This window comes from Protopterus annectens, chromosome 5.part0 (genome assembly GCF_019279795.1).
Source record: "Protopterus annectens isolate FY-2018-M chromosome 5.part0, PAN1.0, whole genome shotgun sequence".
Classification (NCBI taxonomy): Eukaryota; Metazoa; Chordata; order Ceratodontiformes; family Protopteridae; genus Protopterus; species Protopterus annectens.
In genome coordinates, this window is record NC_056735.1 from 495,080,883 (window position 1) to 495,369,240 (window position 288,358).

The window sequence follows — 288,358 nt, forward strand, 5'->3', positions numbered from 1 at the left end:
ATTGTGGTAATGAGGTTGAGGTCTCTGGGGCATGTGATGTGGAGGGATTGGGATTTCTTTAGATGTAACATTTCTAACAGAGCTGGGTCAGACATGGTTTTGTAAGTCAAGCAGAGATCACTTCTAAATAGGTGATATGAGACAGAGAATAGTTGGAGTCTTTTGAGTCTGTCCATGTAGGAAGTGTTTAATGCCTTAGGATCCTCTTTGTGAGGTACTTTTGTGGCCTCTACAGTTGTTGCAGGTGTCTAGTGAGGTACATGACAAATGGGCATTGTATTCAATGATTGGTCTAATGAGGGAAGAGTAGAAGGAGACAATGACCTCTTCTTCCTGGATGCAAAACCTTTGGTAATGAGATGTGCCACATAGAAGGACTTTCTGACCACAGTGGCAATGTGGTGGTCAAAGGAGAGGTTGCTGTCAACCTGTGTTCCCAGATCTCTTATAACACCTTCTGTGTTCAGTAGACTACCATCAATGTGGTAATTCATGGGAAGTCTGTTTTTCCAAAGGGATGACAACATATTTCTTGGCATTAAGCTTAAGGTCATGGTTCTGACACCAGTCATTGGTCTCAGTGAGGCCTTTCTGGAGGATGTCAACATCACATGGGGAGTTAATAATGGCTCCCAACATGCAATCATCTGCAAACTTTGTCAGCCAGAGCCCTGTCGTGTTGGCTTTGACTTCAGAGAAGTAGATACCAAACAGGAGAGGACCTAGAACCAAACCCTGTGGGACTCCACTCATGACTGGTCAACAGTATGACTTGGAGTCAGCAACTTTCACACTGTGGGTTCTATCTGTGAGCCAGTTTGCAACCCACCTAGAGATATAGGGGTTGATGCCTAGTTTGGTGAGTTTATCAATGATTTCTTAGTGGGGAATGGTATCAAAGGCCTTGGCCAGATCAAGGTAGGCTGTATGACCCACCTTGCCTTCATCCACAGCTCTGATGACTGACTCAAAGAAGTTGACCAAGTTGAGCAGACATGATCTACCCTTCACAAAACCAAATTGTGTGGGATCCAGAGTTTGGAGATTCCCTATATCCTTGTTTATTAGGTCCATGATGCTGCGTTTCATAGCTTTGCATATCAGACTCGTCAGGCTAATGGGGCAAGAGTTTCCAGGATCTGTAGTTGCTCCTCCTTTGTGGAGAGGGATGTCTGTAGCAGTGTGTCATTTGGTAGGGACAAAGCCTAAGATGAGGCTGTGATTGAACAGGGTACACAGGTGAGGTGCCAGTTCATTTTGTAGTTCATGTAGAACACAGCCAGGGATATTGATAGGTCCCATAGAAGCTGTATTCTTGGCCTTGGACAGTGTTGTTTTAACCTGTGCAGCAATAATACTGGGTGCCTGGCAATCTACTGGTATTGTGATTGGTCCTTGGGGGGATGGGGGGTAAAGTTGGCACTGAATCTGTTGGCCAGTATAATGGCAATATCTGTTGGCTCAGTATAGGAGGTACCATTGTGCAGTAGATCAGAGCAAATCTGGTTATTACTGTGGAGATTCTTTACATAACTATAGAAGGCCTTGTGGTTGTCCTTACTATCTGCTGCAATTCTGTTTTCATAGCTAGCTTTAGAGGATTTGATGAGGGATCTCAACTTTTTGTTGAGACTGATAAGGGAGTTTTTCCAGTCTTAGGACTTCACCTTATTCTGCATCAGTTTCCTCCTTCTGTTGTAGAGTTTTTTTATGGCAGGGGACCACCAGATTGGCTTCCTTTTTTTGGAGGAGAGTGTCTTGGTTAGATTCTGTATAGCGAGACCCATGCATTTATGTGCATGTTGTACAGTGCTTTGGTGTATGATTTGGCAGTCATGCAAGTATTCTCCATTTGCATGGGTGCCGTGAAGTTAGCCACCTCTGTTTTTAGGAGCACAAAGTTAGCTTTGTAGAAGTTTTTCATGGTGATTACCTTTTGCCGGGGAGTGATGTGGATTTCCAAGGTGATTAGTTTGTGGTCAGATCTAACAAGGGAGGAGTTGACTATTGATGTAGAGCAATGGTTGCCCATATTAGTAATGACCAGGTCAAGGATGTTGCTACTTCTAGTGGGGGAAAGAACAAGCTGATCCAGGGCATTGGAATTAATGAATTCCAGAAAACATTGGGCAAGTGTATTGATACATGAGTAGTTTTCACAGTTAATGGAGGGGTAGTTGAAGTCACCAAGTATGAGAATGTTAGGCTAGACTCTAATAATCTCCAGGGTGCTTTGGATCATGGAGTGTGAGTCTTGGGACATGATTAAGGACCTATAGCAGGCTACGACCTGAATTACTCTACTCTCTCCCCTGTATTCTCTGAATAAAATTCTTCTGAAAATGGCATTATTCCAAAACTGCATATAGATATGACTGTTTATTAAATCAAATACTTTTTGTTGGTCTAGACTATTTTTTTGTTTCTTTGGGTTTATAGTTCACATGTCCTAATAAGTGTATTACTCTTTTCATAGGTTCATAGGTGTGTACTAGGCTAATGGTCCTGGAGCCTTTACAAGCCTAGCCCACAGAAGTGCCCTGCCATCATGCCGTCCGACCTTAGTTCCCAGTGCCTCTGTCGAGTAAGGCCACTGGAGTGATCCCTGGGGTGAACTTTCTATTCCCCATCCACTCATCAAGATTTCTTTTGAAGAGGGACAGTGAGGTGCTCTGCTTGACATGTATGGGAAGTCTATTCCAGAGCAAGGACAGTGTCTGAGTGAGGAACCTGTCCCTCCAGCATGTTCTGTTGATTGTGGTAATGAGGTTGAGGTCTCTGGGGCATGTGATGTGGAGGGATTGGGATTTCTTTAGATGTAACATTTTTAACAGAGCTGGGTCAGACATGGCTTTGTAAGTCAAGCAAAGATTGCCTCTAAATAGGCGATATGAGACAGAGAATAGTTGGAGTCTTTTGAGTCTGTCCATGTAGGAAGTGTGCTTAATGCCTAGGATCCTCTTCGTGAGGTACCTCTGTGGCCTCTACAGCTATTGCAGGTGTCTAGTGAGGTACATGCCAAATGGGGCATTATACTCAATGATTGGTCTAATGAGGGAAGAGTAGAGAGAAGCGATGACCTCTTCTTCCTGGATGCAAAACCTTTGGTAATGAGATGTGCCACATAGAAGGACTTTCTGACCACAGTGGCAATGTGGTGGTTGAAGGAGAGGTTGCTGGCAACCTGCATCCCCAGATCTCTTATAACACCTTCAGTGTTCAGTGGGCTCCCATCAATGTGGTAATTAATGGGAACTGAGTTTTTCCAAAGGGGATGACAACACATTTTTTGACGTTAAGCTTAAGGTCATGGTTTCAACACCAGTCATTGGTCTCAGTGAGGCCTTTCTGTAGGATGTCTGCATCACTTGGGGAGTTAATAATGGCTCCCAGCTTGCAGTCATCTGTGAACTTGGTCAGACAGAGTCCCTTTGTGTTGGTCTGGACTTCTGAGAAGTAGATACCAAACAGAAGAGGACCCAGGACCGATCCCTGTGGGACTCCACTCATGACTGGTCGGCAGTCTGACTTGGAGTTCGTTACTTTCACACTGTGTGTTCTATCTGTGAGGCAATTTGCGACCCACCTAGTGATATAGGGGTTTGATGCCTAGTTTGGTGAGTTTATCAATACTTCCCAAGTGAGGAATGGTATCAAATGCCTTGGCCAGATCAAGGTAGGCTGTATACACTGCCTTACCTTCATCCACAGCCCTGATTACTGACTCAAAGAAGTCAACCAGGTTGAGTAGACATGATCTCCCTTTCACAAATGCAAACTGCTAGGGGTCCAGAGTTTGGAGATTTCCTATGTCTTTGTTAATCAGGTCCATGATGATGCACTCCATAGCTTTACATATCAGACTCATCAGGCTAATAGGGCGATAATTCCCAGGGTCTGTAGTCGCTCCCCCTTTATGGAGAGGGATGACTGTAGCAGTGTGCTATTTGGTAGGGACAAAGTCTGAAGTGAGGCTGTGACTGAACAGGGCACACAGATATGCTGCCAGTTCACTTTGTAGTTCATGTAGAACACAGCCAGGGATATTATCGGGTCCCATGGAAGCTGTATTCTTGGCCTTGGACAATGCAACTTTAACCTGTGCTGCAGTAATGCTGGCTTCCTGGCATTCTTTCAGTATTGTGATGGGTCCTTTAGTGGGGAGAGAGGGGTAAAGTTGGCACTGAATATGTCGCCGGTATGTTGGCAATATCTGTTGGCTCAGTATAAGAGGTACCATTGTGCAGTAACTCAGAGCAAATCTGGGCATTGCCATGGAAGTTATTGATATAACTATAGAAGGCTTTGTGATGGTTTTTATTGTCTGCTGCAATTCTGCCTTCATAGCTGGCTTTAGAGGATTTGATGAGGAATTTCAACATTTTGTTGAGGCTAATAAGGGAGTTTTTCCAGTCTTGGGACTTCACCTTTTTTCTGCAACAGTTTCTTCCTTCTGTTGTAGAGTTTATTAATGGCAAGGGACCACCAGATTGGCTTCCTTTTTTGGGAGGAGAGCATCTTGGTTCTGTTGGGTACGGCTAGTTCCATGCATTTATGTGCATGTTCGTACAGTGCTTTGGTGTATGATTTGGCAGGCATCCAGCAATTTTCCATTGGCATGGGTGCCGTGAAGTTAGTTTTTAGGAGTCCAAAGTCAGCTTTGTAGAAGTTTTTCAAGGTGGTTACCTTTGCGGGGGGTGTGTGTGAGATGTGGATTTCCATGGTGATTAGTTTATGGTCAGATCTGACCAGGGAGGGATTGACTATTGGTGTAGAGCAATGGTTGCCCATGTTAGTAATAACCAGGTCAAGGATGTTGCTTCCTCTAGTGGGGGTCAGAATGAGCTGGTCCAAGGCACTGGAATTGATGAATCCCAGGAAGCAGTGGGCCAGTGTATTGATGCTTGAGTAGTTTTCACAGTTGATGGAGGGGTAGTTGATGTCTCCTAGTATGAGAGTGTTGGGTTGGACCTTGATAGATTCCAGGGTGCTTAGGAACATGGAGTGAGAGTCAAGGAATATGGTTTGGGGCCTATAGCAGGCTATGACCTGGATCGCTCTCTTACCCAGTGTTAGCTGTAACTGAAGTATCTCAGATACATTATGCTGGGCTACTAGTCTAGAGGTGTGCATACCATTAATGAATATGGATACACCACTACCTTTGCAGCTTCGGTCCATGTTTCGGGTCTGAAAGGTGTGGAATGAGTTATAGCCTGGTAGCGCAGGGGTGCTTTCTGACACTTTAAACCAGGTCTCCGTTACAGCACAAATGTCGATGTTCTCCATTTTCAGGAGTGCTTTGAGCAAGTGCATCTTGAGATTTAGACTTCTAGCACTGAGCAGCATGACCCTTAGATTGCATTTATTTATAGCTGTTATGGTGGTAATTTGGTCCTTGGAACACCACCTAAAAAGCACTATAGGGGTGGCAAGAGCCTTAGCCAGTACCCAGAAACCCAGGCAGTGACAGATGCAGGCCATCTCTGGCAAAGCATCGAGGTCTGCCAATCATGTCATCCCAAGCAGATACTGGATCCCCTTAGAATGACACTAGAAACTTAGCCAGTTGTTGAAGTCAATCATTTTTTTGTTTGTACTGCGGTATCATTCTGGGTGATGGTGGGATACTGCTCAGGGCTAGTGTCATACCTGCCTGGGCCACATAATCTGAGAGCTCCACCATGTCTCTTTTCATATAGTCCAGGGAGGTGCATCTCAGGTCATTCACACCCACATGGACAATGACAGAGTTATACTTGTACTTGTTGTGGAGCAACCTGAGTGCGTGTGTTATGTGTCAGATTCTGGCACCTGATAGACAGCTGACTGTTACCTTCTCCTTATTCAACCTAGTGAGTGGGACATCTGTGTGCATCACTATTGAGTCACCTATGATTAGTGTATTGGGCAAGGTGTTTAGCCTTAGGGGCTTAGGTTGAGGAGTACACTGTGGAGGTGAGCTATGTGTCCTGTGGTTTTTGTTGTGTTGTGGTTGTCGAGTGCATTTCTGTCTTGGAGGTCTCTGCTGTTTGGGTAAATTTCTATGAACAGCCTCCATGAAGGTGGGTGTGTGGTTTGTGTTTTTATATGAGAGCTGTGGTAGTGGGAGTTCTGGAGGGCTATGTGTTCCATGTGGTGTGGTGCAGGTGTTGCCCTTCTCCTCTTAACCAGCTGGTCTGGTCTTGGCAGGAGAGTGTATAGTTTCCAATTTGGTGATATAAGTGCATCCCTCAGAATTCTGAGTGTTGGGAGGTAAGAGGAGAGGGTTGTCTGTGTACATGAGTCAGTTGCTACACTGCCTCAGAATGCCCAAGTGCACCAGGTTAATAGAAGAAAGCACAGGGAACTGCCCTTTAATCATGCCAGGAGGGGTGGTCATAACTATGAAGTGCTGGAGCTATTTCTGATGCTGAAGGCACTTACATGTGCTATAATAACTGCTACAAAAACCTGTTGAAGTGCAAAGCGGTTAGGCTATTTGAAGTGCAAGACAGAAAGAACTAGCAAAATCTAAGGGAAAAACTGGAGAGCAGTCTTTCTGGCACCAGTAATACTTTACCTCAGCTTTGCACCACTGAGCAGAGCTTAAACAAGTGCAAATCCGTGCAAACATGGTCTTTTATACCAGAAAGTGGAAAGGGATGGAAAAACTGCCCAAACGGCCAATAAACTACAATTTCTAGGCCAGAAACCACTCCACTTGTGGTAGATAGGCTACCCAATGCTTACCTCTCCCATTGATAAACTAGAAGGCTTCCCTCCAACACATGAAAGGCTTGGGGGGCTCAGAAGCTTACAAACAGTCCTGGATATAGCAAATGTGTATCTGAACTAGACTAGTTACAGGAAAGGCGGTAAACAAGTGCAAATGCAGGCTTTTAAACCAGAAAGTTGAAAGAGATGGAAAAACTGCCCAAACTGCCAATAAACTACAATTTCTGAGCCAGAAACTACTCTGCTTATGGTAGATAGACTACCTAGTGCTTACCTCTCCCACTGATAAGCTAGAAGGCTCCCCTCCAACGCAGAAAGGCTTGGGGGGCTCAGAAGCTTACAAACAGTTCTGGGTACAGCAAATCTGTATCCTGTTTTTATCAACATAAAATGAAACAAAACCTGATTGATGCTTGTGTATTATATTTGAAATATTAAAAAAAGAGTTTCATAAAGTATATATAAGTAATTTATGGCGTATATTTAACAAGATGTAATGTTTTGTGAATTGTATAATAATGGATCCTTGTCTAATTTTAAAATTGGTACAGCAAATATGTTTCCAAGATGATGGAATCTATACAAAGTGTTAATTACTTTGGAAAGCAAAAGATTGTATGTAGCTGACAAAATACCATCTATGCCAAGGGCTTTGCTTTGTTTCCAGGCTTTACATTGTTCAATAATCTCACATTTGACTTGTCTTTTAATTGTCAACTTTCTGCTCTGTCAATTGTTTATGAGTATTTAAATAAGAAAATTATTTACATCGTCTAGAGTTATCATCTTTTGTTACGCTTATATAACTCCTCAATGTGAGGTTTACAATATTTTAGAATTTATTTTATTTTTGTATCAGTTTTCATATTACAAGGAGTTAATGATTAATAATTCTGATTTGATACAATTTTAATTACCAGCCTATGAAACCATGTGATGTTACTAAGTAGCTGTTTAGTTTACATTTCTTTAATTCTGCTGCAGTTTAAGATCTAACATTTTTTTGATGTTTCTTTTCCAAATCTAAAATAATTTTCCCTTTTGGACTATGACATTAACCTCATTTAGATTTACTTGAACTTTTAAAAGTTCACTATGCCATTTTTTCATTTGATTCTTATATCATGTCAGTATCCTACTAGATTAAAAACATGGTAACAAAAGCTAAAGAACTTCTTTACTGACATTTTTTCATTTAATAAAATAAATACACTTATTTAATTTAGTAACAACGCTGTAGCTTTATAAAATAAGCAGATATGCTCTAGTACTACCAACTTTTCATTACTTAACTCCATTTTGAATAAAACTACCTTCTTATCCAGTAGTGAGCAAACTATAGTTTTAAAAGATTCGGTTTTGGAATAAACAATACTGTATATAGTTTTTCATTTCTATTTTCAACTGGGTCCCAAAACCACATTAGTGAAGACTGATGAGGAAGAATCAACAAAAATCAACAAAATCTCTCAAACGCTGTGCTAATTTTTTTAAAATGTCTGCTGACAGGTTCTTTGTAAGCACTTAAAATATCTTGCTGAGATTAAATGGGAAAACACAGACTCTGCCAAGGTATTTCCCAGGTGCCCAATACCTCCCAAAAAGGATTCACTAAAAACCTAAATTCAGCAATCCTGGACCAAGATGCTTTATGTGAAAAGAGAGCACTGACTGTTTTCTTTGCTTTGTAGTACAGTAAAGGAGTCAAACAGGAACTGGACATGATATGGTAAATGGGGGATATTCCACTGCTGGAGATAATCTGCCATTTATTCACCAGTTGGAGAACAAGCGGTTCCATCATAAAGCTCTATTTAATAAACAGAAAAGTCATGTACAACTATCTTGGCTGGAATCAGAGGTCTTCTGTGAACTTTGCTCTGATTGTACTATTACTGAGCTTATCACTTAGGCCTTACATTCTCCAAATATTCTTCAGGCCATTTCCCCAGCCCCTTAAACCATAAGGCATACTTCAGATATAGGTATTCTAACTTGATTGTTGATGCATCATCATATTTAATTGTAACTAGATCCATTTCTTAGTGCACCTGAAGGAAGGTACTATAAGCAAGCATCAATCTTTAACTTTGAGTGTTCCAAAAAATGATGCAGGAAATTATTAAAGCCTGTGTCAAAGAACATTAAACCCTTAAGCACAGCCAAAGATATCTGGAGATAAATTCCATATAGAATATATATATATATAAAGTCTCCTGAAACCACAAGTTTGGCATCATCTGTGAATGTTCAGATAACAGCCATGACCTTTCTGTGTTTCCTGTAGTCTCGAAACAAGAAAATATAGCAGAGACACCTAGTTTCTTCGTCTTTGCCATGTACTATAAAATTTTAAATGTACATGTTATAGCAGAGGTTCACTGACTTATGTGAGACAGCTTGATCAAATGTCTTAGAAAATGTGTACGTTTATCATATTATACTTTAATTTGCTGGGAAGGGAGGATAATCTGTCATTTCTGAACCACCATTTTACAATCCCGTTAGGTTAATGATAAAATAGTAAAACTTTTATTGTGTCATGTCAGCTTGTTTAGAAAGTGGCTAAAATGGATTAGATAAATATAAACTCCATACTAACAGTGAAATGTTATACAGGTTCATTTTGATTATCAATTGCCTCCCTTTTGTGAGTGTTGCCATTCTGGTTTCCAGCAATCCATATGACGTTGTCATCAAGACTGCTACCCATGCATTCACTGTGCAGTAACAAGAGATGTAAGAATCTATACACAGTTTAAACACTTTACTATTCAATCACTTGACTTCAGTATTTTCTTCCTGAATATATTCCAGACAGCAAATATCAACTTTAAGGTGACACAGCAATGATTTTAAATTGGCCTTTGCTTAATGCTCCTTAGCCCTTATAAAATTCATGGCCAAACCTTGTGAGATGACATTCCCTGCTCACAAGAAAAAAGAAAGAAAAATGAGAAAGTGTTTCTTTCCAAAAATAACCAGTGTTGGGAGTCTTAGGACTTCCTTTTGCTACCTTCCACCCTGACTCTGACATTAAGAGTGACGTACACACACACAAAAAAATCCATTCCACTTCCTAAAACTGTTACAAAGTTGTTCTGTAAAGAAGAGAGGACTAACTTGCATATGCAATAAAATTAGTTACCAAACAATCCTACTTATAGGGCATTTCACTATACTGTGTTTGAGGGATTCATTTTTCTTGTTTCACTGACATTAACATAGTTGACTAGATGTAGATATCAAGAGAGCAGCAAATAGAAAAAAAAAGCATAACAACACTAAACACATTTATGCAGGGGACAAGCCTCCCCACGCCCCCCTGCACCCCCCACACCCCTGCTATTTATATATTCTAACTCCGAGATTACACTACAGCGGGGAAAAAGGAATATTCCCTTCTCCCTACTGTGCTGCGATCTGCAACAGCAACTTCACTTGCTATTTCTTGAATCGAGTTTTCCTACCTAAGAAGACTGAATGATGTAATTAAAGCAAAAGATGCTTCAACAAAGTATTAGTTTAAGGGTGTGCACACTTATGCAACCAGTTTATTGTACATTTTTTATTTTTATATTTTTTCCCCTAACAGATTTATTTGTATTTCAATTGAATTGTGCAGGTTATAGGTCGCATTAAAGGTGGGAAAAGTTTTGAAATTATTTATTTTCCCTCATTTTTTTATATCACAGAAACCTGGTATTTTAACAGGGGTGTGTAGACTTTTTATATCCACTATATATTCACTATATATATATATATATATATATATATATATATATATATATATATATATATATATACACACACACACACACACACACACACACACACACACACACACACACACACACATAAATATATATACAGTGTGCCTCTTGTTCGAAGTTCAGATGATTGATTTTCACTTGATTCTGCACTGAATGCATGGAAATATATGCATATGTGTGAGTTTGTGCATGTGTTTGAATGCTTGAGTGTGTTTGTGTGGGATTTGGGTTCTGGGTGCATTTCTGGCTGTATGTGCAAGATCACTAACAGTGGGGTAAGGAGTTTTCCTTATTCTCCATTGCTGTATGATCTCAGAGTTATTATATTTAATTAGTGGGTGGCACCCCCTTCACTTGGGGGAGGGGGTGCAGGGGGATTGCCCCCCTGCAAAAAATGCTTTTTTTTTCAGTGTGTTTTCTATAACTGTTGAATCAATATAGTGTGTTCATTATATTGAAATATTTCAATATAGGCCATATATATGTATTATATACATCAGTCTATATTATGCTAGACAATGGTTGGCTATGGATGTCACATAATATGCATATAGTCATCTGAGATAGGTACATGCATAAGAAACAACAGAGGAATATTATATTACCCAGCTCCATGGAGAAGGATAAAGCCCTGACTATAATGCAGGCAACCCAAGTTTGACCAGTGTCTTGGGCACCAATGGAAGCTGGCAGGCGAAGGGAAGAGTGAAGAGGCCATGCCTGCTGACCTACCCTCAGATGGGGGATGGTTGATATTTTTGTTGTAAGTGGGGCCACTACTATAGGCCTGGAGAGAGTATAGAAAGGCAGTTGGGATGTGTATTCAGGTGGGTCAAGGTGTTTTCTCCCCTTGTGTCCAGGGCAGAAAAACTCTTTAGACCATTACCCATGGGAACTAATAACCTACAGCAGATCTTTTGACTCACATGAGTAGGTAGGACCATAATCAAGCAATCCTTACTCCACCAACAGCGATGGCAGCTTTCTAGCATTATTACCCAACCCACCTCCCTTTGCCTGTACAGGTGGGGGCTTGCAATTTTCAGTGGTGAGTTATCTGGTTACTGCTGTATAATACCTGGGGAAAACTAGAGGCTCATGGGGAGATGCTAAACTACAATGCAGATGCTTGATCCTAATTCCTAATGGAAATAAAAGCAGACCAGTTAAGAAAAAAAAAAACACAAGGCTACAATTAATGCAATAGAAACATGCACTGATTCACCAGCACTGTGGTATAGGAAGATAAAACCTTAACTACAGCAAAGGTGACTCAGGATTTATTAGTGGCTGGAGAGGTCATGCACTTGAATGCACCCCCTGGCTGATATGTAGTGGGAGGCTAGGGATACACAGGCAGCATTGTACTTAGTGGGCATTGGTTAAGTAGCTACAGAGGCAGATTCATATGCCAGCACTCACCTTTGTATGTTCGGCCTTGGACATTACAAGTGCATCCAATGAGAGACCTATGGAATGGAAAAGCATTCCTTAACAGGAATACTGTACTAGGTACCTTAATCTACTTACTAGCATTCTTCATCCAAAAGGATATTTTGATGAACTCATACAACCTGAAATAGGTAACTAAAGTTGGCCTCTCTATAACTGCACATGTTAGAGCTACTTGCTAATCACCATCATCAAACCCCTTTTTCCCATTTTCTTCATGGGGTGGGGTGTTGCATCAACCATCACAATATCTCTTTTGATTCAGTGCTGCTCTCCCACCTTCTTGGACTGTCAAACCTGACTGTTGCAGGTATTGTCTCACATAATGTAAGGATTGTGAGAGAGGACCTGACTGTTGCAGGTATTGTCTCACATAATGTGAGGATTGTGAGAGAGGACCTGACTGTTGCAGGTATTGTCTCACATAATGTAAGGATTGTGAGAGAGGACCTGACTGTTGCAGGTATTGTCTCACATAATGTAAGGATTGTGAGAGAGGACCTGACTGTTGCAGGTATTGTCTCACATAATGTAAGGATTGTGAGAGAGGACCTGACTGTTGCAGGTATTGTCTCACATAATGTAAGGATTGTGAGAGAGGACCTGACTGTTGCAGGTATGTCTCACATAATGTAAGGATTGTGAGAGAAGATATTATGAATTCAAAAGGTTTATTGCCATGACAAGACTATGAGTCTTTGAAGTAGGGTTGCACTTTTTTGAATTCTTTTGGCAGGTTTATTTAGCAAAAGGGGGTTACGATGGAGTTCCATGTTTTGGCTACATAGTTAGCATAGAGTGAGATTTCACAAGAGTTATGTGAAGGCTTAAATTTTTGAAAGAATTAATCAGAAGAGCAAAGAGTGCATTGAACTGTACCATTCTGGAAGAGTGTTGAGAAATGTGCATACACTTAGAACATGGAAGAAGAGAAGTTTTGAGCTCAGTTGTTTAGAAGTTAGTAAGGATAGAGGTAATATATGACCAACATGAGAAGTACTAAGGTAGGCAGTAACTTTGGCTTTCAAAGAGAACTCAGACAGGTACTTTTTCGATCTATATAGCATGCCTATTTTTTTGCTTGTCTTTTGGGGGTTATTTGCTGGATGTGAAAATTAAAGTTTAACTCTTTGTGAAATGTAAATCCTAGTAATTTAGTGTGCTGAACCAGTTCAGTGATAGTTCCATCAGATGATGGTATTGTGAGATGCTTTATTCAACTGATGTTATAATTTTGGGAGAGAATAGAGTATGTTCAGTTTTCTTTGGGTTGAATACAAAGCTGGAGTTGAGTAGCCAGGATTCAGTAGTTGTGAAAAAGTGTTGTGTAGCTTTTTGGAGTTCAACGATAGAAGGGACTGAGCAGATAATGGTGGAGTCATCTGCATTATGTATAAGGAAGGTATTTATTTGTAGTAAAGGTAAGTCATTTATGAATAGGTTGAAAAGCACTGGACAAGAATAGAGTCTTGGGGGAGTCCAGCCTGGTATAGAAAGGAAGGAAGAAGCAGCATGTAAACATCTGACACTTTGAGAAGGTAGTTTTTGAGCCAGAGTTTAGCTTTAGTTAAAAGGCCTGTTTTAGAGAGTCTAAGTAAGAGTCTAGGATGAGTGACTGTGCTGCATTCTCCAGATAAGGCAAGGAATCATATGGAGGCTGGGATATTCTTGTCTCGTAATCATTTACATGGTTGTGGAAGGAGAAAAAGCAGTAGGTAGCACTATGAGATGGGCAGAAGCCATGCTGGGAAGCAGAGAGAATATGGTTATTGAGGAGAAAAGTTAGCAGTTGTGAATGGATGTATTTTCTAGAATGTTAGACAAGGCAAAATGGTTAGCTATACTGTAGGTCAGAAGTTGTAGATGTCAGAAGGACGTTCTTTATGTAGTGGAATATTGTGTGCCTCTTTCCATTTTGAGGGAAGATGGGCTCAGACCTCTCAACCAATTGGGGACAAATTTCAACAGACTCAGGGACAAGTCAGGAAAAAATCAGGGGCAATCAGGGACACTTTTAAAATATTAGTGCTATTAACTTGAAACATTGACAGAATCAGAGCATATGAATTAATACACATTTTCTGAGGTAAATGATGTTTATAACTCTTAATTGTTGCCATTATTCATTATGTGTAATTCACCAACTTTCCTCCAAAAGTCACTAGTTTTAGGAGGGATTAAGAGGGACAGAGTTAAAATTTGAGTCAAAATCAAGGACGTCCCTGAAAATCAGGGACAGTTGAGAGGTATGGATGGGATTCCTGTATAGATAACCAAATTAATAGCAACCAAAAGGCAGTAAAACAAGAATCTAAACCAACTGCTTTGATTCCCATTCAAGGGGATGTCAACACAGAAATAAATAATAATTTATTACTTGGTTCAGCACTTTTGTCCACAAAAAATGCAAAGACTTCATCAGAACCTACATTAACCTCTCACAATTTTCCATTTAAATACTGAGCCAGACATGTGATCAAAACATTCCAAAGAAGTTAAACTAAATCTGCAGTGTGAAAATACAATAAAACAATTTGTTTGAAAGCTTATTGTTTAAACAATCAAATTATGAATATACTTATAAAACAAGAGTAATACTGATGTTAGTAAATTCACCCCACTTAAACCAGTTATCACAATTTAGCAGCATGGAGTTTAAATACACTTGAAATTCACATGTTCTCATTAAGCCCAGGGGACTCATTGCACTTAATCTCAATCAGTAAGAGTCTCCCATGGTCCACTTCTTTGATGCTTAGGAACTTTTTGAGGACAATAAATAAAAATACTTTTGTAGTGGTCACAGCTAATAAAGGGTTTCGAGAATGTGTTATTGTCATTGCCCCTATTAATATCATATTTGTGTTTATATATATTATATATTTTATATATATGTATATATATATATATATATATATAGGTCCTCTTCACATGGTCACCATTTCAGAATGTCGAAGACAATATGGGCGAGACCATATGATCGACATTCGAAATGTCGACCATGAGGAACCGTCATCTCCATACAGTGCGGAATGGAATGATGGAAAAATTTACATCTTACGAACTGTAGTGTGATCTCGGAGTTGGTATATTTCAGTTCTGGGGGGTGCAGGGGGGGCATAGCCTCCCTGCTAGCATCATGAAGGTAAGCTTTCGTTGTGTTTTTTTTTTTCTATTTAATGGCCGACGTTTCAAATGTCGATCAAGTGCATTATGCACTCATGCGTCTCCATTTTGTGCGAAAGGAGGCTTGCAAAGTTGCAAAACCTTGACAAAAAAATTGTCCGAATGTGCAATGGCCGAATGCACATTGGCATTTGCTCATTGCAAATTCGACATTGTGGGTGCAGATTGCACTATAGCAGGGATCAGTAAATTATCCCATTCCCCAGTGTAGTGCAATCTCGGAGTTGGTATATTAAAGTAGGGGGGCATAGCCTCCCTGCTACCATCGTGAAGGTAAGTTTTTGTTGTGTTTTTTTTTTTTTTTATTTAATGGCCAACATTTTGAATGTCAATCATATGGTCTCGGCCATATGTTCTTCAACATTATGAAATGTCGACCATATAAAGTACATCTATATATATATATATATATATATATATATATATATATATATATATATATATATATGGTTTACCTTCATAAGTGCGTTATGCACTCATGCAGCTCCACTTTGTGCAAAAGGAGGTTTGCAAAGTTGCAAAACCTCCACAAAAAATTGTCCAAATGTGCAATGGGAAAATGCACATTGGCATTCGCTCATTGCAGATTCAACCTTGTGGATGCGGATTGCACTATAGTGGGGATCGGGAAATAATCCCATTCCCCACTGTAGTGAGATCTCAGAGTTGGTATATTAAAGTAGGGGGTGGGGGTGCAGGGGGGCTTGCCCGCCCCCCTGCATTACGATGTGTCTTCGACATTTTAGTTCAAAACTCAGCAAATCAGCTGTTTGATTTGCTGACTTTTGAACTAATGAGAATGTCAAAGTTTGAATTTAGCACATTTGGTTTGCCCAAATGCGTGATTGATATTGACCATTATGACAATATGAAGGTAAACCTAAATATATATATATATATATATATATATATATATATATATACACGTTTACACAAACTCCTTCCAGTTTTATCTGCATAGAATGCTTCACAATAATTACAAATAGAAATGTAAAATACTCCAGTTAATACAGAGTTGCATCCATGAATCAACCTGATAGCACTTTTATAGCCACTGATTTCATTTCTGTCGCCCTCAAAAATATATCAGCACTGGTTGCAGTGGCCACATATTTTAGTCTGTCTGATATCACTCACTTTATTTTGTTTTTCAACTGGATTTTTGAACAAGTTTTTAATACTGTGGCCCATCTTGTAAGCAAAAGCAGGCTTTTCACCTACAGCTTCTGATAACTTACTGTCAAATTTGAAAATACACCGGTTCATAGAAACAATATTTTTAACAATGCCTACCAAGGGGTGGTACTTAAGAAAGAAAGCTCTGTTATACTCATACTGTTTTTATTTATTGGGAACCAAATTCCTATATAACCCTTGCTCTAGAAGGGCTTTAGATATTGTATCCCTCTGATTCTTAATTTCATTCTTTATTTTTTCCACAAATTTTGCAGGATAACACCTTTCCAAGAACATAGTCTAATATTTGTGACATTCCACTAGGAATACTTCATCATCTGAAATCATTCTAGAAATTCTAACAAATTGACCCTTTAATAAAGATTTCTTCTGTAACAGAGGATGGCAGCTTTTATATTGCAGGTATGCATTAGGAAAAAGTGATTTTTCTATAGATGTTAGATTCAAATCTTCTGTTGTTCTTCTAGATTGAAACATCCAAATAGTTGACACAATCAGAAGAAAATTAATGTGTAAATCTCAGAAATGAAGTTGTACCCTGAATGTGCTCTAAATATTTAGTCATGTTATGGGAAGTATCATTCCATAAAATATAGATAGCGATCCAAAATTGGGCATAGAGGGCCCAACAAGAGGTGAAATCAGCTGTTAAAATAAATTTTTGTTCCCATGCCCATATAACTAAATTAGCATATACCGGTACACAAACAGAACCATTTGTGACACCCTGCACTTGCTTATAATACTTGCCCTCAAAGTATATAAAATTATTATTGAGAACAAAATCCATAAAATTAATCTAGATGTTCATCTCTTCAGTGGTCAGGAAATTACAAACCAAAAGAGATTCAAAAAACAGTCCTTGAACTTCCTGGTGTGATATAGGGCCAAACAAATCAATAACATCCACACTAAGAAAGGACAATTTTCGCTATATAGATCTTGATGAAAACAACCTACAAAGTCCCAAGAATCTCTAAGCATATGTGGATAGTTGCTAATTAAATATTTAACCTTTTTATCTGTAAGACCATCCAATGGGTACGTTTTAGATCCATGGGATGTCACAGTGAGTCTTAATGATGGATCAGTCACACCCTTCTGTACCTTGGGGATACAAAAATAATAAGTACCATTGATTTCTGCATCACCAAGAACTGTAGGTAGATCAAATATAAATCAATCTTATGGTAAGCAACATCAATTTCATTAAGAGATACTGTTAAATATTATTGTTGTCACATAACATTTCAAGCATTTTGCTGGTGTAATCAATAAAATTCATACAAAAAATACCCCCACTTTTATGTGGCTTCATTGTACGTAGTGTGTGATTATTCTTTAACGTGTCAATAAGCTTGTTTCATCCCTAAGTTATCATTATAGGGTTTGTAAGAAAAATCCCTAATTTTGTAAATTTCTTTCTTACAAGCTTTTTCAAAGAAATTATTTAAAGAATGTATTGAAGGATTGTACAAACTTTTTTCTTCAATTCAACCACAGTAAAATCATGATTCCCATCACCTCTGTACATGCCTGACAAGTTTGATTTCCTTATAAATTGTCTAAATTATGTTAGACAGAAATAACAAACTTTGGGGTGGGGATGAAATTAAAACCACACTCAAAGACCTTAGACTGTACATTGAAATATTAAGCCCATTATTCAAATGAATAGTGACATCATCAAGTAGTGTATCTATATTAACTAAGGTCTCCCCCTCTTCCCAATCTCTCCTCCTCTGTGTCTCCTCAGGGCCATGTAGTTGGAATAATTCCTGATTTCTGCTAAATTGCCTTGTATCTGTCCACAGCTCATAAGTCACTTGGATTCTAAAGGGTCATCTAGGGAATGATGTCAGGGGGTCACATCATCACCTGTACAGTCAACACCATTAATAGAATCATCACTAATATTCACAGTAAAATCATTCCCAAAGTTCATATTCATCTCTGTATTCCACTTCTTATTTTCAATTAAATATGTCAGGTTCTTTTTATAATCGTTATCATCCCTCTCTAATTTCTTGTTTTTTTTTATTTTTATATTTTTAATGGCATCCACTTGCTGACCTACCTTCTTAAATATTTTATAATAAGCCTCAAAGTAGTAGTCAAATAGTTTTTTCAACGTCTAACAATGGTGAGACCATCTCCATTTGATTCTTCCTCATTACAACATTAATTAGTTAAAGCCCATGTCTGTCAAACTGGCAACTATTTTTTTTGTGACAGATCCATTAATTAGTATAGTTCCAGTTGGAGAGAAAGTGGGATTGCTAGCTTTAAACATTCAGGAGAAATATTGTTGGGGCAGAAGGAGTGAGTTTGTTTTTTTTTTTTTTTTTAATATGCAGTTTAATAGCTGAGGTAGGAATGGGTTTGATGATGAAGGAGATAAGACTGCTGTGTATGAAGGAGGACCTGGGACTCAAATTAAGAAGACAGAGGTGGCAATATTAATAAAGTGAATGCTGAGAGCACATGCTATTTGAAAGTTTGATTTTGAAGGGATGGGGTTAAGCTGAGACAGATTGCTAGGGTTAAGAAGTTGAATGATAGTAGACCAAAAGTGTATGGGGGCTTTAGAGTGGAAGTTTTGGTGTGAGGTGAAGTAGTTTTTTTTTTTATGTTGATTTGGGCTTTGGTTTTATTATGTAGGTAATGGTGTTTGGAGTGGTCTTGTCCTTTTGACAGGTGCATTAAGCTTTGTCTCTTAAGGGCATTAATCAGTAGTCAGGGTGAGACAGGAAGCAGGGGAAGATCTGAGTCTTTTGAATCTTATGGGAACATGACAGTTTAGTAAGTTTAAAAATGTATCATTTAAGCAGGAGACAGCATCATCAAGGGGAAGTTGTTTGAGGTAGTTTCAGCTGGCAGTGAGGAACAAGCCCTTGTTCAATGTGAAGAAATTCCTGAAGGAGTTGTAGATTGTGGGTTTGTTGAGTCTGGTAATGGAACAGAGGCATATGTAGGATGGTAGTCACTTAATGAATCCAGTAGTGCACCAGACTGTGTAATATCTTCTGCATTAGTAACAGGGATCCAGTCCAGTGTAGAGTATGAGTCAGTAGTTTGGTTATATTTGGTACTGGGCTAGATTAATTGTAAAAACTTAAATAGGTTTATACAAAGATGCGGTGAAAATCCAAGAGAAAAAAATATATTCCAAGATGGCAAGGTCAGAGCTACTGGGTGAAATGCAGAGTAGTAATATACATGGATTTAGTTTTGTTCATTTCTAAGGCAGAGATTTGGATTTCAGCTTTACAGAAGGATAGAATGGGTTATGCATAAAGATTAAGTTGAAAGTTATGCAGATAGAGCAGAGCTAAGCCTTCTGCCTTATTTGCTGAATGATCTAAGTGCAATGTGCTGTAGCCAGGTGGAAGTATTTCTTTGCAGGCAGTTGTGCATTTTAGCCAAGTTTTGGTTAGGGTTAGTCCATCAGGATTATGTGATGTCATCCATACATGCAGGGAAGGGAGTTTGTTGTTTATGTTCTGAAGATTAAGATGGTACAGTTTTAAGGTAGCATGACTGAGTGAAGTAAGTAAAGTTGGGTCAGTGCTAGTAGCAGTTTTGAGGGGGAGGCTGGGTTGGGATGGATACCACCACAGAGTAGGATTGTGTGATGAGAAGGCAAAAAGTTACCTTTGTAAGTTTTGCACATTCTTGGGTCTGAATAAGAGTAAGATTTGACCCAGTTATGAGGGAATATTGTGTAGTTCTAGCAGGTCCAAAAATGGATTTCTGCAAGTAAGGCATCTGCAAGGTCTCAAAATACCCACACAAATCAAAAAAACAACCAGCAGATAGTAGAAGCCATAAAATAGTATATTATTTCACATCAGTCAAGACATCAATATACAAAAGTAACAGACCAGTTTTGACTTATACTTAACTAAGGCTTCATCAGTGTAAAGACACAATAAAATTCATACATTTACATAATGTGTCACTAGCCCATAAACCAATTAGAGGTGTTCATTTAGTCCTGAGGCAAAAAGCCTTCCCAGTTTAATAATCCATTTTCTCTCTTTGGCATTAAGTAACTCATGCCATCCAAATTTATTATATTTCATGCCCAAGATTCTGTCTATAATAATGAAATAATGAATCCATCAAACAGCATCTTTTCATTTCATACTATTTTATGGCTTCCACTATCTGCTGGTTGTTTTTTTGATTTGTGTAGTTCTATGAGGTGCAAAACTAAGTAGTGTAGAGGTGAAGAGAGATAGTTAAGTATGATTTGGTGAGAGTGGGTGTAATTGAGGATGTAGCTCTTGGTGACTATTGTAAGGTTTGAAGGGAGCAGTGATAGTGAATAATGAGAGGAGGGGAAGCAGTAATAGCAAAAGAATATGTAGTGCCTTAGCTAATGTGAGCATTCTACTATTGGTGGTGTGAGAGAGAAGAAGCAGGAAATAGTTTTTGTCTTTGTTGGGATTAGACAAAGAGATTAGAAAGGAGTAGACAGGGCATTTAAGATTTAATTGGAGATTTGGGGAAAGGAAGATGTGTGATGAGGGTAAGGATGAGTGTATGGGGCAGAGTTCAGATATGGGAAGTGTTATTAGTTTATAGTTTGGTAGGAGTGTGGTTAGTTCTGCAAAAAATTAAAGAGGGTCTGGTTTGGAATCGGGGCTGTGGTAGGAGAGTGAAGTGAAGCCAAACAGGGCAGTTTTCATACAATCATGAAAGGAGGTTCCCTCCAGAAAAAAAAAATTGCTGCAGCCTATTGTGAGGTTAAAATGCATTTAAACAAAGTCAAGATGCCTTGGTGTAGTTGAGCTAGCAACAGCCCGCTCCTTTTTTGTTTTTTTATGTATGCCTTGTTGTTTTGTACAGCATATTCAAGACAGCACAACTATTTATCAGTAACAGGGTTAAAAAATGGGGCCTACACCTACATTTAGGGTATGAATTTAGAAAGGAACAAAAAGGGCTGAAAAGGTGTTCTTAGAAAGCTTGAGTAGCCATCTTCAGCTTCAGATGCCAAAGTGTAGTTTTATGCACAAATGCCAACAAAGTGTTAAAGTGCTTATGTAAATAGCTTGCATTACTATTAGAGGGTAAAATTAAATAATTTCTTGTCTTGGTTTACTATGATGTTTGTGTTCTCCAAAATGGCAGGGACCTACCAGCACTGTGGTGTCTTTTATTTTGCAGTACAGCTCAAGTCAGGTTTGGGCAGCAGACAGCATACTCTGTTGATATCCTATCACCCACCCATTAGAGTAAGAGCTTTGTTCTTAAGTGAAATATTTCTGCTTTCTTCCTGTATTTTTTAACCTTTTCTTATAGGCTGCAGGAGTCACTTAAAAAAATCAGCAAAGACTTTTAACTTTTTAATCTACTTTTGCAAAAGCAAACATCAACTTACCCTTGAGCAAAGGAGTAAAAAGAAGAAAAAAACTCACCATTGTCTCTGGTCTATTTGCTGTTGCCTAAACACACTGTCAAATGCCCAAATAAAACTATTAGAAGCATTTTACTTTTTATATATAGGAAACAATTTATTGCTGAAGTTGGTTTTTAGGGCTAGGGTCCATACATCCATCCCCCCTTACTGCTATTCGTATGCATAGGACAAAATTTGAGTAGCTCCGTTCTTTTCTGATGCTGTTTCTTTCTCTCATTCTTCGTCTCACTCCATTTTCATCTCAGGCTGTTTCAGTCCTTTAACTACCTTGAGGTTTTTGACCTCTAGCCGCCATTACCAGTTCCAGCTTCTATCATTCAACCTACATTTGAGATCATCAGGAGATAAACTGAATGGTCCTTTCCATGCACGCCTTATAACTATAGGCTCTATCTAATGAATATTGACTGTACACAAGATGTCTATCAAATTCTCCTTTGTCAAACCAATATGTAGCAAACCATTTGATGTGTACTCATTGGTCAGCTGTGATACCGCCATGCTGATATACTGCTCAGAGCTCATTTTGCTTCTTTCCTAACAACTCTAACTGAAAATTAAAACAACAGATCTGCAGTGTGTACTGCTGTATATTTATCTTACATATGCAAGGTTACATTTTTTAGACAATGCTGTTTTGCAGGCTCTTCAGCTCCAGTGTGCAGCATCCATACCACTCTCCACTAACTAATATGTGATGTACTCAGGCTTATAATCCTACCAGATGCCACCAACTATTGTAACAGAAACAGGGACCAAGGTCTCTGACTCTGTATTGCTGTTTCTATTAAAATGATATATGATATTTTTGGGGCATGACAGTGTATAGCACATGAACAGTACCTGCCTTGGGCTATAAACTGTACCACTCACACCCAATTAAAATTCACTGTGAAAAGTTACACACCAAAGTTATTACCATTGACTTCCCAAGAATGTACCTGCCCCGTTCTGAGCCTAGTGCGTTACTGCTCTAGCTTCACACTGACAACTGTATCTTGAATGCAGCTACTGTAGCTACACAAACAATAATGTCCAGAACAGGGTAATAATACCTTTCAGTGCCACCAACCCACTCTTACTTTTGTGCTAGTTCACTGATGCTAGCCAGGTCAGATTGATATACCCATGGCACATCTATATTGCTACCTTGAAAGACCTTTACGCCGAACACCTCTCCATTGACATAAAAAACATTGAAATTCACTTCCAAAAATCAGAGAATTTTTCCTAAGACAATGTAACAATTGCCCCATAGTACAACAGAACACACATCACACTAAATCAAACCTACTCAAATTGGGGGGCTGCAGCTCCCACACACCCCAATGTGGGGGGCTGAACCCCCCCGACTATATATACCAACTGCAAGATAGCCCTACAGTGGGGAAAAAGCCAAAGTTGTCGAGATGACCAACTACTTCCTTACCCTGGAAAAAATTCTGCAATTCACAGAAGTGAATTTTGATGGTTTTGTGTAGATGGAGAGGTGTTTGACATTTTGACATAATAATATAGACCACCCAAAACACAGTTACTGCACCACTCTTAAAAATGAGCCCACTGTAGTCCAGTATTTTATGGTAATTTAGTTAACTAGTCTCTGCTTATGAAAGGTGAATGCAACAAGTCAAAACACATCAATTCAGTGAAAATACCCCTATATACATTAAGAAGCCACCAGTCACAAGCTTTTTAAATTTAATAAATAATTGAATAAATACATTTTTTTGCAAGAAAAAATAAAGTAAGAAAATAAGTTTGAGATTAAACTATGTAGACAATCTTTCTTCCTTTGCAAATTTGCAACATATTTGATTGAAGTGGGTTATATGTCATAATATTAGATAAAGAAGGTGACATTTATTTATTTTTTGTTTATTTATTCAGTTTGATTTGATTTACTAGCTAGATGGGTGGGCAGATCATCAGACCAGGACCACAGCATTGTATATAAATGTAAGAATTATTAAGAGGTTATACTCATAGGTTCATAGGTATGTACTAGGCTAATGGCCCTGGAGCCTTTACAAGTCTAGCCCAAAGAAGTGCCCTGGCATCGTGCCACCCAACATTAGTTCTCAGTGCCTCTATCAAGTAGAGCCACTGGAGTGATCCCCAGGGTGAGCTTTCTATTCCCCATCCACTCATCAAGATTTCTCTTGAAGAGGGACAGTGAGGTGCTCTGCTTGACCTGTATGGAAAGTCCATTCCAGAGCATGGGCAGTCCCTGGGTGTGGAACCTGTCCCTTCAGCATGTTCTGTTGATTGGAGTAATGAGTCTGAGGTCTCTGGAGCATGTGGTGCAGAGGGATTGAGATTTCTTTAGATACAGCATTTCTAACAGAGCTGGGTCAGACATGGCTTTATAAGTCAAGCAGAGAGCACCTCTAAGTAGGTGATATAAGACAGAGAAGAGCTGGAGTCTTTTGAGTCTGTCCATGTATGACATGTTTTTAATGCCTAGAATCCTCTTTGTGAGGTACTCTGTGGCCTCTCCAGCTGTTGTAGGCATCTAGTGAGGTACATGCCAAATGGGGCATTATACTTGATGATTGGTCTAATGAGGGAAGAGTACAGAGAGATGATGACCTATTTCTTTCTGGATGCAAACCCTTTGGTAATGAGATGTGCCACATAGAAGGACTTTCTGACCACAGTGGCAATGTGGTGGTTGAAGGAGAGGTTGCTGTCAACCTGCGTCCCCAGATCTATTATAATGCCTTCAGTGTTCAGTGGGCTCCCATCAATCTGGTAATTAGTGGGAACTGAGTTTTTATCAAAGGGGATGACGACACATTTTTTGCCATTAAGCTTAAGGCCATGGTTTTGACACCAGTCATTGGTCTCAGTGAGGCCTTTCTGTAGGATGTCTACATCACTTGGGGAGTTAATAATGACTCCCAGCTTGCAGTCGTCTGCGAATCTGGCAAGCCAGAGTCCCTTTTTGTTGGCCTGGACTTCTGAGAAGTAGATGCCGAACAGGAGAGAACCCAGGACCGATCCCTGTGGGACTCCACTCATGACTGGTTGGCAGTCTGACTTGGAGTCCGCTACTTTCACACTGTGTGTTCTATCTGTGAGCTAGTTTGCAACCCACCTAGTGATATAGGGGTTGATGCCTAGTTTGGTGAGTTTATCAATAATTCCTGAGTGAGGAATGGTATCAACGGCCTTGGCCAGATTGAGGTAGGCTGTATGCACTGCCTTACCTTCATCCACAGCCCTGGTGACTAACTCAAAGAAGTCAACCCGGTTGAGCAGACATGATCTCCCTTTCACAAAGCCAAATTGCATCGGGTCTAGAGTTTGGAGATTTCCTATATCTTTGTTAATCAGGTCCATGATGATACGCTGCATAGCTTTATATATCAGACTTGTCAGGCTAATGGGGTGATAATTCCCAGGGTTTGTAGTCGCTCCCCCGTTATGGAGAGGGATGACTGTAGCAGTGCGCCATTCAGTAGGGCCAAAGCCTGAGGTGAGGCTGTGACTGAACAGGGCACACAGATGTGGTGCCAGTTCACTTTGTAGTTCATGTAGAACACAGCCGGGGATATTACCGGGTCCCATGGAAGCTGTATTCTTGGCCTTGGACAATGCAGCTTTAACCTGTGCTGCAATAATGCTGGGTGCCTGGCATTCTCCCAGTATTGTGATTGGTCCTTTTGGGGGGGAGGGGTTAAGTTGGCACTGAATCTGTCGGCCAGTATGTTGGCAATATCTGTTGGCTCAGTATAGGAGGTACCATTGTGTAGTAACTCAGAGCAAATGAGGGTATTGCCATGGAGGGTCTTGATATAGCTATAGAAGGCTTTGTAATTGCTTTTAGTGTCTGACGCAATTCTGCGTTCATAGCTGGCTTTAGAGGATTTGATGAGGGATCTCAACTTTTTGTTGAGGCTAATGAGGGAGTTTTTTCCAGTCTTGAGAATTCACCTTTTTCTGCAACAGTTTCTTCCTTCTGTTGTAGAGTTTATTAATGGCAGGGGACCACCAGATTGACTTTCTTTTTTTGGAGGAGAGTATCTTGGTTCTGTTGGGTATGGCTAGTTCCATACATTTATATACATGTTTGTACAGTGCACCAGTGTATGATTTGACAGTCATGCAGCTATTTTCCATTGGCATGGGTGCCGAGAAGTTAGCCACCTCTGTTTTTAGGAGTCCAAAGTCAGCTTTGGAGAAGTTTTTCAAGGTGGTTACCTTTGCGGGGGGTGTGGGTGAGATGTGGATTTCCATGGTGATTAGTTTATGGTTGGATCTGACCAGGGAGGAATTGACTATTGGTGTACAGCAACAGTCACCCATGTTAGTAATAACCAGGTCAAGGATGCTGTTTCCTCTAGTGGGGGGCATAATGAACTGGTCCAGGGCATTGGAATTAATGAATTCCAGGAAGCGTGGGGTCAGTTTATTGGTACTTGAGTAGTTTTCCCAGTTGATGGCAGGGTAGTTGAAGTCTCCTAGTAAGAAAGTGTTGGGTTGGACCTTGATAGATTCCAGGGTGCTTAGGAGCATGAACTGAGAGTCTAGGGACATGGTTGGGGACCTATAGCAGGCTATGACCTGGATCGCCATCTTACCCAATGTTAGTTGTACCTGAAGTATCTCAGATGCATTATGTTGGGCTACTAGTCTAGAGGCATGCATATCCTTTATGAATATGGAGATACCACCACCTTTGGAGCTTCGGTCCATGTTTCGGGGCCTAAAGGTGTGGAATGAGCTATAGCCTGGCAGCTCAGGGTTGCTTTCTGCTGCTTTAAACCAGGTCTCCATTACAGCACAAATGTCAATGTTCTCCCTTTTGAGGAGTGCTTTGAGCGAGTGCATCTTGAGATTTAGACTTCTAGTGTTGAGCAGCATGACCCTCAGATTGCATTTATTTATCTCTGTTACAGTGGTAATTTGGTCTTTGGAACACAGCCTAAAATAGGAACTATAGGGGTGGCAAGAGCCTTAGCCAGTACCCAGAAATCCAGAGGTGACAGATGAAGGCCATCTCTGGCAAAGCATCGAGGTCTGTCAATCATGTCATCCCAAGAAGACAGATACTGGATCCCCTTAGAATGACACCAGAAACGTAGCCCAATTGTTGAAGTCAATCATTTTTTGTTTGTACTGCGGTATCATTCTGGGTGACAGTAGGATACTGCTCAGGGCTAGTGTCATACCTGCCTGGGCCACATAATCCGAGAGCTCCACTATGTCTTTTTTCATGTAGTCCAGGGAGGTGATCGCAGGTCATTCACACCCACATGGACAATGACAGAGCCATACTTGTACTTGTTGTGTATCATGTGTTGGATTCTGGCACCTACAGTGTTTTAGAAATAACTAAAATAACACAAGAACATGGTAAATTATAGGTAGCACAGTGTTAAAACATAAAAGTGGTAAGTTACGTAACACTTATGCATGACTATTAGGAAACACATCTTTAGATAGAATCTTGTAAGTAAAATTCATTAAATGGGTTACAGTTAACATTACACATTCAATAATATACAGTGCATTAACAGTATACTTTCACTACCACAGGAAAAAATATTGGTGTTATAGACAGAGTTTTGGTGTTACTACTTTGAGGAAGTGAAATAAATGTGGCTGGTGATATGAGTTAGGAAGAACAAAAATGTTATCAGTTGTTTCTAAAAAATTTTAAAGGAGTACATGTGCTTCAAGTATTTTGTCAGTCTGGATCTAAGATGTAAAGACATGATACTTTTGCCCATTCCTAATGTTTTCAGGAAGGTGAGTCCAGTTACCTGGATCAGTCTTCCTGAAATATTTCTCTCTAACTGACAGGACAAATTGAGGTCTTCGTACACTCAGAGGCTCTTCAAAATTATACTGCAGATTGTAGGCAAACTCCAAATAACTAATTTGTGCTTTAATGGGGACAATAATTCTCATGCAGTAAGCTAAAAGTTAGAGTAGATAATGGTAAAGTGTCATGGGTGGTAACTGAAACCCACTTAGCTTTCTGCATGGTAATGCAAAGATGTTCAGTTCTGACAGCAAGAGTAGAGAAACAGAATATTTTACTGACTTAAGTCTATATGAACTGTGTGTGTTTTGGCAGGAATTAAGAGATGTTATTGATAAGACATATTCAAGCTTAGGGATCAAGAGACGTTTCTTGCTACAATTGTCCTGCACTTAGGAGTTAGATGATTAGATGCAGTATAGTATTGTTTTACTTCGTCTGATAACTTGTCCACTTCTAGATGGGATGTGACCCCCCCCAAAGGAGAGAGTTGGGCCTTACCAGAACCATAAGCATTTATTTATTTTAGTTAGTTAGTTAGTTACTTATTTATTTATTTTATTTTATTTTATTTTACATTTGTTTACCTGGAAAGTCCAACTGGGATAAGACCCATTTTCAGCAGAGGCCTGTGGAGAAAAGGTCCGCATATAGAAACTATACAAAACTTATACAAGAAATTATACAAAAAAATACAAGACATACAGTACACCAGAAGTTACATTCTATGCTATTATAGCTGACATTTGTATTATGCAATCATCTGATATAATTCCTTATTGTAGTGTAGACATTACAGTTTCTCAAAGTAAGCTGAGGAAGGGTTTGTAGGGGGAAATTGGATAGATAAAGATGAGGTTAGAGATTGTTTAGACATGAGAGAGAGCATTGATTATGAGGTGGTCTGGAAAGAAGAAAAAGTATGACCAGAACCAATTAAAACTAGTTAATCTTGAGTAGTACAGGAACAAAGCCAGATGTCAGCAAGATCATTTTTAAGAATCTTTTTGAATTGGTTGATATTTGTGTTGGTTCTGATGCTGTGAGGTAGTGAATTCCACCTTGTTGGTACAGGATGAGAAAATAGGGAGTCTCCTGCTGTATTAGTGGATTTGGAAACTTGTAGTAGAGATTTATTTTTGTTGACCGAAGACTTTGATTTGTGGTATGGGGCTGGAGAATATTTACAAGGGCAGCGTTTTTTTCAGGTCAATATACTAGTTTGTGTGCTAAGGTTAACTGGTTATAGATAAAAGTTGTAGGAGTTCTAACCAGGAGAGTTTTTTTTAAGGAGTGACAGTGGTGGGTATGATGTGGGCAGCTGGTTGCAAATTTAGCTATTTTACTGTAGCATATTTCAAGTTTAATTAATGATATCTTTTTAAGGTTGGTGAGATTTGGGGAAGCATACAGAAGTGTTGATAAAAGATGGGTCCTAGCTATGGCAACCCTAGAGGTGCTAGTTAGATACTTTTTATTTCTGTAAAGAGTACCCATTTTCTGTGAACTTTCTTAATTGTTCGTGCTATATGTAGGTCAGATCTTGGGTTGTTATCTATTATTACTCCTAGTAGTTTTGTTTGTGAATCGGCATTAATTATAGTATTATTCTTAGCTGTGATGTAAAAGGTACTGGGGGGGGGCATCTTATGGGTTAGAAGATCATGAGTTTTGTTTTATTGAGGTTGAGTATGAGCTAATGGTTAGAGAGACATAGGTCGGTATCTGAGAATGATTTTTGGGTTATATCATGGAGGTGTTGCAGGTTATTAGAGGTGCATATACTGTAAGTGTTGTTTCATCTGCATATTGGATAGCTGACGCCAGTGGGGTAGCACTATGGATGTTAATTGTAAAAATAGTGAAGAGTAGTGGCCCAAGAATTGAGCCTTGAAATACTACTAATATGATGGGAAGAGGAGGGGATAGGACATAGATTGTTGGCAATCCTGTTGATACCTTCAGAACCATTGAAGTGCAGAGGGGCTGAGGTTCAGTTTGGAGACTCATTAAAGCTGAGTGCACCTCCAGGCGTCTCTGCAGTTAATGTACCTCCTGCAGCGCCTCTAGGTGTCAAATATTTCTTGTTCATATTTGCATTAATAATTCCAAAACCATGCTACATACAAGGTGTGATGCCCGTGCACTGGCCCAGTAATCAAGGAGCCACAATCCTCACCACTAGCACCAGTGAGGGGCATGCACAATGGGAAGGATAACAAGTACACACACAGTAAAGTACAATTTCCCTTAAGAGCACAAAGAGATCACAGTCATTCTGGGGCTGGTTTCTCCCTTTCTCTCCAGATCCCCAATAAGACTCCCCACTGGCACAGCTATTGGGTCCAGATCTCAGCCTAGTGGTCAAGCTAAAACGTCCAGCACCCTCTCTGTCCAACCAGTGCTTCATGTCCCTGCCCAAGTAGCTGACAAACACACACTTTAAGATTTGATTTAGATACAAACACACAGACACTTCTGGGGGTGGCTGGCATAGGTTCTCCAGCTGTGCCTCCTTTCTGCCCAGACTATAAAGTAGTACCAACTGCCACCAGCCACTAATATCACTATATGGCCCTTCCCAAAGGGTGACCAATTTTACTGTGCAATATTGTTATCCAAATAGTAAGTGTGACCCAGGGCTAAAGCTATTGGAGTGGCTTGGACAGTATCACTAAATACATGCAAGTACTCTAGAGCTTAAATTATCTCTACACAAAACAGCCACAGTTGAAAGGTTTAAACATATTTAATAATAAATAATAAAAACACAAGAAATACTTCTTACTTCAAGACAATGACATAACAGAGTTCAGAGATCACAGGAAACGTTTAAAATAATATAGTAGGATAGTCTGACATAAATATAGAAAACAGACTAATCTTACTATTTCTATCTATCCCTAAGAGAAATGCTAAAGTCTAAGATCCTACTTACATTACAGAGCAAGCAAGTGCTGATGAGTGGATGTTCTTCAGACAAAATCCAAAATGCTTAATTCTCTTTCTCTCTCTCTCTCTCTCTGAGAAACTCTTAAATTGATAACAATCAAGTACTGCTGAGTCATTTCACATTACTTCATTCTTGACACTTCTCTGGTTCCCAGACTAACAGAAACTCAAAATTTACATTTCTTTTTCTAGTCTTGCACCTGGCCAGGAAGCCACAGCAATAAAAGACATTTTACATTCAAAAATAGTAATTAATCTTGTCCTAAGACAATAGAAAGAACTCCTTTGTCCAAACATCCTGTCTCCAAGCTTTGATATAAAACAGTCATAAAATGCTTTACTTTATCAGCTTTCTTCCAGCAGGGTGCACTGTGGTTACATTTTTGAAGCCTCAGAACATACAGTTTAATCCTAACATATAGTTCTCTTTACATTTGTAGAACAATCCTGTGTATTACATTAATATTTACAATGGCATAGAATTATTTACAAAATTCTATCTAGCTGGGCTGGCACCCTTTCAGTTTTTCACACACACACACCCCCCCCAGAGAACTCAAGCTACTTTTTCAAGTGTCCCTTGAGAAGTGTTGCTTGAGAGGGTTAGGTCTATCTGAGTATATCTTATCCCAGTCCCTATCTTGAGAGCCCATCTGTGTTGGCATTGCTAATCCCACTGTGGTGCTGCACTGACATATCATATGCTTGCAACCCTGGGCTCCATCTCAGCAACTTGGCATTTTGCTGGCTGGCTCAGTGTAACCATGTTAGGGGATTGTGATCTGTAACTACAGAGAATTTTCTTCCATACATATAAGGATGAAGTTTCTGCAGTGCCCCTACTATGGCTAGAAATTTATTTTCTACAGCTGCATAGCATTCCACCCTGGGTTGGAGCCTATGACTGAGATAAACCACTGGGTGCTCTTTTCCCTCTGAAAATATTTGGCTAGGTACAGCCCCCACCCCATGGTTCGATGCATCCACCTGCACAACAAATTCTTTGCTGTAATCTGGACTGGCTAACACAGGGGGTCCTCCCAAAGCTTCTCTAAGCTTCTGGAATGCCTGCTCACATGCTGTGGTCCACACTACCTTATCTGGCCTGTTTTTCATTGTCAGGTCTGTAAGGGGAGCAGCTATGGTACTATAACTGGGGACAAACTTTCTGTAGTACCCTCCTGTCCCTAAGAATGCCCTCACCTGCTTTTTGAATGGCTTCCACCTTGGCAGGTTCTGACCTGATCTTACCATTCCCCACTCTACCATACCCACCTGACATTTGCTTGGCTTAACCGTCAACCCTGCCACTGTAGTCTGCCCAGCACCTCCTTGACATGTTGAAGGTGCTCTTGCCAGGAATGGCTGTGGATGGCAATATCATCTAGGTAAGCAAAAGCAAACCCTCCTGCTCCTGCTAGAATATGATCTACCAGCCTCTGGAAAATTGCTGGGGCATTTTTAATCCCAAAGGGCATCTTTGTGAATTCATACAAGCCAAAAGGTGTCACAAAGGCTGACCTCTCTCTAGCACTGGGAGTCAAGGGCACCTGCCAGTAACCCTTGGTAAGATCAATGGTGGTAAGATACTTAGCCCCACCCAACTACTCTAGGGCTTCATCTGTCCTAGGTATGGGGTAAGCATCTGATTCTGTGTGACTATTTAATTTCCTGTAGTCCACACAGAACTTGGTGCTGCCATCTTTCTTTGGCACCATCACCACTGGGAGGGCCCAAGGACTGTTGGACTCTTGAATTACCCCTAGTTCCAACATTTCCTGTATCTCCTCCCTCAGAGTCTGTTTGACTCTCTCAGGCACCCTGTAAGGGGCCTGCCTAATAGGCCTTTGGGGTCCTGTATCCACCTGGTGCTGCACCAAGTGTGTGCACCTTGGTTTTCCAGTGAACATGTCCCCAAACTCCTGTAATAATGCTTGGATTTCTCAAACCTGGGTAAGAGACAGCTGCTGGGACATTGCTACCCCTTCCACTGAGGTGTCAGTCCGAGTCTCACTAAGGAGATCAGTCACCAGATCTCCCTCAGACTCCTCCTGCAGTCCACTGCAAATACTCAGCACAAGATCCTCCATACCATGGCAAGGTTTCATCATGTTAACATGGTAAATGTGTGCCCCTGCCTCCTGCCTAGTAGTTCTACCATGTAGTTAACATCACTGACATTCCTTACCACTTTGTAGGGTCCCTCCCAAGCTGCCTGCAGCTTGTTGTGTCTGACAGGAATGAGAACCATTACCTGCTGCCCCACAGCATACTCTCTTGCTCAAGCATTCCTGCCATACCAGACCTTTTTCTGCTGTTGGGCTTCTGCCAGATTCTCCTAGGCCAAGCCCATGAGTTCCCTGAGCCTTGTCCTCAGGTTTAGGACATATGCCACAATAGACTCATTGTGGGATTTACACTCACCCTCCCACTCATCCAGAATTAAATTTAGAGGCCCCCTCGCCCTATGCCCATACAGCAACTCAAAGGGTGAAAAACCTGTGGATTGCTCAGGAACCTCTCTGTAAGCAAACAACAGATGGGGCAAATATTTGTCTGAATCGCTCTTAAACTAGTCTGCAAATGCCTGTAGCATAGACTTGACTGTAGAGTTTAACCTCTCAACAAGACCGTTAGTCTGGGGATGGTAGTGGGTGGTCTTCAGGTGCTTCACCCCACAGTACTTCCGCAGACAAGTCAGCAGGTCCGACATGAAATTGGCACCACTGTCACTCAATATTTCTTTTGGGAAACCTACCTTGCTAAAATTTCTAACAAAGCATTTGCAACCTTTTCCGCCTCAATGTAGGACAAAGCCACTGCCTCGGGTATCTTGTAGTATAATCTACTACCACTAGGATATACTTTTTCCCTGTGGAACTTGGGGTACTCAGAGGCCCCACAATATCCATAGCTACTCTCTGAAATGGCTCCTCAATCACAGGCAAAGGCATCAAAGGAGATTTGACCTTGTCTCCTGCCTTGCCTATATTTTGCCACTACTCCCAGGTCCTGCAGAACCCTGTTACATCTCTGGAAATCCCAGGCTAGTAGAGCTCTGCATAATATGTATTTTTGTATGTTTTATGCCCATATGACCTGTTAAGGGAATATCATGGGCTATGGCTAGAAGTGCCAGATGGTAGGCTCTAGGCACTACTAACTGCTGTATTCTCTCACCTTCTAGCCCTCCCTCAGGGGTCCACTTTCTATACAGTAACCCTTTGTCCCAGTATACACATTCCCCCTTCCCTTGAGAATCAGGTGCCTCACTAGCTACCTGCCTCAGGCCTTGTAATGTAGGGTCTGAGAGCTGAGCCTGTCTCAACTCTTTCTTTGTAACCCTTCCCAGCTCCCCTTCCATAGGAAGTCTGGCGTCCTCTGACAGTGGTGCCTCACTGTCACTCTGGGTACTACTACTCACCTCTACCTTTGCAGTTACTCTGTCCAAGGGAACATCAGTACCCACAAGCAGCTGTGGCTCACCTTCAGTCTCACTGTTACAGTGTAGCTCCCTCCCTGAAGTAACCACCTCATCAGTCCTGGATGCAAGTTTGAGGTCTGACTGGGTTGCCCTCAGGCTACCAGACCCACATGCTCGTCTCCTAGCCTGACTGCGTGTAACTGCATTAATACATGGTACTGCCTGATCAAAATCCTTCCCTATCAGGACATCTGCAGGATGGCAGTTTGCTATCCCTGTTGTCTCAAGACAACCTACTATTGGCATTTTGTCTTTCCCACTTACTGGCTCTCTCGCCTTTTGTTCCCCACCTTGCCTGCATGGGCATCTATATGCCACATGACCCCACTGGTTGCATTCAAAACATTTAACCCTATGTCCTGGACATATACCTGGACTAGTGGCTTCCCCTGCTACTTGCAGATTCTCTTGGGGCAGTCTGGGCTTCCCACCATGGGTTCCCTTAGATCCATGAGCAGTACTGGGGGTACCTTTCCTGTGCAGAGTTGCCCTGCTTGCTAGCTATAGATCCCCCTTCTTCAACAACTCATCTACAGTAGCACATTGTTTATCAGCTAACCAGATCCTCATGTCCTCAGTCAAAGGCTAAGGGCGTGTTCCCTCACCAAAAGGTCTGCCAGCCCTTCAAAAGTGGTGCCCTGACATCCACTCACCCACCTATGAAAATAAGCGCTCAGTTCAGCAACATATTCACATACACTTCTGCCTTGCGTCTATGCTCACAAAACTTTTTCCTATAAGTTTCAGGTATTAGCTTAAAAAATTCTAACAAACAATTCTTTACAGCATTATAGTTAAAACAATCAATGTCAGATAAGTTGGAAAGTACATTTGCAGCTTTACTATGGAGTAAGGGGGTCAGGAACCATACCCAGAGCTTTTGGGCAACATCATACTGTTTATATACCCTATCAAACATATGAATGAAACTACCAAAATTATCCCCCTCTGTAAACTGTGGAAGAAATATACCGACCTTTTGTGCTTCTGGGGTCTGGTTACTCCCTTCCCCATTACCTCCATGACATTGATGAAGCATCAACGTCTCCTTTTCATGCTGCCTCTGCCTCTTCTTCTCCTCAGCTTCTGTTTCCAAATCCCTGGCCTCCAACTCAAGTCTCTTTAGCTCCAGATGGATTTTTAAGTCATCTGCAGAAAGGTTGAGCTGTCCATTCTCTGAGTATTGTACATCTCCACGGCCAGTCTGATCATCCTACTGACTGCTGTTTTCTGATGCAGCTGTGACCAAATATGCGATCATGTCTGCCTTAGTCAGGTTTCCATGTACCAGGCCCTTAGCCTGGCACATCTCAGCCAACTGGCTCCTTGTCAGCTTGCCATACTCCTCTGCTGACATGCATGCCTGCTCTCCCTGACTAAGCTAACAAAATAAATAAAACAATTGTGATCTAAACTCTGAATATTCACTGCATGGCTGATTTAGACTACAAAAACACCTTCAGTGATCACTGTCAGCAAGCTACAGGAATTCAATGTCCACACCACTTACAAGCCAATTAGTATGTGATGTGGCTAGCTCACCACAATGAAACAATTAATATTTTATGTGGATATCCCACCACTGCCAAACAATTAATATGTAATACCTGTGCACTGGCCCAGTAATCAAGGAGCCTCAATCCTCACCACCAGCACCAGTGATGGACATGCACATTGAGAAGGATAACAATTACACACACAGTAAAGTACAATTTCCCAGTCAGTCGGGGGCTGGTTTCTCCCTTTCTCTCCAGATCCCCAGTAAGACTCTCCACTGGCTTTAGGGTCTAGATCTCAGCCTAGTAGTCAAGCTAAAACCTCCAGCACCCTCTCTGTCCAACCAGTGCTTCATGTCCCTGCCCAAGTAGCTGACACACACACACACACACACACACACACACACACACACACACACACACAAACACACACACACACACACACACACACACACACACACACACACACACACACACACACACACACACACACACACACACACACACATACACACACTTTAAGATTTGATTTAGATACAAACACACAGACATTTCTGGGGAAGGCTGGCACAGGTTCTCCAGCTGTGCCACCTTTCTGCAGGGCAATGAGGTAGTACCGACTGCCATCAACTACTAATATCAGCTACTATAAGGCCCTTCCCAAAGGGTGACCAATTTTACTGTGCAATACTATTATCCAAATAGTAAGTGTGACCCAGCCTAAAGCTATTGGAGTGGTTTGGACAGTATCACTAAATACATGCAAGTACTCTATAGCTTAAATTATCTCTACACAAAACAGCCACAGTTGAAGGGTTTAAACAAATTTAATAATAAATAATAAAAACACAAGACAATACTTCTTACTTCAAAACAATGACATAACAGAGTTCAGAGATCACAGGAAACTTTTAAAATAATATTGTAGGACAGTCTGGCATAAATATAGGAAACAGATAGACTAATCTTACTATTTCTATCTATCCCTAAGAGAAATACAGAAGTCTAAGATCCTACTTACATACAGAGCAAGCAAGTGCTGGTGAGTGGATGTTCTTCAGACAAAATCCAAAATGCTCAATTCTCTCTCTCTCTCTGAGAAAGTCTTACATTGATACCGTACTGCTGAGTCATTTCACATTACATCATCGTTGACACTTCTCTGGTTCCCAGGCTAACAGAAACTCAAAATTTACATTTCTTTTTGCAGTCTTGCAGATGGCCAGAAAGCCACAGCAATAAAATACATTTTACATGTAAAATCTAGTAATTAACTCTTGTCCTAAGCAATAGAAAGAATTCCTTAATCCAGACATTCTGTCTCTGAGCTTTGAGTCAGTCATAAAATGCTTTACTTTATCAGCTTTTTCTAGCAGAGTGCACTGTGGTTACATTTTTTTAGCTTAAAACATACAGTTTAATTCTAACATATAGTTCTCTTTACATTTGTAGAACAATCCTGTGGATTACATTAATATTTACAATGACATATAATTATTTACAAAATTCTATCTAGCTGGGCTGGCAGCCTTTCAGTTTTTCACACAAGGTATCAGAATATTTTACCTGGAAGCATACATGATGGCAAACACAATTATGTTGATATTTGACCACTGTCAATGAGTATTTGTTAAAACTGTAAGGTGACAACTTCATTTTTAAAGGCTCAAGCCACACCCACTGGGAGTTAAAGGTACACACTCAAAAGAGCTGTACTGCAGGGAATGAGTAAATAGTTCAGAGTGGGAGACCATATGAAAGGCCTTAGACATCTCTAGAAAGACTGCAGAGACTGTTTATATTTTTGAACATTTTCTAACAAGTTTCCAAATGAGTCCAACATTTTAATGCCCCATTTGGCCTCAAAGGTTTCAAAGACTTCTAATGAGTTGTGTTAGTGTTTACTGATAGTTTGATATAGCTGATCTATGCAGACACAGACAGTATTAAGGTCACAATAGAACTAAACCAGTAATTGTTTAGGGCAGATACAGACTTTAGAAGTAGAATATTGTCTGCATATGCTGAGACAAGAAGTAAGAGTATTACTGATAAAGAGATAATTTATCTTAACACTAACCCCAGTGAGGTCTGTAGTGAAAGTTCCTAGAGAGGAATGCTGACCTCCAGAAAAGACAGTAAATGTTCTGTTACACATGTAGGTAATTGTTTATCCATTTTAACACACTATCTCCAACACTGAGGGTATACGTTTTTGGATGAGTATATGGTGGTCTAAAGATATGAATGTTCTTTTAATAGCATTGAATAAACCTACTGCATACTCTCCCATTTCTATGAAGGTATAACCTGTATCTTACTGCTTTGTATATCACAGTACTTCGTTACCTTCTCCAAAGCCACACTGAGAATTACAAAGTAGCACATATTTATTAATATGTTCTTTATGATGAAACTAGGTGAAGTTTGAAGTCTTAGGAAAGGAGATGACTGTACCATGCTTAAATTGACTGGGAAAGTTTCCTTTGGTTAATGATAAAGTAAATATGTGTCAAAATGTTTTGGAGATTTCTGATGATGCCACTCACAAGATAATGGGTTGAATAACGTTTTGCAAAGATTAAGAATTTTTTTCTGATAATCTATGCTTCCTGAACTTCTTCATGACTGTCAAACAATGCCCCATAAGTTCATTTCATTACAGTTAGCTTGTACTTTTTTGAGGGGGAAGAACTTGTTGATTGTTATATAGATTAGAGTTAAAGATATTGAGTGCTTTATCGAGGTCTCATTTTGGACAGAACACAGACCAATTGACAACAAACAGTCCTCCTTGGCTTCTTGACTTTTTGACTGTTGTTGTACTTACTGTTGTTGAAGGTACTCTGTTGGACCTAAAGGAAAATATAATGAGTATAAAATGAAGGTCACTAAATGGGATGGGATACTTGTAATGAGCAGTTTTGTTAGGGTGCAATTTCCTGTTTGTGGATTTGGCCTAGTTCCTGTGGTTATCATTTGTGTGAGATTACATAGTGTTAAGTATTTTTTTTATTTGGGGTTTGACTGCTTCCCTAAAGTTAGTATTGAAGACTCTAGTAACAATGTTTCCTTTAAAACTCATCTTGAGATCTCTTGTATTGTTTCTTAAAAGATTTTAATTAAGCTGAGATGGTTGAACATTACAGTGATGCTAACTTAGTTGTGATATCCTTAGTATGATATGCAGTTAATAAACTGGCATCAGTCAGTCAGAATTTTTTTCATCCTTTGATTTATTAAAAAAGTTAGTAATTGAAAAGGACAGACTGTTTTCACCTAGAAAGAGAACCCCAACTCTAATTAGTCCTGCTTAATTGTAAGATGCATCCTCAAAACCAGCAGCAAACAAATAACTCAAATGCTTAAAAATAAAATAAATGCGGTATCAGTACAGTAAAACAAGCAAATTTATTAGGACACAAAGCCAATAGTTAGTGCTTTCATCTCCTCTATCGAAGACTTCTTCAGACTAAGGCTTCAACACTTCATTTAGCATTTAAACCGTCCAGGAACCTGTACTAACACTTTTCCAACTTCCAGTTCATTTCCTTCAGTATACAAATATTGGCAATAATTACAGGTGAAACACTTCACCATTCCCCTTTTTTGTTCAACTGATTTTGGCCTGTTCAAATTACTTCAAAAAAAATCTTTATAATTTTTGGCCCTCTTTTGCACAAACTTTGGTTCAGCTCCTACCTTTTCCAAAATCTCTCTATTGCCTTTAAATATCCCCCAATTTCTCCTAACTATACTTTTTATAGTATTGGAATCTGTACTATTTTGTATGGCTAATGCTGTCTTAAAACTATTGTCTCTACTGCTTTTATCTCTATTATTGTTTTCTCCCAAATTTTTATTTATATTTTCTATTTCTTCTTCTAATAAACCGTAAACTTTTAAAATTTGTCAAAAAAACTTTTAAAATTGATGTCATGTGATTAGTTTTTAAAACTGATGTTATGTGATTAGTTTTTTAAAACTGATGTCATGTAAAAAGTTGATGTGTACTTAAATGCTGCATAAAGTGTTGAAGCCTTAGTCTGAAGAAGTCTCCAATAGAGGAAACGAAAGTGCTAACTATTGGCATTGTGTCCTAATAAATTTGCTTGTTTTATTGTACTGATACAGTATTTATTTTATTTTTAATTGTAAGATGTAGTTAAATCTTATGAATAATAAAGAACAAGAATTTAACCTCAGCTAGGTTTCAGAGATACCTAAATGTCTGAGGTATATTTTGATTCCAAGCTTTCAGCTCATCCCATTTATTGATAATAACTCCTGTATACATGTGGTAGACTTTTAGTCCTTTCAACCTTAGGTTGATTTCTGTAGTTGTTCTGTTGATATTGCTATTGTGTGTGTGTCTGGCTGATGGGTCTAAGTTAGGGCAAACTTAATTATTTTTACTTATTAAGTTATTTATTGTTTCTTAACTGGGTTATTACCTCTAGGCTAGATCCATCCTTTTAGGGGAGACCCAAGGTGGTATTTATACTACTAGGCGAAATTTGGCCAGGGCAATTGGAGAACTTCACCTACTTCTTTCAATAGTTGCCACAGGATCTTTTACACCCACCTGAGCTATCACTAACTCAAGCAGATGGGACCTTGGTTTACTGTCTCATTCAAAGGACTGCACACTGAGGAGTGCAGCACCTCCCTTATGCTGCACTGCAGTGTTAGCAATTGATCTACTTGGTGTGGAAATAGAACCAACAGCTTTCTGCACCAAAGGTGAGTGTACTACCTGCTATGCCACTGATAATCCAATCAACACTTATTTGTTGCTAGTTTGAGAATAATGAAAAGGGAAACTGATAAGGAAGTTTCTGATTGCTTTTGGACTGGAGTAAGAAGTTTAGAAGTAGGAATGGCCATTATATAGTTTTGTTGAGTTTTAAGTAATGGACCCAGGCTAAGTATTCCTTTACCAAAGTTGTCAGGTGCATCAGACAGGTAGTGTTTTGGACTGCAGTGTTGGAAGGGTTGTGCGTAGTATATTGTATTTAAAGGAATGTCTTGGAATTTGGACTTCTTTACTGTTTTGTTGCAATAATTTTCAGTGAAATGTAAGAGGAAGAACAGAACTATGGTAAATAAGGAACTAATGTGTGACATATCCATATGAATTTCAAGTAGAGACTGACCATGGTGCCATGGTAAAGATGGAAGAAGTAGTGGTAGTGATTGTTTTTGTTTTGTCCCTGGAGTGCCTCCAGCTGTCCACCACCTGCTCAAGTTTGCTGCTATGCTCTTAACATAGTGCCCCAGGTACGTTCCCTGAGTTCGGACTGCCTCTGCTATCGGGTGGGGGGTTGAGGAGTGTACGTGGAAATGTGGAGCAGAGCTAATACCTACCATAGTTACATATGCTGTCCTGCTTGTCAGGGCTTTTCCCAGATCCTATCCCCCCAAGTGTAATGATCCTATGAGGCTGGGCAGGAAATGAGGCAAGACCTGTAAGAACATGTATGTTTGAACCTTCAGACAGCCCAGTTCAGCAATCACTCCAAGTCACAGCCTCCACCAGGGCATAACAAGTGATCTGACTTTACCCTCACTGCCCTGGCCAGAACAGACATATGCCCATCTGCCCTGCTACTCTGTCATTTATCCAGGTCTTCTGGACCATAGTCAGGCCTCCATCTCCCTACTCTACTCTACCATAGTGGCTTAGTGGTTGATAGTTTTGTTTCACAAGTGTTTTATCCATTTGAAACCTTATCTTATGAGGAGATACAGGCTATATAAGTAAAACGGTATGATTACATACTTGAGGGAAAGATGTTTGCGGCTGTAGGTATAGCTGTTCTATACACAGGTTCAGTATTAAGTGTATGTGCTATTTAGTGCAAGATACGAAGTTAAAGGGAAAGGTTGTAGTGTAGAGTACCAAGCAGTACAACATAACAGGAGTTGGATACTCTGGTACCACCTAGTAGGAGTCAGATACTCTGATACCACATAGCAGGAGTTGGATACTCTGGTACCACATAGTAGAAGTCAGATACTTGAGTACCACATAGTAGGAGTCGGGCTCTCTAGTACCACCTAGTAGGACTCGGATACCCTGGTACCACATAGTAGGAGTCAGATACTCTGGTACCACATAGTAGGAGTCAAGTACACTAGTACCACCTAGAAGGGGTCGGATGCTATGGTACCAAATAGTGGGATCATATACTGTGGTACTACACAGTAGGAGTCGGATACTCTGGTACCACATAGCAGGAGTTGGATACTCTGGTACCACCTAGTAGGAGACAGAGAGTTATTAAAAGTGTCAGATTAGCTGCTCAGTGTATAACTGCCACTCATAGTTTGTAAAACCCCTTACTGGGTCTGAGTATATTATTGTGAAGGTATGAAAGGCACAACACTGCAGTGAAATACTGTTGTAGGTTAAGCATTATGTGTACAGCTGCCACTTATACAGTGGTATGCCTGTGTAAAATTCCATATACTGCTTTCCTTTTCATCTTGTCTCACTTCCCTTCTCTATATAAAGCAAAAATTAGACTTGTCATGACAAAACTTCCTGTAAGGTGAAAACAGGATAAGGGCAGCTGCAAAACCTCCTACTGCATTAGTCTTTGTAAATACAAACATTTGAATAATACCAAGGTAGTGGAAAAAAATGAAATAACTCTCCCTTTATGAACGGTAACACACATGTGAACATGCATCCATATACATGTTATCAATGTAGCAGTATGGTTTGCTTTGACATTCAGCCTATAAGAGAAAGGATCAGCCTGCGTTTATGAGTTTTTTGGGTGCCTTTAAAGCATAAGTAAAAGTGAGGCTATTCACAGTAAAAATATGTAAGTGGGTGTACAGATTATTGCTTTTCTATATCTGAGCCCATAAATACAGGGATAAATGTGCTAATAAAATCAACTATCCATTCCAAAAACATCATGCTTAGAACCATTTTTGATCATTTCTACTTCTCAAAAAACATACTTAAAGATCAGACTTTACAAGTGAAAGAAATCCTGGTCCCCATGCCCAATTCCAGCTATCCCAGTATCTTTGGCAAGTCCCAAAGTTTAAACTGATTGCAAATGTTACCAGCTAGGTGTCTGTATATGGCTGAAATTTGTTTTGCACATCACAGTTACATACAGACACCTATCTGGTACATTCCTGCAGTCATCCTCTCTTATCCAAGTCAGATTCTTAAGACCTCATGTCAGAGTATATATATAAATATATTTAAAACAAAGACAGACACATGTATATATATATATATATATATATATATATATATATATATATATATATATATATGATATTTCCCGTTTCATATTTTTAATTTGAATTACTATTTTATATTCTCTTCACTGAGATATGATCATTTTCAAAGTTATCTGTTAAACATGGTTTTATGCAGGTTACATATATTTTTTGAATGAACCATCCTGTAAGTGATTTCCTTTCTCCAGTTCTTAGATTTTAGTCTTTTTTCTAATAGTGTTAGGTATTTATTGTTTCATTTTCATAGCGTAGGAAAGGATATGTTAGGAAATATAGTATTAATTTTGCAGTTATTTCAATGTTAATGCAGATGTTTATATTAGGGTCTATTTTGAAAGTAATGTGATTTTCAGATTAATTACTTGTAATTCATAATTTTATTTATTATTCCTTATTTTACTCATTTTAATTATGTAAAATACATCCATCCACAACCACCTTTTCCCATGTGTAAATTTAATTTCTAACTACTTGATTTTAGTGTGCAGTGTTGTTATGTGGAATTTGGGTGTCTACATATTTTAGCTTCTTTTTTTATTGTTTTTTGTTAATATAAATAAGGCAGGGATTATCACACCCTTTATCAATGTCCATTGTTAGAATTAATGCCCGTATACATATACAAGTATATACATATACCGACATATATGTATATCTAAGCATAGTCTTTTGCAATATGTAATGCATCTTCTAGTAATGGAACTATTTTATGATATTGTAACCTAATAACTGTTCTGGTAAAGTATGTATTGTCATAACTGTATGATTTCTGGCTACTGTTGCTGTTCATATCTCTTTGCAGTCCATAGTCCAAAGGTCATAACTCCCCATAGCAATTTTTACAGCTTTTTTAGTATGAGCATAGAAAACACCAAAACACGTTTCCTAATTCCAGAGGTAGCAAGTTTGAAGTACCCAGTAAAAGGGATTTCTTTCACAGTTACAATTTATATTTTTAGAAGTAAAAAAAATCTGTCCCAAAGGAGTTTCTGTTTTCAATAAACTATGCTGGCATGTAAGAACATCAGCTGCCTTCAATAAGTTATTTATTTTCATGACAATAAATGTGAAATGATTTTGTAACAGACACCAGCTGTCCCTAAACAGTTTCAAGCTATTGGGGAATTTGTGTTGAGAGCTCAGATTTATATAATTGTTTCACCTAGATGAAACTGCTGAAATGCAGCTAAGATATGTTGTAAACGCAGCGCTACTCACCGCAAGGTGATTTTAGGTTACAGTCTTGGATAAGAAAGAAAATATGTTACCCACTGGAAACTCATCTCAGTCTCTGAATTACCACCCTGATGCTTTAATCATTTGAATTAAAGTTGTACACAGTTTCTGTCAGAATTTTTCACAGCTAAGAATAATGAAATCCTAATTTAGCTCAGCTGCAATAAATGTTTTAAACTACAAGTGAAAAAGTTCTAATCAGGTAGGAGTTCAACCAAATATTTGATTGTCCTGGCTAGCTGACAGTACCAAAGGTGAAAACCTCTCCAAACCCCAAAGACTGCCTAAGCTATCAAAGCGCAACATCTATCCTCAGCAGTCACTAAAGCACACATCAAAAGCAACACCTAAAGCCGCAAATAAGTGTAGACCTAATAATCCCCAAGAACAAAGCCTATAAGGCAAGCAGACATTTTACCTGGTACTCTTGTCATAGGGGAATCTACTGCATGACATAGATGCTTCTGTCACCACACCGAAGAAGGAGAAGACAACTGTTAGTTGCTTACCTGGAGCAGGATAAACAATATCATGCACTCATGCTCAGGTTATTGAACCACAGCTACCAAGATGATCTTATCATAGTCCATGTGGGTGTAAATGACCTGAGGTGTACCTCACTGGACTATATGAAAAGAGACTTTATGGATCTCTTGGAATATGTTTCACAGACAGGTACAAGCATTGCATTGAGCAGCATTCTACCTTCACCAAGGATGATGCCACAATATGAACAGAAAATGATTGGTTTTAATAACTGGATTAGTTTTTGGTGTCACTCCAAGGGAATCTAATATCTATCATTATGGGAGGATATGACTAATAGACCACATTGTTTTTCCAAGGATGGTCTGCACCTGTTTCCCCGGGCTTTCAGTTATTGGCTAAAACTTTATCCATCACCCTATAGCTTTTTTCAGGCACTGTCAAAATGATAAAACTACAGCATACCAAACAAAAACGTACTGCTCAGTGAAAGGAACCTAAACTAGAAACTCCACACCCTACAAATTCTCCTCATTCTAGAGAATATAGACATCTGTGCCACCCATGTCCAAGTATCCATAGATAAGGTTCCTTACTATGTTCTGGTCAGCTACAGGTCACCCCCTATGACCGACAAAGCTCACACCTCTTACCTAGACCTATTAGAGGTGCTCACCTTCCAACCAAATACCCTATTCACAGGGGACTTTAACTAACTCTTTATAGACTAGGAAACATACACTTCCTCTGACTCACAGGCACAATGTTTCCTGAACTTTGTCAACACAGACACCCTTGACCAGATGGTGTGCACTCCAACCAGAGGATCAAACATATTGGACCTAGAACTAACCAATATGGAAGAGCATTGCACCTATGCCCTATCACATCCTCATTGGTGAGGTCTGACTACAAAGCTGTCTCCTTCGAAATAAAAATCAGTCTGGAAAACTAAACCTGTAACAGTCAGGAACTATTATAAAGCAAACTATACCTTACCAAGTGATAGTTTGTCAAATTCATGGCTCACCAAACACCAGGAACACAATACCTATGCAGAATTATTTACAGAAATGCTGTACAAACATAAGTGGCTGCACTGAGGCTGTTGTACCTACCAGAAGTAAGTCAAGATCTAACACAAAAAACAAACCCCACTGGTGGAATCCTTACCTTGACAGGGTATATAACAAAAGAAAAAAGTCATGGCCAAAATCATAAAGAGCAACTCTCATAGAGACAAGAGCTGTCTGATTCAACTAAACAAGAAAATTAGAGGTCTAATAAAGTCTAACAAGGCCAATTACAAGGTCATGATAGCCTCCCATGTTCAGAGCATTACAAGGCCATCTTCAGCTATGTCAGGATCCTTAAAGGTAACACTCAGCAGTGTGCAGAACTGGTGGTAAATGACACAACCTTCACTAACCATGGTGACATAGCAAATCTACTGGCTGATAAATTTAGTTCTAACTTCAACCCCCACTTCCCCCCCACTAACCTCTGTAAAATCCTGTCCAGCATATCCCTCCCAAATATAAACAGGGAGCAGTTCCTTATGGCACTTGCTAAGACCAAACACACTGCTTCAGTGGGCACTGACAATATCCCTGATTGCCTCCTAAATAGTCTAAAACATGGCCTAGCAAGACCACTTGAGGCACTCTTCAACTACAGCCTCAAAACAGGTTATGTCCCAGGCAAAGTCTGACAAGTCTGATATGCAAAGCCATGGAATGAATTTTCATGGAAATGATTAACAAGGACACTGGCAAATTACAGATGCTAGCCCCATCCCAGTTTGGCTTTGTTATGGGAAGGTCTTGCCTAGTCATCTTGGTACACTTCTTTGAGAGAGTCACCAAGGAAATGGATGAAGGGAAAAATAGTGCATACCACCTAACCTGACCTGGCCAAGACATTTGATACAGTACCTCACTCAGGTATTGTTGACAAACTCTCAGAACTAGGCATAAATCCCTACACAACTTGCTGGATTGCTGGTGGGCTCAAAGATAAGACCCAAGAAGTCAGGATCAGTGAAACCACCTGCACCAGGAGACTTATCACCAGTGGAGTAGCCCAGGGCTACATGCTGGGCCCACTACAGTTTATCATCTAGTTCTCAGAAGTCGAGGCTAGTGTCAAAGGCCTCTAGCTCACCACGTTAACAGATGACTACAAATTGGGAGCTATCAGAGGTTCCCCGCATGACACCAACATATTAACAGAGTGTATAACACAAACAAATGACTGGTGCCAAAGCCACAAATTATAACTCAGTGTGAAAAAATGCATTATAGTGCCCTTTGGGAAATCATCCACCCAAGCTACTTACTTCATTGATAAAATGCCCCGTAACTGTTGACCCGATAGTTAAGGTTCTGGGAATATATTTAGACAATAATTTGGCCTTTGACCAAATACCCAACAGCCAAGATAGTAAGAAAATCATTTTATATCACCCAGCTCATAAGCAAGGGTATGGCTTCCAGGTCCATGGAAGTTATAGTACCACTCTACAGGCCCATAATTGAGCACAATGCCCCCTTTGGCATGTACCTAACCAGGCACTTGAACAACTGGAAAGCCCTCAAAGGTTCCTCACAAGGAGAATCAAGAGAGTGACTACTGTGTCCTACATAGATCACCGTAAGGCTGTAGCTCTGTACTCAGTCTCCTACAGGTTACTGAGAGGTGATCTACTCTTAGCATATAAGGCATCTTCAAATCCAGCTTTGATGGATCTCTTACACATCTGTAAAAAAAATGCAGCACCAAAAACACCTGTTCAAGGACTTGAACTTTGCCTGAGACATAAATAAAAAATGCTGCAGAGACCAGTATGGGTCTCAAATGATCCCTGCGCAATGGAATAATCTCACCGTCTACATGAAGCAGAGTTCATCCCTAACCCTAGTCAAAAGAAGTCTTGATAACTGGATGTGAAATTGCAAATTCGTCCCCATTCTGGCCTGCATGTCTCTGATGAACAGAGGTCAACAGTAAGTAAATGAATCCCCAGCTAACATCCCCACCCTATATAACCCTTAGCTACCTCTTTACTAACATACCACACCGTATAAGTTTGCACAGCTAGGCTTAAAAAGATCCCGATGGTCATTAGCCTAGTATAAACCTATGAGCTAATATAACATGTCAAAGAATATTAACACAAGTTATGTCTGAACGCATAGCTCAAATGTTGAGAATACTTGAACTACTTTCTAGGAGCTTGGCTTCTATTCTTAGAAGGTGACAGTTTCTTTCATACCCCAAATTCTTATATTTTGATTTGTATTTACAAATACATGTATACATATATATGCTCATGAAGGAGAATTAAAATATATCCTAGTACAAGTACTGGAAGTATCTAGACACACTTGGTATTTTTTTTAATACCTAATTTTGAGATCAACTCGGGTATTGATACACTTTGAAATATTGTATAATTCTTTGTGTCTGAGCTCTGCAGCCATTACATAAATATATTCAGGAATAGTTAGATATACAAACAAACACACACACACACACACACACACACACACACACACACACACACACACACACACACACACACACACACAGTGTTTAGCTGATGCTGAGTGAAGGCTGAATGATTCATAGACAATGGGCAGGATTTATTTTGCTTGCCAGTACATACATTTTGTCACATCTCTCAACTGTAATTTATTTTCCTTCATATGTTTTTTTCCTTGCTGGTAAAATTTAAGTTGCAGACTTTATATCACATGATTTAGATAGCATGGATATTTGAAAGGATTCCAAGGTGCCACTTTATGGGAATAAGTAACTGTAGGTATTGACTTATTATGTGAAGATAGGTTACATTTGAGTAAAATAAAGGTAAGTCCGTTTTATCTAAGAAAATTAAAAATATAATTTTTAAATTTTGAGGAAAAGTGGAATACAAAGTAGATGCTTCTAAAACTAACGAGTTAAACATTTTCATTGCTAACACTCAACATATTAAAAAGAAACATAAATTAGAATTTTTAATTTCTGTTAGAGGTTATAAAATTATAGCCATTACAGAAATTTAGGATATGAGTGATGCAGCATATAAGGGATTTCATTTATATCATAATTCAAGAGAAAACAGAAATGTGGGTAGTGTAATACTACTAGTACACAAATCACCTCTGTCTCATTTCGAGCTAAAACCAAATAATTTCAAATTAATTAGTGTAAACATTAGTAATATATATCTGTCTGAGGTGAATGTTGGATAGTGGCATTCTACAGAAGTCCTTATTGTCACACTACAGAACATATCACATTTCTTGATTACTTAGATAATTTAATGGAAAATAAGCTTACTTTTGGAGATTTCAACTCTCCTATCTTTAATTGGAAAAATAGTAACTATAATATTCATTATTAGGATTATTTGCTGGACATAGCTAACTCACACCACCTCCTGCAAGTGGTTATGGTTCCTACCAGAGGACATATTCTTTTGGATTTGGTATTGGAGAACCATGAACATTTGGCATACAACTTGAATAACTTTTGCCTATTAGGAACCTCAGATCATGCTTCAATTCATTTTAGTTTTTTACAGAGTAAGGGTATAAAAAGAAAACATTTTATTACACAAGCAAATTGAACAGGAAAAGAACTAGTTAACAGTTAACATCACTTCCATGGGATAAGAAAAAACTGGTTTAGAAATAGTATACTATGGATGGGAATTTCTTAAGAACAAGTGTATAGAGCACCTAGACCAAATAACTTTAGCAAAAATTAAGAACAGACTTGCAAGGAAACCTTGTCAGGATAAAAAGTGAAGAAACACAAGGAATAGATTATACAAGTTGCACAATCTGCAGAAAAATAATTGTTTGAAAAGGTTGAGGGTAACTCTTAAGGAACTTAAGAAAGATTTTTTAGACAAAAATGAAAATATGAATAGGTTTAGGTTCAGAATAATGATAACAATAAATGATTCTATAAGTATGTCAACTCTCAGAGAAAGACATCTAATGTAATAGCACCACCACAACTTAATGACTCATTAGTGAAAATTCCCTAAGAAATTGTTGAATTGCTTAACATCTACTTCACAAATATTGGGGGAATGCATTGTTCAAATAGAAATCCAACATTACAACTGGAACTTGGAAATCGTTCCTTAATCTGAGTGGAGGCTGTTAGGAAGTCTCTAAGTAGGGTTAGAAAAACATGGTCTATGGAACCTGATGGGAGTTTGGGTCCGTTAATGACTATGATATCTCAAGAAATATGATAATATCAATACTCGATTAGATACTTACAAGAGGACAGGTTCCTGATGATTGGACTAAATTACTTGAGGTGTGGGTTTAGACATAGCATCACTAGTTTTCACCCCATTAGCCTTACCTCAATAACTAGTAAATGCCTCAGACCTTGTCTTCTCATGCAGTTAATAAAGAGCAACAGAAATGGGTCTAACTTAAATCAAACTCAGTTTAGATTTATAAATTGGCAATCTACTGTCCGATGTATTGAATTAAATTTTTATGACAGAATCTCAATACTAATGGATTAAGTCATAGTCTGTGCTGTGGAGTATCTCACTTTAAATAAGGCATTTGATATAAGCATCACAGACGAATATTTCTAAAATTCTGTAAACTTAAAGACAGCTCTTACATCATAAGATGGATAAAAATATGGCTTACAACTGGGAAACAAACAGTTGTAATACATGGAATTAAGTCAAACTGGGAGAGATCTTTAACAGAGGTACCCAGGGTTAAGTACTGGGCGCAATATTTTTTAACCTGGTATTCTCTGACTTACCTACCTCAAATGACTTTTGGGTTTGCATGTATGCAGAAGACTGCAAAACGTGGTAAAATACAAAAATCTAAACATTTCATAGGCAAGTAAGTACTAGGCTAGCTGTCTTTGTGGGCCATTTTGTTTGTTTGTTTGTTTTGTTTTGTTTTTAATGCTAGCCAGTTTCCTTTATTGAAAAATGAAACACTGTACCTCATGTGTGAGGTAAACAACTTAACCATTATGTGAACCTCATCAGTATTATGTAAATCCTCAACCCATATTTCATTTAAATGCTTATCTTGATCAAATTAATAATTGGCTTGGAGTCCAATATGAGAAAATGTAAAATTGTCTCATTTGATACAAAGATTGATGTATAACTCAAACAAGAAAGTGAGAATTTAACAAGCTATGAATGCACAAGTCATCTACATACCATCTTCAGCAAAAGTCTCAGCTTTAAGTCCCATGCACTAGAAAGCAAACATAAGGCAATGAAAGAAGTTAGCCTAATTATGAGCACAACTTCTTGGGATGAAACCACATTGCTCATATTATACAAGTCATTAGCAAGGCCTACAATTGAATATAATTTAGTCTTTTGTGGTATGTTTTTTTTAAATAACTCTCTTAGCCTTCTTGTCCTGCCCTCCCATAGGCTGCTGGCCCCGCTTGTTGGTGCGTTACCTTCACTAGTCAGGTGCTGCTCAATGCAAATTGTCTTGCTTCTATAGCATTCCAACCTCTTCGAGTGGCTCCCATTGCTCTAAGAACCACCCTGCCCTTGGAGTCACATCAAACAAGACTACTGTATACCTAATTTATATCTAGCCTCTTCTCAAGAACTAGCAGTGTATGTAACTGAACGGTGCTATTTTTCATTTATTATAATGCTTGAAATGCTGTCCCCGTAAAGGGCTCAGCCATGTGTTTGCTAGCAGCCTGCTGCCGCCTGTAATACCCTCTTCTTCCCTGTTTTCCTTTCTCATTCCCTGGCCATTTCTGGCTCTACCTTGTAGTTATCTAAAGGTTTGGCTACTAGGTGGCAGTGTCGATCCTTCTCCGACTTTCACATTTAATTTACCAAAGCCCGTAATAATTCCTTCACCCGTGTATTTTCTGGTTAGCTTAATAGCATTATATACTTCCAACCCAAATAATAACTTCTTAACCTAGTGTGTACTCAGTTTACCCTGTGTAGCCTATGATGGTTTATACTAATTTCTAACCTAAAATAGCCCATGATGGTTTAAACTAATTTTTAACCTAAGATAACATAAATTTAGCCGACACTCCTATTGGTGTGCCCTGTTTAACTTAGGACAGTCAAACACTAACTCTAAGCAAAGTTTTTCTTTTCTAAGCTAAGTGTCCACTCGGAGTGACATAGCCTATACTCTTGTAGTCTGGCACAGCCTCTTCACTCTGAGCCTGCCCTCTAGCCCCTGGTTTATTTCCTCCACACTGATAGTTTCTTACCTTTCCTTCTTCTTCTTTGGTACCACTTTTGCACATCATCTCCCCTCCTTCCTACCGCTATCCCAAACCTACACCTCTACTCGGTACCTAAAAAACTTTAACCCCGATGCATTCTCAGATGCACTAAAAAGAACTAACTGGAACCCACTAAAAATTGTATCCCTGGAAAATGCTATCGCTTACTTCAATTCAACCTTCTTAAAGTTGCCAGCCGACTCCTTTGCTCCCTGGAAAACTAAACACATAAAAAGTAACTCTGTCCCTTGGCTAACTAAGAATACCTTAGCCAACATGCATCTCTGAGATAAAACATGGAAACACTACCATAAAACTAAAACTACTGCTTCCCTTAATGAATACAAATCACTCCACAACAAAGTAAAAAAACTGATTCTCTCAGACCGCAAAGCCTATTTTACCACTCTCCAAACAAATCACAACAATAACCCTAAAATATTTTGGGATGGAATCTCCTCCCTCCTCAGCCCAGGTAAAAAAGAAAACCCCTTGCTCTGACCCAAATGCCTCTGACTCAGATTTAGCTACGCAGTTCAGCTCATTCTTTGTTGACTCCATATCTAAACTTACATCTTCATTCATTAATAATGCTGCTCCCCCAAAACAACCTCTGTACTTCCCCTCCTCCCCCAGTACCCCTGGCTCCCAGACTCCTCCCTTCTCCATAAACCCTATCCCCATCTCTACCATAAAAAACTTCTTCTAAAATTGAAGCCATGCTCCAATGCCCCTGATGAAATACCCACCTATGTCCTAAAGATAGCCTCAGAAGCCATTGCCTTCCCTATCTGCATCCTAATAAATCGATCAATTTCAGAATGCCATGTTCCCCAGCTCTGGAAAAAAGCCTACATTATCCCACTCCATAAGGGGGGCAGCAACAATGATATCTCCAACTTCTGTCCCATTGCTATCCTATCCCCTATTACAAAACTTCTCGAAAAATGCACCCACCTACAACTTCTACCCTGTCTTACAAATAATAACCTTCTTACTCCCACCCAACATGGATTCTGACCCGGCCACAGCACCACCACCACCCTCCTCTCCTTCCTAGAAACCATAAACAAAGCCCGAGACTCTGGTCATATTGTATCCACTCTGCTCTTAGACCTCCCTAAGGCCTTTGACACCATCTCTCACAATCTTCTCCTTACTAAATTGACTAAACTAAATCTATCCCACTCCTCTATTAACTGGTTCACCAGTTACCTATCTAACAGGCAACAAGCAGTTAAGTGGGAAAAAAGCTACCTCACAGTTCCTAAACACTCACACATGGGTGCCCCATGGCTCAATTCTAGGTCCCCTTTTATTCAATATTTTCATTAATGACTTCCACCATACCATCCCTAATGCTAATGTCATCCAATATGCTAATGACTCTTCTACCTCCATTTCCTCATTAACAAAATTAACCCAAGATGCTTTCGTCTCCACTGAACAATGGATGCTAAACAGCCACCTAGCACTGAATGTTACCAAGACTAAACTAATGATATTCCTCCCCTCTAAAAGCATTACCCTAGACAATAACTCTTTCTCTATCACCAGCCAAAACAATGCTCCTCTTGAAACAGTCTCCACTGCTAAACTATTAGGAATTCTCATTGATGACCAACTAAAATTCGATAACCATCTCCATGCATACATCAAAAAACTCACAAGAAACTGAGCATGCTTTACCGTCACAACCATTTCATCTCTCCCTCCACCAGGCTTGTTCTTGCCAACACATACCTAATCCCTTCCCTCCTATGTGGAGCCTCTATTCTTACTAACCTGAAAACCTCTCTCAAATCAAAACTTTCCTGCTGTTACTATAAAATTTCAAAACTCGCAACTGGCCACAGATCAAATACCCATCACTGCATCTCCCTGCGCCAACTGAACTGGCTAGAGCTGCCCAATTATCTTACCTACATTCAACTCATCCAAGCACACAAACTTATTTTCAGTCCCTCTCTCTGCCCCTCTCTTGCCTATACCTTCCAAATGCACCTTCCTAACAGATGCCTACGATCCAACTTCAAAAATCTAATAGAATACATAAACCTGCCGACCCTCCAGGGAAACATCTTCTATCCTTCTCCCTAGCTCGTCACTGGAATTCTCTGCCATCTCTTATCTGTACCACAAAGAGTCTTTCTATCTTCAAAACTTTACTTCACTCACACTTAATGTTACAATGGGAATGTTCTTGCTTTCATCCTTCATAACTTCCTTGAGTATACCCATCTCTATATCAAACACATCTGCTAATAGCCTCCTATAGCCTCGTAATTTCTGCAACAATTTTCAATTTTCATTCATTATCAAAATGATCATACTCTAGTAGTTACTTAATTTGTTTGAAAGTATTTTTCATGCATTTGCACCCTCAAACACCAGTTTTACTGCAACTACTATTACCTGCAATTTTCTAACTCATTTATTAATCTGTAAGTTTTGTAATCTTTACAATTTTGTAATTTTGTAATTTTCAATATTTGTATTTTCTGGAGTTTTTTCCATGCATTTGCACCCTCAAACACCAATTTTACTGCAACTACTATTACCTGCAATTTTCCAACTCATTTATTAATCTGTAAATTTTGTAATCTTTGCAATTTTGTAATTTTGTTGTTTGTCTTTCAGCTTTTTCCCAGTAAGGGGTCGCCACAGCGGAACTCCGGTCCGCTAATGATTGGCAGTAGATTTTTACGAAATGCCGAGGTGCCAGCTCGACGCCCAACCTTCAACAAAGGCACGCCCATATATGCACGCATGTCTTTCGAACACTACCCAACCGTGGGGAGGACATGCAGACTTCACACAGAAGGCATTCCCAAGCCAAGCCGAGAATCAAATGGGAGAACCTCTTGCTATGAGGTAGCAACGCTACCGCCGTACCGCTGCGGCAGTCAATTTTGTAATTTTGTAATATTTGTAATTTTCAATATTCGTATTTTCTGGAGCTTTTCTCCCCGGGACTCCATTGAAAACGGGTTCCACGTGGCCCAGTGGACCATCCTGGTAAACAAACTGCAAATAAATAAATAAATAGTATGTCTTTGATGGAACTAACATTATTGGAAAATGTAGAACACAGATTCATCAGACTAATAAAGGGCTACAATAACTTGAATTATTTTAACTGATTGAGTTAAGTAAAGTTATTCATTATAATATACAGGTACTTTGGTAAATTCTGCCTAGCTTTCAGGGCAGTGAGTATCCCACAAGTAAGGTGTGACCTAGGCCTAGCTTTAGACAAACAATAGCACAAAAATCAGAATAGGACATTCCTTTCTCATAAACCATTCCACTTTTGGAATCCAGACTGTGGAAAGTTTAATTGGTTTCAAGATGTATCTTGATGACTGCATGAGAGTCAGAAAGTATATGTTTGGACTTAAGGAAGATGCATTATTTGGTGGTCCTGGGACCTGATTTCAGCATAATCAAAACTTATAAATGACATAAAAATGCTTGTTAAGGCAAAACTTATTATTTTAACAGCAATGTTTAAAATCTGTCATTCTGACATTCTGGGTATGTGTCCTCAATCTTTTTGGCTTTGATTCTTGAGCTAAGACGAAGAGAAGCATGTAGAATTCTGACTAATGTGGAGTGTTAGAGCTGTTATTCTAAAGTATGTGCAGTTGCATAATGAATAATTCATACACGTTTCTGCTGTCCTGATTCTGCCTTCTGTTCCTTTTAAAATTGGTGTTTTTTTTTTTTCTGGTAATTTGTTGAGCAGTTTGATCATTAAATGATACAGCAGACATTTGAGTTTCAGACTTTATATCCTTCAGAAAAGCATGTTGGTGCAAAATCTTTTCTAATAACTTTCTAAGCATATAAAAGAAATACAAAAAATATGTTAGTGATTTTTTTACCCCCACACACACACACACACACACACACACACACAATTATTTTTTTTTACTTTGTCCCAGATTCTTATGGTAAGATATTGAGAGCTGTGTTCTGTGTTCTTAGATCATGATATTTTTTGCTTTGGGTTTACAAACATTGATGAGCCTTTACAAAATGGGATTGCAGAAGGAGCAAACACCATTGGATGCTCTATGATCAAAAGGAGTGAATAAATGTACTGAAAGTATGAACCTATGGACCTATGAATGATCCCAGTAAAAAAACAAATGTGTCTGCTCTTGGCATGAAGCCTCTGTGCCTTGACTGGCAGCTTTTTTCCCTTCTGTAACTGCATTTCTTAAAAACCAGAGAGTGAGAAGCAATACTAAATGTCCTTCTGCCTGGATTTGCTTGTTGGGAACAGTGTATGTCTGTGTCAGCAATATGTGTAAATATATTGTTGTGAGTTCATCTTTATATTTTCCTCTCACTGATATATCTGAAGTATACTGAATATGACTGCCATTTTGGGGGGCAGGAAACGTAAGAAAACAAAGTATAGTTGTAGGATTTTAAATTACTATTGGTATGGATTGCTGCAAGGGCAATCAGTCAGAGCAATATGTTGATTATATCTGTAATAACTTCACAGTCAAAGGTGTGGTAAATTCTCAGAAGAGTCACATTCCACTAGGTATCCAATTAATCAAAAAAATCATCAAAGACACATTTTTAAGAATACATTTACAACCAAATATTAGTTTATAAAAATACATTTAATAAACTTATAATAACATACATATATATACATATAAAATGTAATATAAAAAAATTGTTTCCTCCTAATAACACTACTTTTAACTTTTTTTAACTGGCTTTATGGTGACACCCATTTCTAACTTTGCTACCCTGTTCTGTGCATCACACTGAATGTTAGACTTAACCCTATCTATAATAAAAAAAAAATTTGTTAAAGTTCTTTCTTTCAGAGAACAACCGGGTATCACCTAGGGATCATTTTAATATCTTTACTCAGAAAATATTTCCACAAATTATTTGTTTTATTCAATGCTGGACACTACTACCTGTGTTTGCTCCTCCCCTGCCCTCTTAGAATAGGACTATATTTGTGTTTTCTTCTTCTATATACTTCTTTTTGATGTTTAGTTAACATGATAGCGGTACCCCTCTCAACATACATTCCAATCAATCTATATATTTCCTTCTTAATTAAATCATCATTACTGATAAATCTGTGGTTTTCATTAATGTAAGAAAAAATTTTAACACTTTCCTCATCCCTTTTTTGATAGATCAAATTGTTGTATAAAGTTATTATGTAGTATTGTTTGATCAAGTCATGACATATTCCAGTATCTCTTTATCAAAACTGGGACTAGTCAAAGACTGTCATGTAAACAGTTCCCAGCCCAGTTTTTGATGTGGTATCACTGAAGAATAAGGACATCGACAGTCAAAAAAAACCCACATTCATTCCCAATGCCCTTAACACTTCCTACCCTTCCCAAACAATGCCACACGAATCCTTTAGTATGTGGTCAGCATCCATTAATTTTTTTTAAAAAATGGTCACAAATGCAGCCATTGGTTCTGTCTTGGAACCCTTTGCAGAAACAGTTAGTCCCTGGACCTTTTGGGATTCCAAAAACTTGGGCATAGTAGGAAATCACACACAAAGAAACTACTCAACCTCTCATTAATAACTCCTTGATGTAAAAGCATCAACAAAAACATGTTTATTCCTCTATATGCTCTATTAGTTTCATTAATTGATGCCTAGTGTATGTGTTTTCATCCCAAGCAACCTGAATATACAACTATTGAAATTTGGCACAAAGTTGTACCTTTGCTAAACAGTTCAAAATACACATCACTAATATCCATTTCAGTGTAATTATATATTGTGAAGCCTTTGCTTCTAACAATGTCACATGATAATGAAGAAGTACATACATCCAAAACCAGTGTTTAGCTGAGCAAACAAATTCTTAAAACAAATATTGTTTGTTTCATTATGAGTTACAGCAGCACACACATATTTACATTATCCCTGTGTCTACTACAATTTCCCATTATGCACTAGGTGACTATGGGTTTCTACCCATGTATGCTAATGCTGATAATGAAGTAATGCTGGGTCAGAAAGTAGGAGGCATGGAAATAGAGACAAAGTTACAGTACTGTAAAATAAAACTCACTTCATATCACAAGCTTTATACACAAATTATGTCATCCACCTTCAAACCATACTCTGAGTTAAGAAGCAGTTGCATTTAAGTAACTTGGGTATATTCCGTGGTGTTATGCAAGTACAAAGTTTTGGGGTGTAAAGGCTGGAGCGGTGTGATGTAAGTTATTCATTTTGGTTTAATGTTTTGAGCTAGAGAACCATTCTCTCACACAATACCTAGTGTCCTGCACTTGAAATGATATTGCTTCACCAACTGATAGCTTTGCATTCAGGTTAAGGTATAAACATGCCTCTGCATAATCTTATATGTATGCTTTTGGCACAAAAACAGAAGGGTGCAAATTATTACCTTCTTTCCTGTGCACTGTGCTTGTCCCTTCACAAACCCCAGGAACTGTGCAGTAATAGTTCCAGCTTACATAGGGTACAAGATATAGATGGCTATGCTAAGATGAGAAAGTCAGGAGTACAAATTTAATGGACAAGACTTTGAGCTGTGATATAAGGCTAGTGCAAGAAGACATGACACTTTGTGATGTATATTGCATATAACTTTATAGGGAAATTAGCTAAGCTTAAATGGCCACCAAGTACAGCTAGCCTATTACTTACCTATGAACATATGCATGAAAGCAACAGGGATACAGAAGTAACAGTCAGTGAGGTGAGGTAATATAACACAAAAGTAACAGGCAGATGTTTGGCTTGGGGATGCTCAAAGGCAAAACAGATGAAGGTCTATTTGGGGGTTTGGCATGACAGAGAACGTAGGACAAAGGCATAACAGGTAAGTGTTTATCTTATGGGGAACACTATGCCAAATAACAAAACTCAAGTTGTGGGGTCTCACCATTCTAGAGAACTTAGCTAAGGGGCATTACAGGTGAATGTCGATTGGGGGGTTCAAGTGAATGACAGGTACATGACCTGTTGGAGGCACAATGTGGCTTATGCACACAGACCGCAAGACATACCAAAGGTGAAACAATCACCCCCTGTACAAAGATGAAGGCATGACTATGTCCACAGAGGGATGGAACAGGCACAGGATGTACACAGTGCTAAAATAAGGTGGCCAGTGAGAACATGGACAGTAATGCTGTCAGTTGGCTGAATGAAAATATGGGCCCAAAACATGAAAAAGTTTGAAGTCCTTATGCTTAATGGAAAGGTGTACTGGGATACAATAAATTAGAAGATGTTGAAATTCACTGACTATCATGTACTTCATTCTTGTGTCCAGTCATGTTTTCATACAGATTTCTTTGAACCACAATGAGTTTGTTACGTCAGCAATGTACTGCAGTGGTTTTTTTTTACTTTTTCCACTATTGTGGGAAGCCAAGATCTCCATATGGGGTGAGCAGGGAGGCTGTTTTACGTTTTTTTCAGTTGTGTTTTTCAGTGTTAGAAATCAGTTGAGTAACTTGACTGAACATAAATAAATCAATGCACTATAGCAGTTATTTCGACTAGAAGCACCTCTTAAAGACTGAAAGCCTGCCTCTGGTTCAAGGAAGAAGGTAAATCTTATTCTGTAGCTTTGGGACATATTCCAAGACAAGTAGATGGCATTGTGGAGACCTAATACTGACAGGGAATTCCTCACTTATCTGACGATACTGGCATATAACTGATTATATATGTAAACCTCAGAATTCGGTGAATACAGCACAGAATAAAAAAGCCACCAGAGCTATGTAGCAAAAATGCTGTGTCAAAACCTCACAGTGCAAGAAAAAGTTATAACAATAGTTTGTATAAAGTAATTGTTAAAATAAATACGAGTTATGTTTTCAGAAACAGTTGACATTGTACAAGATGGTACTGTACACTCACAAAAGCGGAAAAAATACTAAAGAGTAGTCTTGTGCAAAAAGTTACCACCAGCAAGCCACAGCCTGACACCGATCATAACTGGCACAAATTATAAAAAGACTATAATGAAACATCATGCAAAGACTAACACACTAGATGCACTATAATTAATTAATTTATTTATTTATTTATTTGTTGACATTTGTTGATCAGGAAAGGCCACTGGGTCAGAAACTCATTTTCATTGGTTGCCTGGGGAGAAAAGCTCCACAATGAGTAGAATAACATCAGATTATAGTAGATAGGTAGTTATACAATTTTAGAAAGAAAGACTTTAAACTATATAAAAAATATATAGACATCAATTATCACATCATAGCAAACGTTTTTACAAATACTGTAGCACCTTCTATGTAACATAGAGGTAAAGACATTTTGTAGAAAAAAAGAAATTATATTTAATTCAATTAAATTTAATTACATTGCATTAAAAACTGAGATATACACTAGTACCCACTCACTATATATTTTCCACCAGGGAATGAGTCAGGGAGAAATCGTAGGTGGACTGGTCGTTTTCGAATGGTTATAGCTTTGGATAGAGGAGTAATAAAGAGAAGATTATGGGGGTCTGGTATTAAGGGAGCAAGGACATGTGGGGTTGTTAAGGTAGCAGCTTTTTAGTGAGGATTTAATAGCATTAAGGGAATCTAACAAAGTAATAGATGTTGGTAGAGCATTCCATAATTTAGCTATGGAATAGGAGTATGATTTGAGAAGGATAATTCCTTATCAAATCATAAATATATGACATTCAGATAATCCAAAATAAGGTCTGTAAACATCAGAGTGACAGCAAAGTAATGGTGGCAGACTAAGAATAATATTCACCCCCCCCACCAAACACAACACTCTGTCCATTTTGGTAAACCTTAAGTCGTAGCCCTATCACTGATTAGTATCTCTCCTTAAGTGTTGCTAGCCAGTACATACACAGTCAGCACAGGAACTGGTAGAGGGCTGTTACAGTAGCCTTCTCTGAATCTTTAAATGTAGCTATTATTATTTATAAAAATGAAACTAATACTATCAAATTAAATCTTAACCTAAACCTATACATTCTGTTTTAAACTCTTATTATTAGAAAATATTAATACAAAGCCATAAAATATACATTTTGGTTTAAATGTTCATTATAATTAGAAAAAAAGCAGTGGACGTACTCTGTGATCTATACTGAACATTACACTACTGTTTTAACATTTAAACATATCTTTAATACTAAATAACACATGTTGGACATAGTGCATATAGTTATTATAGAATAAAATTAGAAGCATTCTCTTACTTAATAGTGTAATTGGGGATGCACAAGCCAGTACATTTCTTTGTGCCGGTCCCAAGCCCGGATAAATGGGAAAGGTTGCATCAGGAAGGGCATCCGGCGTAAAACCTCTGCCAAATGACTTATGCGGAGAACATTTCATATTTCTATACCGGATCGGTCGAGGCCCGGGTTAACAACGACCACCACCAGTACTGTTAGCCAACAGGGTGCTGGCGGAAATTGGGCTACTGTTGGCCGAAGGAGAAGAGGAGGGGGAAGGCATGCCCGAAGGCAGGAAGAGAGGAGGAAGGTTAGGTGTGTAGTAGTGAGGGTAGGAACTTTGAATGTTGGCAGTATGGCTGGTATAGGGAGAGAGCTAGCTGATATGATGGAAAGAAGGAAGATTAATATATTGTGAGTGCAAGAGACCAGATGGCAGTGAAGTAAGGTCAGGTTTATAGGAGGCTGGTTCAAATTGTTCTATCATGGTGTGGATGGCAGGAGAAATTGGGTAGGGGTTATCTTAAGGGAACAGTATGCCAAGAGTGTTTTGGAGGTGAAGAGAGTGTCTGTTAGAGTGATTTTTATAAAGCTTGAAATTGATGGTGTAATGGTGAATGTTGTTAGTGCATATGCTCTACAAGTTGGGTGTATGATGGATGAGAAAGAAATATTTTGGAGTGAGTTGGATGAAGTGGTGGTGAGTGTACCCAAGGGTGAGAGAGTAGTGATTGGAGCAGACTTCAATGGGCATGTTGGTGAAGTGAACAGAGGGGATGAGGAAGTGATGGGTAGGTATGGTGTTAAGGAGAGGAATGCAGAAGGTCAGATGATTGTGGATTTTGCGAAAAGGATGGACATGGCTGTGGTGAATACGTATTTTAAGAAGAGGGAGGAGCATAGGGTGACATACAAGAGTGGAGGAAGATGCACACAGGTGGATTATATCCTATGTAGGAGGGCCAGTCTGAAGGAGATTGGAGACTGTAAAGTGGTGACAGGGGAAAGTGTAGTTAAGCAGCATAGAATGGTGGTCTGTAGGATGACGTTGGTGATCAAGAAGAGGAGTAGGAGTGTGAAAGCAGTGCCAAGGGTTAAATGGTGGAAGTTAAAAAAGGGTGATTGTGAGGTGGAGTTCAGGGAAGAGTTAAGACAGGCACTGGGAGGCAGTAAAGAGTTACCGAATAGCTGGGTAACTACAGCAGAGCTAGTAAGGGAGACTGCTAGAAAGGTGCTTGATGTGACATCTGGACAGAGGAAGGAGGACAAAGAGACTTGGTGGTGGAATAAGGAAGTACATGAGAGTATACAGAGGAAGAGGCTGGTGAAGAAAAAGTGGGATTGTCAAAGAGATGAAGAAAGTAGACATGAGTATAAGGAGATGAGATGCATGGCAAAGAGAGAGGTGGCGAAGGCTAAGGATAAGGCATATGGAGAGTTGTATCAGAGATTGGACACTAAAGTGGGAGAAAAGGACCTGTACTGATTGGCTAGACAGAGGGACAGAGCTGGGAAAGATGTGCAGCAGGTAAGGGTGATAAAGGATAGTGAGGGAAACATACTCACAAGTGAGGAGAGTGTGTTGAGTAGATGGAAAGAGTACTTTGAAGGGCTGATGAATGAAGAGAATGAGATGGAGAGAGAGAGAGAGAAGGTTGGATGATGTGGGGATAGTGAATCAGGAAGTGAAACTGATTAGCAAGGAGGAAGTAAGGACAGCTATGAAGATGATGAAGAATGGAAAGGCTGTTGGCCCAGATGACATACTAGTGGAAGCATGGAGGTGCTTAAGAGAAATGGCAGTGGAATTTTTAACCAGACTGTTTAATGAAATTTTGGAAAGTCAGAGGATGCTTGAGGAGTGGAGAAAAAGTGTTTTGGTACCTATCTTTAAGAATAAGGGTGATGTGCAGAGCTGCAGTAACTACAGAGGGATAAAACTGATCAGTCACAGCTTGAAGTTATGGGAAAGAGAAGTGAAATCTAGGTTAAGAAGGGAGATGATTAGTGATCAGCAGTATGGTTTCATGCCAGGAAAGAGCACTACAGATGCAATGTTTGCTCTGAGAGTGTTGTTGGAAAAATACAAAGAAGGTCAGAAGGAGTTGCATTGTGTCTTTGTGGACTTAGAAAAAGCATATGACAGGGTGCCTAGAAAGGAGTTGTGGTATTTATAAGGAAGTCAGGAGTGGCAGAGAAGTATGCAAGAGTGGTACATGATATGTACGATGGTAGTGTGACATTGGTGAGGACTGTGGTGGGAGTGACAGATACGTTTAAGGTGGAGGTGGGATTACATCAAGGATTAGCTCTGAGCCCTTTCTTATTTGCAGTGGTGATGGACAGGTTGACAGATCAGATCAGATAGGAGGCCCCGTGGACTATGATGTTAGCAGATGACATTGTGATATATAGTGAGAGTAGGGACCAGGTTGAGGAGACCCTGGAGAGGTGGAGATATGCTTTAGAGAGGAGAGGAATGAAGGTCAGCAGGGCCAAAACAGAATATATGTATGTAAATGAGAGGGACGGTAGAGGAATGGTGAGGATGCAGGGTAGAGGTGGTGAAGGTGGATGAGTTTAAGTACTTGAGATCAATAGTTCAGAGTAATGGTGAGTGTGGAAGAGAGGTGAAGAAGAGAGTACAGGCAGGGTAGAATGGGTGGAGAAGAGTGTCAAGAGTGATTTGTGACAGACGGGTACCAGCAAGAGTGAAAGGGAAGGTCTACAAGAGGGTAGTGAGACCAGCTATGTTATATTAGTTGGATACAGTGGCATTGACAAAAAGGCAGGAGTCAGAGCTGGATATGGCAGAGTTAAAGATGTTAAGATTTGCACTGGGTGTGACTAGGATGGACTGGATTAGGAATCAGTATATTAGAGAGTCAGCTCAGGACAGTTTGGAGACAAAGCAAGAGAGGCGAGATTGCGTTGGTTTTGGACGTGCTGAGGAGGGATGCTGGGTATATTGGGAAAAGGATGTGAAGGATGGAGCTGCCAGGTAAGAGGAAAAGAGGAAGGCCTAAGATAAGGTTTATGGATGTGGTGAGAGAGGACATGCAGGCGGTTAGTGTGAAAGAGCAAGATGCAGAGGACAGGAAGAAATGGAAACAGATGATCTGCTGTAGCGACCCCTAACAGGAACAGCCGAAAGAAGATGATGAATAGTATAATTTCAGATGTTAAAGGTAGTACTTTAAATCTAAATTTAAATAACTCAATTATTAACCAAAAAACAATTTGTGTTCATATTTTTGTTGTTTCCAATGCTACTTTTTTTATGTCAGGCATGCCTTTTTTTTTGGTGTGCTCTTTTTCACTCCAAGAGTGAATGTGAAAAAGGTCCAGGTACCTTACCCTGATTAAAAAATACAAGTAAGTAAATAAATAAATAAATGGTTTGATAATTCGCTATAGTGTTCATAAAATGTTTGAAGTGATATTTCTGTTTTCTGTTAAATACATTTCAGTAAAATAAAAAAAATTGAAAAAGAGAATGCAGCTGCAACTTAAAACAAAGTCACCATGGTGAGATTTGCAGCTACTAAGAAACATTTCATACAACAGTTATAAACTCTTAGCTATTCATTCATTTACAAATACCTGCTTAATCCTATTAGAAGGGGGAGGTGTAGCCTACCCCAGAAGCCTAAGGCAGAAAATAAATTTGAGGCAAGATCTCTCACCAACACCTACCACATATACTTACAGGCAAATGGAAACATAGGCCAGCCTAATTTTGCATTTCATGTCATCAGGATGTAGAATACTGTCCGTTTGATGGGGATCTTAACTCCATTATAGAAAAGAAGGAACTGGAATGGCACATTAGGCTCAATGTGTATTCTCAACCAGACTTAAAGTGAATGGGAAGCTCCTTACAAGAGTGAAAGTGCTGACATTTACACTGGATTTAGTCCCGGGACACTGGTTTTCACCTTGGACCTCCTTTTAGGTTTCTGGACCAGTTTCCCATGCCCAAATGTTATTGTTATGATATTATAGCCAACCATCATCCAGATTCTGCTTTAGGATAAAAATCTGACTTGGATAGCACGGAATGACTGCAGGCATGTAAAAAACATGCTTAACGTACAAAACACATTGCAGTTATTACAGACACCTGGCTAGTAACATTAGGACTTACTGTAAAATTTGGAACTCACTGTAGATACTAGGTTAGCCAGCATTGGCCTGGGGTTACTTTCAATTCTAATTATGTCTTTTTTTAAGTAGAAGTCATTAAAATGATTCCAAACATGATATTTTGGAAATGGATAGTTGGTTTACCTTAGCACACTCAGCCCTGTTATAATGGGCTCAGGTATGGAAAAGAAACAATTTGTTAACCTACTTGCATGACTTACATGAGGTACTCAGTCATTTTTTTTAATATTTTTAACCATCAATAGCCACATATTTACCTATGGTTTAAAGGGACTTACAACTCTCTCAAAATCAGGCTGATCTCTTCTTTCATGGGCTGAATGTAGAAGTAAAACATACTAGGACATTTATAACATGCACATGAATGCATATTCATATTTGTGGGATTAAGCAAATATTTGTATTTATATGGACTAATGCAGCAGAAGGTTTTGCAACTATCCTTATCCTGTTTTCAGTTTATAGATTATTTGTAGGAATCTGCATCTAATCTGAAAATAATGTTTTTTCTTTCACTTAGTCCTAAATTTGTCTTTATCTTCCTTTGATTTCCTATTGCAACTAGCCCTAAACCAGTCCCACCCCCCTCCTTTGGGCTACCATGAAACCTCCTACACCCATTGTATACATTTAAAAGTTAAAACTCTCCTGTGTTAAAACTGATGAAGTCTTCAGACAAATGCACTATTCTAAGCTAAACCACATTATATGAGAAGAATGGGAAACCTCAGATGTATCGTATTTTTGTTTTTGTGTGGCATAAGTAACAGTAGATTATTTGCTTAGCTCTTCTGCATTTACTTAGTTTTAGCCTGCTGAGATCTGAATTAACAGGCAGCACATGTAAGTACTAACGTCCTAAACAGAAGGTGATTGAGGTTAGCACCAACTTGGAGGTGTACCCTTTGGCTGATGATCTATATAAAATGCAGGACAAAATGATCAAAGAGCAGCACGTGTAACTCTTTTTTTGCATGTGAAATTATGGTTTACTGCAAATGTTTTATCAATGTGTTGGTAAAGCACAGGGTCCTTCATAAATAAAACTGCATGTACTGCAGCTATCACACCTATAGGTGCCATTAGCTTTATCAGTGTATGGTACCTTTACAATAATGCTCTCAGTCTGCAGGAAATAGCTTAATTTGTTTGATTTTTATGTACACAATAAGACTGGCTGCCTAAAACACTGGTTATCCCTGTATAACCAAGCAAAACTTTCCAATTATCTACCAAGATGTTTCTAATAGTGTCCCAGATTGCTGGTCATTTCTAGACAAAATTAACTCTGTAATTTTGCATTAGTAGTTCTTTTGGATTTTATATTCAAGCCTTTCTTTAAAATAGGAGGAAATCTAGTGTTTCTGTTATCAATTACTTCAGTGGCCATTTTCTACAAAAATTCATGTTTGTAACCCCTGTCAATAAATATTTTGATAGCATGTAATTTATCACACAATAAATAATTCCAAGAAACAAATCTAGAAATTGTACTCATTTGTCCTCTCAGGATGTTCTTCTTCATGTTAACAGAGTTATTCTAATCAAAATGTACACAACTATTAACAAACATGTTCATCCTATATAAAGCACTTTCAAAACAATTTTCTCTCAAATTTGAAGTTATAGTGACATCCAAGAAATGAAGTGAAGCCCCTAAATCCCCAATGGTAAACCATAAAATATAGTACTACTCAGTTGTTCTAAACACACAACTATCTGCCAAAAAAATCTGCTAATGAAAAAAATGTCATCAATGAACTTTTTGTTTAAAATAACTTTTTCATACAGAGCAACATTAATCATAATATTTTGTTTCCATCAACCAAGGACTGGGTTCACAAAGGAAGGTGCTACAGTCACCCCTATAGCTGCCCTCCTAACCTGTCGGTAATATTAAGAATGAAAATGAAAAAATGTTCTGTAGAATCAGGTCCAGTAATAGACATATGGTGTTGAACTTACTAGCACCCATAGTTACAAAATGTCTCATAAAGTCTATATCTTCTCCTTGTGGAATACAGGTGAATTAGGTATTCACATCAGCTGTAAACAAAACGATACCTTCCTCAAAAAATAGAATAATACTCCAATTTATCTAAGAAGTCCCAAGAGTCTTTTAAATAAGTTGGTAGAACTTGTTCTAGGGGATTCAGAACACTGACCAGGTATAAAGCAATATCTTCTGTGGCACTTCCTGAACCTGACACTATATGTCTAAAGGATGGGCAACTCTTATGTTTCTGACTTACAGGATTCCCAAATAATACTATTATCTGAGGATGCGTAGCATTCATAAACCCAAAGGTATCAAAATCAATGTAGTCGTTCAATAACAAATCATTCAAAATATTTTTATAACAGCATATTTGAAACTGATATCATACAAAGACTTGGCGTAATATTATTCAGGAATAACATTGCCTCCATAGTTTTAATATAATACTCAGAGTACATGATGACCATTCCCCAAACTTTGTCAGCCTTCAAACTCTGACCAGCTCTTTGTTTCTCTCATGAATGGGAAAGAGTATAAAATTTTCCTGACTGAACCTTGAGAATGTAGGATACCCATTCTGTTATCTTTCACTGTGATAAACACAATGAAACAATCCTTGGTCCAATTAAAACCAATTTTTCGACAACAGCAGCTACTTATGCAAAATACTGCAGGAATATTTCTACATCAGGAATTTTAGAGGTTGCAGTTTGGAATAATGTTTTTACATCTGTTAACCAGTGCAACCTAAACATTCAGTGTAGAAGAACAAGTCTGAGCATGACTGAGTTGCAGTGGGGCCTGTAAGTGTCCACTATTCTCGATTTCTTCACTGCTTGCATAGCCACTGGGCTTTATGGGCTCAACAAGTACCAACAATGTTTGCTAAGCTTGGACAAAATTCCACCAATACTCAAGATGAGAACTTTTGGGAAAAACGGTTGAGTTTTGCTGTGCTCTTCTGTTCAAATACAGGATCAGTACTATTTGTCACTAGCTAGATTATCAGGTCTATATTATGTTATCGAAAAGTGAGTTTGCCGAACTGCATCTACATCGGAAATGCATTCAGCAAACTGTTGATGGTGAGATCACAGTATAGTGAAGATTGGAAAATTTGCCCTTTTCTCACTGTAGTGCGATCTCGGAGTTGATATATATAATTATCAGGGGGCATGGGGGGGGGCACAGCCCCCCACAAGAGCGAATTTGCTGAACTGCACTTACAATGTAGATGCAGTTCAGCAAATTCACTTTTCGATTACATAATATAGACCCAGATTATCAACACTCACAACATTAAATCTGGAATATCACAGGTAAACTAACACTGTGAAAAAAGCAAGAAGATAAGTACTGTGTTTTCCTACTTTCTCCCTTTACTTTGACTTTGTGCTGTCTTGGAGTTGGTATATAGTTTGTATGTGCAGAGCGGAATTGTTCCCTGCTGAAAAATGCTTCTGTGCTTTTTAACCTTTGGAGTGCCCTGATAAACCTCCCAAGGTGTCTTACATGTCATGTGGTCAAATAATCTCATGTTGACGAAATGAACAGTGATTATTCATACAAGATTTTATATATATATATATATATATATATATATATATATATATATATATATGTATGTATGTATGTATATATACCGTATTTCTTTGTAAATAAGACCTAACCAGAGAATAAGGCCTAGCATGGTTTTCCAGGGTGGTCATGATATAAACCCTACCCCAAAAATAAGCCCCAGTTAATCTTGTCAACAACACACAATGGACATGTTGAATTATAAAATAATATTATTGACACCCGTTGACTATGTTTATTGTACTCTGCTCACCATTTTTGGACCATTCGGACACCCAACTTCTTCTCTTTGCAGAAAGTCATAAGATTCTTTGTCTGGGAGTCCTCCACAATTCTTACTGTAACCCTAATCATCACTCACACTTGACGGTTGAGATCCTTGGCCAATAAACACTGGCAGGCATATTTTGATCGCTCAATGTACAGACAACTTGTGTAGAGCATGCGCACATGATAATGCATGGTTGTGGGTGTGCCTTCTCTTTGTAAACAGCGTCATTTTGTGTTGCCACTCCGGTCTCATAAGTCTTCAAATTAACCCCCCCAGACAAGATGAGTGCAAAAAGAAAGAGCTATTCCATCGCATACAAGAAAGGAATTGTGGTGGACTCCCGGGGAAATAATCTGATGGCTTTCTACAAAGGGAAGAAGTTAGACCTCCAAATGGTCCAAAAATGGCGTGCAGCGTATGATAACCTCAGTCAACAGGCTGAGGAGGGAAATGCTAAGAAGTGCAAGTGTGGATCAGGTCGGCAACCATTATTTCCTGAGCTGGAAGACATCATCTATGAGTGGATTGCTAACAGGAGAGCAAAGACTTTGGTTGTGCGCAAGGCTGATATCCAAGCTTTTGCCCTTGCAATGGCACCACAGTTAGAAATATCCCCAGAAGAATTCAAAGCATCACAACACTGGCTGGATGGCTTCCTTCACTGATATGAACTGTCTCTAAGAAGATCAACAACACTGTTCAAGCTGGAAGATACTGAAGTTAGTAAACGTGCACTTGCGTTCAAGTCCTTTGTTGATGGCATTGACTTTTCTAAATACCAACTCTCTAACATGATTGCTATGGATGAAACTGCAGTGTTTATGTGCCAAGGATCTCAAACAACAATTGATCAGAGGGGTGCCTCATCAATCTACATTCCCTCCACTTGTTACAAGAGTGCACATGTTACCTGTATTTTGGCAATTCGTCTAGATGGAAAGAAAACCCCACCTCTAATCATTAGTAAGGGCAAGAAAAATAAGACTGAACATGTTTCAGGCATTTACATTCGTGAAACAGAAAAAGCCTGGTGCACACAAGCAGCTATAAGGAAGGGGGTCAATGTAATGCTGCCACTTATTTTTTGAGGTTGCAAAAGAGGTCTGCTAGTCTGGGATTCAGCCAGCACTCACCACACTAAAGAAATGAAGAAATTCCTTGCACAGAGAAGAATAGATCAAATAATGATTCCCACAGGAATGACTGCCTATCTCCAGACTCTTGATATTGCAATAAACAAGCCATTCAAGGACTATTTGCGCATGGAATTCAATGACTACATTGAAAATAGAATGGAGAGAAATCAGCATGGAAACTTTGTGAAGTCTAGCCTGCAAGAGGTTGTGACTTGGGTGAAAAAGTCATGGGATAAAATCACTGACAGATGTGTTGCCAATGCACTACGAGCAGGCTACATGGACAAGCAGTGCTCATTTAAGGAGAGCTCTATTGCTAGGCATGACAGATTGGGGCCAATGGTTCTACAGGAAATGGAGCCACAAGAAATTCAGGTCGAAATTCAGGGCTTGGACTCTTATGACAATGTTCCAGAAGAAGATGACATGACTGTATTTTAATAACTTTGAAAGCCAAGGTGCAGATATTCTGAAGTTGAAATGTTTGGTGCACTGTTTATGTAGAATTCTCACACAACTGTTTAACACATTAGAACTGTGGTCCAATAACATAAAAGTATGAAATAAATGTCAATTTGTGTACATGAATAAATGTAAATTTTTGTACATGAATAAATTTCGACTTGTGTTCATTAATAAATGTTGATTTTTGTACATGAATAAATAAAGAAAGGTAGATTGTTGGACAGTGTGGGTAAATAAGGCATCCCCTGATAATAAGCCCTAATGCGTATTTTGGCGAGGGAAAGAGTATAAGACCCGGTCTTATTTTAGGGGAAATACGGTATATATATGGACTTTCATTTCAAGGTCTGAAATGTTTGGTTGCCAGTTAACCTGCTAGACACTTCTCACTCTTTATGCATAGTCCAGTTTGATTTTTCTATTAGGTGCTAGCTTCTTAGAGCTATTTTCTTTTCAGGCATGAGCACAGGACAGCAGAGAGCACCACAGCTCTGCAAGGCTACACTGGTTTCCACATGTTCAGACCTCAGAATGAGCTTGAAAGAACCAAAGGGGAAAGTGTATCCATCTTCATTAAAGCCAAGTACACCTTGAGATTGGTCAAACACTGCAACTCTCTCAAACTACTCCACACCAAATTAACTATAGGCAAAACACTCTACCACATCATTGCTAGCTACAGGTCCCCTCCATGAACCAAGAAAAGCACAATGCCTACATGGACTTATTGGATTCACTCAGCATACAGTCCAGCACCTTAGCCATGGGAGATTTCATTTATCCCTCCAGCAACTGGGTAACATACGCAAGTGCAAACATGCTCGCCCAGAGGTTCCTGGACTTTGTCAGTGCAAATGCTATGGATCAGATAGTCTGCACCCCCACAAGGGCCCCTAATGTCCTCGACATAGTACTCACCAACATGGTTGGTTACTACACTGCCCCCTGTGTGATACCCTCCCTGGTAAGGACGGACCATAAATCAGTCTCATTCAAAGTAACTATTGGACTCCACACCCCCAAACGAGCAAAAAAACTAAAGAACTTCTCCAGAGGAAACTACAGCTACTAAGTGATGGTATAAAAGGTTTTATGCCTCCTGCAATCACAGGCAATAATGATGCCTATGCAGAGATGTACACAAATGCCCTGTATAATCATCTTAGCAACTGTATAGACTCAGCTGTACCTGACCAGGCCCTCTCAAAAAAACAAGCCACCTTGGTGGACATCTAGTATAAACAGATTGTATATCAAAAGGAGGAAACTGATGTCTAAGAACAAGAGGCAACTGCATCTGTAGAGGAAGAATTCCTTCCACAGATTGAACAAGCAAATCAGAAATCTTGTAAAGTCCTCTAAAGCTAATTATAAAGCTAAAATAGCATCCCTATCCAAGGCCAATTTTAATGTATTCTTTAACTACATTCAAATTCTAAAAAGGAGTCCCCAGCTATATGCCAAATTGGTGGTAGATGGTACCACTCACACTATACCAGAGGAAATTGTCAACATGCTAGCTGACAGATTTGGTGCAAACTTCAGCACCCTATCCCCACCAGCTATACCCCAAAGCACACCTGACACCAGTTCCCTACCCAGTATCTCTAGAGATCAAGTCATATCTACTCTCTCCAAGGCCAAAAATATGGCCTCAATGGGCCTAGATAACATCCTAGGTTTCTTACTAACCAATCTAAAACAGGACCTAGCTGACCCATTTAACATTTTATTTAACCATAGCCTGAGAACTGGCTTTGTACCAGCAAAATGGAGAACAGCAACCAAAATCCCTCTGCATAAAGGGAGGCCATCAACTGGCCCTGGGAACTATAGATCAATAACTCTAACCAGCCTCATGTGCAAGGCTATGGAAAAGGTCATCATGGACCTTATCAACAAGGACACAGATGACCATCAAACTTTAGACCAAACCCAGTTTGGCTTCGTTAAGAGTAGATTGTGCTTATTAAACCTGGTAGACTTCTTTGAGAAATCAACAAAGCCCTGGATGAAGGTAAGACAGTGTATACTGCTTATCTAGACCTAGCCAAAGCCTTTGACACAATCCCCGACTCAGATGTCATTGAAAAACTCTTCCAGCTAGGTGTTAACCCTTATATGACCAGATGGGTAGCTAACTGGCTCACCAACAGAACACATGCTGTAGACCCATCACCAGTGGTGTATCCCAAGGATCTGTACATGGCCCTTTACTATTTCTAATGTATTTCTGTAAAATCCAGGCTAAAGTAGATGGCCTTTGGCTTACTAAGTTCGCTGATGGCTGTAAACTAGGTGCAATCATTGAGTCCCCTAATGATGTTAACATATTACAGCAGGGGTTAACCCATAGAAATTACTTGTGCCAAAGTCACGGTCTAAAACTAAACACAATAAGTGTACTGTTATCCCATTTGGCAAAGTGGAATTCCCCAGAAATTACACCATTGACAGCACCCCTCTAAGTTCAAGCCCAGTGGTATGACATCTGGGAACAAAGGTTGACAGCGATCTGAACTTTGACCACTAGGTTTCCATAGTGTAATGGAAAGCCTTCTACATTGCGCATCTCATAGATAAAGCATCACATCCAGGTCTAAGGATGTTATAACCCCACTTTAATTGACCCTAATCAGACCATTAATAGAGTACACTGCTCCCTTCTGCATGTATCTCACCAGACACCTGTAGCAACTGGAGACACCACAGACCAGTGATGGCGAAACTTTTAGGTTTGCCGTGTCAAAAGCTCCTGCTATAAAATAAGTCCATGCACTTCCCATGACCAACGAATGCAAAAGCAGTACCTTTGGTAACTTGGGTGTTGGTGATCATTGCCGTGTTACCCAAAACATTGTGGCAGGTGTCGCCTTTGACACACGTGTCATAGGTTCGCCATCACTGCCACAGACATTTTTCACTAGAAGATACACGGCCTCCATGCCATGACCTACATGGATAGACTGACAGCCCTGTCACTGTACTCTATATCATATAGGCTACTGAAAGGTGACTTGTGCCTGCCCTACAGGGCAGTCTCTGATGCCAACCTGATGGAAATGCTGGGCATCCACAAATTAAATGGTTCTAGAGTCTCTCGCTCTAGGAATCTCAACCTTGCCAGTTACAGGTATGTCTCCCAGAGACTGCCGCTGCTATGGAATATATTTCCAATTTATGTGAAGCAGAGCTCCTCAATTACCCTCAGGGTGGCACCCATATCCCTCACGAACAGGGGTAGTCAGTGCTGATCTGTAAAGTATGTCCATCTAACCAAGGACAATTGGGCAACCTGGGATTAACATGGCTAGGCTTGTAAGAGCTCTTGGGCCGCTAGCCTAGTGACCTCCTATGAACTTATGAACCTATGTTGTTTACACCATACATATATTGGAGAGTGAGCATCATCTTTGAGTTCTGCTATTTTTTTTAATAACTTATAAAAAGAATATTCCAACAACCAACAAGATAATAAACATAAACATGACAAATTCCAGTTCTGGGTAGCAGTTTATTAAAAATAACATGGCTTTGCAACCTCAACTGAAGCCTTCACAAGAACACAAATCTTTAAATACAGCAAGCAAAGAATTACAGACAGGGGTACCTCTGCTGTGACAATCAGAAAGTGGTCTAAGCAACACTTTTTCATTTTTTGAAAAGTTTACGTTGTGCTGAGCAGTTTAAAATAAAAGTCATAATCCAAGCTTAGTTTTGCATTGCTGCTTTCTTTTCCAAGTGTGCTGTTTGCTCGTAAACTCTCATCACTCAGCAGTTCCATTTTCAGGGTTAGAATTAACTGTAACAAACTTGTAGTTTTCTTTTCTATACTGGAGATTCCATAGCAGGAAGAAGCCTGTCATGTACTTCTTCTCTGTCATATAATGCTGCTTCTGTCCTTTTTATTTGATGAAGATGATAGATTGTCCTGAGATACCACCAATCATTTTGTTTATTCAGGCTTTTGAGTTGCTTCCATCTGTGGAGTTTGCAACAGCTGATGAGTTGCCTGGCATTAAATTTCCTTATAGTTCCTTTTGAACTGTTTTATTATGAGCTAAAAGAGTAGGGTTTCATTATGTGTTTTTCAACTTATTTTCTGTGGCATCTTTTCTGTGGGTTGGCATTCATCTGTTCTTCCGGTGGTTTTTTGGGGGGCCTGGCTTTCCTGTTTACAAAAGTAAAGTTGGTAAGCTGGTTGCTTAGGGACCAAGTACAATATATTTAATCCAGCCACTGCATATAAGAAAGCAAATGTATGTTGGACATACATTTACAAAAACAACTGCAGTAAACTGTATCTCAAAAAATGTAACTAAAGTGTGGTTAGTAAAGCTGATTGCTTCTTGACAGCATACATTTTGACAAACCGTTATTTAACTTAAGGAATTGGAGAAGTGTCTGCTTGAGTAGAAACCATTTCTGGCTTTCAACACTTAATCTATGACAGTTTTCTTCTTCTGCACCTATTTTGGGGCTTATAATATTTTTCTTTTAGTTTGTGAGCTCTCCCTTGCCTTTTTAAAGGTTTGGGAAGTCAACATTTTGTTTTAGTTGCATTTTCCTGGTAGTGTAGTGGTTTTGCAGATTGACAGGCAGAAGAACTTATCAGAAGCCTACATTTTCTTTTAAAAAGCATCTGCTCATGAGTGAGCCATTTCCAGGCTTTCAGTAGTTATTCTTTGACAGTCTTGCTCTGTTGCACATATTTCTGGGCATAGTACATTTTTTCTTTTATTTCTGAACTCTCCATTGCCTTTTAAAGGCTTTTGGAAGTCACCATTTTGTTTTAGTTTCAGTTTCATTTTCTTGATGGTGTAGAGGTTTTATAGATTGACAGGCAGAATAACAAATCAGAAGTGTGCATTTTCTTTAAAAAAACATCTGCTTGTATGTGGAAGCCATTTCTCGGCTTTCAATACTTAATTTGTGGCAATTTTGCTCTACTGTACCTGCTTCTGGGCTTGGTAATTTGTGAGCTCTCTCTTACTTTTTAAAAGGTTGTGCAAACTCACCATTTTGATTTAGCTTTATTTTCCAGGACATGCAGTGGTTTTGTAGATTGGCAAGTAGCATCTGCTTACAGGCTGACATGAGTTAGACTGGTAGGACAGTACCATTGGCAAAGGAGGGGACTGATTATAATGCAGGTAAGACCTCCTACTATGATTTGACTGTTAATGTAACTCTGAAAATAAACTTTAGCACTTCCTTTTAAATAGGAAGTCTCAACGGTTTATCTATTGTTACACTAGATGTTGTATAAATCTTTACTGTTATCTTCTGGCCATTAATATTTGTAAAATTAAGTTCAACGTTGGTCTTAATACTTAAGATCTAGCTAAAATATACCTCAAGTAGCATTATAGTAGTTGCATTCTTTGACTTTTAATATATAGTAATACATAGTAGATTCACTTAATTCTAACGTTTTAGAAGATGCACTAAAAATAAATGTAACATTGGATATTGTTGCTGCAGTGAAATCTATATTTGTGGACACAGTTTTACTTTCTCTGGTTCAATGGATTCCTTCCTTCATCAGGGATTCTTTTGATTTCTTTGGAGAAAATTAAAAATGCATTTGTTAGAAAGGAAGACGTCTTGGTGACTGTTTATGTTCAAGCTTTACACACCTGAATTCCTCATGATGTTAGTATGGAATGGGTTGTTTTTATGCTGAACAAGGATGACAATTACACGTTAGGTGAGGTAAAATTATTTTTGAATGAATGTATTGATTAAGTAATAATTATTTCAGGTTCAAGGGCAGATATTATCATCAGAAAATAATAGGCATGGTTGTGAACTTTTAAAAGTTTTTATTAAGGACAATGATAAAAAAATGACTGAGTTACTTGAGACAATTTCTAAGTTGGATTATAATATTCAGTCTGATTTATTGTTTGACAGTAAAAAGAAGGAGTATAGGGCCCTTTTTGTAAGGTTGGATAAAATTAGTTTTGATTTAAGAGTAAAAAAAAAAAAAAAATTATTAAGGGACAAACATGATTATAAAGCTGGGAAAGCTTAAACTCCCCTACCACATTATGGCACCCATTTCAATGATCCCTCAAACCAGGTGAATGACACTGAGGTAATGAGGGGTGCATATATTGATAATGATGATTCTGGAGAGGTAACAGCAGAGGCAGACCCTTTAGAATTTCTGCCCCTGAGGAGGTCCAAGAGACTGAGGAACCAGAGAGAGAGAGAGAGAGCGGAACATGGGAATGCAGACAGTAAGTACCAGATATCATCAAGACCATTCACACCAGAGGGGGAGGAGCAATGTTTGGAGGAATCATTATTAGAAAGTTTTAACATTATTTTTAACAGCGTTGGTGACTACAAAATTTATAATTATAATGAAATACAGGTTGCCACTGCATGGGCTGATTTGTTTGAAAAAGGTCTGACCTTTGTTCCAGCAAAAAATTCCAGGCTCGATGAGACTGTAGTTAATTTGAAACTTTTCTCTAGGAAGCTCAATTTTTGTATTTATTTTAAAAATGACAATAGAAAGAAAGACTGTGGTGAACATGAATATAAGAGACCTAGTACTTTCAACCCCCTGTTGTACCCAATGGTCTCCATTTTTAAAAGAATGTGAATTTGACATCAGAAGGTTGTTAAGTGGTTTGAATAGTCATTTGTCTACTTTTAATTTAAGTTTGACAGAATGGGAGCTTTTGAGATACAGTATTAATAATAAGGAGGTGAGGGTGATGAAACCGGATAAGGGTGGGGGCCTTTTAATTATGGACAACAATTATTATGATAATAAAATTTTCACTGTATTGTATACAGACACATAGGAAGAAACCTCCCTCAATCAGATGAACATTGCATAGAATACAACTGCTCTACTGATGGAAGATCTATTAGTGAATGAGCAGATTAACATATTTGAATATGTTATCTCCCAAGGTCCCCACTGTCTTCGGCATTCCCAAGATCCATAAAAGTGTAGGTGACCCTCCCTTGTGGCTCATCATGGATGCAATAGCATCCAAGACATTTACATTAGCAAAGTTTACTGACCATGAAACCAAGGGGGTCTTGCAGAGTAATGGTTACCTTTTTAAAAATTCATAGGATTGTCTAGCTAAGGTATCCAATGATTTATATTCTGATAATTTAATCTTTGAGACCATTGACATTCAAGATCTTTTTTCTGTTATCCTGCATGATGTCGGTTTAGAGTGGTTTTATGAATATTTATGTTTTAATCCTGATATAGCTCACACCAGAATTCTTACACTCAGAACAATCTTGGAAGCAGCAAATTTATCACATTTGAAAATCAACTCTTTAGGCAAAGAAGGGGTGTAGTGATGGGGGCCGCTTGCGCCCCTGTCTTTCCCAACATCATTCTAGCTTTTTGGGAGGACAATTTGTGTTCCCATCAGAATACAGGCATTATTGGCCCCTTTATGGTTGCTTCCTTGATGACATCATTATTTTTTGGATGGACACTGAGGCAAGATTGAGTCAGATTTTCAGATATTTACACACTACAATACATTTTCTCAAATTCACCATGAATATACATGTAGATTGTGTTAATTACCTAGATGTCTCTAGCTCAAAGAACAGAGTTTTGAAGCAGTTTGAATCCACAGTTTATGGAAAACTTACATATTCCAGCTTCCTACTGCATTTTAATAGTTTGCGCCCTATTCATCAAAAAAGTTCCTGGTTAAGGGACAGTATATCGGGTTTGCCCAGATGGTTTCAGATGATATTGGATTTCAGGAAGAGTGTAAAAAATTGATGCTCATGTTGTTAAGGATGGGGTAACCAGAGCCCTTCCTTAATGATATTTTTAAGGAAGTCAAAATTAAAAGATCATTGGGGCACTTCACCCCTTTACTGGGTGCTGTGAATGTGAGGGGGGTCTATCACTTTAAGAAGGGGGAATGATATGAATAAAAACAAATTCCAGCGAGCACTAGTACTACCTTTTAATACCCATTTTTTCAGCATTCGATCTTTAATTAAAAAACATTGGAGCATTTTTGGCATTGATCCAGAGTAAACTGGATTTGTATGCCCCTGAATAGTTTATAAGAAAGATGTTTGCTTCAAAGGTTTACTTGAATGGACAAAACCCCCTGTTGTTAATGGTAGGACAGTCAAATGTGGTCATTGCTCACAATGTCAATATATTTTGGAAGGGACCAGTTTAATTCTGGAAAATTATGGTGAAATCAAATTAGAACAAAAATACTATTGTAACAGCAAAGGTGTTAGTTATGTGGCCAGTGCTAATCCTGTACTTGTTTTAACATAGGAAAACCAAACAGACTTTGAAGCTCAGGATTTACCAGCACTGTTATGACATTCAAAAAAACGATGAAAGAAATGCTCTTTGTAAGCATATGAGGAGACACTGTACACATTCATTTAAGTTCTATGTTATTTATCATGTTAATTTGGTGCAATAGGGTGGTTCTTTTGATGATTTTCTTGAGTTTAAAGAGGTAAAATGGCAATTAAAATGCAACACCACTGTTTTTCCAGGATTGAGCAAAATGGTCTCTATTAGTAGTGTTCTTAAACATAAAGAAGCCTATGACATTTGAAATGTCATTATGAAGAGTTCTTAGTGTCAAAAAGCATATACAATTTTTATGTGATTTATGTATTTTTTTCAGAATGCCTTTAAATTGTTTTAACTAAGTAACTATTTAATTGTTTCAATTGGATGAAGTGGGTTTGTGATGGTATAAACGTTTACATTGCTTGTGACATGGCATTCTGATGAAGTCCATTCAACCTGGATGAAAGCTCTAAGGGTGTGCTTAATAAACATTTGGTGTTTACCATTTATGTTTTTTCCTTTTATTTTTTTGTTATTTGGTTTTGGTTCCTGTTTGAAAAAAGTTATCCTCAAAAAAATGGGTGGCCAAGGGAGCACTTATGAACTATGTGAACTTAGTTATGGCCTATTGGGAAACAAATATTTTTTTGATTCATAGAAGGTTATGATAAAGTCTTCTGTTATTTTCATTTTATCAATAGTTTGTTGCAAAGCAGTTGACGTTTTTCTTGAAAATATGAACTCCAGCACTGTTTTTTTTTATTTTCTCACAGATTTCACAAGTCCAAGATTGAATTCTTCGACTCAAAGGTATACAAGGATGTGCAAGGAGGACAGTTAAAGACAATGGTTATCTACAGGACTGTTTCTAGTAATGCATACTTCTATTACTCTAGTATGCATCCTACCTACATGAAGCATAACATCATTAAAGTGTTGATGGTGAGGCTTACAGGTTGACAAATGATGTTGACAAAATAGAAGTTCTTACAGAGGCCTTACATGACAGTTTTGTATGTAGAGGGTACCTGACTAAATTGGTGCAGAACATTATCCAACAAGAAAGAAGTCGAACCTATGAAAACAGGACGACTCATGACATGACACAAGACTGGTCTTCAGCTGTGTCAGTGATGCACTCCTTAGATAGTGCAGCTATAAAAGTGGCTATTTTTAACAATTGGAAAATTTTAGAAGCCTGTGAGGAGGTTTTAGATGTAATAGATAGCAAACCTCTTTTCATTAATAAAAAAGGTAAGAATATCAAACAGTATTTTGAAAGAGAAGATAATAAAAGTCAGGTGGTTGCAAGGAAGGGTACCTACAAATGATGTAGTTGCACTCATTGCAAATACATTTTTGGAAAGTTCTCAGTTTATTAATCCTACAACTAAGCAAGAGTATTCTATACCAGTTTTTTTCACATGTAAAACCCAATATGTGGTTTACATGGAGTGTTGTTTCAACTGTGATTCATTTTACATAAGGAAGACAACTAGAGCATTAAAAAAAGAATTTATGAACACCAATATGTCATTTCCATCAAGAAAAGAAACAATGCCCATTCTTGGAGTGTTGTTAGTTCAACAAGTTCATTTTCAGTGTTATAGATTATGTTTTGTTTGGATTTTAATGGTGATAGGGACATCAAATTGAAATACAGGGTAAATTTTATTCCATGCTTACACTACACCAGGATGAAATAGTCATGTTAATTATAAAGTGGTTTAATCCAAAAATCAGTATAGGAACAAGTGCAAATAATTTCATATTTTTAGATTGTTCACAGGTTTAGAATATTGTTTCATGCATTTTTAGGGTTCTTTTATTCAAGTTTAATATGGTATAGTCATTATTGTTCATTAAGGTTTGTCTTAATTGTACCATATGACAGGAAATTCTGATTAGAGGGTATTTAAAGTTGAGTTGTAGAGGTTGCCGAAAGCACATTTCATTGTGTGTTCTGCAATAAGCGTGTGTATACATTTCTTCTCAGTGGTTGTTTCTTTAGAGTTTCATTTATTTTTTCCCAGTATCTTTTGGCTTCCCAATATTTTTGTTCCTTTTGGGAAATCATTCACCCAAACTAATTACTTCATCGATGAAACATGTCTAAGAGCTGACCCAATAGTTAGGGATCTTTGAAAATATGTAGATAGTAATCTGGCCTTCAACCAACACGTAGCCAAGATAGTAAGAAAATCATTCTATGTCACCCAACTCATAAACAAGGATATGACTTCAATGTCCAAAGAAGTTATATTACCACTCTATTCAGCCCTTATCAGACCCATCATAGGAAATGCTGGAAGGACAGATTTATCTCCCAGTGACTGCCATGTCTTTGGAAAAGGCTACCAATTCATGTGAAACAGAGCACCTCTACGACACTGTTCAAGAGGAACCTGGAGAACTGGTTGGGGCACCGTAAATTCTTGCCAGGGATAGAACCCACAACCCTCCTGGACATGGGCAGTCATCTCTAAATGCAGTCTTGGTTATTGACTGGTATTACATTGGGTTGAAACGGCTAGGCTTAAAATGACCTCTGGGTCGATAGCCTAGTAATCTCCTATGATCCTATGATTGAGTACAATGCTCCCTTTGGCATGAACCTTACTAGGCACTTGCAACACTTGAAATGCCCTCAAATGTTCCTCACTAGGAGAATCCAGGATATGAACACCCTGTCCTACACAGATTTCTGCCACATCATCTTCTGCAAGCCTCTAATTGCATGTGATAAAAATGGATCATTGTTCCATCCCTCCAGGGTTGGCAAGCCAGTGCCAGTGCTGGCCATTCACTGCTACCTCCCTGCCCAGCTCTTCTAGCACCTATCAAGGAATGTCAAAGGAGCATATAAAATAAGATTAATAAACTTTTTAAGAAACAGCTGGCAACAATCAAACAATCAAATGCATGTATTGTTCAAAGTAGCGGTTCAGAAACATGGTACTTCAGAGTAAAAGGGAAAAAAAGGAAACCCTGCTGTAGACCTATTTAGCACTGAGTGTATTGACCTTTCATATTTAAGGAAGTGATGTATAGATCACTAGATGACTCCTGGTCATGACCTCTAGAACCCCAACAAAAATGTCATAATCCAGACTACAAATGTCATGGAATGTCACCTAAATAGTATGATTTGTTGTTTCACTGAAAATCCCTGAGTAAGACAACACAGGAGTGTGAGTGAACTTAAGGAGTATACTCATAACAGCAGCTGTACAAGAGAGAGGTTGGTGAAACAGCCTAGTTATTAGTCTTGAAAATTTCATGCATTTACTATTATGGGTGCTAGTTAGTATACATTCCTGTATAAAGTTAATGACTTTACTTTCATCAGGTGTTTGAGTGTAATTTCCTGTACACATTTAGACCAGCTACTATACAAACAGGGACTAAATGTGAAGGTGTCTTGATTTACATCAAAAATGCGTATACCTGGGGTGGAGTCTTAGATGGCCAACTGAGAGCGGTGAAGTCTGAGAGTTCCATATACTAGTATAATAATATAGGAAAATGTTATTATTTTCAAGTTTAAAATGTCAGAAATCTATAGATAAACTACTAAACTACATAAATATCAATTTTGGTGGAGATGTACAAAAATTTTCAAACAGCTTCAAGTGCTGTTTGATTAAGCCTGACATGGTGTGTGCGAACGCAGCTGTGTCTGGCAGCTGTTGTATATTGCCATTGTCTCCAGGAAGCTGTGGGTTGTGGCTTGTGATCAAGGTTTACTGATGCTAGTGTATTAAGAAGAGACATTTGGTATTTTAACCTTGATCCAGGGGAAAGGGGTGGATAAAACTGTGATTTCGGATATTTTGGAAGAGAATAGCTTGTTTATACATCTGCTGCATAATAAGTGGGAAGGTTGGAAGAATGTGTTATCTCTTGTTGTGGTGGCTTGTTGGGAGGTTTTTTTTTTTTTCTTTTGATCTGTTTGCTCTCCGTTCTTTTCCTGGCTGCTGCCTTGCAGAAAGGGAGGGAATTTAGGCTTGAAGTTGCAGTGAAGTGAAGCTTTGCTTCAGGTGCATTGCGAGCCTCTAGTATGCAGTACACAGACACCCTAACAGAAACAGAAGCTCTCAGGTTGCAATGGTAACAGAGACAGAGTGACAATAATGCTTAAAGGCTCCGAGGAGCCTCCTAGATGATTCTCGGCAATAAAGTTTTTGGTTTTAAGAAAAAAGGAAAAAAATATATAATAAAAGGGCTGTTTTAAACAACACGTACACATATTGATGGTCTCCCAACACTTTGTTTAGATCATTAAGTTGATTCTTGATAAAAAATAAAAAAGTGCAATTTTATATTTAAAATGTATTTTGGTCCAAAGAAATTAAGGACTTACATAAGAGTGGAAATCTGAGTTATTGTGGAAGACTAAGAGTACTTGATCTTGTGCAGTACCCTTGCAGTGGTCTGGGAGGTGAGCTTGCTCGGATGTGTTGGGCATATGGGGATAGCTGATTCTAGGGGTGTTTGGGGTTGCCAGGAAGTGCTAGAGAGTCATCAGATTTCCCTTGTGGAAATATCTGTGGGAATGGAAGGTGTGTTGAGTGGTTCACTGGCAGAGTGGCCACTGCATGGAACAGGCTGGTAAAATGGAACAGGACAAATATTGGTTTGGATATTTTAAGAACAGCCTGGAAACACACCACATGAACTAGTGAATGATATTCTGGCAAAACTGGATGGGCATTGTTGCCCATGCTTGAAGTACGTGTGTATGTAAGGATAGAAATATACTTTTAACAAATAAGAAACTAGAAGGGTCTCATAATTTAAAGTCTATGGACTGTATAAACATGCTTGGAAGAAGCTAATAATAAGAATAAGCATTATAGCTTGTGGTCTCTCAAATAACTAGGTAACAGCAAAAAAAAAAAACACACACACACAATAGTTATGTAATGTATGATTTTAGTAAATCTAGACATAAAATATATAATCGTCATATAAGATGAAGCAGTCTGCTGAATTTAGATATTAAAGACAGGTTGGGCTTGTGCATAATAACACTACTGTCTTAACTTATCATAAATGACACACTACATTGAACATCAAGAGGAAGCATGATGAGTTTCTTATATAAGTAAATATGCATAACAAGTCATATAATTGCTTTAACTTGAATTGTGGTTTTGTAACCCATCTTGTCCATACATAATACTTAAGCTGTTACCAAGGTAACTAATGTTTTATACATAACATCAGACTAACAATGTTGTTCAAGGAAAACAATAGAAGCCTGAACTAGGGATGTCACAGAATGTAACAATCACATTCTGAACAAATAGTATTAAATTGACAATAATAAGTTTAACCTTTGCTGATTATACAAAATAGAATGTTGCCAGTTCAATCGAAAAACTTTCAGTATATGCCATAAAATGGCAATTTCTAAATATGGAAAGGGAATTTGTAATCATTAATCACAATAAGTGTTTTTTTTGTTTGTTTTTAACCTATAATTTCACTTATTTTATAATAAGAAATTACAGAAATGAAAATCCTTATGTGTAGGAAATGAAGGGAAGAGGGATACACTGATAATTAAAATGTACTAACTTTCATCAATGTTCGCATAAAACAAACTTGGGACTTTAAGTAAGTTAGCAACAAATAAAGTGATTACTTAAATGCTGGCAAACAATGAAATATAGCTTCTGATATATCCAGTAAAATACATTGTATTATAAACATTAGGTATAAATATTATTACCATCTATTTATATTAGGCAATAAGTTTTGAAATACTTCATCAATAAGGGTTAATATGTTAAATAACTGTGTGCTAAAATCTTTTACTGAGGTTTTATATATTATACATCCTACTTTACTATGACTGAATTGCTTGTCATCTATCTGTCATGTAAATATTAATTGCTTATGCAATAAGTAGACATTTATATTGTATTAGAATTCTGTCTAATGTAGACTAGTGCTATATCGGTTCAAAATAATATAAATATTGCTTATTCTTATTACAAATATTCTCCATATGATAATTCAATTCATGGAGCTCAGATTTTCTGGAGTATCAAGGTATGAGTGATAATCTGATGGACTTAGGTTTATCCATCAGATTAGGAATGATTTTCATTCATGGCTAGTGCAGATTTTAGTTTTGTTAACATTTATTAATTTAAATTGGTTATTTCAAAAAAACATTTTTAGTATGCCTGACCAAAACATTACTTTATTGGTAAACACTCAAAAGTACAAAATTGATAATTTCCTTTAAAAGCTCAAACATATACTTTACAGTTATCAGAGGAAAATGTTTAATAGTAACAATAAAACAAAAAATACATAGTCTAAATAACCTAAGATGGATTTAACTTTATTATCTTTAAATTCCAATGGCTTAAACAACCCTAGCAAGAGATCAAATCTACTGAAATATTTAAAACTGAACAAAGCACAAGTTGTCTTCCTTCAAGAAACTCATTTCAAAACAAATGACAATTACAAATGGAATCCTAAGGAATATATGATATTGGCACAAACCACTTATAAGACAAAGACAAAAGGGGTAACAATTTTATGGAAAACAAATGTGATTAACCCAGAAATCATTTATAAGTATGAAGATAAAGAAGGCTTTATGGCATTAGTAATAGTTAAATATAATAACAGAATATGGACCCTAACCAAGCTATACTGGTTCCCAGGCATTGGAACAGGAACAGTTAAAAAATACTTGAATTTCATTTCCAATAATTATAAAGGCAACTTAATATTAGGAGGAGATTTTAACTGTATATTTGATATTTCTGAAACTACAAATAAAAGACCACTGCATACATCTGCTGTATCAAAGGCTTTAAACAAGTGGGTAGAATCATTTCATTTTGTAGCTACTTTCAAATTTAAAGAAAATAAATCTTTGTTGTTTTCCCATCAAGATCACAGATTTGGTACCCAAACTAGAATAGATAAAATATTTTCTGCCCATGACTTACACTCTAAAATCATTAATTTCTCAATCACTCCCTGCCCCTTTTCAGACCACAATTTATTGATACTAAAACTTCAAAGTGGGTACAAACCATTAATATTTAACTCCAGAATTCCAGCATATATAACCAAAATTAAAGAGTTCAAACCCTGGTTATTATCTGAATTACAGTTCTTTTTAGATATTAATTACACCACAGAGATAAATAAAATAATGACATGGGACTCATTAAAAGCTTACATATATGGTAAAACCCTAACTTGGTATAAAAAAAAAATCAGAGAATGGGATTCTGAATTATTAGATCTGCAATCCAAACTTTTGTCAGTAAAAGCTGAAAAAAATCAAAATCATTTGGAAATGAAAAAGAAAGAAGAAGTATTAAGCAATAAATACATCAAAATTCTAAGACATAAAACTAGTTTAGCTTTAGAAAAACTAAAAATTAATACTTTGGCCACTTCTCCCAAATATCTACATAATTTATCCACAAGAATCAAAATACAATCTAAAGCTAATAACATAAAATTATCTTCCATAAAAAGAAAGGGAAAAATGTCTCGGATATAGGTGACATTCTTGATGTCTATAGAAATCACTATATGGAACATTTCCGAAAAGTAAATATACATATCGATCAATTAAATCTAGAGGAAAAATGTTCTAATATAAAAAAATACCAGAAAAGTTAAAACTAGATCTGCAAGCACCCATATCCTACAAAGAAATTACAGATACAATAAAAGAGGGTAAAAATAATAAAGCTGTAGGTATAGATGGCATAATTATGGAAATATATAAACTGTTTCCTTCACAGATCTTATCCCTCTTCCATAAAACTCTATTAGAAATTCAATCACAAGCTTTAATACCACCCTCTTGGAGATATTCCTTAATCACGCCAATCCTAAAGGAAAACAAATCCCCAAACCTCTGTACCTCATATAGACCTATATAATTATTAAATAATGACTATAAGATATTTATGACAATATTATCTAATAGAATGAAAATACCACTATCCAAAACAATGAATAATACTCAAACTGGATTTACATATCATAGACACACACATGACAATATTAAAAGGATAATTTATCTTGTAGATTATATTAATAAAGAAAATAAACACTCATAATTGGCTTAGATATAGAGAAAGCCTTTGATTCCCTAAATTGGGACTATTTATTCAAAACCCTAATGCTATTTGAATTTCCTGCATCCTTTGTTCATCTCCTAATGAATATATATATATACAAATAATTTAGCAAATGTCAAGTTAGGTCCTTTTACCTCTGAATCTATACATATAACAAAAGGCACTAAACAAGGATATCCCATGTCACCAATGCTATTTGCTCTGGCTATTGAAATATTGGCAGATTCAATTCGTAACAATATAAAAATCAAAGGAATAGATGTTTATGAACTATACAATTCTAAAGTAATGCTATTTGTTGATGACATATTACTAACATTATCTAATACAAAAGAGACATTAGAAGAATTAGATATACTAAATGACAAATTTCACATGAATTCAGGACTCCATTTCAATAAATCAAAATCCACATTTTTATTTTTAAATAAAAAAATTGCAGACTAATGGGGCTCACATTATAAGGAAAAAAGAATCTACCTTAAAATATCTAGGAATTGAGTTATGCAAGGATAATAATGAATTAGTCTAAAAAAACTACAATAATATAATCAACACAATTAAAATTTCTGTGGAAAAATGGAACAAAATAATATTAACATTTGAAGATAGACTACAGTTAATAAAAATGGTTTTACTGACCAAGATCCTATATATAGCCTTGGCAATGCAACTGTTGACAGAAATGAATATACTTAAAGAAATAAATTCATGCCTAATAAAAATTTTATGGTTTTCCAAAAGAAACAGAATAGCTTTAATACATCATATCAGACCATGGAAACAGGGAGGATTAAACTTTAGTGATATAGAAACATATATAAAACCATCAATATCTAAAACAATCTCAGATTGGGTAAGTCCAAATTACTCTGCAAATTGGATAGAATTACTAACTGTAATATCAATAAATGAATTTGATTTACAGAAAAAAAAATTCAAGTAACGGAAAAAAACAATTTGCCATGGCACATATTGTGCATTAGTATGCAATATAACCTAACTAAACCCACTAAAATTCGTATGATTAATTATTACATTGACTGATTTAGGAAAATTAATAATGCAAATGTAGATTTAAAAATCTGGTTTGATCTTTTAACACCATTTATAGTCACAAAGAACTTTCCACATAAAATATACAGAGAAATTATTAATTCCTGGGAACAGAAAGGATTTGTTTGTTGGCTCCAATGTATCAAAGAACTAAAAGTTTTAGATATGCAAGTAATAAAAACAGCATACAAAATTCCACAACAGGACTGGCTAACTTTACAGAGTATTCTGTCATATTCGCAAGATATAAGTAGAATAATTAACAATTCTTCATTTAAAAAAATTCCCAAATTTATGAAATACATATATGAAATCATATATAATGACTTTGACATGGGAAACAGTATTTCAAACATTTACAAAATATTGATAAACTATAAAACAACACCCAAAACCTCATACTGGAAATATATAACAAAGGACACTCAATACAGTTAACTGAAGGTATTAAAACAAATATCTTATTATCGATAAAATATACATCCTTTACACAATACTGGAAACTTTTAATTATAAATGCTTGCACAGAGCATTATTAACCCTAGACAGAATTAGTAAAGTTAGTTATTCCATAAAATGAATATGTTATAGATGTGAGCAAGTACAAAATGCAGATTGGAACCACATTTTCTTTGATTGTGTTAAAATTAAGCCATTTTTGGAATGGTATTAATAAATTTTTTCTACAAGCACAAAATGATGTATCCAATGGCTCAACAGGAACAAAAAAAAATTCAAAATGACTTAAATAAAACTCTGTTTTAATGAAAAGATAAAAAATTCCACATGAAGTGCTTTCGCCTGGAGGCATACCAGGCTTTTTCAGGATGAACCTTGATTAAAAACTCAAGGCTTAAGTACTTTCTAGCCCAAATCATGTGACTAGAATAGCAACTAATAAAATATGCAAATCAGATGTTAAAGTGCCAACAGCAATTCATTCATTCAATGAAATTATACAATGTCTAATAACCCACAAAATTGTACTAAATAATGTAAAAACGTGTTTAAATTACGACTCGTAATAAAGCATGTATGACTGTTTTATAAAGCTACAAACAAGCTTAAAAAACTTAAAAACAGTCTTAAAAAATTCATTTTGTGTCTTAAAAATCTATTAAGAACTATTGGTTCTATTGGGAAACCCAGCTTGAATACAAGGAACTGTTGTGGCAGCTCAAGTTGAACGCAACTAAGCCTCCTGGTTTAAATGACAGTATTAGTATTATGAGTGTTTTGAAACTGAGGAGGGCCAAGTTATGATTTTGTTCATTATAAAATATTTTTTAGATGGGTTGTTCATTTCCAGTTATTTTGGACAACACCTTGTTTTGAGTGGATGTTTTAAACTTTGCTTAACTTTTCATATGATTAACAAAGGTCTTAGAAACCAATAGTTCTTAATAGACAAACAACAGGGGGCCCAGCACTGACCCTTGTGGCACCCTGCTGGCGACAGATATGCTGGCTGATGTGGAGTCACCTACTTTGATAGTGTGTGACTGGTTTGTAAACCAGTTGGCAATCCATCTTACAACAAAGGGGTTTACATTCAGCTTCCTAAGTTTATTGATAATGCCTACATGTGGGAATGTGTTAAAAGCCTTTGCAAAGTCAAGGTATACTGTGTGCACAGATTTGCACTCATCAATAGCCGTGGTCACATTTTCAAGGAAATCCACCAGGTTTAACAGGCAGGATCTGCCCTTGATGAAGCCAAATTGGGTCACATCCAGGGTTTGAAAGCCACATGTGTCTTTATTTATGAGGTCCATGGCTTTACAGATGAGGCTGGTCAGTTATGGGTCTATAATTCCCTTGGTCTTTTGCTAAGCCACCTTAGTGGAGGGATTAACTGTTAATGTTCTCCATTCCGCAGGAACAAAGTCAGTGGTAAGGCTGTGATTGAATAGGTACTTAATGTTGATGCTAGTTCATGTTTTAGTTTGCTTAGAAGACAACATGGGATGGCATCTGATTCCATAGAGGTTGTGTTTCTTGCCTCAGACAAGGCCTTTAATGACCGACTCTTCAGATATGTGGGGGGGGGGTAAGGTTTGTAATAACTTTGGAGGGGATAGGGGAGTAAATTCTTCACCAAACCTTTCTGCTAGCAGGTTTGCTATTTCTGCGGGATCAGTGTGTGCGATACCGTTAGTCACTAGTTTACCACATGCTTGTGTCCTACCTTTTAAGCTATGTATGTAGCTATAAAAGGTCTTATGATTATCCTTAGCTGTGATTGCTAAGTTTTTCCTCAAAGTTACCCTTAGAGGATTTGACATGTTGGCTTATTTGCCTTTTGAGGCTGAAGATGGTGCTTTTCCATTGTTGGGGCCTCACCTTAATTTTCTTAGACAGCAACTTTTTACATTTGTTGTAAAGTTTGTTGATGCTGGATGTCCACCAGGGTAGCTGCTTTTTTTACTTAGGGCTCTGGCTTTGATTCTGTCTGGAACAGCCGAGTCTGTACACTTATCCAAGTGATTGTACAGGGCTTTAATGTAAGCATTGGTGTAGTTATCATTTCCAGCTGGGTGTGGGGCTTGGAATGCATTTACTCCTTCCCCTAGGAAGGTATAGTTTGCTTTGGTGAAGTTTTTTAGTTTGCCTTCTCCATTTGTGAGTTCTGGTGTTAGTGCCAGTTGAAAGGTGACTGATTTGTGGTCAGATTTAAGTAATGAGGGTCCAACAGTTGTGGTGGTGCATCAGTTTGTCATGTTAGTGAGGACCAGATCTAGTAGGTTAGTTCCTCTTGTTAGGATTGAACAATTTGTTCCAGGACATTTCAGTTAACAAAGTCAAGGAACTTTTGCGTTAGTGAGTTAGGGATAGAGTAGGTTTCTCAGTAGATGGTGGGATAATAGAAATCCCCCATGACCAGAGTGTTTGCTAGTGTTTAGACTGACTCCATTTGGTTAGGTAGGCTTTATGCACATCATGATCCATGGAGGGGATCTATAACTAGCTATGACTTAAATGGGGTCTTACCTGCAGTAATCTGAACTTGGAGTAACTCCATCAAGTTGTCCAGTCTAACTAATAAGGAAGTGAATATATCTTTAAAATAGAAACACTGCTTACTTTGGTTCTTAGACATTCGTTTTGCGGTCTAAAGGTGTGGAAGGCATTATAGCCTTGTAAGGCCAAGGTATTCTCTTTTAGGACTTGAAGCAAGTTTCTGTGACTGCTCAGACATCTACATCCTCCAGTGACAGAGGTGCTTCCAGAGTGTGCAGTTTTTGGTTTAACCTCCTAGTGTTTATCAGCATAACCCTTATTCTGTTATTGTTAGCAATTTTCATGTCAGCAATTTTGTTTTGAAACCTTGCCTAAAAAAGGCACTATGGGGGAGGCAAGAGCCTTTACCAGCAGCTGAAAGGCTAGTCAGAAAGTTGTCTTATTTTTATATTTTGTAACATCTATCAAACCAATAAAAGCTAGTACAGCAGTCACATAGACTTAATAAACCAAGAGGGTGATAACTCTTAATTGTATCTCCTTTAAAATTCAAAGATTTATGTGGTTATAGTAACAGTGTTTTATGAAGTAACAGCCTTCACAATTCCATTAAATATTTTATCAATATCATAGTGCCCCAGGCTTAGTTAAACCCTGCTGGTGGACATTCTCCAAACTAAAACTAACAACATAGCTAGCTTTAGGTACAAGCAATACCCATGGCTGCAGGGAGGGTCCCCTTCATCATCCTTGACTGCATGGGGGCCCCAGAAAAGCTTCTGGTTGGGGAAAATGAGGAGAAAAAATGTATTACTTTCCTGGTTATCTGCTTTAACCTGAACGTAGCTTTGATATGACCCTGTTAGGATAAAGCTGATAATGAACATGAGCAAGGCAAGCAGTAGAGAGATCAGCAGCCCAGAGTGACTGATGTCACTGCAAACCTTGAATTTTAAGAAGAGCTGATGCTTTCAATCTACAGCAATTATTATTTTATTATTTTACATTTGTTGACCGGGCTAGTCCAACTGGACACAATATCCGTTTTCAGTAGAGGCCCGGGGAGAAAAGCTCCAGTACAGGCAAATAAACAACAATTTATCACGTTAAGCATAGTATAAGTAAAAATACAAGGTAGGAAAAAAAAAAAAAAAAAATGTTTCAATACAAAACAAATACTAAAAATAGGAGATAAACTTATACTACATACTACTATATTAGACTTATATAAAAAAAAAGTAACAGTAACACAGGATGAAGTTATACAGACAGAACAAAGTTAACTGGTAAAAGCCCAGTTCTTAGATAATGACTCTCAAACTCGCAATGATTTTCTTTTCAGGGTTTTTATAAATACTGACAGAACACCAGATACTATAACTCTCAACTTCAGTGCAGTGCCAAACATAATAGTAGAATAGAGGTTCAGAATCAGGAGCACATTTTAAATATTATACTAATTCACTCAAAAATTTAATATAATAACACCTTTTACATCAACATGCATTTCTGGACAATAAGAAATATAAAATACTGTCTGGGATTTATTGACTGTCTGTAATCCTTAATGATTTACCAGCAAATTAAACTTTTTTGAAAGACAGAGCAAGATTTTAATCAAAATCAGGAAAGGTCTGTGAAATCAGGGACAGTGACAGCTATCCATTACTCCTCAATGAGGGTAATAAGTGACTTATCCCTGCTGCTGTTTGACGACTTCTAAACAGCAGTCACTGATCTAGCGTAACAGTACCATTGCTGCACATTGTATTGCTACTTGCTGAAATAAGTACAAAACTAGTATTGATATGGCTAGTGTGTGTGTGTGTGTGTGTGTGTGTGTGTGTGTGTGTGTGTGTGTGTGTGTGTGTGTGTGTGTGTGTGTGTGTGTGTGTGTGTTATCACTGATTTTTATCTGTGCACATACCCAGTAATGCCAGGACACATACATTATTCTTCTAGGTATCAGTAAAATATGCAGCTAACAAGTAATTGTATTTCAGAATGTAGGCATAAAATATATCACAGAACATTCAGACACTTAGAACTTTACAAGTCTGGTGGCCCCCACTCCTCAGACTATGTAAATGGATACAGGGGTATCCCTTAATTATCAATGACTATGTGGGGACCCCACAAACACTGTTGCTGGTTGGGGAAAAATGAGGAATAAAAAAAAAAAATATTAATTTTCTGATGACACTGTTTAACCTGAACAGGGCAATGATATGACCCTATTAAGAAAAAGCTGATAATGGCCTCTGCTCTCAACTGCACCCATTCTAAAACTAGCCCTGCTTAGATGTGTGTGTATACAGAAAGTTGCTGTAGGTTATTTGGAGGGGGGGGGTTGTGTGGTTATTACTTTAATTTTCATCACAGTCAAACATTAGAGGTTTGCACAGGAGGTCATTACAGCTTGTGTTTGGGCTGGGGACAGTGTGGTCATTGTTACTTTTACTTTTCTCACAGACCTCAGTGATGTACAAACACGGTTACTATAGCTTGTGTAGGGGCAGTGTACATTATTGTAATCATTAGTTTTTTTTTCACTTTCCTCACAATCACGCATCATACAGGTTGCTACCTTTGGGGGTTAAGGCTGAGAAGGCATGCGATGTGTATGTATAACAGTAGTCACTTAAAATACATGAATGTAGCAATTTTAATCTCTGCTTTCATCCTAATTTAACACCAGAAGAATGTATAGGCAGTGACTGTCTTTTTTTTTTTTTGGGAGGGGGGGGTAGGGAAGCAGACAGTATTCCCGGATGAGGAATTAAAGATTAAACCCTGTGTATCCTCACAACAATTGACTTGTTAGCTTATTGTGAGCTACTATTTTTTCAGCTTTGAACATTAAGTCTTCGGCACAACTTTTTTGTTTTTTTTTCTTTCAAAGAACACATAAGACTAATTCTTTTCGTACTAATAATTTTTGTTTAGGCCACTGTTGGATTAAAAGGTTGGGAAAATGCTCTAAAATGCACCCCAGAAGATCTATAACCCTATGGCTTCTCAGGCCCTGGTTTATTTCAATTATTTCCTAAATGGTTATTTCTGTCTTGGTCAGGAAAGGGATGTTGAAAGGATGCAAGAAAAACTGAAGCTGAACAACAGCAGTGAATTTCTTTCCTTAATCATAATTTCTGTTCAAGACATCATTGGATGAAAAGACTGTGTAAAAAGAAAAAACAAACTTTTAAATGCACTTCAGAATACATAGAAAGTTGTGTATTTTTGAAAAAGCTGAAGAGTGAGGTAAAATGTGAGGAAAGGAAGGAAAAAAAAAAGTAAAGTGTATGGAATGGGAGGCCCAAGATAGGGAAAAGGACTGGAGGATGTGTGTGTGTGTGTGTGTGTGTGTGTGTGTGTGTGTGTGTGTGTGTGTGTGTGTGTGTGTGTGTGTGTGTATATGGAACGGGAGCCCACGATAGGGAAAAGGACTGGAGGGTGTGTGTGTGTGTGTGTGTGTGTGTGTGTGTGTGTGTGTGTGTGTGTGTGTGTGTGTGTGTGTGTGTGTGTGTATGTGTATGGAATGGGAGGCCCAAGATTGGGAAAAAGACTGGAGGGTGTGTGTGTGTGTGTGTGTGTGTGTGTGTGTGTGTGTGTGTGTGTGTGTGTGTGTATGGAACGAGAAGCCCAATATAGGGAAAAGGACTGGAGGGTGTGTGTGTGTGTGTGTGTGTGTGTGTGTGTGTGTGTGTGTGTGTGTGTGTGTGTGTGTGTGTGTGTATGGAATGGGAAGCCCAAGATAGGGAAAAGGACTGGAGGGTGTGTGTGTGTGTGTGTGTGTGTGTGTGTGTGTGTGTGTGTGTGTGTGTGTGTGTGTGTGTGTGTGTGTGTGTGTGTATGGAATGGGAACACCAAGATAGGGAAATGGATGGAAGGATGTGTGTGTGTGTGTGTGTGTGTGTGTGTGTGTGTGTGTGTGTGTGTGTGTGTGTGTGTGTGTGTGTGTGTATGGAATGGGAAGCCCAAGATAGGGAAAAGGACTGGAGGGTGTGGGTGTGTGTGTTTTGTGGGGGCTGAAACAGTTGGCCTAAGACATCATTTCACCTAAATCCAGACCTGTATATAAAGTTGTTGTAATGCATCATTGTTGCAACTAAATACTAGCAACTGTAAATGTCCCTCTGTATGATGGTGATGGGCCAACATAGTGTGGTACATACGCCTGTTGTAATGTAAGAGCATTGTAGCTACAGGTCAGTCTCTGCTTACTACTCCTAAATGTCTGTAGAATGAGCTAAAAGGTTGCTTGGGAGAGGTATCAATGACAGAGTGATACTTAGACTAGACGTGCCTAGGGGGCCCCCAACTTGACATTTGCTGGGTGCCCCCAAAATGCTAACATCGGTCCTGCCTCTAGCCATTTGGTATCTCAGCTCAGAGTTGTGGCCGTGTTCAATTCAGCATAGGCAAAATCCCATACCACTTGCTTGCAAGCTATTGGTCCCACTGTATGATCCAGGGAACCCATAACATGTATTTAAGCTTACTGGAAACAACCTTATACAAGTTAGTTAGTTAATAGCTGCATAGAGGCAGCTCTACTCTCCAGAACTAACTCAAATAACAAGCCACCTGAGTGGAATCACAGCATCAATAGGCTCTGTAATGGAAGGAAGAAAATGCTGGCATGCAAAATAAAAGCACTCTCATCACTAAACAATTAATCCAGAAGAAAAATAAAGTCTATTAAAGCCAAATCTAAGGCAACTTTGGCCTCCTACTCAATGGACAACCACAAGGCATTCTTTAGCTATGTCTGTAATCTCAAAGGCAATATACAATTGTGTTCAGAGCTCGTTGTTAATGGAGACACCTATACTGAGCCATACGGCTGATGTTGATTGGAATATTTATTTCACTAATCAAAAATATAAAAGGTGCACTAGAGAGGGAAGGTTCTAGAAATACATATATTATGCCTTAAGCTGCATCTAGCTTATCTATTTCCAAACCTACTGGCAGACAAATTCAGCTGCAACTTTTCCCCTCTCTCCCCCTCAAACTCCCCTAGATAAATACCATCAAATATAACTCCCCCTTTTATCACTAGGGAATAGGTTCTCAATATTCTCTCTCTGAGGTCAAGAACACTGTATCAATGAGCCAAGGCAATATCCCAGAGTGCCTTGTAAATAGCATGAAACATGACCTATCAGGTCCTCTGAAATTACTAATTAACCATAGCCTCCAAACAGGCTTTTTGTCTAACAAATGGAGAACAGCAACAGTCATCCCTCTGCACAAAGGTGGGCCATCTACTGACCCTGGAAACTAGAGATCCATAAATCTCACTTGTCTCATATGCAAAACCATGGAAATAATTATCATGGACATGATCAGTAATGACATAGGAAACATCCAGGCACTGGAACCAACCCAATTTGGTTTCTTCAGAAGCAGGACATGCTTACTAAACCTGGTGAACTTCTTTGAGAAAGTCACCAAAGCAATGGATGAGGGCGAAATGGTTCACACTGCTTACCTTGATTTGGTCAATGCATTTGACTCAATACCCTACTTGGGCATTGCTGGCAAACTCAAGAGGTTAGGTTTCATCCATTATATCACCCAGTAGATAGCCAGCTAGATCAGAAATGGGACCCAGAAATTTAGAACTGGGAAGTCCACCTCCACAACTAGACCAGTCACAAGCACAGTTCTTCATGTATCAACTCTTTTTTAGCATTTACTTCTCTGAAGTCAAGGCCAATGTCAAGGGCCTCTAACTGACCAAATTTGCAGATTATTACAAATTTGGAGCTATCATAGAAATCCCCAGCACACTAATGTTCTCCAGGAAGGTCTGACATAGACAAATGACTTGTGTCAGAGCCATGGACTAAAACTAAATGCCAAGAAATGCATAATAGTATCCTTCAGGAAGTCATCCACTCATGGTAACTATCATATAGACAACACCCCCCCCCCCTAAGAGTCGACCTAGTAGTCAATGGCTTGCGGACACACATAGATAGTAATTTAGCCTTTGGCCATCATGTATCTACAGTAGTGTGAAATCATTCTGTGTTGTGTAACTTATAAACAAATGTATAGCATCTAGGACCAAGGAAGTCATTGATCCACTGTATTCAGCATTCATCAGTCCTGTCATTGAGTACAATGCCACCTTTGTTATGTCCCTAACCAGACAAATCCAACAGTTGGAACATCCGCAAAGGTTCCTCACTAAAAGAATACAGGGAATAAGTAACATGCCCTCTGCAGATCACCTCAAATCCCTATTCCTGTATTCTGTTTCCTACAGACTCTTGAGGGGGAGATCTATGCCTGGTATACAAGGCATTGTTAGACCCCACTCTGATGGACCTCCTGCTGTTCTAAAGACTTACACCTTGCCTTAAACCTTGCCTGTGATATAAATAGGACTTGCTGGAAAGACAGGTATGTATCTCAGAGACTACCCCTTCTCTGAAACAGGCTCCCCACCCATGTGAAGCATAGTTCCTCCCAATTGGATGGGGAAAAGGAAACTCATCTCTGGTTTGGCACCTATGTCTCTAATGAACACAGGTAGCCTGTAAATGCTTCATCTCCCAGACCCCTGTTTGTAAATGTTTAATCTCCCAAGCCCCTGCTTACACTTATTAAGGGTACCAGAACTTGTCAGATATTTGGGATGCATGGCTAGGCTTAAAAAGGCCCTTGTGGTCATTAGCCTAGTACACACATATGGACCTGTGAACCTATTTGTCTGTCACATGCTTACATCCCTACTAAGGTTTCATGTACAGAGAACTGATGAGACTGTTTAATAACGATGCTTATACAGGGGCCTTGTACTACCAAACATTGCTATCAATGCTGGAGGGATGCAGGTACTGATCTATACCAGGACACTATATCATTATGAAGATATGCATAGTAACACTGCTTATATGAAGGCCACACACCACCGGAATTCAACAAAAGTGATGGAGGGACACCAGTACTGGCCTATACCAAGGGACCATATCATTGTGGAATAAATGGCTGTAATCAATGCAGCTGGTAAGTAACCTATATGTTATGATTTACTGCTAGGGTGACCTCTCCATCAAAGATTTAGTGCTACAATAAGCACATACACATACTTAAACCATTTTGTGTTCTTTAGTATTTTCTAGATCCATCCCTCATTTTTGTTTTACTTACAGGCCCCTAAAGTTATAATAATGCATAATAATGCCCTTCTTCATTTGGGTATAGTTAAATTCCCTCTGACCCAGTACTAAGTTTATCAGGTCCTGATCAAATCATGCATCCTCCTTCCACATCTATTTTTAGTGCTATCAACAGATGGAGTAATCCTGTTCTCCTTTCTTCTTAGATATAAATATACTAAAAAGACTGACCCACTATTATGCCCATGATATCCCACAGATGCCCCCACAAGGTAACTGACAACAATCACCTTGTTGCAGTTTGTTTCACTGGCAGTCTTCTAGCCATCTTATCAGTCTGGGTCCTAAACCTATGCTCTGCATATTGCAGGGAGTATCCTGTATGGCACTACATCGGAGACATTGTTGACATCCATCAGTAGCACATCCACCTATTCTCCTTGTCTATTTCTGATGACACTCAGTTGTAGGCCCATATCTAGTTTGTTTTACAGCAACATCATTGCATGGGTTATAGTGCTGCTCTTCTGTCAGGCTACTAGCATTCAAGAATGTAAGGTATCTAACACACATAATACTTTCCTTCACTTTTTTAAGGATGAGAGCTGGGCCACTGGACATCCTTATGCAGAGGCACAAGTATAACATGCTGCAGATGAGTTAAAGGTTGTGCAGCCTTGCAGAAGACCTTCCAAGCACTTCTGACTTCATAGTCAGAACAGTAACCTATCCATTCCTTACATTTTTTTTTCATTTTTCAGCATCAGGAGCCATTTTTCTCTTACTTCTGGCTTAGTTTGTCATTCTAATCCTCTCCATGCTGGTACACTATCATCTCATTCTTTTGAGAACACAAAGGTGAAGGATGTATTTTAAATGTTTTGGTGTTGTCAGGTTTCCTTATGTCATTTCTGCCATGCTTACAGTACTCAGATCTCCAGATGAGTTATCTAAATCATTCTAAGCTGTCCAGCATCTTTAAAGAACCTTCTATTTACAGGTCCCAAAAGCTAAGCTAGCCATTTCTCATTCCATCTTCCCTTTCATATACTATAGCTGCCATTTTTCTAGAATATTGTTTACCTCTGCTCCATCCCTTTCTGTCTTATAAGTATCCTATTTAAGTTAATAGATCCAGCTTTGCCTTCAAAGTTCCCTGTACATCATTCCCAGCCAAACTGGATGCATCATCCTTTTTTCTCATACACTTTCTCCTTCTGATTCTGCATTCCCCATCTTGTTAAGCTGTCAGGATTCTCCAAGTGTTGCCACTCCCCACCCTTATTTATTTCCTTTTTATTAATTGGGTAAGTGGGATGATCAATGATATGTACATATTCAACCACAATTTCAGTCAAAGGCAGTATAAAGTTGCATAAACACAGAGTTCTATACAGTGGAGTGATAAAAACTATTTTAGAATGGCACAGCCAAAAAAAAAGAAAGAAAACTGTTCTTAAAACTGTTTGTTATACAACTTAATATAAACACTTGACAGTTTACCAGTGTGAATATGTTCCAAGTTTACAGTAAGCCATTGCAGAATAAGTGACCTGCTATGTAACATCAAACAATAATAGACTTCTATTTGCAAGAAACCATGCAAGTCAAAGCAGGGCCTATAAAAGCCAAGAAGTCAGCTTACAAATGTTGCAGCAGAAGTTAGCAACACTCTGTAAACAAACTAAAAGAAAGGCAGCTAGGAATGAATGAAAGAGAATTTTAGAGATAGTGTGAGATTCATATAAGCATCATTTTTGCTTTAAGATGTTACAGAGCACAGAAGTATTCTTCTGACTATATGGATATCTCTGAGTAGTGTTTCTTACTTTCCAACCCTAAAAAGGAAAACCACATTTTGAAAGTCTCAGACCTGTGTTCATGTTATTCTCCTACTGTTGCCCCTACTTCAACCCCTACTTGTTCAGAGATCATATCCCATACTGTTTCATGAATATTGCTACCAATAATCACTAGCCTCCCTCACATAAACACATATACACACATAACTAAAATGAAACTATTTTCTACTTTCACAGTCTCATGCATTGTATCAGGCCAGCAATGTTTAATAAACGTCCCTGTGATGCCTGGTTACCACCAACAGATTCTACCATACAGATACCTGGACATGTACTCCCAAACCCTTCCCTAAGGTGAAATAAGCAAGCCTAATATTTGCCATTCCTCACCTCCTTGGGCCTCTTCAGTCACAGACATGGCTTCAACTTTCTGTGCCAGCTAACAAAAACTTAAAGTTAACTGCATTTTCAAAATATCTAGAAAGTATAAAATGGCTTTCTGAGTAATATCTGTTGTCTCTAACAACAAACATCTAAGAGTTTCCATCACATGAATAGTTATAGTATGTAAGACAGCAAGACAGATGCATACATTTTTTTCTGAAGGAAAAGGAAATTCCCTGAAATAAATAAATATACTTTCAACTGAGAAATAATAATTGCATACATATATAGTGCATATTCAAGCTTAGAACACTATACTGTGAACATCAAATCCTAGGAAACCAGCTATCAGCAGCATCCAATAATACCCTGAGTTGGCAATATAACTGCTAGCATTTCAGTGTAAATGCAACAAAAAGTGAAAGCATGCACTGTTCAGTACTTTGTCAAAAGTCAGCAGCACTCAAGTCCATTTTGCTTGGCCTTCCACTGGGGAACAGTGTGGGGGTGTTGATCAATAACATCATACTTCTTTCTAATCTATATCTACTAGATGTATAGTAAAACTCAGAAGCTACTTGCCTTTTGCTTTGTTGTGAAGCATCATACTTTCCCTATCCCCGTGATGTTGCCATTTTTATCTTGCTGTCAAACTTTTGATTTTCTGGACTTAAAACTGTTTTTCCTTTATCCATTCTTTGTTTTCCTAATAGACATGACTATGTAAAGCAGCTTTGAGAATGTATTGTTTAAAAGAATTTTTCATTCACTGTTCATGATATTTTAATGTTTTCCAGAGTGAGTGTTTCACATTAGCCAGCATGCATTTGATCTCACTGAAACTAGACAATTCAGATGGGTTTACCTGCAATCACATTTTAAACTGACAGTTTCCAGAAAGATAAAGTACAAAAAAAAAATCAATTGTTGAGTATAAAAATCATAAAAAATTTTTTTTTGCATGGGGACATGCCCACCACACCCCCACATGGAGTCTCCCCCTAAATTATATATACCAATTCCATGAATGCACCACAGTCGAGAAAAGTGCAAAAATGATTCAAAGGTGCACCATTGGCCTGTACTATTCAACATATTGCAGTAACACGTATTCTGCCATTAAATATTTCAAAAGGAGAATATGCCAACAAAAAACTCAACAGCTAACCATAGGTGAGCAAATTCAAAGGAATAATACACTTAGGAAAACTATGTTAGGGAAATAAATAGTATACTTGGGAAAACTAAATTAGACAAAAGTTTAATTAGGAAAACTAAGTTAGACCAATAAACAGTATAATTAGGAAAACTAAGTTAGACAAATAAATAGTATAACTAGGAAAACTAAGTTAGGCAAATAAATAGTATGCTTAGGAAGACTAAGGCAAATACATAGTATAATTAGGAAAACTAAGTTAGACAAATAAATAGTATAATTAGGAAAACTAAGTTAGACAAATAAATAGTATACTTAGGAAAACTAAGGCAAATAAATAGTATAATTAGGAAAACTAAGTTAGACAAATAAATAGTATAACTATGAAAACTAAGTTAGGTAAATAAATAGTATGCTTAGGAAAACTAAGGCAAATACATAGTATAATTAGGAAAGCTAAGTTAGACAAATAGTATAATTCGGAAAACTAAGTTAGACAAATAAATAGTATACTTAGGAAAACTAAGGCAAATAAATAGTATAATTAGGAAAACTAAGTTAGACAAATAAATAGTATATTTAGGAAAACTAAGCTAGACAAATAAATATACTTGGGAAAACTAAGTTAGGCAAATAAATAGTTTAATTAGGAAAACTAAGTTAGGCAAATAAATAGTATACTTAGGAAAACTAAGATAGGCAAATAAATAGTATAATTAGGAAAACTAAGTTAGGCAAATAAATAGTGTAATTAGGAAAACTAAGGTAGGGAAATAAATAGTATACTTAGGAAAACTAAGGCAAATAAATAGTATAATTAGGAAAACTAAGTTAGGCAAATAAATAGTGTAATTAGGAAAACTAAGGTAGGGAAATAAATAGTATACTTAGGAAAACTAAGGCAAATAAATAGTATAATTAGGAAAACTAAGTTAGACAAAAAAATCATATAATAAGGAAAGTTAAGCTAGACAAATAAATAGTATATTTAGGAAAACTACGTTAGGCAAATAAATAGTATACTTAAGAAAACTAAGTTAGGCAAATAAATAGTATAATTAGGAAAACTAAGTTAGACAAATAAATAGGTGAGCCAATTCAATGGAATAGTATACTTAGGAAAATTAAGTTAGGCAAATAAATAGTATAATTAGGAAAACTAAGTTAGACAAATAAATGGTATACTTAGGAAAACTAAGGCAAATAAATAGTATAATTAGGAAAACTAAGTTAGGCAAATAAATAGTATAATTAGGAAAACTAAGGTAGGGAAATAAATAGTATACTTAGGAAAACTAAGGCAAATAAATAGTATAATTAGGAAAACTAAGTTAGACAAAAAAATCATATAATAAGGAAAGTTAAGCTAGACAAATAAATAGTATAATTAGGAAAACTAAGTTAGACAAATAAATAGGTGAGCCAATTCAATGGAATAGTATACTTAGGAAAATTAAGTTAGGCAAATAAATAGTATCTTTAGGAAAACTAAGTTTGGCAAATAAATAGCATACTTAGGAAAACTAAGTTAGGCAAATAAATAGTATTATTAGGAAAACTAAGTTAGACAAATAAATAGTATAATTAGGAAAACTAAAGCAAATGAATAGCATAATTAGGAAAATTAAGTTAGACAAATAAATAGTATAATTAGGAAAACTAAGTTATGCAAATAAATACTATACTTAGGAAAACTAAGTCAGGCAAATATATAGTATAATTAGGAAAACTAAGTTAGACAAATAAATGGTATACTTAGCAAAATAAAATTAGGCAAATAGATAGTATAATTAGGAAAACTAAGTTAGACAAATAAATAGTATAATTAGGAAAACTAAGTTAAGGAAATAAATAGTATACTTAGGAAAACTAAGGAAAATAAATAGTATACTTAGGAAAACTAAGACAAAAATAGTGTAATTAGGAAAACTAAGTTAGACAAATAAATAGTATACTTAGAAAAACTAAGTTAGGCAAATAAACAGTATACTTAGGAAAACTAAGTTAGGCAAATAAATAGCATAATTAGGAAAACTAAGTTAGACAAATAAATAGTATACTGTGGTGGTGGTGCTGCGGTAGCAGTGTCGCCTCACAGTAAGAAGTTGTCTGTTCGGTTCTCAGCTAGAGCGTCTTCTATGTGGAGACATGCATGACTGGGTGTACCTTCGTTGAAGGTTGTGCGTCACAGCTGGCAACTCAACACGTAAAAATCTACTGCCAATCATTAGTGGACCGGAGTTCCTCTGTGGCGACCCCTAACCGGGAAAAGCCGAAAAACACAACAACAACAACATTAGGCAAATAAATAGTATAATTATGAAAACTAAGTTAGGGAAATAAATAGTATAATTAGGAAAACTAAGACAAAAAATCATATAATAAGGAAAGCTAAGCTAGACAAATAAATACTATATTTAGGAAAACTAAGTTAGGCAAATAAATAGTATAATTAAGAAAATTACGTTAGGCAAATAAATAGTATGCTTAGGAAAACTAAGGCAAATAAATAGTATAATTAGGAAAACTAAGTTAGTCAAATAAGTAGTATAATTAGGAAAACTAAGGCAAATAAATAGTCTAATTAGAAAAACTAAGTTAGACAACTACATAGTATAATTAGAAAATCTAAGGCAAAAAATAGTATACTTAGGAAAACTAAGTTAGACAAATAGTTTAATTAGGAAAACTAAGTTAGACAAATAAATAGGCGAGCCAATTCAATGAAATAGTATACTTAGGAAAATTAAGTTAGGCAAATAAATAGTATCTTTAGTAAAACTAAGTTTGGCAAATACATAGCATACTTGGGAAAACTAAGTTAGGCAAATAAATAGTATAATTAAGAAAACAAAGGGAAATAAATAGTATACTTAGGAAAACTAAGTTAGGCAAATAAATAGTATAATTAGGAAAACTAAGTTAGGCAAATAAATAGCATACTTAGGAAAACTAAGTTAGGCAAATAAATAGTATAATAAGGAACTCTAAGTTAGACAAATAAATAGTATAATTAAGAAACCTAAGTTAGACAAATAAATATACTTAGGAAAACTAAGTAAGGCAAATAAATAGTATAATTAGGAAAACTAAGTTAGGCAAATAAATAGTATACTTAGGAAAACTAAGTTAGGCAAATAAATAGTATAATTAGGAAAACTAAGTTAGACAAATAAATGGTATACTTAGGAAAACGAAGTTAGACAAATAAATAGTATTATTAGGAAAACTAAGTTAGACAAATAAATAGTATAATTAGGAAAACTAAGTTAGGGAAATAAATAGTATACTTAGGAAAACTATGGAAAATAAATAGTATACTTAGGAAAACTAAGTTAAACAAAAATAGTATAATTAGGAAAACTAAGTTAGACAAATAAATAGTATACCTAGGAAAACTAAGTTAGGCAAATAAATAGTATAATTAGGAAAACTAAGTTAGGCAAATAAGTAGTATACTTAGGAAGACTAAGTTAGGCAAATAAATAGTATAATTAGGAAAACTAAGTCAGGCAAATAAATAGTATAATTAGGAAAACTAAGTTAGGCAAATAAATAGTATACTTAGGAAAACTAAGTTAGGCAAATAAATAGTATAATTAGGAAAACTAAGTTAGGCAAATAAATAGTATACTTAGGAAAACTAAGTTAGACAAATAGTTTAATTAGGAAAACTAAGTTAGACAAATAAATAGGTGAGCCAATTCAATGGAATAGTATGTTTGCCTTTTCGGCTTTTCCCGATTAGGAATCGCCACAGCGGAAATCCGGTCCGCTAATGATTGGCAGTAGATTTTTATTGTGCCAAGTTGCCAGCCCGATGCCCAAACTTCAGCAAAGGCACACCCATTCACACATGTCATTCGAACTTCAATGGAATAGTATACATAGGAAAATTAAGTTAGGCAAATAAATAGTATCTTTAGGGAAAACTAAGTTTGGCAAATGAATAGTATACTTGGGAAAACTAAGTTAGGCAAATAAATAGTATAATTAGGAAAACTACGGGAAATAAATAGTATACTTAGGAAAACTAAGTTAGGCAAATAAATAGTATAATTAGGAAAACTGGGTTAGACAAATAAATAGTATAATTAGGAAAACTAAGGTAAATAAATAATATAATTAGGAAAACTAAGGCAAATAAATAGTATACTTAGGAAAACTAAGTTAGACAAATAGTTTAATTAAGAAAACTAAGTTAGACAAATAAATAGGTGAGCCAATTCAATGGAATAGTATACTTAGGAAAACTAAGTTAGGCAAATAAATAGTATCTTTAGGAAAACTAAGTTTGGCAAACAAATAGTATACTTGGGAAAACTGAGTTAGGCAAATAAATAGTATAATTAAGAAAACTAAGTTAGACAAATAAATAGTATAATTATGAAAACTAAGGCAAATAAACAGTATAATTAGGAAAACTAAGTTAGACAAATAAATAGTATAATTAGGAAAACTAAGTTAGGCAAATAAATGGTATACATAAATAGTTTAATTAGGAAAACTAAGTTAGACAAATAAATAGGTGAGCCAATTCAATGTAATAGGATACGTAGGAAAATTAAGTTAGGAAAATAAATAGTATCTTTAGGAAAACAAAGTTTGGCAGATAAATAGTATACCTGGGAAAACTAAGTTAGGCAAATAAATAGTATAATTAGGAAAACTAAGGGAAATAAATAGTATACTTAGGAAAACTAAGTTAGGTAAATAAATAGTATAATTAGGAAAACTAAGTTAGTCAAATAAATAGTACACTTAGGAAAACTAAATTAGGCAAATAAATAGTATAATTAGGAAAACTACGGCAAATAAATAGTATAATTAGGAAAACTAAGTTAGACAAATAAATAGTATACTTAGAAAAACTAAGTTAGGCAAATAGTTTAATTAGGAAATCTAAGTTAGACAAGTAAATAGGTGAGCCAATTCAATGGAATACTATACTTAGGAAAATTAAGTTTGGCAAATAAATAGTATAATTAGGAAAACTAAGTTAGGCAAATAAATAGTATACTTAGGAAAACTAAGTTAGGCAAATAAATAGTATACTTAGGAAAACTAAGTTAGACAAATAACTAGTATAATAAGGAAAACTAAGTTAAACAAATAAATAGTATACTTAGGAAAACTAAGTTAGGCAAATAAATAGTATAATTAGGAAAGCTAAGTTAGACAAATAAATAGTATCATTAGGAAAACTAAGTTAGACAAATAAATAGTATATGTAGGAAAACTAAGTTAGACAAATAACTAGTATAATAAGGAAAACTAAGTTAAACAAATAAATAGTATACTTAGGAAAACTAAGTTAGGCAAATAAATAGTATAATTAGGAAAGCTAAGTTAGGCAAATAAATAGTATAATTAGGAAAGCTAAGTTAGACAAATAAATAGTATAATTAGGAAAACTAATTTAGGTAAATAAATGGTATACATAAATAGTTTAATTAGGAAAACTAAGTTAGACAAATAAATAGGTGAGCCAATTCAATGTAATAGGATACTTAGGAAAAATTAAGTTAGGAAAATAAATAGTATCTTTAGGAAAACAAAGTTTGGCAGATAAATAGTATACCTGGGAAAACTAAGTTAGGCAAATAAATAGTATAATTAGGAAAACTAAGGGAAATAAATAGTATACTTAGGAAAACTAAGTTAGGCAAATAAATAGTATACTTAGAAAAACTAAGTTAGGCAAATAGTTTAATTAGGAAATCTAAGTTAGACAAGTAAATAGGTGAGCCAATTCAATGGAATACTATACTTAGGAAAATTAAGTTTGGCAAATAAATAGTATAATTAGGAAAACTAAGTTAGGCAAATAAATAGTATACTTAGGAAAACTAAGTTAGGCAAATAAATAGTATACTTAGGAAAACTAAGTTAGACAAATAACTAGTATAATAAGGAAAACTAAGTTAAACAAATAAATAGTATACTTAGGAAAACTAAGTTAGGCAAATAAATAGTATAATTAGGAAAGCTAAGTTAGACAAATAAATAGTATCATTAGGAAAACTAAGTTAGACAATTAAATAGTATACATAGGAAAACTAAGTTAGACAAATAAATAGTTTAATTAGGAAAACTAAGTTAGACAAATAAATAGTATACTTAGGAAAACTAAGTTAGACAAATACATAGTATACTTAGGAAAACTAAGTTAGGCAAATAAATTGTATCATTAGGAAAACTAAGTTAGACAAATAAATAGTATCATTAGGAAAACTAAGTTAGACAAATAAATAGTATACTTAGGAAAACTAAGCTAGACAAATAAATAGTATTCTTAGGAAAACTAAGTTAGATAAACAAATAGTTTAATTAGGAAAACTAAGTTAGACAAATAAATAGTATATGTAGGAAAACTAAGTTAGACAAATAATTTATTTAGGAAAACTAAGTTAGACAAATAAATAGTATACTTAGGAAAAATAAGTTAGGCAAATAAATAGTATACTTAGGAAAACCAAGTTAGACAAATAAATAGTATCCTTAGGAAAACTAGGTTAGACAAATATGACCTTCCCACAGTGGTGAGCCTGAAAACAAGAATTCCATCCTACCTATATTTTATCTTCTGAGAGAAACCAAGTATTTACTAGTCTAGGACCTTTTGATTACATATTAAAGTGTACTTACAAAGATTATAAATCAATGACAGAGTTTCAGCCAATTAACATGCAGAGATACCATGCCTCTTATGTACTGTGGAGAAAGACCATTTACAGCGTTGTTGTTAGAGATACAGAGAGAAATGGTGTTCCTTCAGCAGGATCAAATGGCAGTTCCTGTAAAATCAGGAGATAAAAATTCCATATCCTCTCTTGTTGCCCTCCCCAAACACACACACACACACACACACACACACACACACACACACACATCTGCAACAAACACATTTAGCTGTATATTAGAACAAAATCAGAAATCCTTATTCTTAAGACTGTGTTAGACAGAAGGGATCTACTAACACCAATTACCCCTAACTGAAACTCCTTAGAGAAACCATAGTAGGATTAAAAAGAGAAAACATTTTATAACTCATCTGAAGAAATATTTTTATGATGTATAATAATTCAATGGCTATGTGTGTTACAATGCAAGAAGTGTTATTTCTGAGGTGGGAATAGACAGAGGCATTCCGATTAATTTCCTGATATTGCCTCCAGGATCAAGAAGATCATGTGACAAGAAGCACAAGTAGCATTTATCATAGACATATATTAATGGGTTTCACTACTTTTTTATTTAATATAGCGATCATTTATTTTTTTACATAATAGTAGAAAATCCTTTATAAGTCAAATCTACTTCTAAAGTGCTATAACATATTTTCATTAAACCTAAAGCAGCATGTTGCATAACAATTACAAAACTATTGGGCCCCCTCATAAATAGGAGACTGGTAGAGCAGATCTGCATAGCGAACAATAAATAAATATGTAAGTATTATCTATGTACAGTATTCAGTGCTTTGGCATGCCAATAACAAAAAATAAATAAATAAAAATAACTTTAAAAGGAATTGGCACAAGATGTTATAAAATACCTGTTGAGAGTTATTACCTTCAGGCCGTTTTTTACAAGCCTGCATGAACAGTGAAGTATGCAGAGTAATGAAGGTGGAGATCCATATTAGCATTGCCCTTAGTGATACAAGCCTCCCCTCTAATAACAAGTACATGTTGGAATGGCAGAGTTCCCTTCATGTAATGGATGGCCAGACCGAAAAACTGAAAAAAGTAATATTTTTCCATTGTATTTCTGCAGTGGTAATATTTCTGTATAACGGTATCTGGTTATTATTGCTTTCAGACTTGTTGTATCACAAAATGGCCTGATATGAGCTGTTATGTAGAAATGATCTCATTTTTCAGTCAGGGATTTTCCTCTCTAATACAAATACTGGAGATGTACAGTACCTTGCTGTAAAAGAAGCATTTCTTGTGCTTCAATCTCTCCAGTCTTACAATGAGAAAACCACAATGTTCTACTTTTTTGACTGTAACAGGTAGAGAATCAATTTGTCTTTTTTAATGACTTCCTGTAATTTTAGTCATCATGTCTAACACAGCAGAAGAGTAACAGGATAAAAATAAAAACGGTGTTTTTTTCTTTTTTTCCCAAATTCCCAAAGAGGGTGACAATGCTGCAGCCAAACTGACTTGAGGTAACTTTGAAGCATCTGCATATGCCATCTGGCAAGAGGAAGCATTGGAATAGAAGAGGCCATGAATCCCAGGACCCAACAAAACTCTCTGCCTGGCATGGCAGTCAGAGGAAGAAGAGACTGAAAGAAGGTTGTCAACGACAATACCTCTGGAGATGGAAGAGATGCCAGCATTGGTACTGTCTGAATCCTGTATCCCAGATACACATGATCCTGAGAGGGAGTCAGGACAGACTTTTAGAATTTGATAGTAAACCTCAGAATTTGAATGTTGAACTGCAGATCCTGTAACAAATGCCTGAGAGAAGGGCCTGAAGCAGTAGGTCATCTGGATAAGGAAAATCTGAATGTCTTGGAGCCTGCAAAAGGCAATCACAGGAGCTAGGCATTTGGTTAATGCCCTTGGGACAGTAGAGATGCCAAAGGGAAAATCAGAGAACTGAAAATGAGAGGAAGACACAGAGAAATGTAAAAACTTCCTGAAGACAGGGTGAATAGGGATATGAAGGTAAGCATCTTTCATATCCAAGGACACCAGAATAGCCTGGGGAAATAAAAGAGGAAACAGAGTTTGAAGAGTAAGTATATGAAAAGAAGGTACCATGAGAAAGGAGAGCCAAGAGAGATCCAAAATAGATCTCCAAGTGCCCTCTTTTTGAGGAATGAGGAAAATGGGAAGGGGGGTACAGGTTGAATGGTTCCTTGGCTCAACAGGGACCCTAGAACCTATGTAAAATATGGAAGTTGGTTCAGAGGAAGTTGAGGAATCCATGCAAAAGAAGGGATAGATTTTCATGCCACAAAGTAACACTGATGGATGTAAGTAACCCAAGAATCTGAAGTGATGTGGCAACAATTTGGAAGACAAAGAGAAAGCTGAAGGGATAAAGTAACCTGGTATAAAAGAATGGGGTGGTGAATTTTTAAAGAGAAGCAGGCTTATCAGAGAAAGGAGGCTTCTGGGCCACAGAAATCTGAGAAGCCTTAGTATAAGGGGCCCACCTCCCACCCTCCCTACCCTTGTAGGCCTAGCATGGAGCCTGCAAACAAAAGCAGAACCAGAAGGACAATTCCTGTGGAATTTAGGGATAAGAGAGACAAAAATATGTTTAAAGTCTGGCAAGGCTTTACCTTTCTCTTGAACAGACTTAAACATGTCAGCAGCAGCAGCAGTCCCAAAAAATGTTTATCATCCAAAGGAGCATCCAACAACTTGGCCTTAATATCCTCAGGTACAGACTGGAGACAATGCCAAGAATAATGCCTTATGATGAACCCAAAGCTGCAGCCCTATAAGAGACATAATCATGCTTCATAGCTACACTTAATAGAGTGATGAGCCACTTGAGAACCAGAACCTAAAAAAGATAAAGCAGAGGGTTTGCCTTCAGAGTCAGGGAGATCAGAGATAACCTGACAAGCCTGAGCAAGTAAGGACAGACCATACCTGGTCATGTGAGTCTAGTAATTAATAGCCCTAAAGGCCAAAGTAGAAGCAGTGTACTATCTTCATCAGAAAGCAAAAGTTTAGAAAGTTTGTCAGATGAGACTGACAACACAGCAGGATCAGCAGAAGAACATTTAAATAAAAAATGACAATCCTCAGGAACCTTATAAAGCTTATCAGGTTTCTTAGAAGCAGGAGGCTGAGAATCAGGAGAATTAGAAGCAGCAATGAAAGTATCTGACAAGGTGGCCAACACAGGAGGAACTGCTGATGGTTTAGGAAAATCCACCTGAAGCAGCTCCTAATATTTTCACTGAATATCAGACACTTGAGAAGAATCCCACTTAAAGAATTCCATCATCCTAGCAATTGCAGCCCCAGAAGAAGAATAAGCCAAAAATTAAGGCATCTGTGGAGAACAGGACAAAGACCCCGCATCAGACACTGAATCCTCATCTGAGGAATCTGGTATCCTAAGCCACTTAGAAGGGGTAGAGTACCTAGGAATATCAGGTACAGAAACCCCTTGAGAAGACTTTAGGTCCATTATGGCAGAAAACAAGCCCTGAGTAAATTCTTGCCATTCCCTTTGAGGATCCTTAGGATGGACCAAAACATGCTTCAGTTTTTGTCTTTTCTTAGAATGGACATCAGCCCTAACAATTACTGGAGGTTCGGACCATTGGTGAGATAAATTAAGAGAACCCCAAACTTCCCCCTGACCAGTATCTGGGGAACCCTTGAGGACCCCCTGAGATAATCAAGCGCAGCTCACCCTCGATGTCTGGAGCAGGCATCTGCAAAGCCTCAGAGGACGTGAGAAAAGATGGATCCATGCCAGCCTCCAATGGGGTCATGGCAGAAGAATCTGACATAGATGCTGAATGACCTACAGAGCTATTACCTGCTTCTAGAGGGATGTCCAGTGAAGACTGGACAGCTAAAGAATCCAGTCAAGACTTCTTGGCCTTCTTTTTACCTTGTGGGAGTATCTCAGGGTTACAGGATTCTGCCTTGTTGTCCTGGGCTAACTGTTTAAGCCATAGATAAATCAAGATAAATGGCCAGGAAAGACAAATGGCTTCTGATTATTTAAGCACAAATGCCTTAAAGATACTATAAGAGGTATGGTCCTGGGAAGCACCCAAAAAATAGATACTGTTTGTGACAATCTTTATGGGGAAACTGCCTCCCACACCGACATTTACCCTTTTTGGATGACATGAACTCTAGGTAGCAAAATAAAATACAAGTCCAAGAAAAATAAAAAAACACAACACCAAAGGGGCATGTATCTGATGCTGCTAAATATTCAGTACAGCAATAAGGTGTTCAGACCAAATGGTAAAAAATTGTGTTCAAACTGGCAGCAAAGAAGTTCTGTGTAATTGTGTCCATACATTCCTTTTATTTCCTACTTTCCAAGCAGAGAGCATAGATGTGATGTATGGTGCATACAAGATCTTTAGACTTTTGCATACTGGCCGAGCATTGGGATGCCCTGGGTGAGAGATCCCTTCTATGTGGAATACTGCAAAAGTGATATAGAAGGATATCTATAATTCCAGGATGCCATTTCTAGATTAAGTATGAAATTGGTCATTTGTGAGACCAATAGCTTATATTCAGATTGAACTGGGCAGTTATTGCCTAGTGTCACACTCCTTAATGTATGTTTTGGCCCTATAGCTATTATTTGAGACATAATTAGCAAATGCCTTAGATGCAGCTATTTTTCCATCTGTTTGCTGACATGCATAAGCCATAGAATCTGTATATATCATAGTCACTCTGGTGAATATGGGAAGGAAATAACATGAGATTTCATAGAAAGCCAAAATGGAGTATAAAATGACTGTGAAAATCCTATGCAAACAGGAAAACAAAGGAAGTAATACTTACATTTAGGTATCTTTGTGTGTGGTACTCTTGGGGTAGTACTAAAAAACAGAAAAAGAAAAATGTAATGAGAAAAAAAAATTATATTTGAGTGGAATCTTATTTTTCAGGTATATATGAAAGTTAAGCACACAGTAGCTAGGAAATGTAGTTTATTGTGGCTCTGTAGCTGCATACCACACTTTCCAGCTGACATATGAACCTGATTTTCTGTGCCTGATAATACATACTTAAAAAACAAACTTTGCAGCAGTCTATACCTAGATTTAACATTTTTCCTGGCCATGAAGCAAAAATCAGTGGCATAACTTAGACTGTTTTCTCAAGTCAGTGAATATTTGAGATACCTGTGATGCCCGTGTACTGGCCCAGCAATCAAGGACACTCAATCCTCACCATTAACACCAGTGAGGGGCATTCATATAGGGGAAGGATAATAAATACACACACAGTAATGTACAATTTCCCTTAAGAGCATACAGAGATCATAGTCAGTCTGGGGCAGGTTTCTCCCTTTCTCTCCAGGTCCCCAGTAAGACTCCCCACTACCACAGCTATAGGGTACATGTCTCAGCCTAGTGGGCAAGTTAAAGCCTCCAGCACCCTCTCTGTCCAACCAGTGCTTTGTGTCCCTGCCCAAGTAGCTGACACACACACACACACACACACACACACACACACACACACACACACACACACACTTTGAGATAAGAGCTATATACAACCACACAGACACTCCTGGGGAAGACTGGCACATGTTCTCCAGCTGTGCCCCTTTTACCCAGATTATACGGTAGTAGCACTTGCCACCACCCATTAATATTTATTAGACACCCTTATGAAAGGGTTTCCAATTATACTGTGCAATATTATTATCCAAATGGTAAGTGCAACTGAACCATCAATGCTTGTTTGGAGTGACTTTGTACAGTATCACTATATATATGCAATGTACTCTAGAGATTAAATTATCTCTACACAAAACAGCCACAGTTGAATGGTTTAAAATATTTAATAATAAATAATAAGAACACAAGGCAATACTTCTTACTACACAGTGCTAGTCAAGAGTTCAGAGATCACAGAGAAATACTTAAAATAATACAGTAGAAAAGTTCTGACATCAATACAGAAAAAAACTAATCTAATCTTCCTAGTTCCTAGCTATATCTAAGAGAAAACACAGTTCTAAAATAAACCTACATATAGAACACAGGCAAAGTGCTGGTGAGTTGGATGTTCTCAAGACAAATGCTAAATGCTCTGAGTCTCTTTGTCCTTAAATTGATAACACATTACCACTGATTTATTTCAGACTACATCATTTCTTTCTGGTTCCCAGGCTAACAGAAACTCAGAGGTTAATAGCCCTTTTGATGTTGCAGCTGGTCAGGAAGCCAGAGCAATAAAAGAAATTATACATGTACATTCTAGCCATTAACTCTGGCCTCAAAATGATAGGCAGAATGCCCCCTTTAGACATCTTGGTTCAGAGTGTTAGATCAAAGAATTTCACAATGCATGACTTATCAGCTTTCTTACCGCAGAGTGCACTGTTGTTACATTTTTTTCAGTTCAACATCCAATACAGTCTTTTCACATTTACGCGAACAAGCCTGTGGCTTACATTATTTACAAATGACAGAATTATCTACAAAATTTATCTAGCTAGGCTGGCAGCCTTCACCTATCTTCATAATACCTCTTCCTGTGCCGACAATGTCAACATAGCATATTCGATGATAAGGCAAATACCAGAAAGAAATAAAAATAAAAGCTTTGGGAAGGAAAATAAGGGAATGTATGCTTGAAGAAAATGTTCTTTATAGGTAAAATTTTGTGAGTGAAATGAATACAAGGAAAAGCACTCCATGATGAGCAAAAAATTATACTTAGTTTGAATTATCCCTTAAAACAAATAGATATTTTGGAAAGCTGAGTGTCGATGTAGGCATTGCTTTCTATATTATCATGTCTTTACATGTAGTACAGAAAGATTGGCAGAAAGTAGGCCCACCCAGTGCTAATTTGGTATAAATACAGAACGGTGGCTGATTGTATAACCCAGATATTAGATTAATTCACTATGAATACGTCTGCTGCAGATAACACTGACCTAGATCTAAGTTTAATTCCTGTAACCTCTATTTCCTTGTGCATCTCTGTGTTACTTGAGACTTACTTTGTAGCAAACAGTTATTCAGTGAGAGCTTGTGTCATCAATTCAGTTCAGTTGCAGTATTTAACACTAACTATAAATAATTTCATTTTGACCCTATATTTTTAATTGCACTTTCTTTGGTGCCCTGTTGTCTACTTATCAGCTCTCCACAATCTATTGGGCCATTTATTCCTCATGGGGACTCTCTAGGCATTGAAGAAGTCATAATACATATATTTTCTGAAAAAACACTGTGGGAATCTACAAAACCACAAGTATGTATAATGCATATCCACTGCACGACAGAATAAGACACAGTGTTTAATCCAATAATGACTTGCTGTATATTCATACAGGGAGTCGGGACACCAGCATGTAATTGTTTTTTGAGAGATAAAGCAAGCCTCAGCTGTGGGATCTGGATTTTGTGCCTTGCCTCCAGATTTTAGGTGGATTCTGCATCTTTTCTGCATGTCTGTTTAGGTTTTCTCCTAGTACTTTAGCAGCCTCTGACCAAATCCCACCCAAAGAGAGTGAAATTTCAATACCTTCAATACTCGGCTACCCTGATAAAATGTCTCCTGGTTTGTACTGTGGAGCCTTTCATTCCATGGTGACAAAGCAATGAACAAACTGATATAAAAAAAGAAATCATACTCGGGATATATTTTGAAGTGGAACCTGGTGTATTCAGTGATTTTATTTATGTATTTATTGTGTTAATTAACTGCAAGTTTCTGACTGAACATAATATCTTTTCAACAGAGGTCCAGAGAGAAAAGCTCTATACCATTTACTTCAAACATAACAAGTACACATACAATTGTTTGTTTGCTTATGAATAATATTTGTTGATCACAACATTTCTTCTTAGAATAATCCATTTTCACCTAAGGCCTTCAGAGAAGAGCTCCACACAAAACACAGATAATCATAAACACGGTATTGTCATAAAGTTATGACAGTAATGTGGTTTACTGTGATTATTTTTTATTTCCTACACGTGTGAAAAAAAAACATAAGACAGTTACAAAAACAGAGATCCTTGCAATAATGGTTGGAAAGGGTGTATTCAAAGCATAGAAGATGAAGATCAACAGGACTGCCTGTTTTGAAAAGGATGGCCTGTATATTCCTCCTCAGGGCTTTTGGATATCGACTAAGACTTTTTTCTGCCCATATCATTCCTTTATTTAGGCAAGGTTACTCTTTCTAGCATTCCGACCAGTGAATTTCATTCTCACTTCCCCTATGATCAGTGTGAGGAGTCTGAACAGGAAAAACTGCCTAATCTTAAGGCCTTTCTGACACTCAGACACATGCTTATTTATGTGTAGTCACTGAAACTCCCTCCTTACCAGGATACTGTACCTATCATATATTCAGACTATCTGCAAACATAAGGAAGTTTCCATATTTATTTACTCCCCTGTTGCTTCACTCCAAATCCTTCATGACACTATTATAGAAATCCTGCACATTTGAAGGCACACTAAATAAAGTCAAGATCCATATGAATGTCCCCTGATGACCATGAAAACTATCTCAGTAAGCTGAATTATATACCTATTAAGCCCAACATGTTAAGCCTGGGTGACTTTAACTACCCACTCATTAACTGTAATCTTATACAACAAATAATAAATATGCCCATTGGTTCCTCAGTTTTATAAGTACCAGATCCCTAGATCTAGTCCAAGTTCCCTCCAGGAGTGACAACACATTTCACCTTGTCTTTACAAGCATTGCCTCTGCCTGCTCCCCATTCCCTTCTTGATGAAAGTTGATCATGAAACTGTCATCTTCTCTCTCACAGCTACACCATCCAAAGCACAGAGCTGATTGGGTGCAGGTAGAAATGACTTTGGGTGAGGTTCTGTGAAGTGCAAAAAATGAAATAGTACCATCCTGCACAAAAACTCTATTCTGTTCAGAGATTACCCTTCAACCAAACCAATATCCCTGTCTGAAAGCCTTAAGAAATCCAAAAGTACCTCCAGCTGACCCATTCACTAAGACTCCCATATATACGTCTGACTTCTATGTCTATCTAAACCAGTGTATTTATTTATTTAATTACACTTTGTTCAATGGGTTAGTCCCACTAAACCAACGGCATCTTTTCAGGGGAGACTTGAGGTGGTATTCATTCTGATTACAGGAAATTTGGCTGAGGCACAAGAGAACTTTCTGGTACTCTTTGGACCTGCCAAATTGTACCAGAGGGCTTCCACAGCAGCAAGGAATAGCCCTTAGGTAAGCAACAGCATGGATGAGGATAGAAAAGCTATGGAGAGTTTGGATATGGAAAACGAGAGTGTAAGAAACATTTGTTCAATAGGGAGCTTCATAATGTAAAAAAGATTCCTGTGTGGTTGTTGTTTGTCTTTCGGCTTTTCCCGGTTAGGGGTCACCACAGCGGAACTCTGGTCCACTAATGATTGGCAGTAGATTTTCCCAAACGCCGAGGTGCCAGCTCGACGTCCAACCTTCAACAAAGGCACGCCCATGTAGTTGTTGCAAATGAGTAGAGTTTAGCTTCATGGAAAAGGAAGTAGGAGAGTTTGTTGAAGTGATGCAAATAACAGAACTGGTATCAGCAGGACTTTCAGATGATGTTCTGTCAAACATCGAGCAGTATGATCCAGGTGACAGATCTGCTGTTTCATGGGTTGAGATGGCAGATAATTTTTTGGAAGTGCTGAGGGTGGTAATGTGGAAAAGGAACCAGGGGATATGGCAGCAAAGAATGCAGCAGTTAAAACTCATGCATCAGAAAGTAAAAGAGGAAAGCAGAAAAAAAAATATGAGAAGGTGTCTACTTTTTTATGGCAGCAAATAATGAAGTAACTAAATCATGTGCAGCAGAGACAGCAGGCGAAAAAGGAGAGCAGCAACAAACTAAGTAAAATTGTTTTTAAAAAGAAGAGAAGACCACCTGAGAATAAAAACAGAAAATGACCCTGTAACAGACAGATAGTATGTATGGGACAATTTGGTAACTTTTGGGGTTTTAAAGCTGAATAAATTTGGTCTTTTATACATACTGGGACAGAGACGTTTTGTGATTTAACATTTGAAACTGATGGATTGATAATGACATTTCTAGAAACGTAGAACAAAATGAAGCATATTTAATCATAGAACAAGTATTTGTTTCTGGTAGTAACTTAAGTGTTAAAAAATGTTTTTAGCAGTTTAGAACCAATGAAGTGAATGAAGATGATGTTAGTAAATTAATGCAGGGTCTGTGTGAAAATGTTATTATTGTCAAAGTTAGAGTTACGAACGACTTGTGGAATGGAGGGTGGAGGATGGAAGCTGTTTTGAAATATTAAAAAACATGGTGAAATACTTGCCAAGTGTTGTCTTTGTGGCTGGTCAAAGAGGGACATTCAGATATGTTGGCCAAACTAAATCAGACTTCTTTTATGGAGACTTTTCTTATTTAATTAATGATTGTGACAAGGTACAATGTAACCAGTGTATGAAGAAAGGACAAACAGCAAGAAGATGTGTGCCCAAATGCAGGTTGTATGAAGAAAAGGGACACTTTTGGATGGATTGTTAAGAGCAAACAGTAAATAATGAAAAAGAAAATGAAACAGAAAGAAAATATACATGAGGAAGGACAGAAAGAGCTGGAGGAGAGGGCAAACTAGGTGAAAAAAAACTGTAGAAGAAATCAAAAGTACAGAGGTGGAGTAAAAACGAGGAGTGAGGGTGCATTTCAGGAATGGAGGTCAGGAGAAGAGATTGATACTAATAGTGTTTTAAATTTCTAGCCAGTGAAAAATCTGATTCTGAGGATCGAGGACTATTTGTACATAAACTCAGGAAAATATTCAGTTGGGAAAAGAGTAAATACTAAGAAAATGAAAATTTAAAAATATTTTGCCTAAACTTAAAAAGAAGAAAAGGCAAACATTTAGAAAACTTTCAGTAAATGCGAACACTATTATTAAGACTGTGTAAGAAGGATAGCGAATGGTGGGCTAAATACGATGTGGATGTTATTCTGTTAGAGGATGCAAGATTCCTGACAAGTGGAGAAAGACTGCAAGCAGAAAAATGTGGCGTGGAAACATAATATGGAACTTAGGAAGTAAATGTTATTCCAGAGTGGCTGTGTTGTGTAAAAGACATTAAAAATACTAGATGTAAAGTTGGTAAGGATGGGAAGGTTAACTGTTGTGAATGTGAGGTAGAAAGAACATGATTATAGAATTATAGCATTATAGGTATATAACAAGAAAAGAGAAAAAGTTTAATTAAATAGACTGTGTCGTGGTTAAGATGAAAATTATAATCACAGGGGATTTGAGGGGAAATGTAAAAAGAAAGGGAAGGATGGTAAATTAGCTGTGAGGAACAAATGTCAGTGGACTTAAAGAAGGGGGCACTTAGATATGAAATTGATTATTTTGTATTATCAGAAGGTTTGGGAGTAGCAGATGGTGATACTGTTGTGATGTTTTTTTTTTCAGGCTATTTAGCAATATGGATGGAGGTGATGCAACAAAGGGAGTGTATTAAAATAGGAAAGGGAATAAAAGGAATAAATGAGAAATTATGGGATGAAATTGGAGAGTGGGAAGTTTTGCAGTTATGGAAGGATCATATAACCATGAAGGACTTCTTTAAAAACTGGTCTGAATGGTAAATTGAATTTAAAATTAATTATAAATTCATGTCATAAAATGTCTTACATGAACTCCAAAAAGAACTAAACCCTCACATAAATTCACTGTTCCAGCTCAGCCTCACCACAGGTTATGTACCCAAAGAGTGGCATACAGCAACGGTAATCCTGCTCCACAAAGGGGGCGCCACAACGGATCCCGGGAACTGTCGCCCTATAAGCCTGACTAGCCTGGTCTGCAAGGCTATGGAGCGCATCATCATGGATCTCATAAACAAAGACATTGGGAACCTCCAGACACTGGACCCTACCCAATTCGGCTTTGTTAAAGGCAGCTCTTGCCTCCTAAACCTAGTTGACTTCTTCAAAACAGTTACCAAAGCCATAGATGAGGGAAAGGCAGTCCACACAGTCTACTTGGACTTCGCAAAGGCCTTCGACACAATACCCCACTCTGGTATCATAAATAAGCTTACCAGCCTAAATATCAACCCATTCATCACAAGATGGGTTGCAAACTGGCTCAGGGAAAGAACTCACATGGTCAGAGTTGCGGGTGCCATGTCTGACTCTAAACCAGTTACAAGTGGCGTCCCACAGGGCTCTGTCCTGGGACCCCTCTTGTTCGGTATATACTTCTCCTAGGTACAGGCAAGCACGGGAGGACTGTGGCTGACCAAGTTCGCAGATGATTGCAAACTGGGAGCCATAATCGACTCTCCAGCTGACACAAGCATCGTCCAGAAGGGTCTTATGGAGATGGATACCTGGTGTCAGAACCACGGCCTCAAGCTAAATGCCAAAAAATGTATAGTCATCCCCTCTGGGAAAAACAAAGTGCCCACAAACTACCACATAGGAGGTAATCCGCTAAGTACGGAAGAAGTAATTAGGGATCTGGGGACCCAAGTAGATAGTAACCTCTCCTTTGACAATCACATTGGCAAAGTGGTTAGAAAAACCTTCTATATAGCTCACCTAATCACAAAAGGGTTCACATCTAGATCAAGAGTGGTCATTGTGCCCTCCACTCATCACTCATCAGGCCCATAACTGAGTACAATGCCCCATTTGGGATGTACATTACCCGACACCTGCAACAGCTGGAGAGACCGCAAGTGTACCTCACCAAGAGGATCGTGGGCCTCAAACAGATGCCCTATGCAGCTCAACTAAAGAAGCTCCAGCTCTACTCAGTTTCTTACTGCCTACTCAGAGGCGATCTCTGCCTGACGTACAAGGCCATGTCTAGCCCAGAACTAATGGACATGCTCCACCTCAAGAAAACCAAATCCATTAGAGCTACACGCTCCAGGGATTTAAACCTCAGCACAGCTATAAATAGGACATGCTGGAGGGATAGATTCATATCCCAGAGGCTTCCCTCGCTCTGGAATAGAGTCCCGGTCCATGTTAGGCAGAGCCCCTCGCTGACCCTCTAAAAGAGAAATCTTGATGAGTGGATGGGAAATCGTAAATTCACTCCTGGGATCACTTCTATGGCCCTGCTGGACAGGGGCTCAGGAATCTAGTGTAAAAGGGAGGCGAAAGCCAACATATTCTGGCTAGGCTTATAAATGCCCTAGGGCAGATAGCCTAGTACCTACCTATGAACCTATAAAAGTGCTTGTATTTTTTTCAATGCCAGGATGAGGTAAGAAAAGAAGAGAAAGTGATGTATGGGAAAATGTATAACAATGTATTAGAGAATTTATAGAATAATACAAGAAAGTATTACAATATACAAAAAAAGAAGTTGAGAAAAAATTAAGGCATTACTGTTCAGGCAGAGATATAATTTACAAGGGAGAAGGTATCTGCATATTTGGGTAAAATAGTAAAGGAGGATATTCGTATAATGAGAGAAACTAGAAACGTAAAAAGAAAGGGAAAAGAATGCGACAACAAATTATGAGTACTGTAGTACAGCATATGCAAAATATGCATAAGAGTAAAAAGAAGGAAAACAAGAGAGAATGGAAAGTAAAAAAAAAAACCATAATGAGTTAAGGAAGAATTTGAAAAATAAATTACTGTTAGTGAATTGAATTAAGTATTTAATAAAGTAAATGTTGATTCAGTATCAGGCCCAGATCATGTATGGTATGGAATGTATAAGAAGAAATGAATTGATTAGCAAAGAGAGCATTTTGTAACTATACTGAATACATGGTTGAAGGAAGGGTTTGTTTATGAAGAGTTATGTAGTGGAATATTAAAATTTATATGGAGGAAAGATGAGAAGAACAAAATAAAAAAATGGAGACCATCACACTAAATAACACAGATTAAATATTTTTATGAGAATAATAAAGAGGAGAAGGGAATAAAGGGAGAGGGATACTATCTAAGAAAGTAGATATGGTATCTAAGGGAAGGAATGTCAAGAATTGCTATTAGTTGTGAGAGAAATTGTGGATGATATTATAAGTAAAAGGGAGGATGTGAAACATCTGGTAGGTAATCTTAGCAAGGCATTTGATACAGTAGGACATGGTGCTTTCTGGGATGTTATGGAGAAGTATGGAACAGGTAACAGATTTAGGAAAGTGCATATGCCAGCATATCAAAAAATAGATTGAGAGTGTTAGTGAATGATTGGCTGAGTGAAGAAATATGCATGAAGTGTGGTATAAGACAATAATATTGTTTGCACTGGTAATGAATGTGATAGTGAGTGACGTAGTTTATTAAAATGAAAGATACTAGATATATCATGCAAAAAAGGTTGTGATTCCAGTAGTTTTGACATATGCAGACAATATAGTTGTAGCTGCTAAGAACAAAATATGGATGAGGGAAGTGGTGGTTTGACTGAACAGATGTTTAAGGGAAATGGGAATTATCTTGAATAAAAAAAAAAGTGAAGATTCGGGTGATGTGGTGGAAATTGGGGGGGTGTATTTTTCAATGAATTAAGTCAGTTTCCTAGGGATAAATGAATTAAGTGAGTTTCCTAGGGATAAAATTTGAGGAAAATTATGTAGTTATTTTGCAATGGGAGGACTTGATAAATTAAATGAAAGGAGGACATATAGATTAACATTCAAGAAAAAGATTTATCTGGTGAATTCTGAATCAATTGGAAATATAGTATACATGTCAAATGGGTATATGATCCTAGAAAAAGATGAAAAGGAAATCGTGGAATTGATATTTTCTTTCATACAGGATTTAAGATTAAATCCAGCATAAAAAGGTGTGTTGTATATGGGTGAAGATGAAGGGGAACTGGAGATACTAAATCCAGTTGTTCATTCTGCTTCTTTAAGGTTGTATAGAATATCAAAGTGGGTAAAGGAAGACAATGAGAAATGAATAATGTGAATGTTTAAATATAAGTAAAAAAGTTCTGGAAGATGATGAGAATAAGAAAAAGAGAAAAAGAATGCGTTAATGAAGCAGTTAAAATTATCAAAAAATACTAACATGGAAAATAAAAATTGATATAGAGAAAGATAGACGGATATGGTATAATAATGTGATGAAACAATATTATTGTGTAAATCCATGTGAAAAATTATCAGAAATGATTAAAGCCATTAGAGTAAAAGAAAGTGGTGTACCAAGATAATAGAGCGTCAGGATTTCCTATGGAGACTGGTAATAAATAAGTAAGTTAGCAGTAAAGGGGAATATACCATATAAAAAGAAAAGTGACAAGTGTGTTTATTTTGTGGGGAGGAAGAGACAACAGAACGTGTTTTTTTTTGTTTGTTTTTTTTTTGAAATATAAAGAGTGGTGAAACTTTGGAAAAAGTGTGAAGAAACACTTTTGAGAATATTAATGACATAAACAATATAGATATGAATATGATTATGTATGGATATTATAAGAAGAAGGCAACAGAATATGTGAGAAGGGTATATGTGAATTTATGTTATGTAATATTTATGTAATATGGGTTATCTGGAATGAAAGGCTGAATTAAATTTTGCTTAATGGGGAACTGATTTTAGCAGATATATTGTGAAAAATTAGATTATGGTTGTGGAAGAAGGACTGATGGTCAATTATGGAAGAATAACAATGAGGATGTTATAAGAAGCATGATAAATAGTAAAAAACTAGAATGTGTGTGTGTGCGCGCGCGTGTGTGTGTGTGTGTGTGTGTGTGTGTGTGTGTGTGTGTGTGTGTGTGTGTGTGTGTGTGTTTGTGTGTGCGTGTATTTATGTAGATATATATATATATATATATATATATATATATATATATATATATATATATATAGGGTCTATATTACAAGACCGAAGACGCATTCTTTCGAATGCGTCTTGGTCGAACATAAAAGGCTGAAAACGCAAAATATCAAAGCGGCTGTTAAGTGAATTCTTTCCCTGGGAATGAATTCGCTTGGCTGCTTCGGTACTTTGCCATTTTCGGCACTGTAGTGCGGTCTCGGGGTTGGTATATTTAAGTAGGGAGGTGTGGGGGGACAAAGTACCCCACTTAATGTAATGTTTGAAATTGTTTTTTTTTTTTGTTGGAACAGTGATTTTTTTTTCCCTTGGAAAAAAATTGCTGTTCTAACACTTCGACATTATGCATTTTGTAAATATGTAACTATGTAAATAATGTTTTTAATGTTGTGTTGAATGAAGGACCATTACTCTTTTTTGATAAGTGTTGTGTTTCCACTTTGTATATATACTAACTTCGTGTTGTTTTTTTTTTTCACTTTGAGTGTTACTTTTCAAAACTACCATAATTATTAGTTTGAATCTGTTCTTTTTCCTTGTCTTCTATATATTTCTCAAACCCTTCCTATGTAAATATGTTTCTAGTAATACTGTATTGTTTTTGTAAACCTTGTACTTAAGTTCTTGATGTTAATCTCTGTTGACAATGTATTCAATTTTTTTTATTTTCTTTGAATTAATCGTGTAATTGGAGCTTATCTCCTCGGGTTTCTACTGAAAATGGACATGTATTCAGTTGGACTAGCCTGGTCAACAAATGTAAAATAAAATAAAATAAAAATAAATAAAATTGTTGGATCTTCTGCATCCACCTGAGGTACCATCATATCAGACAGATGGAGCCTTGGTTTAATGTCTTGTCTGAAGGATGGCACACTTAACAGTGCAACACCATCACCACTACCACCACCATACTGTACCGCAATTTCAGTATAAGAAAATTAAGCCACTTGTCTGTTGCAGTAATAGAAACCACAATCTACTGCATCAAAGGTGAGCATGCTACCTGTTGAGCTACTGAAAACGCTGTATCTGTATGAATTTTGATATAGCCTTTGATAACAATTCTTCATGCTGGCATCATCAATAAATTCACTAATCAAAACATAAACCACTGCATCACTCATTGGCTTGCAGAATGGCTCTCCAGTTAAAGCACACTGTCAGTCCTGTTAGTGTCTTCACATCTAAAAGGGACATCACTAGAAGTGTCCTGTGGGGTTCTGTCATGGGTTCCCACCTCTTCAGCATCCACATCTCCTTTCTGAAAGCAGAGGTCAAAGGTTTATGGCAAACCAAGTTTGCTGATGAATGCAAACTGGATGCAGTTATTGATTCTCTCATTATTAGTCATATCTTACAAGAAGGTCTTGAGAGAACTAGCACTCAATGTACTAATCATGGCCTTAAGTGTAACACAAAAAATGTGTATTTCCTTTTGAGAAAAAAGCCTATCTTACTAATTGCCTTTTAAATGGGACTCTGCTTTAGACTGACACAGTCATTAGAGATGTAGGTGCCTTCATCAACAACAAGCTATCCTTGCATCATCACATATCAGTTATAGTGAGGAAGTCTTTTTACCTTCTCAGGTAATTACTTGGGTATATGTTCCAGGTTCAAGGATGTTGCATTTCTACTATTCTTCCTTAATCAGGCCAATCAGAGAATATAATGCAATATTTGGAATGTATCTCTCTAATCACATTGTTCAGCTAGTAAGACTGCTGCATTTTCTATCTAAAAAACAAAAATTAAAGGACTAAGTTGCATTAGCTGTCAGGTCAAACTGAAATCCTTCTTGCTTCTCTCTTTCCCATACCACCTCTTACGTGGTGATCTCTGTCTCAGCTTCCAGGATATAAACAATCCTATCATTCTACAACTCTTCCACTTCATAAATACTGGCAAAACCAAAAACACTTGCCTCAAGGACCTTCACTTTCATTTCAATATAAACAAGACCTCCTGGAAAGCTAGATTCCTCACCCAAACAATCCAATGCCTATGGGACAAGATCCCCTTTTATGTCAAGCAGTGTAACACATTGGCCTGCTTAATGTTCTGTCCTGACAATTGGACATTTTTGCCACAAATTTACTCTTAGTATTATCAGAGTGGCCATAACTAAGCAGGGTAGCAAATCCACTCATTAAACTCTCTTATTTATGTGGCTAGACTCTATATGGTTGCAAGACCACCTGCTTAGTAAGAACATCTGAATTTATGAATCTGTTTACATCTTCAGTATTTTAGACTAATTTATAGTCAAGAGAGCAGGTTACATGCACTATGAAGATCATCTGACAACGGCAGAAGATTGTTGGTCATTCAAGAATAATTATATGACTGTTTCTGGAAAGTTATGTGACCATGTCACATAATGCCACATGCATTTAGAACACTGCAAGATGACATTTACAATATAATTACATTTATGTATGAGTAAAATTTGCAGTTGGAGCATGGGTTAAGGCTGTGAGCTGTTTTTTCTGTGGTATAGGGTATGATTCCCTTAGTCCTCATTTTTCTCTGATGTAACCATGAGCAAGACACTTAACCAGACATTGTACCCTTGTTGCACCTGAAATGGGGCTGTGTGTCTAGTAGGCCTACCTGGTTAACAAATGGGTATTATTATTATTATTATTATTATTATTATTATTATTATTATTGTTGTTGTTATTATTATTATGATTATTATTATTATTGTTGTTGTTGTTACTATTAATGTAAAATCTCAACATGCATGACAGGCATTGCAGATTTTACTGCTTCAGATCTAGAGTCGATATAACAACAAGAAAATAACATGACACTTGATACAGCCTCATATTTGAAAGAGCAATTATGGCACATTAAATGAATAACATAATAAATAGAATATTCTAAAAATACAGCATGCTTGTCAAAAAGATGCAACTTACCTAATGTGTAACTATGTTTACAGTGAGCAAATGACCTAAAGAGTTTAATATTAAAGCCCTACTATGCTACTAGATCAAGCAGATTTAATAACATAGTGCAAGAATGTGGATGTTACAATTAATTGTGGATCATTGTGATCAACAGTCTAATTTGTGATCACAAATATGTAATTGTTTGATTTTTGTTTAAATATCAACATTGCAGTGTCTTAAACAATTCATTTTTCTCTAAAATACTGTGATCTCAGAGTTAACATATTTAAGTAGCATGGATGTATGGGTGCTGTCCCATCATTTAGGGTGCAAGTGGGTGAAGTCCCTCTCCAAAAATACTTTAAGAATGAAACAGAGTTTTGATTGCCCTTGTTTCACTTCTAGTTCAGTAGTTTATTACCTTGGTTCTGTGTATCAATCACTTCTATATTAGACTTTAATCATGGAGACATAAAATGCAATAGATTACTTAAGCTGCAATAATTATACACATAGCCAGAGACATTTGTTATGTTTAATAACATTTTTAACAGTTTCAGAATGGCAGTCTAATTTCAGTTGCATAGACATCATGGTCAAAAAAAGATACTTAAGTCTTCATATTTAGGTAATAATCCTCTGAACTCATCTATATGATGTACAAACGACTGAAGACTGCTTTTCTGAATAGCCTTTCAAACCTGATTTAATCTAAATGACAGTTCCATTGTTTAAATACAGTATCTTTGAATCTGAAATCCCAAAAAAAGAATGGTTTAATAAAGCAGTTTAACTAAGAAGTAAATATGATGATGTTAAAATTATGAGCAAGAATATATTTCCCACTTCAGTGCAGAGAATTAAGGCTATGATCTGGTTTTGATTTGCTGATGCAATGTTTGTCTACTGTATTTCCCTACGCAGTAACTTAAGCAAGAATTATTGTCATTTCTCCCTTGTAAAGAGGTACTTGTGCCTAGTGTGTTTACACAGTTAGCAAGTAAAATATATGCCTTTCAGGTAAAAGATTTATAGATAGGATATTTATGTGGATGGTGTATTATAGAGTTAGCTATCCATGAGTGTGAAAAGGCCATAGGTTTGCAATATAGTGTAAATGATTAAGTTTTGAGCTGCTAAAGAGCTTCATCCTGTAGTCCTGGGTTTGAGTACCTCACTCTCCATTTGCCTACTGTGTGACTCTGAACAAGTCACTTAGCTGGACTACCCTTCTGAATTCTTATGGAAAACAGGCTACAACCCATTTAACAAAATATGCAAATATGCACAGATAAATATTGCTTGAATTTGAAGTAGTACAGGGAGCAAAGTGTTAGCCAGCTCATTCAAGGAGGAGCAGGGTGTCCTAATGCAATGCTGGCAACCCAGGATCAACTAGCAATTTGGTAAGCTGGAAGGCTGGACACAGTGATCAGCATGACCGAATGATAACCAGGTCACTTACCTTGGAGGGAGAGTGTGGGTGTTCTTGCTACACACTGCTGTTCTCTAGCAAAGGAAGGACAGGTGTCTTGCAAGCACATATACACACAGTAGAGGGTGGTCTGTAAGTAGGCAGAAGTACCAAACAGTCCTCCTCACGGTTTTTACAGTAAAATGAGAAGACAATGTATCAGCTTAAGAGGAAGCAGTTGCTTGGAATGGGTGAGAGCTGCATGGATAGGCTAATGGCTGTTATACAGATGACAAATAATCTCAGGATAGTCAGATTCTTTGACACAGAGGGATGAAGCCGTAACTATGGCACCAGAACCTGTATTCATGTAGTAAACCTGGATGCTAGTGCAGCTGGCTAAGGAGGAATGGGAGTGAGTGGTGATTGTTGGTTCACCTATCCAGGGGAAGGGAGGGAGTGAGGTCTGAGAACCTGGCAGTTTGAGGTCAGTCCCTCTGGAAACAATGAGTTATGGCACAAAAGGGATAAAGGGCTAAGTACCTGCAGCATGCTATAGTAATAAAAACTACAATACCCAAACAAACTAGAGTCTTCACTGTAATCCTGGAAGAGAGGCCCATGGGATATATGTGAATGACCCCTTAAGGACATACTAGTGTTTTGACTACATAGTTCATGTGTGCCAAGGTTTTTTTTTTTTTTACATTTTATGTCTTTATGGTGCATTCAGCCAAACCCCACATTAGCTGTAGACACGCCGTGGTTCACTCAGTTAGTACAGCATAAGTGGATTGTTTGACTATACTTTGGAAGCACAGAGCTTAGAAACAAGCTTGATGCCCATAAACAGTAGGGTGGCTGCAACATAAGCTCCAACAGATTGTCTGTGTGACTTTTTTACCCTTGGGTTGGATGCCTTATCTGGATATATGCAGCATGTGCACACCGAATTTGCAGGAACAGCCTCAAAGGAGAAATGATAATGATAAAGATAATAGATTCGTCACTAGCAAAACCCCTACAGTTGTAGATAATGGCCACCAGTTTTTTAACTCTCTATGTGCTGAGGGTTAGAGTAGTACTTTGTAGTTGTGTACTTTGGTTTTGTGGGTTAGTTGATATGAACGTTTTAGTAGTTTGTTAGTTGCATGTCATATTTGTTACTGATGCCATTTTCTGATCAGATAGTTGTAGGCCTTTTTCTCTTCTGTTTTTTTTTTTTTTTAAGTTTAATTTTATTTTTTTTCTGTTTTATGTCACGTTTCATTTTTAGGGTTAGATGTAGGTGAGTATTTTTTGATTGTATGTGTATTTTGCATGTACAGTGTTTGATGTTTAATTTTTTTTACAATGTATGTGAACGGGGTTGACTTGAGGTGTATTGTTTTAATGCTTTATATTTATTTAGCTTCCTCTATTGCTGTTCAAGAGCTGAGCATCATAAGCAAACACTGTGCACATGTGTAGAGGATTATGCATTGAGGCAAGCACAATGCAGACATATGAAGGAAAGGACTTCTGAGTAAAACGGAGGTGCTGCTCTATCGGGAAGAGCAGTGGTAAAGTGCTTCAGTGAATGAGTAGTATTAATGATAAGAGCATGGCTGTCATGGCAGACATTAACACCAAGGCAGGCTAAAGTGGCATAGTCTATGAGTGTCAACACATGCTACCGTGACATAGTCCATGAGTGTCAACACATGCCACCATGGCAGTCCATGAGTGTCAACACATGCTACTGAGGTATAGCCCATGAGCATAAGTATATGCTGCTGAGGCATATTCAATGAATATCAACACCTGCTACTGTGGCATAGTCTATGAGTGTCAACACATGCCACCATGGCATAGTCCATGAGTGTCAACACATGCCACTGTGACATAGTCCATGAGTGTCAACACATGCTACCTTGACATAGTCCATGAATATCAACAAACGCTACCGTGGCATAGTCCATTGAGTGTCAACACATGCTACCGTGGCATAGTCCATAACTGTCAACACATGCAATGAAACACCACATAGTTGCCAGTCCAGATATCCAAGAAAGGGTCAGAACAGCAAAGTGCCAACATATTTCATCAGCAAAAACAGGAAAGAAAGGAAGACCTAGGAGAGCAGGAAATGGGGATATAGCAAACAGAGGAAAACATAGAAAATCATCCATAAGGTGTGACAGACAGAGAAGGAAAGAAGGGCAATCTTTGTTTTGGTTGTGCCACAAAGTAAGTAGAATAAACTGGTAACAAAGCACAGTTCACCTGCTGAGAAGTCCAATCCTTTAATGTAAAATACAATTGATCTGCATAAAACAAACTTCATTAGATAAAAGTCCCACTATAACTGACATAATTTATAAAAAATGTTTAACCAATGAAAATTTCACATTAATAAAACAATTAATCAATAAAATTCTAAAATGCTGAACATTCAAAGTTTAAAGAAACAAAGACATGTTGGTAGTTGTATGTATGTGTACACACACTTCTGACTGATTAAATGGTGGTGCACCATAAAAAAATTTTTTGTTTGAAATATAATTAAAAAAAAGTAATCTACATCATTGTTTCATAAATATAATTGATATGTAATGTGTGCTTACATCTGGTATGTTAAAAATATTTATACCATCTTTAAAGTATATTTGCCTTTCCTGTTAAGATGGCTTTGATGTTTATATACTCATTTAAGCCTGGAAAAATATTAGATTTTAATCTTAACTGCCATCTAACTTCCTTCTGCAGTAAAATGTTTTTAACATCTCCTCCTCTGATTTCCAAATTAACCGTGTCTATGATACCAAATTTAAAAGATGGAACGGGTTGGCACATGGTGGTGTGTTTGTATAAGGCACTTGTCTCTTTTTTGTTTTTTATGTCATTCTTGTGTTCATAAATCCTTTCTTTTAAATGACGTTCAGTTTTGCCCACATAGTAACATGGGCAATAACAACAGGTTGCCAAATACACCACCATGGAAGAATAGCAATTACCCCTACAGAATTTAACCTCTGTATTCAACCCATTGTTTAAAACAATACTATTAGAGGTGTTGATGGAAGAACATTGGGCACATCTGCCACATGAGTGGGTACCCCTAGAGTTCTTGTAAGAATAATCTCTTCCTTCCAAGGTTCTTTTGAAATTATTACCCACCCGATGAATAAATGTAGGTTGGTTCCCTATAACTTCAATAATTTCAGGATTGGTTTTTAAAATAGACCAGTTTTCTTGTAAGATTTTTTTGAAAATAGAAGAAAAGTTGTTGTGTTGAATGGAACAAGATCCTGAAAATTCATAGGGTCTATCTTCTAATGTTTCCGTATTCTCAATGGGGTGACCAAGCAAAGGTTTGAAACGTGTACCCCACCCGTTGTATACTTCTGTCAATATGTTTTCTACTAAAACCACAGGATACCCCCTTTCACCAAACATTTTACCCAGTTTGGTGAATTCTGGTTTAAGATCTTCTAAGTGAGATGTCATCCTAGCCACTCTGACAGCTTGCCCTTTTATAATGCTTTTTTTCTGAAAAAAAGGATGTTGGCTGTCAAAGTGGAGGTAGCTGTTACACCAAGTTGGTTTTCTGTACACCTGGGATTTGAAACCACTCGAGGTTTTTGATAGTGTAATATCTAAATAGTTGATACATTCTACACCAACTTGGTGAGTGAAAGACAACCAAGAGGTGGTTTGGTTGATATGAAAAATAAATTGTTCCAACTCATCTGGTGTCCCATCCCAAATCACAAAAATATCGTCCAGAAATCTATAATAAGCTGTAATTTTAGCAGAAAAAACACTCTCAAAGATATGTAAGGTCTCCCATTCCAAAAGTACCAGGTTGGGCCCCCATTGCCACCCCACTGGTTTGTTTGTAAAGAACCCCTTCGAAGTTTATAAAATTATTGTCTAAAACTATTTCCATTAGTTCCAACAATAAAGATTTTCTGTCTGATGTTAATTCGGAATATTTGTGAATACTAGTTTCAAAAAATTCAAAGCCCTCCTTCCTAGGGATACAGGTAAATAAATCTTTCACATCAATGGTGATGACTAGACTGTCCTTGGACCATAACCCCTTGTGCATCTTGCCCAAAAAGTCCCAAGAATCTTTTATAAGATGTTTATGTTTTTTTGCAATATTTTTGAAATTCTGATCAATAAATACTGCCAAGGGATGAGTTTTAGATCCACGGGCAGAAACAATGGGTCTGAAAGGTGGTTCCATGATGTTTTTATGTGTTTTTGGTATCCCAAAAAAAACAGGAATGAGTGGATGGGTTTGTCGAAGGAAATGAAAGGTCGTCTGGTTGATTCGTTGTTCAACCAGATACTCCTCTAAAAGGGAATCGATTCTATTGTAAGCAGTAGAAATTTCGCTAAGGGACACCAAACAGTAGGTTTTTTCTTGTGTCAAAATGTTATTTATAGCTTTTATATAGTCGTTTTGCTTGAAAATTACCAAACCTCCCCCTTTATCTGGTTCCATAAAACGTAGTTGTTTGTTTTGTTTTAAATTCTTCAGGAGAGTGTCTTCTTCTGCTTTTAAGTTATAGTTCTGCCAAAACCCGTCGGTGTTTTTGCTATATGTTTCATATATTTCTTTTGTGACTATGTTCTCAAAGGTATGGAGCAGAGGATGAAGGGGAGGGTTGTAAACACTCCTTCTGGTGGAGGCTTGGTTGACAATATCCCCTGTGTACTGCTTGGCAACTCCTTTGTTATAAAGAATTTTGAGATTTAATTTTCTGAGGAACAATTTTAAATCAATTAAAATTTGTGACAAGTCTCCTTTTTGTTTTGGTTGTGAGAGTCAGACCCATTTTCAATATATAAAAAGGAAGGGTTGGTGAGGTAGACAGAAATGGTTGGGGAAGGGAGGAAAGGAGGATGGGAGGTAGCAGTGCAGACAAACACAAAACACAGGCAGAGATGGTATATACACAAAAGGTGGGGTTGACAGTGGATGAACACAGACTGACGGAAGGAGGGCACCTGGTAGTGGGAAGGGTTGGACAATAAATAAGGTACAGGAATTGATGCTTTAGGGAGAGGAACACCTGGATGGGGATAAGATAGGGGCCATGATCAGATGTCAGGCTGGTTCAGATGACAACACCCAGTCATCAGTCACTTCTGTGACTGATGTCATGAGCAGACTGTGCTTCTAGTGGCCTGATGATCAGGGTCTACCAGTTGCATGACTCAAAGAAGCCATGCCAAAAGACATTCCACAATGCTGAAGTGGAGATCCAGCTGTCAATGTCCCTTGGATGACAACAGCCTCTGTGTCTGATAGTGAAGGAAACCCTCTGGGCTACTGTAGGAAGATGAATCTATGCCCCTTCCTGAGAAGTAGCCAAAGAGGCCACCAGCAATACCTTCAGGCCACCTTCAGCAGAATGCCCTCCATATCCCTGCTGAGAGGCAGACCTGGTGACCACTGGTGACCTAACAGCAGAGGCATAAGCAGGTTCACACTGTGATGACCACCACCACTTCACAGTCTCCAGCACTGAGCAAGAGAAAAAAATAGCACACACATATGGTATTCATACAATAGCAGTTTTCACAGTGGAGTGCCACACGTGACATATGCATCGCTCTACAAAGGCAGTCACTCCCACCTCCTGCATCACCCTGCCAGGTTCATGTATCACTTGGCATATGCATCACTCTACAAAGGTAGTCACTTCCACCTCCTGCATCACCCTGACAGGTTCATGTATCACTTGGCATATGCATCACTCTACAAAGGTAGTCACTTCCACCTCCTGCATCACCCTGACAGGTTCATGTATCACTTCACAACCACTGTAAAAGAAAGCATGAATACCTTTGTACATAGATATACCAGATAATACAATAAAAGGAAGACAAACATGCTAGCAATATATAACCATCTCTTTTACTCTCTCTGTCTCTCTCTGCCCACCCTCTGCTTCCCATTGCCAAAGCAGGACATTGGTGTTGCCACAAGTTGCTGTAGCAATGCTCAGACTGCTCACCACAATACTTGATGCCAGTAGCACTACTCACAATCTTGACAGGCTTCTCCTAGACATCTACTTTGCACAGGTTGCCATCACAGTGCCCTACATAGCAGGTGCTCAGAAAAATCCATGTGCAGGAAGAATAAGAATATCTTGCTTTCCTTGGCACAGCATGCAGGAGCCTTGCATTTCACAGCACCCTTTGACCACCACACAGGTTCACTCATGGAGTAAAATGGTAGCCTCAAGCATGAGGATGTATGTTCATACATCACATAATGTCAGTGGCGGCTGGTGACTTCAAATCAAAGGGGGCTGCAGGAGACAGCTGAATGGGTGGGGTCAATGGGAAGGGGTGCACCCAACTAGAAAGGGGAAGAGCTATGCTCAAAACCACAAAAATAACTAAATACACTGCCCTGGGTGCCAAACCGTCATTATGAGAGTCCAATCAAGACAAAATGAAGTGTAGAAGAATAAAACTATTTCAATGCATTGGCTGCATGACAGCTTACTTAATATCTAGATGGAAACAAAAAGGTTGTGAGGCATGAAAAAATAAATTACTTTTTAAATACATTAATGGAATGCCAGTCAAAATCAAGTATAAGAAAAGCAAGCAGCACTCAACTCAAATCACTTCTTGCACTGCAGTTCTAATTATAATTTATATGTTCGATTCTCAGTTAGAGCGTCTTCTGTGTGGAGGCATACGTGAATGAGGCATGCCTTCGTTGAAGGTTGTGCGTCAGAGCTGGTAACCCGGTACGTAAAAATCCACTACCAATCATTAGCGGACCGGAGTTCCGCTGTGGCGACCACTAACCGGGAAAAGCCGAAAGACGTTCAGCTTTATTAAAGTACCAAGTAACATGTTGAAAGTAGAAATCTCTAATGCCCCACTTGTAAAAATGTTTCTTATCCAAAAAAAGACCTCCTGCCTGACAACTATCTACTTGTTTCATGGGGAAAACATGATCAAAGTAAAAAATGAAAAGTAAACAAAAAATAAGCTCAAGATACACTGCTTAAAAGGATTACTGTACAGGTTATGGACCACACGATTGGCATTCTGTTTAGTTTACGGGTAAAGCCTGCAGAGATGACTGGAAGTCTCAAGTGTAATGAGCTTCTTAAAATAATGTAATCCTGTCCTTTATTACAAATACTGTCATATGCATTTCAATACCCAAGGCTTATACATTATCTAGTTAAGTATTCTCTACATGGCAAACAACAGAAAGGCTTTCAGTGTTGGCAATTCTTTAACAGTATGCTTATTAAAGCTTATTTGCATCTTACAATCTCAGCCAAGCTTACCTGATGGTCATTAAAGTACTGCTACTTAAACACAGAGCAACAGGCACTTTGAGTAATAAGCATAAATCAACAGTACAAAAAATATGACAGAAACCAGACCATTCTGCAAAAATCAAGGACAGATGAAAAGCCACTCTAGTACTTGTGTCTGCTTTGGATGGGGGGGATACTCTGCACATTTACACTACATAACTACTCCTTGCCTTGCTTCGACACATCCAGAGTCAGTACATGGGGGAGTGGGGTGCAACAAGTATGTCACAATTTGAAATGTCTCTGACTGACTGTGATGGCCCTGACCCATTTGTCATACCTCTCAACCTCAGAGCAAGAAATCTGGACAAAGCCATACAAAGAAGTGGGACAAAGGCCCAAAAATAAGGACAATTTTTAAATATTGCTCTTATAAACTTAGAAAGATAATAGAATAGGTCTTGCATTAGTACGAATTTTCTGAAGGGTATGAAATCTGAAACTCAAATGTCTGTCATTATTTTCTAACGTCAGTCTTTAATGATCTGTCACTAATTTGCCAAAAAAAAAACACAATTTTATGAAAAATGGACCAAAAATGTGATGTAAAAATATAAAATAGCCACACAATACGGCTGGGAACCTGTCAAAGAAGGGACACTTTAATATTAGTACTGCTAACTTGAGCAGCTGACAAAATAAAAGAATCTACATGCATTTTTGAAATAAAAGTAATCTATAACTCTGACTATTACAGTTATTTCTTAATTGTAAACCCTCCATGTTTTCTTCCAAAATTGCTATTTTGCGGAGGGGTTATTAGGGGGAAGAGCAACATTTTGAGCCAAAATCAGGGACAGTTGAGAGGTTTGGCTATGCCTATTTCTATAAAGCAATTTATTTGCATGTACCTCTCAACCTGTTAATGCAATAAATCTGGACAAGGCCAAATATATTGGGGGAACATATAAACAATACTAAAAATTGCTCTTGTATAAACTGAGACAGTTGATAGAACAACATGTCTTTCTTTAGCATGCATTTTTCTGAAGGTTATGAAGTCTGAAACTCAGTGTATTAATTCCTAAATGATTTGCCAGAAAACCACAAATTTTATGAGGAACAAACCAAAAATAGGATGCAAAAATCTATTCATTCTTTGAAAATCTGGACAGTTCATAGGTTCATAGGTTCATAGGTTCATACTAGGATATCTGCCCTAGGGCATTTATAAGCCTAACCAGAGTGTGTTTGGCTTTTGCCACCCATTTTAAATTAATTTTGCTAAGCCCTTTTTCGAGGTTAGTATACTGTGCCTCTGTCTAACAGTGACACAGAAGTGATACCTGGGGTAAACCTATGATCTCCCATCCACTCATCAAGATTCCTCTTGAAGAGAGTCAATGAGGGACTCTGCCTAACCTGGACTGGGATTTGATTCCAGAGTGAAGGGAGCCTCTGGGTTATGAATCTGTCCCTCCAGCATGTCCTATTTATTTCAGTGCTGAGGTTCAAGTCTCTCAAGCGTGTAGCTCGGTGGGATTTTGATTTTCTGAGGTGCAGCATGTCCATTAATTCCGGGTTGGACATGGCTTTATACGTCAGGCACAGATCGCCTCTGAGCAGGCGGTATGCCACTGAGTAGAGCTGGAGTTTCTTTAACCGGGCAGCATATGGCATCTGTTTGAGCCCTTTGATCCTCTTGGTGAGGTACTTTTGGGGTCTTTCCAGTTGCTGCAGGTGTCTGGTAAGGTACATCCCAAAAGGGGCATTGTACTCAATTATGGGCCTGATGAGGGATGAGTAAAGAGGGACGATGACCTCCCCTGATCTAGATGTAAATCCCTTCATGATTAGGTGGGATATATAAAATGTTTTTCTAACCACTTTGGCCACGTGGTTGTCAAATGAGAGATTGCGATCAACTTGGGTCCCCAGGTCCCTAATTACTTCTTCTGTACTTAATGGATTACCACCTATGTGGTAATTTGTGGGCACTTTGTTTTTGCCAAAGGGGATGACTATACACTTTTTGGCGTTTAGCTTGAGGCCATGGCTCTGGCACCAGTTGTCTGTTTCTATGAGGCCCTTTTGTAGGATGCTTGTGTCGGCTGGAGAGTCGATTATGGTGCCCAGTTTGCAGTAATCTGTGAACTTGGTCAGCCACAGTCCTTCCGTGTTAGCCTGTACCTCCGAGAAATATATACCGAACGAGAGAGGTCCCAGGACTGAGCCTTGTGGGATGCTACTTGTAACTGGTTTGGAGTCTGACATGACTCCAGCAATTCTAACCATGTGGGTTCTGTCCTTGAGCCAGTTTGCAACCCATCTAGTGACATAGGGGTTTATATTTAAGCTGGTGAGCTTATCTATAATGCCAGAGTGGGGTATTGTATCGAAGGCTTTTGCAAGGTCCAGGTAGGCTGTGTGGACCACCTTCCCCTCGTCAATGGCCTTGGTGACGGTTTCAAAGAAATCAACCAGGTTTAAGAGGCAGGATCTGCCTTTAACAAAGCCGAACTGTGTAGGATCCAGTGTTTGTAGGTCCCCAATATCTTTATTTATGAGGTCCATGATGATCCTTTCCATAGCTTTGCAGACCAAGCTAGTCAGGCTTATGGGGCGATAGTTTCCAGGATCCGTTGAGGCACCACCTTTGTGGAGAGGGACCACTGTTGCTGTACGCCACTCTTTGGGTACATATCTTGTAGCAAGACTGAGATTGAACAGTAGTTTTATGTTTGGGTTTAGTTTTTCTTGGAGTTCATGTAGGGCGCTGCCCGGGACACCATCTGGTCCCATTGATGCTGTGTTTTTTGCTTTGGAGAGGGCGGCTCTTACCTGAGCATCTGAGATGTCAGGGGGGCAGCACTCTGCTGGGATAGTTATTTGCCCTTTTGGTGGGAAGGGGAGAAGTTTGCTGAACCTGTCAGCTAGGATGTTGGCAATGTCTGTGGGTTCGATGTATTTTTTGTCATTTTGGACTAATTCTGAGCATATCTGGGAATTCCCACCCAGGTTCCTAACATAACTAAAGAAAGCCTTGTGATTATCCTTAGTGTCCTGTGCAATTTTTCTCTCGAAGCTGGCCTTAGACGATTTTATGAGTGCCCGTAGTTTTCTGCTAATACTGATCAGAGATGCCTTCCCTTTTTCGGATTTTGCTCTATCATGTAGTAGCTTCCTCCTTCTATTGTATAGTTTGTTTATGGCTGGGGTCCACCAGACAGGACGCCTAACTTTGGAGGATTGGGTCTTGGTTTTATTTGGGATTGCATGATCCATGCATTCCTAAAGGTGTTCATAGAATGCATTTATAAAGGATTCTGCGGTCTGGGCCATATTTTCCACAAGCCCGGGGGCTTTGAAGGATTCCACCTCAGTTTTGAGGAGTGTGAAATTTGCTTTAGAGAAATTTTTCACTGTGGTTTTCTGGGCAGGGGTGGGGTCGGGATGTGAATATCTAGTGAGATTAGTTTATGGTCTGATCTTACCAGTGAGGGATACACTTCTGGTCTGGAGCATAGAGTCCCCATGTTGGTGATGATCAGGTCCAGTATGTTTTCCCCTCTTGTGGGAGTGGCAACAAGTTGTTCCATAGCATTTGAGTTTATAAATTCTAGGAACCTTTGGGCTAGGGTGTTGGAGCTAGAGTAATGCTCCCAGTCTATGTTAGGGTAGTTGAAGTCACCCAATATAATGTTGTTTGGAGAGACCTTCGGGTATAGTTCAGCTGGGGCTGTCTTTAAGTTTGCCGCCCTTCCCCCTCACAAAATCATGGTTGAAAGGAGCCTCCCCCTACAGCCATTCCAATGATCCACTACTAGGCTATTTCACTCCATTTATCATAAACACTAATATGCATACTGATTTACTTCTATGATGATTTGGACTTCATTTGAAAGTTTTATTTTGCATTTTACAGCACAAACACTAAGACATCTGCTACACAAACTTAGCATTAAAACTTCTCTGCCCTTGAAACTCACATTCATTTAAACCCACATTCAAAGAAAATACATTTTACCAGTGGCAGATAAAGATTAATTCTGGGCTATTTTCAAATCATAAGCCCCTTGCATATGAAACATACATGTGCTCTTTGATACACCTTCCTACTGTTTTGAACATTTTTCCAGTAAACAATGAAACAAAACGCATACACCAATAATGACAAAACTGCCCAATTCAGAACATCTTTCCAGTAAACAATGAAACAAAATGCATGCACCCATAATGACAAAACTGCCCAGTTCAGAACATTTCCATCATAAAAGTCTACTCAAACTTCTATAGTCCACCATTATCAGTAAATATGCACAATTCTACAGCCCACCATTATCAGTAAATATGCACAATTCTATAGTCCACCATTATCAGTAAATATGCACAATCTCTGAAGAAGTAAAAAAGTCATCTAAATAATTCCACATTAAATAAATCTGTAACTAATGAAGAGGTTGCTGCTAGTAAACAACTTTATATTTCATGGTTTCATCGAAAAATAAAGTGTCTGATGCCCCTGAGGAATAATTTGCCTATATTACATTAAAAATGTTAAGCTAGTAATATTGCAATAGGAAATGGATGGCAAACTGATAGCAGGCTCATAGTATTTTAGCTTTTTCAGTATGGCAGCATTCACTCCCTGTGGGAGTAGAACCAACAACCTTCTGCATCAAAAGCAAGTACACAACCTGTTGTGCTATTAACAACGCAAGCTGACTTAGCATGAGCAGCACTAAACTTCTCTTCCCCTGCAGCTCTCAGCTCCTTGTAAAATCTACTCAATACTCAACTGCATCTCAACTTCGCAGCACAAGAAATCTGGAAAAAGCCAAATTTATTGGGGGGGGGTCAAAAGCCCAAAAACCAGGGACACATTAAACATTGCTTGTATAATCTTGGAAAGTTGCTAGAATAAAATGTTGTGTTACCACCATACATTTTACTGCCAAGGTCCCTGTGCAAAAGGGTCAGAGCAACATACCACTATGCCAAATCAGCTGCTTTGTGAAAGAAAAATGCTGTGTTACCACCATACATTTTACTACCAATGTCCCTGTGCAAAACAGTCAGAGCAACATACCACTATGCCAAATCACCTGCTTTGTGAAAGAAAAATGCTGTGTTACCACCATACATTTTGCTGCCAAGGTCCCTGTGCAAAACAGTCAGAGCAACATACCACTACACCAAATCAGCTGCTTTGTGAAAGAGAGGAAGACTGAAACTTAAATGGCTATCATTTAATGAATTCAGTTCTCACCATAGCTGTCAACCTCTTAGCACAAAACACCTGGACAAACCCAGTAATGAGGGAATACAGCCCTCAAACATATTCAATGATTTCAGTTCTTGCCATAGCTGTCAACCTTAGCACAAAAAACCTGGACAAAGCCAATAATGGGGTAATACAGTCCCAAAAATAAGGACAAATTTCAAATATTCATCTTATAAACTTAGAAAATTGCTAGAATAAAAGGTTGTGTTACTATGTATTTTCTGAATATGAAGTCTGAAATTCAAATGCCTGTCAATTTTACTTCTGACGGAACAAAAACAATTTTCAGCAGAGGCCCAGGGAGAAATACTGTAGACATATGTCTTTATAAAATGGCAGGACACCAGAGCAAATCCAAACAAACACAGGGATGAGATGCAGACTCCACACAGAAGGCACCCCAGCCAAGAATCAAACCAGAAAACCTATAGCTGTGAGGCAACAATGCTACCACTGTACCATCAAATATGCAAGGAATTAAACATTCAGAAACCTGAAGTCTGAAATTCAAATGCCTGTCAACTTTATTTAACATTTAACAAGCAAACCACGGCACAACAGGACCCGGAAAACCAGCAAGGATGCAAATATAACCCACTTTATTGTAAAATAAAACCAAGATAAAACCAAGCGCTTTCCCTTGGTTATTACCGAGCTTTTTCAAGGTGAATAACAAACACTTGCTGTTTCAGCTCCAATGTTTAAATACTAATTTCAGTCATCACATGATCTTCTTAGTTGACAAAATTCCAATGTGGCTAAAATGCAGCCTTGACACCCTCCAAGTTACAATTTTAACTACTCAAAATGTATATAAAAACTAATAAAAACATTTGTTAACATTTGTTAATCAGGACAGTCTGACTTGGAACAAAAAAACAATTTTCAGCAGAGGCCCAGGAAGAAATAATGCAGACATGTCTTTGTAACATGGGAGGACACAAAAGCAAACCCACACAAACACAGAGAGAAGATGCAGACCCCACACAGAAAGCACCCCAGCCAAGAATCAAACCTGAGAACCTGCAGCTGTGAGGCAACAGTGCTACCACTGCACTATCAAATATCAACTGCTGTAACATTTAGAAACCACAGATATTATGAGGAACAGATCAGATCAAATATGAGGCAAAAATCTGCAATTTTTTTTACAAATGGTGGTGGGTAGGGAATTCAGGTCCTTAACACCTGCATACAAGGTACAGGGTTCAAGCCTGAGGTATTCCCTACCACACCACCATGAGTTTGTTCTAGCCACCAGTATATGGCAACTGGGGCATTACACACACACACACACACACCTGGAGCGATGTAGATCCCTTTGTGCCATTAAATCCATAGCTGTTAGAGCACTACAAACCCATTACGTCCGTTGGAGCATCAAATCCACCACGCGAGATGTTCTTCCCCCGATGAGACTCCAGCCTGTCGACATTGCAGTCCGAGTCCAATCCGTTTCCAGCAACAGTCTAGTCCAGCATAGACTTCTGGGATCTCTGCTCTTAAATGTTTCCTAATCCAGACTGCTGCTGAAACAGTCTGTGCATGCTCCAGACTGTCTCAGCAGCAGTACGGACTAAAAGTCTGAGATTTTTAATTTTCTTTTTTATCTTTTATTTTCTTTCTTTTTTACAGCTGGGGGGGCTGCAGTCCGGCAGTCCAATAGCACAGGCTGCCCCTGCATAATGTGCAATGCAGTACAGCAGTGGGGTGCTATCAATGTTCTGTAACATAATGCAGCAGCACTGTGGGTCCATGCAGTCAGGGTGCATGAGTATATTGGTGAAATGATTCTCAAGAGCTATGCCACGTAGTACATGGCTCTTTGGCTGTATTTCAGTGACAGTGGCACTAAAGTGCTTTATTAGCATAAAAAACATGCTACAATGCCCTTAGTAACATGATATAAAAGGTGGATGTCATTGTGTACAACAAAATTTATAAGCAAAAGTCTGTGTAATATAGTATTTTATATAGTAACTCTATAAAAGTGGATAGAAAAAAACTGAAATACCCATCTGGTATTGCACCCCAGGAGTGTAATCAGTGCCTGTCGTGGATGGCAGTAACAGTAATAAAGATGCTATACAGTATGTGTGAGTGGGAGACAGCACAATGTCATGGCACTGACATATCTGACTATGCTAGAATTGCAGACCATGGGCACTGGGCACCTACTGAAGTAGAAGAAAAAGGAGACATGAAGACCCCTGTACATAGTAGCAGGCAGAAAGGGGGTAACAATGTCTTCGTAACTACCACTATGTGGAGCCAATAGGCAGATGTGTGAAGGGATCCAGGGAGTCTATGCACATTGCAGTGCAGAGCAAATGGGGGCATTGAGCATATCAGTACAGGGGCTGGCTATTCTGTTACAGAACACAGGGAAGTGAGCTAGTAGCCATAGATGGATAACTTTCACAGACTGTACGACATTCAATGGCATATGTAACCCACAGGTACACATAGCTTGACACAGTTCCCCAAGAGAGGCAACAGCTGGAAAAGTTCAACTAGGGGACAGAAGTGTTACTGTAGTCCATCTGCATACATGACATGTGCATCCTAGGCAAAGATACTGTAGACAAGATGTCAGAGCCAGTTATATCAGACAGTGTTGCAGAACACAAATTCTGTGGGTGGTCATAATAGGTCTCTTCTACAGGTGCAGTGAAGGGTAATGGATATGATACACCATGCAAAGGGCAAGGCACAGGACATCGCTAAGATTTATCCAGAACAGGATTTGTCCACAAAGGGGGATGGATCACCAATGCAGAAGAGGCTCATTGAGATTGTGGAGTTCCTGCTCTTGATGTGTGGGAAAGGGAAGTAGATCGTAATACCCTGTGGGTAGACTGGATGCGAGAGATGGGCTAGCACCATCCAAGTGTCTGTAGGGGAAGCATGAAATTGACACTACCCAGTATAGGTCTCTATGGTATAGTGCACTGACAGGACTGATTCATCAAAGACCTTCTGTAGATCTGTGCTGCAACAGCAACAACCCACATATAAAGGAATATGTGTCACCATTAGTTATATACATGTACTGTCTACTACTATGCATAATATATATATATATATATATATATATATATATATATAGAGAGAGAGAGAGAGAGAGAAGGCATGCCAAAGGTACCATGTGCTCATGCTTTCACAGATTCTACTGGTAGAGAGACTAAAGCAATGAGAAAACACATACCTGTCTTCAGCAGGATTCCTGTTGCTGACAAATGACAGTAGCATGCACATGGCACTGTCCAATGACACAATGGCACTATCTGTACCACTACCGTGGTAGGGCTCACACATCATCAACAACACAAACCCCATATGGTGAAACAGGCTGGCTCCATGATACCACCATTGCAGGGTAGCCCTCCTATAAGTGTGAGTTCCAACCAATCTCTTTTTGAATCCCCAGCACACCTCTGACATTTTCACTGCCTCTGATGTGCATATACTTACTATAAGTACAACACAATGGGGTATTACAGCATTGCCATGACTCCAGATAAGTCTTTGATCTGGATACAACACTTGGCATAAATCAGTGGATGTGAGGGTCAGTAATCCACGCGTGGACAGCTGCTACCACCAGCATTCTGGAGCTTGAGAGTGTTTTCCATAATGTCCATAATGACATACACCACCAGCACAGTGATATGGAATTTAAGGACAGGGAGCAGATGTTGCTGCTCAGGACTCTAGTAGCAAATGAGACTTTGATGCATGCTTCCATAAGACATATGGTAACTTCCCCAAGTCTGCCTGTGCAACACATGCAGGACATGGCCATGGAAGGCTCCAGATGCAAGGTAGCCAAGCACATGACACCTTACACACAATACAAACTGCTGCTGAGATGGCTTCTACATCAACTATGGTCAGACAGCCTGCCAAAGCTAGCCATCAGAGATCTCCTGATAGGGAGGGATGAGAGCCCACATGTTTAAAAACTGGAACAGGTCTACTCCATCATTATGAAATGTGGGCACATGCAGCTCCATGTCTGCTCCTGGTTATTGTCCATGCCATGAGCAACAAAGCTCTGGCGGCTCCCAAATTAGGACTCCCTGTCGGGGTGCATGCATTTGATCTCATAGTTTTACACCTTCCCTGCCATAGACCACATCGAACCCTGAGACTGAAGGCCACCACAGTAGACATCATCAATAGTCATAGCAAAGCAACTCCACCCCACCACTGGAAGATGTGATCATTTCCCACAACCTGCTGGTAAAGTAAGTAGCTACCACATTCATCTCTCATGAGCCTACCCCATATATTAATGTTGCGGTCCACTGTCACTGCATCTCCCAACCACCTTTGCAAGTCATGATGACTATGCCATGACCCCCCAACCTGCATATAAATGGTTGTGTCTGATGCACAGCATGGCCAGTCCATACACTGTCTTGCATAACCTGGGTGGGGTAATGAATGCGTCATTTTGTTCTATGTTGTCTTTATCCTAGTTCAGACTTATGTCCCAGGGACCAGCTCTTTCCAAGTACCATGATGTATTGTACCTGCTTCTGTCTCATATGTGGCACAGCTGCTGTTCATTAATAACCAAACTCTGCAGCTTGCCCTTCTGCAGCCGGACCTATTGCTATACAGGGCCCTGCTGGAGTGTTTCTCTGTTGCTATGTGCCACATTATTCAACATGGCACACACCAAAAAAGATTTTGCTGCAGCTGTCTGATGCATATTGCAGTACCCCAAGTGATGTGCCAAAGCAGCAGGAACATCCATTCACTTGTCCAAACACATGTTCGACAAGAATAAAAAATGTTATACATTTCTGCATGGGCAGTGCTGAATGAAATTGGTACCATGGTCTGGGGTTTGAGGATGGGAGTCATCATTCACATCTCTAAAACATATCCCACACTGCCTGTAATACAAAGCAGCCATGCCATTGTGAGTGGCCTGCCCCCTCCACTTGCATGACATGTGTGCACTGCTTTGTGTAACCTGCCTATATGTGCATCGACTGACTGGGTAACCTTATGGGAAGTCCTCTCACACACACACACACACACACACACACACACACACACACACACACACACACACTCACACATACTAGTGGTGTCAGTCAAATGCATGACATATTCGTGAATTATGGGATGTTGGTAACTGCCAGGATGGCACATGGACACATTATATATAATGCACTGAGCATTGTAGACTGTACCTAGATGCTGAGGGAGTGGAAGCCTTTCCTTTTGATGTACCTCAGCCCCTGTTGATCAGGTGACGCCTTGATGGTAATGTGTGTGCACCCTATAGATCCCAAGACTATGTTATAAAACACCTTCAACTTGTGGTTGTCTCCTCTATAGTCCTGAGAAAACAGATATGCTGCCTCATATCCTGTAGAATGATGTTGTGGAATTGGTGTAGGAAACACAAACTGACACCTGTGATACATCTAACATATCCTTTGAGAAAACGGATATGCTACCTCACATGCTGTAGCATGATGTTGTGGAATTGGTGTAGGAAACACAAACTGACACCTGTGATACACCTAACATATCCTTTGTAAGTCACTAGAATGTCACTGTTGCTAAGCTGGTTAATATTATAGATACCTTTGTATCAAATGGGATGGTAGGCCCTGCATCTCCCATAATTCCACTTGTGGGTGCCACACTTTTACTATTTGTCATATATTCTCCCTATTAAACAAGTATTGCTTGTCTATCTGCTCGTCCAAGAGATGTTGGCTTGTTACAAGCTGGTTGTATGCTTTGCAATGATGCTGATGTCCATGAATTAGACATTGAAGACACTGGTTCAAGGGGTCAACATACTGTTTGGCAGTAGCTGCTGTTACTCTTAACATATTCATAGCCCTGTACACCGAAATCCCTGGTGGTCAGAATAGGTTTGCATGACAGATCAGTACATCCATTTTCTACATTTCTGAATTGTTCCACGATATTTGATGTCATTATTTGCATAATTCATGTGCAGTTTTGGCATGGGATTCTTCATTTCCATAATATTATGGAGTCGTTTGCATGTGCTATATACCGTGCTATTTTTCCCATTACATGACAACTGTTGTATCTCTGAATCAGCATGCATGCTGCCACTGCTACTACTAGTCTGCACTGCTTATTGGGCTAAACATCCATAAATCCAAACCCAGTGTCTGTTAGATGGTTTTTAATGATTTTATTGTGTTTTATTTTATTTTTGTTAGTGTTTGGGTTGATTTAAGACTATTAGTGTTTTGTGATTTGGAGATGCATTCCATCTGCTTTATTTTAAATATTTTCTTTTTTTCAGTATCGGAGTGTAGGCTTCAATTTGGGGTAGGATGCTTGTTTTATGTGTCTGTTTTTTGTTTTTTTTTGTTTTGTGTATGTGTGTGTATGTACATGGATATGGTTCTGTAAGCAGTGTGATGTTTTATTTTTTTATTTAGCATAACTGTGATAGACTTATGGATGTTTCTAGCTGAGGGATGTTTGTGGATTGATGAAAAAAAGCTTTGACGATTCGGGTAGGTTCATAGGTTCATAGGTAGGTACTAGGCTATTGGCCGTAGGGGCTATATAAGCCTAGTCAAAAAGGTACCCTGGCTTTCGCCACCCAAGAAAATTATTTTCCTGTGCCCCTGTCGAGCAGAGCCACAGGTGTGATCCCCGGGGTGAATTTCCTATTTCCCATCCAATCATCAAGATTGTGTGGAATTGTTTGTGCTGTGGCATTTTAACCGTTTTTTCATATATCCTGAACTATTAAAAAAGGTTTGGAGTCTGAACTTCTTGTGGAATTGTTTGTGCTGTGATATTTCAACAGTTTTTCATATATCCTGGACTATACAAAAGGTTTGGAGCCTGCTACAGTGTTTTTTGTTTCAAGTGAATTTCCTATTTCCCATCCAATCATCAAGATTTTTCTTGAAGAGTGCTAATGAGGAGCTTTGTTTGATATAGATAGGTAGTCTGTTCCAGTGTATTCTTGAAGAGTGCTAATGAGGAGCTTTGTTTGATATAGATAGGTAGTTTGTTCCAGAGTATGTGAAGTCTCTGGGACAGGAATCTATCCCTCTAGCATGTTCTGTTTAATGTGGTGACAAGGTTTAGGTCCCTCGAGCGTGTAGCTTGGAGGGATTGGGATTTCTTTAAGTGGAGCATGTCCAACAGCTCTGGGTTTGACATAGCTTTGTATGTTAGGCAGAGATCGCCTCTGAGTAGGTGATATGCAATGGAGTAAAGCTGGAGTTTTTTGAGACGGTCTGTGTAGGGCATCTGTTTGAGGCTGGTAATCATCTTTGTGAGGTATTTCTGCGGCCTTTCCAGTTGTTGTAGATGTCTTGTGAGGTACATACCAAAAGGGGCGTTGTACAATATAATGGGTCTAATGAGTGACGAGTAGAGGGGAACAATGACCTCTTTTTTTTCCTGGATGAGAAACCTTTTGTGATGAGGTGTGCCATGCAGAAGGATATCCTGACTACTGTGGCAATGTAATTATCAAAGGAGAGACTACTGTCCACCTGTGTCCCTAGGTCTCTTATCATACTTTCGGTGTTAAGTAGACTACTGCCTGTGTGGTAGTTCATGGGTACAGAGTTTTTACCAAAGGGGATGACAATGCACTTTTTGGCATTGAGCTTGAGGCCATGGCTTTGACACCAGGCATCTGTCTCAGTGAGGCCCTTCTGTGGGATGTCCACATCATTTGGGGACTTGACTATGGCTCCTAGTTTGCAGTCATCTGTGAACTTCATTAGCCAAAGACCTTCTGTGTTAGCCTGTATTTCAGAGAAGTAGATACCAAACAGGAGAGGACCCAGGACTGAACCCTGTGGTACTCCACTTGTCACTGGTCTGAAGTCGGATTTGGAGTCTGCTACTTTCACAGTGTGGGTTCTGTCAGTGAGCCAGTTGGCAACCCATCTTGTGACATAGGGATTTATACCTAGTTTAGTGAGTTTATCTATAATTCCAGAGTGGGGGATGGTGTTGAAAGCCTTGGCGAGATCTAGATAGGCTGTGTGAACCACCTTACTCTCGTCTACGGCTTTGGTGACTGCTTCAAAAAAGTCTATCAGGTTTAGGAGACATGATCTGCCTTTTACAAACCCAAACTGGATTGGGTCTAGAGTTTGGAGATTACCAATGTCTTTGTTTTTAAGTTCCATGATAATACATTCCATAGCCTTGCAGACCAGGCTCATCAGGCTAATGAGGCGGCAGATCCCAGGGTCCATGGTGGCTCCCCCTTTGTGGAGTAGGATAACCATCACTGTGTGCAATTCAGTGGACACAAAGCCTGAGGTGAGGCTATGATTAAACATGGTACTTAGGTGAGGTGCCAGTTCATTCTGTAGTTTGTGTAGAATGCAGCCTGGGATGTTGTCAGGTCCCATGGATGCTGTGTTCTTGGCTTTGGAGTGTGTGGTTTCTACCTGTGCAGCCGTGATTACAGGAACTTTGCATTCTTCTGGTATAGAGCTGAGCCCTTTAGGGGGTGAGAGGGGGGTAAAGTTAGCACTGAACCTATCTGCCAGGATGTTGGCAATATCAGTTGGTTCTGTATATTTAGTGCCATTGTGCTGTAACTCAGAGCAGATCTGAGTGTTGCCATTGAGATTCTTGACATAGCTATAGAATGCTTTGTGGTTGTCTTTAGAATCAGTGGTGATTTTGTTTTCATGACTAGCTTTGGAGGATTTTATGAGGGATCTCAGCTTCTTACTGAGGCTGACCAATCATGGGATTTTACTCTTTTTTTGCAACAGTTTCTTTCTTCTGTTGCAGAGTTTGTTTATGGCAGGGGACCACCAGATTGGCTTCCTTTTTTTGGTGGATAGCATCTTGGTTCTGTTAGGGATAGCATGATCCATGCACTAGTGTAAGTGCTTATAAAGTGCATTTGTGTAGGATTCAACAGTCATACCTCTATTGTCCGTCTGCATGGGTGTTGTGAAGTTTGCCACTTCTGTCTTAAGAAGCGTGAAGTTGGCTTTGGAGAAATGTTTTATTGTGGTTTCCCTAATGGGGGGTGGGGGTGGGATGTGGATGTCTAGGGTGATTAGCTTGTGATCGGATCTGACCAACGAGGAATTGACCTCTGGTGTGGAACACCAGTCACCCATGTTGGTAAGGACCAGGTCTAGGATATTGCTGACCCTGGTGGGGGTGTGAATAAATTGATCCAAGGCATTGGAATTTATGAATTCCCGAAAACGTTCAGCAAAGGAGTTGGTACATGAGTAAGTTTTCCCAGTTAATGGTAGGGTAGTTGAAATCATCCATTATTAAGGTGTTGGATTGTGCCCTCATATTTTTCAGTGTGTCAAGAAATCAGGAGTGGGAATCCTGGGGCATGGTGGGGGATCTGTAGAAAGTTACAGTTTGGATTGCGGTCTTGCCCAGAGTTAGTTGCACTTGGATAATCTCGGATGCATTATGCTGAGCAACTAGCCTGGAGGTGTGGATATCCGTAATGAATATGGACACGCATCCCCCTTTAGTGTTTCGGTCCAGGTTAGGTGGCTGATAGGTGTGGTATGAATTATAGCCTGGTAATGCAGGGGTCGTCTCTAGAGCCTTGAACCAGGTCTGTCACTGCACAGATGTCGATGTTCTCCATTTTAAGGAGTGTCTTGAGTGAGTGCATTTTGAGGTTTAGACTTCTAGCATTGAGTAGCATTCCCCTCAGATTTTGCTTGCTTGTACCTGTTACAGTGGTGAATTTGTCATTTGAACCTTGCCTAAAAAAAGGCACTATAGGGGTGGCAAGAGCCTTAGCCAGTATCCGGAATCCCAAGGGCAACAGGTGCAGGCCATCTCTGGCAAAGCATCGTGGTCTGTCAATCGTGTCATCCCAAGCAGACAGATACTGGATCCCCTTTAATATGGCATCAGAAGCTTAGCCAATTGTTGAAGTCAATTATTTTGTCCTTGTACTGTAGTATCATTCTGGGTGATGGCAGGATGCTACTCAGGGCTAGGGTCATAACTGCCTGGGCTACAAGATTGGAGAGCTCCTCCATGTCTCTTTTCATGTAGTCAGGGGAGGTACATCTCAGGTCATTCACACCAACATGGGCAATGACAGAGTCATATTTGTACTTGTTGTGGAGTGAACTGAGTGCGTGCATTATGTGGCGGATCCTGGCACCCGACAAGCAGATGACAGTAACGTTCTTGTTTAGCCTGGTGAGTGCAACATCAGTGTGCCTGACTATAGAGTCACCTATGACTAGAGTGTTGGGTACGTTGTTATGCCTTATGGGCTGTGGTTGAGTGGCACACTGATTTTGTGGGCTATGTGTCATTTGGGTTGTGTTGGGGGGGTGGAGGATGCTTGCGTTTCTGCTTTAGATGTCTTTGTTGCTTGAGCAGATTTTTATTGAGAGCCTCTGCGAATGTAGGTGTGTGTTTTGTGTTTCTATGTGTGTGCTTTGATGGTGTAGGTTTTGAGGGATTATGTGATGAGTGTGGTGTGGTGCAAGTGTTTACCTTCTCCCCCTGACTGTCTAGTCCAGTCTTGGGTGAAGTGAGCTTTGCTTCCAGTTTGGCTATATAAGTGCATCTCTCACAAGTTGTAGTGTTGGGTGGTAGGAGGAGAGGGTTGTCTGTGTACATGAAGCAATTGCTGCATTGCCCCAAGATGCCCAGTTTCATCAGGTAGACAAGAGAAAACACCAGGAGCTGACCCTTAGACATGCCTGGATAGGTGCTTATTTATATAGAACATTGTAAAGGTCTGATGAAGAAGTTAGGATGGTGTTAAATAAAAAATATACCTATTTATATGTTTTATCACTTTTTCCAGCATTCACTGCTTGACTGATTGATAGATGGACAAACAGGTATACTGATAGATAGATACATACATAGATACTAAGAAAATAATTTCGGGATACTGATAAGTGACAAGGCATTAAGTCAAGAAGAACTGCCACCTTCAAGTATTTAAAGAGCTGTCAGCCTTTCCTTGGAATGAAGGCTGGTATCAGAGGACTAGAAATGGGCAGCAATGATGTTATTGAATAAAGAGAGTTGAGGAAGGTAGCTGTGATGGTCCCTCTTTACCTTAGGCCAGTAATCAAGGAGCTTCAATCCTCACCACCGACACCAGTGAAAGGCTGTCACTAAAAACAGGAATGGATTTATATAGTATTTCAAATGCAGCTCTCTGCATCAAGCACAATTCCCCCCAAAAGCACACAGGGAACATGCTCCACTAGGACTGGAGTCTCTATTTCTCCAGATCTGAAACAAGACCCACCTTGGAGCACTGTATCCCAGTTCCATGTATCTGACACACACACACTTGAATATCTGATTTTTCACAAACACACACACACACGCACACACACACACATATACACAGATACACACAGACAGACACACACACACACACACACACACACACACACACACACACACACACACACACACACACACACACACACACACACACACACACACACACACCTAGGAAAGGCTGACACAAATTCACCAGCTGTGTCCCCTCTGTCTAGACTACAAGGTAGATTGCTGCCACCATCCAGATATTCTAAGGTTCTTACAAAGGGTAGCCAATTTTACTGTGTCAAATTAATACTGATATAAATGTTAGAGTGTGACCGTAGCAATAAGACTATCAGAGTGGCCACAGTATCACTAAAATAAGAACAAGTACTCTCAAGATGTTAAAAGTATTCTCTAAAAGACCAGAAACAATGAAAAGGTATAAAAATATTTAACAATGGATAATAAAATGGAAAACAGGAGAATACTTAAAATTCAGTTATAGTAAATATCAGAGTTTCAGTCACAGGAAATATAAAAATAAAACAGTTAGATAGAATCTCACAAATGTAGAAAAAATAAAATAAACTAATCTCACTGTATTATTCCTAAATGAACTAAAGAGAAACTGTCCCTAGTTAACTCACGTAGTATTGCAAGGCAAGATATACTGCTGAGATGCTCACTTCCACAAGGCAAGATGAGTTATTGCACACTAACTGAAATGACTCAACAACTGAACTGTGATAACTGACATAGATATTTTATATCAGATTCCAAAGAGAAAAAAAAACAACAAATTGCTGCTGCCAGAGTTCTGTCCTTCAGCTTGTTACAGAATGACATCATATCTAGTCACTTGATTCTGGCACAATTCATATTCAGAACTCTGTTAAGATTATGTTGCAGAATTTTTAATATAAGCAACTTTTACAAATACATTTTAATACACGCATCTGTACAAATCAATGTGACAGTCAAATGACATGAGTATTTACAAAACTTCAGCCAGCCATGCTGGCATATGCCACACATGCGCTGTTTTACTTCTCCTGGTACAGTTGACAATACCTCACAACATCAAAGTAGCCATACAGTTAGAGGTCAGTTACTCACACTTCTGTCTCTAGAAAAGAATTATGTTGAATTGTTTGGTCAAATTCCTGAACAGTACTGTCCTGTTGAATGAACAGCGCATGACTTCTCACAGCATAGATCTTGCCTGGTCAGACTGGCATGGCTTTACTTACTGGAGTTAGACATGTGGTACACAAAGGAGCCCAGTAGGGAGTCCACTGCTTGTGGTATATTTGAATTTCAGTTGTACTTTTGACACAATGCCACAGAAAAAGTGAGATGAAAGTTGACAGTCATGAGAGTGGACTCCAAGTTACTAAGGTAAACAGAGTGTTAGCCAACATACTAGAAAAAGATGTTGATGATCAGGGCAAATTTCTGGTGACATGGCAATAACTACTGAAGTACTACAGGGCTCAGTAAGGGAAACAACCCTGTTTTTCATAGCTTTCTGTAATATAACTAAGGAAAAACAAACAATATATTTACTGGTGACACCAAAATCAGTGCAGTAGGCATGAAAGAGTTGACCTTCAGAAGAACGCAATAAAGCTGGTATTGCAAGTCGGGTAAATAGCATCTGGAATCTAATGAAAGAACTACAAAGTGATGGATGACTGTAAGATTAAAGGACAGATACTGACAGTGGATCTTGATAAGGCTAGGTAGGATAAAGAGCTGGGATTCGTCTTCATTCTGAAATATGATAAAGCCAGCGTAAGCAATGTGGACCTTTACACTGGTTAACAGATCCGTGGGGGAGAGGATAAGACATAAAAATATTTAAGGAACTGGACTTGTTTATTTTGTACGAAAGAATGAAACAGGTGGACGTAAAATGGAATTACTCTGTTATCAGAAGACAAATGGGTGCAGTGGACTTAAAAAAAAGGAGTATGATGGAGAGACCATAACAGTAAGCTGGAGGATGAAATTTTCAAGCTTGACATAAGAAGGCTGGCAGGGCCCAAGAGCAACCTGCCAGAGGTCAACAGATTGTTTCCATACAAATGATTTATTCATTTAGTGGGATGTTAATTGGAAAAAGAAGAGAAGGTAGCTACACTGGGACTTGCTGCATAATGTGCACAACTGTCTTCCTTTGTCAGCCTGTTCCTATGTATTTCTTGGAGACATCAGGGAGGAACATATTTTGCACTAGCATGCAGCATCTTGGAATGCTGCCACATAATGCTCCTGAGTTCTACCACACAGTTATAGAAATTCATCATTTTTTACTCTTCCATAATTGTCATAAACCATGCAACTAAGCCACCAAGATTCTATCTGTTTAGGCTCTACTGACTTTTTACAACTAACTGTCCAGCTTGACCCATCTACTTAACTTATATTATCATGGCTGCCACCCCCACTTCCTCTCGGTATTATATTTTTAACAAATGGTTTCCCCTATTTATGGCCACCCTGCCACTCTTTCACTAGCAAAATGCATTAAATGGGCAGACAAGGTGGCATATAACTAGAACAGTCCCAGGAGGTTAGATTATCTGTTTCTTTTTCTGATTAGCACTGCAAATGCAAAAGTTAATGATTAAGTTATACCTCTTATCATATTCAAGCAGTAAAATAATAAATCTGGCAAAGTTATCCACAGCCCTGCATTACGGTAAGATCAGAAGATGTTTTTTGCTTCATTCAAACAATGAAGTGCTCTGACTCACTGCCACTTTATTGTTTCTGTTTGACTACTGGAGGTGCGCTTGCTGTATCCCAGGCACGTGTCTGTTCCAGATGACAAATACAAAGGCAAAGAGGCAGAGGCAGGGCTGCCTGCTAAACCCAAACTGCTGTTCTCCAGTATAGCAGACTGTGCAACACCTGGAGGGAATTAAGCAGATGAAGCTAGTCTTCCTCTGAAGTCTTTGTAGAGCAAATTTTTGTGGTCAGAGGGTGCAATTGCTGCAAATTATACAACCATTAATTTATTTCTTCAAATAGCACTTTGGAGCTGGTTAGGGTAAACTTGATATGTCTCAGTGGTTTGTGTGCCATCCAGGTTTTATGACTAGAGGCAGAATATAAGTATATATAGACAGTAAGAAGCCACAAATAAGCAAATTACAGTAGAAGGCTGTGGAACTGACCATTTGTTTGGTATTTATATATGTGTGTGTTTAAGTTTGTGTGCAGGCTTACACGTGCCGGCACACATGACCAAGTGACAGTTTGTGTATCATATGTCTTTATTTTATCTTAAAGCTTTTGATCCTGTATCTGTATGAAATCTTAAAAGTTAATATTAAAAAAAACACTGACTGTCTCCAAAACCGTAAAATTGGCTAGCATAGTTGTATTCCTTGCAGCCATTTTGCAGACAAAGCTGTATGATGCAGACACATGATATGCTAAATACGCTGCTGCTTCTATTCACAGTTTCAGCAAACCTAACTGTTTGTGAAGCAGTGAAGACAGCACATAACAATGACGTATGTCATGGACTGCAGTGGAAAACTTTTGTCTTTCTCCAGTAAAAGGTAAGATTAATAGGTGAAAATCGATACTGCCATACTTTTTAAAACTGTTTATTATTCAGCTGCAGACAGAAAGTATGATTCCACCACAAATATTAAGACAAGAGCTTTACTTTTAGTACACTTTTCCAATGATCACAGAATAGTACAGAGACAAGAATTTCAGTTACACATTAATTATAGCAAATGCACCTTGGAAATAAAAAGTGACAGAAGATGAAGTCTGCAATATACATCTAGAAAATATTATACTAAATTTTTCAAAAAAAAATCTTACCTACAGATAAGGTATCCACCTTTACAGATGCCCATAGTGGAATATTTTCATATAAACATAATTTTGCAGGCCACACCATACCTGCAAACACTCCATGAACTGGACTTTAGTGTGCTTCTAAATAAAAGCTCACTTTACAGTTGTTTCTGTTTCATATCATATTAAACTGTTTTAGATATAAAACACTTGTTTTATGCAACCATTAGTGGAAACTTAGGAAATATTTTTTGTACTAAATCTCAAGGCATTTTCTGTTTTCATGCTTTTTGCAGGACAGTATTGTCCAAATACAGACTGTCCTGCATAAAGCGGAACAGGTGGCAACCCTACCAGCAAAAGAGCAAGTTTAACCAAGTCTAAGGAAACCCTTGAACAAATGATAACCTTTTAGTCATTTTCTAGATGCAAGAAATGTTGTGGCCTCTAAGACTCTAAATTAAGTGTATTTCTCAAGAGTAACATACCTATATCACAATGTATGGACAGTATGACACTAAATGCTAAAACAGAAAATGCAGAAAAGATGCAGGGAAAGGTAAAAAAAATAAAAATAAATATAAATAAAATATATTCTAGCATCTTTTACATTCCGTGTAGACCTATGGAGATAAGCCTTCCTTATTGCATATATGTGAATGAGTTCCCCTCTGTCCTTTAAAGAAAACAACCTCTGAGGACTGTGTAGCAACAGAAATTGTACTCATTTATGACTGTAGACCAGCATGCATCATTCCCCTACCTAGTCCCCCTCACCATGCTGACAGCATTGTCAGATGTTACCGCACCCCAGTGTGCATCATCCTCCTTACCCACATTTCAAACATCCCCATGAATGTCTGACACACACACACACACACACACACACACACACACACACACACACACACACACTCTCTCTCTCTCACTCTCTCTCTGCTATTTCTGAATGCTATTATCTGACCTTTTCAATATTTTTTTCACAATTTGTTTTATTTTTTAATTAGCAGCAATGTTTGTTTGCCATTACATAAAGAACACATGACTTCATATTCAATACATTAAAGCCACGGTAGTTTCTTGGCATTCTCCTTCAAAACAGCAGCCAGCTACTCTACTGGCTGGTCATAGCAATGAGTTCGAAAACAGACTGAGGATGAAAAACCCATTCTTTACAGTGATAATGAGTAAGTGAACTGACCTTGTAGGTAATTCTCCACTGAAGGAAAACGTTCATATTATTGGCTGCTGCTACAAGGTTACATTATGCTCACTGTTGGAAAACAAGGTTGACTTGTACAATATTACATGTAACTGTCTTGTACAAACTGTTGATTAGTAGCTGAAAATAAAATGAAAAGAGTCAAGGCAGGAAGTCACTGCATATAGTGGGCAGAACATTGCTGGAGATAGCAAAAGAGATATCAGAGTGTTTAATATCAGTAACTTACACACTTTTCAGAAGCTTTCATCTGTCAGTCTTTATCTGGTTCCCATCATCAGTTATATGCTAGTTTCTAACCACAGGAATGGGAACTAGAGGAAGAGCATCCTGAATTAATGGCGGATTGCATGTGAAGAAATCTTCCCATTACCAGGGCCAGGATCTCCCATCAGTTCTACATCTGTACTTGGATTAAACACAGGACCCTTGTGATGGAATAATAGCTGGCATTTGTATGAACTTTAATTGCTTGAAAAGCAATCAGATGACAGGACAGAATACTGAACAGAAGTTGTCTTGTAGATGAAATCCTGGGAGTGTAGATGAAGGCCAAATACTTGCAGAAGCACACCAGGGTAGTAGTGGAGGATATTGTGGGGCAGATGTTAGATCTGAAGCAGCATATAAATGGAGAAGGAGTTAGGAACAGTACAAAGTTAAAGGGGAAGATGAAACAGGATAGAATCAATACAGCAAGTAACAGGTAAACAAGCCAAATGAGAACTTATCAAAAGAGGATTGGGTATGTGAATGAGTGCTAAGAAAATGCAAAAATGAAAACACATTTGGCAAACAGAAAATTAAGTGATGAGCCATAATGAGAATGATATTAATGACAGAAGGGGCAAGGCAGTATATCTGTGTAAGTAAACTTAACATTATAGTAGATTTTCAATGATCAGTGCTGCAGTAGCCTTAGCCTTATGGGTTATATCCTGACAAGGATATAACAGTTGACCAGCTTCCAAAGCTTCAGGACAGCTTCCATGTGCCCAAACCATTAGTCAGCTCATGCTCATGAGGGATCTTGCCAGGAGTATCATGGGAATCATAGGAGACAAAATCCTGAGATTCCCTCACAGTGACCAAAATCCGAGTGGAAAACTCTAGAAACAGATCTTGGTATATATTTTTTTCTGTGGAAGGAAACCTCTTTGAACAGAGGTGCCTATCAGACACCCTAAAAGCACAATCTTGTGTGAAGGAGTCAAACAATGCTTTTGAATGTTCTCTTGGAATCCCAGTAACAGATCTCTCACCCAACTGAGAAATTCCTGACACTTTGAGAAAGACTGTGCAAAGATAAGCAAGTTGTCTAAATATGGAAAAATGTGAATACCTTGTAGCCTGCAATGAGCTATAATTGGATCTAGACACTCTTTGTGAACACTCTTGGTGCAGTGGATAGTCCAAAGGGTAAAGTAGAGAATAGATAATGTGATCCAGACACAGAGGACCTTATGAAATGCCTAGATGAATATGGGATGTGACGATAGGCATCTTTTAAATCTAGCATTACCAGGAAACGTAAATGAAGTAGATGGAGTAACAGGTTGTGAAGTAACATCATTTTGAACTTGGGCACTATCACAAATTGCTTTACAAAAGAAAGATCCAGAACTAGTCTCCAATCACTTTTTTCTTTGGAACCAAAACCATCCTTGAAATAAAAATCTTTCCCAACCTGGGAAGGAGGAACTGTCTCTATCACTCCTTCAAACAACATGTGGTTGAAGGACAGGAGGAATAGAAAAGTCTGGTCTAGTGAACGAGGAATTACACCCTGAAAAGGATGAATTTCTTCTCACTGCCATCTGTCATCTTGATGAATGATCTTCAGAACCATTTTATTTGAAACTATCTGTTGCCAAAGTGAAAAGTGGAGATTCAGAATTTCTAGAAGAGAAAAGGGACTGCTGTGGTGGGAGGGAAGGTCCCCTCAAACTGTCATTCTGATTTATTGGACTGACCTTGGTTTGGGGGAGGGGGAGGTGGGTCTCAATATTCTTTTTGAACCCCTTGTCATTTCTTCTTAACCATCTGTTTATCAGCATTTTGCTGAGACTGTTTATTTTGTTCTTACCAAAATGGGATGAGGGGTTAGGGAATCTTTTGAAAATTTGGAAAAGGAGGGCTGAAAAATCTTAGAAATTCCCTGATAAAGCTTACCCCTCTCATCACACTTTTTGATAACCTCTGCAACAGAGGGACCAAAAACTAAATCTGCATCTAGAGAAGAATTTAAAGTGTCATTTTCACATCACCTGGGTGTTTCTGGGAATGAAGCCAGACAAACCTACTCAAAACAGTACCATTTGCTATAGCCCTGGAAGAAGTATCAACAGAGGCATACATACACTGTAAACAATGAGTTGTGACCTATAAACTGGAAGAAATTAAACCATTTAAAGCAATTTATTTCTTTACATGAAGAGACTGAATTAAACCTTGATCCAAATCTAGTAAACCACTCTTCTCTATGAAACTTTGAGGAGGAGTAGATGCATGTTTAGTTTTCAGTTTCTTTTTGACAGGAAAACTCGGGCCAATAGTGTTATTAATGCAACAGCTTCCCCAGGGAAGGGCACAATATTCTGTGTAAACAAGGAAGCCTTCTCTGTTCCCTCTCCCAGGACCAACAACGGTAACTCTCCCCTGCCCATTGAGGGGATCACATTAGCCACAGACGACATGTCTAACCCCTAATCCATAGTGACTACAGGTGTTACACCAGAGGGACCCAGGGTAAAAATGAGTGGTCTGAGGAACCCACTTTGGCCACAGAAGAGTCAGACCTACAGCTGAGGAAAATTGCTAGCCTGCTGTACTGGCAAAGGCTGTTTGCTTAACATTTTCTTTTTGTGGCTGGAAGAAAGATTGAATCTGGGACTAGTAGTTTGTTCCATGATCAATCGGAAAATGGTGCCCCATTCCCAGATAAAATAAGCACCATGACCGAATAAAGATTTAAAGTTATTAAAAGTCACTTTTTTCACACAAAATCACAGTAAAACGTACTTTAAAACACTATGCCTGCCCCAAAAAGTAAAGTAAAATAAACACAATTTCTCTGCAGAAAAACAGGTTTTCAACTATTTTAAACAATTTTAAACTGTCAGGAAGAAAGTGTGATTCTGTTTAAAAGTACAGTTAAGTCTCATGTCAGTCCATTAAAACACAAACTTCTAGCTTAAAATAACTTTCCTGAAAAGGAAAGTACATCAAAACAATAATTTTTTATGTGGAAGGTTTTCCCCCCACAAAGGAATAGCACAACTCAACTGCTGATCTTTGAAAGCCAACAGATGAGCTCTCTCTTCAGTGGCAGTGCCACAACTTTCATATTGGTTATTTTAACAAGGGATCAGTTTTACCTTACCTTCTCTCACAGAACATTCATTGACAGATAGGATTTGGTCCAGTTTTTTCCACCATATCTAAGTTAAATCATATAAGGGACCCTGAGTATCCACTGAGTGATTGGCTCTAGAACTAAGTGTCATGTGTGATACCACAAGACATGGTCTCAGTATATAGGAATATCATGTATTCTTAGAGTATCAACAAGGATACTAACGTGGGTATCAGTGACACCATCATAGAATGGGGCTTTGGGTGCTTAGATTATGCAAAACAAAAGCTTCAAGCATCAGGACTATTTCAGGTAGTAAGACTGACTAGAAAATATTAGAAAAGACAGCAAAAGCTACTTATATCAAGGGAACATTGCATGATAAGCAAATGTACTGAGCCCTTAAAAGGATAAATTGTGACTACATTCTGTCTTAAGGTAGTCAGTCAAATTCCGTGGTGGCTGGTGACTTCAAGACAAGGGAAGGGGGCTGCAGGAAGCGACTGAATGGGTGGAGCCAAATACAGTGGAGCAGGGTTGTATTATAGCAGGTCAATAAGCACTACCTGTGATCAAACAGATGTGGTCACTCACTTTCATCCACAGACTTCTTCAGTACAAACCCACTCGTTATAGCCACTTTACTAACTATATCTACCTTAGAGGTCTAGTTGTAATCAACACTCCACAGCTCCTCCTGTTACCTACTAATCTCACCTGCACTCCCTGCACTTCCTGAGTGCCCTCCTTGGTTTTCCCCTCATCCTGGTCCCACACCATCCAGACAGATTTCTTATTTCTTGTTTTTTTTATAATTTGTCTTACTTTTTACCCACCTCACCATGCTTCTAACACTCTGTAACTGGCCAAGACTACATTGTAATTTAAGTCAGAAGGAAGTAACTGAATTACGATGGGGGCTGATAGGACCCCAGAAGTCGTAAACTTGTAGATGCACTGAGGTATATCTCAGATTTTTTTTAACTAAGTTTTGACTTAATAATGACAGCCTGAATGAAAAATCAGGGGTAAGGAAATGTATTCAGTCTTTCTTGAAAAAGTGCATGCTTCCTACCCTTCCAAAAAAGACAGTTATCTTCTGTGTACCACTCTGGTGTTAGACACACTTTATTCACACTCACACACAACCAGCTGCCTTACCTATATTCAAGCTAAACCCTCCTTCATATCTACTTCCTCAAATTTATTAAATGTCCAACCTATTCACTTTATCAAATATAAAACATCTAGGCATTCAGTTCACTTTGGAATAACCTGGAATAAATAAATAACTAATCATAATCCCCTCTTCTCTAAAATCATTCTCTGTGGTAACATCCATCTCAACCCCGGTCCCACAGCCTCATCCATTCAACCATCCTCTGCCTCTAACTCCTATACGAAAAGCCACAAAAATGTTTTCTCACTTCCATTAATATTTGTAGTAATCAAAAGTTACAGACCTATAAGTATGATCTCTTCAGTATTCACCAGATATTACTGTCATTACCAAAATATAATTAAAACCTTGTACAAAGATTCTGAAATTCGGTCCCCTGGCTACAATATGATTTAATGTGACATACTACACAAAAAAGGGGGAGGCATTTCAATTGCATAGAATAACTGTGTTCTTCACCCCTCAAAACTAACATACCAACCTTCCAAAATGCAAAACTTCTTATCTCTCTTCTTAATGTTAATAAACATAGAAAGCTTTGTATAGTTCCCCTCTACATACCAGCAGGTGATAATACTAGCTTTTTAATTATTTATGTATCTATTTATTTATTTATTTATTTATTTTACATTTGTTGGACGGGAGTGTCCGGCTGAGCTATTGCCCTTTTTCAGCAGAGGCCCAGGGAGAAAAGCTCTAAAGATATACAATGCAATAAAAATAGCAATACAGATACATTTCAATAAAAATAGCAATAGAGAATTTTAGTAGTTAAAATACGTAAGCTACATACATGTATATTTTTGACAGATAAAAGAGTACTATAAAAAAAGGAGAATGTTAAAAAGGTAAAATAAGTTGTATGTTTTGATATACCACACACGACAGACCAACAGCTCCGTAGTAGGAAATATTTATTTAGAATCCACACAAAGAATCTCGAATCTCTAGAGCCTCGGCCACTTGCCTTTAACAGAGTACAAACACTTGTATACATCCCATACATTTATACCCCAGCTAAAACACATATTAAACAATTAACTAATTAGATAATTAGCTACAATCAACCTTTTAAAGAATAAGCTTCAAACAAAGCTTTTCCAGAAGCATTCCTGATTCAGTCCCATAGGGAACATTACATTTTAAAATTAGGAATGCTTCTTTTTTCCTCAAAATATATTTAACATATTCATCATCCATAAATTTATTTAAAACAACATTATCTAAAATTGTAACCACAAGCCCCTCTGGGCTACCTTCATGAAATTCATTAAAATGTACAGCCACAGGACTAGTTAACTTATTATTTTTGATATCTCTAATATGTTCTTTTATCCTGCAAGAAAACTGTCTTTTGGTTTCTCCTATATAGAATTTGTTACAAGTACATTTAAGTCCACATATAACTTTTTCAGTTTTGCAGGTAAAATGTCCATTAGTTTGGAAGTTAATACCATTAATTATAGTAAAGGTAGGACTCACATATTTACAGATGCTACAATTTCCACATGCCACTGTACCTTTTCCATCTATACCCCTCCCTACATTAACCTTCGGCATGTGAAATCTACTGTGAACTATGAAATCTTTTATGTTCCTACCTCTATTAAAAGAAAAACATAATCTTTTTTGTTTTAAACAATTTACTTCTTTTCTAACAATATTCCAACTAGATTTTACTATATCAAGAATATCTTCAGATAAAACTGAATATATAGTAGTAAAATATATATCTTCATCTTTCTTAATTATATTTCTATTTTTGTGAGAATTCCAACTATATTCCCTACTTTTATTCCCAACTGCTCTATTTAAACTTTCATTTAAGTTGGTTTCCATATATCCCCTTTCTTTAAATCTACAAAAACTCTGAAACAATTCTTTATTTCTATCATCCAGATTATTACATAACCTTGTTATTCTCATAAATTCAGTATATGGAATGGATTCAATAGTATGTAATGGATGGATACTTTCCCCATGTAGTATGTTATTACCTGCTGGAAATTTCCTATATATGTTCGTAACAATTTTTTTACAATCATTTCTACCTTGTATTACCACATCCAAAAAATGGACCTTATTTCCTTTTTGTAATCCATCAAATTTTACACCCATGTTATTTACCTGTATTTCACTTACAAATTGATCTACTAAGTCACTACCTCCCTTACAGATAAAAATAAGATTATCTATGTATCTAAAATATTTAATTACAAATCTTTGAAAAAATTGATTAGTATAAATATATAAATTTTCAAACAGACCCATAAATATGTTTGCATAACATGGGGCAAATGGTGCCCCCATAGCTGTTCCCTGTATTTGTTTGTACAGATTACCATCAAATTCAAATATATTATTCTGTAAGCACATCATAATTAATTCAAGAATATATTCTACAACCGGACATTCTCCTAAAAAATATTTAATAGCTCTCATTCCATCTACATGACTAATTATAGTATATAAGCTAACTACATCCATTACTACAAAAAACATATCCTTCTCCCATTTTATTTTCTCTAATTTTGTTAAAAATTCAAATACATCTTTTATATATGATGGTAATTTTTTAACTGAAGGAACTAAAAATTAATGTAAAAAACACGATATATTATGTAAAAAACTACCACTGGCTGAAACAATCGGCCGCCCAGGTGGATTATATAAAGATTTATGAATTTTGGGCAAACAATAAAAACATGGCATTCTAGGATTTTTTATAGCAAATTTGTCTTTTACATCTTTAATTGAAAAATAATGCAATCTTTGTCCCTTATTTAACAATTCCTTATATTCTATCTGAGCTTTTATATAGTCAGCCATTTCAATTTGCTTATATACTACATTGTCATTCAAGTGTGCATAACACATAACAGCATACTGCATGTAATTTAATACAACCAACTTCCCCCCTTTGTCTGCAGGTTTGAAGACTATTTCATCATTTTTACTTAAATTGTTCAAACATTTCCATTCTGTTCTATCTAAATTGTATTCAACACATTTTTTATTTTTATCCACAAATCTATTAAATTCTATTTGCACATTATAATTTAAGGACATATCAAAATGAGATATATATTCATTTCTACAAAAGGGAACAAATTCACTTTTCACTTTAATATTATCTGTGTTTAACTTGCAATAAGCATTATAATCTTCCACCGAATGACAGGAATAAAAACTATCCTCAGAACTTACAGTCTCATCACTCACATCTTCACACATTTCACTTATGTCACCTTCTGTGTTAAAAAAATGTATTAATTTCAACTTTCGAACAAAACGAAATACATCACATTTTAATTCATGCAGTCTGGGTAAAACAGTTGGCACAAACTTTAGACCTTTTTCTAATACTGAAATATCGCAGTCAGAGAGCTCAAATCCAGATAAATTAATGACACACTTACATTCAATAGAATTAACATTTTTATCAGTCCCATTTACCCCGTTTATTAGTCCGTTGAAATGTTCTTTGTTCTGTGTAATAGCCTTGCGCTGCCCCATTCCAGCTACGTTTCCGACCTCTGAAGCCACCACGAAAAGTATTCATATAACTATTGTTCCCCGCAGGAGGTAAATAAGGGAAATCTTCATCCGTATCACCTTCAGTCACCGATGTAGCACTTTCCCCTGAGGTAAACGCCCTGTTTCCTTATTCGCAAACCGCTTCTTCTGTTCAAACTGCACTTGTGATTTACGTGCTTTGGGATTAGTCGCAGCCGAAAAAGCCAACCAAAAAATAACTGTGTTTTTCACCCCTCAAAACTAACATACTAACCTTCCAAAATGCAAAACGTCTTCTCTCTCTTCTTAATGTTAATAAACATAGGAAGCTTTGTATAGTTGCCCTCTACATACCAGCAGGTGATAATACTAGCTTTTTAATTATTTATGTATCTATTTATTTATTTATTTATTTATTTATTTATTTTACATTTGTTGGACGGGAGTGTCCGGCTGAGCTATTGCCCTTTTTCAGCGGAGGCCCAGGGAGAAAAGCTCCAAAGATATACAATGCAATAAAAATAGCAATACAGATACATTTCAATAAAAATAGCAATAGAGAATTTTAGTAGTTAAAATACGTAAGCTACATACATGTATATTTTTGACAGATAAAAGAGTACTATAAAAAAGGAGAATGTTAAAAAGGTAAAATAAGTTGTATGTTTTGGTTTAAAAAGACAGTTGAGTAAATATAAGGTTTAGTATGCAGAGTAGCAGAAACTTAAAAGGTTACATAATAATTTCAGGGAGCAGAGTATAGAAGAAGCTTTGGAGGTTGCATAGGAAGCATCGGATGAAGTAGTTAATGGTATGTTTTAGTAAGTTAGTTTGACTGTACTATAAAAGGTAGGTAATAATCAGGGTGAGTTCAATGGCAGGACCAGTGTTTTTTAAAGTGGTCTTTTGGTTGCTAGCTTAAATTGTTTGGGGTGAATCAGGGACCTTATTTCTAGTGGGAGTTTGTTCCAAGCAATAGAGGAATGGTAGCTATATAAGTTGCACCCTGTGTTGAATTTGGGTTTATGGATTTCTAGTAGGTCTTGGGTTAAGCTTTGGAGAAGTCTGGTAGGGGAGTAGTGAGAGATGAGAGAAGATAGATGAGCAGAAATCAGGCTGATATAGGATGAAATGTATGATTTGGAGTTGAGATTGTAGGAACAGGTGAGGTAGTGTGGGCCAGTTCATAGGCTCATAGGTAGGTACTAGGCTATTGGCTCTATGGCCTATACAAGCCCAGCCAAAAAGGTACCCTGGCTTTTGCCACCCAAGAAAATTATTTTCCTGTGCCACTGTCAAGCAGAGCCACAGAAATGATCCCCGGGGTGAATTTCCTATTTCCCATCCAATCATCAAGATTTTTATTGAAGAGTGCTAATGAGGAGCTTTGTTTGATATAGATAGGTAGTCTGTTCCGGAGTATGGGAAGTCTCTGGGACAGGAATCTATCCCTCCAGCATGTTCTGTTTATTGTGGTGACAAGGTTTAAGTCCCCAGAGCGTGTAGCTCGGAGGGATTGGGATTTCTTTAAGTGGATCATGTCCAACAGCTCTGGGTTTGACATAGCTTTGTATGTTAGGCAGAGATCACCTCTGAGTAGGCGAGATGTGATGGAGTAAAGCTGGAGTTTTTTGAAATGGTCTGCGTAGGGCATCTGTTTGAGGCCAGTAATCCTCTATGTGAGGTATTTCTGTGGCCTTTCCAGTTGTTGTAGATGTCTTGTGAGGTACATACCAAAAGAGGCATTGTACTCTATAATGGGTCTAATGAGCGATGAGTAGAGGGGAACAAATGACCTTTTTTTCTGGATGAGAAACCTTTTGTGATGAGATGTGTGATGTAGAAGGATTTCCTGACTACTGTGGCAATGTGATTATCAAAGGAGAGACTACAGTCCACCTGTGTCCCAAGGTCTCTTATCACACTTTCGGTGCTAAGTATACTACCGCCTATGTTGTAGTTTATGGGTACAGAGTTTTTACCAAAGGGGATGACAATGAACCTTTTGGCATTGAGCTTGAGGCCATGGCTTTGACACCAGGCATCTGTCTCAGTGAGGCCCTTTTGTAGGATGTCCACATCGTTAGGAGTTTCAATTATGGCTCCTAGTTTGCAGTCATCTGCGAACTTCATTAGCCAAAGACCTTCTGTGTTAGACTGTACTTCAGAGAAGTAGATACCAAACAGGAGAGGACCCAGGACTGAACCCTGTGGTACTCCACTTGTCACTGGTCTGAAGTCGGATTTGGAGTCTGCTACTTTCACAGTGTGGGTTCTGTCAGTGAGCCAGTTGGCAACCCATCTTGTGACATAGGGATTTATACCTAGTTTAATGAGTTTATCTATAATTCCAGAGTGGGGGATGGTGTTGAAAACCTTGGCAAGATCTCGGGCTGTGTGAACCACCTTACCCTTGTCTACGGCTTTGGTGACTGCTTCAAAGAAGTCTATCAGGTTTAAGAGACATGATCTGCCTTTTACAAACCTGAACTGGGTGGGGTCCAGAGTTTGGAGATTACCAATGTCTTTGTTTATAAGTTCCATGATGATACATTCCATGGCCTTGCAGACCAGGCTCAGGTATTTTAGGGAGAGACAGTGGTGAGATTTATATGTTTGTTGAGCTGCAAATCTAGCTATTTTGTGATAGGTTGATTCTAATTTGGTAAGTAGGGAGGAGTTCAGATTTGTGAGCATTTGGGAACAATAGGTTACGCCATGGGCAAGAGAAATCCTAGCTTCAGTAGTTAGGAATTTGTTGTTCCTGTACAATAGTCTTAGCTGTTGGTGTTTTTGTTGGTACAATTGTTAATGTGAAGTTCGAATTTTAGTTGGTCGTCAATGGTAATGCCACGGAGTTTTGTGCTAGTTTTGACTTCTATAGGAGTATTGTTTAGGAACCTTATGGAGAAGGAAAGTTTAATGTGGTTTACAGATTTAGGTAGAAAGAGTAGTAATTTTGGTTTCTTAGGGTTGAGGATGAGCTGATTATTAGTGAGTTGAAAGATGTCTGGGTATTTGTTAGGAGTTCTAAGGGGGAATTATCAATAGTTATGATTGTAGACTCATCTGGACAATTAGAAGAAATTCTTTGCTGGATAACTACAGTATTACTACTGAAACCATCATCTTAGGCAGCATTAACACACCGACTGGTTAGCTCTGACATCTAACACTCAAACTACTATTCTTAACTTGCATGGGGTCAAATAGCTGATCTCTACTCCTTCTCGACTCAACAAAGCGAGTCATAAAAATTCTATCCTTGGCTGGATACATATCTCTGAGGCCAGCAAGTATACGATCTTGGTACTACCCGATTCCCTTAGTGACAATATTCACCAATAGAGAAATCACCCACAAGATAAAAAAAAATCAATACAGAACTACACAAAACCTTTCTAACGTTCATCCTGATAAACTCAGTAATCTACTAAAATCTGTCAAACTGTCTCAACCTCTTAGCACAAGAAATGTGGACAAAGCCATAAATAAAAGTGGGACAAAGGTCCAAAAATAGAGACAATTTTTAAATATTGCTCTTACAAACTTAGAAAGTTGCTAGAATAACAGGTTTTAGCTTGAATTTTCGGAAGGGTATGAAGTCTGAAACTCAAATGTCTGTCATTATTTTCTAACTTCAGTCTTTAATGATTTATCACTAATTTGCCAGAAAAACACAATTTTATGAAAAATGGACCACAAATACAAGGCAAAAATCTGGGCATTCTGAGAAAATCTTAGTCAAGAGGTGTGCTCAAAACCCTACCATTAGATGAAGCTATCAGCAAATTCAATAATATATTCATGAATAATTTTAATACCTTTCCCCTACCAGAAATAAAAGAGTGAAAAATACTCAACCCTCCCCTGGCTGCCTCATTCTGCAAGAATTCTCATGTAAAAACATGACAAAGCATGAACATAATGGCACAAAGACAAAACAGCTCAAACCTTAAATCTATACAAGGGCCTGTGCAACCTCACCAAGAAGCAAATTCACCTAGACATTATAACTCTGACCCACAAGATAATCATTAAAAAAAATCCAAATAAATTCTGAAGCTCAATTAAGAACATTTTTCAATCTGGCTCTCCTTCCTCATTAAACCCCTATCTGGACTTATCCCCAAGAGAAACAGCTACCAAATTTAATACTTTATCAACATCATAGCCTCTCTTACCTCCAGCTGTCCTCAACCTACCTCAAAACTCTACTAGTCTTGACATCCACGTCTTCAGTCTCCAACCCGTCTCTACATCATATGATAAACAGTTACAAAATAAACTTAAACCCTGTTCTCCTTCTGATGATGATTTCCCTGCTGAGTACCTTAAGCTCGCTGCAGACTCTATGGCATACTCAATCTCAGTTCTCATCAAGAGATCTATATCCCTGCCTTGTGGAAAAAAATCTTCACTATTCCCCTTCATAAAGGAGGTAACTCCTCTGAAATTTCTAACTTTAGACCAGTTGCTATCTTGTCCTCCCTTTCTAAGATCCTGGAAAAGTGTATTCATAAGCAACTCCTTCAGTACCTCTTGCAAAATTATCTCCTAACCCCAACACAATATGGCTTCCAGCCAAGCCATAGCACCATTACAGCTCATCTCAATGATTCCAACACCATTAATGAGGCTAGAAACAAAGGAAAATGTATCTGTTCTGTTTTTCTAGATCTCTCAAAAGCCTTTGACACAGTGTCACAAGAAGCTTCTGACTCAAATTTCTTTTCTGGGCCTTTCCAAGCCAACTCTTCTGTGGTTCCCTAACAACCTGTCTGAAAGTTATCAGTCTGTCAAATCGCACTTTTTTTTTCTGTCTGGTGTTCCTCGAGGTTTTATTCTCGGTCCACTGCTCTTTAATATTTTCATCAATAGCCTATATACCTCCTCTCAGCGAGCTTACTTTATTCATTATGCAGATGACATAAATCTCATTTACTCATCTGACAGCCCACAACAATGACAGTTCATGACACAAAGTGCCTTCAACTCAGTCGAACTGTGGCTACATGAAAGCCAACTTTTACTTATTCCCAAAAAGACTGAACTACTATTATGTTTTCCATTATGTTTTCCAAAGTCTCATGGCAATACTAAAAGCAACTTCCACATTACCCCTTTAAACAATACAACTGCTGAAGTAGTTATCCATACCAAATTACTTGAATCACTATGGATGATAACTTAAAGTTTGATCTTCACATAGAAAACTGTATAAAGATAACTCAACAAAAGTTAGGTTTACTATATAGACCAAAACATTCCTTACTCCTTGTAGTAGAATCACCCTAGTTAACACATCCTTTACCCTCTCTTCTCTATGACTCACCTACTTTGACTAATATCCAGATCTCTTTTAAATCACAACTGGAGCAATGCTATAATAAGATAGCTAAATTAGCAGATAACCTGCCACATAAAGCTCATCATTGCTCTGCATTACGTGCTCAACTGGTTAGAACTGCCACATCAACCCACCCATAAAATACTATATAACCCTTCTACCTCCCCTTCTGTCACCTCAGTAGTTCATCACTATCTCCCAAATTGCCCTCTGTTCTCTCAAGACAAAAACTGCTTGAAATCTGTAAACCACAAAAAAGAATGGGACAAAGTTTATACTCGACTGCATATCCAAACTATAGAATTCTATGCCAGCTTCAATCAGAATAATATCTAGGTTCCATGTATTTAAGTCCTCTCTCAAAGAATTTCTGACTAACTCATGGCTATGCCCTTGCACCTCACCTGTATGATCTATATTAGCAAATGCTTTACATTCTTACTGCCCTTTCCCCACTCTTAATGTGGACTTGTATCCTTATATTTTTATTTCCTAGTATAGTAGACCATACTTCTAATACTTTTGTATATACTGATTATCTTTATTTTTACATCACTGGTGTATCCTCATGCTTTATTGCACCCTATGTATTCCACTATCAAACTGTATGTATATGTGCTTTTTTAAATTACATTTGTACTAGTGTTTTATTTGATGTTATTTAACTCTCTGGATCTTTCCTCCCATGGCCTCCATTGAAATGGTTATAGATTACCTTGTCAGACTTTCCTGGTAAATAAATGCCAATAAATAAATAAATAATAAAGGTAAAAGAACAAATGGAAAGAAACAAATATTGTACTGCTGATTGTCTGGGAAAACATAACAAAGCACCTGAATAAAATCCACAAAGAGACAAGGACTGCACATAAAAGGAATGAACAGCCAAATCCTCAGCAGAAGAGCCAAGTGCTGTTATTTGGCAATGGTACTCAGTGCAACACTCTGCCAATAATCAGTTACTATCACACACATTCTGCTCAGACCACCACAGACAGCTACTTATTGAGTGCAATGCTGATGCTCGACTGTTACAGGAAGTGAAAAAAAAACATATGCACGCTACTTCTGCAAAGCCAGAATGATAAATGCTTATTTTAAACGGGTCTATATTAGCAAATTGAAAAACCCTTTAACCGAATACCTAAACGTCGACACCTATAACGCGAACCGCAAAAATCCCGAATGTACTAAACAGCGAAAAATAAAATAACAAATTGTCATAGTCGGCCAACCCCACCACCCGCTACATACTACCTACCCAAACAAAATAAATAAACCACATACATACACTAACCAAACCCTACTTCTAACCTAAAGTAAAGCACCAAAACCCTACTTCTAACCCTACACTAAACCTCACAAACACAATTAACTATGCACTATCCTTAACCCCTTCCTAACCCTAAGGTCCGTAACTACCGCACAAGTCCCCTACAGACATACACCCAAAAAAATAAATACACATACATATAACAAAACCCTACTTCCAACACTACACTAAACCCAAAATACACAACTATCTATGCACTATCCTTAACCCCTCCTTAACCCTAAGGTCTGTAACTACCGCACACGTCCCCTACAGACATAAAATCAAAACAAATAAATAATACACATACATACAGCTAAATAAAACCCTACTTCTAACACTACTCTAAATCTTACATACATTACCTATCTATTAACTTACCTTAACCCACATTCTAACCCTAAAGTCCTATCTATCGCACACCTACCTTACGGAGCTATACCGCAGACGAGCCAACCATTGCACTTCAACATTTCCATTTTCGCTGTTTCAGATGTTCAGCGTTTCCATATTTCACGCAATACGTGTCACTCTTTCCATATTCGTGATTACGGTCTTTCGCTCTGCTAATAGGAACCCATTTTAAATAACAGTGTCAATCACTTTTATCCACAGACACCCCTGCATCCATTTAAAGCCAACTTTATTGACTGAATATACCTCAGATATCAGAATTTAATAAAATAAAAAGAGCAACAATTGGATAAAGTACTTTATTTTAACCCCCTCCCACCTTACACAGATGTGATCATCAATTATTTCCATATCAATCCCTTCAGTAGTTTAACCATGTATGAACAAGCAGCAAATGAAACATTTCCCCCAATGACCCCTTGAATAGTTTGTCCATGAATGCAAAAGCACTTAATATTTCTCCCAAGGATCCCTTCAGTAGTTTGTGTATGTTCAAGCACTTAAATGAAACATTCCCCCAACTGTCCCTTCTGTAGTTTGCCCATGTATGCACACTCACATACACATACACTCACACACACACTTGAAGTACTTTTACCTTCTTCCCTCATACTGGCAGTAGCACACAAAGGGCCTGAAAAAAAATACTTAAAAACAGAACTTTCACAAGCTTGTGCTTCCTCTTCTCCATCATCTACTTCCTTCATCTTAGCTTCAGCTGCCTCAGTCACCAGGGGCAGCCTGAGCCAGTATGAAGGACTCCTTGCTGCATCACTTAGCAGTCTGGTGAGTTGCTCATTGAGCAACGCTTGTCACTGCCAAATGTTGCTGATGAGACATGATTGATGATCGGGAACCCTAATTCCGAACTGTTTTCAAAACAGCCTAGTAATTGTAAGAAGCACTTTTTGTTGTTGTTTCAGATCTCAGTGGAACTCTTTGCATTTATTTTTAATTTACAGATAATGACTGACTATCTGAGTTAGCACTTTTTTTTCTGTATTTAGCTGAACCCTGCTATGTGCACCTATAGTTGGGCGCTTATCAGGTCCTAGTATTTTGTTCCGGCTGTTCTTTCATTAAGAATTAGTTTACAAAGATTGCTAGATTGAAGCCACCATTGCCAAGCTGAAATATATGTTAAGTTTGTGTTCAACAAATAATTCATATTATTCAAATTATTTTGTTATCCTATGGTGTTTACTTATTTATTTATTTTTATTATTATACTCCCCTTCACAAAGGCAGCAACACCAGTGATCTATCTAACTACTGGCCCATCTCCATAATTTCACCTTTATCTAAAATTCTAGAAAAGTGTATTCATTCTCAATTGTTAAAACATCTCACAGACAATAACCTACTCGCACCCACCCAACATGGTTTTCGTCCAGCACACAGCACAACAACAGCCTTTCATTTACCAACACTGTATACAAAGCTCTTGATACAGGCCTACTAACATCAGTGATCCTACTAGACCTACCAAAAGCTTTTGATACAGTGTCCAACTCAAAACTACTTTTACAACTTGAGACTGTAAACTGCTCCGCACACACTTTAACCTGGTTCCATAACTATTTGCACAACAGAAAACAATCTGTTAGATGGCAAAGTAAGCAATCCGATTACCTGCTCAACAACACAGGCATTCCCCAAGGGTCTATTCTTGGGCCCTTGCTTTTTTACATATTTATTAATAATCTCCATAAAGCATCCCTGCAAAGTACACTCATTCAATAAGCAGACGATTCAACTATAATTACATCCTCTAACAATACCTCAGATCTCCTAAAGTTAACACAAAATGCATTTACTTCCATCGAATCCTGGCTTAACGAAGCTCAACTGCTACTTAATCCCAAAAAATCAAAACTTTTACTCTTCACAACCAAACTTCTAACTCTAGACTTTAAAATATTCTCTCAAAACAGTACAGAAATTGAAATTGTAAAAACAGCCAAACTACTTGGCATCACAACTGATGACAAACTATCCTTTGAGAATCATATACTCAGCCAAATCAAAAAGACCCATTTTAAGCTTGGCAAACTCTATAGGCATAAACTCTGTTTGGACAAGTCTACCAAGTTGAAACTAGCTAATAGTCCACTTCTACCCTCCTTCTTCTATGGTTGCCCCATTTTCAATAACCTGCACACATCTCTCCTGAACAAACTGCAGTCATGCTCCTATAAAATATCTAAGTTTGTCTCCAACATGCCAACTCGCACACATCATTGCCTGGCCATTAAATCCATAAACTGGTTTGAGTTCCCTCATTATCGACATTACTCCCAACTTACTGTCAACCACAAACTACTAAATAATCCAAACTACTGCCCATCCTTTCAAACTATAATACAAACACACACCCCTACTCAGCATCTTAGGTCCTCTAACAAACAACTCTTAACCATAACTAAACCCAACAAAAGAGCTGGACAATGTCTCTATTCCCATGCCATTGCCAAACTTTGGAATGTGCTCTCTCTCTCTATTACTCAACTAGACTCTTTAAAAACATTTAAGTTTGCACTAAAAGAACACTATCTCAATAACCTTGTCTGCTCTTGTAGTCATATGATTAAACCACCTTAAATGTTTTGGCCACTATACACTACAAATACTTTTACTAACTTAATATAGTTTCAACTTACACTATCTGTCTTTGTATCCAATCTCTCTTGCTTTCTTTATTTCTGTGGCTGAATAAACAGAATTGATTAAACAGTATTCTTACTTATGAGAATATACAAAAGAATTACTAAAAACTGAATACACTGGGTTTATTTTCTTGTATTGTATTCCTCTATAATATGCATTTGTCTTGTATATCTACTTGAGTTTATGTTATGTAAAACCTTTCTTGACTTTCAAAGTTAACCTGATGTTATGTAAAAACTTCTGTGATTGTATGGAGCTTTTTTTCCCCGGGCCTCCCCTGAAAATGGGTCGTTGGGCCCAGTGGACTTTCCTGGTCAACAAATGTCAATAAATAAATAAATAATAATAATTTGTTGATAGGGCAAGTCAGAATGATTTCAGAGAGACTCTTTCCAGCAGATGCCCAGGGAGAAAAACCTGAACATTTAAAGTCACAGTCAACATTATTTATTAATTAGTTAACTAGTTATGTATGGGTCTCCTTTAGATCATCAAAATTACACTCTGCAAAATTACCGAGACCAGCTGTTCGAAACACCAGAATGTTGAAAGTGTGTTTCGCCAACATTTGTTCCACACAAATAGTTATCACAAAACTGTTACTTCTGGTATTCGGTGTTTGTGCACCTTATGGTAAACTGTACTGTTTCTACATTTGTACAGCGTCCATGGTTTCTAAATAGAGATTGCAGTATAATGAAGATCAGGAAATATATCATTTCTCTCACTATAGTGCAATGTTGGAGTTGGTATATATAATTAACAGCAGATGTAGGGTGCAGGAGGGATTGCCCTCTGCAAAAATGTTAGAGACTGTGTTGTTTTTTTGTTTTTTTAGTATGTGTTGTTTCGGTGTTGTGAGTTTTTCATAGTTCAACATTCTGGTGTTTTGAACAGCTGATCTCGGTAATTTTAAATTCAGCAGAGTGCAATTTCGATTATTTAAAGGAGACACACACGTGCACACACACACACACACACACACACACACACACACACACACACACACACATACATATATATATATATAGAGAGAGAGAGAGAGATAGATATACAGATATAAATCTGATTGTTAATCAGGTAGGTGGGCTGATAAAAATGCTTTTCAGCATTACATTACAACAAAAATTTTTAATAACATGCGTATATATATATATATATATATATATATATATATATATATATAGCAACATGAAACTGACTAAGTATATAATTTTACAATGGAATGGTAACACATAAAGAAGACTGAAATTAACCACCCATAGTCACTTAATAGAAATTAACTGTAAGAATGTCTTAACATAGAAACATTTAATAAATACAACCAACCTTGATACAGAATAGACAATTTTATTATGTACAAGTCTTTATTGTAAAGTATAGAAAATATGGATAAGCTGGAGCACAAGAACAGAGAAAATGTAGTCTGATCTTGTAGAAAAAGAGAGACCTTAAGTAGCAATATGTAGACAGATAATGCATTCCTGTGTAAGTTATTTACAGCAGTTTTTTTTTTAATTTATTAAATCAAAAATGCATAGGTCCATAGGTTTGAATATACCAAAAATCATGAGACATAAGTATATTAAACTATGACTGAAAACAGATACGTTTGTTCTGTAGTCACAAATATTCCTTTAGTTTTTTTGCCTTAAAAAGTGAGAGGTTGTCTAGTGTAGACTGTTACAGGCAGCAGAAGCTAATTTATAAAAAGACATTGTATGATGTTAGTGTGAAGGAGAATCTATGCAGTTTATTGATTTATTAGTTATTTGTCTTTGTTTAACAAAAAAGTCCAGCTGGGTAGCATCATTTTCAGAGGAGGCTCGGGGAGAAAAGCTCCATTTGTTTACATTGCATTATACTAAGTTCCAGTTAAACACAGAGTAGTCACATTTCTGTTCACTGATATACTCATACAGTAGTTACCTTTATACATGCTATGATTTTACAGAGGTAGAAGTTACTAAAATGAAAGCCCAAGTGCAACTTAGTAGATTGTGCAGGCAGTAGTTATGTGTAATAATTGTTTTGCTATTTCAGTGAAAAGCTGAGAGTGATCTGTTTAAGGAGAGTATTTGGAGAGTATCGAACAGTGACTGCAAAGTCTTAGCCTGATGATGAGCATGTGCATTGTTTAAGAAGTGGTTTAAAACTACTGAGCTTGTTGGAGAGTTTTATTTTTATGGGAAAACTATTCCAGAGTTTAGCAACATATTGGGAGTAGAGCAAGTCTCCTGCAACATTATTTGACTTATTTGTGAGTAGCAAGATTTTGTTACTAGAACGGAGATCCCTTGCTGGACAGTAGGGCTGGAATAAGTTTTGTAGTGCAAGGTATTTTTCTGGATGATGAATGAGTTTGTGTGCTATAGTTAGTTGTTAATATGTTAGGTAATTGTGTAGTTCAAGCCAGTTTAATTGCTTTAAGTTATTAAGATTGGTGGCAAATTTAGCTATTTTATTGTAGCAAGAGGCGAGTTTCTTTCTTTGAGTATTGTTTAAGTTTGTTAGGATAGTACCGGCATATAAAAGAGTCAGCAATAAGAAGGTGGTGGCTAGAGTTTTTTTTGCAATATCTAAGAAATCCATTGACCCTATAAAAGGAACCTAGGTTCTGGTGTGTAGATTTAATGGCATGCAGTATATGCTGGTTATATTTGAGATTGTCATGCATTATAATGCCTAGAAGTTTACTTTAAGTTACAGTTTCAATGACAGTATTATTTGCTTACTTTATGGTAAAAGATTACTTTTGATTTTGCCAACTTTTGAGGTAAAAAAGCATTAACTTAGTTTTCTTGGGGCTGAGTAGTAGATTTAAGACTTTGAGCCAGGTTTCTACACTGGAGAAACATTTTTGGATAATGTCTTGCAGCTTATTCATTGTTGAGGTTGCATATATTAATGTTGAGTTTCATTTTCAGTGAGGGCATATGACAACTCAAAGGCTTATTATTTATTAACAATGGAGGACAAAACCTTTCATAGTTTATAAGTAAAAGTATTTAGATGGTATGTCAGTGTCGACCTTCCTAATATGTAAAGCCATTTTACTTACTGTATTTAGGTAGAGTGATATTCCCAGTAAATTAATATGTTGATGAAGCATAAAGTTTTATTCTCTGTAGTTTGCAATGTTGCATTGTGCCCAGATAATGATGAAATAACATGTAATGCATATTCAACTCCTGCAACAGTAGATTGCTAGCAATGACACTTCTTGCAACTAATATTATAAGAAGAGAAATTATGTAGCCTATTTTCATTCAGTTATTGCAAACCATTACTGATAGTAACCTCTACATGACTGTGTCCTCTAAAATGACCCCTGGGTATTTGTGTTGTTTGTTGAATGGAACTCTAATACTGGAAGGGTCAGTGTTAACAGATAAAGTGGTATTGACTAGTCTCTTAGATGCCCCACTCATACCAAGAGTGTTAATTTGTTGGTATTTATAGTTAATTTGTTCTGAGCTAGCCAGTTCTAAATTAAGGAAAAGTAACTTTTGTAGAAGAGAACATTTGTGTGAAGAAAACCAGTGTGTTATAGTAAATACTATGTCATCCACATGTGTAGTGATTTTGAGACATGATATATTCCAGGGAAGATGTTTTTATATGGCATGATAATAAGAGATGTCTCAGTACTGAGCTTTGCAGTATCCCAGTAGTAAAGTGGAAAGTTGGAGAAAAATAGTTGTGAGCTGATATTCTGAATGTTCTATTGGATAAGTAATTCTTAAACCAGGAAGTGACTTCTTTTGAAAATACATAGTAAGAAAGTTCTCAAAAAAGATTATTAGGATGAACCATTTCAAAGGCCCATTTTAGAACATGAATATTCCCTCTGGTAATAGTTCCTTTTTCTATGTTGTCATAACTTTGAGACATTAAAGTGAAAATAACTGTTAGAGTATTGTATTTACAATGAAAGCGCAGTCTTGTCAGACAGATCATATTTTTGGATATATTCAAGTGTTTGTTCATGTATGCCTTCTTCCAAGATGTTTGTTAAAGGACAAAGATTGGTCTGTAGTCTGCTGCAGTTGAGGGGTTTGGTACCTTGGCATGTGGTAATATCAATGCCTGCTTAAAACTTGGAGGTACAGTCCCTATGGTCAGGGAAAGATTGAAAATATGTGGCAAGAGTTTTGATAGAAAGGCTGTTGCAATGTTGTGCATCTTTGGATGTAAATAATGGAAATCAGGATTGAGGGGATAATTAAAAAAATTGTAGATGTTTTTGTATACTTTTTAAAATAGAATGGAGGGTAGTCTAATTGTTAATATAGTGGGGTTAAAGAAGGTATTTTATGTTGATAAGAAAAGGATTATGAATTGAAAAAGTGAGTAATATGATATTGCATAGAATGATCTGTATTTTCTCGGGTGATAAATTAGCTTTATTTTGTATATTTGGGAAAAGTTTGTTAATGCTGATTTATTTGATGGAGGACCAGAATTTTCTTTGTTTGAAAGTTGCAAAGTATATAAATTCATGTTGAAAACACTATGGTGGGTCATTTAAGATTCTGATACTTCTATTTTCTTCACAATTACATATATCTTATCTCTACTCCTTTTAACCAATGACGAATGAATAAGCTTTTCTTCAGTAAAGCGAAGTATGATGCAAAAGTTAGATGATGATGTGAAGTGGTAAGTGGAACTGTAAAAAGGACAGCAATCGGTCATTTGTAATTCTTGAGTAAGTTGGAACTCAACATTATTAACAAGTGAGTATGTGATAATGTACCTAGGAGGAATGGAAGCTGTTTTGAAGAACTGGTGTGTTACTATGGGACAGTGATAATGTACCTAGGAGGAATGGAAGTTTTACTATGTGACAGTGATTATGAAGATGTAGCTAGAAATAATTTATTATCATAGTTGTATTACAGGCCAATTGGGAGTGGAGTCACTTGGATCTGAAGCTGTCACTATAAGAGTTCAATATGGTGGAAGTGTTTGTTTACCATAGTTAATGCACAACCATCACCTGGTCTAGACAGGTGTGTTACAGGTGAATGCCGTACCATATGAAGTAAAGAAGGAGTCTATTCAAGAATTGTCATTTAACCAGGAGTCTGTAATGCAATAGCCTTTGGATGGTGTAAACTTGACCCTGTTCTAACTGTACCCAGGTATTGTTAATACTGCTGGCATTAGGCAGAGCTACTGATAATTGATGGTTTATACTATCATGACCTGGCCCCCAGGTTAGGTGAGCATCATCCAAGTATTTTGGGCTTCTTAGAATAGATCTGGCAAGATATATTTTTTCTTTTTTTGTGAAGAAGTTTTATAGATTGCATGGAATATTTCCTATTTGTGGGGAGGGGGTATAAGGTTGAAGCCTTGCCACCATTCTCTTATAGTCACTAGGTAAAACTGTGGTAGTTGTTTGTTTTTATCTAGAGCTGCATCTGATTGCTGCTTAGAGTTGTAGCTGTTCTTAAAGTTCAGGTTTAGTAGTTTCATTAGTATGAGAAATAAAGGATGTTTTCAATGATGTCTCATTTTGAGTCTTTAAGTGTTTCAGTGCAGTATAGCAAGTAGCAGGAAAATGTTAATGGACAGGAAATTATTTTTTTTATCACAGACTGAGCAGTAAATTGCTAATAATTCCAATAGTCCAGTTGGGATGTCATGTTAAATTATTATTGACTGTTTATGTGGCAGTGTTATTTGAAAGAGTCTGTACAGCAGTGAAGTTAAATGCATTTTACTTTAAGATCATGTTATAGCTCAGTTATGTGTGGGTGGAATGCAGCAGTTATAAATGTAACAGTTGGGGGGTCCTGGGGAATTGGGGAGATGGTAGAGGTCAAAGATGGCCAGAAATTCCCACAGTAATGAGCGAATCAGCCTGTGCACGTGGAGTGGAGCTGAAGAGAGAAACAGCAGAGAGGGAAGTGATCCTTTGCTCTTGGACTAAACTGTTAAACATTCAGTGTAAACAATGTAGTTTCTTATCACTTCCTAAATGTAGTTTATATGTTGTCCTCAGGAACATGAGAAGTAACCAGCTGACAAAGCAGGTGTTAATGCAGCTGGTGCAGGAATCGGCAGTGCAGAATGCAGATTAGCCTTACAGTACAGCATCAATGTTCTGGCTAAACCCATGCAGTATCACTATGCAGGATACAACTGCACACTATTACTGATACAACTGTTATTAGTGAAAAAAATAATTGGCAAAGTCCCCTCACAACTTCAGAAAATCAGGCTGCAGCACCTCTATTCGGTAAAGGGTGGGACTGCACACTGTTATTAGTAAAACAAAATAATTGGCAAAATCCTTTTATAGCAAAGGTACACTCATTTCCAGGCAGAGCATCCTGCTTATGATTTATATTTTTGGTTATTTGGATAATGTAAAGATGTAACTGTTTAATACCGTATATTATTTCTCTACTCCTAAAAGTTAGCCTTTCATTGCACTAGGACTGTACCTTTTGAGCAGGCTGTTATGCAGCAATGTTTGGTATGTCCCCATTCCCACTGGTAGGCTAATTTACATTTTGTTCTACTGATTTTATACATCTGAGTTCTACATGGACAAAAGACAGTATGTAATAAATTACAAAATAAAAGTACAAACACAGATCTGGCACTAGATACATAATAGTTTGGAATATTAGCGTGTATAATGGTGATTCATACATACATATTTACAGATAATGTATAGCTCTGTTCATAGTTCATAGGTTCATAGTAATATACTTGGCCTATGACCACCAGGGCCTTTATAAGCCTAGCCATGCAATGCAACCCAATTGTATTCCTATCTATAATGTGCATTTGTTAGGACAGATTATGTTAGTTAGAAAGTTCCTAGGGTTATGTTGAGGTTATGTTAGTTTCTGCATTATTGTTTGCCTGTGTCTATTAGAGACATGGGGCCAGACCCAGGGTGAATTTTTGATTTCCCATCCATTGGTCAAGGTTACACTTGAGTAGGGTTAGGGAACTCTGATTCATATGGATGGGGAACCTGTCCAGAACATGGGGATCATATGAGACACATATCTGTTTCTCAAACATGTTTTATTTATGTAACAAGCAAAATGTAAATCCTTGGAACTAGTGGTTTTGATGCTGTTCATTTTGTGGATGTGGAAAAGGTCCATCAGAGATGGACCCAAGTATACCTTGTATGCCTCACAATAACCTGTGGGAGACACAGTATAGAGAGAGAGCTTTAAGGTGATCCATATAGGGCAATATATTTATACCTTGGATTCTCCTGGTAAGGAATCTTTGTGGGCATTCCAGCTGTTGCATATATCTGGTCAGGTGCATGCCGAATGGGGCATTATACTCAATGATGGGTCTGATGTGGGCCGAATAAAGTGGCACTATGACTTCTTTGGACCTGGATGCCATGCCCTTACTTATACGTTGGGTGACAAAGAAACATTTTCTTACTGCCTTGGCCACATGCTTTTCCAAGTCAACTCTTAAGGGTGTCTTATTGATGAAGTCATTAGCCTGGATGGTTGTTTTCCAAAAAGGCACAGTAATGCATTGCTTGGCATTCAGTTTTAGTCCATGATTTAGCACCAGTCATTTGTTTGTGCTACACCCTCTTTTAAGATGTTTATGTCATAGAGGGAATCTGTGATATTTCCCAATTTGCACTCATCTGTGAACTAGGTCAGCCAAAGGACCTTGACATTAGACCTTACTTCCGAGCGGTTGATGCCAAATAGGTGCTGTCCCAGCACAGTGCCCTGAGGTACCTTGCTAATGACTAGTCTCTTAGTGAAGGTAGTATCACCAATTCTGACTTCCTGGGTAATGTCTGTGAGCCAGCAAGTTATGTAGGGGTTTATGCCCAGTTCACTGAGTTTGTCAACTATATCCAAGGGGAGTATTGTATCAAATGCCTTAGCCAGGTCCAGGTAGGTGGTATACATAGTTTCACCCTCATCCATTGCCTTGGTGACCTTCTCAAAAAGTCCACTAGGTTTAGGAGGCATGATCTTCCCTTAGCAAAGCCAAACTGGCTTGGGTCTAATGTGTGAAGGTTGCCTATGTCTTTGTTGAACATTTCCATAATAATTTGTTCCATGGCTTTGAATATTAGACTAGTCAGACTAATAGGTCTGCAGTTTCTGAGCTCGGTTAATGATCTATCCTTGTGAGGTGGGATAACTGCTGCAGTCCTCCATTCTTGTGACACAAACCTTCTTTTGAGGCTATAGTTGAAAAGTGACTCGGTCCTGACAGGTCATGTTTCCAGCAATTTAGGGGGATTCCCGGGATCCTGTTTGGGCCCACTGAAGCTGTATTTTTGGGCTTGCTGGGTGCCACTAAGACCTGCACCCTGTTAATAGATGGGGGGATATGCTAGTAGATATTTCATGAAGGGAGATGGGGGAGTGGGGGGGTGAAGTTTGAGCTGAATTTGTCAGCTAGTAAATTCACTATGTCACTCCACCCATCAAAGATGGTATCATTGGCCACCAGTTCAGAACAGTAATGTATGTCGCCTTTGAGGTTTTGGACATAGCTGTAGAAGGCCTTGTGGTTGTCTTTAGCCTGTGATGCTATCTTGACCTCATAACTGGCCTTGTTGGACTTAATTAGTCCTCTTATTTTCATGTTTAGTTAAATTAGAGAGTTCCTATCATTATGGGACATACTTTTCCTGACTTTTGCCATGACTTTTTACCTTTTGTTATATAACCTATTAAGGTTAGGATTCCACCAGTGTGATTTGTTTTTAGAGTTTGTTTTGGGCTTATTTCTAGTAGGTACAGCAAGCTCTATACAGCCATTTACAAGGTTGTACAGGGCCTCTGTGAACAAGTACACATAGGTTGTTGTGAACTCAGGTTTGGGAGGGGCATGGAATTTCAATAAACTATCACTTAATAGGGTGTAGTTTGCTTTAGAATCGTTCCTAACTGTTACTGGGTTTGCTGAGGTTAGCAAGTTGATTTTTATTTCAAAGACAACAGCTATGTGGTCAGATCTCATCAGTAAAAACAAGACAGTGGGGGTTGCAGCACTCTTCCATATTCTTGAGCACCAGGTCCAGTATGTTTGAACCTCTGGTGGGTAGTTAAGGGATTTGTGTTCATAAAGTCCAGGAAGTGATGTGCCTGTCAGTATGAGGCAGTGTATATTTCCCAGTCTGTAGATGGGTAGCTAAAGTCTGCCATGAATAGAGTATTTGGTTTAATGGTGAGTGTCTCCAGTAGGTCTAGGTACAAGCCATGGGACTCTAGGGACATCAGGGGTGACCTATAAGCATGCTAGGATATGGTGTGGGACTTTGTCTGTGGTGATTTGCACATGGATAAATCACAGGGCCTTGTCCTGTTTAACCAACGTAGAGTTAGGCTTGTTGCCAATACAGACTGAGACTCCACCTTTTGTCCTTGTCTGTGCAGCTGATGGTCTAAATGTGTGGAAAGTGCTGAAGCCTTGCACTGCCGGAGTACTTTCTGCAGATTTAAGCCGTGTCTCAGTGGCACAGGTGTCTATATTCTCCAGAGTGAGGAGACCTTGTAGAATGTAGAGTTTCTTGTTTAAACTCCTAGCATTGAGAAGTAACACCTTTAGGTTTCTTTGGGTTTCATTTACTATGTTCGTAGGTCTGTCAATTTGGCATTGCCTAAAAAGGCTTAAAGGGGTGGATAAAGTTTTAGCCAATATTCAGAATCCCAGGTGCAGGCCATCCTTTGCAAAGCAAAGTGGTCTGTTAACCATGTCCTCCCCATGCTGACAAATAATGAATCCCCCCAGAAAGACACCAGATCTTCTATTACTACATAGCTTAAAGGTTAAGTGCTGGGTTTCATCAAGTCTCAGACTGTTGAGACTGATTTTGTGAAACTCAGGGACAGGCTTTAACATGGGACTGAGAGGTTGAGAAATTTGGTTGGTTTCATATTGGCTCGGTACCTCTACCTACTTTCACATTCACAGTCAAGCTTATTACAAATGTGCACAAGTAATGGTAAACTTAAGTGCAGGTTACAGCAAAGTAGGACTTGATAGGGACCGAACCTTGTTGTATCTTTCGGATTTTCCCAGTTAGGGGTCGCCACAGCAGAACTCCGGTCCGCTAATGATTGGCAGTAGATTTTTATGTACCGAGTTGCCAGCCCTGATGCACAACCTTCAACGAAGGTGCGCCCATTCATGCATGTCTCCACACAGAAGACGCTTTAGCTGAGAATCGAACAGGACAACGTCTTACTGTGAGGTGACAAATTATCCAAATTAGTTTATTCAATACACAAGCAATGCTGAAGAGGAGGACAGCATAATTCATGCATGTTTCCTTTAGTACATAAATCATATATTTTAAACAGAGGGATAACAAGGGAAACCTTTGGCTTGTCACATCCTGCTTTCTCAGGTATTGAAATGACAAAGCAGAAAAATTATTTGTTTCCTGCTGTCAACATTTTAACACATTGAAACTGCCTAGCTTGCAGATTGTGTTCTTGCTTATGGTTTATGTTATTTGGAGAAGAGGAAGAAGGTGAGGTTTTTTTTTTTGTTTGTTTTTTTTTTTTTGTATTTTTACCCTTTATTTATTTATTTATTTATTTACATTTGTTGACCGGGAGTGTCCGACTGGACGTAGGTCCATTTTCAGTGGAGGCCCGGGGAGAAAAGCTCCACAGTTAAAATAAACAGACAGTAGTTACATTGGATTACATAGCGATTAACAATTTAACATAGCAATTACTTACAACATATTTACAGATGAAGAACATAGTACATCAGTAGACAACTAGAATCTTTATCTGTGAAGTACATAACAGACATTAACAAATGTTACAATAAGAAGTTCCTGCTGTATAATAAGTACTAGGCTTATGAGCATCTGAGCTTGCTATAATCAAGGTAGTTAGTGGAGTGGAAAGAAAAGTAGTGGTTGGATGGGGTGGGTGATATTAGAGTGGGAGTTGCAAGGGCATAGCCAGCATGTTTTTAGGTGCGCTTTTAGTAAAGTTTTGAAGTGGGTGCATGATGGTATGGAGGTAATTGTGGGTGAGAGGGAGTTTCATAATTTGGCTATGGTACAAGAGAATAGTGCTTCACCAGCAGAGTTATTGGCTTTAGTGATCTGCAAGTGATTTTTGTTGCTGGATCTCAGTGGTCTGGTGGTGCGATAGGGTTGGAGTAGATTCTGGAGGGATGGGACATTTAGTGGATGGTTTACTAGTTTGTGGGCGAGTGAGAGTTGATACCATTGAAAGAGGTGAGGGAGTTCAAGCCAGCCCAGTTCAGCAAGTGAGAGACAGTGGTGACTATGGTAGGATGCCCCTGTGGCGAATTTGGCGATTTTGTTGTAGCAGGTCTCTAGCTTGTTTAGATCGCATTGCCTTAGGTTGGTATATATTGGAGAGGCATAAAGTAGGGTGGAGATAAGGTGGGAATTTGCTATTGAAATCTTTGCTGCTTTGGTGAAAAGTTGCTTATTTCTGTATAACGCTCCTAGTTTTTTGCAGACTTTTTTTATGGTCATGGATATGTGAATGTCAAATTTTAGTTTATTGTCTATTTCCACTCCTAGCAATTTGGTGTGTTCAGTTGGGTATATAGTGGTGTTGTCTTTTGCTGTGATGTTAAAGTGAGAGTTGTTTTGAGTATGTTTGGTGGGTTGGAAAATGAATAGTTTAGTTTTGTTTGGGTTGAGTATTAATTGGGCATTGGATAACCAAGTTTCAACAGAGGAAAAGGCTTCGTGTGTGACTTTTTGCAGTTTGGGTAGGGACTGGGCTGAGAAGATGATGGTTGAGTTATCTGCATATTGTATGAGTGTGCCATGTTTGGTGGCAGAGGCTAGATTATTGGTGAAAACAGAGAAGAGTAGGGGTCCAAGGATGGATCCTTGGGGAACCCCTATGGAGACAGGTAGTTGGGGAGATATGTCATTCTGCCATTCAACGGATTCTTGGCGGTCAGACAGGTAACTCTGAAACCAGTTGGTGACTGATTGAGAGAAGGCTAGGTTATTGAAGACAGAGATAAGTTGTTTGTGTGGGACCATGTCAAATGCTTTAGATAGGTCTAGGAAAGTAGCAGAGGGGAGATAGATTATAGATTATAGATAGATAGATAGATAGATAGATAGATAGATAGATAGATAGATAGATAGATAGATAGATAGGAGATTCTTTTCTCTAAGTTTGCATCGCCTCCAAGTTAGTGCTCATAAAGTCTGGAGGCACAGATTCTTGCTGCTCCATGGGAAGGCGTAAATCTTTTCGTGTTTGTTGCAAAGTTGGGTGCATTGCTCTTTTGAGCTTGCAGGCTCCCAACATTTTAGATCTTTTAGTTTTGAATAGTCACATGTTGATTAAACAGCACATGATTATTCATCATCATTATGTTATTATATTGGATATGTATAACAGTGTAATGCTGGGATGATCACACCTCTAGAAGTTCTAAGCAACCATACCCTTTCTTATCCAGCAAGCCAAGTTGTACCTGCTAAAGCAAGTACATTGATGAAACCTCCCATATGCTCTAATGCTCTAATAACTAAGGCAACTGATAAACAGTTACTGGATGTCAGTCTAGCTACACTTTTGCCAAGCTGGTGAACATTTCATTACAGTTAAGAGATTGCCTTATACTGGTAAAGAGTCCAAGTCTACTGTTATAGAAGAGGTTAGCCTGTAAGGTGCTGACCTGTTAAACTAATCTCAGCTGAATTCTTTATTTGGGACTGTATCTGTAATTGTTTAGTCTCTCTTGGCCTTCTGGATGCCAGTTGGGCTCATTAAGGGAAGGTCTTGCTTTTTAAATCTCATTATATTTAGTAGGAGTCTCTCAAAGGCCCTAGATGGAAGTAGATAGCTTGCTGGTATGTTTTAACCTACAGAAGACCTTTGACGCTATAATACCTAAGCTTGCAGCTACTGAAATATGTTCATCCTGCTTTAATTGGGTAAGTCATTGCCCCCCCCAGGTGAACCCCAGATGACCTCTGTAAAGAAAGTGTTACTCAGTGCTCTGTTTATCTCCAAATAAGTCACCCTGGGATTAAACGTAAATCTCACATTCAACGAATTAATTTCTGATATTATCATTATCCAGTAAACTTAGTATCTCTCAGAAGATGACGCCAAGTCTGGGAAAGATGGTTCTAATGATAATCCAAGAAACCTTTTTCAGATGAATAGTTTTGCTACTCTGAGTGGTGATTCAAATTAAGAGTGGCCCTCACCCTGTCAGACTACTGCACCATGAAAAAGGGTATGTGATTTCAATCAAAGTGTCATGTATCTGACCAGTCACTCAGGAGTGCAGTAGATGAAAAATATCTCACCGTAGCAAAAGCTCTAAAGCTCAGCCCTTCTAGATTTTGTGGTACACAAATTAGCTAACATAGCCTCAGGCTGCTTTTGTTATGGATCATTTCTGGAAGTGGGGAAGTTGAGCTACATTTAGAATGACTGAAAGGTAAAAGGGTTATTCTTCAAAAAGGAAGCAAATTAGTTGACAACAGATAGGATTTTTCATGCTATACAACACTCTCTTCCATTCACATGGTCAGGTGATACTACAAAAGTTAAAAAATATATTACCAAGAATAGGATTTTTCATTAGACACAGCCCTCTACACCTCCCACATTAGAAACATTGTTATACATACTTAACTGCTAAAATGCAATTACCTAAATGCCATATATTATGAAAAAGCACAAAGTATCTTTATCTTTTGAAATTTCCTTTGTAAAGTTTGCTTGATCAGTCTTCTGTGGTTCTGTCTTTCTAAATGCTCTCTGGTATATTTTTTCTGTGCTGTACACCTTCATAGTTATACTTTCTGTTGCAGGCTTTACTGGAGAAAAGGGCATTACATTCCAACAGAAAGTCGACATCATCGGTCGTCTTCATCATCATCATCCCCCCTTTTCCCCATTCTTTCTACATGGGGTCTAGGTGTTGCGTCAACTGTTGCCACCTCATGTCGATTCAGTGCCACCCTTCTACCTTCTTCAACAATCATCCATGACTGTCACATGTCTTCTTTCATGGAATCCATTCATCTCATGGTTAGATGTTCTCATCTTCCCTTGCATTCTTCCTGTCTCTCCCAAATCAACTTCACCAAGTCATATTTTGTTTGTTCCCTTTGACCTTCCCCACAACTGGAGCTACTTTGGTTTCTGCGCTGATGTCAAGATTTTTCATCTGTCCCACAATGTGTATTCTACCTGCCTATCTCAAGCACTTCATATCCATCACCTCTAGCTTCCTCATTTGCTTTGCCTTCACTACCTATGTTATCGTACTATACAAAAGTACTGGTCACACCACCATTTTGCATACCTTACTTTTCAGCTTCTTTGGTATACTTCTGTCACAGACTACCCCTGACACTCTGTGCCAGTTGGCTGCAGCATTTCTGATTCTAGCTTTGAATTCCTCATTCAGACTTATTTCTCAAGAACCAGCCCTTCCAGATATTTGAAGCTGTTAACATGTTCTAATACTTTGTCTTCTATCTCATTTTTCAGCTTCTTCTGATTCCCCAATTTGTTGCCATGACAAGAGTCTTGTCTGTACTTGGTTTCATCCCATGTGTTTCCATTTTACATTCTGGTCCTCTGTCATTTCATTTTCTCAGGAGAAAGTGCAGCATCATAAAATGGTGACATGGCTAGACAACTCTCCTATACATGTTATGCTCTTGATTTTTGTCCTATAAAATATCAAAGGACTATGAATGAAATCTTCAAAAGCATCAACATTAATAAAGATAGAAGATATCTTGCCTACTTCAGGTAAAAAAGGGAATACTTGTCATATATGGGTACACTCTCTCACTGGAAGCAACACTTTGCAGTACCAGGAGACGAGAGCATTTATTTTTCCAACTAGTCCAGGGGAACTGCACTTGCAGAACTGGATTTAGGAGGTGGCAGTCTCAAAGTGAAGAGAATGCATTTCACCTATCTCTGTATAACCTTAAAAGTGAATAAAATGTCAAAGAATGAGTGATGAGCCATGCACACACCAGGCTATGGATGCCAGCATACCACACTTACCCTAAGAAAGGTAGCAAGGTTTCCGAGCTTATATACAGGCTGTATGTAGTAGAAAAGTATATTTGTATTTAATGTAAAAATGATTTGCATTTAGTGAAACTTCATGTCTGTAGTAAAATGTGAGGTATCATGTTTTTATCTGCTTGTTTCAGTCTGACTACTTTGTTTACACATACTGTTACAATGTTTGCCTTAAGTAATTATAACTGGATCCACACCCAGGTTAACCTCTTAAACCTCAGCCTTTATTCTCTTGATGTTGATGCATTTTCTATAAACTGAATCTCGTATTCTGCTCGTCTTCTTACTGCTTTATTTGAGATTGTTTAGGTGAAAGCTGTGCTGGAGTTGAGCATATGAGACAGAGAGAAAGAAATATGTGGAGAAAGAGCAAGACTCACATGAAAGTTAATGGCTAGGTTATACAGCAACCACCAGTAAAGTTAATCTGTATATTTAAGCACTACTGACATTTGCAGTATGAACATGACATTGCTCAAATGCTTGAGCTTACTTCTTTTACAAGTATGACTAGTAAAAACAACTTTGAAATAGAGCATCAAATGTTAATGTATTTGAGTAATGGCCTGGGCTATCATTTTCCCTAAAAGACTTAAAGACATGCAGCGTCACCTTTTAAGTTAAAAATTTTGCTAAAATACTCCTTAAGGGGGACATCGTTTTACATATGTGTAATAGTTGTAATATGCATTTTAAAGGCACAGTTACATATGTCTGTTTTTTTGTTTTTTGTTTTTTTTTTTGACAAGCCACTCACACATTGGTCAGAGTCTGTAGCCCCTAGCATATTGTGCATATTTCCAACAATTCTTTTCATAAAATAATGCAATGGCGAGTTCTGAACTGAATCATCTGGCTTAGTTGTTATTTATTTGTTTATTCATTTAGTTATTTCTCTTTGTTGACCAGGAAGACCCACTGGCAGAGCATATTTTCAGCAAAGGCCGGGGAAGAAAAGCTCCATCACGGTATAATGCTTATATTAACAAGTGAATTTCAGACAGTTCTCAGAAAAAAACAACAGTTACATTTCTCAGCAGAAACAAACAACTACAAGATGGGTATATACAGTAAAGCATTTACATCAACAATTTTTAGTCCATACAGTTCTGCTAGCTCTAAAATCTTGCAGGAAGTAAAGGGGTTTATACTGAGAAGGGAAAACATTGTTGCAAAGCATTTTACTGTTCTCACATTTCAGTCCAGAAAGGTTGTAAAGAGTTCAAGAAATATAATGAAGTTATAAAATTATGTAGGAGAGGAGATATTAGTACTGTATAGGATGCTAATGGTAATGGCCTTTGAGTAAGCAAGTAGGGTATAGGATTAGTTCTATCTAGGCTGCCTGCTCCAGACTGGTGCTATCTTGCAGGTTTATAACTTACTTATGCAGGGGATGCATGAGAGGGGTAGAGCGATGGATGGAGGCAGTTAGAAAAAGATAAAGACGAGAAGTGGAGTTTAAGAAAGGGTAAAGAGCGGTGTATTGATTCAAGTGCAGAAGGGCAAAAAGTTTAGCAATGTGTAATAAGAAATGTATGCTTTCACTACAGGTCTCAACCTGGTGATGAACATGAGCATGGCCAGATCTGAGTAGGGGATTGTTTGAGCTGTATTTTATAATTTGGGAGTTGGTTAGTCATTTTACTTGTGGAGATGTAATAGGAGTCTAGGGAGTCCCGCAACTAATTATTTGCATTAAACTAGTGATTAGTAGAAATTTATCACTAGAATATAGGTCCCTTGTGGAGTTGTAGGGGAATAGCATATTTTTTAATGCTGGGCATTGTTCATGTTAATATGTCAGTTTGTATGACATAACTAGCTGACAGCAGGCTAGGCAGTTGTTAAGCTCTAGCCAGATTAGCTGCTTTAAGGACTGGCAGTGATGAGCTCCGTATGCAGTGTTTGTAGCACATTTACCTACTTTGTTGTAAAAGGAGGCTAGTTTGGATTTTAGTGTAGAGCTTAAGTTTGTAAGGATAGGTGAGGCATTGGAGAGGGTTGGAAGCAAATAGCATGAGACTAGTATTTTTTTCTTGCTGGGTCTGTAAGGTATTGTTTTCCCTGTAAAGGGAGACAAGTTTCTGATGTTTTTTTAATTGAAGAATATGTTGATCAAATTTCAGATTGTCATCTATGAGAATGCTCTGTAATTTAGTTTGTATTACTACCTTAATTTTATTATTATTTGCAAGTGTAACCAATAAAGATTGTTTTTGATGCTGATAACGTTTCAGGACGAAGAGCAACCATTTTGTTTTTTTTTAATTAAGGAGTAGGTTTGAATTTTTCAGTCAGGTTTCGATCATACCTCTCAACCTGGAAACATCAAAAAGCTGGACAAGGCCCATGAAAAATAGGTACAAATCTGTACACTGATTAATGTAAAATTTGCATACATAATTACACAACCCCACCCACTCCAATGGAATTGTGGGATACCAACTTTCAAATGCAAACTGAAGAACAGAACTAAAATATAGCACCAGAGTCCCGCTGCAGCCATTCCAATGTCCCATTACCTGGCTATTTAGGAAACACTTAAATGGTACACTTTTTATCTTTTGTGTCCTTTACTTTTCTTTTACTACAAAAATGCATTACAAAATGTCACAACTTCACTAGGGGACTAAGGCCCTTACATATCGATTCAGTCAGGGAGGTACAGATTGGGTACAATGCTTATTACCAAAGAACAGTGTTAGGTTGCCAATGCCTGTGCTGTCTCATTAAAAAAAAAAAAAAAAAAAAAAACTGTTACAGCTGTATAGCACCAACTAATGCATTTTGGAATTAATACAACGAGAACACAAAAACAAGATTTGGAATATAAAGACTGGTATTTTATTCCAAAAATTGGTTTAGTAAACATGGAAAAAAAATAAAAAAGTAAAACCTATGCATATAGCATTAGATATTTTTTTCTTGTTAATGTTATATAATTTTATTTGATATTATAGATCATGTGGCAGGAGATTTTACAGGAGGTGTCAGGAAACTGGCTTTGGAATATGGGGAATATAGCTACAAAATATGCTGAAGGTATATTTATATCTTGGTTTGAATATAATTTGTCAGTTTTTATCAGTGCATTAAAAAGAAAGAGGTCATTTAAGCATAAGAAAAGGCAGACACCTACTCTCTCTCTCACTCACACACACACACACACACACACACACACACACACACACACACACACACACACACACACACTGTGGTTAAGTGAAAAACCTCATAATGAGACTGGCATTATCTGCATTCACAGGTGTATTAATGCCTGTAACAGGCTGGAACTGTGTGGCATTATTTACATGTGCAGATAGATTAATGCCTGTAGCAGGCTGGAACTATGAGGCATTATCTGTATTTCAGAAACAATAAAATAAAATGAAAGAAATGTAGTATAGTACAAGAAGGAGAAGTAATGAAAAAGTACAATACAGTAAAATGCAACGCAGTAAAACATAGCTAAAAACTGAACAGGAAAAAAATCTGCAACAGAAGTGGTTTACAAATGAGTAACAATATTGCTTTCATTTCTGTATGGTTTGTATTTACTGTACATATGTCCGATAGAGGTAGAAATAAGTTTTCCTGCCAGAGAAGAGTGTTAGTCAAGGATGTTTATATTTATGTTACGTCCATCAAAAAGATGTTTATGTTACGTCCATCAAAAAGATACGGCAGACAGAAACAGAGCAGAAAGTATGGTGTTTTTCACTTTTCACACCCCTTAGGTACCTTAAGGTCGCCAGCTTCTTCTGCAGCAGTTGTACAATCTAATAGCTCCTCTCGCTTCCTCTGCAGTTGTAAAATCCAATATGCCCGAACCGGCTCACTAAGAAGCCCGTAAACTCCAGTATTCAAACCATTTCAGCCTTCTAAATAAGCTCCGTTCTGCCCGAACATCCCGCCAGACAGTATTTAAACAGTTTCAACATTCAAACAGATGCTCATCACACGCGCACACATCTGAGCTTAATTCCGACAGGCTGACGGAACTGACGTCAACGCACACATGATGACGTCAGCTCTGAAAGCGTGGAATCTAAAAAAATAGATTGTAAAATCGGAAATGAAGGGGTGCCACTCAGGAATTATGACACCTCATTATTGGGACCCCAGAACTCGGTAAAACCGAGTAATTCGGGACGGTTACGAGGTCTGATTTCAATTGAAGAGAGAAATATGAGTGATTTCTTGTAGTCTAGATATTGTGAGAGCTGTACATATTAGAGTCAAATTATCTGCATACTGAAATATATTTGTTTCATGTATGGGAATGTGAATATTATTTATAAAAATATTAAAGAGAAGAGTTCATAGTACAGAGACCTAAGGGACACCCATGGTAACTGGAAGAGAGGAAGAGAGAGATTCTCTTAACAATTGACTGCTTCTTGCCTTCCAGATATATAACTAAGGAAACATTTAAGGGAGGATCAAGAGAGACCAATAGAAGAGAGTTCAGTGAGTAGGTATTGGTGGGATGCAGTGTCAAATGCTTTTGATAAGTCAAGGAACACAGTTGACACCAGGTTACCATTGTGACTATGCTGGTTTATAGTGTTGCTGAAGTGAAGGAGGGTGGTAGTTGTGCTGTGTTGGGGTATGAAACCATGTTGTGTTATAAAGAGCAGATTATTTGAATTAAGGTGATGAATATGCATCTGGGATTTGCAGGAGAAGTTGGTAGTTGACTATTACTCATATAATTACTCAGTCCCTGCAGCAGTACTCTCCATCTTAGGGCAAAAGTGAATAAAGTAGTTACCTAGCTAAGGGACCCAACAAAATATTAGGAGAATTTCAGCTATTACAGTATTATAATGACACAATCTGGGCACCTTTTAATGCAGGCCATTTACTTACTTGTATTCTCCACTTGTTGGGCAGATAGGCACTGCACTTACTTCTATCCTGTCAGGAATGGTGATAAAACAAAACCTACAATTATACAGTGCAAATAAGACAAATAAGACTTTATTACAGAGTGAAACTGTCTCTTGATGCCTCAAATCTTGCTCTTTGGGGGAAGGCTTCCCACACAGCCCGGAAGGACAGAGGCTGTGGCTTCGGAACATTTTGTTTTAGTCTGCAATAAAGTCATATTTAAACTTCATAACTGTGGTTTTGCAATATTACTTAACTAAGAGTGCAACGTATGGTGGTATACTTACTTATTTGGCTGTAAAACCTTCCAATGGGGGACTATTACTTTTTTTCTTATGTACAGACAGAAATTTGTGCACCTTCTCAGAGACGTTAGAAAATGTGTATAGTTATATTCATATAATTATATCATGAAATAAACCAATCTTGTTTATCTGATATGCTGAAAAAGTTGTATTGTATGTTAGCAAGCGTTTACCCAAGTATAATTAATGTAAACAATTCTGTAGACATTATTGCATGTGGAGCAACACTTTGTAAAAGCAAAGGTCAGTTTATGTTCTTTCTTCATCAGTTATAATTTTTGACAATCTGATTAAGTAAATGCCAACAAAATTACTTGGGTGAAGACTGATGTTCCTACAGGGCATAACATAATTTGCAGGCAGCTGTAAAGGATTAAATAGGTTGCATTCTGAGACAAGAAGAGGCATACATGAAGTTAGATCTAGCCAGCTAACGTCTAAGGAAGGTGTCTGTGTTTAATGTTGTGCACGGTTTGTTTTATTACTATTATATATCGTTGTCAGTAGAATTCGGATATGCTGGGAAAATGTTGCTGTTCTCCCCAAATTAAAATGAAAACAAGTAAATTAAATTGCATTAAAGCTCTGACTGAACTAAGAAAAAGTTTTGTAACTGTGCAATATTTTAAATAACTGTATAAATATGTATGTATACAATGTGTATTTACTGTTGTGGACCTGTAATGCATTTTAAAAATAATCATATCTTTGTTTCTTGACTGTGCAGATCATCATCATCATCCACCCACTTTGTCCCATTTTTTTTACACGGGGTCATGATACTGTGTGAACTATCGCAACTTCTCTTAACATCACAACTTCTCTTCAATAGTCATGCATGACTGCTTTAGGTCCTCTCTCCTACAAACCATCCATCTCTTTGCTGGACATCCTCATTTCCTCTTGCTTTCTTCTTGTCTCTCCCAAGTCCTCTTAACCAAATCATATTCTGCTTTCCCACATGTGTCCCAACCACCATAATCGGTTATCTTTGACCTTCTCTGTAATTGGAGCTGCTTTGCCTTCTGCTCTGATGTCATTTCCTTGTCCCACAGTGTGTATCCTACCACCCATCTCACGCACTTTACCTCCATCATCTCTAGCTTCCTCAGCTGTTCCTGGCTTCACTGCCAAGGTTTCTATACCATAATGAAGCACTGGTCATACCACTGTTTTGTACACCTTACTTTTCAGCTTCTTTGGCACTCTTCTCTCACACACTAACAGTGACCCTCTGTGTCAGCTGACTGCAGGTCCTCTGATTCTAGTTTTGACTTCCTCATTCAGACTTCCCTTCTCCACAACCACCCCTTCCATTATTCCTTAATTTTCTAACATAGCTGAAGAAAGATTTGTAGTTTCCTTTGGAATGTGGAACAACCTTAAGTTCATACTCTGCTTTAATTTCCTAATACTGTTTTTAAGTTCCTTGTTGGCATGTTTCAGTTTAGGCTTCAGGTAGGGGGATGGGCAGTTCTTGCACCTTTTCCTTATTTTCCTCCTTTTGTTGTATATTATTAATATGGGAGTTCCACCAGAGAGATTTCTTCTGAATTTACCATTATATTTAAGGCGGACAGGTAATGACTTTTCTCTGCAACTGTTCAGGTGCTGGTAAAAGTCAGAAGTGAATGCTGCAGCCTTCTTAGTTGGGTCCATTTACATGGGATTTTCAGAAATCTTGCATGGGCCTTCTACAAGCTGAAGTAGGTTTGCATTGTAAAAATCCCTAAAGATGGTCCCATTTGTTGGCGGGGTGGTACCACTAGGCCTAAAAGAGAAGATGACTGATTTTGTGGTCAGATTTAACCAGGGATGAGGAGATGTGAGGTAGGGGTACAGGTGGTAGCTAGGTTAGTAAGAACAAGGTCAAGGATATTACAACCCCTAGTAGATAATTTTACAATTTGCTCCAGTGCAGTGGCTTTAATAAAGTCCAGGAAACACTGAGCATAACTATTTTTAGAGGTGTATATGTGCCAGTCAATACTTGGGTAATTGATGTCTCCTAGTAAGAAGGTCCTTGGACTGATATTTAATGCCTCAGTTGTGTTGAGGTAATTTCTCTGATCTTTGGATGACATTGATTGGATCTGTAGCTAGCAATGAAGTAATAGTTGGATTTGTTAAGGGTGATTTGGATCTCCAGGAGCACCAAGTTATGGTCATGAGGTAATTTGATGGGAAGCAATGGTGGTGTAGATACACCCCCACAGTTACCCAAGGGTCTGAAAATATGATAGACACCAAACCCTGGTAAACAGAGAGTGAAACCATATCTTCGCACCTACACAAATATGAATGTCCTTGAGCAGCAGCAGAGTCTCAAATTCTGATATCATCTGATATCATCGCCAGATAGCTCCAATAGTAGTAACAGCAATGGGGCTAATAAAAATAATTTTAAGCCTACTTAAATATGCCTCAAGTACAGGTTACTCCATATGAACTACAGAAGGAGAAAATTCCAGGTATATAGCACATACCAAAAAGAGCACTTTTGGCAAACATCAAAGACTAGCAAGACAAATGTCATAAATTTGAACTGCACCCTGACAAAGGAATGGGGTTCATTCCTGTCACATTATTAGAAACCCTAAACATTTGGGCTCAATTTAAGGTAGCTGAGTTCCTGGGGAGTCAGTGATTGCAACTCAGATCAGTATATGTACAGTATGGAGCTTCTTTGGGTGTGGCAGAGCTTTACTACTACTCAGGACAACAGTGTACAATTAACATGCACTGTTAAGGCCAATTTCCCTTTGCAAATTACCTGGTGCCAGTAGGAGTGTATATATATATATATATATGGATAACTACCTTGCACCTAAAATCTAATAGTAGTAATGTATGAGCCATAATCAGTGTCTGTCACAATAATCAAGTCCAAACACCTTTATGTACATACCACATCATGTACATAAAGCAGCTTTGTTGATCTGTCCACTATGACCTGTTTGCTAATGTAGTCCAGAAATGGTATGAACAGCAGTGGGCTTGGAGCTGAACCCTGATGCACTAATTCTAACAATGTTTCCGGGACTTTGAACTATCACAAGACTGCCCAAATTAGCTCTCTTGGACCCTTGTCATATGCTTTCTCCAAGTCTAGGAATGCCCAGAGCTAATTGCTGCCATTCAAATATTAAAAGGTTGGGTTAATTTGAGGGTAAGCAGTAAAAATGGGTGCTATACTTTATCTGGCTGGTGGCAACATACCTTAAGCTTGGAAAGGGAGGACCCTGATGCTGGAGTGTTACAATTCATACCCCATTCTGGAAAATATTGTATGAGTGAGAATGCAAAATATTTTTGTGAAGTTTTAATTGCTATTGTTAAGACTGCACTAGGAATGAAGATGTACTAATCATGTGATGATCATCCAATACCAACAGCCAAGAAAAAAAAAAAAAAAAAACAAGTAAACCATGTATTGTGGATGTAGAAAAAAGGACCGAAGTAGCATTAATTATTAAAATAGCTACATCTAATAACTATAGTATCCAATGTACTGAGAGACATAAAGTTACAAAATAACAAGAAACGCAGGCAGAACGTAGAGCAATGTTGAATAAAAATCGCCAGATAGCTCCAATAGTAGTAACAGCAACGGGGCTAATAAAAATAATTTTAAGCCTACTTAAATATGCCTCAAGCACAGGTTACTCCATATGAACTACAGAAGGAGACACTTCCAGGTATATAGCACATGCCAAAAAGAGCACTTTTGGCAAACATCAAAGACTAGCAAGACAAATGTCATAAATTTGAACTGCACCCTGACAAAGGAATGGGGTTCATTCCTGTCACATTAAATACTCTAAACATTTGGGCTCAATTTAAGGTAGCTGAGTTCCTGGGGAGTCAGTGATTGCAACTCAGATCAGTATATGTACAGTATGGAGCTTCTTTGGGTGTGGCAGAGCTTTACTACTACTCAGGACAACAGTGTACAATTAACATGCACTGTTAAGGCCAATTTCCCTTTGCAAATTGCCTGGTGCCAGTAGGAGTATATATATATATATATATATATATATATATATATATATATATATATATATATATATATATATATATATATATATATATATATAACTACCTAGCACCTAAAATCTAATAGCAGTGATGTAGGAGCCATAATCAGTGTCTGTCACAATAATCATCAAGTCCAAACACCTTAAATTATTTAACAACCTTAAAAAGAAATTCAGATGTCAGCAGAAACAACAGCAGTAGAACAAAATGGTTAAACGATGTCTTACCATGTGACTACCTCTTACTTTATCAGGTACTGCAGCCCCCTCACTGAGAGACCACATGCATCAAAAGTTTCACATATCATACCAACATAAAACAGTCACCAAAAATCCCCAGTTAATGGAGCAGCCACATGTTACACACAAAAAGCATACACACATATAAGAAGCACTTTTGGAAGGATGCAAGTTCACTATGGGCCTGCATCCTTGGGGAAAGTATGCCACCCACTCTCTGTGTTATTGAAATATATTAACTCTAAGATTACAAAAACATGCAGAAGGGAAAAAGAGAACTAGTACTACACAATACCTGCTGTTCTCATTCTCCTTGCTTGCACAATTTAAATATAGTCATTAAGCAGGTAATAATATAAATGAGCTGTTGTTGTTGCCTTTCGGCTTTTCCCGGTTAGGGGTCGCCACAGCGGAACTCCGGTCCGCTAATGATTGGCAGTAGATTTCCACGAATGCCAAGGTGCCAGCTCAACGTTCAACCTTCAACGAAGGCATGCCCATTTATGCATGTATTTCGAACGCCCTCGCAAACGCGGGGAGGACATGCAGACTCCACACAGAAGGCACTCCCTGCACTCCAGCTGAGAATCGAATGGGAGAACCTCTTGCTGTGAGAATGAGTAAGACTCATTAATTGGCACAGCCAACCTCTAGCAGTATGCAATGAAAGGTGCATCATAATAAACATTTTGCATGGGAGAAGGATCCATCCATTTTGGGGCTATAACTCATCTAACCTGAACTACTTATCGATAGTAACTCTAAGACTGGATAAATATGGGGAAGGGGAAACAGGCAGGATTACATAATATTGACAGCTCCGGGGTGGCATAACCTCAAAAAAATCCATTAGACAGATAGCAATATAATCAGTTATTTCTCAGTGATTGTCTCACTTGATCACCAACTGTACTTAGTAATAGCTTTCCTTATGCTGTGAAGTCTAAGAATGAATCAGAAACTGTAAGGCAAGGGAGCAGATCAGATTCTTGGCAAGAAGTTCTGAAAATTAAGGAACACAATACTGAATTTAAATTAGGCAGATACATACTATAATAATATATGAGATATGTATGAAGCATTGGCAATAAAATGCACAGAGAAATATTCTGTGTACAAGTTAACACATGCAGATCTCCGAGTAAAGTTATTGTGCCAAAAGATGATGATATCTGAGTATAAAACAATAGCCACTAGCTCCTGTTTCAGATCATAACAAATAAAGAAATTAATTCACAAAATAGTCTAGTTTTTTGCTTGTGAAGAGTTAAGAATGGCAAAAGGAATGCACAGTGTAAAGGCACAGCAAGAGTGTATTCCTGTTCACCAAATGTCTTGAACTCCTGGTCCATGGGCCAGATACAGCCTTCAGACATACTTAATGTGACCTGGATTACACTAAAACCCACTTTTACAGATGTCTGCCTTTCCTTCTAAAACTACTGCCTGCAGTCTGTGTGGATTGATCTACTGTTGCATTTCCTGTAGGAGTGTTTTTATTGCTTTCACTGATGCCTTTGGTAGGTATCTCTTCATCCACCTTTGAATTTGTCCGACTCCAGAAAGGACCGTATCATGTCTGAGTTGTTTGACTATTTTTTGCATAATACATATCTTTTTTTTTTTGGTCACAGAGTAAGAATACAAAACTATAACTGTTCCTGCCATTTGAATAGTAATAGTACTGTTGTAAAGCAAGGCAATATTTGAAATAAGTTATTTTGCTCTGCAACATCTCAAAGTAACCAAAGGAGAATACTACCCTTGCCTAAAGTTAAAAAAGTGGTCTCAACAATGCCAAATGCTAAGTTATTTTCTACTGTATGCAAATCAGGGATTCTTACAGATAAGGCTAGATAAAGAAAGCTTTAATTTGTGTACATTTTATATGCTATAAGAAAGGTACAGATTCTTTAGACTACCATTTTGTATTTTATTAGCACCAGAGGTGAACCAAGAAGCTCTTACACTGGAAATAAAAGGGTAACCATAACTGATGATCTGTTATTGACAGTCAGGCACAATAAAAATGTCAAGAGACTGATAGACGTACTAAATAGGTTAAGACAATAATTTTGATAAGAAAAGTAAAATAAGAATGACAAGTCTGAAATATATGGTCCAATTCTATTTCAGAGATACTGTAGTCTGATAGAGAAAGCGGTAGAACATCTGTGCAAATTCCAAAAGTAGATGACCAAAAAATGACAGTTTTTTTAGGAATGTAGTATCTTGCAAAGTTTGTATCTAACATGTATGATACAAGTATACTTATAAGAAAGTGTTTAGAGAGGTTAAAATACTAAAATATAAATGAGCCAGTTACATTGCAAGAAGTTGCAAGTAAATTCAAATCAGAATGACACAGGAACTGTGACCTTACAACAGAACATACCAACTGCCTATAGATAAAGAGGATTTACTGGTGCACAAAACACAAATGTTAAAATAGAGAATCAATTGCTGGTACTACTGTATGGATGTGAGGAATTCTATGAATATAGTTCAAGTGGAAACAGTCCATAAACATTTGCAAAACATATTCAAAAAGTCCTTGTACAAGGCAGTAACAAGTATGTAGTGAATGTTATTTAGGTAACAGAAGTATAACTTGAAAGTGAAATGTGTACTACACAAGGAACAACATACATGCAAATATGTTGAATAGAGCACATTTAATAGAGATGCATAAATAACAGACTAGTGTCAGGTATTCAGCAGATAGGATGGTTACCTCTGAAGCCTACAAGACAAGAAGACTGTGACTTCTATTGTGACACTAGTTACTAGGATTCATTTTCCAGAAATGACACAGTAGTGCAGCACATGGATGGGGCTGTACTCCTGAAGTGCCATATTCAATTTGTAACACTTTTATAGTATAATTTGACATGCTAGTCCCTTCTATAACACCCAGTTAACCACACACTCTGCCAGTCTGTTTATCCAGGATTAAACTGACTATTTTGCATTATTTATTCATAGCTTTTATCACTTTAAGAAATTCAATTGTACTACCTCTTCCTCATAAGCAAACTGTTTTATATCTCTAGCATCTTCTATGTGACATTTAACAATCCCATCCATATGCATTAAAATCAGTTTAGTAGAGTCTGCTTTATTAATTTTTCAACATTATATTCTTTACCCCAAAAGACATACCCACCTGCTGTCTTGTCCTTACTATCTTAAGCTCTTGTCTTCTGACTAAGCCATGCATTATTATTTCTTATTTCAAATACATTATCTTTTTGTATGACCTTATATAAATTATTTTCTTCCAACACTTAAAACATTTCTTCCGAAAACCTAACCTCCTTACTTCTCTTGTTTTGTATTTTTAATCCCAAAACCCCTTTTTTTATTTCTTCCATTATTGTCTCTCAACAATCTAACTAGTTCCCATAAAATTCTGTCATTAGGATATGGTTCTTTAATTTCACTATCTAATTTAAACATTACATTTCTTATTCTAATCTTTTCATGCCCTAAGGCAAATCTTAAGGCCACAAGAATAGAATATCCAGTGCTAACACTATTTGATCCTGTCACAAAAATTATTTTAGTAGCTCTATTTCCTTTAAATTTTCACTTTTAATTTCTGTTGTTTTGCTTCTTATAAAGCTTGAAACATTTATCATCTATCATTTCTTTTTTTGTCTGAAAATTATCACTGACGTCTCCCATAGCTATTAAACTTTCATTTTTTCACTTACATTTTTAAAGTTTTTCAAATACTTCTGTTACTTTTTCTTTATTTCTACCAGAATACATAAGCAAAAGTCCTTCTATATGCTTAAAGGCATATCCTTTTTTTTATATCCTTTTTTGTGGACCTCCATGCCTACTGTCCATTACGCTCCTCATTACTTATGCATTATTAAGGTGAAAGCAGTCCAACGTATGGCTTTCACACTGGCAGTCATAAGGGGTGCCTCTTATGACCCTAACCCTGCACTGATAGCTGAAAACCTTTGTCATTGAGGGCTTATATTGTACACTCCACCTGACATGTGTATGCTCCTACAATTAAACCTCATTAGGGCTAATATCACTGAGCTGTGATCACCAAACCTACATACTCCAGTTTTGCAGCCACTACTTATATGCAAGCCTCCACATGTAAAAGAGCAAATCATCCCGCTGGCCCACCAACTCCCTTCCCTAGGATGCGTGAGACAGCACAAGCCACTCACACCCTCCCTCCCCTGCTTGGCTCCGCTTGACTCTTACAGCCTGAGACACTAGTTAAACTTAGGTTGTCTGACTTTATCCCTCGACACTACAGACCAGACTCTTAAATCTTTACATCACTCCAATCCAACACTTCAATACCAACCCTTTTCCATACCAACATAAAAATGCTAAGCACTCTTTTTTTCTGAAAAAAAAAAAACACTGCCCACCATCAACCCTCTTTTGAGTTCTTGTTTTGTCCACTCCTTAACTATAATTCTGCAGATTGTAAACACACTACCATCTCCGTGTTTCCTTTGTCTGTTGTCATACTGCCTCTCTTTTTAAGTGTAGTAACATTTACATTCAAAATAATCTGTCCCCCTTTATCCATTTTACTTAGTTTTATTTTTCCTTTCTTCTTTTACTCACTATCATCCGCCTGAGATCCAGCATATGCTGGCTCAGAGGGTAGTAGAAGCTCTCCAGATTTTATTCAAGGATGTTTCTGGTGACAAAGAAAGAAGCCTCTTGGAGACCAGTTCTGGAATACATTACACTACTTAGTAGCTCATTCATATTCTACTTCCATGGATTTAATTTGTGACTTACTCTATATTTCCACCATCCAATTTTATTTTTAAGTTTTATCTTACCTACCTTCACACCTAGCAATGTCTTTATGAAATCTCTTTTAATTTTTCATTTTTTTAATCAGCACTTATTAACAGAGCTTCAGTTCTATATTGTGTGCTATGTATAATTTATCCAATCTACAACAGAGCAGTTATAATGCCTTTCTTATTAACTATTCCTCCAACTTGTTCTACAAAATAGTCTTCATGTGTATTTACGTAACCTCAAATTACAATTCTTCCTAGTAATTTATAATATATATATATATATATATATATATATATATATATATATATATATATATAAAATGAACGTTATTCAACCATTTTAATGTATCTGTCTTATGGTTTCTTTAAAAAAAAATTAATACCTCCAGTGCATTCTGTATTACTTTCTTTGCAGACATATAATTAAATAACCATTCAATGTTTCACAAAATATTTTCATATTGTTGTCATTTAGCTTTTATAAAACTGAACCCCAAACTAGCCTTACTTAAGGTGCATCTTTTTTCTTTTTACTTATTAAAGCTTTAATTTCTTTTTGTCATTCATGTTCAGTCTGAACTTTAATATTCAGCTTCTTCCCTCTACTAAACATTTATTTCATCTTTCTACATATTCCATTATGCCAGTCCATTCTTTAATGCATTTTTCCATTGTCATTTTGCATTTCTTTCATCCATCATCTTTCTTGTATATTTTCTTATCTAATAACATAGGTTCATAGGTTCATAGGTAGGTACTAGGCTATCTGCCCGAGGGTATTTTTAAGCCTAGCCAGAGTGTGTCAGCTTTCACCTCCCCATTGATTAATTAACTGGACCTCTGTCAAGCAGAGCCAATGAAGGCATCCCAGGGGTGTATTTTCTGTTACCCATCCACTCATCAAGGCTTCTCTTGAAGAGTGTTAGTGAGGGGCTCTGCCTAATGTAGTTAGAAATTTTGTTCCAAAGCATGGGGAGTCTCTGTGACAGGAATCTATCCCTCCAGCATGTTCTATTTATTGTTGTGGTGAGGTTTAGCTCACTAGAGTGCGTGGCTCGCAGTGACTTGGATTTCTTTAGGTGGAGCATGTCCATCAATTCTGAGTTGGACATGGCTTTGTAAGTCAGGCAGAGATCACCTCTGAGTAAGCGAAATTCCACTGAGTACAGCTGGAGTTTTTTCAGTCGGGCTGCATAGGACATATGTTTGAGGCCAGTAATCCTCTTGGTGAGGTGCTTTTGTGGTCTTTCCAGCTGTTGTAAGTGTCTTGTGAGGTACATCCCAAATGAGGCATTGTACTCTATGATGGGTCTGATGAGTGACGAGTAGTGGGGCACTATAACCTCTTTATTTCTAGATGTGAACCCCTTAGTAATTAGATGGGCCACATAGAAGGATTTCCTAACTACTTTGGCAATATGATTGTCAAATGAGAGATTACTATCTACCTGGGTCCCCAGATCTCTTATTACCTTTTCTGTATTAAGGGGGCTGCCGCCTATGTGGTAATTTGTATATGACACAGTCCCAGCAATAAACCTCCAAGATCCTCACCTCCAAAACACGAACAAGTAAAAATATTAGGAAAACACAAGGATGAGGAACTCCACGATGATGCAGCAACAGAACACGTCTTTATTAATACAAAAGAACAGGAAAGATGAGCGCTTTCTCATACACACTGTACGCTTCTTCAGATCTAAATCATGTAAAATATGGCAGGCCTTATATAATGCTTCCAATTATCCATTAAGTAATTAGCATCCTAATCAATTAATCAAAATGTAAAATCAAATATTCTAATTGATAGTTAACCACTCAGCAAGGGTACTGAAGAACATTTCTTGTTGCTGCAAACAGCAGCTTTGCGCTCACTACTAACATTCTAAAAACATTCTAAAAACAATTAAACTATATAATACATAATGCAATATTAATAAATTCATTCAGATAGTACTTCATATTAAAAACTCATGTATATAAACCATAATATATAACAAGTTACATAAAATTGATTCAATTTTAAAAACATCCATAGAGACAATATGTCTAGATAAAGTGCATATGCATAATAAAAATCAAGAAATACTAACAACGAAACAGTTCTCTAAGAGCTCTAATTCATAGAAGTTTCGCTGCACAAAACTGTTTATAATGTATCAAACAACAAAGTGAAAAATCATTCGAAGATCACTTCACGCTGATCAAACATTTACAGCGCTCTTGGAAAAACATAGTAACCCAACCCCAATAGGGGCATCTAGCTCACTATACCAAACCGTCAGAAAAACATAATACATGAAACTATTTAATCCTGAGACTATTCACTAAATATAGGAACATAGTAAGACTAACACTCCTCAACTTAGCTTGGCGCCTTACATAGTATATATTATTTATTTTTTATTTTTTATTTTTTATTGTTTATTATTTATTTATATAAATATAGATGACATCCATAACGGAACCAGGGGAACATATTGTAGATAAAATCTATATGTAATCAAGAAGTATTTTATCTGAGAAGCATATAAAGTAAAACTACCTAGAAACGAACCACTTATAAGATGTTACTTATGTAAATTTATTTAATATTTATTATTTATTCAAATATTTGATCAAATATTCTATATCCATAAATGAAAACCGATAAAAATTTTTAATAACTATAGCTTAGAACTATGTAACAGAAGCAATTTGGGTTAAAGATAACCCGGATGCTTAATATCTATATCTTAAGTATCAAATACCCTAAATATCAAAAATGATATCGATACATTACATAGTGCATAACACAAAGATGTGTAGATATAATACATCTTATAAATAGATAACAGAAAATGTATATACAATCCTAATGTCATTTAAAAATGCTGCTAGTAGTGGTAAAATTAATACATCACCATCTAAGTATATGGATGTATATCCTTACTTTATATCTAACATAGGGGTATATAACTCACTTTAAGGTGTTTATAACATAAATTAATGTATGTATAAACGGTCTCAAAAAGGGGCATAGAAATAGAAATTAAATAATAATTAATAAAATAAAATAAGCTGCCACTTAGAGAATTTCTCAAGGACCATTAATATAGGAAAATAGGAACTTTCTATTATTTCAAGCTTCTTTTTTTCAGAACTGATCTAACACTAACATACTGGTTAAGGCCTGGAGTATAGTGTGCTTTAAACCTTAGAATCCATTGTAACTCTATGCTTTCTAGATCGTTGAAAATATCACCTTTCCTAGCATTGGGATGTATCAATTGCAGTGTCCTAAATCTAAAACTATGTTCTGTATTATTCAGAATATGTTTAGTTAAAGCACTTTTTGGGTCTTTCTTTCTAATATCATGAATATGGTTGTATATACGTTCCTTTAGAGATCTTGTAGTCATCCCAATGTAGAATGCATCACAGTTCAAACAGTTAGCTAAATAAATTAAATTTGAACTGGTGCAGGTTGATCTAAAACTTGGTTTAAATTTAATGTTTAGCTTGGGTCGTAAACTCTATGTCTTCTGAGATATACATGCACATGTTGCACGGTTACATGGAAAGGTGCCAGTCTTAACCCAGCGGATGATTCACCTTCAAGGTTTTTCTGTATCTTAGTAACAGTCCTGCTCGTGTCTTGTTCAAGTTTTTCCATACACAATAGTCTTTTAAGATTCTTACTATTAGTGTACAGAAAATTAGGTTTCATTCCTACAATGTCCTTTATCTCATTGTTGGTGAGTAATATACCCCAATTTTTACGAATAATGTTAGTGATATTACCATTGTCACTAGTGTATCTCGTCAGAAAAGGTATAATTTCCTTCAATAGCTTAGGTGAATTATAAATCTTCTGATGTGGCTTCCTAGATATAAAGGGGGTGGGGGTGCTTACTGTTGATGATTTAACCCACTGAATTAGTTGTTTATTATAGTTCCTTTCTATGAACATATCATCTAGTTTTGCTAGTTGTTCTCTTCTGTCTTCCTGTTCATTACATAACTTATTAATCCTCATGTGTTGACTCTTAACAATGTTCTGAAATATATGCCTGGGATGCATGCTAGTAAATTCTAGTAGAGTATTCTTCCAGCACGATTTCCTGTAAATAGTGTGGCCCAATTTTCCATACTCATCTTTGGTAATAGTCACATCTAAAAAATTAACTTCAGTTGTAGAATGTTCAAATGTGAATCTAAAAAAGGATGTTGTACTTTCTAGATCCTCCACCATATCCAGAAACTCTTGTAAAGTACCATTCCAAAAGATTAGTATGTCATCTACGAATCTTTTATAAATGAGTGCCTTATCAAAACAGGAATGTTTGAACAAATGCATACATTCCCAGTAGTAGACAACAAGATTTGCATAGCTGTTTGCACAGGGAGTGCCCATGGCCACTCCCCATTGTTGCAAATATAACTTTTTGTCATACATAAAGACATTGTTATTCAACACAAGATCTAAGATGGCATTCAGTAAAATTTTGTCATCATTACTATAACAATCAGTATTATGCAGAATATGTCTAATAGCTTCAGAACCATATCCATTAGGAATAGATGTAAAGAGGTTTCTCATATCCATGGTAATGAGGATAGTATCTTTAGAAACACCCTCTTTAAGACTAACCAAGACCTCTAACAACTGATAGGTATCTTTCAAAATTGAACCAATTTCATTAATTATGGGTCTAAGCTTCCGTTCAACAAAAACTGACATTGTTTCCGTGACCCACCCTTCACCTACCACTATAGGTCGTAATGGTGGCGGGATTATCCCTTTATGTACCTTCGGTAATCCTTTTATATAAGGAATCTTCGGTTGTTCTATCATAAAGTATTGATATAGATCTTGATCTAACTGCCTGCACATCAAGAAATCATAAAGTTCCTGATGTACAGAAAAGATAACTTTTGTAAGGTCACTAACAAGGATCTCTTTGTATGTGTCAGTCTCTTATTACAATTCTTCCTAGTAATTTATAATATATATATATATATATATATATATATATATATATATATATATATATATATAAAATGAATGTTATTCAACCATTTTAATGTATCTGTCTTATGATTTCTTTAAAAAAAAATTAATACCTCCAGTGCATTCTGTATTACTTTCTTTGCAGACATATAATTAAATAACCATTCAATGTTTCACAAAATATTTTCATATTGTTGTCATTTAGCTTTTTATAAAAACTGAACCCCAAACTAGCCTTACTTAAGGTGCATCTTTTTTCTTTTTACTTATTAAAGCTTTAATTTCTTTTTGTCATTCATGTTCAGTCTGAACTTTAATATTCAGCTTCTTCCCTCTACTAAACATTTATTTCATCTTTCTACATATTCCATTATGCCAGTCCATTCTTTAATGCATTTTTCCATTGTCATTTTGCATTTCTTTCATCCATCATCTTTCTTGTATATTTTCTTATCTAATAACATAGGTTCATAGGTTCATAGGTAGGTACTAGGCTATCTGTCCGAGGGCATTTTTAAGCCTAGCCAGAGTGTGTCAGCTTTCGCCTCCCCATTGATTAATTAACTGGACCTCTGTCAAGCAGAGCCAATGAAGGCATCCCAGGGGTGTATTTTCTGTTACCCATCCACTCATCAAGGCTTCTCTTGAAGAGTGTTAGTGAGGGGCTCTGCCTAATGTAGTTAGAAATTTTGTTCCAAAGCATGGGGAGTCTCTGTGACAGGAATCTATCCCTCCAGCATGTTCTATTTATTGTTGTGGTGAGGTTTAGCTCACTAGAGTGCGTGGCTCACAGTGACTTGGATTTCTTTAGGTGGAGCATGTCCATCAATTCTGAGTTGGACATGGCTTTGTAAGTCAGGCAGAGATCACCTCTGAGTAAGCGAAATTCCACTGAGTACAGCTGGAGTTTTTTCAGTCGGGCTGCATAGGACATATGTTTGAGGCCAGTAATCCTCTTGGTGAGGTGCTTTTGTGGTCTTTCCAGCTGTTGTAAGTGTCTTGTGAGGTACATCCCAAATGAGGCATTGTACTCTATGATGGGTCTGATGAGTGACGAGTAGTGGGGCACTATAACCTCTTTATTTCTAGATGTGAACCCCTTAGTAATTAGATGGGCCACATAGAAGGATTTCCTAACTACTTTGGCAATATGATTGTCAAATGAGAGATTACTATCTACCTGGGTCCCCAGATCTCTTATTACCTTTTCTGTATTAAGGGGGCTGCCGCCTATGTGGTAATTTGTGGGTGTTTTGCTTTTCCCAAATGGGATGACTATGCATTTTTTGGCATTTAACTTGAGGCCATGACTTTTCACCAGGTGTCTGTCTCAGTAAGGCCTTTTTGAAGGATGCCCATGTCAGACGGAGAGTCAGTTATGGCTCCCAGTTTGCAGTCATCAGTGAACTTGGTTAGCCATAGTCCTCCTGTGTTTGCCTGTACTTCTGAGAAATATATGCTGAACAGTAGGGGTCCCAGAACCGAGCCTTGCAGGACACCACTTGTGACTGGTTTAGACTCAGACCTGGAGCCCGCTATTCTTACCGTGTGAGTTCTGTCTGTAAGCCAGCTGGCAACCTATCTTGTGACGTAGGGGTTTATGTTCAGGCTGGTGAGTTTTTCTATAATACCCAAGTGAGGAATGGTGTTGAATGCCTTGGCGATATCAAGGTAGGCTGTGTGAACTACCTTTCCCTCATCTATGGCCTTGGTGACTGTCTCAAAGAAGTCAACCAGGTTTAGTAGGCATGATCTGCCCTTAACAAAGCTGAACTGGGTTGGGTCAAGTGTTTGGAGGTTCCCAATGTCTTTGTTAATGAGTTCCATGATGATGCACTCCATAGCCTTGCAGACCAGGCTAGTCAGGTTTATGGGGTGATAGTTGCCAGGGTCAGTTGTGGCCCCTCCTTTGTGGAGCGGAATAACCATTGCTGTGCACCATTCTATGGGCACATAGCCTGTGGAGAGGCTGAGGTTGAACAGCGTGTTTAGGTGGGGGGTTAGTTTGTTCTGTAGTTTGTGCAAGATGCAGCCTGGGACACCATCTGGCCCCATTGATGCTGTGTTTTTGGCTTTTGAAAGGGCTCTTTTCACCTGTGCTTCTGTGATTTCTGGGATACTACACTTTTCCGGTATTGTTGTGGGCCCTTTTGAAAGTGAGAGGGAGGTGAAGTTTGCACTGCATCTATCTGCCAGGATGTTGGCAATATCAGTAGGTTCAGTATATTTTGTGCTCTTTTGCACTAATTCAGAGCATATCTGCAAGTTGCCACTTAGATTCTTAACCTAGCTAAAGAAGGCTTTGTGGTTATCTTTCAAATCCTTGGCTATTTTTCTTTCGAAGTTAGCCTTGGATGATTTTATGAGGGACCTTAGTTTCTTACTGATACTGATCAGGGATTTCTTTCCTTCTTTGGATTTGCTTTTTTTCTGAACTAGTTTCCTCCTTCTGTTGTATAACCTGTTTATGGCAGGGGTCCACCAGACTGGTTTCCTTCTCTTACGGGAGTCAGTCTTGGTCTTGCTAGGGATGGCACGATCCATGCATCCTTGTAGGTGCTCATAGAGTGCAATTGTAAAGGATTCTGCATCTTGAGTAGTGTTATCCTTTAGCGTGGGGGCTGTGAAACTTACAACCTCTGCCTTAAGTAAGGTGAAGTTTGCTTTAGAAAAGTTTTTCACTGTGGTTTCCTTCATTGGGAGTGGTGGTGGGGTTTGGATATCCAGGGTGATTAGTTTATGGTCTGATCTAACCAGTGATGGGTTGACCTCCAGTACGGAACACCTGTCGCCCATGTTGGTGATGACCAGGTCCAATATATTGTGGCCTCTGGTAGGGGTGTTTACCAGCTGATCCAGGGCATTTGAGTTGATAAATTCCAGGAAGCGCTGAGCCTGGGAGTTTGTACTCAAGTAGTTTTCCCAGTTAATGGTAGGGTAATTGAAATCACCCAATATCAGGGTGTTCGGTAGGACCTTCATGTTTTCCAGTGTCTCCAGAAAGGTGGAGTGGTGGTCCTGGGTCATGGAGGGTGAACTGTAGCAGGCCACAATTTGCATTGCAGATTTGCCCAATGTTAGTTGTACATGGATGATCTCAGAGGTATCATGCTGCGCCACTAACCTGGAGGTGTGAGTATCCTTGATGAATAGGAATACACCCCCTCCTTTTGTGTTTCGGTCCGTGTTCTGTGGCCGAAATGTGTGGTATGAGTTGTAGCCCAGTAGTGCTGGAGTGCTCTCTGGAGCCTTGAACCAGGTTTCAGTTACTGCACAGATGTCGACGTTCTCCATACTTAGGAGTGCTTCAAGTGCATGCATTTTGAGATTTAAACTCCTGGCTTGAGTAGCATAACCCTCATTTTTTTTTACTTGTGCTGTTTACGGTGGTGGGTTTGAATTTTGAGCCTTGCCTAAAAAAGGCACTATGGGGGCAGCAAGAGCTTTGGCCAGTATACGAAAGCCAAGGGGTGACAGGTGCAAGCCGTCTCTTGCGAAGCAACGCGGCTTGTCGAGCATGTCATCCCAGGCTGATAGACACTGGATCCCCTTTGAATGACACTAGAAGCTTAGCCAATTGTTGAAATTGATCATTTTTTTTATACTGAGGTATCATTCTTGGTGAGGGCAGGATGCTACTCAGGGTCAGGGTCATACCCACCTGGGCTACATGATAAGAGAGCTCTTCCTTGTCTCTTTTCATGTAGTTCAGGGAGGTACATTTCAGGTCATTCACACCAACATGAACAATGACAGAGTCATATTTGCACTTGTTCTGGAGTGACCTGAGTGCTTGTGTTATGTGGCGGATTCTGGCTCCCGATAGGCAGCTAACAGTAACCTTCTCCTTGTCCAGCCTAGTGAGTGGGGCATCAGTGTGTCTGACTATTGAGTCACCTATTACTAGTGTGTTAGGTATGTTATTTCACCTTAAGGGCTGTGATTGTGCGGCACATTGATTTTGTGTTTTATGTGTTGTCTGGTTTGTGACGGGAGGTGCAGGTTTTGTGTGTGTCTACTTTGGAGCTTTCTGATGCTTTTGCAGGTTTTTTTTTAGAGCCTCCAAGTATGATTTTGTGTATTTATGTGTATTTTTTGCCAGTGCTGGTTTAGTAGGTCTATGTGAGGCTGGAGGTGTGGTGCAAGTGTTAACCTTCTCCTCATGACTGTCTGTTCCAGTCTTGGGTGGAGAGACCTTAGCCTCCAGTTTGGCTGTATAATTGCATCTCTCGCGTATGTTAGTGTTTTGTGGTAGGAGGAGAGGGCTGTCTGTGTACATGAGGCAGTTGTAACATTGCCTCAGGATACCCAGATTCACCAGCTGGACTGGAGAGTACAATTGAAGTTGCCCTTTGGTCATGCCTGAACAGTAGGGTGAGCTGCTTAGTCGCTTGGTTGGTGAGGGGTGGATAAAGAGCCTTGCCCTGCTGGGCAGTCAAGTGTCGGGGTATATTAGTGCTTGCTATTAGGTCTGAGCAAGTGCTGGACTGTAGGATGCTTTTTGGGCACTTAGGTTGAAAGTTAGACTAGTTTCAAGTGAAAAACTGAAAAGGAGACTTAGTGGAGCTGGGAATAATTTAACCCTAGCTAACCAGTGTTGCCCGGTGCACAAAACCGTGCAAACGCGGTATTTAAACTACTAACTTCTGGGCTGGAACCACTCCTCCAGGGACAGATGGCTGCTCAAAGTTCCCCTCTCTCACAGGTGAACAGAGAAACTTCCCTCTATCCAAGTAAGGTATGGGCAACTCAGAAACTTGTAACACAGCCCTGAATTCAGCACTAGCCTGAAAACTGGACTATACTAGCTTAGAAAGGCAGGAAGCAAGAATTTTTTTTTTTTAAAAGATAAGGCAAAAACAGTAAAAAGTACACTTAAAACAGTTTTAAATGACTACAAGCGATCAGAAAAGGCTATCACACTTTAGTGTGTAGCCTACAACAGTTAAGCAATTTATTTAAACAAAAAACAACTTTTTTAAAGTGCAGGCAGTCAAATAAGTACATATTACAGATTTTCTCATTAATACATTTCATGCAAAACTGATATCTCTTACATGGCTCCCTCCATGTATTCTTCCTTATAATAAATTTAAATCTTTCTACTACATCACTGAGTTACCATGAAAATGGTCAATGAAAATGATTTTTTTCATAAATATTTGGGTCTATATAATAACATCGAATTTTATAAGCATTGAATGTTATAATATCGAACCTGTAATGTCGAACGCTGAAAACAGCGAAGGTGCAGGACACTGAATTCTTTCCCTGGGAAAGAATTCGGTGTGCCGTTGCTGTGGCTTCGCTGTTTTCAGCATTTGATATGTTGGAACGTTACTGGTCGGGTTCAGGTAAGTGTGCGATTGTGTGTAGGTTAGGGTTAGGGGGCAGGTTAGGTGAGTTAGGGTTAGGGAGCGGGTCAGGTAAGTGTGCGGTTGTGTGGACGTTATGATTAGGGGGTGAGTTAGGTGAGTTAGTTTAGGGCGTGGGTCAAGTGAGTGTGCGATTGTGTGTAGGTTAGGGTTAGGGCCAGGTTAGGTGAGTTAGGGTTAGGGCGCGGGTGAGGTAAGTGTGCGGTTGTGTGTAGGTTAGAGTTAGGGGGCGGGTTAGGTGAGTTAGGGTTAGGGCGCGGGTGAGGTAAGTGTGCGGTTGTGTGTAGGTTAGAGTTAGGGGGCGGGTTGGGTGAGTTAGGGTTAGGGTGCGGGTGAGGTGAGTGTGCGATAGTGACGGACCTTAGGGTTAGGGTTGGGTTAAGGTAAGTGGATAACTAGTAGTATCTAAAGTTTAGTTTAGGTTTAGGTGTAGGATTTTAAGTGTATGTGTGTGGATTGCTGTTTTTTGTGTGTGTTTGTGTTGTGTGTATGTTTCTCGGACTAGCGATTTTTTCCCTGGACAAAAATTCGCTATTCTGACTGTTCGATGTTTTCGGATTTCGGTGTTTGGGGTTGTATAACATTCGATGTTTATGAACTTCGATGTTATAATATAGACCCAAATATTTCCAGTATTCCTATTTGTTCTTTCATTAACAAGCTAATATAAGCATTTAATGCTTAATTTAACTCTTAAGCATTTATTTTCCTATCTTATTTTTCTTCCTTTTTCCTTGTTTCTAATATTAATGTCATATGATCAGAAAATGAATTTATCATTCTTTCACATTGATTCACTTGACTATATTATGATATCATCATTAAATCCAATTATTTTACTTGTCTTTTTTATAAGTAGGACTCTTTTTACTTTATATTTCAACATTGAGCTTATAAAGTATTTCTTAAATACTTTTATTTCTTTCTGTTCTGATATTGCAGCTGAAATCACTGAAATCTTATTTAATTGTTTAGACTTCTGCTTTTTTGATATCCACAGTTTCCCCTTCTTGACATATTATATTCATTATTTTTCCTTATACACAGAGTCCTTTATGTAATACTGTTATTAATTATGTTATCCAATATTCTGAAACATTTTTCTTTACTACAAGAAGTCCTCCCCTTCTATTTTCTCTAAATTTTCACTTTCTATCCTCTGTATACATCAACAGTCATGCATGTATTGTATTTCTCTTTAATCCATGGCAATAGTTTCACATATTTCTTTTGTTCAATCCCATTCATATATTTACAAATAATATGTTCATCTTACTTTGTTATTTAATTGTGTTTCTTTCTCTTCCTTTCCCTAATCTGTTGTAGATGTTGGGCATTTTCTTGAGTTTTTTGTTCCTCGTGTTCTATACCTTTCCCTAGCTCTTCAAGTAATCAAAACCTGACTAAATCTACTAATCATTCAGCATTATCTTCTCTACTTACAATTTATTATTTTTTGTTTTTCAATGTCACTTTATCACATATTCCTACACATTTTCATCAGACTCCAATAACATGGCTTCTCCTTATTATTTTTCTTACTTTCTTCTTGATAGTCAAGCCAAAATGACTTTCTTCTAAACACCCAGGTGGCCTTCCTATCTAAAGTGACCCTCTCCCTACAGAGTCATTTTTAATGTTGTATTGTTAAATGCTTTGTCTATTTATTTACACACTCCTATATCTCTTATATTAACGTACCTTCGTATAGCTTCATTTCTGTTTTACTTTCTGAACATACTAATTTCCCTTTAACTGCATATAATTATGTATATATTTCATAACTTCCATTCTATATCTCATGCAATTGTTTTAACTTGTTGTACAGTATGATCACATTTATTCATTTCATGTTCAGAGTCATGCTGATTTAGATCAACTGATTTTGGAAAATGCTCTTTTCTGTTAAAGTCAAACACCACTTAATCAAAGAAATACTTTGTGGGCCAATTTCATTAACACACACAGTGACAAAGGTGAGCACACTGTGTACCTTTCCCAAATTCAGCAGTTATACTTACATAGTACTGCACAGTCGTCTAATACAAAGCTATGTAGCACCATGAAGTGTTGGCCCCATAGCTGTGCTGAATGCTAATAAAGTATTCTGGGGCAGAAGTATATGATAATTAGTCATGTGCAAGCCAAGCACTTCAAGAAATTGCACTGCCATATAGGTTGGCATGGCCATCTCTACCAAATTACTGTACTTAACAAACTACTTAATACGAACATGGTGAGGGGGAGCCATTAGACATCTGAGATTGCTTTTAAAGTGACATAACTGCGCCAACAGCAAAATGGAGGTTTGGAAGTGACATAACTGCACCAACAGCAAAATGGAGGTTTGGAGTTGGGGGATGCACTACACAAAAGTGATTACTTTTTAAAGTGCCATAATGCCACCAACAGTAGTACAGAGATTAGAATAGGGGATGCGCTACTCACCAGGGATTACAAGTGCCATAATGGCACCATTCGTAGTATGGGGGCGAGGGGTTGGAGAGAATCCCTAGACACCATGGAATACTTTTTAAAGTGTTGTCATGTCACCAATGGTAGTACAAGGATTGGGGGCAGGGGTGGAATAGACACCAGGAATTACTCTTTAAAGTGTCATAATGGCATCAAAATCATAATGGAGATCAGGGATGGAGGGAACCACTGGACACCAGGGATGTCTCAATGAAGTCCTGTAACAGTACCATCATAATGGACATCAGAAATGGGAAGATAATCACACTGAACACCAGAGATGGCTCAGTAAAGTGACATAATGTGACATAATGGCACCTACATCATAATAGGGATCAGGGTTGGGGGATAGACCAGACCACCAGAGCCTAATACATACATGCCATAATGGCACTCAAACTATTATGAGGATGGGGAAGGCAGATAGGGTAAGGACAGGTACAAGGGCTGTAGTGTGTGTACATGTGAGTGCATGTGTGTGAGACTGACTCAGGGGAATGCCACTGCCTACATGAGCAGCAGGTTACTGCTACAATGTGCTGGTCACCGTTGCCTGCATGTCACAGTAGTAAATGCAATTCAAGAACTATACAAATTAGCCTGTAATCAGATCTTATATCATTGCCGCTAACATGTTTCTGAATCAGAAATGATCATACTGTTGTAGAAGGGTTGCTGCCACTGGAACTGTTATGAGGGGACTTGCCTGGCTACATTCACAAAACTTCCCAAAGGATGTCAGAATGAAATTTTGAATTCTCCCTTGGATAAAGAACTAGTTTTAGACCTTCTGCTGCAGAAGTCATTAAAAAGTGTTATGACAGGGGGAAGCTGAATGAACGGATCTCTCAGAGTTTTCAGCCCTCCTTCTTCAAGTTTACTAAGGAATTCTATGTTTCCTAGTCCACCTTTAATAAAAAGGCAAAATAATCATTCACAGTAATCTCTTTCCAAAATGAAAGCAGGATGGAACACCCCCCCCCCCCCAAACAAAAGACAATCCATATCTCTCAACTTCTTAGTGCAAAAAAATCTGGACAAAGCCTGACAGGATGGGGGACAAAGGCTCAAAAATAGGAACAATTTTTAAATATTGCTCTTATAAACTTAGAAGGTTGCTAGAATACCAGGATTTGTCTTAGCATGTATTTTCTGAAGGATATGAAGCCTGAAACACAAATGTGTATCATTATTTAGTGACTTAAATCCTCAGATCATCCCAATGATTTGCCAGAAAATCACAAATTTTATGAGGAGCAGACCAAAAATATGAGGCAAAACTCTGGACATTCTGCAAAAATATGGACAGTTGAGAGATATGGGACACTCTAATAAGTCTGAATGGCTATATGATGGATTCACCTCCCCCCTCCCACTTAACAGTTCTTTAATTCTTCCATAAAGCATGAAGCTCCATTTCTTTCTTTGGCAATTGATTGTTTCAGACAGATGTATTCTAAGAATAATCCACTCAAGGTTACAGATAGCAGTGGGAGTCTGTCCCTCCTTTTTAGTAGATTGCTCCTCATCCACCAGACCTAACTCTTCTTTGCCCCTGTCATCCACCATATGCTGGCTCAGGGGATGATAGAAGCTGTCCTTCCTTCTCAGTTAGGGGAAGGATTTTTTCAAGGATGCTTCTGGTACCAAAGTAACAAGCCTACTGGAGACCAGTTCTGGATCTTTCCTTTCTGAATCAGTTTGTGATATTGCTCAAGTTAAAAATGCTGTCACTTGTTAACCCTTGCTCCCCTTACTCTGCATTTGATTTTTCTAGTGACTTTAAATTTAAAAAATGCATATGATTGCATTCCTAAAGATTCAGATTTCAGGTGTTTCTTAAGGTTTTGTGTGTCTGGATCACATTATCAGTCCTCTGCCTTGCCAATTGGGGTATCTACTGCTCCAAAGATGTTCACAACGTGTCCTTCTCTTGTGATAGCCTACTGCAGAGTACAAGGTATTCACATTTTTCTTATTTAGACAAGTTGCTTATCTTTACAGGGTCTTTTTCAAAGTGTCAGGAGTACCCCATTTGTGTAAGAAATCTTCTACACAGACTGGGATTCCAAGAGAGCATTCAGAAGTCTTTTCTGACTCCTTCTTACATGAATGTTTTTTTCTGAGTTGTCTGATGGACACCTCATATCAAAGAACTTTTCTTACACCATTAAAAATAGATTTGTATTTAGACTTGCACCTCAGCAAGGGAATTCCTCAGGATTCTGGGTCTCATGGTACCAGTGACACTTATGATAACTCTTCTAAGGCTGTACATGAGAGTTACAATGGTACCTGAAATATCTGTAGTCCGAACACCAACATCCATTGATCTTTCAAATTCCAAATCTAAGATTTGTTAAAAGAGACATTATGTGGGGGGGTCAACAAATCTCTCAGAATGCAGGTCTCCCATTCTTTGCTCCTGCTCCAGCTCCAGCACAGTCAGTCAAACAGAAAACACAGACTTAATGTAGGAAGCAGTGTCTATGGGGATAAAAGTGCAGGGTCTTTGGAACAACAAAGACAGACTAAAACACATCACAAAAGTGATGTTTGCTCTCATAAATGCTGTAAGCTCTCTAAATCATCTGTGGTTCCCAGGATCTCTATAAGTGTTTACAGGCAACACTACAGTGATGTGGTACATAAACAAGCAAGGGGATTAGGAAACCAGATCTTACCCCCTGTGCAGGCTAGCCATGGTAATGTGGGATATAGCTTTTCATCACAATCTCATTCTAAAGGCATTTTAGATTCATCTGAGCAAAACTGTATGGCAGATAAACTGATCAGGACCAGGACAGACCTTCCCAAGAATTGCTACATCTGTTGGGAACACCTCAAACAGAACTGTTGGTCTCATCTCCAAACAATCAATGAGATCAATTCTGCTTCAAGGCACCATACAAGAAAGCCTGAAAATCAGATGTCTTTTCTTTTCTTTGGACAGGAATGTTCCTTTATGCTTTTCCACCCTTTCCATTAATACCCAGGGTATTTCTAAACATTCATAAGGACTCCTTAAATATCATTTTTTCTGGAAATTTCCAGGGAAGGTTGCCACAGGCTTCCTCACAGACTGGATTTACTCACATAAGACAAGGGGTGTAACATACATCCGGACCTCAAACAAGTGCAAATGACTACCTGGATGATAGGAACTTTTAGGCACCTTTTTTTTCTGAGAACATGTAGCAGGTGTCAATGGAGACAATAAAGCCTGCTAGTAGAAATCCTACGTTAGAAAATGGAAATGTTTTCTATTTGGTGCCAGCAAAAGAACCAGCACCCATTCAGGGCTACTGTTTCTCTGTTTTTACATTATTTGTGTGGGTTATTATTATATTGCCAGTCTTATTCCTTGATCAAGGTTCATCTGTCTGCCATTTCAACATGTCTGGCCTAGGATCCCCCTCTTTTAGTGCAGTTTCATGTGAGAATGTTTTTGAATGGGGTGCTGCATAAGAAGCCTTTTAGAAAACAGGTAGCTCCTCTTTGGGATCTTAACTTTGTGTTAGAAAAAATAATTCTTGTTCCATTTGAACCAGCTCATCAGGCTGACTTGAAGTTCTTGATATGCAAGATAGTCATATTCATGACCTCTGCAAGAAGAATAACTGAGTTGCAGGCTCTTATGATGGGTCAACTTTATCTCATTTTTCACAAAGATAGTGTTTCTTTGAGAACTATTCCTTCTTTTAGGCCTAAAGTGATATCCAAGTTAACTTTAAGCCAAACCATCCATTGTCCTGTCTTCTTCCAGAACCTAAAGATGAGGGAGAAAGGTTACTTCATACCTTGGATGCCCACACAGACCTCAGGTACCATCTTGACAGAACAAAATCTTTCAGAACTTCTGATTAGTTGTTCATTTCTTGCGAAGGTAAGAAGAAAAGATAACCAGTGTCAAAACAAGCTATCGCCATATGGTTCATAGGTTAAGGACTAAGTTAGCTGCCCTAATTTGCCATTTTAATCTTAGTCAGTTTCCCTTTCAAAGGTGAGAATGAAACATTGCACATTGTGTTTGTACAGTTATAACAACCCAGATCATGTCATTCCATGCTATTACTTTTTGATACTCCCACCACAACAAAACTATTCCAGGCAGAATCAAGGCTCATTCCACCACAGCCTTGCCTTCTTCTGTGGCTTTTCAGAAAGGAATAGATTCTAGAAGTATTATAGAAGCAGCAACTTGGTCCTCTGTAATTACTTTTACAAAGCACTATAAACTAGATTCCTAGATAATAGGAGTTTGTAAGCAGGGAGTTACTGTTGTAGCTTGACCAGTTGTATCTCAATCCAGGTTTCCCCTTTACCCTTCCTCCTCCTCCTCCTCAGTCTTTTACTATGTTACTTTATGACTTGGAGCTTATCTCCCCGGGCCTCCACTGAAAAAGGACATGTGTCCAGCTGGACTTTCTCGGTAAACAAATATAAGATAAAATAAACAAATAAAATAATCAGATGCTTCAGATTTTGCTTGCGGAGCTGTGTCCAAAGACATGAAAGTGCAGGGTCTGTTAAATAAGCGAAACAGACAAATACACATAAATGTCAAGGAGCTGTTGACAGTAATATATGCTCTGAAAGCCTTAAATCATCTTTGTTCTCCAGGACCTCTGTAAATTATCGCGGACAATACCAAACCTTACCCCCTTTGCAGACTTGCCACGATAGCCTGGGATGTAGCAGCTCAGCACAATTTCACCTTCCAGGCTTCGTGCATTATGTCAGAGCAAAGCATTATTGTAGACAAGCAAGATAGTAGCAATGATCCCCTTTAACCCCAAGCAACAGTAATTCTCCCTTCTTTTTAAAATTGCCAAGGGCAATTACCATAGGCATCTGCACAGGGTGGATTTACTCACACAACACACGGGTTGATTTATACAGCCCAAACTGAAAATCCTTCAATTGATTGCCTGGATGATAGAGTTCAAATCTTTATCTTTTAGGCACATTTTTTTTCCTGAGGATGTTCAGCAGATACTAAAGAAGATGAAAAAACTACAACTAGAAAATAATATATAAGTAAGTATAAAATATTTCTAGTTGGGGCCACACTAAGAACCAGGATGCTTTTAAGGCCCAGATGCCTCTGTGATTCTAAAATCTGTGTGTGAGTTCTTTCCCCTTGACCTTTCTTACTCTTCTATCATGATTCGTCTTTCAGCCATCTCTAGCTTATCTGCCTTTATATCCCACCTTCCTGACCTTCCTCCAGTCAGTTTTTGAATGGGGTTTTATGTATTCAACTGACTAAAAAAACAGTGGCTCCTCTTGTCTTCTGTATAATCCATACATTTTTTTCTTATTTCAAATAAGTTATCCTTTTGTATGACCTTATATAAATTATTTTCTTCCAACACTTAGCATTTCTTCCCAAAACCTAACCTCCTTACCCCTCTCTTTTTTCTATAGTTCATCCCCAAAACTATTTTTTTTATTTCTTCCATAATTGTCTCTCAACAGTCTAACTTGTTCCCATAAAATTCTGTCATTAGGATATGGTTCTTGAAATTTCACTAATTTAAACATTACATTTCCTGTTTTAATCTTTTTATTCCCTAAGGCAAATCTTAAGGCCACATGAATAGAAAATCCAGTGCTAATGCTATTTGATCCTGCCACAAACATTTATTTTAGTAGCCCTATTTCCTTTAAATAAGTAAACATTTTTTTCACATTTAATTTCTGTTGCTTTGCTTCTAACAAAACCTGAAACATTTAACATCTATCTTATTTCTTATTTTCTCTGAAAATGACCACTGATATCTCCCATAGCTATTAAATAGCTATTTTTTTTCACAAGAGCAGAGTGTCTTTGAGAACAATTTTTTCTTTTATTCCTAAAGTGATTTCATTCAGAGTTTACTTTGAGACAAACTATTAATTTCCCTATATTCTTTCCAGAACCTAGAAACAAGGGAGAAAGAATTCTGCATACTCTGGATGTTCACAGGCAATTCAGATACTATGCAAAAAGAAAAAAATCCTTCAGGAAGACTAATCAGCTATTTATTTTCAATGAAGGCAAGAAAAAGAGGCAAATCAGTGTCAAAGCAAACAATTTCTAGATGGCTGCTTATACTATTTCTTTATATTATTCCCACTATAAGTCCCTTCCAGACAAGGTCAGGGCTCACTCTGCCAGAGCCTTGGCTTCTTCTGTAGCTTTCTGGAAAGACTGGACTCTAGAAGTATTCTTCAGGCATCAACTTGGTCCTTTTATATACTTTTACAAAACATTACAAACTTGAATTCCTTTTCCAGGTACAGAACATGTTTTGCAGTAACTATTCTCCAAGACCTCCTGGAGTCTCAAACTCTTTCCTCCTCCCAGTCTATCTGTTCTGTGGTAATCTACCCATACAACTTAGGCTACTGCAGCAGTGATCAAGTGAAGAACATAGTACAGTTGTGTAAGTAAATTACCATAACACTACATGTTCTAATAGATCACTGTTGCAGTAGCCATACCCTCCTTGCATTCCCTTCTATCCCCCTTTTTTCTGTGTTAGGTGTGTGTATTGTCAAGGTGTGGATGTGCGTGTGTGTGTGTGTGTGTGTGTGTGTGTGTGTGTGTGTGTGTGTGTGTGTGTGTCTGTCTGTATGTATATATATATATATATATATATATATATATATATATATATATATGGATAGATATAGATATAGCTATAGATAGATATAGATATAGCTATAGATATACATAGATAGGTATATTTATAGAGAGATATATGTATATATAGATTTTCTAATATGTGGTCGAGGCTTGCAAGCTCAACAACATCAAAACTGTGGGCACCAAAGGTCAGAATACCAAAGACCAGCAGTTTCAAAACCCAACTTTATTCCCCTTCCAAACCCATGTTAGCACTTGTTACTGGGTCCAGAAAGGTAGAGAGTTTTTGAGATTTGAGGGTGCAGTTGACATGGTGTATCTTCAGTATTCTGAGTTTCAGTGGTGAGTTTCAGTGTTTCCAGAAGTCAAGCTTCCAAGCCTCGACCACGTGGTATGAAACCATATAGATATATATCTATATATAAACATGCTTGATTTTCTTTTCCTAGCATTTATCTATACTCAGGATTCTGGCCTACCTGCTCATAATTTCCCTGTCAGGATATAATCCTTACAGTTTATGCTACACAAAGAGTGACTGAATGAGTGTGCTGCCTAAAGTATAAAAAGGAATAAAGATGAAACAGGAAAAAAAAAATGTGAAACCAAGGAACAGAGGGATGCATGCCTACAAGGTCTGTCTGGTAAGACAAGTGTCTGAAGGGGAAGAGGTGCATGGATTTTTGAAGTGGAGAATTTAAGGATAATGAAGATCCGCCATAACATTTATATTTTAAATTATCTTGTAAGTCCACTTCAATTTGTGGGACAGAATCCCCAGGTAGACATCTGGGTAGAATCAGGACAAGATGCCACTGAGTATAGCAACTCCAAAGGAGGACCTCAAGCTAGAGATCACATGCAGCTTATAGTGTCTTAGAATCTGTGCATCATAGCTCAGGACTTATTAATACAAATATCATCAATCAAATAAATTTTGAAGAATGCTATAAAAAGCTGCAAAGGATCTTGCAAAATACAGCCTGGATTTTGATAGCAAAGGCTTATTCTTTGATTGATATTTACATGTAATCCATCTGGACAGCCATCTAGACAAGGTAATTTTGCAAACTTTCTAACCCAGCTTAGAAGATGACTAGAAGATGAAAAGTTGGTCATTTTTTTTCTGGCAGTTTTGGTACAGTATAAATAAAAGAGTAACTGCTTAGGAACACCTGGTGTGTACAACAAATATTCTTCTTTATTAGAATACTGGGGTAAAAGACTGGAAGATGGATGGTTTTGACTTAGGTGGATTCTGAAGTAATCTTAGGCATAAAGGAAGTGTTAGTCCTGAGAGAGACCCTTTTCTTGTGAACAAGCAGGTTCAAGGGAAGAACAAGTTAACATCTCCAATACAAAACTAAGGTCCCAGGTAGCATGGGGCCCCTAATAGGAGGTCTCAGGAAGAAGGTTCCTTTGAGAAAAAGATTAGTATACTTTCTGTGAGGCCATTGTCTAAGAATTAAAACCTTAGTGGAAATTGGAAATGGCAGCCAAATAATTTTTGATTGTATAATAAATAGAACTTGAATTGAAAAGCATTGATAAGAACTGTAAACTTGAGGGAATTGGAATATAGAAGTGGTCCAACCCTTGTCCAAGTGCCTAACATGAGAATCTCTTCCACTTCTCAGAGGCACTGGGAACTAAGGTTGGGTGGCGCAATGCCATGGTAATCCTATGGGCTAGGCTTGTAAAGGCGCCAGAGCCATTAGCCTAATACATACCTATGAACCTATGAACTTACTCTTACATAGTTTCCATGTTGCTGCTTGTTATGAGGCTGAAAGAATGTGGAGCACCTTGTGTGGGTAGAACAGGTTCCTGAATATTAGTGGAATTGGATAAGGTATATGGTTAGTCTGAGGGAAAGAATACAGAGGTTAGGCTGACCAGGTGGATGCGAAAGAAGAGCTGGTTTCAGATATAGGAGCCAGGACTCCTCTTTGAGGAGAGGCCATAGCATGGAGAACAAAATTTCCCTGGCACAAAAAGGAGCTATGAGGATAGTGGACTTGAACTTTATGATCAGTAGTAAAGGGAAAAAGGCATGAAGAAGTCCAAAGGGCCACTAATGGACCAGAAGATCCTGTGGTGTCTGTCCCTGGGGGGATCAGGACAAAGTAGCAGTTGCACTTTGTGTTTGTTAGCTAGTTATGTGAAAAAGGCAGAGCAAGACTTGCCCCAACAATGAAAATTTGCTTGTGCCACTAAGATTGAACGACCACTGATGAGGCCTCAGAATACATCTGCTGAGCCTGTTTGCCAGATAATTGGCCCATCCCATCTTAGAATATATGTTGCTACCAGAAAGCTCTTTGAATACATCACCCTTTGGCATATCCTCACAGCTTCTCAGCAGAGGGGGTAGGATCTGATTCCCCCCTTGCTTGTTGATGCACCAAATCACTAACATTGTCCATATGGATAGAAATCACACCCTGGGATTAGGAACACCTGAAAAGGATGCAATGATATGAGAAACACCCTCATCCCAGGGTATTAATGTGAAGATCAGCTTCCAGTTAGGTCCACATGTCTTGAACTGTTCTCCCCTCTAAATGCCCCACAGCTCAGGAAAGAGACACCTGTGGTCAATGTGGACCCCAAAAGTAAGAGAATGAAGTGTCTTCTGGCTGGAATACTGGGAGACTGAATACACCATTTCAGATGTTGTCTGCTGACAGAGGATAGTAAAATGGACTTGGTCATTATGTCTGATGACCACAACCATTACATGTTTAAGGTCTACTGCAGTACTATGACATATCTCACATGAGGAATCATTTGGATTGAAGATGACATTAAGCACGCTATTCTCAGTACTAGAAGTGATGGGGGAGTAGGTATGAACAGCAGTTTGGAAACTGTATCTCAGAGTCAGAAGTCTATCTTCAGGGAATCAGACAATTCTGTTCAGATGGCATCCTCTGAATATTTGATTTTGCATCAGCTCTAGCTGAGATATTCACTGAAATGCCTAAGAACAGACAAAAGTGAAGCAAATAATCTCTTGCTATTATGAGGAACTCCCTTGTGTTGGCTAGGAGCCAATCATCCAGTTATGGGAATGTGCAGACCTCTTTCATCCTCACATGGGCTGCAATGACTGACATGCACTTGGCGAACCCCCTGAGGGCTGTGATGAGACCAAACGGCAGTGAATGAAATTGTTAGTGATTGGTACCCAGCCTGAAACAGCAAAACTTTCTGGACACTTGGACAACTTTTATGGTGATAAGCATACTGAAGGTTGACAGAGAACATCCACTCCACCTCCTGCAAACCAGAAAGTATAGCCTGCACCATGACCATCTAGCCTTTTGTCTATTTTATGTAATTATTTATGCCTTTTAAGGCCAAAATAGTCTTGAGGTCCTTTGATTTCTTGGGTACAAAAACTAATCTGGAAAAGACTCTGGATCCCCTCAGGACTAGTAAAGGATGCTGAGTCTTCTGAGTCACATAAATGGAAGCAAGTGTGACATCTCATGGTTATGCCTGTACCAACCACTCAAACCTCTTCTACAGCAATATTATGAGAGGTTAGAAATAGTTAACCTAGTGTCCACTTGTGACCTAATGTTCTTGTAAGTATCAGACTTGCAGGTTTCATGTAAGTGTTCAGGGTCTGCTCCACCAGCTCTCTCTGGAACCTAGTCATGTGTGTGTGCATGGTAGTTCATTGCTCAAAGAAGGAAGGTACCAAAGGCATAAACCTGCTTCCCCATTGCTATCCATCATCCTGGATTCCTTGCTAGGAGGTTGGACCACTGAGCTCTCTTCAGAATGCTCCTTTCTGGTGGCTGTCACCATGATTATATTGTCTACCAGAGGACCTTTACTTCAACAGGGTCTGTCATTGGATAGCTGATGGATTTTGACAGGATAGCCTCTGCTACATCAGATTCTTACCAGGTCCTGTTCATGACCAAATCCATAATTTGGTCAGTGAGAGGGACCACCAAGGAGGTAGAGGAAGTGCATATAAATGCTTCAAACAGACTCTCCTTATTTGGAGAGTGGTGAATGGACCAATTACCCCTCTGCTTAATCAGTTCTATGACCTCACCAAATCTGGCATCCTCCAGAGGGGATTACAGGGGATCTTACCTTTCATGAAGATCTGTATCTGGTGTCATTTACTACATATGAGTGTCAATATACCTCACTTTACACATTTACTTTCTAGGTGGCTCCGGGGAGAAACATCTGAAGCACCTGAAGGGTGATGATGATGCCCCTGTTGGGGGGAAATCCTGAAGCATTGAGACCCACTCACTCATTCAGATCACTTCTCAGGCTCAAGGTCACAGTCTGAGTGGTGTGACAGGGAAGCCGAAGCTGATGGTGCATCTCCTGCCTACATTAAGAGATATTCAGTCATCATCTCAAAATGATCAGAAATCGAATACCAAGGACGAATCCATCTGCACCAAAGGTGCTCATTTCAACATCATCTCCATCTCAAAAGAAGAGGACACCAACAGCTGCAAGCATGACATCATTGATGCTGATGGTCCAGACAGCACTGACCTTGATACCAGCACCACTGCCTCAAATGCTGAAGTCTGGTACAGAAACTGCAGAGAACACATTGTCACCAAAGAGAGTGCCAAAGACTTGGAGTTGAAGACCTGGTGCCAAGATACACTCAACACTGAGAAAATGAGTCAAATGTGTTGAAAGCTTGGAAACTGGCACCCAGTGATAGGATCCAGCCAGTGCTGAAGGAGAGGGCTCCAGGAAAGAGTTCAGCTCTAAAACCTCCAGCACCAAGACAAGTGCCAGGGAAGAAGCTTCATGCATTGATGTTGTTGGGGCAACATGAACTTCCCTGGATAAAGATAGAAAGGGGATGACACCCATATTGATCTGGTCATGACAAAGGTTCTGATCATGTGATTCCAATCTAGTTTAAGAGAAAGACTTTGGGCAGACATTGTAGACTTAAAGGAAGAAGTGGACGGAGGGCAGGACCCAAAGTACTTCGAAAGCTACCATTCCAAACAATGATCACTGGTAGTCCTTCAAGGGGGATTGGTTAAAATCACAAAAGTCTCAAAATGAGATGGTCTTTGCAAGGCTGAAGTGGGCAGCTCTGAAGACAGATGGAGGTGAAGCCTCCTGTGCTGACTCAATTTTAGGAACCTTCATCAAGAGAAGATTCTGGAGGGTCATATTCAAATCTTCTCTTCTTTTCTTGCATCTTCTGTCCTCTTCAGAGGTAGAGGGCAAAATCTCCTTCAAAATAAGTTTATTTGTATGCTCCTTTAAGGGACATGGACTAACTGTCCTATAAATACTACAGGAGACATCCAAGTGTCGCAACCCCAGACATACCACACATACTTTATGGATATGCTGAAGCAGGACCTTGTGACCACAGTGGACACACTTTATGAAGCCTGTCTGCTTCTCTGTGACACTTCTGTATTCAAAATTAAAGAAAGACACAGGTCATACCCAAACTTCACTAAATAAACCCTAGAGAAAAACAGTTTACTAAATTCTACTATCTGAATGTTTACAGAAACAGAATTAGCAATTATCTTGAACTAAGCTCAACCTACCTAGTCAGAGTGAGGGAAGGACATAACTAGAAAAAGTCTTTTTTAACAACTAGAAGGAAATGTAATAATCTAAGAAAGATGGTAAAGTGAGAAAAATGACTGAACTCTAATAAAACAGGTACAATAAGCAGTTATACTTAGCTGTGAGCATAGAAATGTTGTAGTTATTTGGGTAGCAAACTAGATCAGAGAAATAGAGGGGAGATAAATGCATCATGGTAGCACTGAATGAGCTTTTTCAGCATTTCAGAGTAGCTTAAGTTTGCTGGGTCTGATCCAGCCGATTGCCAATTCCTACAGGTCGAAATGGACAGGATAATATAAGATCAAGTCTTATGATGACATGGGTTTAACACAGTACCTTACTGAGTCATAGACCGATCTTGTACCACAACAAAATGCCATATCTGAGAGAACAAAAGACTGAAAGCATCGTATTGCAGTGGAGCAGGGGTTATTATGAGGACAGTCTAGGAAGGTCGCTGCTCCTCAGATACCAGTGCCATGTGTGGAACTATTTAGGAGGTCAGCAGTGTTATAGACTAAGTGGAGAAGAGAGATTTCATTGAATTCATTGGAGCAAAGAAAGTGTCGTCAAAGGAGGAGATCTTCATAATAGGTGTGATTTTTAGGATTCATGATTATCCATCAGGGGATTATTCTTCAACAGAGAAATGCGTAAACATGATTTACTGAAAGCCACTTTCAACAATCATTGTTTGAAGCTTTTTTGCATACCCTACTGCACCCCATTTGGGAGGGGAGAACCTCATACCCCCCAACATGTATATACCAATACCACAGTTACACAACAGTGGAGAAAGTATAACACTTTCCAATTGCTGAAAGTGGCTTTTAGTGACTGAGTTGTTGTGCTGCCTTCCACTGAAACATAATCCTTCAACTAGCATTCATGTTCCTGACTTTTAAACTAAAATTACAGTGCCATTGGCATTCAATATTCCACAAGGAAAGCAATTTATTCATTCCACTTCTGAACGTAGTATTGAAAGTGAATGGGTGTTATAGACTGTGTTATTGAATTTTGGCAAAAAAAAACAAAACAAGTTGTTCTTTGGTCCACCTTTTTGGTGTATAATTTATATATGAATCATTACAGAAAGTTGCAAATTTGGGTGAGCAATGCTTTTTTAGACTAGATTCCAGTGCAATATGAACCCTCTAAATATTGTTTGATTTCACAGCCAACAGATGAAATAAACAACAAAATTGGGATTTGGGCTGGGGGTTGGGAGTAGATTTTTTAATGAAATGTGGCCGAGAATGATATGCAACATATTAAAATATTTTTGTTTGTTTCTTTCTTGTCCATGTGAGGCACAGTATGTAAGGCAGGAACATAAATGTCTTTTTGTGTGTGTGGCGAAGTGGGACATTTCCATTATGAGTGCTCTAGCTGAATTGTCCTGTCTGTGGGCATGAAGGTCATAATAAAAGTATAGCCCAAAGTGTACTAGGTGTGTTCATCTTGAACACTTTTTGGGTGTATTGGCTGGGCAGTAATATGCTTGCATATAAATTATTCGATGCAACAGTGGATAAGATTACTAAAAATGCTAACAACTGCTAGAAGTAGAGGCATCCTTTTGGGGAGTTCCTCTCAACAAGTTGATGAGGATGATACCTCTGAAGGACTGATGGGCGATGTATGGTACTTGCAGTGTCTGAGGAGGAGGGCAGTGATAAAGCAGGTCATGGGATGAAGAAAGGAAGAATTTACAGAAAAGTAAAAAGAAAAGAAAATTTAAGAAAGAAATTAAAAAAATATCATTCTGACTTTAATTGTTACTAGTTTGGCATAGTTCTTAATAAGATAAAACATTGTGAAATTGCTTAAAGGAGTGTAAGGCAGATATTTAATTTTTGCAAGATGTTAGAAATGTGAGTGCGCATTAGAACTGAAATAAATATACAGTTTTATAGGTTTGCCAGGATTTTGGTTAATGGGACCCTGATACATGCTCTGGGGTGACCTTTTTAATAAAATGTCTTCCAGTAAAACTTCTAATAGTGGTATGTTACTGAGTTAGGATGTGCAGTTGCCAAGTATAACTAGGATGACACAACATTATATTGGGTGTAATCCAAAGGAAAACGCAGTCTTCCATTCAAATTTAACCAAGTTGTTTGGGCCACCGAGCATTTATAAAAGTCTATATGGCATTAGCTCAGCCATGCTGTGTTTTTTTTTTTTTTTTTTTTTTTTTTTTGTAAGCCCACTTATGTAGAGGAAATGGGCTAGATATGTGAAATTATATAAATTAGAGAATATGGGTGAATGCATGAAGGAATTATCCTGATTTATCTTTTGAGTGTCTGGACTTAGTGAATAGCACCTGAAAGACCCTTTGTTTTATAATGCTTGTAGTTTATTTTATATAGTATTAACAAAGAAGCAACTATAAAAGTTTGATAAAACCTATTGCTCCAGATAAACTGGTCATGTAATCTGAAGTAGGATCCTATAACTGAAATATGAGAGTAAATTATTTGCAGTGAAATGTGTAGAAATAAACATCCCCTGGGATTCAATAATGCCTACACTCAGTGTACACCATTCTGAGTGAACAGTCAACATAGACATAACTCACACCTTCTTCCTCCTAATTTTAGTTTTTCTACTGATATTCTTGCAGCTTTATTTATTTTTTATGTATTTATTTTATTTTACATTTGTTTACCGGGTAATGTCCAGCTGGGAGCCCATTTTCAGCAGAGACCCGGGGAGAAATGCTCCATAACATACAATACAATTTAGACAGTAGACTAAAACCAGTATGACTCAGTGGTTCCCATTCAGAAGCCTGAAACATCATAAGCCTGAAAATCAAAATCCTGAAACCAAAAGCCTGAAAATTCAGAATCCTGAAAACTCAAAATCCTGAAAGACCAAAATCCTGAAACTCAAAATCCTGAAAACACAAATAATGCTAATATGTCACTATAAAGACACTAATATCTACCAACTGACCCTGACCCTAACCCTAACCCTAAGGTCCGTCACTATCGCACACTCACCTGACCAGCGCCCTAACCCTAACTCACTTAAACCGCCCCTAACCCCAATATTTGTCACTATTGCATACATGCCTAACCTGCGCCCTAACCCTAACTCACTTAAACCGCCCCTAACCCTAAAATAAAACCAACCGCACACTTACCTGACCCCAACGCATGACCTAACACCACAGGGCTAACAATAGCAAAGCCACAATGACATCAGTATGTCTATTTTGTGTTTTCAGGATTTTGAGTTTCAGGATTTTGGTCTTTCAGGATTTTGGGCTTTCAGGATTTTGAGTTTTCAGGATTCTGAATTTTCAGGCTTTTGGTTTCAGGATTTTGATTTTCAGGCTTATGATGTTTCAGGCTTCTGAATGGGAACCGACTCAGTACATATTACTCAATTTCAACATACAAAACAATTTAGGCAGTAGATTAAAACAATATGAATCTATTCATATTTGTTGATTTCAACAGAGCAGCGCAGCATTTATAGTATTTAACATTAGACTGCATACAATGAGTATGTGCATAATGTAAAAACTAGCTAATCTTTTCATGTGGAACTCGAAGGAAATTAAATATACAGATTGAGAAAGAAATAGAAAACGATAGAGTTTGTAACTAGAATAAATTAGTGAGGAAGAATATCCATGAGTAGAATAGGGTAGACAAAAGAAAAGCAAAATGGGAAAGAGAGAAATGACTTTAGACAAGGGTAGACAGATATTGATGCAGGCAGAGAGTAAAAGCAATGTAGGAGAAAAGGTGAGGTGGTGCTGAGCATTAAGAGTTATCCAGGAGAGCAACAGGGGCATAGCCAGTCGTTTATAAGGTGTTCTTTCGGTTTTACTTTAAAAGTAGGATAGGAGGGAGCACTCTGTATGTTTAGTGGAAAGGAATTCCAGTACTTAACAATTTTGTTTGAATACGGGGAGTCTGCATGGGTGTTATGAGACTGTGTAATTTTGAGCAGTGGTCTGTCTGTGGAACTGAGGGATCTGCTGCTGATATGTAGTTGGACCAGGGATAAAATTGCAGGGCAGTCATTTGGGTTTTGAATAATTTTGTGGGGGAGGGAGAGTTGGTTTACTGTTAAGAGATTTGGGAGTTCGAGCCAGTTCAGTTGTTTTAGAGCAATGCAGTGATGAGCTTTATGAGGGAGATTTGTTGTGAACCTAGCTATTTTGTTGTAGCAGGACTGAAGGTTTTGGGGTCAGCTTTGCGTAAGTTGGTGAAATTTTTTGAACGATATAAAAGAGTGGGTAGAAGGTGAGACCTAGCAGTGACTAGTCTGCCTTGTGGAGTTAGCTAAGGGTAGCATTCAGTAAAAGTATATAAAAAAGCCTTAACTTTCCAATGTGATATATTATGGACCTGCATTCATCCCATCTCTCTCAGTGATATGCTGTAACTATAAGGACAAAAATGTATTGCCCTGACATATTAATCTGTAACAAAACCTTGCCATTTCTAAACAAAAGACTGTAGCACATTTTGCTGTTAATTAATTGTCTCCTGTTTTTATACAGATGATAAGCTTACCTATAATATGAAGAAGGAGGTTTAGTTAGTGTCTACAGTGCCACAGAGTTATATCTGCCAAACTAATTAGCATTTATTTAAAAGAACACTCATTCAACATTCAGATGTTTGTACCTGTAATAAAAAAGGGCAGGAATGACATGGTTCCATAAAGGTTGCCACAAAGTGTAGACTACATGTAAACTTAGTGTAATCTTTCTGAATGACAAAGCACAAAAACTGTAATAAGAACATTCTTGAATACATATTGTGTACACTTAGTGTAGACTTTATTGAATCCTGCCCTTTTTTATTACAGGTACAAACATCTGAATGTTGAATGAATGTTCCTTTAAATAAATTCTCATTAGTTTTGCAGATATAACTCTGTGGCACTGTAGACACTAACTAAACCTCCTTCTTTATATTTTAGGTAATCTTATCATCTGTATAAAAACAGGAGACTTAATTAAATAGCAAAATGTGCTACAGGCTTTTGTTTAGAAATGGCAAGGTTTTTTTACAGATTAATATGTCAGGGCAATACTTTTTTGTCCTTGTAGTTACAGTATATCACCGAAAGACATGGGATGAATGCAGGTCCATAATATATCACATTGGAAAGTTAAGGCTTGTTTATATACTTTTACTGAATGCTGCACATTATAACTGAACAAGTAAGAAAGGATTCAGAAACATGAAATGTAATAGTAGGCACCAGGAGGATCTGAGGAGTTGGATGTCATTAAGTTAGCATATGCCTGGAGAATGAGGAACAGAAAAGTTAGTATATTTTCTCTTGGAAAGAATGCCATAAGGGCATTTGTCTGACTGCAAGGATTCCATGTAGTCGAATAGTCATAATATTGAATATCTTCAGTGCAGGCAGAAGTGATCGAAAAATCATTTGAGCACTTCAGCATGCATTACTATCTGGAAGGTTGCAGAACAGCGGATTGTGGTAATTTTCCCTTTCACCTCTGTTGTGCGATCTCAGAGTTGGTATATATAATTAGCGAAGAGTGTAGGGGGCTTGTTCCCCACTGCAAAAAACATGCTTTATGGATTTTTTTCTGTTCTTTTGACTTTTAATCTTTTGGATTGATTTTTTGCCATTCGCTGTTTCTGTACTTTGATATTTTGAAGTACATCTGTCTGGCTATATTCTCTGTGCATAGAAAATTAGAAGAAAAAGAAGTGGATATACAAGAAAAGTGTTTAATCAGTGATCGTGCACATGTGGCACTGGAGATTAGTAATGGGTCTAATAAGGAACATCAGTGAAAATGTCATGTGTGGATGTGGCAAGAGAGGGAGAGAAGGGAGGGGTGGAGAAGTTTAATGGCAAATCTGCTTCAGTAGATAATAGGAGGAATGGGAAGGTTGTGATGGGCTGATTGTGATGCGGCAGGGAATGGTGAGACAACAGAAAGTAGTGAATTGTTGAAAAAATAAAAGTGCTGTTACATTAGAGAGAAGACTGAATGTAAATCAAAGAAAGTCCATGTGGGGAAAGACAGCATCTGTCTGTTGAAATGATCAAAGTCTTGACTGATGTGCTGATGACAAGAAAGCTGAAAAAAGAATTGAGAACAGAAGAGACAAAAAATTTGGGCACAGGGTGAAATGGGATCTAAACTGCCCACTGAAAGACTAGGAGGCCTTTACACTGGTAAAAATAACAATAGCAATGGATAGTTGAGGTAAACAGAATATATAGAATATTGTCATTTTTGTATTTATGAGGTTCTGTATGAGAATGAAAAAGGTGGTGAGCAAGGTTAAAAAAAGAGGAGGGTTATTGCAGAAGGCAATATTTAATAAAGAAGAAATAAAGAAAGTCTAGAGGGAGAGTTAAACCAAGAAGAGACTGAGGAAGATAATACAGTACATGAGGAGTGGAAAGGTATGAGGGAAGGATGTTTCCTCTGTAGATATTTATATGCTTTGAAAGGAAGATGTATGTAAAGAAATGTCTTCAAGAGATCTTTAACTGGTGGGGCTTTACAAAATTCAGCAAGGAGGATGATGATGATGATGACTATATTACCCAAAGGAAATAAAGATAAAGGAGAACTCAGTATATTAGAATTCCATATCAGTGATGGGGATGAAATAATAAATAATAATACATGTATTTATATATATATATATATATATATATATATATATATATATATAAAATATATATTATAATAATAAATAATGAAATCTTGGAAAGTGAGAGGAAGCCTGAGGAATGGTGAAAAAGTGTTTTGGTACCAATTTTTAAGAAGAAGGGTGATGTGCAGAGCTGTAATAACTACAGAGGGATTAAAATGATCAGTCACAGCATGAAGTTATGGGAAAGAGTAGTGGAAGCAAGGTTAAGAAGGGAGGTGATGATTAGTGATCAGCAGTATGGTTTCATGCCAGGAAAGAGAACTACAGATGCGATGTTTGCTCTAAGAGTGTTGATGGAGAAATACAGAGAAGGTCATAAGGAGTTGCATTATGTCTTTGTGGACTTAGAGAAAGCATATGACAGGGTGCCTAGAGAGGAGTTGTGGTATTGTATGAGGAAGTCAGGAGTGTCAGAGAAGTATGTAAGAGTGGTACAGGATATGTACTAGGGAAGTGTGACAGCGGTGAGGTCTGCAGTGGGAGTGACAGATGAGTTTAAGGTAGAGGTGGGATTACATCAAGGATCAGCTCTGAGCCCTTTCTTATTTGCAATGGTGATGGACAGGTTGACAGATGAGATCAGACAGGAGTCCCCCATGGACTATGATGTTTGCAGATGACATTGTGATCTGTAGTGAGAGTAGGGACCAGGTGGCGGAGACCCTGGAAAGGTGGAGATATGCTCTAGAGAGGAGAGGAATGAAGGTCAGCAGGACTAAGACAGAATATATGTGCATGAATGCGAGGGAGGATAGTGGAATGGTGAGGATGCAGGGAGTACAGGTGGTGAAGGTGGATGAGTTTAAATACTTGGGATCAACAGTTCAGAGTAATGGTGAGTGTGGAAGAGAGGTGAAAAAGAGAGTACAGGCAGGATGGAGTGGGTGGAGAAGAGTGTCAGGAGTGATTTGTGATGAACGAGTACCAGTACGAGTGAAAGGGATCTACAAGGGGGTAGTGAGACCAGCTAGATTATATGGGTTGGAGACAGTGGCACTGGCAAAAAGGCAGGAGTCAGAGCTGGACAAGGCAGAGTTAAAGATGTTAAGATTTGCACTGGGTGTGATGAGGGTGGACAGGATTAGGAATAAGTATATTAGAGGGTCAGTCCAGGTTGGAAGGTTTGGAGACAAAGCCAGAGAGGCAAGATTACGTTGGTATGGACATGTGCTGAGGAGGGATGCAGAGTATATTGGGAAAAAGATGCTAAGGATGAAGCTGCTAGGTAACAGGAAAAGAGGAAGGCCTAAGATAAGGTTTATGGATGTGGTGAGAGAGGACATGCAGGTGGTTGGTGTGACAGAGCAAGATGCTGAGAACAGGAAGAAATGGAAACAGATTATCCGCTGTGGTGACCCCTAACGGGAGCAGCTGAAAGAAGAAGAAGATCAGTGATGGGGATACAAAGAGACTGCATGAGCGTTAGCCAAAAGACTGGAGTGGTATCTGGGATATGATAGGGCAAGACCAGCAGAGGTTTATAAAAGGTCATACATCTGAAAACAAATAGAGGATGATAATTACTTGTATTGATTGGATAGAGCAATATCAGGTGATCAACAGAGATGCAGTTCTGATTGGTATAAAAATACTTTCTGATATAGTAACCCAAGACTTTGAAAATAGGCAGTGCAGGAGATGAGCTGTTCTAGGTGGACAGCAGGACCTAAAACACTTTTCAAGAATTCTATTTTAATGGTATATATGAATGTGGGAATTATTTACAGAAATTAATTTGGGCAAGGAACAAAGTGAAGGTGCCTCTACTTCCATATCCATTTGTTTTTTATTGGTGATATATATGATGAAAAGAAGGATCAGAGAAGCATAGAGAATTACAGAAAAGAAAATAAGGGCTCTATATTAATGTAATTTGTTTGTGTATGACTGTTTAGTTCTAGTTCAGATGATGAATGATGGCTTACCAGTCATGCTGTAGAAACTGGTATGAATTGAGAAAATGGTGGGCTTACAGTATAATGGCACTAAATGAGTGGTGATGCCTTTTGGATGAAAGAATGTGCCAAATATCTGGATGGGTTTACCTATGAGAGATCAAAACACCATCCTTCAAGTCACTGGTTTCCAAAAAAATGAATATGAAAACCAGTTAGTCAAAAACCCTAAACAACATGATAAAATCCCTTTAAATTACATAAACCATCTCCATGGTCACATCACAGTGGAGAAAAGAAGGAACAATCCCTGAAACGCACTCCAGCAGCTCACACAATACAACTGAGCACAATATTACATTTTTGAACTAAAGCCGCTCGTATACCAATGCTGCAATTGCCTTTAAGCATCACATCTAGAGGTCTGGATGCACCCAGTCACTGAGAAAACTGAATGATGGCATGAGAAGAAGATTGGCAAATAGCTATAGAAATTGTGGAATAAGGATGGGCTGTTGTCCATCAGAGTTCATGCAGTCAGAATGATTTTGCCACTTTATCAAAGTGTATGTAGTTAAAACTATTTTGTCACAAGTGTTGTACTGGACAGGACATTTAGGTGTAACACAAAGGTAATGAAAAGGGTACAAGGGCTATGTGGTCAGTGTATGCACACAGAGGTTAGAAAATGGGGACAAATGATAAGAATGGCATAATGACACTGTCAGAATAAAAAAGGGAGTTGTGAGCATGATATGAATTCATTGTGAATGAAGATGAAAGGTATTAAGGATAAGCAGGTAGTATATGGGAACAGGGTGAGATCCTATAAATACCTGTCAGACTGACTGGAAAGGTGTAAATCAGTAGAAGGCTTTCTTACAGCAGGAGGAGATCAGTGCAAGGGCATAAGGGGATGGACAGCTAAATGAGAAGTAGCCCCAAAAATCAAATGGATTTTACGTATCACTGGTCACTAGTTACCTTTTGTTAGATTTTACTCCTGTTTGCAGGTTTATGCCCAAATGCACTGTTTATGAAGATTTTATTTTCTATGTCTTTAGATAGTTAGATAGCTAGACACATAGATAGATATACAGGTACTCATAATACAACAAATGCAATCAATGCATGTATACTGCTACCACAGTATGAATGAAAACACAATACTGTAAAACACAGAAAGATGTGCGAATGGTAATAAACTATACTCATTTGCAGTATTAACAGGGTGCTAGTGAACATCAGCAGAGGAATCTGCTTATAAACAATTAGTCTGGTTTATGTCTTCTATCTCCCTGTAATGACAATGTCACACTATGTACTTCCAAAATTGGAAACTTGCCACCCAGCTGTAGTCTATTAATTCTTTTACTGCTCTTTAGACTGTATTTTGGATTGCATTCTTACCACAATTTTATGAACAACCAGTAAATTAGTTTTGTAATCAATGGAATCTCTGGGACTCAATGTACTTTCATGACGTGTGCATTTAGAGTTTTATTGAAAATTTGGTAACTTGTATCTAGTGTTTACTGATTATTTTTTTTTTTTTAATAACTTGACTCTGGAGCTTTTCTCTCTAGGCCTCTGCTGAAAATGGGCTCTCACCCAATAGTCCCAGTAAAGAAAAGTAAATAAATAAATAAAAAAATAAATCATGTCATCCTGGATTTTGTCTGAATATCTCTTTCTGTGTAAGTAATGTTATTTTCCACTTCTTTAGTAGTGATATGCATGTGTTATGACACTACATATTATGATGACATAATAATTTAAAAAGGCACATCTTCATAATGCAATGCCAGTAAGACAGTGTTTCTATTTAAAACGAGCAGTGAATAACATGCCCCCAGCTAAGCACAGGACCCTGGCATGATATCTTTAAAGCATTTGGGGCCGATAGGATTCAAAAGAGAGTGTCAGTGGACAGTATATTGTGTAGTAGGCCTGTTGTTATTAGGGTTTTATCTCAACTACGCTTTTCTGCATGTTTTGATGTGTACATTTTTGTCCTTCTAAGGGCAGTGTTTTAATTCAGGAGTTGATCTGTGGTTTAACTCCTGGTCTCAGTTGCTTTTCTCCAGCCCTTGTCTAACCATCAAGAAATTTCCTATTTAACTGCCCTTCCAAGGCATTAAACTGCAGGCTGATATGAACATGAGTGGTACAGAAGTGTGCAGCATACTGTCTGTAACAGAGGTGACTAACACGGTTGATGTGACGGGTTATGCTCATATATAAAGCAAGACAAAAAATGTATGATGTGATCCTACTAGTGTTGTTCAACAAAAGCAAAAGAATGTTGCAAAGGCTCTTGGATTTGTTTTATCTGGTTTGTAAAGATCTGTTTTAGATTGGATTGCTATTCTGGTATTTGTTTAATTAACTGTATATATTTCACTGGGCCCAAAACATTTTCTTGGCTATTTTTGGCTCACATGCTGACACTGTGAACAAGAAGTTGCTGTATCTAATTTGTATGGCTTCTTAAAAGCAGCTGGAATTATTCCCCGACCTTCCCACCCTTTTGTTGTTGTGATTTTAAAAGCCAGTGTCTCTGGCTTTCTCCTTTTATATTAATCTGACTATCAGAGTCCCTTTCTCCATCTTTGATTGCTTTTGTAAGTTGTGTAAGCTGAGTACTTTCGCCACCCATTGTTTTACATAGATCAATAATACTGAGCGACCACTCAGCAAACATGTATTGCTACAATTCATCAGATTCATAGAGCTCCCATCTGCTTAGCATCTTTGCATAGACTGATAGGGTCCTGAATAAATCCTTGGCATATAAAAAAATATTTTACTGTTTTGCACTTTTTCTGCTGATTTATTGCACTTTAAATCATTTCGGATATCCTGATATTGTACTTTTTGTTGATTGCTTGGAAATGCACTTTTGAGAAGCTTGACTGACTGAGTTACTGTGTAATTTACAACTCTGTGTTTTTGTTGGTACTTAATTTTATTTGTGGAAGTTTGGCCCTGGTAAACGGCCCCAATAAAGCCCCCTTATTAGTTTGCATCAACAAAGCACCCTTAATAGCCTTCTAACCTCCATCCACTTGTAGGTCACCAAAAGACTGGACAGTATGGGTATGCAATTTCCTAACTTCTCTGTAGCCAGCTTGGTAGATTTGTGCATCTTGAGACAATGCAACAATTGTCTCATGTTTACCAGCAACCAAATAATCCTTAAAGAAGCAGACACAGTATGCAAGAGATTCACTTACACAACGATACTGGAGGCTAAACTCTCACATACAAGCATGCATGAGGTTGTCAAAATCATACACACACAACACCCACCTCACATAGCACACAACTTATGCAACACACACATAGACTAACATATGCTGAGGCACTTATAAGTAATCTTCCTAAACAACAAAGATCACCTAGACCACCCCGTTATCAAAGCTATGCTTCAACCAGGCCAAAAACACTCAGAAAAATCAGCACCTAAAACCACACATACTGCCACTATCAGTGCAACCCCAAATACTAAGGCAAGCAAACAAACTTCACAGGACTCTCATCATAGGGGACTCCATTGTTAAATATACTGACGGCCCTCTAACCAGGTTGAACAAGGAGAAAATAACAGTTAGTTGCTAATCTGAAGCCAAGATCTGCCAAATCAGGTACACACTCAAGTCATTATGCCACAGATACCAGTATGATTCCTTCATAGTCCATGAAGGTGTAACGGACCAGAGATCTACCTCCCTGGACTATATGAAGGGAAACATGTTTTCAGACTAAATGTCTCAGGCTGGTATGAGCTAGTGTGACACTGCCAGCTCAGCTATCTGGAATTTTGTAAATAATTATATGTCATTTATGAATATTGATATGATTTATATAGAATTGTATGTTATGTACTGAGCTTCAAGAATGTAACCACAGCATACCTGCTGGAAGATAGAAGATTAACTTACAAAACTTCAAGAAAATAAGTTGAAATTAAGTGCTTTACAATGTGCTATAAAATTAGTTTCAATGCAGCAAGGAGACAGGATGTCTAGAGCTAGAAGTTTTTTCTATTGTCTTGGAGAGTAATTACTAGGTTTAAAATGTAAAAGTGTTTTATTGCTTTATGACTTCCTAGTAGCTGCACAGTTCTGAGATACATGTATTTCTCACATAGAGATGTAAATTATGTTAAGTTTCTGTTTAGCCTGGGAACTAAAGTCAGGTGACAAAAAAGTGATGTTGTCCAAGATAACCCAGTACTAATATTCAATATTAATTTAAGAACTCTGTCAGAGAGAGGCTGTACATTTTGTATTTTGTCTTGGACTTAGCAAGAAAATCCACTCATCATCGTCATTTGCACTTCTGCCTGTGTGTTGTCTGTAAGTAAGATTCAGGGCATAGTATCTCTTTTAGATATAGTTAGGAATATAGTAAAGATTAGTTTAGATGTTTTCTGTATTTATTTGAGACTGTCCTGCAATGTTGTTTTAAAATATTTCCTGTGATTTTGAACTCTGAAGTTACTGTGTTGAGCTACTGAGTATTGTCTTGTTCTTTTATTATTTATTATTAAACATATTTAAACCTATCTTAGTGACTGATATTTGTGAGACATATTTAAGCTCTTAGAGTACTTGTATATGTGTTTGGTGACACTGTACAGGCCATTCCTAAATAGCCTTGCAAGTCTTGGTCAGACTACCATTTGGATTAATAGTAACATTACACAGTAGGATTGGACACTCTTTGTAAAGGCCTTATAGTAACTGATAAGTAGGGGTTGGTGGCAGTGGAAACTACCTTATAGTCTGAGTAGAAGGGGGCATAGCTAGTAAACCTATCCCAGCCTTCCCTAGGTGTGTGTGTGTGTGTGTGTGTGTGTGTGTGTGTGTGTGTGTGTGTGTGTGTGTGTGTGTGTGTGTGTGTGCATATAAATCAAATCTCAAAGTGTGTGTGTGTGTGTGTGTGTGTGTGTGTGTGTGTGTGTGTGTGTGTGTGTGTGTGTGTGTGTGTGTGTGTGTGGGTGTGTGTCAGCTACTTGGGCAGGAACACGAAGCACTGGTTGGACAGAGAGTCTGCTTGAGGTCCTGGCTTGGCCCCGCAGCTCTGTTCTTAACCCTATAGCTGTGCCAGTGGGGAGTCTTACTGGGGATCTGGGGAAAGAGGGAGAAATGAGCCCTAGACTGACTGTGATATCTGTATGCTCTTAAGGGAAATTGCACTTTACTATGTGTGTACTTGTCATCCTCCCAGTATGTATGTAACCTAACTGTTGCCAGAGGTGAGGACTGAGGCTCCTTGATTACTGGGTCATGCAGGGGTTTCACACCTAGCATTAAGCAGCATATTATTATCACCGAGGATGAAGCCACAATATGAGCAAAAAATAATTGATTTCAGCATTCTTGGTGTCATTCTATGAGGCTCCAATACTTGTCAGCTTGGGAGGAAAGAGTTAGACCATGTTGTTTTGCCAAGGATGGTCTGCACATTTCCCCTCCAGGCCTTTGAAAAATGGATAAACGTTACCCATTCCCAAGTGCCTTTTAAGCAATGCCAAATTGATAAACTTACCATCATAGGAAAATCAACTCAACTGAACCTCAAGGCTCCTGGCTGCTCAATGCCAGGAGCATAAATAAAAAACTACACTCCCTCCAAGCCCTCCTCATACTCAAAAATATAGACATCTGTGCAGTTACAGAGACATGATTTAAAAAGGCAGACAGTATCTTGGCAGTGCAAGATTCCAGTACCTTGCACATTTTTAGACCAATAGTTACACAGACAAGGGCTAAAGGTGGAGGTGTCTAGACAAAGATCAATAACAAGCATATCCCAGTGTGATCAAACATGATGACATGCTGGAGTTCCTCCACTTGCAGATCACCATATACAAAATCCTATACTATATCCAAGGCAGTTATAGGTCGTCCACTATGTCCCAAGAAACTCACAATGCATAATACTGGAGACACTTGCCATTCAACCTAATACCTTAATCATGGGAGACTTTAACTACACCTCTTTAGACTGGTAATCCTATATGGCCTCAAATATACAAGCACAGAGACTCTTGGACTTCGTAAATCCAAACACCCTTGACCAAACAATGAATACACCCACTAGAGGCTCCAACATACTGGACATCATATTCACAAATATGGAAGAACACTGCCCCCCCCCCATGTCTCATCCTGCCTGTTAAGTTCCAACTATAAAGCTGTCTACTTTGAAATCAAAATCAACTCTGTAATCCCATTAACTCATTCACTCCAATGGAGCTCAGGAAGTTTGCACTGTAACTTCCAATGGGGGAAGCCTAAGCCTTTTGACAGAATCAAATTATGTCCACACATTTCAAACAAATGCTCGCATCTCTGGAACCATAGGATTTATGAAAGAAGTATAAATGGCAAACCCTTCAGCACAAACTGTTTTTATTGAGGTAGAATTCTTTAGGTTATAGGTCTTAAACTGAATTTTATTAGTCACAGTAAACATAGTAACTGTTATGTTTGTAATATTTTATAAACAACTTACAATACCTCAGCAACCACTGAAGTTACACACATACTGTCAGCAGCATTTTATTCATCTTGCTGAGAGCTTTCATATGAGGCTAAGGAGTTCTGCCTGTGTTACTTGGTTGTTGAGATATTTAGAAATATATGAAATTATGGGCCGAATTCATGAAGACTTGCATGGAGTCTAAGAGTAGTGTAAGATGTCAGACAGGCAATATGTCTGCCGAGCGATTCAGCAATAGCCGGCAGGGGCGTGCATTAGAGCTCCTAAAACTACTCTTGCACGGACAGTGTTATGGTATGCAAATTACCTAATTTGCTGCTGAAATGTATGCAAATGAGGTAAATTTGCCATCCAGGAACCACTAACCTGTCCGTGGAAGAGCAGTGTTATTTGCAGAAATGCACTCCATTGGTAACGGAGTACCGTTCTGCATATAGCTAAACAGAGCTATGACAACTCCAAATAAAGGATGCATCCAGTTGAGGAAGCATGCCAATGGCCAACTATAAGGCCATTGGCATTTTTAAAGGTTGAAAATTAATAAAAATTAATTTTTATTTTTTTCCCCGATCTCCGATATTTAAGCATAGCGCAGCACCGTGCAAACGTGCGGCGCTTTAAAAACCAGAAAATAATTAAAAAATAGCCAAAAATAGGCATTTTTAATAAAAAGCTTATTCTGCCATGCAGGTAAATGGCAGGCTGAAGACAACATGGCTACTGGGTAGTGTTTGCTAAGGGGGGAAGCTCAGTTTGAGAGATGTAACCAAGTATTAGTAGTCAATCCTATGCAAATGAGGATAAGGATAGTGAATCCCAATTTTCCCTGGCATGTGAGCCATGTCCCTAGAGTTTAAGTGTAGTAGTAGGGGAGTAGTAGAGTAGAAGATAGGTGACATCATGAGGGGGTATGTATGAACGACTGTAAGCTTATTGGAGCAGAGTGGCTTGTGTTTGCTCTGAGTTGCTCAGGATTGGAATAGGAGTGTCTACTGTTGTCCTAGCTGAAACCCAGAAACCAAAGGTGTACACCGTGGATATATGTGAAACTTCTTGCAAAAGTGTTTATACCGTGTGTGCGCGTTTGCATGCCTGTAAGCCCGTATAAGCTTGTGTGCGCGCTTGTGCGCGTGTGTGCACGTGTTTGCACTTGTTTGCGCGGCGCTACCCCTTGTGGAAACAGAAAGGGAAAAGGAAGCAAAAGAAGTAGTAGGAAGTTAACCAAGGAGAACTAGCAGAGATGCCAGGTGAAATAAATCAGAATCAGCCAATTACACAGGCAGTACACTAGCCCAGCCCAGCACTTAAAACTCTGCAAACAACATTCCCCCATGTTTTTCTCAAGAACACTGCAACACTGCAGTATACAAAGAGTGAAAACTTAAAAAGTTTAACTCAGACAAAAAAATGTTAGGGGCTGCCATTGCTATCATAAGCCAACATGTGCAAAATGCTGAGGGTGGTGCCATTGCGAATGCTGCTGAGCAACCCACAGTGAGGAGACAGAGAAGAGTGTACAGACCCAGGGTAACCTACCAGGGGCTACATGAGCTGGAGATAGTGGAGCACTATAGAGTGGACAGAGACCTCCTGCAGCAAATTGTTGAGCTGTGCAGGCCATGCCTCACACACAGAACCAACAGAGGGGAACCCATTCCAGTGGAAACCAAGGTATGTGTTGGCCTAAGAATACTAGCAACAGGTACCTTCCAGAGACCAACTGGTGATATGATAGGGATTTCACAGGCATCAGCATCCAGGGTACTGCACCAGTTCCTGAATGCCATGTTAGCACATGTCGGTGATCATGTATATTTCCCCAATTCCCATGAGGCATTGGCCAGCAATATGCGTCTTTTCCAGCAAATAGCGGAATACCCTGAGGTAGTGGGTGCAATAGACTGCACGCACATACACATCAAAGCACCACCCAGTGAGCGGGGTAGGGCCTACATCAACCGCAAGGGCTTCCCCTCCATCAACTGCCAGGTCGTGTGCGATGCCCAGGGAATCATACTGAATGTGTGTGCTGGCTACCCTAGAAGCTACCACGATTCCCATATCTGGCATCTGATGCAGCTGTACCAGAGATTTGGCAATGGGCACATCCCTGACGGTCACCTAGTGGTGGATGCTGGATACGCACTGGAGCCGTGGCTGATGACACCCATCAGAAATGCACACACACCTGAACAAGAACTCCATAATGAGGCACACGCACAAACACAAAATGTAATTGAGCGTGTGTTTGGGATGCTCGAGTCATGGTTCCGGTGCCTGGACACATCTGGTGGAGCCTTGCAGTACTCACCAACTACATGTACCCAAATTGTCATGGTATGTGCCATGCTACACAATATGATCCTGTGAAAACAGCTGCAGCAGGAACAGCATGGGGCAGGGCCAAACAGCCCCCCACCATTGCCAAGGCCATCACAGGCAGAGCGTGACTCAGAGGAGGAACAACCTGAGACTGCCCCAGTAGGCAGAAAGAGGCGTGCCCAGTATGCCTTGGCCTTGGCAAAGAGGCAATGCATAGCACATACACTGGCTCAGTAGGAACCCTGAAAATGATACCTCTCTCTGACTCGCACATAAAATAAAAGGGATGCCTAACTTGACACTACCTGTTTTCAAACATGTATAGGGAGTGTACTATGTGCATCTGACATAGGCACCACTGCAGCACCACCTGAGGCATGATCGCCATGTTTTAAGCAATATAAAGCAGTGCTAAGCAGCTTTTACCACTATTTAGTATATGTAAACAAAATTGCTCGTGCTAACTAGCGCAACGTCGGGCAACGTTGAGCAATGTTGGGCAAAGTCGGGCAAAGTTGAGCAAAGTCAGGTAAACATGCTCATATTTCCTTTACTGTTCCTTAAGCAGACTGGTCTGCCCAGCATGAAAATAAATAGCAGTGACAGGGCTCGAACCCAGGATACTGTGCACTATAGTCACAGTACTGAACCACTAAGCCATGACAGCATTTCACTGGCACAGACACAGCAGGACAATTGTACACTAATGCAAACACAAAGAAATGCTGTATCATGCCCCTAAAGAGGCATATGGGTATCCTCCCCCACAGGCCTATGCAGACAGAGAACAGCAGGCCAGGCGGTGTGATGTGGGTTGGGTAGGCTATGAAGTCGCAATCTAATATACGTGACATTGGATGCTAAGATCTGTAGTACAGTAGTATGCCTCAAGCCAGTATGATAGGCAACAGTACAAACTGAAATGGTGCACCTTACATAGCAGTGCAGGCCTAGCAAATGTGTATAAGTGTCAGGTGAACCCCTCATCCTATGTACACCCACAGTAACAATCAGGTGTGCCCCCGGGTAGAAATGTACAAAGAATAGCTGTCCCCCCTGTATGTAGAAATGTTGATAAGTCTATGCAAAATGTCTCATGGAAGCCCTGCAGGCACAGCGTGATCCCTGTTGATTTATGACACAAATGTGAGCCCTGCAGTAAAAATACAACTTGATTTTCCACACACATATAGTATAAATGTCTATACCAGGCGTGCTCACACACTTCAACAAATGTAGTGGATTTCAGTCAGCAACATACTGAAAGGTCATACTGGGCATGCTCACACACTTAGGCCATGTCTGAGTACAGCAGTGGGCCACACATATCTGGCAGTTGCATGTTTTACCCCAGGAACCTGTCACTATTCACCAATCCTGCCTTGTGCACACAGTTATATGAAAACAGACACATATAATATATTGGAACCCTGTCATAATCAAACTATGTACCACAAGTACTTAAGTTGTTCACAGAAAGTGAAAAAGCAAAGAAGATCAATAAACCTGCAATCAGTATCATCAATAAACAATGTGCACTCCAAACATTATCCAATCCATGTCCTGGCAAAATAATTTGTGAAGGAGTCCATAGAGAACCATGAAGCTTCCTTCCGCTATGTCATAAATAGCAATGTACACATATATATATCATGAGTAAGTGAAAACTGTAAATGACTGACATCACCAACATCCTGTCAGACAGGCTCATACATACATACCCCCCTCTCACTGACAAAAGGCCCCGTCATCATACCTGGAGATTGTGAAAGGACAGATATCACATATAGGATGGGTAAACAGCTCCTTCCAAACCTGAAAACATGGCGTCTATGGGATTACATTGTTTCCCTAGCTGTGTCATAAGTGAACTCCAGAACAAACAGACCCTGCACCTGAACAGTCTTTTGAGCCTCACCCTCTGTACAGGATATGAAACTGCTAAATGGGTTACAGCAACATTTGGCACACTCCTCAAGTGTTCGTGCACAACAGACCATGGGAACTATTGTCTTATAAGCCTATTAAGCCTTATCTGCAAAGCCACAAGCCTACAAACACCCAACCCTAACCATATTGGTTTGTTCAGGGGCAGATCATGGTTCCCAAACCTGCTACACTGTTTTCAAAGCAGTTACCCAGGACATACAGCAATGAAATGAGCTACATATGTCCCACATAGACCTTGTAAAGCCCATTGCAAACATCCCAGACACATGTCAAATCCACAATATCAACAACCCATGCATAAATATGTATGTCATCTGATGGATTGCCAAATGGGGCACAGACAGATCCCACAAGGTAAGAAATGTGGTCACCTGTTCAAGCTGGTAACAACTGCTGTCCCCCATGGCTCAGTCATGAGACCCCACCTGTCTGGTGTATGCTCTTCAGATATACAGTCAAACACACGAGGGCTATGTTTAGCAAAGGTTATGGCTGACTGCGCAAATGCTGTCATACCCGATGTTTGGGACAACAGAGACATCCTTATAAAGGTTCGCAGTCAGAAAGATGTGTGACAAGATTATGCCCCCGAGCTGCAGTCATACAAATACCACATAGGTGCCAACACCATAAATATGGAGTTGATATGGACACATGTGGATAGTCATCTCCACTTCCTGAAACACATTTAGAAAGTGGTTAGAAATACATGCTATGTGTTCCCACAAACCACCAAAGTCTTTGCATGTAGGTCAAAGGAGGTTCCCTGTGCCCATCAGTCATCAGACCTGTATGAGAGTACCACATCAGAGTTGCAATGCATCTGACTAGGCACCTTCAGCAGCTGGAAAGAGCACTGAAGTACCTCAACAAGAGGATTACTGGCCTCAAACAGTTGCCCCATGCAACATGAGTGAATTTAACTCAATCTGTACTCTGTTGCATACTATCTACTCATGAGATCTCTGCCCACTAGACATGTCCATGTCCAATGCAGAACTGATGTACATGCGCTATCTGTAGTAAACCCAAGCTCACTGTACCACATGCTCTAGGGATATCATCATCACAACATTAAATAGAACATGTTGGAGGGATACAGTACTACCTCACAGACGTCCCTTGCTTTGGAACAGGCTCCCAACCAACAGTAGGCCGAGTCCCTCACTGACACTCTTCCAGAGGAGCCTTGATGAGTGTATGTGAAACTTAAGTGTCACACCAGGCAGCACTTCATCAGCTCTACTATACAGAGGCCTAGGGAACTAACACCATGGGTGGAGATAGCTGCACACTCTGGCCATACTAATATATGCCTTCAGGCAGATAGCCTATTACCTACCTATTTACCTATATATATATATATATATATATATATATATATATATATATATATATATATATATATATATATATTTAGGGGAAACACAGTATAAAAAGGCAAAGATGGATGTGCACAGATGTGTGTAAGAGGGTGACCATCAATGCCCCTTCTGCTATGTACCTCACAAGACATCTACAACAACTGGAAAGCCTGCAGAAATACCTCACAAGGAGCATTAGTGGCCTGACATACATGCCATACACAGACCGTCTGTAAATGATCCAGCTGTACTGTCTTGCATATTGCCTACTCAGAGGTGATCTCTGCATAACATACAAAGCTATGTCAAACACAGAGCTGTTGGACATGTCCCACATAAAACACTCACAATCCCTCTGATCCTCGGACCCAAAACCCAGAGTGAAATACAGAAGGAAGGGGTGTATCCATTTACCTTATGGATACACACACCTCCAGGTCAGTGGCACAGCATGAGGCCTCGGAGGCCATGCAAGTGCAAGTCACATTGGGCAAAGCTGCTTATCACATTCTAGGCTGCTACAGATCACCTACCATATCTCAGGAACCTCACTCAGTATTCCCGAGAACAGTGGAAAATATAAAGGTCCTACCAAACAGCATTATATGAGGGGATTACAACTACCCAAACATTGACCGAGATAATTACTGGTGTACAATGTCCGTTGCCCAATTCTTCCTAGAGTGTAAACACTCAAATGCCCTGGAACAGCTGGCCATCATGGCTACTAGATGTGACAACGTACTGGACTGGAACATCACCAACATGGGGTACCAGTGTTCCACAACAGAGATAAACCCCTTGCTGGTAATACAGATCATAAAGTAATCACAGTGGACATCCACACACCCCCCCCCAGTCAAGTAAACCACTGTGAAGACATTGCAAAAGCAAAATGCACACTTCTCAGGACCAAAGTGTAAAGTTCCAAAGCCCCCTTGCTATAGGATAATGCTATACAATCCGCAGCATCATTTACAAGTGCATTCTATGAGCATCTACAGGGATGCATAGATTGAGACATCCCAAATAAAACCAAGACGCACACCTCCAAAAGGAAGACACCAAGCCAGTGGTTGTTGCCCATAAATAAGCTATACAACAGAAGGAGGAAACTAACACATGATAGGGTAAACCTCACAAAAGAAAACGCATCACTGATCAGTTTTAGGAAGACACAATGATTGCTCATAAAATAATGCAAGGCCTGTTTCTAAAGACAAAATGCCAAGGAATGTAAGAATCACCACCACAAATCCTTTGTTAGCTATACCAAACATGTAGGTGGCAACTCACAAATATGCTGTCAGCCACTGCAAAGTGGCAAAACATACACTGGACCAACTGACATTGGCCACATCCTGGTGGACAAGTGCAGTGCAACCCCCCCCCATCACCCCCAAAAGGGCCTGTGTCCATCCCAGAAGAATGCACAGCCCCAGACGTCATGGACATGCAGGTAGAAACAGCACTTTCCAAAGCTACGAACACAGCATCAATGGGTCTGGATGGTGTGCCAGGCTGCGTCTTACACCAGCCCCAAAAGGAACTACACCCTCACCTACATTCACTGTCCAGACTCAACCATACCACAGGCTATGTACCCAAAGAATGGCATACAGCAACATCCATCCAGCTCCACAAAGGTGTTGCCACAACAGAACCTGGAAACTATTGCTTATAGGCCTACACAGCCTGGTCTGCAAAGCTATGGAGCAGATTATCATGGAACCCATAAACAGACACATTGGGAAACAACAGACACTGGACTCTACCCAACTTGGCTTAGTTAAAGGCAGATCCTGCCCCCTAAACCTAGTTCACGTCCTTGAAACAGTTACCAAGGACATAGATGGAGGTGAACGTAGGCCACACAGCCCACCTGGACCTCAGTAAGGCCTTTGACACCATTCCCCACTCTGGCATCATGGACAAGCTTACCAGCCTGAACATTAACACCTATGTCACAGGATGGGTGGCCAACTGTCTCACAGATCGAACACACATGTTCAGAGTTGTGTGTGCCATGTCCGACTGTAAGCCACTCACAAATGGCATCCCACAGGTCCTGGTCCTGGGACCCGACCTGTTCAGTAGATACTGCTCAGAGATACAGGCAAGCACGGGAGGAGTATGGCTGAATGAGTTTGCAGATGACTGCCAACTGTGGTCCATAATTGACTCTACAGCTGACACAGACATCCTCCAGAAGGGTCTTACAGAGACAGATACCTGGTGTCAAACAATGCCCTCAAGCAGAATGCCAAACAATGCATAGACATCCCTTTGGATAAAACAAAGTGCAGACAAATTACCACATAGGTGGTAATCCAGTATGTACGGAGAATGTAATTATGGACCTGTGGACCCAGGTAGATAGTACACTCTCCTTTGATGATCACATTGCCAAAGTGTTTAGAAATACCATCTATGTAGCCCACCTAATGTCACCTAATATACACACTTTGTGTAGTCTGATGATGTCACCATCCTACAAATATACCTGTGGAAAGAAGAGCACCCAATAATGTGTATAGTGCATCATGTAAATGCATAATGCTCTAGTATCATAACATAGTTAGGATAAAACCTCCACGCCAAAAGAGCCAAAAATGTAGAGAGTAGTTTTAACGCTCTTTATTAGATACAAAACGTTTTCGCCCCTGCACTGCAGTGAGCTTCATCAGAAACATTGACAATAGGAAACAGAACTTTTTAAAATCAGTCAGTCATGATGTCATTTCCTCAAAACAGTGTGTCAATCAACCAAAACCAAAAAGCAGGAAGAAACAATATTCTTTCATGAATCCTATTATATTTTCTACATTAAAAAATATACATATATTAAAAAATCAAGAAATAATATATATAAAACTAATACTGTATTAAAATACCAGGACCATCCCTAAGTAAGGTGTGATCAATACCTATATGTATCTAAACAATTAAAGCCATAAAAGTAGACTACCTTTGGTAACTTTTATATCTGAGTAGGGAAGAGATGTTACATGATTCATTAAGACCAGGGTAAGAGTAGGCATCAACCCCTATTTGCCACTCTAATTCCCTCGTCTCCAAGAATAGTGTCTGGGGACCACCTCTAGGCCCCATGGAAACATGTTCAATCCCCATGAACTCGAAACTGTGGCCATTATTATTGATTATATGCTTAGATAAAGCATTATCAAGTTTTTTATTTTTTATTGCATATAGATGCTGGTACATTCGATCACTAAATCTACGATCAGTTTTCCCTATATAAAAACAGGGACAACACACACAAAAAGCAACATACACGATTGATTTTGTATTGCAATTAATTCTAGTGTGTATGTTGTATTTCGTATTCCTGATCGTAAAAGAACTACCAGTCTTCACATATTTACATCTATTGCAAAAACCACAAGGGCACTACCCACTTGCCTTGGCGTATGTGAAGGGTAAGTAGACCTTTGAAGTAACTCCTTCAAGTTCTTGCCCTCCTGTAAACAATCGACGGTGCTGGACCCAACTTCTGGAGTAAGAAAGCACAGTTGTATAAAGTACCAGTTCTTTCTTATAATTGCCCATATAGAGCCTACTTCTTTGAAGAAAGTTAAAACAAAACTGGTACTAAAATCAGGAGCAGATTGAATAGTGGTGTCAATATTAGTTTCTACAGTTGAACAGCCTAGGTTTTCTAAATCATATGTATGCTCAATGTTGGCCAACCCATAAGCATTAGAATTTAATAAAGGTTTATAAAAACCAGAGGTTCTTTTCATAACAACCTCATCAATAATTTCGTCAATCATAGGAAGCGGGTAGTCCCTATTTGAAAAAAGATCTTTTAAGAAACTACACTCAGCTATAAATGCCTCCTGGGTGCTACACATCCGCACCGCTCTCACCATTTGGCCCTTAACAATCGATCTTTTCTGTTTTGGAGGGTGATTACTAGAATAATGTAGGAAGCTGTTACAATAAGTATCCTTCCTATAAATGCAAGATAGATAACAGTTGTTACATAAATCTTTCGTCAATTTAACATCTAGATAATCAATTTCAAGTGAAGAGAAGTGTGAAGTAAACTTCAAGAATGTGGGCGCATTCATACACTGTACCAGCTCAGTGGCTTCACTCTCAGAGCCTTCAAATAGGATGAATACGTCGTCCAGAAAACGTGTGTACAACTTCACCCTTTCTTTAAAATTAGGATTAACCCTAAAAAACTCCTTTTCCCAATAAGCAACTACCATATTAGCCACACTACATACAGGGGACCCATGGCGATCCCTGTTTTTGCAGGTAGTATTGATTGTCAAACAGGAAAAGTTAGAAGGGTGATGTCCAACAATTGAGTTACAGTGGATATTTCTTCCCTTGTTGCCCCTAGTCGCATCAACATAAGTTCGACCCATTCACCTTTCTAAATGCGGAATGGATGATATAAGTCAACTACGTCGATTGTTAAAAAATTATATGAAGGGTCAAAGACAATGTTGTTGATGGATCGCAAGAAGGACCAAGAATCCTTACAAATTTCAGGGATATCCTTAAGATATTTTGTGAGAATACCATGAATAACCCTAGCTGAAGGGTGAGTAATGGAGCATCTACTATGAGAGTCTGTGTGTGTGTGTCTCCCCTTGAAAAGGAGCAACTTTTTTGGAGACTACTACACCACATTCAAAGTGGTATTCTCACCTTTGTCAGGTCGGATGATGTCACCATCCTACAAATATACCTGTGGAAAAAATAACTCCCAGTAACGTGTATAGCACGTCATGTAAATGCGTACAGTATGCATAACGTAGTTAAGTAGGTGTTTGAATCCTACAACTGACAACTATATGAGTGTGTGTGTGTTTGTGTGTGTCTCCCCTTGGAAAGGAGCAACTTTTTGGAGACTACAACAACACATCCAAAGTGGTATTCTCACCTTTGTCAGGTCGGATGATGTCATCATCCTACACATATACCTGTGGAAAGAAGAACTTCCAGTAGTGTGTATAGCATGTCATGTAAATGCGTACTGTTGTAGTATCATAACATAGTTTGGTAGGGGTTGGAATCCAGCACTTGGTGACTGTGTGTGTGTGCTTCAATTGTGTGACACTGTTGGTCAATGTGTCGTGGGTTTTGCTTTTACTACCATATGACATCACAATGACAAGAGTATGTGCATTACACATGTCAGTTAGCTGTGTGGCAATTACATATACATACATGTGACCTCGATTATTTCATAGGGGGGAACCCTGCTTTCTTCATTAACACATCTGTTATCCTTGCCAGTGTTGCTTTACAGACCTGAGGTCACATCTGTATGCTTGTGACAAGCCCAGCCACTGCAGTGATCCCTGGCCTAGGTCATCCGTGTCACACACACTCATTACGGTTTCTATTGAATAGTGTGAGTGAGGGTTTATGCCTGAGGTATATTTGAAACCTGTTCAAATGCAGCAAAGTCTGTCAATGATGGTTATTCATTATAGGTGTACAACAACCTTTGTGGATATGCATGCTGACCCCTTATTGCTTATGTGATCCACCGAGGGATTTCCAAATACCTTTAGAAATGTGATTATCAAAGGAGAGATGACGTAACACTTGGCTGTATGTATACATCGGTACACACTCAATATGTTGGGGGCTAATACCCATGTGTTACTGTGGGGATACTATGTTTTGTGAAGGTGGATGACTGTGCTTTAGCTGGCTTATAGCTTTACAGCATGGGTTTGACAATGGGTATCTGTCTGTATGATACCCTTGTGGAGGATGTGTGTGTCATCTGGAGAATGCATTATAGCCCACAGTATGTATTTCCAAATGTGGACGGACATATCCCTACTGTGTATGCTTGTACCTAAGAGAGCTATATGCTAAACAGGGGTGGTCCCAGGAATAGGTGCAGGTGAATAACACTGGTTACTGCCATAGTATAGTACCCAAAGGATCCAAATGTTACTGTATGTCCTACATCTGTGTGTCAGTTATCAAGACATCATCTAACGAATGTTTATGGTCAGACTGTTGAGGTGATGTATACTACCAGAATGCAAACCAATGACAGATAGTAACAGTATCCCCACAGCACAGTGTCAAACCATGTCATACACACATGCGTACTCAGGTTCCAAATTGTGTGTAGTACAATGCATACTGGCCACCAACAGAAACTATGGAGTGTTAACACTGTGTAATACAGGGCATGTCACCCTGACCATGTGTCCACTATGCACGTACATGCAGACAGTGCACCTCCACCATGTTCACCAATGTACACCTGCAAATCTGTGCTGCACACATCCCACATGTACTGTCCACTCTCTAACACATGCTGCCAATACTACACACATCAGCCAAGTGGCACGTGGGTGGACAATACACTATTGGAATTAACACTGGTGTAAACAATACTACATTGACAATTATAGCTTTAATGCATCATGCCTGCTCAGCTACACCTTCAAGGATATCATTACAGTTTACTGCTGACAACATGCTAACATTGCTATACTGCTATAAAGTCACCCTGTGCATCAGCACCATGTTAGCCTGTTCCTGTTTCAATGTTACAGATGACAGGGGGTGGCACACATTTCATCATCTGCACAGGGTGTGTTGTTGGTTTGCCAGAGGCCTACATTGAGCCATACAATCGACATGTATGTGTGTGTGTGTGTGTGTGTGTGTGTGTGTGTGTGTGTGTGTGTGTGCGTGTGTGTGTGTGTGTGTGTGTGTGTGTGTGTGTGTGTGTGTGTGTGTGTGTGTGAGGGCCAAGAGCACTGGTATGGGCCAATGTTGATGTAATGTGTGCAGGTATGTGTTAGCCCTAGGTGTCTGTTTTATGTGTGTGTGTGTCTGCGTGCACACAGTTCCACCATGTGGCTGCCATATATGGGGATTTGTGGGACAGCCACAGACTGTACCTGCCAGGCTTTACAGATCACCATCTCTGGCCACAGATAAGGTACCTGTGCCTGGCAGGGGTGCTACTGACAGTATCAGGTACTAAGCCAGACTGGGTACTATCCTCAGAGGTAGACATATGTACACTGGACCCAGGTCCCTGCTGGGACTGGCTAGAGCCACGTGCATGTGATCTTCTAGGACGGTCTATGGACAGCCCACCCCCAACATTGCTGGGGCTGGTACTGGCACTACGGGAGCGGCTGTGAATTGAGGGATGTCCGTGGCGACTGCCAGCTGCTGATGTTGCTGGCATACATCCACGTCTACATCTAAACTGCCCCGCACTGTCCTGACACATGGACATGACATTGCAGAGGACATCTAATGCCTCACCCCAATGTCTATCAATGACCTCAGTGTAATTGCAGATGGCACCTGCCGAGTCACGGATACTGTCATTTAAAGTGGTGTTATGTGCCCTCTGTGCCCTTAGTCCCTGTCTGGTGTACCGTTCCATACGTGCCTGTGCCTCCATGACAGCCTGGAACATGCGTGAAGTTGTAAGACCTGTGGCATGTCTGCCAGGGGCATGATGACCAGCAGTGCTCCAATGAGAATCCCTGGATATCTCCCTATGTGGTACCGTTCTAGACATCTGGCTATGGCTGCTGTGTCCGGATGCATGTGCCATAGATACCACACTGTTCCGGCCATTGCCGACTGTACACTGTCCCTCAGCTAAGGGCATTGGTAATGATGGATGTATAGGCAGTATGACTGTGTGCATGGATGCGGTGGACACTTGTGTACTGTCGATTGGTGGCCCAATGACAGACCCTGGCAAACATGCCTGTGCCTCAACACACCTATCCTCATTATCACTATTTTTGTCAGCGACATCAGGTTCCCTGCTGCACTGAACCAGCCCAACCTCAGCACCTGTGAGAGGAAGACAGGAAACACACTTTACAACCTGTACATGATGTCAGAACACATGCACACATGAACACATAAACACATGAACACATGCACACATGCACACATGCACACATGAACACATGAACACATGCACACGTGCATGCATGAACACATGAACACATGCACACATGCAGACATGAACACATGCACACACGCACACATGAACAAATGCACACATGAACACATGCACACATGAACACATGCACACATACACACATGCATACAAATACACTCCTCACTAAAGCAGACACACACACACACACACACACACACACACACACACACACACACACACACACACACACACACACACACACACACACACCACCAGCGATCCAGAACATATTCAATAGTGGTTGATGGTGGGGTACAGTATCACAAGCCAAACAGTCATATCACACATGTCAGCATACAGGATGTGTGTTGCTCAACAGCATGCAGTGCAAGTGTAGACAGTCCTTGCTAATAACAGTATACATGGCTTTGATGCATGTGTGTTGTTGTTCAGTGATTGGCCTCACCCTGGAATGCAATGTGTACATGGACACAACATTGCTGTGCAAGTATTAAAAGCTCTTTAATGTCCTGTGCACCATCACTCACATGTATACATACCACGGCTGGATGTGTATCTGTGTGTCACATAGATATCCATTTCTGATTAGAGCATCTGTGTCTTTAGCAGATAATTGTGGACACAGGTTTAGCTCATGCATGCTATGTATACACACAGGATCAGTGGTGCATGTATACCTGATGGAATACCATTGGTCAACATAGCCATTGTACAGTAGTAATGGTGAGTGTTGAACATATTGTGGACATGCCAGTGCCAGCCATGACATGGCATGCTACAACACAACTGCAACATTAAATATCACACATACCCAGTGTGTGTCATGTGACCTATACACGCAATAGCATTACAAGACATATATGTGTCACTTTGTGCAAATGGTGATTGCTATGCATATTGTGTATAGGTGCATATGTTTGCACATACAACATTGAGGTGTATAGCAATGAATGCTATGTGTAGTACTGTGGTTACTGTACCTGGATGGGGTGTAGTACCATGAGCCATCATCATGCAGCATCATGTGGTCACTCAAGGCTACTAATGTGTGCCAGACTGGCACCTATCATGTTGTACCTGAACTGCAGTACCATGGCTACATTCACCATTTCACAGCCAGTTGTTACATGGGTTTGTAAGGTGTCCAACAGGGAGCATTGCCTAACATGAATGTGTTGTGTGTTGAAGAGTGTCGCACCACCCCATGATAGGCCTCTACCCCTCAGGTATATTATGTGTGCTATGTGGACGACATTTGGGATACTGGAGTGTGACCTTACAGCGGTTTCTGAATACGCCATGTGTAACATATTAACACGTACTGCGTATGACAAAGTTGTGTATGTTGTGTGCATGTGTATCGACTCTGCCTATTCAATGTCCACTACAGTGTAGCCACAATTGTTTGGGATGCTCTGTGTATTGCATGTGTTTGAGGCAGCTAATCATGTTACTGAGATGTGCATGGTCTCACAGCAAACATGCACAGCATGCATTATGTTTAGGTGTGTTACATGTGTACATGGCCTACACCTCACCTATGACATGCACATTTTATTTGCAATATTAAATGTAGAACACACTCACCAGCATGGGTCTGCTTCCTTGCTGTCACACCAGAGGGACCTACAAGGATATGAGACAGTTTGTCAATGGCAACAACTGTGGCATTGCTACTGTGGGTTTGCAATCTTACAGTAGTACAACAGTTGACAGTCACAGGCCTACAGATTATGTTCCAAATTATCAGTATTGCACAACACCAGGCTCCACAACTTCTAACTACACAGTACACATCTCACATATTCATGATCTACCAATAGAGGTAACAGTAGTCTACAGATATGCCATGTTATCTGCACGCTCTGTGTGAACTTGCTGGGTGTCTCCGGCCTCCATGATGATACATGTCTGCTGTTGTTGTTGTTGGCCAGGAGCCACCAGGCTCAGGAGCAGCTCCTCCACTCTGGTGAGGGGGGTTGGATGGTAACCCCACCACCTGTGGCAAGCTGTTGTCTACGGACATCAGACTCACACTGCCGGACATGTCTAAATAAATCACTGCAGTGATGGCGTACCTGCTCATATGTCTGGTTATGCATGCCTATGTCATTTACCCTATGGACAACATCTTGCCACAGTGCAGTCCGCTCATGCTGGTCCTAGCTGGTTCTTGAGAAAAGCAGTCTGTAGTGCTGAACCAGACTGATGTTATGATGTCATCCTCATCAGGACTATAGCTTGGGTTGCGATGGTGGGCCATGAACCCTGGAAGACAATGAAACAATATGTGTGAGCAAGTCATGTGACATGCTTATTCTACAGGACAGATATCACTGAACTGCCATATATAGCAACCTATTGGCTGTCAGAGAATACACACTTTCAATACCACATCAACCCACAACTGCCTGACAGTGCCTGGCATGCTCTATATATTAAACTGTGTTCTGCACAGCAACAAAGAGAAACCACTATGTAAGACTATACAACAGTACATGGCACACTGTATGTGACACAATGTACCACCTAGCCACAGGAGGTATATATCAAGCTAATGCATAAAGAAATATATCATCCATTGCAATGATTGTAAAGTCCAGTTGCAGTATTACCAGTATACCACACTAGTTGTTGATGGCAAACCCCTGCCTAAAATATGTGCACATTCATGAATATAGGTGGCATACTGCTGTACTAGACTATACATGTTGCTAGATACGCACTTATATCCTGTAACACACATATGACCGTGGGCATGTTACAGGCATACCCACACACATCAGACATACATACAAGACACAAAGGTATGGCAACCCAGATGAGCTTTACGTGTGTACCATACAGTACTGTGTGTCAGTACTTACAAAACCTTATGCCTGAGGTATGTAATCTGTGACTACAGGGAATACACAAAACAGTGATTCCAAGCAATGTGGACATACACCATAATGTGCTATTTAGGCCTACAGCTTCAGGTAGTACTACAGTTTATACAGGATTTGGATTCACCAGCAGTACCAATCAATAAGCATACATGTACTGCTTTAGCCTCCAATGGCACACCCCAGTTAACACCAAGGGACTATGTCAGACTGTATGCCATACTTCTTTTTCTGCCTAGCAATAGCATACACATATTTTGCTGGGATTAGAGCTAGGACACAAAATACCATGACAGAAACAGTTTCCCACTAAGCTATCCCACATATACACAACTTTGACACATTCACCAACACATTAACCATCACACTCAGTCAACCTCACATAGCAATTATTGCAACAAGTACAAGTGGGTGTGTATCGGTTCATAGGTAGGTAATAAGCTATTGGCCCTAGGGCCTATAGAAGCCTAGCCAGATGGTACCCTGGCCTTTGCCACCCAAGTAATTTAATTTCATGTGCCCCTGTCAAGCAGAGCCAAAGAGGTGATTCCCGGGGTGTATTTCCTATCTCCCATCCAATCATCAAGATTATTCATGACGAGTGCTAATGAGGAGCTTTGTTTGCTATTGATAGTTAGTTTATTCCAGAGTATGGGATGTCTCTGAGATAGGAATCTATCCCTCCAGCATGTTCTGTTTATTGAGGTGACAAGGTTTAGGTCCCTAGAGCGTGTAGTTTTTAGGGATTGTGATCTGTTTACGTGGAGCATGTCCAACAGCTCTGGGTTTGACATAGCTTTGTATGTTAGGCAGAGGTCACCTCTGGGTAGGCAATATGTGACACATTCTAGCTGTGGTTTTGTGAGATGGTCTGCATAGGGCATCTGTTTGAGGCCGGTAATACTCTTTGTGAGGTATGTCTGTGGCCTTTCCAGTTGCTGTAGATGTCTTGTGAGGTACATACCAAAAGGGGCATTGTACTCTATAATGGGTTTTATGAGTGATGAGTAGAGGGGAACACTGACCTCTTTTTTCCCTGGATGACACACCTTTTGTGATGAGGTGTGCCACGTAGACAGATTACATGACTAGTGTGGCACTGTGATTATCAAAGGGGAGACTACTGTCCACCTGTGTCCCATGGTCTCTTATCATACTTTCAGTGTTAAGTAGACTACCACCTATGTGGTAGTTCATGGGTACAGAGTTTTTACCAAAAGGGATGCCGATGCATTTTTGACATTGAGCTTGAGGCCATGGCTTTGTCACCAGGCATCTGTCACAGTAAATATGACTCTCTCTCTCTCTATATATATATATATATACATACACATACATATAAACATCCATTGGTGTACATATAGATATACATATAGGCACATATACAGTCCACCTTTCATGGTGGGAATATCAATTATGCGAAGGATGTGAGGTATACAGCTATGTAATAATATTGCACAGTCTTGTGCAAAATGCATTGAAGGTGTTCTCAGCCCATGTAGCTTTAGCAGGCCTCACTGGCTGCAACACTGCAAACCTAACAAATCACACCCACAGCATTTAACCACCGCATGTCATATACCAGCACTGTATGCTGTCTTCTTTGCCACACACTACAACCTACATACAAATATGCACATAACAACCTTCACCAACATATATATGTCCACCTTTCACAAACAGTTGCAGTATGTCCCTTGCTCTATGCACATGTACAGATGTTAATATATCTGACACAGATATATCTCTCCATATGTGTGTGCCATACACACACAAGGTTCACACTGTTGTAAGTCCCTGGACCTCACGGCTGACCTGTTGGGCCTTGCTGCAACATGAACAGGTGTCACATATGAGCACACAGTAATATTAGAGGGTGTATATATAGCTGCAAATTCTAGATTAGCATACTAACCTGGTACAGCAGTTGCCAATGCTAAGCTACACGTTAATATGACTATCATGCATGTGTTACTCTGTCACATCCATGTTTATATAACTGTATGCGCTACTCCCCCAAACAGCCATTGTCCACACTACTGTACAGAACACAGATAACATGTATCAGATGTTTGACATTTAATGCTGAGCTACATATGTCACAGTTATGTCCCACTGCACACAGCTACACACTGATTTGTCCATGGCAGTAGTTATGCAGGACATCTGTGCATAGATACGTACTACTGCCACATATGGATGTTTCAAAGTATGTAGAGTACTCTTCAAAAACATCTACTACATGTCAGTAAATACATATCTGTTACATACCTTTCCTTGTATGTGTTGATAGAATTACGTTCCGTGTGTCTTTGGCTTTATTTTTTCTGTTGATGTGGGTGTGTCTCTCTCTCTCTCTCTCTCTCTCTCTCTCTCTCTCTGTCTCTGTCTCTCTCTCTCTCAATTTCTGCAATGGAATGATTGCATGTGTGGGCAGCAAGTACAGCCTGCTTTTATAGGTATCTGTACATGTGCATGTGATGGCCTCTGCACCAATTGGTGGCCACCATTTGGTAATTGCATGCAGCCTACTGTGTGGTATTTGCAGTACTCACTGTCATAGCAACCCAATTCTATAAATTGCTAAGTCAGGTAGGCATAGCCCTTTCAGCTTTCCAAAGTGGGGCCCATGCTTGTTTGCTGTGGACACCGTTGTTTAAGTCAGAAGGTTGGTATAGTTCTTATATCTGAAGCTAGGGGTGTAGCCAGTGATTTAAATGTTGTACTCAGACCTGAATGTTGCCACTTCCAGTACACAGTTGTCAGTGTAGAATTGTACTCACCCCTACAAATGCTAACACAAGATACATGGGAGTATGTAGTTTCTTTTCTACTTATACAATTAACTGCCATACAAAAGTAGTTATTGAGATGTTAGTCCAAAACACAATTACATTCCACCAGAAGTCATACCTAATGCTTTGGGAATTGATAGTGTTCAGAATTATTTGAAGAAGTACACTACCTTGGATACCCCGTTAATTGAACTCTTGGCCTTGTTCTTGGAGATTATACTTGAGAACAATGTGTTTGTTTTCAGAGATGATTTGTACATTCAGAATGATGGCGTGGCTATGGGCACCTCTTGTGCCAATAGCTACGCCAACATTGTGATGGCCGAATGGGAAAGGGAAAGGTTGTTTCCCTCTGAGTTATTCAAACAGAATGTCACTTTTTATAAGAGGTTTGTCGATGACCTCTTTTTGGTATGGAGGGGTAATGAGATTCTATTAAGAGAGTTGAAATGTACATGAATAACTCTACTGATTTTTTGTGTTTTACCATGAGTTATTCTAGAGATTATATCTCTTTCCTAGATGTTAATATCATAAGACTAGTGAACGGTATTGTCAATACCTCAGTGCACAGAAAGGCGTGCTTCAGGAATACCATGCTACATAGGTGTAGCATGCACCCTAAACACATTTTTGACAATGTCATAAAAGGCCAAATTATGAGGGCCTCGAGACTTAATCCGACAGAGGCTGGTTTCAGTAATGAAGTAATAGGGTTGAAGTCCAGGTTACTAGATAGACTATATAAGGAAGGAGAAATAGACAAAGCTATCTTGAATGTATATGGTTTGAGAGAAACAAAGGCAAGACCTTATTTCTCTAGTAGAAAAGACACATATACACAAATATCTATTGACAAGAAAAAACAGAGGGGTGCCTTAATTAGTCTACCATTGTTTTACACGAGTGATATATATAACATTAAGGAGATTATAGAGAAACATTGGCATGTGTTAGGAGTTGAAAACGAAATCAGTAATATTGTTGGTGAGAGACCCAAGTTTAGTTATAAGAATAAAAAGAATTTAAAAAGGATATTATGTCATAGACCTGGGAATGAAGTTTTGACTCATTCCATTAACACAGTCCCCTGCTATAACTGCAATCAATGCAGCTATATTAATGTTGGTACGATTTTTAAACAACCAGTGTCTGGGAAGGTTTTTTCTTTCCTAACAGGTACTACCTGTAGAACAGAGAATGTGATATACCTTGCCCAGTGCTGCTCCTGTGATGCGTTTTATATTGGTAAAACCAATAGACAGTTTAGGGAGAGGATAAGGGAACACGTATATCAAGTGAGGATAGGGGATGAACGTAATGCCATGGCGAAACATCAAAAGCTGAAGGGTCATACACATAATTTCACTTTTTTTGTTATACAGACTGTTAATAGTAGTCTAAGAGGAGGGGACCTGGAGTCCTACACTTTAGAGTTAGAGACCAGGTGGATTATCAGATGTAGGGCCGACCATCCGCCTGGCCTGAATGATAAGGTCAGCTTGCAAGCTATTTTAAAAAGAAGGAGAATAGGGAGAACTCATAAACATTGAGTTTTTCCTTTTTATTGTATTTCTTAATATAATGAGTTTTTATGCAATACATTTTATGCCGGTTTTGTTACTTAGTGAGTAGTGTTTTTTATGTAAATTATATCTCTATTGAGTAAGTTACATCTATATTAAGTAAGTTACATCTTGATATTGGCTGATTTGTTAGTTAATTGTTTAACTAGCTGGGATGTTTAATTAGTTGGGATATATAAAGACTGTGTTTTATTGAACTTGTACAGTCTGAAGAAGCCGTTTTTGGTGAAAGCGCTTACTGATGTCAATAAAGGACGTTCTGTTTTTAAAAGAAAACTGTTGACTACACGGATTTGTTGGCATTTACAGCTGTAACCTTGCTTTGTTGTTATAAGCATATGCGTTCCTGTTCATGATAGACTGGCTTACAGTTATTGAGATGTATTCATTTGTCACATGAACTGTTTGTGAACTGCTATACTGTGAATATTAATGTACTCACTTCTGCACAGTTTGTGCTTTTTTATTGTTGACATTAGCACAGGATGCTCAAGAAAACTGGACAATTCCAGTACTGAGTATGCCTACCTACATCCTTGGTAGACCCTGAACACACAGGTATATTGTACATTTGGGTGGGGATGCAGACATACAGAGAGCATTATGTATTATTGTGTGAACGTTATCTTGCTGGACTTAAAGGGTTGCTGTGTACCTGTTAGTTTAGCAAGGCAAGTAGTCTGTCTGCATAGCTCCCAACTGTGGACCTATCCAGATGGTAGCCAGATGTTAGGCTGTTATTCTCTGTCTGTGCAACGCACAGGTCTTTTCAGCACTGGTACAATGGCATTGTTACAGTCGTTTGCTACCAGTACATGGCTACATCCTTTGGTATTTCAGTGTTGTACTCCTACATAAGGGTATGCTTGTGGAACTCCTTCCAAAACTATTTGCACAGTGTGTAACAGCAGAAAAGCTGATATGCCTATGTGTTTCTGCCTCGGCCAGGCCTCTGAAACACTCGGGTACATTTTTGAACAGAGTGAGGTAAAGGTAGGTAAAAGTGAGGTACACCTTCAAAATATTAGAGACAGTAAGTGGAGACTTCAAGAGAACCAGTGCATATGGATTACTACACCTTTTCTGAAGTACAAGTGGTGTCTAACTCCTACATATTGTCATTATTCATTAGGTGTAATACCCCACCTTTCTGCCTAACCTCAGTACTTTTCAGGGGATTCAGAGTGACACAGCTAACATATGTTTCAAAATCAGGGACATCCCTGAAATGTAGTCACAGTTGGGATGTATGTCCTCTGCCCTAATCAGATATGCCACTGTTTGTCCTGCTATGATACTGTGTGGTGGTTGTAAAGTGCTGCTGTAACATTATTTCCTGCTAGAAAGGCTGGTTCTCTTATCACAGTCATGTAATGCAATTCCATAACAACTGCTGGTAAAGTTCCACAGAACAGGTTTTGTGTTATGGTATTCCTATTTTTCCTTTACATTCACTCATTCTGATGCATGGTATATCTATTTCAGCAACAACCTGCTGTATATCTACTGTGGCTTAGTGGTGCTTCATGCAGTATAGTGTGTCCAAGGTCTGGGGTTTGAGACAAAGGTATTTTATTTTGCTGCTGAGCAGAACAAGGGCCCTCACATGCAGGGTGACTAAGGCACTTTTAAGGAGTTATAAGCGGGTTTGCGCGGGTTTGCATGAAGCTTAGCAATACTTAGCTAAGCGCACACAAGTGCACACTCGTGCAAACCCACTAACTACTGCTTAAAAGTGCTTACTCCCACTAACCCTTGCGCTCATTTCTTTGAAAGAAAAGAAAATGGGGAGATAGGAAAGTGGTGAAAAACAGGCACAAAGAGGGAAAGACAGTAGGGAAAACAGCTCGGGATGTGCAGGATGGGTGTAGGGAAGGACTAAAGCTGCTCATTTCTTTTACAGCAACAGCTGTGCGTATGCAATAATTTTGGAGAGAAATATGAAACCTTCGACCCCTGAGAGAGGGGTGAGGACAACAAAGTATGTTGTACTGCCAATTAAATTACATTTTATATGTCCAGCAGACATGTGTGCAAAATGGGCATCTATGTATGGGGCGTAATTTTTTTTTTGAGCAGATTGCCCTTTTTTCTTTTTTCTAGGTGAGAGTGGAATGTGGGGTAGGGGATGTAGGTATATTTGGGGAGGTAGGTTGGGGAGGTAAACAGACAGGACAAACAAGATGCAGACAGGGGCAGAATATGACACATGTGGGGGGTGAACAACATTGACAGGGAAGGATGTTTGGAAACCGCAAGCCCATGAGCCCACAGATGGCAACAGTGGAACTGAGATCCCCACTCATGGGCAGTCACCACTGCACCTTCACAGCCCAGAGGGTGGCTGTGCTGGGGGCTGCGTAGGAGGGGCAGGCTCACCCATGAGTCGCACCACTCATGCCTCAAGCTGGCGTAGAGGATCAGTGACAGAATGCTGAATCTCCCTACGCACCACAGCCTGGACCATTTGGAGGGTGAGAGGTGGCCCTCCTCCGCTCACACTTGCACGGGGGGGACGAGCCCCATCCCCTACAGAGCTTCCACCCAAAGGTGGCACAGGCCCAACAGAGGAGGAGGTCCCGGGCTGGGCGCCAGACCTGCTGGTGCCAGGTGCCATCGCCAGCTGAGGTGGGACAGGTGGATCCATTGGGACTGGCCTTCCCATACGTTCTATGTTTAGGAGGATTTAATGACAATATGGGTTGATAACAGCCAACAGCATTCCAAATTAGTTGTAACAGCATGCAGTAGTATTCCCATTAACCCAACACACTAGAGTTCCAACAGGTGAACAGTAAGCATAACACATACATATATAGAACAACAGTGGACATTCCAACAGCATGCAAGATTGATTGGTGGCAACAGGCCACCAAGATTGTGGTATTTGAACAGGGCACATACATCAAAGTAAATGCAGATATTTATAAACCAATAGGACATATGTCCCAACAAATGTTTTGAGATTAGACATACCCATTGAGGTGTGGAATTGCATTGTTTATGCACATACAGTAGGGTGTAAAAAGATACCTCCATTAACAACTTATATATACTTATAGTTTGCACTACATTCCTATTGACTGCAGGTATATATCCCCTACATGTATTATTACACTAGGCAATGTCCATTAAATTGTGAAATGGGTTTTGCTAGTTCTTTACATACCTGACCCGTATCTGACATACAAACTGTCCAAGATGCAGATGTTACTGTTACGTATTTATATATTATATTTATATTTATATATCTACATATCTAGATGTGTTCAGGTGACATTATCGGTTATATTTTAACAGCCCCCTACATTTCTAGCAGCACACTGACATTTCTGGGGAACACAATAACAAGCTACTCAAGTGCCAGATTAACCTGTACATGCCGGCCATGAACCAATAGTTGAGGACTGTATATATGCTTAACAGCTACTGGCACTCCCTTCATCCACTTTATATGGGCCTACCCAAGTGTGGATTGACAGCGCTTAATACAACAGTACTATTTCTTTAATGCAAGAGTACAACAACATATCAAAGAAAGTGACACAGACGCACTCCAGGAATTATACCTTTATTAAATACATAACACACTTTTCTAGAGGCTCTCTCATTTATTTGCTATAACAGTGCATGCAGAAGACTTATTCAAGACTTATTATACCTTTATTAATGGGTTACAACACTCTTTTTCAGGCTCTCTCACTTATTTTATATAACGGTACATGCAGAGAAATTATTCAAGACTTATTATACCTTTATTAATGTGTTACAACACTCTTTTTCAGGCTCTCTCACTTATTTTATATAACAGTACATGCAGAGAAGTTATTCAAGACTTATTATACATTTATTATTGGGCTACAACACTTTTTTTAGGCTCTCTCATTTATTTTATAGGTTCATAGGTTCATACTAGGCTATCTGCCCTAGGGCATTTATAAGCCTAGCCAGAGTGTGTATGGCTTTCGCCACCCATTTTAAATTAATTTTGCTATGCCCTTTTTCGAGGTTAGTATACTGTGCCTCTGTCTAACAGTGACACAGAAGTGATACCCGCGGTAAACCTACGATCTCCCATCCACTCATCAAGATTCCTCTTGAAGAGAGTCAATGAGGGACCCTGCCTAACCTGGACTGGGATTTTATTCCAGAGTGAAGGGAGCCTCTAGGTTATGAATCTGTCCCTCCAGCATGTCCTATTTATTTCAGTGCTGAGGTTCAAGTCTCTCGAGTGAGTAGCTCAATGGGATTTGGATTTTCTGAGGTGCAGCATGTCCATTAATTCCGGGTTGGACATGGCTTTATACGTCAGGCACAGATCGCCTCTGAGCAGGCGGTATGCCACTGAGTAGAGCTTGAGTTTCTTTAACCGGGTAGCATATGGCATCTGTTTGAGCCCTTTGATCCTCTTGGTGAGGTACTTTTGGGGTCTTTCCAGTTGCTGCAGGTGTCTGGTAAGGTACATCCCAAAAGGGGCATTGTACTCAATTATGGGCCTGATAAGGGATGAGTAAAGAGACACAATGACCTCCCCTGATCTAGATGTGAATCCATTCAAGATTAGGTGGGCTATATAAAATGTTTTTCTAACCACTTTGGCCATGCGGTTGTCAAATGAGAGATTGCTATCAACTTGGGTCCCCAGGTCCCCAATTACTTCTTCTGTACTTAATGGATTACCACCTATGTGGTAATTTGTGGGCACTTTGTTTTTGCCAAAGGGGATGACTATACACTTTTTGGCATTTAGCTTGAGGCCATGGCTCTGGCACCAATTGTCTGTTTCTATGAGGCCCTTTTGGAGGATGCTTGTGTCGGCTGGAGAGTCGATTATGGCGCCCAGTTTGCAGTCATCTGCGAACTTGGTCAGCCACAGTCCTTCCGTGTTGGCCTGTACCTCCGAGAAGTATATACCGAACAAGAGAGGTCCCAGGACTGAGCCTTGGGGGACGCCACTTGTAACTGCTTTGGAGTCTGACATGGCTCCAGCAATTCTAACCATGTGGGTTCTGTCTTTGAGCCAGTTTGCAACCCATCTAGTGACATAGGGGTTTATGTTTAAGCTGGTGAGCTTATCTATAATGCCCGAGTGGGGTATTGTATCGAAGGCTTTTGCGAGGTCCAGGTAGGCTGTGTGGACCACCTTCCCCTCGTCAATGGCCTTGGTGACTGTTTCAAAGAAGTCGACCAGGTTTAAGAGGCAGGATCTGCCCTTAACAAAGCCGAACTGGTAGGATCTGTAGGTCCCCAATATCTTTATTTATGAGGTCTATGATGATCCTTTCCATAGCTTTGCAGACCAAGCTAGTCAGGCTTATGGGGTGATAGTTTCCAGGATCCATTGAGGCACCACCTTTGTGGAGAGGGGCCACTGTTGCTGTACGCCACTCTTTGGGTACATATCCTGTAGTAAGGCTGAGACTGAACAGTAGTTTTATGTTTGGGTTTAGCTCTTATTGGAGTTCATGTAGCATGCAGCCCGGGACACCATCTGGTCCCATTGATGCTGTGTTTTTTGCTTTGGAGAGGGCGGCTCTTACCTGAGCATCTGAGATGTCAGGGGGGCAGCATTCTGCTGGGATAGATATTTGCCCTTTGGTGGGGAGAAGTTTGTGCTGAACCTGTCAGCTAGGATGTTGGCAATGTCTGTGGGTTTGGTGTATTTTTTGTCATTTTGGACTAATTCTGAGCATATCTGGGAATTCCCACCCAGGTTCCTAACATAACTAAAGAAAGCCTTATGATTATCCTTAGTGTCCTGTGCAATTTTTCTCTCGAAGCTGGCCTTAGACGATTTTATGAGTGCCCGTAGTTTTTTGCTAATACTGATCAGAGATGCCTTCCCTTTTTGGGATTTTGATCTATCATGTAGTAGCTTCCTCCTTCTATTGTATAGTTTGTTTATGGCTGTGGTCCACCAGACAGGACATCTGCCTTTGGAAGATCGGGTCTTGGTTTTATTTGGGATTGCATGATCCATGCATTCCTGAAGGTGTTCATAGAATGCGTTTATAAAGGATTCTGCAGTCTGGGCCATATTTTCCACAGGCCCCAGGGCTTTGAAGGATTCCACCTCAGTTTTGAGGAGTGTGAAATTTGCTTTAGAGAAGTTTTTCACTGTGGTTTTCTCGGCAGGGGGTGGGGTTGGGATGTGAAAATCCAGTGAGATTAGTTTATGGTCTGATCTTAACAGTGAGGGATACACTTCTGGTCTGGAGCATAGAGTCCCCATGTTGGTGATGATCAGGTCCAGTATGTTTTCCCCTCTTGTGGGAGTGGTAACAAGTTGTTCCATCGCATTTGAGTTTATAAATTCCAGGAACCTTTGGGCTAGGGTGTTGGAGCTAGAGTAATGCTCCCAGTCTATGTTTGGGTAGTTGAAGTCGCACAATATAATGGTGTTTGGAGAGACCTTCATATTTTCCAGTGTTCTCAGGAAGGCCAAGTGGGGTTCCTGGGTTTGGGAGGGTGGTCTGTAGCAGGCTATAAACTGGAAGGCAGTTTTACCCACTGTTAGTTGCACATGGATAGTCTCTAATGCTTCGTGCTGTGCCACCAACCTGGAGGTGTGGGTATCTTTGACGAATATTGATACTCCCCCTCCTTTTGTGGTTCGGTCCAAGTTTTGGGGCCAAAAGCATGGTATGAGGTATAACCTGGTAGTGCTGGGGTGCTCTCAGGAGCCTTGAACCAGGTTTCTGTTACTGCACAGATATCAATGTTCTCCATGCTAAGGAGAGTTTCGAGTGTGTGCATCTTGAGGTTTAGACTTCTGGCGTTGAGTAGCATTACTCTTAGTTTCTTATCCCTTGTGATACCTATGGAGGTGGGTTTGTCTTTTGAGCCTTGCCTAAAAAAGGCACTATGGGGGTAGCAAGAGCCTTTGCCAATATCTGAAAGCCCAGGGGTGACAGGTGCAAGCCAACCCTAGCGAAGCATCGTGGCTTGTCGAGCATGTCATCCCAGGCTGTCAGGCATTGGATCCCCTTTGAATGACACCAATACTTAAGCCAATTGTTGAAACTGATCATCTTGTCTTCATATTGTGGCATCATTCTTGGTGAGGGTAAGATGCTACTCAAGGTCAGGGTCATACCGGCCTGGGCTACATGCTCAGAGAGCGCCTCTATGTCTCTTTTCATGTAGTCCAGGGAGGTACATCTCAGGTCATTCACACCAGCATGGACAATGACTGAGTTATATTTGTACTTGCCTTGGAGTGACCTGAGTGCTTGTGTTATGTGGCGGATCCTAGCGCCCGACAGGCAGCTCACCGTGACTTTATATAACAATACATGCAGAATAATTACTAACCTGCCTGGTGGCACAGCCTTAGCAGACTGTCTGCATAGGCTTGCTGATTCACAGCAAGGACACCTGCAGCTGTGAAGTAAATGAAGTGATATTGAGACATACCTATCCATAATATAGACTACAATAGCAATTCTTACATACTTCATTCCATGGCTACCTACTCAGTAGTGGGACATTTTCCATCCCACGGGCCTCCTGTATCCACTGGTTCAGTCAGTCCTCCTTGCGTCTCTTCAGGTCTGAGTAGTGGTGTCTGACCTGCTCACCAGTCCGAGGGATGCCTGTGGCACTGGTGAGATCATGAGCTAGATGGTTCCAGGCTTCCGCTTTGTATTGAGTGCCCTGGAACTGGACATGCAGGAGTCTCTCCTCTTGATTATGGACGAGGAGCCAAACCATTACTTTTGACTCCTCAATGCCCCAATGTTGCGCTCGAAATCAAGAGCCCTCTCCAATACTGGCCATGCTGACTGCAGATGGGAGCTACAACCAGTTATGGCAAGTATTCCCACCTATGGAGGTTAAATATGCCTCATTTCTCGCACTTATCTGTGAATGGCCGGTTTTGAAAAAACTCAGCTGAAAGCACACCTGCTTAGCAATGGGTAAACTTCCATTGATATGTATGTGTGTGTAGAAAGTGCATGGTCGTGAAATGCTGTCATGGCTTAGTGGTTCAGTACTGTGATTATGGTGCACAGTATCCCGGATTCGAGCCCTGTCATTGCTTTTTATTTTACTACTGGCCAGACCGGCTAGGAGGTGTGGCTGTGTTTAGCCAACTTTGCTCAGCTTTGCCCGACGTTGCTCGACATTGCTCAACGTTGCGCTGGTTTGCGTGGTGCGCAGCTACGCGCAATCTCATTTCGCAAGTTGGCACGATGCGCAACGTCACGCAAACCATGCTCTGTTTGCACTAGTTAACGCAGTGCTCAGCTACGAGCAATTACATTTACATATGCTTAATACTGGTTAACTTTGCTTAGCAGTGTTTCACATTGCTTAATATACGTTACTTATGCATCCATCAGTATGCATAACCATTTCACATTCTTAGATATATATATATATATATATATATATATATATATATATATATATATATATATATATATATATATATATATATATATATATATATATATATATATATATATAAAATTCATTCACTACTACATAAGCCATTTCAATGCTTTTTACAAAAATTTCAATGATAAATGTCAGGAATTATTTTTATATACATATTTCCTACTGAAAATAGAAGGGGGAGTAGTGGGGCTCAAACATGGAATGCCTCCTCTTTGTGCGAAGGCTCTGTCACTATGCTATCACTATTTTCCTTAATTTGCATATTTTTTTCTTGTTATCCTCTTCGGTGTCTATGCTGCTAACTGTAGCTAAGCAATGGACAAACACGTGCAAACACATGCAAATACGGGCAGCTATATCGAGAATATTAAAAAAAAATAAAAGTTTTACATTTTATAATTGTACAGGGGTTTAGAATGTGGGTAGTGTAGTGTTGGGTATGTACACATTTGAGCGGACTCGCTCATGTAAGTTGACATTTCTCGAATGAGAGACTTACAGGGATGTGGATTTTTGGACTGCTCGGCAGTCCGACACGCCCCCTGCAGACATGCACGCTCCATGTTAGCCTTAGAGCTGAGGCAGCACACCCTCATGAATATGCATGGCACGCTGCCGTCTTACTCTTAGACTGCAGTTTCTGTGTAAGACTAACTTAGTCATATGAAAGGTTAGGGAATCCTGGGGCATAGCTATATAAATTAATATCATAAAAACATCAGTTACTATCTTTTTACCTGCACTAAACAGAGATCAAATATTAATGCAGTTGAGTTTGCCACTGTGTAAGCTTTAAGATAAAATATTTTTAAACCTTGTACATAGCATGGTTTTGTAATTACTGATGTAGATATGAACAAGTAATATTGACACCTAGAGGCGTCAGTAGGAGTTAACTGCAGATGCACCTGGAGGCGTCCCATGGATGTAATGAGTTAAAACCAGTAACATTTAGGAACTATTCCAAGGCAAATAACATTTTCTTAAGTAGTGGTTTGTCAAAATTCAGTGCCCTTCCAACCCCAGAAAACACAGCAGCCTATGCTGAATTGCTCTCAGAAGCTCTGTACAACCATGTCAAAGCCTGCATAAAGGCTGCTGTACATACCAGACGTTTCTCAAGACTGGCCCTAGAAACAAATTGCCCTGGTGGCACCCCATATTAGACAGGATATACATCAAAAAGAAAATAATTATGGCAAAAATCAGAAAGGGTAATTCCTATAAAGATAAAAACTCTCTCATCAAACTAAATAGGCAACTAAGAGAGCTAAGTAGGTCAAGCAAAGACAACTTTGAGGTTAAGATAGCCTCCCTGGTGAAAGATAACCATAAGACCATCTTCATCTATGTCAAAAACTTCAAGAGCAAGCACGCAGCAATTTGCTGAACTGGTGGTTAATGGTACCACTCACTTACCCTTGTAATATAGCAAACCTGTTAGCAGACAAATTCAGTTCCCACTTTACTCCCCCCTCACACACCACCATCCTCCTAAGAAATACCCTCAAACATAACCTCTTCAACTATAACTAGAGAACGTGTGCTGGCTGTGCTCACTAGAGCCAAGAACACAGCCTTAATGGGACTCCATAACATCCTAGGATGCTTCCTGAGCAGTCTAAAATATGACTTATCAGCAACTGTGGAGTCATTATTTAACTATACTCTTAAACCAGGCTTTGTGCCACGAGAATGGAGGACTGTGATAGTCATCGGCTTCATAAGGGAGGACCTTCAATAGATCCTGGAAACTATAGACCCATTAGTCTGACTAGTCTTATTTGGAAAGCCATGGAAATAATTATCATGGAACTTATCAACAATGATGTAGGAGGCCTCAAGACACTGGATCCATCCCAGCTTGGCTTTGTCAAAGGAAAATCATGCTTACTGAATCTGGTGGACTTCTTTGAAAATGTCACTAAGGCAATGGATGAGGGGAACATGGTGCATACTGGCCCTAATCCATTTGATACAGTACCTCACTCAGGCATTGTCAACAAACTTACAGAACTAAGAATAAATCTGCTTAGAGCATACTGGATAGCTAGATGGCTCACTGCTAGGACCCAGGAGTCTAGAATCAGTGAGGCCACCTCAACAAAGTGAGCAGTCACCAGTGGAGTCCCCCAGGACTCTGTGCTAGTGCCCACTCCTGTTTGGTATCTACTTCTCAGATGTCAAAGTCCATATCAAAGGACTCAGGCTAACCAAGTTCACAGATGATTGCAAACTGAGAGCAGTCATTGAATCCCCCAAGTCAAGAACCTACAGGAGCTCAGCAAGCTCCTGTCTGGTGCCCTCCAGAGTTCTACAGCAGCAGAGAGACAAAAGAGAGACTTTGGAGTGATTAAGTATATTTTTTCTGCATTTTCTTGCTGCCTTTAGCTAATTCTGCCTAAAACACCAATTTTGTAGAGTTTCTGTGATTTAAAAAGCTTGTTTCAGCTACATATTGTACTTATTTTACTGCCTGCACTTTAACAAAATTGTTTTTGTGTTTAAATTACCTGTTTAACTATTGTAGGCTACAAACTCAAGTGTGATAGCCATTTCTGTGCATTTAAAGTGTTTTTTTGATTGTATCTGCTTTATTTTCAGAAAAAAAAAAACAAAAAAACAAAAACAAATACTTGATTTCCCACTTTTCTAAGCTAGTATAGTCCAGTTTTCAGATTAGTGTTGAATTCAGGGCTGTGTTACAAGTTTTTGTGTTTGCCCATACCTTACATGGATAGAAGGAAGTTTCTCTGTGCACCTGTGAGAGAGGGAAGCTTTGAGCAGCCTATCTGAGGAGTGTTTTTAGCCTAGAAATTAGTAGTTTATTGTCCATTTTGGGCTAATTTCTATCTCTTTCATTTCCCTGCTATAAAACCCGCATTAGCACAGTTTTGCACACCGGGCAGCGCTGGTTAGCTAGGGTATAACTATTACCAGCTCCACAAAGTCTACTCTTCAATTTTTCCCTTGGAACTAGACAAACTTTCAATTTAAGCACTCAAACCATTCACTTCTCAGCCCGGCACTTGCTCAAAGCTCATAGCAAGTACTAATAAACCTTAGCACTAGACCCCCCCCCCCTATACTGTAGAGAAGGACAAGGCTGTCTATTCGACCTCACCAGCCAATCAGTAAAACAGCTCACTGTACCTATCCAGGCATGTTCAAAGGACAGTTTCAGGTGTACTCTCTGGTCCAACTGGTGAATCTGGCAATGTTACAACTACCTCATGTACACAGACAACCCTTTCCTCCTACCACCAAACACTAATACATGCGAGAGATGCAATTATACAGCCAAACTGGAGGCTAAGCTCTCTCAACCCAAAACTGGACCAGGCAGTCAGGAGGAAAAGGGAATTACTTGCATCACACCACCAGTCTCACATAGACCTATGAAACCAGCACCGGCAAAAAACACACATAAATACACAAAGGCATACTCAGAGGCTCTAAATAAAAATCTGCAAAAGCAACAGAGACCTCCAAAGCAGACATCCAAGCAACCTCCACCCCCAACACAAACCATGAAACACATACTTCACAAAACCAGTGTGCCACGCAATCACAGGCCTTAAGGCAAAATAGCATACCCAACACACTAGTAATAGGTGACTCTATAGTCAGGCACACTGACATCCCACTCACTAGGCTGAACAAGGAGAAGGTTACTGTAAGCTGCCTGTTGGGTGCCAGGATCCACCACATAACACAAGCACTCAGGTCACTCCAGAACAAGTACAAATATGACTCTGCCATTGTCCATGTTGGTGTGAAAGACCTGAGCTATGCTTCCCTGGACTACATGAAAAGAAACATGGAAGAGCTCTCTGATCATGTAGCCAGGGCCGGTATGACCCTGAGTGGCATCCTGCCCTCACCAAGAATGATACCACGGTATAAAGAAAAAATTATCAATTTCAACAACTGGCTAAGCTTCTGGTGTCATTCAAAGGGGATCCAGTGTCTGTCAGTCTGGGATGACATGCTCGACAAGCCATTCTGCTTCACTAGAGACGGCTTGCACCTGTCATCCTTAGGCTTTTGAATACTGGCCAAGGCTCTTGTCACCCCCATAGTGCCTTTTTTAGGCAAGGCTCAAAAGACAAACCCACCACCCTAAATAGCACAAATAACAAAAAACTGAGGGTAATGCTACTCAATGCCAGAAGTCTAAACCTCAAAATGCATGCACTTGAGGCACTCCTCAGTTTGGAGAAAATCGATACATGTGCAGTAACAGAAACCTGGTTTAAGGCTCGAGAGAGCACACCAGCACTACCAGGCTACAACTCATACCATACATTTTGGCCACAAAACCCAGACCGAAATAGAAAAGGCGGCGGCGTATCCATATTCATCAAGGATACCCACACCTCCAGGTTAGTGGCACAGCACGGCGCTTCAGAGATCATCCATGTGCAACTAACAATGGTCAGAACTGCAATTCAAATTGTAGTTTGCTACAGATCACCTACCATGTCCCAGGACCCCCATTCCACATTTCTGGAAACACTGGGAAATATAAAGGTCCTACCAAACACCCTGATATTGGGTGATTTCAATTACCCAAACATTACCTGGGAGAACTACTCAAGTTTTAACTCCCAACTCAAATGCCTTGGATCAACTGGTCAGCACCCCCACCAGAGGTGACAACATATTGGACCAGGTCATCACCAACATGGGCGACTGGTGTTCCACACTGGAGGTCAACCCCTCGCTAATTAGATCTGACCATAAACTAATCACTCTGGATATCCACATCCCCTCCAACCCCCAGTCAAAGAAACCACCGTGAAAAACTTTTAAAAGCAAACTTCACGTTACTTAAGACCGAGGTGGAAAGTTTCAAATCCCCAATGCTAAAGGATAACTCTGCCCAAGCTGCAAATTCCTTTACTAATGCAGTCTATGGGCACCTACAAGAATGCATGGATCATGCTATCCCAAGCAAAACCAAGACTCACTCCTCCAAAAAAAGGAAACTAGTCTGGTGGACCCCTGCCATAAACAAGCTATACAATAGAAGGAGGAAACTAGTACAAGAAAGAGTAAAATCCCAAGAGGGGAAGACATCCCTGATCAATATCAAACTACGATCCTTCATAAAATCATCCAAGGCTAGCTTTGAAAGAAAAATTGCCAAGGACTCCAAAGATAACCACGAGGCATTCTTTAGCTATGTCAAGAATCTAAGTGGCAATTCCCAGATCTGCTCAGAGTTAGTGCAGAATGGCACAAAATACACTGAACCAACCAATATCACCAACATCCTGGCAGACAGGTTCAGTGCAAACTTCAACCCCCTCTCACCCCCAAAAGGGTCAATAACCATACCAGAAGAATGTAGTGCCCCTGAAATCACAGACACTCAGGTTAAAACAGCCCTCTCCAAAGCCAAAAACTCAGCATCAATTGGACCGGATGGCATCCCAGGCTGCATCCTACATGAGCTTAAAAATGAACTAACCCCTCACCTAAACACACTATTCAAACTCAGCCTCTCCACAGGCTACGTGCCCATAGAGGGGTGCACAGCAACAGTTATTCCACTCCACAAAGGTGGAGCAACAACAGACCCTGGGAACTATCACTCTATAAGCCTGACTAGCTTGATCTGCAAGGCTATGGAGTGCATCATCATGGATCTCATTAACAGAGACATTGGGAACCTCCAAACACTGGACCCTACCCAGTTCAGCTTTGTTAAGTGCAGATCATGCCTCCTAAACCTGGTGGACTTCTTTGAGACAGTTACCTAGGCTATAGACAAGGGAAAGGTGGTCCACACAGCCTACCTAGACCTCGGAAAGGCCTTTAACACCATTCCCCATTCTGGTATTATAGACAAGCTCACCAGCCTGAACATAAACCCCTACGTCACGAGATGGGTTGCCAACTGGCTCATGGACAGAACCCACATGGTAAGAGTTGCGGGAGCTAGGTCTGACTCTACACTGGTTACAAGTGGCATTCCCCAGGGCTCAATCCTAGAACCCCTCCTGTTCGGCATATACTTCTCAGAGGTACAGGCAAGCACAGGAGGACTACGGCTGACCAAGTTCACAGACGACTGCAAATTAGGGGCTATAATTGACTCCGGCTGACACAGACATCCTCTGAAAGGGTCTCACTGAGACAGATACCTGGTGTCAAAACCATGGCCTCAGTCTAAATGCCAAAAAGTGCATATTCATACCCTTTGGAAAAAACAAAGTACCCACAAATTACCACATAGGTGGTAGCCCCCTAAATAAAGGAAGACAAAATAAGTGATATGGGGACCCAAGTAGATAGTAATCTCTCCTTTGATAATCACATTGCCAAAGTGGTTATAAAATTCTTCTATGTGGCCCACCTAATCACAAAAGGGTTTGCATCCAGATCAAAAGAGGTCATTGTGCCCCTCTACGCATCACTCATCAGACCCATCATAGAGTACAAAGCCCCATTTGGGATGTACCTTACAAGACACCTGCAACAGCTGGAAAGACCACAGAGGTATGTCACCAAGAGGATCACTGGCCTCAAACCAATGCCCTATGCAGCTCGACTGAAGAAACTCCAGCTGTACTCGGTTGCATACGGCCTACTCAGAGGTGATCTCTGCCTGACATACAAGGCCATGTCCAACCCAGAATTGAAGGACATGCTCCACCTAAAGAAAACCATATCCCCTCGAGCCACATGCTCTAGGGATCTAAACCTCACCACAACAATAAATAGGACATGCTGGAGGGATAGATTCCTGTCCCAGACACTTCCCATGCTCTCGAACAAGATTTCAATCTACATTAGGCAGAGCTCCTCACTAACACTCTTCAAGAGAAACCTTGACGAGTGGATGGGAAACAGGAAGTTTACCCCGGGGATCACTTCAGTGGCTCTGCTGGACAGAGGCACAGGGAACTAATCTAAGGGGGCAGCGAAAGCCAGCACATTCTGGCTAGGCTTATAAATGCCTTTGGGCAGATAGCCTAGTACCTACCTATGAACCTATGAACCTATGAACACGGACAAATGCTTGTTGCCAAAGCTGTGGCTTAAAACGCAATACCAAGAAATGCATCTGGGAAGTCAACTACCCCGGGTAACTACATCATCATAAAACACCCCTAAAAGTTGATTCAGTTATTCAGGGATATGTGAACTTATGTAGATATTAACCCAGCCTTTGACCATCATGTGTCCAAGGTAGTAAGAAAATCCTTCTATGCTGATCAACTTATAAGCAAGGGCTTGGCATCTACGTCAAGAGTGGTCATCATATCACTGTACCCAGCCCTCAACAGACCCAGCATAGAGCATAATATCCCCTTTAGTGCACACCTGGCCAAACACATGCAGCAATTGGAACATCCACAATGTTTTTTTTACAAAAAGAAAACAGGGAGTAAACAAAATGTCATACTCTGATCACCTCAAAGCCCTATCTCTTTACTCAGTATCGTACAGAAGTCCGGGAGGTGATCTTTGCCTGGCCTGAAAGGCACCCCTTGACCCTGTTTTGATTAACCTTTTGCAAATCCACAAAACAAACAACATCAAAACTATTTTATTAAAGGACCTAAATTTTGCTTGTGACATAAATAGGACATATTGGAGAGTCAGATATGTTTCTCAGAGTAAATAATTTATTTATTTATTTTATTTATTTTACATTTGTTGACAGGGATTGTCCGGCTGAGCTGAAGAGCCCTTTTTCAACGGAGGCCCAGGGAGAAAATCTCCAACATATTATACAATTTTCATTATAAATTAGCATTAAACAGCAATGTTACCGGATTATTACAAGGCATTAAGTAGCAATACAATGTTATACAGTGTCAATAATCAGGAGTATAGCATAACTATTTCAAGATGTATAAAAAGAAATATGCCATTAAGATGAGTATAGTTTTTGGGGTACAAAGTGATAATTCAATAAAGGTGTTTTATCATAATGTAGTTGCATGAAGGCAAGATAATTACAATAGAATATTTCTCTGAGGCAATTTGCTTAATAGATTTTAGAAGACAGTAGAAAGAGTAGTCAAGGAAGATTAGAGAGAGCTAGTGAGAAGAGCGAGTTAAGGGCAGAAAGTAGATTAAGGTATGAGATGTAGGGGATGTTAAGGAGGGAGAGTGCAGTGGCAGGACCAGTGACATTTAAACTGTTCTTTGGTGGCTGTCTTAAATTGTTTAGGATGTGTAAGGGTCCTGATTTCTAGTGGGAGCCTATTCCAAGCAATATTGGGTTGATAGCTGTACATGTTGCGTCCAAATTTAGACTTGGGTTTGTAGATTTGTAGTAGGTCTTGGTTAGAGCTTCAGAGAGGTCTGGAGGGAGAATAATGCGAGATGAGAGGGGATAGTGCTGGGCAGTAGGACAGCTGGTATAGGATAGAATGGATGATCCAGAGCTGAGAGAGAAGAAGCTGGTGGGGTAATTCAAGCCAGTTTTCGGTGTTTTGGAAAGAGACAGTGATGGGATTTGTAGATTTGTTGGGCAGCACATCTAGCTACCTTGTCATAGGTAGATTTGAGTTTGGTCAGGAGTGCTGAGTTAAGATTTGTGAGAATTTGAGAATTGTACATTAGACTGGGTAGAAAGTAGGTAAGAGAGAGAGTAATCTTGGCTTCGGAGGTAAGGAACTTCTTGTTACAGTAAAGGAGCCCTAGTTTTGAATGTGTCCCACTGTTTTGAACAGACTACCCATTCATCTGAAGCAGAGTTGCTCCCTATCCCTATTTAAGCACAACTTGGACCAATGGTTGCATAATCGGAACTGAACCCCTGCTCTGGCACCTATATCTCTGATGGACAAACACAGTCGGTAAATCACCCCATATACAAATTAAATTTGGGGTCACATTTGGGTTGCATGGCTAGGCTTATAAGGGCCCTAGAGACCATTAGCTTAGTAAACATCTATGAACCTATGTAAGAGTCCTAACTAATGCAGGTCTAATACTAAAGATGTGATCAGCAAAAAAATATTTTGTTTAAATTTCAGGACATTTTAACAGAATATCAGGTGATAAAATCTATAGAAGAGGAGTGTCCTTTTACAGTTTTTGAAAGAAATCATGCTACAGGTTAAATGCTCATATCCACAGAAAGGATAATAGGTAAATTAGGGGGTACATAAAGTATGGCAGTTGTAGCTACTCTATGTACATTTCCTTTCAATATAACATGGGTAGACTGCTTCTATTAAATATTTTGGAATATATAATATGTAAAAAATTGTGTATGTAGCCTAAAGGTGGTATACTCGTGTATATGAATGAAAAAATAAAATGAGGCTTAAATGCAGAATCTGGAAATATAAAATTGATATTATAAGGAAATTAATCAAATGCTTTGCAAAGAACCATTCAGAGTTTAAAAATGAACATTGCTTAAAGTTTCAGTTTGCCACAGTATATAACAAGAGTAAATGCGATTTACAGAATGAACTTTTGAAATTTGAGATTCATAGGTTTATAGAAGGTACTAGGCTAACAGCCCAAGGGCCTTTACAAGCCTAGGCATATTTATCCTGAGTTGCTCCAATCGTCAGTGATTAGGTGAGCAAAGTTCACAGAGGTAATAGTGTATGGTATCTAATAAGACTATCTCTGTCTATGAGAGACATGGACGCCCCCCAGGAGTGAATTTGCGGTCACCCATCCATTGATCTAGGTTGAGTTTGAAGAGGGTCAGGGAGGGATTCTGTTTCACGTGTCAGTCTCTGAAAGATGTAGCTATCTCTCCAGCATGATTTGTTCATGTCGGAGGCTAGGTTAAGATCCCTGGAGTGAATGTCCCTCATGCAGTCTGATTTATGAATGTGTAGCATTTCCATCAGGGCCGGGTCAGAGGCTATCTGTAAGCCAGGCACAGTTCACCCATTAGCAGCCTGTAGGAGAAAGATACAGGACGTTCAGTCTTTCTGTGTAGAACTTGTTTTGTGTACCATGTATTTTCTTGTTGAGAAACTTCTATGGTCTATCCAGCTGTTGCACGTGTCTGGTGAGGTACATGCACAAGGGAGCTGGTCTGATGGTGAAATTGGTCTGATGAGGGCAGAGTATAATGGAATTATAACATCTTTAGATCTATATGCGATGCCTTTACTTATGAGATGTGCCACCTAGAAGGATTTCTTTACCAATGTGGGTACGTCGTGGTCAAAATTCAGATTGCTATCAACCTGAGTACCTAGATACATACCACTAGTTCTACACTTGGGGAGTGCTGTCTATAACATAATTAGCAGGGGTGTCGGCTTTCCCAAAGGTAATAACAATGCATTTTTTTTTTTGCATTTAGATTTAATCTGTGGCCTTAGCACCAGTCATTTGTCTGCATTAATCCTTTCTGTAGTATAGCAACATGGGTCTATATTACATGAACAAGCAATCAAAATGTCGAGTACAACATACTCAACACACTTTGATCACTCAATCATGTCATCAAAACCTAAAAACACTGAAAAATACAAAATCGAAAGATTTTGTTTGTCCCACACCTAACATACAGCACACACACATACAACCAATTCAAACCCCTACACACTCACATCACTCAAACACCTACACAAACACACATACTTTTAAAACAAAGTGGGGGGCTTCATCCCCCACACCCCCCAATGTGGGGGGCTGCACCCCTCACACCCCCCACAACTAAATATGCCAACTCCAAGATCGCTTTACATTGGGGAAAGGGCAATTTCCCAGTAATCGTAAAGCAACTTCTGACACAAGCGATTACCGGGACATTGCCCTTTCACTAATGTACAGAGATCTCGAAGTTGGTATATTAAATAAAGCAGCCTCTTACGAAGCCATTCCAAACAGTGTAGCGTGTTTACGTCACACGCGACACTCACTAGGAAGGCCGACCAAAACATTTCAGAACTCCAAATTTCAACATTTGGAGTCTCCAATTACATGAACGTTCGATCAAAGTATGTCGAGTATGTTGTACTGGACATTTTGATCGCTTTTTCATGTAATATAGACCCTAGTAACACCATTGGGGAGTCAATGATTGCACCCAATTTGCAATTGTCAGTTAACTTGGTCAGCACAGGCCATCCAAGTTTGCCTGGATGTCTGAGACATAAGTCCTGAACAGTAAAGTGCCAATCACAGAACCCTGTGGTACTTCACTGGTGGCTGGTCTTTTCCTAGAGGTGACATCACCCACTTTGACAGTATGTGTTCTGTCAGTGAGCCAGTTGGCTACTCATCTAGTGACATAGGGGTTAATTCCCAATTGGGAGAGTTTCTCGGTAATACCTGGGTGGCGGATTGTGTCATATGCCTTGACTATGTCAAGGTAGATGGTATGCACGGTCTTTCTATAGTTCAGAGCCTTGGTAACTTTTGCAAAAAAATTGATCCTGGCACCTAACAGGCATGATCTACCCTTAACAAATCTGAACAGGGTTGGGTCCAGAATTTGGAGATTACCTAGGTCCTTGTTGATGAGGTCTATAATGATTCTCTTCATGACCTTACAGATGAGGCTAGTCAAGCTTATGGGCCTATAGTTCCCAGGGTCAGTTTATGGTCCCCCTTTGTGCAGAGGGATTACTGTTGCTGTCCTCCATTCTACCAGAACATAGTCAGTTTGCAGGCTGTAGTTAAACAGGGATCCAAGTGGATCTGCTAGGTCATGTTTTAAGTTGTTTAAAAGGCAACCTAGGATGTTGTCTGGTCCCATTAATGCCTTATTTTTGGCCTTGGAGAGTGCATAGATGACCTGCTCTCTTGAGATTATAGGCTGAGGAATGGTGGCAGGTATACTTTGGGGGATGACCTGTGGGGATGGGGATGAAGTTTATTCTAAATCTGTCAGCTAGCAGGTTGGTTATTACCTCCGGTAGAGTATTGGTGGTGCCATCCACAACCAGTTCAGCGCATAGCTGGGTATTCCCTTTTAGAATTCAGATGTAGTTAAAGAATGCCTTGTGATTATCCTTAGCTGGAAAGGCTATTTTTGCTTCGTAATTAGCTTTGGAGAACTTGACAAGGTCTCTAATTTTTTTTTTTTTTAAGCTAGAGAGGGATTTTTTCCTATGCTGAGCCAGTTACTTCTTGTTCCTACACATTAGTTTCTTTCTCTTGTTGTATAGCCTGTTTATTCTAGGGGTCCTTGAGGGTGGCTTGTTTTTCAGCAAGACCTGGTTTTAGTCTGGTCAGGAGCAGACAATAATATACAACTGCTTAAGTAGTTATACAGGGCATTGGTGTACTCCTCTATATAGGAGTTAGTGTTATCTGTGTTTGAGGGGGCTTTCAAACTTCTTATACCATCACTTAGTAGGAGGTAATTTGACTTGGAAAAATTCTTAAATGTTTTTGAGCCTGATGGGGTGTCTGGCCTTATAATTACACTGAACAAGAATGATTTATTGTCAGATCTTACCAGGGAGGACATCACACAGGGGAGAGTACAGTGCTCCCCCATGTTAGTGAGTACTATGTTTAGGACATTTGATCCCCTTGTGGGTGTGCTGATTAGCTGTTCCAGAGTATTTGTATTGACAAAGTCCAAGAAACTCTGAGCCAGCATGTTTGGGGTCATGTATCTTTCCCATTTGATGGTAGAATAATTAAAATGACCTATGGACAAGGTGTTGGGATGTATGGTAAGTGATTCCAGTAAGTCCAGGTATGCTGAATGTTTTTCCTGGCTCATGGTAGGGAACCTATAGCTAGCTAAGATGTGGTAGGGGGTTTTGATTATAGCTAATTGAACATGAAGTAGCTCAAGATAGTCATACTGTTTGACCAGTCCTGAGGTGTACATGTTCTTAATGAAGACAGATATACTTCCTCCTTTGGTTCTTTCACGCTCAGTTTGTGGTCTGAATGTATGGAAAGCGTTGTAGCCCTGCATGGCCGGGGTGCTTTCTGTGACTTTGAACTATGTCTCAGTGACTGCATAGATGTCAGCATCTTCCAAAGTAAGGAATGCTTCCAGGGAGTGCAATTTTTTGCTTAGACTCCTAGCATTAAGCAGCAGTACCTTGAGCTTATCTGGAGTGCATTTTGTTGTCAGGAGGTTGGTTATTTTGATACTACCTAAAAAGGCACAATAGGGTGGCTAATGACTTTGCCAGTATCTGAAAGCCTACAGGAAAGAGGTGCAGACCATCTCTGGCAATTTATGTAACGTTCCTTAGGTTATATGATATATAGCAATATATGTGAAGTATAATGTTTGTAGGTGGTAATTTGTTAATACAGTTTGATTACTTTTATAAAAATGTAAATTTGCCTATGTCACAAGTGATAATTCAATAAAGGTGTTTGATTCCAACATGGCTACACATTCAGTAACAGCTTAATTCTGGCTGACCCAGTCTGAAAATAGAAACTTAGCAAAGAAGGCCATTGGACCTAGATTTCTGAGTAAATTTCAGTAACTGGCTAGTAAGTGCACTGCCTGGATGCCAGGAAAAAAGAAATATAAAGGATGTGGATGAAAATCAGTTACAAAAGGTGAGAAAGAAGCATAGACTGAGAGGGGTACTGCAGTTGTTCAGCAAGAATCACTACAAGTTCCAAACATGACTTCCAGTAACCTAGACTAGAGTATAAAGCAGCTGCACACAGACCTGGTTAAAATAAACGAAATGCTAAAAGGAGTATATGAACATAAACAATAAAAACTGGAAATGGAAGAAGCTTTAAACAGATATTCAGATAAGGTGACAGAACTGCAAAACTCAGAGATTTAAATGAAGAAAATAGCTGGCTAAATATGACACTGCACAAGAAGAGATGTTTAAAAAAAAATAATAGAATTAGAGGACAGAGCACATAGCGAAAACCTGAGATTTTTATGTTGTACCAGATAAGTTGGAAGTAACTGTATTAATTTTATGAAGGCATAAATAAGCAACTGGACTAGTATTCCACAACAGGAACTGTTAATTGAAAGAGTACATTGTGTGTATGCTCCAAATCTGGTTACTAAAAAACAACCTAGACCTTTAATAGTAAAAATGCACTCTTATTGACAGAAGGAGCTGATTTTGACAAAACTGTGGCAGAAAGATTAAGTAGTAAAAGTGGGAAATAGTAGAGTGTTTGTGAAAAATGATTACTTAGTGTACAACAGGCAGAAGAGGAGTAAATATATTCCATTATTTGAACAACAAACATCCAGTACTCAACAGCTACAAAATAGATACAAAAATAATGAAATAAAGTCCAGAAGTATCAAGGCAGCAATGGCAGAAATACAAACTTGGATATTTTCAAAGTACTCTCCAACACAGTTTCTTTAGCCAAGGGGAATTATTTCAACAACCTCCTATTCTTTAATTTAACATCCACCAATTTAGGTTCAGTGTACTGGACTTGGTTAAGGAGGATGTTAAGATGGGCAACATCAGTGGAAGAATGGAAGAGAAGAAACTTAAATGGATTGTGAATCTGGGGGCACATTTGGAAAAAGGGTTGAACAAACATATAGTAATTACTCCTAAATTAAAGAATAGGAGGTT